The sequence below is a fragment of the Scyliorhinus canicula genome, chromosome 13 (assembly GCF_902713615.1).
Source record: "Scyliorhinus canicula chromosome 13, sScyCan1.1, whole genome shotgun sequence".
Classification (NCBI taxonomy): Eukaryota; Metazoa; Chordata; class Chondrichthyes; order Carcharhiniformes; family Scyliorhinidae; genus Scyliorhinus; species Scyliorhinus canicula.
In genome coordinates, this window is record NC_052158.1 from 101453964 (window position 1) to 101697756 (window position 243793).

General features: G+C 46.1%; 2 protein-coding genes, 1 long non-coding RNA gene and 1 pseudogene across 5 annotated transcripts; 2 read left to right on the forward strand and 2 right to left on the reverse strand.

The window, feature by feature from the left end:
- Positions 1–9998: 9998 nt before the first annotated feature.
- On the reverse strand, positions 9999–43558 carry LOC119975634 (transient receptor potential cation channel subfamily V member 6-like). Its single transcript, XM_038815419.1, has 15 exons — positions 43482–43558; positions 42528–42622; positions 37176–37298; positions 34714–34854; positions 25649–25747; positions 22414–22586; positions 21775–21921; positions 20425–20631; positions 15452–15538; positions 15266–15342; positions 12631–12796; positions 11998–12064; positions 10816–11084; positions 10239–10348; positions 9999–10143 (listed from the first exon to the last, which is right to left on the reverse strand). The coding sequence occupies exons 1-15, from the start codon at positions 43556–43558 to the stop codon at positions 9999–10001; spliced, it is 1983 nt and encodes a 660-aa protein (XP_038671347.1).
- A 1664-nt stretch (positions 43559–45222) lies between these two features.
- LOC119976589 lies at positions 45223–46039 on the forward strand (annotated as a pseudogene).
- Positions 46040–71957: 25918 nt separating this feature from the next.
- On the reverse strand, positions 71958–242391 carry LOC119975799 (Golgi integral membrane protein 4-like). 3 transcript variants are annotated; one of them, XM_038815657.1, is made up of 14 exons: positions 241781–242390; positions 205119–205193; positions 195943–195992; positions 190603–190656; positions 176905–177055; positions 161990–162072; positions 161043–161126; positions 156603–156794; positions 154755–155090; positions 121354–121559; positions 117359–117435; positions 102217–102314; positions 96509–96577; positions 71958–75674 (listed from the first exon to the last, which is right to left on the reverse strand). In XM_038815657.1, exons 1-14 carry the CDS (start codon positions 241965–241967, stop codon positions 75513–75515), a joined length of 1824 nt encoding a protein of 607 aa, XP_038671585.1. In that variant the 5' UTR covers positions 241968–242390; the 3' UTR covers positions 71958–75512. The 3 variants fall into 3 exon arrangements, with proteins under 3 accessions (XP_038671585.1, XP_038671586.1, XP_038671587.1); XM_038815658.1 differs by lacking the exon at positions 96509–96577 and having other exon boundaries at positions 241781–242391; XM_038815659.1 differs by lacking the exon at positions 154755–155090 and having other exon boundaries at positions 241781–242389.
- A 257-nt stretch (positions 242392–242648) lies between these two features.
- On the forward strand, positions 242649–243487 carry LOC119975408. The gene is made up of 2 exons (XR_005462758.1): positions 242649–242796; positions 243128–243487. It is a non-coding gene; the product is annotated as an uncharacterized LOC119975408 (long non-coding RNA).
- Positions 243488–243793: the final 306 nt, after the last annotated feature.

Sequence of the window (243793 nt, forward strand, 5' to 3'; positions counted from 1 at the left end):
GCGTGTACCGATTAATGGTCTGGCTGTAGTCCACGACCATTCTGTGTTTCTCCCCCGTTTTTACTACTACCACTTGAGCTCTCCAAGGGCTGTTGCTGGCCTCGATGATACCCTCCTGAAGCAACCGCTGGACTTCGGACCTGATGAAGGCCTTGTCCTGGGTGCTGTACCGTCTGCTCCTGGTGGCGAAGGGCTTGCAATTCGCAGTTAGATTGGCAAAGAGTGGGTCAACCTTGAGGGTCGCGAGGCCGCAAACGATGAGTGGAGATAGGGGCCCGCTGAATTTGAGGGTGAGGCTCTGGAGGTTGCACTGAAAATCCAGGCCCTGCAATAGTGCAGCGCAGAGGTTGGGGAGGACGTAGAGGCGGAAACTGCTGAATTCTACACCCTGGACAGTGAGATTGACCACGCAGAACCCTCGGATCGGGACAGAGTGGGATCTGGAGGCCAGGGAGATCCGTTGGTTGGCGGGGTGGACCGCGAGGGAGCAGCGCCTTGCCGTGTCTGGGTGTATGAAGCTTTCGGTGCTTCCGGAGTCCAGCAGGCAAGAGGTCACGTGGCCGTTGATTTTCACCGTCATCGACGCGGTGGCCAGGTTGTGAGGACGAGACTGGTCCATTGTCATCGATGCGAGCTGTGGGTGGACATCTGAGGTTTAAGATGTAGAACGTCGGCGACCCAGATCTGGCGTTCCAGCCCCGTGGGGGAGACAAAATGGCGGCGTCCGGGGGACCCTGTAGGGAACAAAATGGAGCGCACGTTGCGGGGGTGGGGCAATATGGCGGCGCGTGGAGTGAGGGGTGGATGGTGGCGCCCACTGGCCACACCTGGCCCTGGGAGGAGAAGATGGCGGTGCCCACTGGCCACACGTGGACCTGGGGGGGGAGAAGATGGCGGCACCTGCTGGCCGCACGTGGCCCCGGGAGGAGAAGATGGTGGCGCAAGCAGGGGAGAGGGGGTGATTGCGGGCGCGATAGCGGCGACTGCGCGGGCCTGGCACACGGCTGCAAAGAGGCCTTTTTCTGCAGGACTTGCAAGTGGTGGTGCGGGCCGGGTAGCGTTGGTGGGGGTGCTTCTGCTGACCGCAGAAGTAGCAGCGGGGACCCCCGGGGTGCACGGATTGGCGGGCGGCACAGGTATATTGAGTCGGCAGGGCCCCAGCCGGGAGTGTTGTTTGCGGGGCCCAGGAGGGGTAGGACGGGTGAGCCACGCGGCGTCCGGGGTAGGCCTGGACGTTTCGAGATGCGACCGTCATGGAGAGCACTAAAGCTTTCGTCTCCATTAGGTCGAGTGTGGCCCCTTCCAGCAGTCGTTGTCGGATGGGATCCGACGCAATCGCCGTTACGAATGCATCGCACATGAGGAGATTGGAATGTTCAGTGGCCGTAAAGGCCTGACAGTCACTGTCCCGTACGAGTGGGATTAGAACCCGACAGAAGTCTTCGATAGACTCACCAGGGAGTTGAGCACGAGTGGTGAATACGTGCCTGGCGAAGAGCGTGTTTGCTTTCTGTGCGTAGTTCTCTTTTAGGAGTGCCATCGCTTCCGCGTAACTCGGGGCGTCTTGGATCAATGGGAACACATTGGAGCTCAACCTGGAGTATAAAACCTGAATCTTCTGAGCTTCCGTCGACGTGGAGTTCGCAGAAGTTGATGTAGGCCTCAAAACAAGCCAGCCAGTGATTAAAGTCCTGTCTGGCGTCGGGCGAGTGCGGATCCAGCTGCAGGAGATCTGGTTTGATTCTGATATTCATCTCTTAGTAAATCTGACTGTAATAAATTGATGCATGATCAATTGCACGAAAGACTCAGGGCGGAATTCTCCGCTCCCGGGAAAAATCAGGGGCTGGTTTAGCTCACCAGGCTAAATCGCTGGCTTTTAAAGCAGACCAAGCAGGCCAGCAGCACGGTTCGATTCCCGTACCAGCCTCCCCAGACAGGCGCCGGAATGTGGCGACTAGGGGCTTTTCACAGTAACTTCATTGAAGTCTACTCGTGACAATAAGCAATTTTCATTTCATTTCAAATCGGGAAGGCCGTCGTGAACTCGGCGAGTTCCATGATGGCCTCGGAGGCCGCTCCTCTCACCGTATTCACCCCCACCTGGGGGGCGAGGAGCGGCGCTCCGTTATTCTTGGCGGCAGTGGCTTTACGCTTGAGTCAAGGCGGCGCGCCGAGAATGATGCGGCCGGCGTGCCTAAGTGACGTCAGCCGCGCATGCGCGGATTGGCTGGCTCCAACCCACATGTGCGCGGCTAAGGTCACGACGGCTGACGGCTCAAACACGCGCATGCGCAGTGGCCGGTTCCCCTCCGCTGCCCCGCAAGACGTGGCAGCTTGATCTTGCGGGGCGGCGGAGGGGAAAAAGTGTGTCGCTTTGAGACGCCGGCCCGACGATCGGTGGGCACCGATCGTGAACCAGTCCCCTCCCGAGCACAGCCGTGGTGCTCACCCCCCTCTCCGCCCCCCACAAGCTTCAAACGGGCCTTTGGCGCCCATTTTCACGACGGCAGCGACCAGGTGTGGTTGCTGCCATCGTGAAATGGTCACGAACGGAGGCCGCTCGGCCCATCTGGATCGGAGAATTGCTGGTCGCAGTGAAAAACGGAAGCGGCGATTCTTCCGAGCGGGGGTGGGAGAAGCCAGGGGGGTATGAAATGAGTCACCCAGCCGTCCCGCAATTCTCCCACCCGGTTTGGGGAGCGGAGAATCGCGCCCTCAGATTGGTACAACTGTGGCTTTATTACAGTCAGATGCGTGGCCTCCTACTGCAGCTGGCGAAATGGCTGATCTGAAGGAGGACATGCATATTTAATCTGTAGTGCAGGTCCTACCTTACATCCCCTAATATAGGTGCACACAGTGGTTCACCACAAATAGGTTCACATTCAGTGAGGGTGAGAATCTGATTTCCATGAGTTTAAATAATTTTTTATATAATTAAAGGGCTTTATGTTGTAGCATCTGCACATGATTTATCCTGTTCCCCTGCAGCGTGATGCCATGCAGCATGAATCACATCTGGGTTGAGGGACAAAGCTGGGCATTATCCCCTGGCAGTGCCAAGTAGACAATGCCGGGGGCACATAAAGGGGGCTCTGGCAGGGGGGTAACCCTCCTCCATTGTGGAGGTTTCCCCTTATGGGGGGAAAGAGGGATGAGCCCTGATGCCCGCAGGTGGGGGAGGGGGGGGGATGCAGCGGTTGTGGAGAGGGGGGATTCCTGATGCCGAAGGAGGGGTGGGGAAGAGGCCCGATGCCTGCGAGGGTGATGCCCTGATTTTGCTGCAGTGGTGGTTGCGTGGGGTGATGGTTACCCAATGCTCGGAGAGGGGTCCCCATCGCCGGGGGTGGGGGGGGGGGGGGGGGGGGGGAGGGAGGGGGGGGGGGGGGGGGATCTTTAAATGTCATTTTGAGATTTGGACACCTTTGACCTCAGAATCTAGGCTTTGCTGATTTTAGGCCTGTGCAGTTCACACAATCTAGCCTTTGTTAAGTGTTATTCTCCTTTGATTAAGCATGTAGCATCATTAGATAGGGACAGTAATGATTGTCACCAAGCTAGTCATCCTGAAGCCTGAGCTAACAATGCAAAAACAGTAACTTCGAATCCCACTAGCAGCTTGATTTTGTATTTGGTTTCAAAAGAATCTGGAAGTAAAACAAATTTAATTGCCCACTGGTTTATTAATGAAGCAAACGTGTGTGCTTACCTGATATGACCTATGTGTGACCCCAGTTTCAGACTAATGTGGTTGACTCTAAACTGCCATATAAATAAGCCTAGCAAGTCACTTAGCTTTTTGAAACTATTTGTTGTGGTTCACGAAGAGGCCCGGATTCTCCAAATTTCAGGGCACCATTGGATGGGAAATAAATACCAGCAACACCCACCACAAGAATGAATTTTTTTGAAAATCTCCTTTATCTTGAGTCCTAACATTTTTAGCAAAATTCATAGAGTATTCATAGAATTTACAGTGCAGAAGGGGGCCATTCGGCCCATACAGTCTGCACAGGCCCCTGGAAAGAGCACCTCTACCCCATCCTCATAACCCAGTAATCCCACCTAACCTTTTTGGACACAAAGGGCAATTTAGCATGGCCAATTCACAAAACCTGTACATCTTTGGGCTGTGGGAGGAAACCGGAGCATCCGGAGGAAACCCACCCAGACACAGGGAGAACATGCAGAGCACAGCCAGTAACCCAAGCAGGGAATCGAACCTTGGACCCTGGAGCTTGAAGCAACAGTGCTAACCACTCTGCTACTGTGCCATCCATTGAGTACATATTATTTTTTCTTCACGTCATTTTATCAGTATAACACAAAATTTAATCTACCCATTTTCTACCTACGTATTTTACCCCAAACATTCTGTAGTTTTTGAGCTGCCTCCTCTGATTCTATTGATATAAAATTAATAGCATTTGAATAATGGTGCTTTGCTATTACAATATATGTGTTAATAAATTGACAATGTATCTCAATTTCTGTTTGTATCCATGACAAATGGCTGGTATCTGTACATACTGAAAAGTTCAAAACTCTGAGTAGCCCACCCAATGATTGGCCCTTTCTTGCTCCATATAATGCTAATAATAATCTTTATTAGTATCACAAGTAGGCTTACATTAACACTGCAATGAAGTTACTGTGAAAATCCCCTAGTCGCCACATTCCGGTGCCTGTTCAGGTACATTGAGGGAAAATTCAGAATGTCCAATTCACCTAACCTGCACGTCTTTGGACTGTCGGAGGAAACAGGAGCACCCGGAGGAAACCCACATAGACGTGGAGAGAACGTGCAGACTCCGCACAGACAGTGATCTAAACTGGGAATCAAACCCGGGTCACTGGCGCTATGTAGCAACAGTGCTAACCATGGTGCTTTGAAGTGTTCTTCCATTAAAACCGTATCCAATTTAACCTGGAATAGGCTGTGTTTAACATATTTCCTAATGCAAGAAAAAGACAGTTGAGAGCAGGTAAGATTCTGAAACTTTGTTTGCATGCAAAGGATGGTGCATTAAACTAGAACAAAGTGATACATTCCAGGAGAATTTTATTTCATTTATAGGATTTTCAGAAAAAGCAAAGTAGAATTTAACTTTCCCCATTGGCCAGAACACTGGTAGCTGTGGATAGCTGCTCATTATATAACCTGCTGATTTTCCGCTCCATTGAAGTCAATGTAAAACAGACAGTCAATCCATTACTGCTATTTTGCACCAAACCAGAGTTGGAATTCACCTCTGTTGCTTCCAATACAAATTGATAAAGGAAGGTAAAGTCACCATAGTCCCAGTTGACTACAGGTTGCTTTCCCCTTTGAGGGGAAGAGCTGTCTGGTGGTGATTTACCCTGAGGATCACCATACCTCAGGCGAGGGGCAAGATTGAGAAGGCATGTATAACATCATGAATACAAATTGAGTGGAAGCCTGATTACAGGAGTTCAGATATAAAGTTAAGTGAAAGGTAGGCTTAGATTTGGGAAGAGACATCAGGTTGGAGGACTTTGGGTAGAGAATCTTGGCAGTACTATGCATGAACAGGGGAAGGAAAAGAGTGGAAATATTAGACCCTGTCACCAACGGAAAAGATGTAGTGGCAACTTGCCAATAATTTGTTTTAAAAACATTTTTGAACAGAAGCGAAACAATAAATTTGTTAGATGTATACTCAAGTTGGAGACAAATGGATACATTTTATTGATTAAATATTTCCAATCTTCCTTTGATTTACAAGCTAGTTCATATTCACAATCTTTTCATTAAAACAGAGATCCGGGTATGACTCGACTGACTATATGCAATCTATAATGTTGTAGCTTGAAGCTGGTTATGCTCCCAGTGTGCTAAATGAAATCGGAAAACTAAGCCTGCTTATTCAATAACATATGGTTCCCATTCTGATGTCTTAAAACATGCAAAACGTAATCCTGCCGTTCCATAGTATTTTTGCTGACTTCATTTTTGTAATTGTGTCCTGATTGGGCAAAATCTTAACTGGTTCTAAACATCCACTTGCCCAGAGTTAAGATCAAGATCACTATGTGGGAGAGATTAGTATCTGTACATAGCATAGCATTGCAAATTTAAAGACTGAAAGAAGTGCTAATAAATCAGTTACATGGGGACAGGAATGTTCACTGAATTTCAGATCAATTTGATCAGAAATATATAGTCAAACTTGACAGTATCAGGAAACCACACAGTGAGAGAATGTCGACTGCAGAAACAAGAAAAATGAGGTTAACCAAAAAAATAGTTCATTTCTGATGTTATTTGTGATCCTCCTTGCTCTATAAATAGTCCATTATTTGACACTTTAACACATCTTGCTGACAGTAGACATTCCAAAATTTACTGTAGCATGATTAAAGAAATGATGTGTCATAATTTATGCCATTCAGTTGTCCATCTGGTCCTTCTGATTAATATCATTGTAATTAAAGATAATTACCATTGATCAGACACCTAACTGAATCAGTATGTCCAGTATAAATACTGTGCTACAAGAGCAGGTCAGAAGCTGGGAATTCTGTGGTATGTGACTCCCCAGATGTCCACAATCTACAAGGCAGAAGACAGGAGTGTGATGGAATACTCTTGCCTGGATGAGGGCAGCTCCAACAACACTCAAGAAGCTCAATGCAATCGAGGACCAGTCTGCCATAATTGGCAATCCACCCACCACCTTCAACATTCACTTTCCCCATTACTGATACACTGTTGGCAGCAGTGAGTACCAAATGAGATGCACTGCAGCAACTTGCCTAGCTTCCTCTGATAGCACCTTCTGAACCCGCGACCTCGACTCCTTCAAAGGGCAAGAACAGCAGATGTATGGAAACATCACCACTTGCCAGTTTTCCCCTATGCCACACACCATCCTGCCTTGGAACTATAGCCGAGATTTTACGGCCCTGTTGGGATGCGACACTCTGTGGTCCAGCTGAAAATCCATTGACTTCCAGCGAGACTAGACTATCCTGGTAGCAGATGGGACTGGAAAATCCCACTCTATATTGCTATTCCTTCACTGTTGCTGTAAAAATTCTGGAACAACCTTCCTAGTAACATTGTGTGTGTATTTACACCAGATGGACTGCAGCGGTTCAAGAAGGTTCACCACCACCTTCTCACGGACAATTAGAGATGGGTGACAAATACTGCCCTTGCCTTGGGTGAAAGAATAAAAATACTGAATATTGCTGAAAAGAGAGACAAGTTGCTGAAACTTTTCGACTTGCTGTCATCAGGACAAATGCAAGATTGCCAAATTTCACACGACCACATCCAAAGGATGCTAATTGGCTGGCAAGTCAACTGATTGCCATGGAAAAAGCAAAAGGGAACAATTAACTCTAAATTTCCATGTAATTCAAAAAAAGACACAAGGTTTGAACATGATTTTTTTGTTTACAGAGAAGGGATCTTTAAGAAGGTATGTTGCTTCCAGCAAACATCAAATTGCAAGGTCCAGGTAGCACAAACCTTCCAATCAAAGGCTGGATAAGATAATTGCTCATCTTCTTTACAAGGGGCAAGAGATCTTTAAGGTTGGAATTCTCCGTCTGTTCACTGTTGGTGCGAATTTCTGGTCCCACCAGAAGCGAAACCCTACCCACGGGTTTTCCAGCAGCGTGGGGTGGCTTCAATGGGAATTCCCTATATATATTCCCTATATAGCCGAACACGGAGAGAAGTGTGGCTCTCTTACCATTGTCTACTGGAAGAAGACTTTCCTTCCAAAATACTTTGGAAACTCATTTCTTCTTTTCCTGAAAATTCCTTATTGGAATTTTGTGGGGGGGGGGGGGGGGGGGGGGTTCCTTCATTGTTCAGATTAATCAGAATCTTAGATCTTCAATATCTTTTCAGTCTTCAATGCAGCAGTGAAGAATGCAGCTGTGACAATCTTCATTGGAGTTGAAGATCATTCATCTTCTAAAGGTCTTTTCCTCTGTGCTTTAAGGGGGCAATATGTTCCTCAGAGAATCCTGATATCTTCTTCTCTACTCCCAGGGAGTCCAAAGATCGATGCCCTTCCGTCTTCTAGCTTGGATCAGCCTTTTGTTGAAAATGACTCATTGTCCTTGCAGTCTGTAGTCCTGAAATCTACATTCTGCTTACCAGCCTTGCTGCAAAGATCTGTCCTATTCTGCTGATGATGTCTTCCAAGACAAAGAAGAAAGCCTACATGTCCCAAAAGTATCTTCCCCCAAGGACTGAGAATACTTTGGAAGACTAAATCCCTCAGCATTTTGAATTGGGGAGGGGGGAAAGCAGGAGCTGGAATTGGGTAGAATCTGAAGCTGCAAAACTCTAGTTGTTAAAAGGGAGGCATGGAAATTCAATGTAAATAGTTTAAGATAAAGTTTCATAATATTGTTAAAATTAGACAGTATACCTTTGAGGAGGTGTACTGAAAGGGTTAACAGAATAGATATGCTAATATATGATGTAGATGATGATGTATTTTTTTTTTTTAATTTAGCTTACCCAATTATTTTTTCCAATTAAGGGGCAATTTAGTGTGGCCAATCCACCTACTCTGCACATTTTTGGGTTGTGGGGGTGAAACCCACGCAGACACGGGGAGAATGTGCAAACTCCACACGGACAGTGACCCAGTCGGGATCGAACCTGGGACCTCAGCGCCGTGAGGCAGCTGTGTTAACAACTAGGCCACCGTGCTGCCCTTAGATGATGATGTATCACTGACATCAGTTAGTCATGTGTTAGACTCTCACGGGAGAAAGAGGTTGGAACACACCATTCCCAGGATCAACATGCCTTCTCTGTAACCTCTTTAGGTGCAGTAGTTGAGCAAGTACCAGAAATATGACTACAGTCTGTCTCAGGGAAGAAAGGTCATGCATTGGATAAACCAAGAACCACACCAACAGTCCACAGATCAGAGAGAGCATTCGAAAAACACGCCAACACTGAAACTCATAAACAACGTTGATCAATTGTGGGGCAGGCAGAACATTTTTCAGTGACTATAACATAATAATAATCTTTATTATTGTCACAAGTAGGCTTACATTAACACTACAAATGAAGTTACTGTGAAAAGCCCCTAGTCGCCACATTCCGGCGCCTGTTCGGGCACACAAAGGGAGAATTCAGAATGTCCAAATTACCTCACAGCGCGTCTTTCAAGACTTGTGGGGGGAAACCAGAGCACCTGGAGGAAACTCGCACAGACACAGGGAGAATGTGCAGACTCCACACAGACAATGACCCAAGCAGGAAATTGATCCTGAAGCTGTGAAGCAACAATGCTAACCACTGTGCTACCGTGCCACACACCAGAGGAAGTGAGAAATTTCTGATACTCCTGTCATCCTTAACCTTTATGGTCAGTGATTCTTGGAACTTTCCTCTCTTGTTTCTTCTATAATCCAACTACGCAGTCCATGATTTCTTCCCTTTAGTCACAGCTGTACTGTGTTGAAGTCAAGAATCTGACTCAATCCTTCCATCTTCCTCAAACTGTTCCTGTTTAACCCATCCATTTTGTTCTTCGTGGCCTTGGTTTCCCAATAAAAACATTACAAGAAAAGGATATTTATCGGATATTTCAAAAAACAATCTGCTCCTCTGTGCAGATTCCTGATACCTAATGTATTCATACCATTATTCCTGTGCAAAATGAGTTCTTGTCAAAACAAAAGTAAATTGTCGCTTCCAGCTTTGAGTTTCAACCACATAGAGTATTTCAAATCAAAAATTCCAAAATGAGGGGTTGCAGGAAGGTTGATATTCTCAGCAAACTGGACCTTACCCTCTGAGCTATAAAATGTAAAACTGCATGAAGGTCAGTCATGATTACGGAGCTACACAGTATTTTTAGGGGAAATAATTGGTTTTGATGTTTTTCAACCTCTTTCTTTATTGGAAATAACCAACACCAATGATTTTAGCGATTTTAATTAAATATAATTCATTTAAGAAAAAGATGATGATTCACTATTGCTGTTTCCTACAAAATGGTAGATTCAGAAGAATCTTTCATGTTTATGATTTTTCCAAGGTTTCTTCTAACCACATCCCATCTTATATTTTGTGAATATCTCTGTGTGCTCATTCCGGCTCCTCCTTCTGTCTCAGGAAGAATCTCTTCAACACTGTGTTTTTAAAAAACCAGATTAGATAAAGGAAATACATTTATGACTCTGAAGATATGAATAAGAAAAATCTTGGAATGCAATTTTCTAAATACCCAATGTACCACTTGTCATCATCAAAGCCCAGTGACCTCCCTGGAACTCCAGAGCGGATCTTCAGAAATGCTGGTATTCGCTGCTCTAGAAGCAGTATGGTCGCTGCAATCTGAAAAGGAAATTGACTCTTAATATAACGGGAAAGAAGTTGGTCAACATGCACAGGAGCTTTGATTCTTCGCTTGACACACACACTCAAACACACTCACATGCACACACACACATATACATACACATTATACAAGAAAAGAGGTGAGAAAATAAACTTCTAATTACTCTTGTTGAAAATACAGGTTACGGTGATTATAAGCAATACGTTCTCTGATTAGTTAAAACAATTCTGATAATGCTTTAAGTTACTGAAGCAATTAATCAGTCTTAAAATAAATTGATTTTTATAATATATTATGTGGCCTCAAGAAGATAGTGCCAAATGCAATGCAGTCTATTCCAAAAGACAAGCAGTGCTGGCTCTCAGTACGGATTACTTACCTCCCTCCTGATCACATTATTTGCTTACCATCTCCTTTATTAATCAGCAGGGAACACGAAACATTCAAATAAAGCTTGCTTTACCTGTACTTTCCATAGCTCCTCTGTTTCTGGTGCAATTCTCCAGTAGGTATCATCCATCATCGCAATCAACAGATTTAACAACAGAAGATATACAAAGAGCATGTACATGACATAGGCAATGTATATATTGTTGGGAGTAGGTTTGTTATAAGGTAGAGGAATGTCCATCAATCCCATCATCAGCTCAAATGTGGTGCGCAATGTCATTGAAAAGTCTCTAAAGTATGGGTAATCTGCCAAATCTAGAGTCTGAAACATAATATAAAATGCTGCAGGAAAGAAATAAAGCACAAAGTCATTTGAGAAAATACAGATCTTATCAATTAAAACTTCTGTAAACACTGCAGATACCAAATGTTATTTTGTTTATTCTTTGGAATAATCTATCAGTTGGCAGTAAGATCTACCCGGGATCAACATCAATAAAAACGATTAAATTAGGTTCAAACATCCCGCACTTCCATGCTGTACATTATGAGAACAGAAAACGATGGTTACTAATCTTTACACGACAGAAAAGGATCAGAAATTGGAATACATCCCAGTGAATCATTGTTATATTTGTACCTAAAGTCAAAAGTATTGATGATAATGACTGACATTAACAATATGTATTTTAACAATTGGAGCAGGATTCTGGGAAATGTTCAGTGGCAACATAGAACTAAATAGTGGAGCATGGTCTGTTGTCAAAATTGAATATATGAACTCTATTGTTTCAATACAGTGGAATAAGATTAATGCAGGGGCTGGTTTAGCACAGTGGGCTAAATAGCTGGCTTGTAATGCAGAATAAGGCAGCAGCGCGGGTTCAATTCCCGTACCGGCCTCCCCGAACAGGAGCCGGAATGTGGCAACTAGGGGCTTTTCCCAGTAACTTCATTGAAGCCTACTTGTGACAATAAGCGATTATTAATATTATTATTAAGTGTTTATCTCTCCTGACATTCTGACCGTGAAATCTCAACTATGGACATACACAGACTATGTCCTGCAACTAAAATTACATTTAAACTACAGAACATTGAGTTAGGGAGAAGTACACACTATCCTATTCTCATGTTCTTCTCCACACCCAGAAACAGTTTAACATATGAAACTAGGCCATGCTTTTCAAGTTACCCTTCTGTTTTTAATTAGGAAAGAGGTAAAATTGGCTATTTATTTAGAAGACGCACGTACCAAAGGTGAATCCAATGATACAGATAAATACCAGACAGCACCAATGCATAAAATCTCCAAATATTAGCTGTAAGAAAATAAAAACACACAAATGTGATGCTCAGGTACAATTTTGCATGAAGTACTTTACTGTTTTTCTCCATATACAACATGACTAATAAAGAATGTAAAAATAAAGGGTAGATATGTAAATTGATGCTCTAAATGAATTCAACCCCTCCCAAAAAATCCATATTTATCTAAACTCATATGTCAGGTAAATTAATTTACAAAAAAATAAAGCGCATCAATACAATGTCCAGAATGGAACTGTTAAATTTTACGACATCTTCACAGAAACGTATTTGTTGCAACAATAAATATATTAACTGTATTTTTTTAACATTTCCTAGCAGAATGATCTTTGCTCAAATTTGCAGCAACTCAAAAATTCTCTCTTATAAAATTTGTAGACTTAATTTTATTGGCGCTGATAAGAAACATTGTTCTACCGCCAGCTCTTCCCTCATTTGAAGTCGCTGTACAATTTACATATAAATAACGGTGAGAGCCATAAACTTCACCATTTTATTTGAGAGCCAGTTCTGGCTCCAATGATGATATCGGCACTGTCAGATTTTACAGGTTTCCTACCTTTTGTATTATAATGGAAAATTTCCCAAAAGTTTTAAAACCTCTTGCAAAATAGATGGTGTTGCACCATCCGATGATCAAAGCAAAGGAGATTGGAACTGCTTCTCCAGCATCAGCTCGAATTCTCATGATAACTGCTACTGCAATCAAAAGGGAGTAACAGACCCTGGAACAGTGGGAAAATGCACCAAAAAGTCAAACCTGGCGCGTAATTTTACTACTTCACACAGATGTAGTTTTGAAAAATACATTAATAGTCTTGCTATGCACACTTCCAGTAAATATAATACTATGCACTGGAGCAATATGGAAATACATCATGCGGCATCATAAAAAACATACATAATTTCAACATGGAATTATTACATGTATTCTGCCTTGGCTCAGTAGAACTGTTCTTGAGTGCGTACAGGTGAGTACTTCAATGCAGTATGAGGAAGTGCTGCACTGTGAAAGGAATTGGACGGGATTCTCCGGTCTCCCAGCCGCTTGTTTCTCAGCATCGCACCGTTCGCTGATGCTGGGATTCTATTTTCCCACTGCTTGTCAATGGGATTTCTCATTGAATACCTTCCCATACCACCAGGAAACCCGCGGGTGGAGGTTACTGTCGGCAGGCAAAGTGAATCAGAAAAGCCAGGGACTCAGGATCCAGCGGGTGGAAATCCACCAAGAGCTGCCAGCCATTTAGAGGTAGACTGCTCTCCATTATAGCAGAGCCACCGAGATTATTGGCTGCTGTTGGTAATGCACAGGACAGGGGCCCCGGCTACGGCAGAGTAAGGACTACACAGGGGTAACGAGAGAGGGGCAGGGAAATTGGAGGTAAGGGCAGGGATAAGGACTTTCAGGATTTCAGAACTTCGCACCCCCCCCATCTCTGTTCCTTGATTGGGCACTGAGTACCTATTGAAAGAGGGGAACTCCCCTGAAGGCCGCAGGTAAATTTATTTGTCTGGCAAATGTCTGAAAGCACATGAAAGCCCTGCCATTTGCATCACTGAGTCACATTAAGCTCTGGTGGGCACAGGATAATAGGTTAATTGGCTCAGTAATGGCCTCCTTCTGCATTGTAGGGATTCTATGGTTCAAAGATGTTCTTAAAATACATTTACTTTTCACAAGTTTGTACTTGCGGCCTCGGAGCTTACTATCTCACCTTCCTTAAAGTAGTATTCCACATTGAACTTGCAAATTAATACATAGTTTATTGTATGTTTAACTCTGTGAACTTCCAATAGTAACCTTTTTGTAAGCAATGGGGTGCGATTCTCCCAGCCCCACGCCGGGCCGGAGAATCGCCGCAACCACGCCATGTCGCCCCGATGCCGATTCTCTGCATTACGGAGAATTGGTGCCATTTGTGCCAGCGAGTTTGGTGTGGCGCTGGTTGCAGGCCGCTGTCCGCGGCCGGGTCGCCGATTCTCCGGCCCGGATGGGCCGAGTGGCCACGCAGAAACGGCAGAGTCCCGCCGGCACCGTTCACCCCTGCTCGCAGCCTGTGGGAACTCGGCGCGTAGGGTTGGGGGCGGCCTGTGGGGCGGGGAAAAGCGCTCCTTCACCGGGGTGGAGCCTCTGATGGGGTCTGGCCCGCAATCGGGGCCCACCGATCGGCGGGCCTGCCTCTCCCCCTCCCCCCCCCCCCCCCCCCCCCCCAGGCCTACTTTGTTGCACGGCCGGCCCCTGGACCCCCACGCTATGCTGTGTCGGGGCTGGCACACTGAAGAAGTCCCCCGCGGCCCAACTGCGCATGCGTGGGTTGGCGTGGAGCCCATTTGGCACGGGAAGGGAGGCTGGAGCAGCGTGAACTGCTCCAGCACCGTGCTGCCCCTCTGTGGGGGCCAGAATCGGTAGTCTCCGCACCCATTTCGCGCCGTCGTGAAATGCGACGGCGTTCACGACAGTGCGAACACTTAGTCTCCATTTCGGAGAATCGCGCCCATGGCTTTTATCCTTTTTAACCTTTCCTCAACCTACTGCACCTGGAATCCTTCTTATCGCATTTCCCTGCACCATTTCCAAAAAAATAATTTCACGGTAGCCAGAACATCGCACAGCTCAAGGTGAACTGACCTATGCATTGTTGCCTTGTTCAGCCACACCATATCACCAGAAGAATTATATTTCAATGTGCTAATTATATAGGGTCTCAGCTACACAGGCTGCAGACACCAATCATGCATCTGGCTGCAGGTAGCAGACTGGGGCTTCCTCAAAATCACTTCACTCAGACAGGGATCAGCCAGGGGAGGAGGGGATGGCAATTGGGAAGAGGTGACAGCAGCTGATAGAGTTCCTGTGGAGGTACAAGATAAAGCACATCTGCTCCTCCTGGTACCACATTAGGTTATGTTAAAAAATGCAAACTTAATCTTTTCGTCAGTTGACTCTCTTTAAGCACTACTGGCTTGGTGGAAGTGGACCTGGAAAAACAGAGCAGAGCCTAGATTTTTGTAAAATTCCATATTGATGACCTAAAAATGGCATTAAGCCCCGATTTGCATACTCAAGGTGTCTAACACCTGTTCTAGGCATGCAGCCTGGGCAATGGGAAGCCAGAACATTAACAATTATTACTTTTAGCATGCACTCTAATAGATTCTCACAAACAAGGAAAAAATGATTACGCTCTTACAGTAGTAATGGAAAAGGTCCTCCAATTGATGTATTCCCAAAATAATTTTTTGGTCCAATTTTGTACAAATACAGGATCTGAAACAAAGGCAATATTTCCATTATATAGTATACGTGATTTTGTAAATAGTACTGTAGAGAATGGGCAAGTTCCCAGCTTTAAAGAGTTCATTGCTTCTCAGCTTACCTCACTGATGAGTATTACCAGTGCTCCAACGATAGTTATTAGCTCACCCAGGAGCCTCAAGTAGTCTTCCTTTGTTTGATAGGATTCCTAAAATATTAACTTTGTTAATTAAATCATAATCATTTATGGAACTACTTTTTCTAGCATGACACATAAACATAAAAGAACAGCTACTGAACGTGAATTGTACTGAATATATCGTGAATTTAGGAGTCACAGACGATAAGTGCCATAAAAACACTGAGCGGATATACCTCTTAGTAATGCTAACTCAGCTACATGCCATAAAGTGATACCTGCTGAGAGTATTCTATAAGAATGCCATTTGGAGATAGTCAATTTAATTGGCAAAATCATTTATTATGTAACTATTTCACACTTCTATGTCACTGTCTAATCTGCCCGAGAGAAAACTGAGTTTAGCAGGAGGTCAGTTTGCTCTGCTTGCCCTTTCAGTAGTAGATCTGTCCCCTCCCAATTTCTTGCTTTTGTACCGTGACGTCTTTAAATAATCATTCAAACATTTGAATGCAGTAATTGATTTAGCATCAATCATTACTTGTGGGAGTTATTGGGCGGAATTCTCCGACTCCCCGCCGGGTCGGAGAATCGCCGCGAGTCGGCGTGAATCCCGTCCCCAAATTCTCCCGCCCCCCCAAAAATTGCCCCGGCGTTAGTCGCGCCGCCCGCCTCGGAGAATGGCGGGGACCAGCGCGACTCAATGGCCCCCGGGGCTCCACGAATTCTCAGGCCCACGATGGGCCGAAGTCCCGCCCATTCTTTGCCAATCCCGCCAGTGTAAATTAGAGTAGGTCCCTTATCGGGTGGGACCTGGCGGCCTCCGGGGTTCATGGGATGGCGCGGGGGGATCTGGCCCCGGGAGGTGCCCCCACGGTGGTCTGGACCGCGATCGGGACCCACCGATCTGCAGGTGGGCCTGTGCCATGGGGGCACTCTATTCTTCCCCACCGGAGGCTGTGGTCCTCCGCCATTCCAGGTGCAGAAGTGAAGCTCTCTGCGCATGCGCGGGGATGATGCCAGCACACGCCGGCGCTCCCGCACATACGCTGACTCGCGGAGGCCCTTCGGCGTCAGTTGGCATGGCGCCAAGCCCCTTTCCCGCCGGCCGACGGCGCGCAAACCACTCCGGAATGGGCCTAGCCTCCGCACCTTTGGGGCGGCCCGATGCCGGAGTGGTTCACGCCACTCCATCCCGCCAGGGCCCCCCGCCCCGCCGGGTAGGAGTGAATCCCGCCCATTGTATCCCTCTTACAGTGAGGGAACTGCAATCACATATATTGTGCTGAATTCTCTGCCGCCTATGGCGGAGTTCCCGATGCAGCGGAGAATCCAGTGTGGGTCAGAAAATGGGATCGGTGCCAGGCTCCGGTCCCCCGCTGGCAGAGGCATCAAGGTTCCCGCCTTGTGAGTTAAATGCTCTCACTTCCTCTTTTTTTTTCAGCAGGGAGCGCTTAACAGCCTTTGATGAGGTTCAAGAGCTGTCAATCATAGCTAGATGTTCATAAATATTGCGGTTAATTTCACAACTGGCTACCTGAAATCCACTCAAAGTGAAGAAAAATTAGAGTAAACAATCCAGACAGCTGGCTGTGTGTGCAAGCTGTTAATCACAGCCCAATGTTGGATTGGATTGGATTGGATTTGTTTATTGTCACGTGTACCAAGGTACAGTGAAAAGTATTTTTCTGCAAGCAGCTCAACAGATCATTAGAAAAGGGAATTAAACAAAATTCAAGAAAATTAATGAGAATACATAATAGGGCAACACAAGATATGCAATGTAACTACATAAGCATTGGCATCGGTTGAAGCATACAGGATGTAGTGTTAATGAGGTCAGTCAATAAGAGGGTCATTTAGGAGTCTGGTAACAGTGGGGAAGAAGCTGTTTTTGAGTCTGTTCGTGCGTGTTCTCAGACTTCTGAATCTCCTGCCCGATGGACGAAGTTGGAAAAGTGAGTAAGCCGGGTGGGAGGGGTCCTTGATTATGCTGCCCGCTTTCCCCCGGCAGCGGGAGGTGTAGATGGAATCAATGGATGGGAGGCAGGTTTGTGTGATGGACTGGGTGGTATTCACGACTCTCTGAAGTTCCTTGCGGTCCAAGGCCGAGCAGTTGCCATACCAGGCTGTGATGCAGCCCAATAGGATGCTTTCTATAGTGAATCTGTAAAAGTTGGTAAGGGTTAATATGGACATGCCGAATTTCCTTAGTTTCCTGAGGAAGTATAGGCGCTGTTGTGCTTTCTTGGTGATAGCGTCGACGTGAGTGGACCAGGATAGATTTTTGGTGATGTGCACCCCTAGGAATTTGAAACTGCTAATCATCTCCATCTCGGCTCCGTTGATGCTGACAGGGGTGTGTACAGTACTTTGCTTCCTGAAGTCGATGACCAGCTCTTTAGTTTTGCTGGCATTGAGGGAGAGATTGTTGTCGTTACACCACTCCACTAGGTTCTCTATCTCCCTCCCGTATTCGGACTCGTCGTTATTCGAGATCCGGCCCACTATGGTCGTATCGTCAGCAAACTTGTAGATGGAGTTGGAACCAAGTTTTGCCATGCAGTCGTGTGTGTACAGGGAGTAGAGTAGGGGGCTAAGTACGCAGCCTTGCGGGGCACCGGTATTGAGGGCTATTGTGGAGGAGGTGTTGGTGTTCATTCTTACTGATTGTGGTCTGTTGGTCAAAAAATCAAGGATCCAGTTGCAGAGTGGAGAGCCAAGTCCTAGGTTTTGGAGCTTTGATATGAGCTTGGCTGGGATTATGGTGTTAAAGGCGGAGCTGTAGTCAATAAATAGGAGTCTGATGTAGGAGTCCTTGTTTTCGAGATGCTCTAGGGATGAGTGTAGGGCCAGGGAAATGGCGTCTGATGTGGACCGGTTGCGACGGTATGCGAATTGAAGTGGGTCAAGGCGTTTCGGGAGTATGGAGGTGATGCGCTTCATGATCAGCCTCTCGAAGCACTTCATTACAACTGACGTCAGGGCCACCGGGCGGTAGTCATTGAGGCATGTTGCCTGGTTCTTCTTTGGTACTGGTATGATGGTGGTCTTCTTGAAGCAGGTGGGGACCTCGGAGTGGAGTAGGGATAGGTTAAAGATGTCTGTGAATACCTCTGCCAGCTGGTATGCACAGGCTCTGAGTGCACGACCAGGGATCCCGTCCGGGCCCATCGCCTTCCGTGGGTTCACTTTCAGGAAGGCCAATCTGACTTCGGAAACTGTGATGGTGGGTATGGGTGAATTATGGGCTGCTGGGGCACTCGACAGCAGATTGTTGGTTACCTGCTCAAACCGAGCATAGAATGCATTAAGTTCATCGGGGAGGGGTGCTCTGCTGCCAGAGATACTGCTCGACTTCGCTTTGTAGCCCGTTATGTTGTTTAGTCCTTGCCACAACCGCCGAGAGTCTGTCTGTGACTCTAGCTGAGTTTGATATTCTCTCTTGGCATCTCGGATGGCTTTGCGGAGGTCGTACCTGGATTTCTTGTATAGGACAGGGTCGTCTGCCTTGAACGCCTCAGATCTGTCCTTCAGTAGGGAGTCAATCTCGCGGTTGAGCCATGGTTTCAGGTTGTAATCAATTTCATACTGACACAAATGAAAACCTAGCAGAACAAAGATCTGAGGGGATTTGAACACAGTTGGTGTGGATTTCCCTTTCTAGGAATTTAGAGGTGGTGCTTTCCCTACCTAAACCAGCAGGTGTATTGCACAAATGAGATTTAAAGCAGTGATTTTTTTCCCCCACTGTTTCTGGACTACTCTTTAGGTTCCAGGACTGATATCTGTAATGGGAGGCTTTCAGACTCGTGTCTCTCCTGTGGGGGGCTTCCAAGCAGGAATCTCTGATAGGGGGTTTCTGCCATTGGTCTCTTATGTGGGTATCTCTCTTATGGGGGAATCTCTGTAATGGGGGTTTCTAGTGGGGGGGGGGGTCACCATCATACTGTGGGGGGGTTACCCAGAAAGTCCTGTGACGGTGACCCAAGGCCGGTATTGAGCCCAGGTCCCTGCTGCCGTGAGGTGGCAATGCTAACCACTGTGCCACTTTGCCACCCCAGCATGCATGTTAGATATCTTTGTTGCCTCCACCCGTGAGAAAGCCAAGGTATATTTCCATTCTGCTTTAAACTGTATCTGCCTTGTCAGTCAGTTCCCTGGGCTTATTTATGTTTGTAGTCTCTCAAATTAATTTTAGCAGGTTTTGATTCCTCCCAGTTTGTTGTATCGGTAGATAATGATATTCATCTCTTTACATTCATGTCCAAATAATCAAACAAATATTGTGCACCATATGTACTTGTGCTGTTCCATACAATGTGAAAACACAATAATCAAATAAGAAGGTTAAAAAGAGAGGCTTAACTAATGAGAGGGAACTTTTAGCCAATGAAGAAGAAAATGTGTTGATGAACGTGGCTGTCATAATATTCACAATAAACTCTCACGCACATGTAAACTTTTACATACACCTTTTTTTGATTTTGAACTTACCAGGATAATCAGTTAGTTTTAATTCAGGTCATATTTATTTATTAGTACCAGTACCGTTTCATCAATTCATAATTAAATGCTTTTAACATCCGTGACTGACAGTATCAGATGGAACTATTGTAAATGGATCATAATGCTGTGACAATTGAGCATTGTATTCCACCAGTCTACTTCTCTAATTAACTGCTTCTGCCCACAATTCCTGATATCTATTCTTCTTGAAAAGTACTTTAGGGTTTGAGTAAAATGTGAACATTTCTAGCTCGGAAAGGATGTCTGATAGTAGTTTCTTCAAACTGGCCATACAGTTTCTTGGACCATGGAGCAGTTTGGCATCCATTCAAGTCTTCATTATATGATGACAGTGATTTGTTACTCTATTTCACAAAGAGTTTACGAATTCGCAAACGTTAAAACACTGTAATGACAAAAATATTTCAATGCCGTTCTGTACTTACTGCTAGAGTCTTTTGTGTTTTAACAATGTAGTCACCAAATTGGCCAGGTGGAACTGGTTTCAAGGGTCGGTACAAGCTTGAGATGGTGAATATTGTGATGTACATACTATAGGAAAACATCCACATTAGAAAATACTTGTATGCAAATGAAATCCACTTCTGATGCAATAATTCCTTCACTGGTTTAGCATCAATGAGTTTATGAACCTACAAAGAAAACAACTTAATTCCTATCTCATCATTTCGGTAGAGAATACAAAATCATTAAATTTCATAAGGCATCAAGGGCCTATCATGATCAGCCATTAAATTGGTTTATGTTACATAAGGGACCAGGATAGTCACTTGTACCGCCATTGCGTATCGATATTTCAGTCAGGTTCACTTGCAGGTTAAATCATATACCACAACTGACATGGCAGAACCATGGAGACTGTCTGCTCCATCAAATTTATTGCTACTAATTCTAATGAAAAATATCTTGGGCTGGATTCTCCAATTCTGCAGCTAAGTGCCGACACCGGCATGTGAACTGTGGCCTTTTACAACCGCAAAATCAGGGCCGAACCTTCACCGATTCCAGGACCAGTGAAGGGCTAGCAGCAACACCGAGTAAAACTCTCGGCTCCTGCACCAAAATTGGCTGGAGAATGGCCGGGTCAGTGGCCGCGTATACGCACGGGAGCGACCTGCAGTGGTTGCGTTGTACCACATGGTGCCGGCTGTACGTAGACCCGACCTGCCAAATACGGCCCCACAGGACAATCCCTGGTGGTGGTGTTGTTCGGTACTTCCTCCTGCTGTTTACATGTTCAGAAATGCAGGATTAAGATATGGCAATAACTGGAGCATTGAGGTTGAAAATTGTGTTTCTGGAGTCAAAATCAGCATTGCACACTTACTGGCATCATGATCTGACATCTGACTATTCCCTCAGCATGCTCCCAGAACCACATTAATATCCCAACCAAAATGTAGTCCGACGTGGACCAATTGGAAGTTTGTGTGTGCGGCTTGGATGCCATTTAGGACCTGAACTGGCACCGATAGCGGCAAAAATAGGTACGCTATGCAAACAAATTTTGCAGCGTGCGTTCTGTGATAAAAATTGAAAATATTCTCAGGCAATCACCCAAAGTTAGAGTTCACTAGCTAAGCTGCTGAACACAGAGTTGGAGTGGGGAGCCATTACCGCTAAATTTCTCATGACATCTATACACACTAAGAATGTAAACACTTATTTATGAGTCCCCTGGCAAGGTCAAAGAAAATGGAAAATTATGCCATGCAAATGTGTCGTATAAAGGATGATGTCAACCCAGAAAAGACAGGTTCATTCCTTATGGTTACCTCTCTATTCCTGCTTGTTGTTAGGATGTCCAGGACTGATTTTTGCTCACCCCATGTATCAATGTTGGTGAGATCATAGACACAGTAAGAAATCGTTCCCATTGTCCAGTATATTTTCTTCTGCTTTTGCACCAAAAAGTTGAACATCTACAAAATAACGTTTGATTAATGAATTAAAGCAAGTATTAAATTAAATGTAATACCTTGTTTTGCAGAAAGATTTGAACTGATTTGACTTTAACTACAGTTCACCAAGCATCTTCTTCCAACAGGTGTTTCGAAATACATAGAACTGTATAGAATATTAATGCTCAAAAAATTGGAAAGGAGATAAAACAATAGTGAGTCTGTCAATGCAGGCTATCATTCTGAATGCTGTGCAACACATTGTGTGAATAATGTAGCTAAAGAAAGACTATGTACTGAAAAGGCACAATAGAATCAGGTTCAAAGTAACAAACATTTTAAAGAATTTACAGTGAAGTGTGACTATAAATTAACTCACTTTCACAAGAAACTCCATTGTTGAAGTAATGTGTGCTCAAAATGAATCAGCTCCTTAAATAAACAAGCCCTTCCTCTTTTACAGTTTAGCAAACAATAGCTTCATATTCCATTACAAAGTCGCAATTCACTCACCTCCAAGTCACCCTCAGCTGCTGCGAGCTTCAATGGAGTGTAGCCATCATTGTTCACAATGTTCTCGAGACTCGGCTGTTGTTTCTCAGTCACAAGTGATGTGATGAGATCATACATGGAATACTTTTGCTTTTTTTCCGATTGTGAAACCAACACATGAAGCACTGTATTACCTGTCCAAAAGAATTCTAATTTCTCATCATGCAAAAGATAGTTTGTTTTCTGAAGAGAAATTGAGAAATAAACATGTATCCCTTGTGGGTTTCTCTGAATTCAAAACATGTGGGATAAATGAATTGTGTGAGTGCTCACGGATGCATCCACAGAATACCTAGAATCCCTACAGTGCAGAAGGAGACCATTCGGCCCATTGAGTCTGCACCAACCCTCCAGAAGAGCACCCGACCTGGGCCCACTCCCCTGCCCTAACCCCGTAATACCACCTAACCTGCACTAAGGGGAAATTTTAGCATGGTCAATCCACCTAACCTGCACATCTTTGGACTGTGGGAGGAAATTGGAGCAGCCGGAGGAAACCCACGCAGGCTTGGGGTGAACATGCAAACTCCACACAGCCAGTCACCCAAGGTTGGAATTGTACCTGGGTTCCTGGTGCTGTGAGGCAACAGTGCTAACCACTGTGCCACCCTGCCGCCCAAACCTATGAGTGAGCTCTTCAATCAGACTGAAAACCCCACATCACCTCAACATGGCTAATTCAGGTTAATTTGAATTTGCTTAAACCCTGCCCAATTATTCCCATGTGAGATTTAGTTACGTTTTCCTTCTAGAAATGGATGTCTACACATGCAAAGAAATTTACATTCTCACCTATTGCAATAAGAAGGTTAATAGTTAATGCTGCAGATAACCTTTTACTTGAATTTAAATTTAAACCATTGTAAAAATGGTTGATATTTTTTTTAAATTGGATGATTTAGATGAAGGTTAAAACTTGTGGTTTTGATTGAGATTGGAAAAAACATAAGACGTAGGAGTAGAAGTAGGTCATTCGGCCCATTGAGTCTGTTCCGTCATTCGGTGAGGTAATGACTGATCTAATATGTTAATCCTCAACTCCACTGTCCTGCACTGTCCTCATAACCCTTGATTACCTTACTGATTGAAAATATATTTATCTCATTAGTACAGAAGATAAAATAAATATGTGGTGACATATCAGGTCAAGATTGACTTCCAAAAGTGTAACATTTTATCAAAGGAAGAAACCATACCCAGGATGAGAGAATTGTCCTATGAGGAGAGAGTTAATAGGATAGACCTGTATTCTCTTGAGTTTAAAAGGATGGGAGGTGATCCCATTGAAACATATAAAATTCTTGAGGACTTGACAGAGTAGTTGTTGGGATGATGTTACCTGTTGGTTGAGGGATCTAGAATTAGGATGCATTATCTCAGAATATGGCAGAGATGAGGAAATATTTCTTCAGCTAAAGGGTTCTGAACCTTTGGAATTCGATACCGCAGAGAGTTGTTCATGCTCAGTCACTGAGTATATTCAAGTATTCAATTAACTGATTTGTGGATGCAAATGGAATCAAGTGATTTGCAGATAGTGCAGGAAAGTGAAAGCTGAGGTAGAAGATTGTTAAACCAGGCTTCCGGGCCCAATATTAACAAAAATGCGAACTGCTTCCTCTTCCCAGGTGTTGTACTGTAAAAGAAATGTAGTTCTTAGAAAATGCGTCAAGTGACATGTCACACATCCAACCGTCAACAATATTTCCTGATAGATTTCTGCTACTGGAGCTGGCAGCACAGCAGAGTCTATGAGGTTCCAATTTCTAGATTAATCTTGGGTTCAGCACTGGTATACCTCTTCAGGAACCTCTGAACACATCACAGTTGTAAACTGCACTTGTGTGTCCCAAGCTCTTCATTCTGCAATAAAAGTGTGGAATAAAAGCGGCCAGTTGAGGTAATACCATGACCTAAATTTTATGTTCTGCCATTGATGGGTTTGTAGACAAGTTTGGGGGGGGGGGGGGGTTCCCCACTGGTTTCCTGACCCACATCTACCTCTCAGCTGTAAAATTCTACAGGCAAATGTCCCACCCTTACCTGCCCATATGTGGCATTCTTTTCTAATCGGGGCACCCCAAGGTCTACCACTACCTGCAGGTGTCCCCGTGCCACTGGACCTTGCACCGTTCCCCCCTTTCCTCCCCCCCCCCCCCCCCCCCCAATTCCATGGTCCTCCTCTCCTGGCCCCACACAGAGCTTCCAGGCTTCCCTTCTATCGGCTCTCGACTCTTTGTTTTCTGGGGTTTGCTGCAGTCCCAACAGTGGCCACCACTCCCAGTGGCATTACTGGAACCAGAGAGCTACTCACCAATCAGATGGCAGGCAGCTCCTCAGAGCATTAAATGGCTGCAGAGCTGGGGTGGAGGGTGGGGTTTCCCTGTTAACCTTTTCAATGGCTGGGCAGGAAAATATGCTACTCCTCAAATTCTGCCCTCAACCTAAATGGTCAAGCACGAGGCCTGTATAAATGTTATTCTGGTGCCATGTGATCTGTTCTTCTGTTTTTCTGGTTGTTCTTCTGTTTTTAATAATTTTGACGGTACATTGCGAGTTCTGCACTGCTACGGAATTATTCCCATAATGACATTTCTGAGGAGGTGCCTTCAAAGAATCCATAGGTATTTAAAGGTTCACCATCATCAAATAGAATCATACGAATTTTATTGTGGAAAGGTTACAGAGCTTATTTCATATGAAGTTATAAAGCACCCATAACTGATTTTAACCCAGCCATATAACTCAAACATGCTTATTCTTTGCAAGGTCAATCACAAGGCTTTACATCCTTTGTGAGGAAAGAATTAAGTCACCAAGGATAATACCAGGGTGACACATTGGCACAGTGGTTAACACTGCTGCCTCACAGCACCAGGGACCCGGGTTCAATTCCAGCCTTGGGTGACTGTCTGTGTAGAGTGTTTTCCCAGTGTCTCCGTGCGTTTCCTCCGGACAGTCCAAAGATGTGCTGGTTAGGTAGATTGATCAAGCTAAATTGCCCCTTGGTGTGCAAAAAAAAAAAGGTTGGATGGGGATACGGGAATAGGACTGGGGTGTGGTCTGGGTGGGGTGCTCCTTCGGAGGGTCGGTACAGACTCGATGGACCAAATGGTCCCCTTCTGCGCTGTAGGGATTCTAACACATGAAGAGGAAGCTGATATACGTGGTGGCCGATAGACTGTGAAATATTTACCTAATGAATCCTGTGCCTCTAATGGAGCACTATGCTTGATAAGAGTCCTGACAATCTCCTCATTGCCAATGCATGCTGCAAATGACAACAAATATTCACCTGCAGGTAAGACAACATGTAGTCAAAACTCTTATCATTAATGAAAAATAAAAGACAGAAAAATGGTTTCTGCTGCTGCGTTAATCTTGCAGATGTAACATAAACATCCCAGCTATAATTCACCCAGCCATGCCAAACCAAGAACATCGCTGTGCAGTATGAGTGAGGCATTTAATGCAGTTTACTAGCAGATCAATGGCAGCTAATAGGAAGGCACTAATGAAAATCAAAGGAATGTTGCCAAATTGATAAATAATGTGTAAGAATGCTTCTGTAAATCAGTAGGTCTACAGTGCCAGAGATTTGTCAGACCCCAGTTAATCTACGTCATAGTGGGTTCCACTCCTAGGCTGTCTGCTTTTTAATGTTACAAGAAAACGGATGAGAGTGTTGTTTTATTGTATGTGGCATTAAAAACAAAAAAATACATTTGGAAAATTCCCAAAATGGGAATGGGTTTCCAGAGCACTCTGGAACTTTGGTTTCCCCCTGGTCTGGATTGGATCTGAAGTAGTGACTTCAGAATTGTTGATTTAAGTGGACTAAAAATCAAATTGCACAGGTTTTGACTCAGGGGATCATAGTATGTGATTACCCTGCGCCCAGGCGAGATAATGCAGGCAGCAAGAAAGCTTAATGTTGCCTGCTGATCGGGATGAGTGTGGCATGCATGCAGTGTTGAACAGGCTGCTGACAGTCTTCGTGCTTAGCAGGAGGCCCAGATGACTGTCTGCTTAGCACGAATTATAGCTAGCCTGGACGTCTTCAAGGGGAGGTGCATTCAGTATGCAGCAACTGGTGGAACTGATTCTAACAGTGTTTCACAGAAAGGATAAGCGTTTTAATGGAGCAGAAATCCAGGGAGAGTTTTCCCAGGTTCTCTAATGCAGTGCCAAAGAACGTAGTTCAGGAACTGGAAAAGAGGAGAGATGTGAAGATTTCACAGGGGGCCAGGAAGTCCTCAAGACATACCTTGTGAAGGGAATGGGCAGTTATTTGCAAAGATCAATTCAAGGAGTCCGGCCATGATGACCTGGCTGCAGTGTCGCTAAAAGTTCATTGACATCACACAAGTGGTCAAGGTCAGCAAATGCATCTTCAAATGTTATTATCTACCCATGGCATTACCAGCCCCACACCATAAGACCATAACACATAGGAGCAGAAATAGGCCACTTGGCTTATCGAGTCTGCTCCGCCATTCGATCATGGCTGATATTTTCTCATCCCTATTCTCCTGCCTTCTCCCCATAACCTCTGATCCCCTTTAGATTTCCCACACATTGCTCAATGTACCAAACCCACATTAGCTACCCAGGAACAACCTCGCAATCAGGACTCATGCCTAATATTCATATGTTGCCCTTGCCCTCATTCTTTTAGCCCCACAACCTCATCTTTCACCTGTTCATCTATGACAGGCACATCACCCAAATACAATGCAGCACATTCACTGACACTCCTCCCTCACTCATGTCGGAAAAGGTAGCACATAACCAGTGGGAAGGTGGTATGCCTGCATTCCAGAGCAGCTTGGAAAAAACGGTGCTTTAAATGATTTGGATGGGAGTGACTGAGGTCATTGCAACAGGCATTGCTGAGAAGGCCCAGGATGACATGTTCCTTCCACATCTTCCTAAATCCCACCTTATCCTCATCCCGCAATCTGGTATGTGTCATAATATCCACTCATGTATATAATGAGATGCAGACAGGCAGTGATTGACACATAGGATGACCAATGCACACACAACACAGAACAACCAATCATCAGACAAGACACCAGCACTATAAAGCTCACAGAGCATTAAGGCTCCTGCTCTTTTCGGGACCCAGACACTGAGACAGTCAGAGTGCACAAGTCAGTGAACGTTATTGCCATGTGGTAGCTAGTAAGTCCGGTCGAGCCAGTAAGAGGTCGTCAGTAGGATTAGTAGACTGTCAACCCACAGCTGAACATGGACAGCCGTTCATAGTTTAAATAAAAATGTATTGGATCATCTCCGGTGTTAGACGTTTGTTTCTAGCTTCTCTGCATCCAGTTGCAGTCAACTTCAAACCAAGCCGCCTAACACATCATGGTACCAGAGTGCTATTAATCCTGCTGAACCTACCTCGAGTAAATCTGCAACGACCAGAAAGCGGCCATCCAGCAACATGGAAAACATCCTCACACAATACCACAACATGTTTGATGGCATGGCCACGGTCCCATATCGCTACAAAATTCTGCTGAAGCCGAACCCCACCCCAGTGATCCATGCACCACGCCGGGTGCCGGCTCCTCTCAAGGATCGCCTGAGAAAGTAGCTGCAAGACCTCCAAGACCAGGGCATCATCTCAAGGGTCACGGAACCAACAGACTGGGTTAGCTCCATGGTATGCGTCAAAAAACCCTCTGGTGAACTCCACATTTGCATTGATCCCAAAGACCTGAACCGCAACATCATGCGGGAGCACTACCCGATCCCGAAGCATGAAGAGTTGACCAGTGAGATGGCTCATGCCAGATTCTTCACCAAGCTGGACGCCTCCAGGGATTTCTGGCAAATACAGCTGGATGCATCCAGTCGGAAGATTGCACGTTCAAACATCCCCTTCGGCCGCTATCGCTACAACCACATGCCCTTCAGTATCATATCAGCTTCCGAAGTATTTCATCGCATCATGGAGCAAATGATGGAGGGCATCGAGGGGCTGCGAGTCTATGTGAACGATGTGATCGTCTGGTCCACAACGCCCGAGGATCATGTTGCCCGCCTCAGATAGGTCTTCCAGCGGATTCACAAAAATGGTCTCCAGCTCAACAGGGCCAAATGCTCATTTGGTCACTCCGCTATCAAGTTCCTGGGTGACCATAGGGGAGAAGTGGGGGGCTCGATGGGGGCCCCGATACGGGGGAACCATCTGTTTGTCCCAGGGAGCATTGATGGCGGATTTCTGGGCTGGCACAGGGTAGGGGTTAGGAGGTTGAGGGACCTGTTTGTGGATGGGAGGTTCGCGAGCTTGGGGGAATTAGAGGGGAAGTTTGGGCTCCCCCTGGGGAACATGTTTAGGTACATGCAGGTGAGGGCATTTTCCAGGTGTCAGGTGGAGGGGTTCCCCTTGCTGCCCCCACGTGGGGTGCGGGACAGGGTGCTCTCGGGGGTGTGGGTTGGAGGAGGGAGGATTTCGGACATATACCGGGTAATGCAGGAGGTAGACGAGGCCTCGGTGGAGGAACTGAAGGAGAAATGGGAAGAGGAGCTGGGTGAGGAAATTGAGGAGGGGACGTGGGCGGATGCGCTGGAGAGAGTGAATTCCTCCTCTTCCTGTGCGAGGCTTAGCCTCATACAGTTCAAGGTGCTGCATAGGGCCCACATGACTGGGACGAGCATGAGTAGATTTTTCAGGGGCGAAGACAGGTGTGCTAGGTGCTCGAGGAGCCCAGCGAATCACGCCCATATGTTTTGGGCATGCCCAGCGCTGGGGGAATTTTGGAAGGGGGTAGCAAGGACGGTGTCGACGATGGTGGGATCCAGGGTCAAGCCAGGCTGGGGACTCGCAATTCTTGGGGTTGCAGTGGAGCCGGGAGTGCAGGAGGCGAAAGAGGCCGGTGTTCTGGCCTTTGCGTCCCTACTAGCCCGGTGGAGGATCTTGCTCCAATGGAAGTATGCGAGGCCCCCAAGCGTGGAGGCCTGGATCAATGATATGGTGGGGTTCATTAAATTGGAGAAGGTGAAATTTGCCCTGAGGGGATCAGTGTAAGGGTTCTGTAGGCGGTGGCAGCCTTTCCTGGACTTCCTGGCGGAACGGTAGGGAAATAGGCTGGCAGCAGCAGCAACCCAGGGGGGGGGTTTGGTTCAGTGGGGGGGAGAACTGTGTACATGGGTTTGTGGGATGGGGCGGGTGATATCTCTTTCCCTTTTGTTGTTTTGGTGTTTTGTTTTGTTTTTCTTTTGTTTGCAGTTGCTTTTGAAGTTGGGTGGGTGTTGTTCTTGGGTTTTTACCGCGGTTGTTCTGTTAGTATTTTTGTGCTGTTTATATTTTGTAAAAATTTTAATAAAAATTATTTTAAAAAAAATTTTTTTTTAAGTTCCTTGGTGACCATATTTCACAACACAGGGGGGCAACCTGACGCCGACAAAGTGCTGGCGATTAACGCCATGAAGACCCCAGAGGACAAGAAGGCGGTCCTCCACTTCCTCGGGATGGTAAGTTTTCTCGGGAAATTCATTCCCAATTTGGCAGTCCACACCACCTCCCTCCGGCATCTCGTAAAGAAGTCAACAGTGTTCCAGTGGCTGCCCGCACATGAAAAGGAGTGGCTCGAGCTAAAGGCGAAGCTCACCACAGCCCTGGTTTTGGCGTTCTTTGACCCAACCATGGACACCAAGATATCTACTGACCCTAGCCAGGACGGCATTGGGGCGGTGCTCCTCCAGCGAGACGACTCCTCGTCCTGGGCTCCAGTGGCATATGCCTCCAGGGCCATGACGCCGACCGAGCAACAGTATGCCCAGATCGAGAAGGAGTGCTTGGGTCTCCTGACAGGAATAGTCAAGTTTCATGACTACGTATATGGCCTGCCGAAGTTCACGGTGGAAACAGACCATAGGCCTTTAGTCCACATATTCTAGAAGGATTTAAATGACATGACGCCTCGACTACAGCGCATTCTTCTTCATCTTTGCCGATATGACTTCGAACTCGTCTACACACCGGGTAAGGAGCTGATCATCGCGGATGCCCTATCCAGGTCCATCACCATGCCTTGTGAACAGGGCAACTTCATCTGCCACATAGAGGCACAGGTGCAGTTGTGTGCCAGCAACCTACCAGCCACTGATGAGCGTGTGGTCCAAATATGCAAAGAAACTGCCAAGGTTCCTCTACTGCAGCGCGTGATGCAACACCTCGCCCATGGCTGGCAAAAGGGGCAGTGTCCTATAGCCACCTGGGGTGACCACTGCCCAACACAAAATGGAAGATTGCAAGGAATGCAGGGAAATTGGACATGTTGTAAAAGCAAGCAGCTTGCAAAGCGCTTGTATATTCAGATTACTGCAGAAACCAGTTTTGACTGCTGCAGAAACCAGACAGCACTATGAAAAGAAAACAGTTAGCATACTAATGAGGTGATACCGGGCAATCTCCAGATACAATGGAAACAAGTTAAACACAGATCGATACATTGAATGGAAGGCCAGACTTTTCGGCGCCAAAGAAGCCCAAAACAATAAGTCCCAAGAACCGCCCCAGTGATCGAGGTACTGCCCCGTTATTGGGGAATTCAATTCAATCGATTGGGAAGAGACCCAATCGATTGCAAGAGTATAGAGGGTCCGCCCAGGTGGGCGCGAGACCCTGAGAGAGGTATAAGACAGAGACCGCGACCCCAGCTCTCTCTCTCTGCCAGCCTCTCCTTGACCAGCCAGCCCTCCCAGCAGAACACCGTTGCAGCAAAAGAACCTTGAGGAGGAGAGGCCTGGACAGTAGCCGCCAGCAAGTAAGTGTCACAACGCATGCTACAAGAGTAGACACTCCTGACCCCTTTAGTCCATAACTACTGGAAGCCTGTGGACCCAGGACAAAGCTAGAGGCCGTTGTTCCCTGATCCGGCAGTCCCCTTATCCAGATAAGTATTTGGCCTATTAGTGGTAGGATTAGCCTAGTCTTGTAGTTTTATATGCATGATTAGTAGATTACTGTAATATAATAAACGTGTCTTGTTTGAACTTTCTAATTGGTGTATGGATTTATTGCTTTGAACTTGACCTTGAAACTTGTGGCGGTATCTTAACGATACCTGGCGACTCCAAAGCTAAGTAACGAAACAGAGCCAAATTGAGTGTTAAGCACACTCACCCAGAATGAGCAACAGCCCCCAGTTCTTTAACGTTAAGGACGAGTTAACGGTCATTGGACTGGACAGGATCGTCATTCCTCAAAGCATGCGAGCTATGGTGCTCGGACGGATCCATGAGGATCACCTTGGGGTCGAAAAATGTTGACGCAGAGCTCGAGAGGTGGTTTATTGGACGGGTATCAACCAGGATATTGCTAACACGGTCCTCAACTGCCCGACCTGCCAGAAGTTTCAACCAGCTCAGCCCAAAGAGACACTGCAACAGCATGAACTTGTGACCTCTCCGTGGAGAGTGGGGGTAGACCTCTTTCATGCAATGGGCGTGATTACATGCTCCTGGTCGACTACTTCTCCAGCTACCCGGAGATGGTGAAATTGTCGGACCTCACGTCTAGGTTCGTCATCAAAGCCTGCAAAGAGACGTTTGCCAGACATGGGAAAACACTCACAGTAATGAGTTACAACGGTCCGTGTTTTTACAGCCAGGAGTGGTCTGATTTTGCATGATCCTACAACTTCAGACACATCACTTCCAGTCCCCACTCCCCACAATCAAACGGGAAGGCCGAAAAAGGGGTCCATATCGTCAAGTGGTTGTTGTGCAAGGCTGCAGATTTCAACTTGGTGCTGTTGGCCTACAGGATGGCCCCTCTGTTGACTGGTTTGTCTCCCGTGCAGAGGCTCATGAACCACAACTTGAGGACGACTGTTCCAGCCATTCACATTCCAGACCTTGACCACCTCACGGTGCTGCAAAACGTTCATCGGTCCAGGGACCAGCAGGAGATCACGTATGATGCTCATGCCACGGATCTGCCTGCGCTGGATCCCTTGGCGTCCAGTTGCCTGAGGGAGGTTGGTTGGCCCCAACTGTTGTTATCAGGAAGGCCGCCCCAATGTCTTTCATTGTCCAATTGGCTGATGGCTCCATTCTCCGGTGCAACAGGAGGGCGCTGCGGAGAGTTCCCCGCCCACCGCCTAACCGCATTGCTCCGCTGGCTGTCATGCCTCCTCCGGACATTTCCTGCCATGAGGACACCAATCTGCCAGCAATCTCGCCTGACCAAGTGCCAGCGTCTCCTGCTCCATCTCTGCGGCAATCGACTAGAATTCGGCGCCCGCCTCAAAGACTGAATCTATAGACTTTACTTTGGTACATTTTGTTCAGATTGCTCTGTATCTGAACGATAGACACCTTCCCATGTACATATGTTTGTTAACTTACCACTTGTACAAATGTCAGGCATGTATATACCTTCACGTTCCATAACTTATTTTTTTTTAAAAAGGGGGGAGATGTCATAATATCCACTCATGTATATAATGAGATGCAGACAGGCAGTGATTGACACATAGAATGACCAATGAACACACAACACAGAACAACCAATCACCAGACAAGACACCACCACTATAAAGCTCACAGGGCATTAAAACTCCCGCTCTTTTCGGGACCCAGACACTGAGACAGAGTGCACTAGTCAGTGGACATTATTGTCAAATGGTAGCTAGTAAGTCTGGTCGAGCCAGTAAGAGGTCGTCAGTAGGATTAGTAGAGTGTCAACCCACAGCTGAACATGTACAGCCGTTCGTAATTTAAATAAAACTGTGTTGGATCATCTCCGGTGTCAAGACGTTTGTTTCTAGCTTCTCTGCATCCAGTTGCAGTCAACGTCAAACCAACATCGCCTAACACATCAGTATGAAGGGCAAGCTGTAAAACATTTCACCATGAACCTCTTGCTTTTCACACATAGATGGAGAGAAAACTTAAATAAATTGGTTAAAACAAATCTGCTAGCTTAGACATAACCTTGATGGCCAACGGCAGTACTATCTTCACCCTACTCTGCAAATGCCAGTTTGGTCGGAGAAGGTGGAAAAGTTCAATAACCACTTCCTCGATGAAAAGTAGCAACCTCAGGTACCTCTCCTAGCTGAGGTGGAAGTGAGGAAAAGGGTTTCCTGAATACCCCATGTAGGGGTAAAGCCTGCTGCCCCTCCTCTTCTTTTCTCTGCACAGAGGAAACAGGGAGTAGTGGTGAATGGTTGTTTTTTTAGATATGGGTAGGAACTAGGATCACTACTTCTCTTGGTATATCTTAATAACCTGGATTTGGGTGTACATGGCCCAACGTCAACATTTGCAGATGACGCAAAACTTGGAAATATTGTGAACTGGTGGGCAATGTTAAACTTCAAAAGAACATAGATAGTTTGGTGGAATGGCCAGAGATGTTGCAGATGAAATTGAATGCAGAGAAGTGTGAAGTAACATTTTTATAGAACGAAAAAGGACAAGCAAAATAAAATAAAGGGCACTTTCTAAAGGGGATGTGGGAATAGAGAGACCTGGAGGTATATGTGATCAAATATTTCACAAGCCTTTTTTATTATTCTATCATCAGATTTGAGCATCACTGGCTAGAACAAAGAATGAACAAAGAAAACACAGCACAGGAACAGACCCTTCGGCCCTCCAAGCCTATGCCGCCCATCTAACCTAAAACCTTTTACACTTCTGAGGCCCATATCTCTATTTCCATCCTATTCGTGTATTTGTCAAGATGCCCCTTGAACGTCACTATTGTACCTGCTTCCACCACCCCCTCCGGCAGCGAGTACCAGGCACCCACTACCCACTGTGTAAAAAAACTTCCCTCGCACTTCTCCTCTAAACTTTGCCCTTGTACCTTAAACCTATGTTCCCCAGTAATTGACTCTTCCACCCTGGAAGAAAACTTCTGACTATCCACGCCATTCATAATTTGGTAGATGTCCATCAGCTGAGCCAACCTTTGTTGCTCATTCCTAATTGCCCTTGAGAAGGAGGCAGTGGCCACTTTCTTTAACTACTGCAGTCCATCTGATGCAGGTGCACCCATAGTGCTGTTAGGAAGGGAAATTTACAAGTACCAATTATGCAGATGACATTCTCAAACAACTGGGAATGAGGTTGGGCAATAAAAGGTTACTGATGATACAGTGAAACATTACACCCACTAACAACTGGATTATTGTGTTACAGATACATAAGAATCCTCGACCTTCAGCAATCCACAATACCCCTTCAATAGTTTACCTCATCTTCCCTCTGAGAACAAAAATGAGGCCTTACCGTAGTAACACTGACATTCCTCCCCAGGGACAAAGCAGGAACCTGTTGCACGAGCATTTACCACATCAGCACCTCGATTTAACAGTTCCTTAACCATTTCCACATCTTGTTTCAGAACAGCTATGTGCATGGGTGTCTCACCTATAGTTTGAAAGAAAATTGAAAAATGATACCAGAAATTGTTTATAAATATTAACAGAAAAAAAAGTAGGTTATACAGAATACTAAAGCAGTCTAATCATTGTTTATGTTATACTAATATTTTCTGCCCTCCATTTCATGTGATATTCAAGGAAGTTCTTCTCATTTTGAAAGACCTGCTCACAGACCTTTGATTGGATATCACCAATATAAAATTTTGAAGGATCCTTCTTCTGACTTAGAACAGTGTTGCATAGGCTCCCTTCATCTCTCTGATGAGCAGGAATGCAAGCACAACACCCTCTACGCTCACCTCAGCCTCCCAGCCATGCTTATTTCCTTCCTGTGTTGCACTCACTGTGCTGGGAGAATTGCTGGATAGCCCCAAAATCTGATTTAGGGCGGGATTCTGTGATCCTGAGGCTAAGCGTTGACGCCGTTAGGAACGCCGTTGTGTTTCCCAATGGCGTCAACATGGCCTCAGGATCAGCAACTCTGGCCCCTACAGAGTGCACATGTGCAGTGGCACCGGCGCCAATGCACAACATGGCATAGGGCTACAGGGGCCGACGAAGAAGTAAGGAAGAAAGGAAGCCCCCAGCCCGAGAGGCCGGCCTGCCGATCGGTGGGCCCTGATCGCGGGCCAGGCCACAGCTGAGGCCCTCCCAGTGTCGATCCCCCCCTCCCCCCCCTACAGGTCGCCCCCAAACTCTTCCTGTCGGCTGAGAGCAGGTGTGAACTGCACCGGCCGGACTCGGGTTTTTTCCGACAGCCACTCGGCCCATCCTGGGCTGAGAATCGGCGGCGGGGGCGGGGGGGGGGGGGGGGGCTGCATAGAGTGGCCCCCAACTGGCGCCGCGCTGATCACGCCAGCGCCAAGGCGCCAATTCTCCACAGAGCGGAGAATTGCAGCCTGGCGTCAGGGCAGCATGGCGCGATTTGCGCCGGTCGCGAGGAAACCCCCGCCCTTAGTTTCCAACAATCCTGACCCAAAAAGGGCGAGAAACTGATCACAGCTAATTTGCATTCATTTAAAACTCACCGGTGAGGTTAAAGTCGAATGCAGCGGCCTCCCAATATTCTCCCGCTTCCCCGCCCACCTTTCCCACTGGGAAGTCACCCAGGTGTGTATTATTCCTGTTCCTTAAAAGCGGGGTCAAGGTGCCATAGACTCAGAAGAGGAAGCAAGGAGTGAGTATTCCTCTCCACTTACCTCCGCACGTGAAGCGATTACTGGCAAGAAGGAGGTTAATTGCTGGTGAGAAAGGGGGGGTCTTTGCTGGTGAGAAGGGGTGTCTTTGCTGGCATGAAGTGGGGTGCTGTAGGGTTATTCTGAGATTCAGACACCCTTTAAGAAGGGCGTCCTGATCTCTGAGTATCCAGCCTTACTGGCATCTTCAGGTCCGACACAACACATTTTCAGCATGAATCATCCCCGTCTCCAAAAGATTTTGTCTATGTGGGTGGATTGTGATCTGGATTATGTCGATCCACCCTGTGGGAATCGCACCTCCTTTTCCACTAGAGATCACACTTTTGGAAGAATTCAACCTGAAGTGAATATTACTGAGTCTGAAACTGTATTTGTGGATGGCCAGTTGGGGGTTTACGACTCTGGATTATAATTACCCAAGATAGTATTTCCTACTGGTTCCACTTTGCTATTTTTCAAATCATTGAAAGTGCAATTTTACACATTACCAGCCCTGTTTTTGGTCTTTCAAACATACTGATTTGGTCAGCTACAGAATAATGGATGATGAGAGAAGGGATGTATGATACCAGAAAGCTAGTCAGGCCTTAGCATTGGTGACCGTCATGTATTTAAAACATTTAAATGCACTATAATACCAGACAATATTGAAGTGTTTATTGACACATAGCTATTTCTGCGCAAAGGTGATTGTAAATAATAAAGCCACCATAGCCCCAGATGACCATAAGCTGTTTTTCCCTTTGACGAGGAGAGATGACTGGTGGTAATTTAACCTAAGGGTCACCACACCTCAGGCAAGGAGCAAGGTTGAGAAGGCGGGGCCTTCATGAAAAGCCTCAGGGAATCGAACCTGTGCTGTTGGCCTCGCTCTGTATCACAAACCATTTGTCCAGCCAACTGAGCTAAACCGGCGCCCGGTGGTTGTACGTTGTTGCTGATTACTTTCATATTCAATGAGCCCATAATAGTAATTTTACTGTATGTTTTAGAAAACAGTTACAAAACAATCATATAAATGTACTTACAGGACTTATGAATTGGTAAAATAATGCTTGTCTGCTGTTTACTCTGTACCCTAATCAACATTAAATATAATGCATTTTACCTTTGTACATGTCAGACGTCATGGGTTCATTGATCAGTGATGGTATCCTATCCAGAATTAACTCTGCAATTTCCTTATTACCATTGAACAAAGCTGAATGCAGTATTGTTTCTTCTAAATTCCCTTTAAACGGTATTTTTGAATATTAGTTTCTGAACAAATGCATAGAAGAATATCAAAACAGTTAGAGCCAAAGATATTTTCAGCACAGTACACAATTCTGCCCACAATGGCTATGCCAGCTTTATGCTTGTGCAATCCGTAACTATTCCACTGCTCTGCTTTCTCCATAGATTTGTATCTTTCAGTATTTCAAATGTTTAAATTCTCTTCCCTTAAAAGGCACAATGGTTTCCACCTAAACTCTTCCATATGCTAAGTAAATCTGTGCTGTCTTAATTTGGTGCAAAGAATTATTTTCCTAACCTCTCTCCTCAATGGAAATTTCAAATTGGTGACCTCTCGTTAGCAGTAAACCAACCACAGAAAACAATCTTTCTATATTCACTTCCATGACATCTCTCCAAACTTTAACACTTTACTTAAGATGGAAGAAATACATGAGAACCTTCAAAAACCTCCTGGGCGTTAGTGAATCTAACACTTCAATGCATTTGCACAGTTGTGCCAAGTTAAATGGCACTTTAAAAAAATAAATCTTTGTCGGACCAGCCGGGGTTGGAAAAAGGCGCGGAGGCAGATGTTGTAGCCTTCGCCTCGTTAATTGCCCAAAGAGGATCCTGTTAGGGTGGAGAACAACCTCTCCACCCTGTGCCCTGGCGTGGTGGGGAGACCTGCTGGAATTCTTGATGCTTGAAAACGTCAAATTTGAACTGCGGGGAAGGATGGAGGGGTTCTACAATTCATGGGCGTTATTCATTATGCACTTTCGAGAATTGGATCACATCGAACATTAGGGGCAGGGGGGGAGGCTGGGAGGGTTGGGGGGAGGGGGACTGTATGTGTTAATGGTGACTATGGGTGATACCTCTTTGTCATTTGTTTATGTTAACATGCGGGCTAATGTCTGGGGTTTGGTGGGTGGATGGGATCGTTGTCATTGATATGGAGATTGACATTACATTTGTTACTGATTATTGTTTATTGTTGGATGTAAATTTGGGAGAAAATGTGAAAAAGGAGAGTAAAAAAATTTATTAAAAAAATAATTCTTTGGGGATCACGTGATGTGAGCATGGGAGCGTATTTGCGAACTCTGGTTCCGCTCATCATTTAATCCTTTCTTTTATCCTAATGCACATCCCATAATTACTTGCTTTTGGGGTAAATGTCTTGTTCTGTGCCCCTGGGAGATCCTGACTAGATTCTGGTGATGAGCTGAGTTAAATCTGAGGGAATACTTGTTCGATTGAGGTGATCAGAGGTGGCTGGGGTGTGGCCCAGCTTGCAGTGGTAGTTGTGCTGGTGAGCAGGCCAAAATCTCGACAGTGCTGTTGGCATCAGGATGATAGCTGCCATTGCAAATGATGTTGTGGATGATGATCTCAGCTTCATGGCTCAGGTGTTAGTGCTCACTTTGATGAACTGTGAAATATCCATCAGAGAATAGTGGAGAAGGGAACCTGATTACTTGATAAAATCAATCTCCCTGGTGAAGACTTGCCTTCAGTCCTTGGAAATCCTGTTGCATGGTATGTCGTTTATCTTGACTGAATCGGGGAGTTGGGATGGACAGGGAGTGTACGTGTGTCCGATCTTTGGTGGGGAGAAGGGACGAATTCCCGTCCGAACTTGAAAGTTGGCTGTCATGATTTTGTAATCTCAATTTGAAGGCTGAGTGTTTCAAGCTTGACGGAGTACATTGTTTCCGGTCATTGAGGCCTGGGGTCAGTTGGAGACCCCGACCACTGGCCGCACGTTGTCTTAACCTCGATGCTTGTTGAGAGGGGTTGAAGGTAGCTGGACACGTCAGACCGTTGCCTCCTGCAAGCCCTAGGTTACTTGTTGCCTGGGTGCCGGAGTGATGCCATGGTGGATGTGAAGGCATTTTGTTCGATGGAACTTTGGAGGGCTCCTGAATGCTGCTCGAAAATCCTGTTAGGACTTTGGCCTTTCTCGGCTCCATAGATGATGTTATTATCTTGCAGTTCATCAATAATCCTGAACTTTATCCCTCTGCGACTATGCCGTTGATATTATGTTATTGTCTTTTTTCTGACAAGAGTATATGATAAATGAGCACATACTGGGTCGGTAATGTGACATAAGGGTTATGCATATCTTGCTTTCTTTTCATATGCTGTAATCCTTGCATTTACAAAGATGGAGTACATTTTAGACACCCCTCACCTTATTTATAGACGAGTTGAGTACAGCCACGGCAGGTTGGTGGGTAGATAGTTGGTGTGGGTGGCATGGCTATGTAAGTCCTCACTATGGTTGAGGAAAGTCCTTCGTTAAAGCTATCTATGTTGTGTTCTCCTTTGTATTTTTGTTACTTTAAGTTAATGGAATCTGCTTATCTCCTACGAAAGTCCTGACAAATTATGTCTGCTGGAGAGGACTGGGTTCCTTGTGATTCTTCTTTGTCATTGGCATCTCTGGAGTTGTTGGACTAGGGGGAAATGTATAATGGCACACATCCAGGCGTGTTTGGTTCATCCTTTAACTTGTCCACTTCAATATTCTCTTGGCTGCGTGAGTAGTGACAGTGGTGGCTTGATCGCGTAGGGTTAGGACAGGAGCAACTGTGTTTACCTAGGTTGGGCGAAGGGTCAGTTGGGTGGTGGAGTGAGTTTCCCTTCCCGAGTTGTCACCTTTTATGGGCTCCTGGTGTGCTCCATCTCTCGAGATGAGGTTCCACTGGGGAAGTAGTAGTTTGTGGGCTGCAAGGTTTGAGTGAGAGTCTGAGTACTGCGGATCGGCGTTGTTGGAGCTCTTCTTCGATTCAAGGGCAGGCTGAGTGGAGGAGATAGACGCCCTCTTCCAAGTGACTTCCTGAATGCCCTCCTTTTTGAAGCCAGACTTCCCCTGGGAAGGCAGTGTACTGTCTCTGTTAAGGGTACGTTGTTCCATCCCTGTATCTTTTTTGTGACAATGTATGCTGCTGGTCCGTATCTGACATTCTTTGGCTAATCCTGGTGTTCCTCTCTGATGGGTTTTTCTTTTCCTTACTTGGGTAGCCAGCATGCTGTTGCAGGTCCCAATTTGGTGTATTGAATTTCGAGGGGGTTCCCTTATTGTGTCAGGAGGTTTTGTTGGGTTATTTATTAAAATAGAATAATTTCAATAAAAATATATTTAAAAATGTATTCCTGGAATGTGTACATCACAAGGAGGGTCAGCAAATACTATCAGTCCCTAGTTACCTTTGAGAAGGTGGCAGCGATCCTTCTTCTTAAGCTGCTGCAGTCCATTTGGTGAAAGGACCACTAAAATGCTGTTGGACGTCAATGAACTAGCGCCGAATATATGTTCAAGTTGGAATGCTGCATGAGTTGGTGAAAACTGGGAGGTGATGGTGATTCCTACACCTGCTGCTCTCGTCCTTCTAGATGGTTGAGGTTACAGAGGAGATTCACGAGGTAATCCCAGAGCTGAGGGGGTTGGATTATGAGGAGAGGTTGAGTAGACTGGGACTGTACTCATTGGAATTTAGAAGGATGCGGAGGGGATCTTATAGAAACGTATAAAATTATGAAAGGAATAGAGAGGATAGATGCGGGCAGGTTGTTTCCACTGCCGGGTGAAAGCAGAACTAGGGAGCATAGCCTCAAAATAAGGGGAAGTAGATTTAGAACTGATCTTAGGAGGAACTTCTTCACCCAAAGGTTGTGAATCTATGGAATTCCTTGCCAATGAAGCAGTTGAGGCTCCTTCATTAAATCTTTTTAAGATAAAGATAGATAGTTTTTTGAAGAATAAAGGGATTAAGGGTGTTCAGGCCGGAAAGTGGAGCTGAGTCCACAAAAGATCAGCCATGATCTCATTGAATGGCGGAGCAGGCTCGCGGGGCCAGATGGCCTACTCCTGCTCCTAGTTCTTATGTTACGATTTTGGGAGGTATTTTCAAAGAAGATCTGGTGATTTTCTACGGTGAACTTGTTTTGTTACACCCTACAACAATAGTACACCACTTGTGGAGGGAGTAGCTATTTAAGGTGTTGGATTGGGTCCTGATCAAGCAGGTTCTTTTGCCCTGATGATCTCAAGACTCTAGAGTATTGTTTAAGCTGCACTCATCTAGGTAAATGGGGAATATTACATCATACTCCTGATTGTGTCTTGTAGTTGATGGAGGAGCTTTAGGGAGCCAGACGGTTCGCAACTCACCAAAGAACACCCAGCCTTGACTGGGCTAGTAACTGTGGCATTTATGTGACTGGTTCAGTTAAGTTCTGTTCAATGGTGACCCTCAGGAATTTGATGGTGGGTGAATCAGTGACGGTGATACCACTGGATGTCAAGGATGTTTTTAGAGTCCCTCTTGTTTGAAATGAAGATTATTGACCAAGTAAGGCTATACGAACGCTAGCCTTTCTGAAAAAAAAAGCACTAACTTGTTTGGTAAGTCAAGAAAAGATGATTGACTGATTTGCAGACTATAATCTAGCCTCAGAAAAAAAATACAGGCATAAATAATATCCTTACAGCAGATGGTACAGCTCTGCAATGTCTCTGTGCTGATCCTAATCTTTACAGCACAGATTCCCTCAGTAACTGTTAGATAGACATCCCAAGAGCTGTATTTATGGTTGGTCAGATTAATCTGGTCTGTGTTGACCCTAACAGAAAATATATGGCATCAAGGGGAAGATCTCTGTGAGCTTAACCTATATCTACAAATTGTATTGTCGGCGTACTTTCATCATGAATGTATTTTTCCTCTTAAAATATCACAACATTGGATATTTGTCATTCTCCTGGGTTTAAATTACATTACAGGGATGTTCATCTTTTCTCCCTTCTCATTCTCCAAGTTACAAATTGCAGAGCTAATATATTGCGTGACTGTAGAGTTTAGGCTAGCCAGTCCATTTATCTGTCTGAAAGAAGTTACACTGTGGCTGGCAATAGCTTTAAGGAAATATAAGCAAGAAAGGACAGAGGCTGAACTAGGCAAAATATGCTGAGTGGTGTTTTTGATGGTTCTTTATAAAGTGAGATTGTAATCAAAGTTGAGATTTCAGGCAGAAGTACTAGAGATGATAGAATTGAAGAGCTAACCTGGACTACACTCGTGCATCTGTTCTGAGCAGCAGAATGCCATTGGCAAACATCCAGAGATGGATATCTTACCAGCTTCTTGACTGGTAAGCGGTAGGCAAAGAGAAAGCAAAATTAATGCTACAAAGCCAAAAGAAATCAAGCTTCTAATTCAAAAGCATATACCTCGAACGTAGGGGTCAAATTCTTCACTTATCAATAAGGCTTTCATACTGATGGTGTCATTTGTGTGAGCTGCTTTAAAAAACTCACTTCCATGTCTGTGAAAAAAACGTTGTTGCATTTATTCAATGAGAAACCAGCATTTAACTCACTTTAAAATTCATTGTCAGTCAGCTAACTCAAATAACTCAAGAAAAATCCATGTTTCCCCCTTAGACATCTTTAAAATTGTTGACTTAGCCTGAGGTGTATCAACATTTCAAAGCTAATGGTCAGATGGTGACTGACTGAAACTCAATTCACTCATTTATCAAGACGCGTTGAATAACCTTAGGTATCAGGGAGGATGTAACAAGACTCTTACATTCAAATTAAACCCTGTAGTGATATAGGGTTTAATTTGCTCTGAATGTTTTGAGTTAGTTCACACATTTAAAGTATGGTCATATCATTAGTTGGCACTATTAAGCACTAATGTTTGTCCACAATCCCTCAAATTGTAAGAGCTGTGGTGCACATGAATACTGATCACATACTGATGTTTTTCTGCTTATTAATGACCAATTAAAAGGAAGATGTAAATTTATTCAGGATTTATACATCATAAGGAATACTGTGACTTTACACATGATGCAAATCGGAAGGCCATTTTGCATACTACTGATTCTTATTTCCATTGAAAAAAAATTGTAGATGTTTGAACAGCAAAAACTCCTTGCCTGCAGGTGCAGTACTGCAAGTCTATCGAGACTAGCTTGTGATGCATTGTGAAATAGTCTAATTGATTTGCTCACCAGTTCATGTTTAAAGGAAGGAAACTCTTTCTTCAAAGACCCATGAATCAAAAAAATCATAAAATGGCTGAGTGAGGTCTGTTGCTATGCCATGTCACAGAACATTAAAGTGTGAAGTGCTGAAAGCAACATGAGACAATTGATAATGATCTTCGTTGCTTACCTTGGCATTTTCTTGAAGCTGTACATTATCTTCAAATCCTTCCAAGTGTGATGGATTGTTGGCACCAAACTCTTCATTTTAAACTAACTCAGCAAGAATGGTGTTGGTTTGGATTGGGTGCCCCATTTACAACTCATTTGTTGTTCTGCCGAGTGGGATTCAGGCTTCTATGTGATTGTTAGCTATACCATTTTGGATACTCTGTTTAGTGTGTGCTTCCTTTCAGATCTGCATTTTGCTATGTCCTCACACATTAAGGTAGACATTTTATGATCTCCTTACTCCATGAATTAGCAGCAACATTTGCACAGATTACAGCTGCTCTGAGACTATCTACGAATATGCATTTTAAGGATTTACCAGCTGAATCAGCAGTATTACTGGGTGTTAATTCCAATTTATTGCTCTATTGTACATTGATTATATGCTGAATCTCTAAATAAACTTGTGCTAATGTTTTGAGTCTATACCCTTGGCTGGGAAACCATTGGTGTGTATCAGAAATTGAGGAATGCGCAATCTACAATTCCCGGATTATTAGAGTGAATGGTTGGAAACCTGTGGGCAATGTGCACCCAAATTCCCCATGTGCATTCCTGGTGAATGATGCTCTCCACCAAGAAGAAGAATTAAAAATGATCCCTACTGAATAAATTTGGACACTTCTGTACTGGGAAAAGCAGAGATAATTGAACCAACACATCTTGTTGAGAGCAAATAAAACTCCAGGGGCTATACATCTGTTCATTCACATCCATGTGAAGGGGATGTGATCACAATATGTCTGCTGCCGCTCTTAGTGACACAGATAGCACTCAAAATTTGTGTTGCATCCTCACTTCCATGATTTCAGTATGAAGCCGGTATGAAGGGCAGCACGGTAGCATTGTGGATAGCACAAATGCTTCACAGATCCAGGGTCCCAGGTTCGATTCCTGGCTTGGGTCACTGTCTGTTCGGAGTCTGCACATCCTCCCCGTGTGTGCGTGGGTTTCCTCCGGGTGCTCCGGTTTCCTCCCACAGTCCAAAGATGTGCGGGTTAGGTGGATTGGCCATGATAAATTGCCCTTAGTGTCCAAAATTGCCCTTAATGTTGGGTGGGGTTACTGGGTTATGGGGATAGGGTAGAGGTGTTGATCTTTGGTAGGGTGCTCTTTCCAAGAGCCAGTGCAGACTCGATGGGCCGAATGGCCTCCTTCTGCACTGTAAATTCTATGTAAATAACTTGTGCTGTTAGCTGGCTGAATTCTCACAGGGGGCCTGGCATTGAGTGAGATGGATACATGTTGTAGATAGCCTCCAGCTCTTAAAATCAGTCTGCCACACTTAAGGGGGAGATGTACTGAATGAAAGGAGATTGTTGTTTAATAGAGCAGAGAGAAAGGCCCCAGGTTCTACTGATGTGCGGCTGGATTTTCCGCCGGCGGGATGATCTGTTTTACCGGCAGCCCAGAGGTTTCCTGATGGCCTGGGGCTGCCCCACAGTGGGAAACCCCATTGAGCAGACAGCGGAACGGAGCATCCCACCGGTGGAGTGAACCTGAAATGTGGCGCGGCAGGGCGGAGAATCTAGCCCCTGGTGCTGGAGGACTTGATGTGGAGGTGCCGACGTTGGGACTAGGGTGAGCACAGTAAGAAGTCTTACAATCTGGTGTTGTAAGACTTCTTTAACCTGGTGTTGTAAGACTTCTTACTGGAGGACTTAGCCATGGAGGTAGACAAAAAGAGACATGCCGCTTGCAGCTACAGAAATGGCCCGAGGTCCAAAGAAGCACCTGAAGCGCCTGGCGGCTCCCCGGCATTGGATGCTGGATAAACTGACCGGGGTATTTGCTCCCCGTCCGTCTACTGGTCCCCACAAGCTCCGAGAGAGCCTCACGCTCATCATTTTCCTCTGAAATCGCCTGAAGTATGCGCTGACTGGTGATGAGGTAAAGAAGATCTGTATGCAGAGATTCATCAAAATTGATGGCAAAGTCCGTACAGATATCACCTACCCAACTGGATTCATGGATGTGATCAGCATTGATAAGACAAGTGAACACTTCCGTCATATCTATGACACCAAGGGTCCTTTTGCTGTACATTGAATTACAGCTGAGGAGGCCAAGTATAAGCTGTGTAAAGTAAGGAAGATCTGAGTAGGTACCACGGGACTCCCTCATCTGGTTACACATGATGCCCAAACCATTCGCTACCCGGACCCACTGATTAAAGTCAATGACACCGTACAGATCGATCTGGATGCTGGCAAGATCACAGACTTCATAAAATTTGACACGGGTAACTTGTGCATGGTGATAGGAGGTGCTAACTTGGGTCGTATTGGAGTGATCACTAATCGTGAGAGGCATCCTAGCTCTTTTGATGTTGTTCATGTAAAGGACGCTAATGGTAACAGCTTTGCTACCAGGCTTTCCAACATTTCTGTTATTGGGAAGGGTAATAAGCCATGGGTTTCTCTGCCTCGTGGAAAGGGGATTCGCCTCACCATTACTGAAGAGAGAGACCAGAGAATGGTTGCGAAGCAGAGTAACAACTAAATATCAGAACTGTACAGTGGTAGTACCACCCCCAAGCAGAATTAAAAACAACGTTCTTTATATACAAACAAACAAAAATAGACATGCCATAATGCCATCAGGGAACAGGAGGCCTTCAAGGTATATTCTTTAAATGGAAGAGGAACTGAAGACGTTGGAAGTCAGTTTTAAGAATCTGACCCCAAGGAAGTTTAATTATCTCACATTGTCTAAGGACATCTCCTATCCACCATACCGCCAAACTTACATGCTACTTAATGCACCACACACCACCCAGCACCTAAAATCCATGCCTAACATTCAGAAACTCAACCTCACCCTCACACACTTTCCACTGATGACAGCCTTAGACCCACTTCCAGCTTTGGCAGGAATGTCAACCAAACAGTGCAACATAATCGTCAATATTCTGCATTCTCTCTTGCATGACATAGTTGCCCATCATAAAAGGGGGCACAACAGAACTGGCAGGGGACAGACATGCATTCATTCTGAGCACGATGGAGATGATAGTGATGTGCATCATGGGGCTGGTTGTGACAGAGTCACAATATCTGGCATCACTGAGAGAATTAAAGATGATGGAGGTTACTGCCAAATGCACTTTGTGACTTCCACCTCATCCTCGTTCTTCCATCTGGCATGAATTGATGTCACCCTGGATCTCTTGTTTTCCACTTCACCTCCCTCATGCTAACCCCCCCCCCCACACACACACACACCTTTTGGATACCCAAGAAATGCCATATGATCAGCCAGTCAGGAGAAACAGAGAGAGCAGCCCAGCAACACCACATCACTGATGAAGAAGCACCAGCACTTCATGTGAAATTCACAGCAACCAGCTCAGATGCTAGCAGTGCACAATTTGTCAAGGCTAGTACAGATTCAGAATCTGCACGTGGTGAGTCCATGGGCATGAGTGGGCTGAAGCCAGCCAGGGAGAAAGAATAGGCCATGCACCAGCTCAAAGGAGGGTGATGTCATGGATGGGTTCTGCTGGAGACTCAGATAAGGAATTTTATAGGTAGCCTACAGAGGGCAGTGATGAGGATGTACATCGAGATACATAGTGCAAAAGATAAGGCTGAAGAATTTGGAACCATCTGTTCTTGAAAATACAGAAAAATGTGTCATTTGAAACATGGAGGTCTGGCAATATCTGGTCTGAGAGAAACATGAGAGGATACAGGGAAAGATCCCACAAAAGGTTAATAGCAGCTGCAAAGAGCAGGATTATAAAATGCAGATTCTTTCTCACAAGCAGGCTTAGCAAACACACAGGATCCATGTATTAAGCTAAAACAATGGCTCACACCTTTATTGAAAGTAAATATCTTAGGAAGCATCTGGAAAAGCAAGGATGAAAGTTTCAATTGAATTAAGTGACGAATGTTTAAAACAGGCAGGTCTTTCAAGTCATAACCAAGTTAAATTTTAGCATACAGCTAAAAGCAAAGTTTCACACCTTAATTGAAATGAACTCTCTTAGTAAACAGCTGGAAAGGATGGATGATGCTCAGTCGAATTTGGTGTCAATTCTAAGTGTGAAATTCTACTAACATCAAGTCAATTAAAAGAAAATTGGAGACGACCTGTCTACAAGAAGCATAATTTAAAGTCAAAATAAAAGGCAAAGTTATGAGCTGGGGACAATTGGAAAATTAAACGATTCAAAATCACAGAAATAAAAGTAACACCTATTGAAACCAAAGCATTTTTTAATCAGATCTGAGAGGTGACGTTATGCCCAAAATGAATAATTAGTTGTATTAAAATGTTTACATCAAAGATACTTTTTAACAATCATAAAGTGAAATAAGTTAATTTACAATAAGGCTCTAAAAACTTAATAATTGGTAGAAAGAGAATATAAACCCAGGGAGCAGAAGCAGACCAGCAACAGAAACAGGAGGGGAGGAGAACTCAGAGAGAGAAGAGAAGCATATACAGCTCGGTCATGGGAAAGACAAGACAAGCAGCCGAGTTTAAACAGCTATACATCTAAGGAAGACTAGAATTTAAAAAGGAGTCAGAGTCAGCTGAGAGATAGTCAGTAGAGCCAGCTCTTACAGCTCAGTACATGGATCGACAAGACGCAGCAACGGAGCTAACCAGCGAATACATCCCAAGAAGACCAGACTTTAAAGAAGATTGATTGTCAAGGTGGGCCTGAAGGTCCCTTCAACCAACAGGAAGGATCCAGAAGCAAGATCTTTTTACCTTTCTGTAAAGAAAGTGTTTGCAGCTTTAAAAAAATATATATAACAATAAAATAACTTAACTTAACCTGAATAAGTGGTTATTCCTAAAGTCTACATTACTTACTTAGCAATGCAGGACCCAGGACATCGATGCTACTAAGTGGTAAGTGGATAACATCTTCGGTGAAGGTATGGGTTATACCGGGGGATAACTTGAAAATATAGTTTGACCTGAATAGCACCCACTGAAGCCTGCATCGGAGTCAGGGAGTCAGAATCCCTGTTCACCATTTAGAATGTCGGCCCTTTTTGGTATAGGGGGAATTCTAAGAATAGTGGCAAGTTTTTAAAAACACATCTTCAGCCAGAAGTGCAAAGTGGATGATCCATCTTGGCCACCTCTAGCGATTCCAAGCATCAAAGATGCCAGTCTAGGAAGATGTCAATTTGATTCACTTCACGTGATAGAAACTGCTGAATGGACTGGATGCTGCAAAGTCTTTAGGCCCAGCCAATATTCTGGCAATAGTACTGAAGACTTGTGCTCCAGAACCTGCCACACTCCTAGTCAAGCTGTTCCAGTGCAGTTATAACATTGGCATCTACCCGGCAATGCGGAAAACTGCCCAAGTATGTGCTGTACACAAAAACCAGGGAAAATACAACCTGGCCAATTATGCCCCATCACTCTACTCGCAATCACCAGTGATGTCATGGAAGTGGTGATTAGCAGAACTATCTTGTGGCATTTACTCAGCAATAACCTGCTCACGGACGCTCAGTTCGGATTTTGCTAGGGCCACTCATCTCCTGACCTCATTACAACCTTGATTCAAATACGGACAGAAGAACTGAACTCCAGAGGTGAGAGTGTTTGCCCTTGATATCAAGGCAGCATTTGACCGAGTATTGGATCAAGGGCCCCTAGCAAAGCTAGAGTCAATGAGAATCTCGGGGGAACTCTCTGCAGTCATGCTGAACACAAAGGAAGGTGGCTGTGGTTGTTGGAGGTCAGTCGCCTCAGCTCCAGGACATCACTGCAGGAGTTCCTCAGGGTAGAGTCCTGGGCTCAACCATCTTTAGATGCTTCATCAATAACCTTTCTTCCATCATAAATTCAGAGGTGGGGATGCTTGCAGTTGATTGAACAATGATTGTATCGCACCATTCATGACTCCTCAGATACTAAAGCAGCCCATGTCTAAATGCAGCAAGACCAGGACAATATCCAAGCTTGGCTGATAAGTGGCAAATAACATTTGTGTCACACAAGTGCCAGGAAATGAACATCTCCAACAAGAGAGAATCTAACCAGTGCCCCTTGACAGACAATAACATTACCATCATTGAATCCCCACTATCTACATCCTGGAGGTTACTATTGATCAGCTCAACTGGACTAGCCATATAAATACTGTGGCTACAAGAGCATGATGGAGGCTAGGAATCCTGAGGTGACCTCCTGACCCCCAAAAAGCTGTCCCAAGGCACAACTCAGGAGTGAGATGCGATATTGCCCCTTGCCTGGATGAGTGCAGCTCCAACAACATTGAAGAGGCTTGATACCATACAGGACAAAGCTGTCCTCTTGATTGGCACCCAATCCACAAACATTCATTCCCTCCACCACTGACTCACGGTGTCAGCTATATGCACCATCTACAAGATGTATTGAAGGAATTGTCTACGGCTCCTTAGGCACACCTTCCAAACCCACGACCACTACCATCTAAAAGGACAAGGGCAGCAGATGCATGAGACCATCACCACCTGGAAGTTGCCCTCAAAGCCACCCACCTTCCTGACTTGGAAATATATCACCATTCCTTCACTGTTACTGGGTCCAAATCATGGAACTCCCATCCTAACAGCACTGTGGTTTACCTACACCACATGGACTGCAGCGGTCCAAGAAGGCAGTTCATCACCACCTTCACAAGGGCAATTAGGGATGGGCAAATAATGTTGTTCTACTAAGTGATGCTCACATGAATAAAAAGCAAAATTGACTAGTCCACCAGACTGTTTTTTGTCACTGTCAGGGAGCACGGAGGAATCCAGCTCCAGTGTGACAGGGGGAATTGAAAATTGTGGTCAAATGCATGTCAGCACTGCTGAACCCAGGAACTGGGAGAGAAATCATGGGCCCTGATGCTTTTCCTCTCTTTCCGGCTTTGCTATCTTCACCCTCTTCACCGCAAACCCCCCCCCCCCCCCCCTCCCAGTTAACCCTCTGTCTCAATCATGCTTGATATTTTTCCTGCTTTCAAGATTCAACAATCAATTCACCAATCGCAGAAAGGTACTGCCGAAATGATGATGCTCATTATTGGCATATGGCTACAAATATCATTCAATATATATGCAGCATGGTTCATTAATATTAAGAGCAGCAACAATGTTTGTTAGTGCGCGTCCTCCAAGTGATTATTAAACAAACCAGGGCAGCACAGTGGCGAGTGGTCAGCATTGCTGCCTCACAGCGCCGAGGCCCCAGGTTCAATCCTGGCCCCGGGTCACTGTCTGTGTGGAGTTTGCACATTCTTCCCATGTCTGTGTGTGTCTCACCCCAACAACCCAAAGATGTGCAGTGTAGGTGGATTGCTCATGCTAAATTGCCCTTAATTAAAAATCTTTACAAAAAAAACAGAGAATACAAATTTTACTTATCAGCATCATCCAATATTGTTAATTTGATAGGGAAATATCCTATTGGTGACTGCAAATTGTAACACTAATTTTGCTGACTGCCTCAGCCCTCATTAACATTTTCTGTACATTTTACCAGATGAACATGAGTGACTTTAATTCATATTTGGGGGAAAGATCCAACACTTGCAAGGCAGATAAATTGCACAAGGTCTTTTCCATCCTGCAAAAGAATTAGAAGACTTTCTCTTGCCTGAGTCCATGATATTATTCAATATAATTATTTTATAGAAGGGGTGTAATTGAATTCTACTTTATCAGCAATCTCACAGGGTAAAAAGATCAAACGGAGCCTGAGCAACAAAATTTAATGATTTAACAATATAGGTTACCATCAGTGAGAAGCATTGGAGCCCTCAGGTGTCCCTGTGCAACACAATTTTTAGAGGTCAAAAACAAAGACTTTATGTTCACCATTGTATCTGTGTTTCCTTGATCAGAAAGTCTGAAGACCCTGCTAACTTGCTTCTTACTACAAATGAAAGAGAAAATGCTGGAAAATCTCAGCAAGTCTGGCAGCATCTGTAGGGAGAGAAAAGAGCTAACGTTTCGAGTCCGATGACTCTTTGTCAAAGCTAACAGACAGAAAGAGTGGGAAATATTTATACTGTGGAGTGAGAATGAAAGATGATTCATAGCCAGAGAAACCCAAGGAAACCGGGTGCTAATGGCCACAGAAACCAAGGGGAAAGAGTGCTAATGGCAGTCCCCAGAGAGGACAAAAGATGTGAAAGGTCAAACAGCAGGGAAATTAACATCAGAGGATGAACTGTAGATGTGGGGATAGGGGAAGGAGAGCAAAGAGGAGAAAGGTAAAGGAAAGGTGGATAAGATTGGGGGGGGGGGGGGGAATTTAAATGTTTTTCAGAGTGAAGGATATGGTAAAAGACAGTTAAAATGAAATGAAAGTAAATGGGTCGAGGTGGGGTAGAGCTGATCATCTGAAGTTGTTGAATTCGATGTTCAGGCCTGAAGGCTGTAGCGTGCCTAACCGGAAGAAACTTGGTCTTCCAGTTTGGTCTACTGCATTCGCTGCTCCCAATGTGGTCTCCTCTATATCGGAGAGACCAAACGCAGACTGGGTGATCACATGGCTAAGCATCTTCGGTCTGTGCGCATTCAGGACCCTGACCTTCCTGTTGCTTGCCATTTTAACAAAAGACCCTGCTCCCATGTCCAGTCATCAGACTTGAAACGTTAGCTCTTTTCTCTCCCCATTGATGCTGCCAGACGTGCTGAGATTTTCCAGCATTTTCTCTTTCGTCCCATGCCCACATGTCTGTCCTTGGCCTGCTGCAATGTTCCAGTGAAGTGCAACGCAAACTGGAGAAACAACATCTCATCTTCCAGTTAGGCACGCTACAGCCTTCCGGTCTCAACATCGAATTCAACAACTTCAGATGATCAGCTCTACTCCACCTCGACCCATTTGTTTTCATTTCATTTTAACTGTCTTTTAATATTTCTTTCTTTCTTAATATATATTTAATTCCCCCCCCCCAATCTTATCCACCTTTCCATCATCCTTCTCCTCTTTGCTTCCCCCTTCCCCTCCTCCCACATCTATAGTTCATCCTCTGATGTTATTTTCCCTGCTGTTTGACCTTTCACATCTTTTGTCCTCTCTGGGGACTGCCATTAGCACTCTTTCCCCTTGGTTTCTGTGGCCATTAGCACCCGGCTTCCCTGGGTTTCTCTGGCTATGACACATCTTTCATTCTGACTCCACAATATAAATATTTTCCATTTTCTCTGTCTGTTAGCTTTGACAAAGAGTCATCAGACTTAAAACATTAGCTCTTTTCCCTCCCGACAGATGCTGCCAGAAATCCGCAGTAATTTGTTTCTTACTACAATATGTTTTCAATATATATTGTGCAACATAGCTTTATCACAATACTTCAAAAATGTATAAAAGCATCAAAATGGGGGCGGCACTGTCGTGCACTGGTTAGCACTGCTGCCTCACGGCGCATAGGACCCAGGTTTGATCCCGGCCCTGGGTCACTGTCCGTGTGGAGTTTGCATTTTTCCCCGTGTCTGCGTGGGTTTCACCCCCACAACCCAAAGATGTGCAGCGTAGGTGGATTGGCCACGTTAAATTGCCCCTTAATTGGAAAGATTTTTTGAAAAGTGCATCAAGATGGAGTGTGATAATAGGGAAACAGACAAACCGACTGGACTGAAGTTAATGAAAAATACTTTTGAGAATCATGCGCAGGTTACCTCACGGTAGCATGGTGGTTAGCATCAATGCTTCACAGCTCCAGTGGTCCCAGGTTCGATTCCCGGCTGGGTCACTGTCTGTGTGGAGTCTGCACGTCCTCCCCGTGTGTGCGTGGGTTTCCTCCGGGTGCTCCGGTTTCCTCCCACAGTCCAAAGATGTGCGGGTTAGGTGGATTGGCTGTGCTAAATTGCCCGTAGTGTAAGGTTAATGGGGGGATTGTTGGGTTATGGGTATACGGGTTACGTGGGTTTAAGTAGGGTGATCATTGCTCGGCACAACATTGAGGGCCGAAGGGCCTGTTCTGTGCTGTACTGTTCTATTCTATCTATCTATCTTACCAGGTATTAGCGGAAGAAATTGCTACATAGTCAGGTTTGGTATAATAAAAATGTCTCAAAGCATTGTAATAGCACAGGTCAAGGGCAAACCAGCAGGCAAGGGGTTAAACATATCCCAAGGGAAACCAGCAAGCAAGGGGTTAAAGTCACCCACATTGGAAATGATTTAATCATCTCATAGAGCATTTGAATATGAAAAGGGAAACACAGGAGGCCCCAGTAAGTCCAAGGGATCCATTGGATTGGATTTGTTTATTGTCACGTGTACCAAGGTGCAGTGAAAAGTATTTTTCTGCGAGCAGCTCAACAGATCATTCAGTACATGGAAGAAAAGGGAATGAAAGAAAATACATAATAGAGCAACACAAGGTATACAATGTAACTACATAAGCATCGGCATCGGATGAAGCATACAGGGTGTAATGTTAATGAGGTCAGTGCATAAGAGGGTCATTTAGGAGTCTGGTAACAGCGGGAAAGACGCTGTTTTTGAGTCTGTTCATGAGAGTTCTCAGACTTCTGTATCTCCTGCCTGATGGAAGAAGTTGGAAGAGTGAGTAAGCCGGGTGGGAAGGGTCTTTGATTATGCTGCCCGCTTTTGCCAGGCAATGGGAGGTGTAAATGGAGTCAATGGATAGGAGGCACGTTCGTGTGATGGACTAGGCAGTGTTCACGACTCTCTGAAGTTTCTTGTGGTCCTGGGCCGAGCAGTTGCCATACCAGGCTGTGATGCAGCCAGATAGGCTGCTTTCTATGATGCATCTGTAAAGGTTGGTAAGGGTTAATGTGGACATGCCGAATTTCCTTAGTTTCCTGAGGAAGTATAGGCATTGTTGTGCTTTCTTGGTGGCAGCGTCGACGTGAGTGGTCCAGGACAGATTTTTGGAGATGTGCACCCCTAGGAATTTGAAACTGCTATCCATCTCCACCTCGGCCCCGTTGATGCTGACAGGGGTGTGTACAGTACTTTGCTTCCTGAAGTCAATGACCAGCTCTTTAGTTTTGCTGGCATTGAGGGAGAGAGTGTTATCGCTGCACCACTCCACTAGGTTCTCTAGCTCCCTCCTGTATTCTGACTTATCGTTATTCGAGATATGGCCCACTATGGTCGTATCATCAGTAAACTTGTAGATCGAATTGGAACCAAATTTTGCCCTGCAGTCGTGTGTGTACAGGGAATAGAGGAGGGGGCTAAGTATGAAGCCTTGCGGGGCCCCGGTATTGAGGACTATTGTGGAGGAAGTGTTGTTCACTCTTACTGATTGTGGTCTGTTGGTCAGAAAATCGAGAATCCAGTTGCAGAGTGGGGAGCCAAGTCCTGGGTTTTGGAGCTTTGATACGAGCTTAGGGTATTGAAGGCGGAGCTGTAGTCAATAAATAGGAGTCTGATGTAGGAGTCCTTGTTGTCGAGATGCTCTAGGGATGAGTGTAGGGCCAGGGAAATGGCGTCTGCTGTGGACCGATTGCGATGGTATGCGAATTGCAGTGGATCAAGGTGCTCTGGTAGTGTGGAGGTGATGCGCTTCATGATCAACCTCCCGAAGCACTTAATTACGACTGATGTCAGGGCCACCTCTTCTAGAAGTTAAATATGTTAAGCACAAGCCAATGAGATTGTATGGAAACATTGTATTCTTTAATCGTTTTCCCATTATGGGGACCAAAAAATATGCATACTGATCACTTTGTATTGTTCCAAATGATTCAGTCGTCAATACCTGTTTGTGACTCTGAAGAACTTTAAATATATCTGCATGTAATTCTGAGGACAGGCAGAGCTGACTTTTGTGAGCTGCAGGATAGTTGCAGAATCTATCTCTCCTGTGTGCACACAGTTTTTCTGAATTAAACAAAGTTTTACCAACACCACACGGCCGAGAACAGACCTTGAGGTTATTCTTTCCCCCAACACCAGGTTAGTGATCCACTATTACACACTCCTGTCTTGGTACTTCCACCCCACAAAACCTGCCCACAGTAAATTTTCAAATTTCCAAAGCTACAAAATAAACAGAACTTTAGCCATGTATTCCACCCTCTGTTTACAAGATCATTATGGATGACAAAAGGCAGCACATTAGCATAGTGGTTAGCCAGGTTCAATTCCTGCTCGGGTTACTGTCTGTGTGGTATCTTCACGTTCTCCCTGTGTCTGCGTGGGTTTCCTCCGGGTGCTCCGGTTTCCTCCCACAAGTCCCGAAAGATGTGCTATTAGGTAATTTGGACATTCTGAATTCTCCCTCTGTGTACCCGAAGAGGCACTGGAATGTGACGACTGGGGGCTTTTCACAGTAACTTCATTGCAGTGTTAATGTAAACCTACTTGTGACAATAAAGATTATTATTATTATAGCTAACCCAGCACATCCAGACTGACATGCATATTAGTAGCAGGAGTAAGCCATTCGGCCTTTTGAGACTACTCCGCCATTTGATAACATTGCCTACATTATACCAGTGACTACAACTCAAAAATGCTTAACTGGCTGTAAAGTGATTTGCAACACTGTGAAAGGTGATGCATAAATGCAGGTTTTGCTTTTCTTTCATTACATCTGCATGCATTCAGCAGAATGAGTGTAGCAATGGTCAAATTGGGAGGTCCAATGTTGATTCTCGAAAGGTAATTGATCACAGGGCAATCAACTGATGTCAGGAAATTGGCGTTAAAGAAATACAACATTAATAAAATAATTCAACTCCGTAGCCAATAAAACCTTCCCAATCTGACTTCTAAGGAGCCAACCCACAATATATCATAAATAGTATCTGCTCCTTGTATGCTAATGACACTATCCCCAGGATTTGCAGATCAGACATCTACTGGCAGCTAAGGAAAAATATGCAATAGATTGAATTGCTCCTCTGACTTATTAAGAGAAACAAATTTCAACCACCCAGTCTTTTTCAGCAGGCAACTGCAAGGTGATTTCATAAAAGCATTATTTTTCATGAATTAAAATTATTCATTTAATTTACCTTGTTGTGTCATTCATATCCATTGTGACATGCATGTGGACTTTGGACAGATCAAGGTCCCAGTGAAATCCTTCAAAAGTGAAAAGACAAGTGTAAACATTTGCTTTAAGAATGAAAATTGAAAGGTTTGCCCATGCTCAACCTGAATATTTGAGTTCTGCACAAGCTCCAAAATATATGATTGAGCATTCTGCGATAAGAACAGTAAACATTTAATTTTAATGTTTTCATTTTAATGTGGAATAATGTGATCATACATCTTCTTAATTAGGGTGATAGGTTTTACTTAGAAATCCTCTTTCTAGGGCAGCACGGTGGTGCAGTGGTTAGCATTGCTGCCTCACAGCGCTGAGGTCCCAGGTTCGATATCGGCTCTGGGTCACAGTCCATGTGGAGTTTACACATTCTCCCCGTGTTTGCGTGGGTTTCGCTCCCACAACCCAAAGATGTGCAGGGTAGGTGGATTGGCCACGCTAAATTGCCCCATAATTGGAAAAAATGAATTGGGTACACTAAAATGATTAAAAAAAAGAAATCCTCTTTCTCTGCTCATACGATTGATCCATTTAATTCTGAACTTTATGATTTATCAATTTAATAATTCAAACTAATAATTCAAACTAATCAGATGAAGCCGTTGTCTTTCAAAGCAAAAGTGACAAAAGAATTCACCATTTCTGTAGCTGTATTTAAATTATATTTTCAAATGTGAACGGGGAAAGCCTGTGCTGTGTTTGAAGCATGGATATGCAAGAAAGCGGATAACAACAGGGTGGCAGCTTTAGAAATTAAATGCACAACGTTAATCCAAAAAATAGCACAGAATTTGCAATGAGAAATCTTAGTGCATACCTTGAATTGCAATCCAAATCAAAGTGGAAAATCAATTGTGCTGCCTTAGAAGATGGTGATCATTGAATAAAAGTGTTTTCTTGCTCTTAACTTTGTAATTTTAACATGGTACTATTCAAGCCTTTTGGATTAAGCCATCCTTAATCATGGAAATTTTAATTGCTTTAACCCAAAGAGCAAATTTATCTTCCTGAAACTATTCCAATCAGTCCCATCCTTGACTCCTGGAAGTCTCAGGATGATTGTATCTGCATCCATGCTTGGGCAACACGATATTTTCTGTGATTAGACACAGAACACTGTACATGGTGCCCAATAATGTTCTGGTAAATGCTTTACTATGCACAAATGCAGCCACTTTTGATTTTTATTCTATCCTTTTGACAATACAAGCCAGTATCTAATTTAACTCTTCTTTACTGCATCCAAGTATGGAGACCTCGGGCGGGATTCTCCGACCCCCTGCCGGGTTGGAGAATCGCCGGGGGCCAGCGTCAATCCCGCCCCCACCGTGTCCCGAATTCTCCGCCACCAGAAATTCGGCGGGGACGGGAATCGAGCCACGCCGGTCGGCGGGCCCCTCCCCGGCGATTCTCCAGCCCGCGATGGGCCGAAGTCCTGCCGCTGTCAAGCCTCTCCCACCGGTGGGAATCAAAACACCTACCTGACCAGCGGGAGCAGGTGGCACGGGCAGACTCCGGGGTCCTGGGGGGGGTGGGGGGGGGGGGGGGCTCGGGGCGCGCCACCACGGTAGCCTGGCCTGCGATCGGGGCCCACCGATTGGCGGGCGGGCCTGTGCCGTGGGGGCACTCTTTTCCTTCTGCCTTCGCCATGGTCTTCACCGTGACGGAGGCGGAAGTGACCCCCTCCCCTGCGCATGCGGCGGGATGGATCACCGGCGCATGCGCGGACGTACGCCGGCCAGTCCTTTTGTGCCCCGGCTGGCGTGGCGCCAAAGGCCGTCCACGCCAGCCGGCAGAGCGCCAACCACTCCGGCGCAGGCCTAGCCCCTCAATGTAAGGACTTGGCCCCTAAAGGTGCGGAGACTTCCGTACCTTTGGGGCGGCCCGACGCCGGAGTGGTTCACGCCACTCGATCACGCCGGGACCCCCCCGCCCCACCGGGTAGGGGAGAATCCCGGCCCTCATCTCACAGAGCTATCTATATTAATCCCTGTATCTCTGGTAACTAGAGCTGGTAACTACATTATTTATATGGCTGGTCCAGTTCAGTTTCTGACCAATGTTAACCCAAAGGATGTTGATCATGGGGGATTGAGCGAAAGCAATGAAGGTCAAGGGGAAATGGTTAGATTCTCTCTTGTTGGAGATGGTCATCGCTTGGCACTCGTGTTGCACAAATATGACTTGTCACTTATCAGCCAAGCCTGAATGCTGTTTAAGTTTTGCTAAGTGGGGGGATTCTCTCTTCCTGCCGCTTGTCAATGGAATATCCCGCTGAAGCTACTCCATGCCACCGGAAAACCCACGGGCGGAGGTGCACTGCCAGCGGGAACAAAGAATCCCAATGGTTGGAGAATTCTGGCCCATGTCTTCAATACTACTGCCGGGGTGCTGTCAGGATCTATTGCTTTTGCGGTATCCAGCCGCTTCTTAAATCACGTAAAATTGGATGAAGACTGGCGTCTGTGAAGCTAGGGATGTCAGGAGGCGGCAGAGATGCATCACCCATTCAGAACTTGTGGCTGAAGGTGGATGTAAATGTTTCAGCCTTTTAGTTTGCACAGACGTCTAGTTGAGGGTGGGGATGCTTCTGCAACTTCTCCTCATTAGTTATTTAATTGCCCACCATCATTCATGACTGGATGTGGCAGGATTGCAGACCTGATCCAGCTGTGGGATCACATTGCTCTGTCTATCGCAAGCTGCATGTGTGTCATTCTGCATTGCAACTTCAGCAGATTGATACCTCATTTTTAGGTAGGCCCTGTGCTGCTCCTGACATGCTCTGAACCAGGGTTGGACCCCAGCTTCTTAGTAATCGTAGAATGGGGAATATGTCAGGCTATGAGGTGACAGATTGTGGTTCAATACAATTCTGCTGTTGGTAAAGGCCCACAGTATCTCATGGATCCCCAGTTTTGAACTATTTGGAATCTATCCCATGGTTTAGCACCACACAAGGTGGAGAGTATCCAACGTGAAAACAGGACTTGGTCATCACTGTGTAGATGACTCCTACTAATACAATCTTGAACAGATAAGACCATAAGACCATAAGACATAGGAGTGGAAGTAAGGCCATTCGGCCCATCGAGTCCACTCCGCCATTCAATCATGGCTGATGGGCATTTCAACTCCACCTCCCAGCATTCTCCCCATAGCCCTTAATTCCTCGCGACATCAAGAATTTATCTATCTCTGCCTTGAAGCCATTTAGTTGCATTTGTTTGCAGGTAGATGGGTGAGGTTAAATGGATTTCTCCCTCTTGTGGGTTCTTTCACCACAAGATGCAGGCCCAGTCTGTCAGATATGTCCCATACATAGAAACATACAAAGAAAATAGAAACAGGAGGAGGCCATTCAGCCCTTCGAGCCTGCTCTGCCATTCATTATGATCATGGCAGATCATCAAGTTCGATACTTTGGACCTAACTTCCTCCCATATCCCTTTATCCCTTTAACCCCAAGAGCTATATCTAATTCCTTCTTGAAATTACACAGTATTTAGGCCTCAGCTACTTTCTGTGGTCGTGAATTCCACAGATCCACCACTCCCTGGGGGAAGAAATTTCTCCTCACCTCAGTCCTAAAAGATTTACCCCTTATTCTCAAATATGACTCCTAGTACTGGGTGCCCTCCATCACCGGGAAAAAATTTTCTGAATCTACCTTGTCTAATTCTGTAGAATTTTATAAGTTTCTACGAGGTCCCCTCTCACTCTTCTAAACTGCAATGAATATAGTCCTAACTGATTTAGTCTCTCCTCATATGACAGTCCCGCCATCCCAGTAATCAGTCTGGTAAACCTTTGCTGCACTCCCTCCATAGCAAGAACATCCTTCCTCAGATAAGGACACCCAAAACTGCACACAATACTACAGGTGTGGTCTCACCAATGTCCTATACAATTGCAGTAAAACATTTCTATTCCTATGCTCAAATCCGCTCGCCATGAAGGCCAACATACCATTTGCCTTTGTTACCGCCTGCTGTACCTGCGTGCTTACTTTCAGTGATTGATGTATGAGGACACCCAGGTCTCACTGAGTATCCGCCTCTACCAATTTGTACCCATTCAAATCATAATATGTCTTCCTATTTTTGCTACTGAAGCAGATAACCTCACATTTCTCCATGTTATGCTGAATCTGCCATGCATAACCCCACTCACTCAGCCTGTCCAAATGCTGCTGAAGCATCTCTGCATCCTTCTCACAGCTCACCCTCCCACCCAACATCTGGGGCAGGATTCTCCCATCAGGCAGCTAAGTGCCGACGCCGGAGTAAAAACAGGAGTGTTTTACTCCGGCGTCGGCGCCCGTTCCGGGACCCCATTCTACGGCCCACAGGGGGCTAGGATGGCGCTGGAGCGGCCCATGCCCCTCCAGCTGCCGATCCCGGCCTGAACCCGGTGCCGCGGGGTCCGCGCATGTGCAGTTGGGCGGCGCCAACTAGTGCATGTGCAACGGCCTTCTTCCCCGTGCCAGCCCCGACGCCAAATGGTGCAGGGCTCCAGGAGCTGGCCAGGAGGAAAGGAGGCCGGGGGGGGGGGGGGGGGGGGGGGGGGGCAGAGAGGCCGGCCCGCCGATTGTGGGCCCCGATCGGGCCAGGCCACTATGGAGGCCCCCTCCGGGGTCGGACCCCCCCCCTCCCACACACACACACAGGCCCCCCCCCACCCCCCCTCCCCCCCCCCCCCCCCCGGACCCTTCAACGCCGAGGTCCCGCCGACTCAGAGGATGTTAGAACGCTGCTGGCAGGATTTGGCTTTTTGATGATGGCCGCTCGGCCCATCCGGGCCGGATAATTGGCAAGCCGGCCCGTGCCGGACAGACGGCGCATACCCCGACCGGCACCATGCCGATTCTCCGCACTACAGAGAATTGCGTCCCAGTGTCAGGGCAGCGTGGCACGATCGACGCGGTGTGGCGCCGGTTCCCCGACCTGGCAGGTGGTTCGGAGAATTCCGCTCCTGAAATTTGGAGATAATACATTTCGTTCCCTCGTCTAAATCATTATTATATAATGTGAACAGTTAGGGTCCTGCAGTACCCCACTAGTCACTACCAGCCAATCGGAAAAAGAGCCACTTATTCCAACGTTTTGCTTCCTAACTGCTAACCAGCTTTCTATCCATCTCAAGACACTAACCGTAATCCCATGCAGTTTAACTTTACATTGTAATCTGTGGCTGGATTCTCCAACCTCCCCTCCCGGGTTGGAGAATCGGCGGCGGGGGCGGGAATCGCTCCGTGCCTGTCGGCGGGCCCCCCCCTCGCCGATTCTCCGGCCCACAATGGGCCGAAGTCCCGCTGCTGTAATGCCGATCCCGCCGGCGTGAATCAAAACACCTCCCTTACCGGTGGGACTGGCAGCACAGGCGGGCTCTGAGGTCCTGGCGGGGGGGGCGCGGGGCGATCTGGCCCAGGGGGGGTACCCCCACAGTGGCCTGGTCTGCACTCAGGGCCCACCGATCGGCGGGGGGGCCTGTGCCGTGGGGGCACTCTTTTCCTTCCACGTTGCCCCTAGCCTTCACGATGGCCGACGCAGAAGTGACCCCCACCCCTGCGCATGCGTGGGGATGACGTCAGCAGCCGCTGACGCTCCGGCGCATGCGCGGACTTCCGCCGGCCGGCGAAGTCCCTTCGGCCCCGGCTGGCGTGGCGCCAAAGGCCTTTCCCGCTGGCCGGCGGGGCGCCAACGACTCCAGCGCGGGACTAGCCTCTCAAAATGAGGGCTTGGCCCTTAAAGATGCTGAGAAATCTGCACCTTTGGGGCGGCCCAAAGCTGGAGTGGTTCACGCCACTCCATCCCACCGGGACCCCCCACCCCGCCAGGGAGGGGAGAATCCAGCCCCTGCTATGTGAGACCTTGTCAAAAGCCTTTTGAAAGTCTAAATAAACAACATCAACCGGTTCTCCCTGGTCAACTCTACCAGTTGCATCCTTCAGGATTCGGTCAACTCAGACAATAGTGATGCTTCTGAGCCATTCCTTGTGGAAAAAATTGAAATTGCACACCATAAGTACACTGTGGGCCTTTACTACCCAGTGTTTTTTCCACGTCATAGCCATAGTTATCATGGTACACAAATAGGCCACTCTGCCCACTGAGTCCACCGCAGTGGTTAACATGTAGGAATAATTCATCTGCTGAGCAGGAGCAGAGCGCTGCTCTTTCTTCAGGCCCTTCAAACCTTTCACTTTAAAGTATTTATCCAATTCCCTTTTAAAAGTTACTATTGAATCACATCCTTCACCTTTTCAAGCAGTGCAGTGCATTCCAGATAATAAATCCTCACTTTGTAAAATGCCCCTCTCCCTTCTGATTCTTTTTCCAATAATTTTAAAGTCTGTGTCACCTGATTAACAACCCTCCTGCAGTGGAAACAATTTCTCCGTATTTACTCTATCAATATCCTTCACAACGTTGAACACTTTGCTTAAACCTACCCTTAACCTTCTCTGCTTTAAAGAGAACTATATCACTTTTGCTCGACTTTCCATGTAATTGAAGTTCCTCATACCTGGTATCATTCTAGTAACTTTCCTCTGTACCCCCACCACATCCTTTGACATCCTTCCTAACAGTAGCTCTTAGCAGAAATTTCTAAAGTGTAGTGTCAAATTCAGACACAATAGGTGATGCCTAATCATTGATTTATAAAGATTTAGTATAACTTCTTTGTTTTTGTACTCAATGCTTCTATTTATAAAATCAAAGATCCGGTTTGTTTCTTTCAAAAAAGCTTTTGTCCTGTCACCTTCAAAGATCTATGGATGTATATATATCTCCAGGTCTCGCTGTTCTTGAACTCCCTTTAAAATGGCACCATCTATTTTATATTGTCCCTTCTCGTTCTTCTTTCCAACGTTTTATATTTTAAATTATATTTTTACTGTTTTAATTGTGTGTTTTATCTGACACATTTAATTATTTTTCAAACGTATGTAGGCTCATGATTTCACTCCAGTGTTTACACAGAATACCATTCATCAACTATCGCAAAGTCTAAAAGAGCATTTTTGGTCACAGCTACTGGTACAGTATTAGCTTCAAGTTTGTTGATTCATGCTTAAGAACAAATGTAAATTTCTTACCTTACTCTCTCTCATTGATCATTTCTGCAAAAGATCTCACAGCAAAATGTGGTATTGACACAGGTCTCAGAGGACAGTCTACAGAAGTATATGTGACAAACTGTTTTGACAACACACAGGCCAAATTCTTGCTATGGTTTCTGTGTATTATGGGAAACTTAGCAATTGTTTCAGTCACAAACAAGAAACACCAGTCTGACCAGTTCTATCATGATATTTCCTTTTTATTTAAATTGAATTTGCTCAAGGTAAATTAAATTTCAGATCAAAACATATTGGAACGTTAGTTGTCTGCGCTGCCACAATCTTTACACTCGATCATCCACACAAGACTATTTATGACAGTTGGTACTTAGTTTTGCATTTTAACCAATTAAAGTGGCACAAAGATTGGGAGTTTGACCTTGCAGGACAAGGGGCAGAATGCTTGACAGATTCAACAACAGATTGCGAGACCGTTGTGAGATGCTGAAAGCTCCTTTCAGGACCAAGGTCCTTATCATAATGACAGCAGTGTGAACCTGCAGAACTACAAGCTGAGAATTCATCATCCCGTCTGAAATTCCACCACAACGCTCAAACTTTGGGCAACTCCTGCTTTTGCTGCAATGGAAGCTGAGACATCGACCATCAGGCACAGCATCATGGTTGGTGTTATAATAATAATAATCATTTATTGTCACAAGTAGGCTTACATTAACACTGCAATGAAGTTACTGTGAAAAGCCCCTAGTCGCCACACTCAGGCGCCTGTTCGGGTACACTGAGGGAGAATTCAGAATGTCCAAATTATCAAATTACAGCACGTCTTCTGGGACCTATGGGAGGAAACCGGAGCAGCCGGAGGAAACCCACGCAGACACAGAGAGAACGTGCAGACTCCACACAGACAGTGACCCAAACCAGGAAGCGAACCTGGGACCCAAGAGCTGTGAAGCAACAGTGCTACCCACTGTGCTACCATGCTGCCCACTCAGAATGCTACAGCAGCCCCCACCGGATTGCTGGTAAGGACCCCACCCCATTCAGCCCTACTCACAGTCCTCCCCTTCAGCCACCACTTCATTGGGGCTGGGGGGGGGGGGGGGGGGGGGGGGACACTATCCCAGGAGGCATGCAAATTTGGAGTACCAGCTGCAATTACACGCTTAACCGCTCTAATGAGCTATTTGCATGTTCCCATTGGGTCTGGGCAGTAATTTTGTCGGGGACATTGGGAACCCTGTCCTGGCTGGGGGAGGAGGGGTGACGGACAGTCTAGCAGACTTGCAATGAATCCCGTTTTGGGGATTCCCTCCTCTAGCGGAGTCCCTGGAGAGAGCCGGCTTCTGTTCCAGTTCTATCTTTATTTACCAGAGTTCAAACAGACGTTTTTGCAATTGCTGTCATGGAGATTAGGATGGGCTCCAAGCTCTGCAGAAAACCTTGTGCAAAATTGGTGCTGAACTCCTCCATGCTCCTTGACGGCGGCAGCAGGCTATCTGGCAACCCACCGCAAATGACTTTCCCGCACTTAGTGATGCATTGAGGCAGGCTTTCAACTGTTCCCATGGCTAGTGATGCCTGGGGCAGATCACTAGTCTGTCGCCAAAGGCTTATAGCTTGAGGGGCGACACTCCACATCAAACATGGCTGATGAAGAGTCTCTCCCACTCTTACTACCGGCCATTTCCTGCCTCTAATGCTACCCTCTAAATTACATGCAGACCAAATATCTGAACTGGTCCTTGTCTGTCAGATGGAATCTATGATGTGGAGATGCCGGCATTGGACTGGGGTGGACACAGTAAGAAATCTTACAACAAGGGCAGCACGGTGGCACAGTGGTTAGCGTTGCTGCCTATGGCGCTGAGGACCTGGGTTCGAATCCCGGCCCTGGGTCACTGTCCGTGTGGAGTTTGCACATTCTCTCCGTGTCTGCGTGGGTTTCACCCCCACAACCCAAAGGTGTGCAGCATAGGTAGATTGGCTACTCTAAATTGCCCCATAATTGGAAAAAATAATTGGGTACTCTAAATTTATTTTAAAAAAGAAATCTTACATCAGGTTAAAGTCCAACAGATTTGTTTCTAATCACTAGCTTTCGGAGTGCAGCTCCTTTCTCAGGTGAATGAAGAGGTGGGTTACAGAAACACTATATATACAGACAAAGTCAATGATGCAAGACGATACTTTCAATGTGAGTCTTTTCGGGTAATTAAGTCTTTACACGTCCAGAAAGGGCGACTGGATTGAGGGATAATCACAGGTTAAAGAAGTGTAAATTGTCTCAAGCCAGGACAGTTGGTACGATTTTGCAAGCCCAGGCCAGATGGTGGGGAATGAATGTACCCCTGCCAGAGAGGGAGACATGTGTTGGAGAGTGTGGTGCAATATGTTGGAGTGATGCCACAGTTGGATAGCTGACAGTGGGTGCTGTAGCCACCTGGGTTGGCCACTTCCTCACACAAAATGGAAGAACGCAAAGGTTACAGGGCAAAATGGACATTGGCAAAGAAACAAGCAGTTTGCAGAATCCCCTGTATTCTAGCTGCTAAAGAAACCAGACAGAATTGTAACTAAAGAGCTGCGCATATTAAGTGAGCGATTCACGGTGATTCCCAGGCACAATGGATACAACAGTTAACTGCAATCGCTACATTCTATAGAAGGTCAGACATCCCGCCGCAAGTGGAGTCTGAGACAAAGGACACCAATAAGGTCAGCAGCCGCAATCAAGTAACAACGCACGCTACGAGAGTAGACACTCCTGACCCCTTTAGTCCACACCAACTGGAAGCCTGTGGATCCAGGCCAAAGCAAGAGGCCATTGTTCCCTGATCCGGCAGTTCCCTTATTCCAGATAAGTATTGGCCTGTTAGTGGTAGGAATAGCCTAGTCTTTTAGTGTTATATGCATGAGTAGTAAATAACTGTGTAATAATAAACGTGTCTTGTTTGAACTTACTAACTGATGTATTGAGTTATTGGTCTGAACTTGAACTTGAATCTTGTGGCGGTATCATAACGATACCTGGCGACTCTAGAGCTAAGGAATAAAACAGAGCCAAATTGAGTGGAAAGCACACTCACCCAGAACGAGCAAGAGTGCAAACTGTGAAATATGAGCGTAGTACTTGCAGTAATGATAAGTGAGGGTGAGATGAGATTACTGGGCCATGGAGTGTGTGATAACGTGCAAAAAACAGAGTCCCGTTTTGGGTGCATATAGCGGGGTTTTTCACAGCGCCTGCAGCGCTGAGAACAACCTGTCAAATGGGACTTTTATTTTTTCCCGCCTCGGTCGGTAACGTGCCGCTGAGAACACATTTACCTTACTTCTTGCTCTGATGAGAGATCCGGCCGTCATTTTGAAATGCCTCCTCAATCTCTCTACTCTCCTCGGACACCCCACTGCAGCCTCCAGACTATCCCAACTTATTTATTAGGGGGTCCTGGAAACCCCCTCACCCCATCTCTTAAGGGCATGGCACCTCTCCGAGCCTGCTCCCTGGCAATGCTAGCCTGACACAATGAACATGCCCCTGCCAGTGCCACTTGGGCACCCTGGCACTGCCAAGGTGACACTGCCTGGGTGCACGACTGGAACTGCCAGGGTGTCCAGGTGGCACTGCCAGAACCCAGGTGGCAGCAGTGCAAGGGTACCACCCTGCCCATGGTTGAGTGCTGATGATTAAGCGAAAGGGTTCTGGTGAATGGAGCAGTGGTTGGATGTGACATATGAAGACACTTTCAATAACCTTGACCACCCATGTGAGTTGTTACATTTCTTGCAGCATTACATTTAGGTCAACAGGGTTAGATTACTGCCATTGACCACAGTGGTTATCTTCTCCCACTGTCTTCTCACTACCTGTCATGAAGGCTTCTGAAGATGACCTGATTCCTCCTCTTCTCTACGATGGCCTTCATCATGGCAATCCCAGAACCTTGTGACACACTCTTTGGCCTGCTACACTTCTTCTGTAGGTTCTTACTGATTTCCAACTCTTTCGTACCCAGTTCCAGCCTTTTCTCCAGCCAAACCCACCTCATCTTTAAGAGGTGCAGGCTGGCTTTAAGTGGGGAGTGGTGCTAGCCTCGAATGAACTTAGGCCCGCTGTTGAGACAGCCAGCCACTCTTTCAGCGTTGGGCTGCATGTTACAATCATATAATTAACAGACTGCTGCTTATGTCACTTTGAATGGGCACGGGTAAATCTTGCTTCATACATTAGCTGCCCAATTTTGGAAGCTATCCAATTTAGCCCCCACAAACCTGTGGATAATTGAGGCAATGAGATATGCCTTCTTACAGTGGCATGAAGGTGCGGTACTCCAAACTACAGGACGTTTTATGCCGTACTTGCATATCCATCAGCCCATTCTCATTAAAAACCGTTGGTTCAAATTCACTTCACCTTTGGTTTTTACATCACAAAGTATAGCTGCTCCTCCGTCTATGATAATTTTTGAACTTATTTGAAGGTGAAGGGCCATTTTCTGACCTAGCAGTTGAAAAACAGACGTGCAGGGCGTGGCTTAGCCTTTTGGTTTCAAAGTGTGGTCGCAAGTGGGTACTGCACGAGCTTTCCGATGCTCGACCCTGCGAGGCCGTCACCGCTATGAAACATTAATTGGTCCACTTAACAAGGCCCCACAGGTTTCTCGCCGCAAATCATGGTCCAGCCGGCTGATTCACCAGGATCGTCCTCGCCAGCCCCCCACTAACAAGGGATAGCAGCACTTATACCGATCCTGCACAGCCAATCCCAATCAGTCCACTGCCATGCCACTGAGACGACCAGCCGCGATGGCCAGACTACTTGAAATGGTAGAGGCCAGACGGGAGGCCGTGTTCCGCCAAGGGTCCTGGAGGGTCAGCCACAGGGCAGCCAGTGCTGCCGGGGAGGAAGTGGCAGCGACAGTCAGCTTGGGCAGTGTGACCCGAAGAACCGGCACCCAGTGCCGCAACAGGGTCAACGACCTCCACTGGGCCGCGAGGATGAGTTTGCAATGGACCCCCCCCCCCCCCCCTCCCAAAAGAAAATGCACCTGGAACCACCCTCGTTCTGTGCCCCGGGCAACCCATGTCCAGCAGTTCCCCTCCCCCCATACTCCACACCCTATACTCCCCATCACCTCAGCCCCTCCCCCCCAATGAACCACACATTTGGCTAGTGATGCCCCCCCCTCTTTGCCCCCACAAAAGTTGGCCTATAACCGATGGGATAGGGCCCAGACGGGCGCGGGGTGCTGGCCATCAGAGTCCTCGCCCACTGTGAGGAATGGGCCCTGGAGGTAGTGGCCAAGAACAGAAGTGACCACCACAGAGGTCGGCGCAGAGGTGAGGATCTAACAACACCCACCCGGATGAACGGTCAAACATGAGTTGTTAATGCCATACAGGTTGACCCATTCCTTTCCACTGACCACATATCCATTCTCCCACAGGACCTGCAGCCGACGGCCCCAGTCCATTTGGGATGGCCCCTCCCTCCCCGCCTTCCAAGAGAACACATCGGAGGAGAGCTCCAAAGTTGCCACCGTTATCGAGGCACAGCTGTCATCCCCAAACTCCACCAGCGCAGTGACACACGCCTCGGTGGGTGACAGTAGTGGCCAGGCTTCTGGAGCACATATTGGTGAACACCACACATCTGCTGATGCACATCATGTGGAGGCAGGAATGCCCAGGCAAGACAGCAGTCGGAGGTCTGATGGATCTCAGGACCCAGCTGGGTCCCAGTCAGATGCGAGCCAACAGGTTTGCCCGAAGCTGATGCAGACGATAGGGTGCGGGCGTAAGATGCAAAGGGTGATGTCAGCGACACTCCAGCAGGTCCATAGATGATTTGAGGACTCCCAGGGGCTGTGTGCGCAGGAGGTGGCGTGGGCAATGTATGGCACCAAGGCCAAAATTGCTAAGCTGTAGACCGCAGTGGGGAGCCTGGTGTACAACACCAACAGCATGAGTGGAGGTGTCCAAAGCGTGGCTCAGTCAGTGACGGCATGTCCCAGTCTGAGGTGGGCATAGCCGAGGTGCTGAAGTGCATGTCCTGATCTCTGGGGGACATATCCCAGTCACTGGAGGGGCAGTCCAAAGTATGTCCCTGTCACTGAGGAGCATCACTGAGGGCGTCGATACCATGCTGCACATATTGGGGGAGTCACCAGGGTTGGCAAAGTTAGATGATGCAGGGGCAGCCAGGACTCAATCAGACTACCCCTCTGTCCCGAGGTGAACCTCAGAGACCTATGGGCAATGACTGAGTGGAGGGGGCACTGGGTGTCAACCTGGAGGCAACCTAAGGAGTGGCGATGGTGGCCACCAGCTCACCAGAGTTCCATCTGCCTGGCAACGGCGCTTCTTGTAGTCAGCACCCAGAATAGGGCGGCACGGTTGGGCTTGTGCCGCCAGCAAGTGCACCAGGGTCCTGCGGTCCCAGAGGACGCCTGGCAAGGGCATCGAAAGCCACGGAACATGGTAAGCAGCAGGCTGCCTCAACCTCTGATGTGCATCATGGGGACACACTGAGATGCATTAGAGCAAGGAAGGCTAACACATGGGGAATAACTGGGGGAGGGAGGCCAGGGGAGGCGCGATGGGGGGAAAGGGTGGAATGGGGAGAGTGGGGCGGTACCATCGGAACAGTAGGGCAGTCCGGGATGCTTCTGTAAATCATTCAAACCTGTTGGCCTCGACCGCTAAGCCGCCCCGCCCTCTCTTTCGCAATGCAGGCCGAGCACTAATCCCATGCCCCTTCCCCCCCCCCCCCCCCGGACATGGGAGTTTCTGGGATCCTCCCAGCCCCACCCCCTCCCCCCCAGGCACACCATGTGCAGGTGATGGGTGGGAGAGAGAGCTCAGCAGACAGACAGGGGTCAGACTACAGCATTAAATGAGGAGCACTAGCGCTCAGTTCTCTGCGGGTAATCATCACCCTCCTCCCCTCGACCATGACCCATTGACATTGCCGACACAGTTCCAACACCCTGGAGTGATGTTACATCCTGGGAGGGTGGGAATTGATGGTGGGGGGGATGGATGGTGAAGGGAAGAGGGGGAAGGCAGAGGGGTGGGGGCAGGAAGGGATGGGCTTGTGGAGAGGGGTAATGACGAACGAGGCCACTTCCAATGTGAAGCAGGCAGTTACGGACTTTCCTATCCCTCCGGGCTTGCCGGGCTCCCGCCTGTCCCCTATCTGGTCCTGAGGGTCCTCCCCAGGCTCGTCCTCCAGCCCGACCTGGTTCGGTGCCTCCTCATCCTCCTCCTCAGAGGTGGCTACATAGGGGAGGCAGTGGTGTAATGGTATTGTCACTGGACTAGTAAACCAGAGACCCAGGGTAATCGTTTGGGGACCCAGGTTCAAATCCCGCCACTGCAGAATGTGAAACTTGAATTGATAAAAGAAATCTGGAGTTAAAGATCTAATGATGACCATGAAACCATTGTCGACTGTAGTAAAAACCCATCTGGTCCACTAATATCCTTTAGGGAAGGAAATCTATCGTCCTTACCCTGGCTACATGTGATTCCTGAACCACAGCAATGTGGTTGACTCTCAAAAGGGGAATTAGGAATGGGAAATAAATGCTGGTACAGCCTGTGATGCCCACATCCCATGAACAAATTAAAAAGAAAATTCCTTCCCCTCCACCACATCGCCCGGCTGCTGTGCCAGGTTGTGGAGGGGTTTGCATTGCACCACCAGAGCGGTCGAGGCATCGGAACCGCATTTAGAGCAGTCCAATGCACCGCTTGATGACAGACCGGGTGGCCTCATGGGCCTCACTGTGTTGGTCTCTGCATTGGTCACCGTCCTCCGAACTGGCGTCATTAGTCAGGTGCTCAGGAGTATTAATCGGCGCCCACATAACCACTTAGTGGGGAGGCTGTAACATCACAGTGATCTGTTAGATAGGGGGTTGCTCCTGTTAATTGTACGGAGATTGGGCTTCAGTGGTGATTACTGGTTTCTTGTCTCGCTGAGGTGGGATCCTGATTTCGGCAACAGGAGCGGGCTGGTTAGATCGAGAACAGATCGGCTCCCAATGATTTTGGCATCTCCCACGATTTAACGGCCTTGTCGCTCTCTCGCTTAAGAGCAAGGCGGCCATCAAATCGCGTGCACAGTTCAAACTTTTGGCACCCACAACTGCAATTAAATTCTGAAAGATATAACTCCGACTAAGAAATCGCGTGTTCAATGATGAGTGGATGTCATCAATATTATCTAATCATCTTCCAAAACACTGTTGCGCAGATGCATTTGTCTAAAATAGTCAGAAAATGTACCGCAGAAAGAAAAATTATTGAAGAGATTATATTTCATTGACAAAAAAGCACATAATACAAAGCATTGGACAATCTCACAGTTTAATGATGGCAAATAATTTTACATTATCACTCAATTTTCTTTAGAAATCATAGTATTTTACTATATAGTCTTTAATCTTTGTTGATCAGCATTAGTATTTACATAATATACACTTTACACTGAAATAAAGTTCAGTAAACAGGAGCTCTCACATGTATCTGGCTACATGAATATTGCTGACAACAAATTCTGGCAAAAATCTATCCTGAAAAGCAGTTTCCGTAACCACCCCTTCCCCATCAAAAGCAAAACATAAAAAGCAACTTATGAATGGACATCTATGCTTGTATTTGGTTAGAAATGTTTCCACCTTGTCTTTTGTATCACATTATACACTTTGATTACATTCTAAAATATCCAGGTTATTTATGAATGGACAGAGTATCAAGCTAGTTCTACAGCTATTATTTAAATGTGTTCAGGCAATGTAAAAATAACATAGCCAATCAACCCAAATGTGAATACCATACAGAAATGTTCAATTCCTGCATGTTACAACAGAACAATAACTGTCCTATTGTGCCCTTAAAGTAAATTAACATCTCAAAAACAATGTTCTCTTTACTGTTCCAAGCAAAATGGTTATCATACATGTCACTATCATTTTACTTCAAAATCGATTGCACTTAAACAGTGTTTGTTTAAAAAAGGGAGATAGAACAAGTCTAAGGAAATATATTAGCTTAACGTCAGTGGTAGGAAAGATAATGGAATACTTACTTGAAAATGGAGCAGAAAAACATCAAAACAATTAAAATATAATAAGGGTAGTCAGCTTGGATTTCCAACAGAATGGCTATATCAGGCAAACCTAATTAAATTCTTTGGAATAGTAGCAGAAAGAGTAGGTGGAGTTATACAGTAAGTGGAATATGAATGGGTTTCCAAAAGGCCCTTCAATAAGATACCATTGCCTTCTGACTTGCTGATGAAAGCAAGTCAGAAGGCAAGCACCAGAATGGATAGCAAGCTGGTGATAAAACACAGGGGTTAAATGTAGTTGCTGAGGCTGGCAAAATGTGGAAAGTGGCACTTCACGAGGATTGGTGCTGGGACCACTAACCGTCAACATTTGGAAAGGGTGGTTTGAACTTGGGAACTGGAGGCCCCATTTAAAAATTGGTGCAAGACATCATTCAAAGGAGGACTGCAGCAAAATACAGGAAGACAGGGGTAATGTGAAGAATACCCATTGGCAAATGAACTTCAATATAGCTAAATATGAGGTGTTATATTTTGCTAGGAAGATTAACGAAGCTATATGCTCTTTGGAAAATAAGTGCCTAAATGGGATAGAGGTGCAGAGTGATCTGGGGTGCAGTTACAAAAATCACTTAGTAGTAATGAAGGTTAGCAAGGCCATAAAAAGTAAACAAAGAGCTGGAGTTAATTTCTAGCAGAATAGAATCGAAAAGCACAGACATTGTGTTAAACTTGTATACAACCTTGGTTAGACCACATGGATTAGTGTGCGCAGTTCATGACACAATATTATAAAAATAAACTCGAGGCACTGGAGCAGCTACAAAGGTGAATTATTAGATTACCACCAGAACTGAGAGCTTATACCACCAATCAGAAAAGATTGAACAGGCTAGGATCTTTTCTCTGGAAAAGAGAAGACTGAGGAGTGACCTGTTCAAGGTCTTCAAGATAATGTAAAGAGATTGATAGGGTAGACATACAGAATATGTCTCCACTTGTGTGGGATAGACCAGAACTGGGAACCATGAAATCAAGATTGATAATAAATCCAATCTCAATTCTGGGGGAATGTCTTTACCTAGAGAGAGATTAGAATGTGGAACCTGCTACCACATGATCTGGTTGAGATGAATTGCATAGATGCATTTAAGAGGAAATTGGATAAACACGCAATGGAAAAACCTATTGATGGGTTGAATGAAGATGCGAGGAGGCTCATGTGAGCATAAACACGTTATTATGTTGGCTGGCCTACCCTTTTTCAGTGTTGTTATACTATGCACTATGTAACTATTCAGTTGTACTTATAAATTGGACATTGAAAATCAACATTCCTTTGCTTCAGGTTATGCAAATATTAGTTGACTCATATGGACCATACTACGATCTTACAATGTTGATTAAAAACCCTTTAGAAAAAACTAATCTTTATAGAAATGTTTGTCACCTTGAGATTAAAAGAGCAATGATGACTTATGTATTTCATTTTAAAGCTTTAAATTTTAAAGTACAATTATTAAAATATCAGCACATATGATATGTGCAGATTGGTACATCTCATGGAGTAAATGCTATATGGTTCTTTATATACCCTTTTATTCTCATAACTTATACATTCTCATATGGTCACAAATGCAAGATTACATGTAAATTGCACCAATTTACTTGCTCATGAACAAGAAGAAAGTTAAGGACATTTATAGGGTAACCAAACTGGCAATTTTTTACCTGTTTATTTCTTTATGGGCTTTCTTACTTGTTTGATTGTCGTTTCAATGCAATAAGTTTTAAAACAGATTTAAATACAATATATGTTTCCTTCAGAAAAAAGGACAAAAATAGAAACAGAGATTCATGAAGCACAAATGGATCCTTTCTGTATACAGTCTCCCTATTACACAGAAAACAATTACTTAATATTCTTTGAACAGACGTATTACTCAATAACATAATGGTATAAGAAAGCAAAATACTGCAGATGCTGGAGATTTGAAATAAAAATAAAGTGCTGGAAAAACTCAGCCAGTCTGGCAGCATCTGTGGAGAGAGAAACAGTTAACGTTTCAAGTCCAATATGACTCATCTTCAGAACTCAATATAACATAATGGCACTGGATATGGTAATACTGGAGAAATTACTGCTTGCACTACATAAAGAACAGTTCTTTATGAAGTACATTTTGCTCTGAAACGGAAAATAAATGGAACTTTGATACGACAGTTGACATTACTGTGGAGTAGATCTTGACTTTGTGCGAAAGTATAAAATTGGTAATTCCAGTCAATGGGAATTAAAATCAGGAGATGTAAAATGGCTGCTGACTCACTCACTCATTTTACACTATCGCACATAGTCATGTCCTCAACAGCAGTGCTTAATATATGTTCAGTTACGCTTAGAAATTAATCTAATCATATCGATGATAAATATCACCTATTTAGAAATTAGGTTTTAATGAACTTTCAAAACTTTCAAGAATTGCTTAAGTTATAATTGATTTTGTATCAAAGTAATTACTTTCATATGATGTACGTATAAAAAAAAACCTTAAACAAATATGAAAAGACATTTTAACATTGTAAAAAGGTTTACCGTAAACCTTCTGTAGCCTATTCTTTCACAATGAAATTATTATAAATTATATTTAATCAAAAGCAAGTGTTTTTGAAGGGTTTTTAAACATTTCCTTTAAATATGTCCAAATTTAAGTCAATCGGAAAAATATTGTATTAAATATATTTACGTGAAAGTATCTATAACAGACTGTAGGTTGAGCAACTCAAATTGGGCAATGAAACAAAAATAATAAAACATCTAGTTTAAAAAATGTCACATTTCTGCCCGTCGATTTGTCTTTGCAGCAGGCACATCTCGTTCTTCTTCATCCTCCTCCTCTTCATAATTTTCGTCCTCTTTCACCCCTTCCTGGTTTGCATCGTCAGCTACTGCCTCTTCTTCCTGCTCGTTAGCCTCCCCTTCCTTCTCATCAACCTGAAAAATGGTAAAATTACATACTACCATGAATATCCGTGCATATATAAAACCATTTGCCAGGATGCTTTCAGGAGAAATGCAAGTTAAAATCTTGGGGAGGATTTTCCGGCCGTTTTCGCCAGCGGGAACTTCCAGTCTCGCCAACAGTGAACCCCCCACCGCAGATTTCCCGGCAGCGAGAGGGGGATTCAATGGGAAATCCCATTGACTGCGTCGGACAGAAGATCCCACTGACCAACAGTGCGCCGCCTCCCGCCGCCGAGAAAGATGCCGCGGGGGTGCCCAGAATATGCACTCCCCCCCATCGTATGCCTCTCATGGAACAGTCATGCTTAAAATGAACACTAAAAACAATATTCACACCGTTGAAAACTTTGGTCTCCCAATATGGATGCATTCCCTATAGACACGAGTGCACAACTTGTATCCATTTACTAGATTTGGTAACATTCAAAGCTTTCTTCCTCATTTCTGGCAAAACCTCTCCCATTCAGGCGCTCTGGATCCTTTGTGCAATAATTAACTAACTCCTAATCGCCTTGGTGTCCACCATATCCATTACCGCTCTATTAAAAAGCACTCTAAGGTACCTTGATATTCGGAAGGAGTGCTGTATATGAATCAGATTGTTGTTGTATGTCTATACCTGGCCTAAACAGAGTACAGTGATATATCTTTAAAACTCTGCCAATCATCCCTCAACTGCAAATCAACAAACATGGACATATTCAAATGTGCCACTCTTTGCCACAGATCTAACACATGACAACCAATATAACTGAGTTTATCTGATACAATTGGTCTACTTCCTAAAGACACAAATGATAATAGACCAAAACTCACCATGTTAGAAATTGGACCTCAGTGCACTAACCATGGGCTTGAGGGCCACATTGGAGGATAAATGGCTGCTCTCTGATCTATGCCAAGCTGCTGTTATGTTTTCATGCCGTAAACGTGACTTTCGAGCACCTACACTAAATTAGTAGTTTATGAGTGGAAACTCCAAACTTGCTCTTCTCAGGATCCTAGAGAAGTTGCTGAAACCCTCACCAGAAATGCATGGAGAAAAACGTACCTGTGCACTGAAGCACCTCAGAGTGCAACATGATCTATGTAGTCAACTTAAATACCACTGCACTATTTGCAATGAGTGCAACATGATCTCTCTCAAAAAGTTGAATATTATTGCACTTGCTGGGATGGCCATTTTGAAATGTTTGTAATGTTCTTTCAGGTATTTTATGAACAAAGGCTATTTTTCGAAAAGGAAATGCACCAATGGAGTCACTGGGATCAGTTGAGTTCCTCCTGGCTCCACAGCAATCCCAAGAGCTGCAGATGACCCACTCTTCCCATTTGAGAAAGTGTTGGTGAGCTGCCTTCTTGTACCATTGCAATCCAGCTGGTGTAGGTACACCCACAGTGCTGTTAGGGAGGGAGTTCCATTTTTTACCTGGCAACACTGAAGGAGCAGCAATGTATTTCTAAGTCAGGATAGCCATGATGTGGAGATGCCGGCGTTGGACTGGGGTGAGCACAGTAAGAAGTCTTACAACACCAGGTTAAAGTCCAACAGGTTTGTTTCAAACACGAGCTTTCGGAGCACGGCTCCTTCTTCAGGTCACCTGAAGAAGGAGCCGTGCTCCGAAAGCTCGTGTTTGAAACAAACCTGTTGGACTTTAACCTGGTGTTGTAAGACTTCTTACTGTAAGTCAGGATAGTATGTGGTTTGAAGGGGAACTTGCTGTTCCCTTGCATCTGCCACTCTTGACCTTCTAGGTGGTAGAAGTCAAGGGTATGGAAGGTGCTGTTGAAGGAGCCTTGGTGAGTTGCTGCAGTACATCTTGAATATGTACACACATCTGCTACTGTGTTGTTGGTGGAGTGGATGACTATTTAAAGTGATGAACAGGGTATCAATCAAGTGGGTTGTTTTGTCCTGGATGGTGTTGAGCTTCTTGAGTATTGTTGAAGCTGCATCCATCCAAACAAGTGGCGAGTATTCCACCACACACTTAAATTGTACTTTGTAGATCGTGACAGGCTTTGAGGTGTCAAGAGGTGAGCTATTTTCTGCAGAATTCCAAGCTTCTGACTCAGTACACAGCCGCACTGGTGGAGGGGGCGGGGGGATCATTCACGGGGGTGGGCCTCCAGGATAGCCAGGCTATCAATCGGGAGCCACCGATCCATGGGCGCGCGCGATCTGGGGGTGGGTGGGGTCCACAGTCCGCGCGGGGCAACCGACACAGGCCGCCGCCGTGCGCATTCGCCCGACCAGAAGTGTAGGGCCTGGGATAGGCAGCCGGAGGTGCGAGGAGCTCTCCGGGGCCCTTCTAGCCGCCTGCAAATCGCAGAATCATCCTGGACTTACTTCAGAGTGACTCGCGCGCGTTTGTCCGCAGGCGTGGGAACAGAGCCCCATTACTGGAGAATCCCACCATGGTCTCACCAATGCCCTGTGTAACGAAGCATAACGTCCTTACTTTTATGCTCAATTCCTCTCATAAGAAAGGATAGCATTTAATTAGCCTTCTTGATTATATGTTGCAGATGCATACTAACGTTTTGTAACTCATGCACGAGAACACTTGGATCCCTCTGCAACCTGGAATTCTGGAGTCATTCTCCATTTAAGTAATGCTCTGCTTTTAATTTTTCCTACCAAAGTAAACAACTTCACATTTTTCCACATTATACTCTATTTGCCAGATTTTTGTCCGTTCCCTCAGTCTATCTATATCCACTTGCAAATTCCATAGGCGGAATTCACTGGCTGTTTACACCGGTGGAATATTCCAGTCCCACAGAGAGCGTACCCCTGTCTCGGGTTTCCTGATGAGGAGGGGTGCATTCAACGGGAAATCCGTTGACAATGGCAGGGTCAGAAGATCCTGCAGGCAGGCTGCCGCTGCCGAAAAACACGCGGCAGGTTGCGCAGAAAATCCTGCTCCCTATGTCTTCTTCACAACATACTTTCCTCGCTATCTTAGTGTCAAGAAGATCCTGCAGGCAGGCTGCCGCTGCTGAAAAACACGCGGCAGGTTGCGCAGAAAATCCTGCTCCCCATGTCTTCTTCACAACATACTTTCCTCCCTATCTTAGTGTCATCAACAAATTTAGTTATCATGCCTTTACTCCCCTCATCTAGATCATTGATGCAAATTGTAAAGGTTGAGGCCCCAGCACAGACCCCTGTGGGACTCCACTCGTCACATCCTGCCAATCAGACAAAGACCCATTTAGTGACACACTCTGTTCTTTGCCAGCCAGCCAATCCAGGCTAATATGTTACCACCGACGCCATGACCTGTTTAGCAATGCTATTAGGTTGTCAATGCATTTTCTGTAGAAAGAAAGTAAGGTAAGGTCGTCGCCATAGTCCCAGATGACCATAGGCTGCTTTCCCCTTTGAGGGGGCAGAGCTGACTGGTGGAGGTTTAACCTGAGGATCACCACACCTCAGGTGAGGGGAAAGGTTGAGAAGGCAGGGCCTTCATGAATAACCTCAGCCGGTACGGGAATTGAACCCATGCTGCTGGCCTTGCTCTGCATCATGAAACCAAGTGAGCTAAACTGGCACAACAGCTGCTGCTCTCTGATTGGCCGGCAGCTCTTACTAGGCACGACTTCCAACCTCCCCGGGGTCCTGATTCCAGGAGAAGGCCCACTGCTGGCCTCACCACTGCCTGATTGGTTTGTGGTTTGGTATGCCCTCCTGTAAAGAGGCAACACAGGCCTCTCACTGGCTCTCCAGCTGGCAGGTGGAAATCCCCTATGCCCCTATATCTCTTTGCAGACATTTTGTGTCCTGCTCACAGCTTGCATTCCCACCCTAGCTTTGTATTTTTGTATTGTCAGCAAACTTAGAATGAGACATTAATGTAGATTGTAACTCGCTCAAGTCCCAGCACTGATCCTTGCCCCACTCAGTCATAGTCTACCAACTTGAAAATGCCCTATTTATCCATATTCTCTGCTTCCTGTCCATTCACTAATCCTCTATGTTAATATGTCACTTTCAACTGCATGAGCTCTGGTACTGTGTATTAACCTTTTGTACGGTACTTTATTGAAGCAGTATATATCTGACCTTCCAATTTACAGATATGCAATCTAATCAATTTGCTATGTAGTACTATATCCATCGAGTTACATTCCGTCCCCTATCTAATTTTGGTGGATAGTTTGTTGAATGCTTGCTGATAGTATTACCAGTAGATCATGCTCAACAAAATGTCTGACAAAGCTAAATCACTCTGATGTAGAAGCATTTCATCCTAACCAAGGTCTTTCCTTCGTGAAATAGACTCTTTAATTTATAAACTTCATATCAATACTTATTCAATACTATATTCGAAAGTCAGATGAGCGGGGACATCCAGTGGCGGCTATGAAGGAGTAGGTTGCACATTTGGTGGCTCCCGCTCGGGCCGGACTTTTGGATCTTTACCCCCGATTTTCTACTGGACTTGAACTGTAAAACTGATGACAGAGGCAATTGTGTACTGAATTCCCACATCGGTGCATGGAGAGAAGGACCAGAAGTGCTCGTAAAGGCAGAAACAGAAAGACAGAGAAGGCTTGGGCTGAAGCTGCAGCGGGAGACCGCATGGCGGAGGACCGGACCTCTGGTTTGTCGAGCCAGCGGTCAACGGAGCAGCTGATGCAAGTTTTTCAGGAAGGTTTTCCTAAGCAGAAACGGGACTGCTTGGACCCGATAAAAGAGTCGATCGAGTGGCTGGAGCTTAGATTGGACATCCAAGATCTGGCGATCCAGAAGGTGGTGAAGGCGCTGGCTGAGCAGGAGGAACATCAAACTGCGGTGGAGCTGGAGGCCGGGATGCTGAGAGACCAGCAGAAGAAGCTCCTGGAGAAGGTGGAGGACCTAGAGAATAGGTCCCACCATCAGAACCTGAGAATCGTTGGGCTCCCGGAGGGGTCCGAAGGAGCGGACGCTGGGGCATATATTGCAGATATGTTTGAGAAGCTGCTGGGGGCTGGGGGCATTCCCCCGACCCATGGAGGTGGACAGGGCTCACAGAGCACTCATGAGGAAACCGCAAATGGGAGACCCCCCCCCGAGGTGGTGAGATTCCACAGGTACTTAGATAAGGAGCATATTCTACAGAGGGCCAAGCAGACACGGAGGTGTAAGTGGGACAATAGTATTCTGCGGGTCTACCAAGACCTAAGTGTGGAGGTGGCCAGGAGAAGAGCAGGCTTCAACCACACCCTCACACACACTCCCTCTCACACACAGCCTCACACACACACAAGCACAAACTCAAACACACACCCTCACACACACAAACACCCTCAAATACATACACACACACAAACAGCCTCACACACACCCTCACACACAAACACACCCTCGCACACACACACACACACACACACACCCCCTCACCCTCACCTTCACACACACAAACTCACACACAATCAGCCTCACACACCCTCACACACACCCTCACACACCCTCTCACACACACCCTCACACATAACCACCCTCACACACACCCCCTCATACACACACACACACAGACACACACACCCTCACTCTCAAACCCTCACACACACACCCTCACACACACACACCCTCTCACACACACATACAAACATACCCTCACACAAACACCCTCACACACACCCTAAAAAACACACCCACTCACGCTCACACTCACAAACACACCCTCACACACACACCCTCACACACACACACATTCTCACACACACACCCTCACACACACACACCCTCACATACACACCCACACACACACACTCACACAAACACCCTCACACACATACACACACACACACCCTCTCACAGACACACACACCCTCACATACACCCTCACACAAACACACTCACACACAAACACCCACACACACCCCCTCAGGCACACCCTGACACTCACCCTCACATACATACACCCACACACACTCCCTCAAACATAATCTCACACATACACTTACACACCCTCACATACACATCCACACACACCCTCGCACACACACACCCAGCGAACTATGTCCACGTGTTTTGGACATGTCCAAAGCTATGGGGATTTTGACAAGGGTTTGCAGATGTCATGTCCACGGTGCTAAAAACAAGGGTGAGTCCAGAGGTGGCAATTTTCAGGGTGACGGAAGACCCGGGAATCGAGGGGAAGAAAGAGCCAGACGTTCTGGCCTTTGCTTCCCTGGTAGCCCGAAGACGGATACTATTAGCTTGGAGGGACTCAAAGCCCCCAAAGCCAAAAACCTGGCTATCGGACATGGCTAGCTTTCTCTGTTTGGAGAAAATCAAGTTCGCCTTGAGAGGGTTGGGTTTCGCCCGGAGATGGCAACCATTCGTTGACTTTGGCGTGGAAAATTAATCGTCAGCAGAAGGGGTGGGGGGAGGGGGCAGTTTAGCTTAGAGTAGGGGGTTAATAAAGATGGGACCTGTAAGGGAAGGGGGCGGCTTTTGCACTATGTTTATAGTTCCATGTACATTGTTTATTGTGTTGTTGTTACAATACCAAAAAATACCTCAATAAAATGTTTATTAAAAAAAAAGTCAGATGAGCAATCACCAAAACATGCAACAGATATTTAGGTTTGCAACGAGGTTGTATCAAATTGTTTCACTTCCAGCAATTTACCTGAATCACATGTCGCAATGTTAGTAATCCCATGTCCTAAAAAAGTAAGGTTAGGAGGGGGGTTGTTGGGTTACGGGTATAGGGTGGATACGTGGGTTTGAGTGGGGTAATCATTGCTCGGCACAACATCGAGGGCTGAAGGGCCTGTTCTGTGCTGTACTGTTCTATGTTCTATATAATTGTTAAACATGCTTGCTTCCAATTGAAAACCACAATTTATTTGCTGTAGTTTTGGCTACTAAAGGATACCACATTTTCACATATAACTTTAATCTCATTTGAAATGCATGCATTGAAATGTAAAATATTTGAGGATACTCTACAGATGGAATAAGATGTTATATAGTTTCCTTTTGTTACAACACCCTGGGCTAAGGCACGGTCATTTGTAGCCCCCCTTGACCCAGCGTCGCAACATAAATGAATTAACAAATAATTTTCAGAACAAAATACCTGAGGTTTTTGGCACTTGGCTGCCCAATAGTTACAATCACCAAGTTTGTAAGTTTAAACACAACTACTTTTTTATTAATAGCAAGAACTACAATGCAATATGGGCAGCACAATAGCACAGTGGCTAGCACTGTGGCTTCACAGTGCCAGGGTCCCAGGATTGATTCCTGGCAGAGTCACTGTCTGTGCGGAGTCTGTACCTTCTCCCCGTGTCTGCATGGGTTTCCTCCGGGTGCTCTGGCTTCTTCCCACAGGTCCAGAAAGACATGCTGTTAGGTAATTTGGACATTCTGAATGCTCTCTGTGTACCCGAACAGGCGCTGGAATGTAGCGACCAGGGGCTTTTCGCAGTAACTTCATTGCAATGTTAATGTTAGCCTACTTGTGACACTAATAAAGATTATTATTATTTACAGCAAATACAACTGAGTAACTATTATCTAATTCCTAATCCCCCACTCTAACTTGCCCCCACCATCTACACACAGGCATAAGACAGACAAACACAGCGGGGATGAGAGGGGTGTAAAAATGATAATGATAAGCGTCTTTATTTCAGATGTTTGGTTCTAGCATATCTTGCTTCAATCCTGTAGCCACCGAAGTTGGCCATTCCCTAAATACAAAATGGAGGAACGCAAAGCATATAGGATAAAATGGACAATGTTTGCAGCACCAGCAGGCTGCAGCAAGCAGGTGTGGATTCTGTCTGCTAAGAAAGCAGACAGCACTGAAACGAACATTCCGCATACTAATGAGGCAATCTCCGAGATAGTTAGCATGTTAATGGAACGATTCCAGAGACAATGGACACAAATGGGGAAGTAACTGCAACATTGTAAAGGATACCAGACACCCAGGCACCAGCAGGGTTCGAAAACAAAGAGCCTGAAAGCCCACCCAGTAGCTAAGGAACAGCCTCAGTATTGGGGGGATTCAAACATATCGATTGGGAAGAGACGCAATCGATTCCAAGCAGGTAAGGGAGTCCGCCCAAAGGGGCGCGGATCCCTGGGACCTATAAAAGACAGGTCCCACACATGGTTCAGTCTTCTTGTCCAGCCCTCCTCTCTCCTTGACCAGCACTCCTCCGTGGACCAGCACCTCGACCAGCTTTTGCCAAGATGACCCTGAAGGAGAGAGAGGAGAGGTTTCGGACAGCAGCCGCCAGCAAGTAAGTGTCTCACAACGATCACTACCAGAGATAGACACTCCTGACCCCTTTTAACTTATACCAACCTGAAGTCTGCAGACCAGAGCAGAGCAAGAGGCCTTGTTCCCTGACCCGGCAGTTCCTTCGAGATAAGTATTAGTTTATTTAGCGGTAGGAATAGTTTAATCCTTTTAGCGTGTGCATGGGTAGTTATTATAATTGTATTATAATAAACTCAGTTGTTTGAACTTCCTAATTGGTGTATGGTTTTATTGCTTTGAACTTCACCTTGAACTTGTGGCGGTTTCTTAACGATACCTGGCGACTCCAGAGCTAAGTAAAGAAACAGAGCCAAATTGAGTGTTAAGCACACTCACCCAGAACGACCAACATTCCAGGCTTTCAGTTCGAGCTTTCCACTGTTGATTGATTCATTTAGATTTGCTGTAAATTCAAATACATCAACTCACAGCCTTTCTAGAGAGAGGGGCGAGAGAGAGAGAGAGAGAGAGAGAGAGTGAGCGAGAGTGGGAAAGAGAGTGAGTGAGAGAAAGAGAGAGAAAGAAGGAGCATGTCCTTGTCTGTGTGTGTCTAGATCTCAATTCTAATTTCCTTACATTTCTGGAAATCATCCCATTCAGGTAGAGTTTAATCACCACCTGTTACCAGACAGAACGCAGCCTTTTGGACATATTCATTAGCCATCAGCCAACTAATCGTACCAAGTGCCACCTCATCTCTCGGGTTCCACAGAGTCTGAGTTCTCCTGTCGAAAGCTCACAGCACCATATACTATGTTGTAACTTTATGAATTCCTCATTCTTTCTGCTGCTTGACTTAAAGATACATGTCCATTAAGCATCCATGGATTACAATAGTAACAGCAAAACTAAAGAAAGGGGAAATAAGAGAATCATCAGGAAGGGCCCTTACACTTCATTCACAGTTGTGTTCATTGGTAGTTTTGAGGTTAATCAGCTGCATTGTCTTTGGACCTGATCAATCATGGAGTAAGTATACTTTTTGTTTTTGTAGAATACTGTTCCTGGAAGTAGATCTATGTCCAAAAGCTGGCACTTTGATAGCAGTAATGCATTTTTCTTCTCCCGAGGTAAAGTTGAGGGGTTGTGCCAGCATGTTACGCTACTGGCACCCAAATGAGTGAAAGTTATGTGTGGTCCCCAAGGAGGAGAAAGCAGCATTTGCTGACCTTAAAGTCATGGAAGAAGTAAAGCTCGCCAGGTGCACGTCAATTCTATACAGTCATAAAAGTAAAAGTCCTAACTTCCTATTGGTGCGGAACTTAATTTGACAGGGGAAACTTAATTTCGGCAAGGTAGCCATTTAATTAACAGGCATGACAGGCTAATTCATGCAAAAGGGCTTCCCTTTCGTTGGAAAGCTTGACTTACCTTTAAATCCTTGAGAAGGGAATTCCGACAGTTCAATGCAATGTCGGAAAACTAACTTTTGCCCTCACATCAAATAAAGTTCCCCATCCCGCAAAGCTTTCAGCTGCTTGTGGGATGGAAAGATTCTGCCACGGGTTACAACGGCTTAGTTGCGACTCTATGACCCACGCTACATCCAGCACAACTTGTCCCTGGGTGCACACAATTGTGTAATCAACCTTTATATTCCTTACTGTTCCAGTGGGAAGTTCACATGAAAGTTGAGCTTCAGAGAAGTTTGTTTTGCACCAAGTTACTTTATAATAATTAATGCCAAAAAGTCAAGACTATTTTATTCTTTTCGGATTGTAGCTTCAACACTTTGAGCTTTTCTGTATATATGTTGCCATGCTGAAACATAGAAAATGGCATTGCATGCTTGCTAAAAGCCACCACACGCTGAATCTTCGGGTTTCTGTGAAGATCTGGAGGGGAGATAGAGAAAAGGGATCGTGCTCATTGACTGGTGGTGGGCTGATCCTGCTGGAATCTTTCGAATCAACCTACTTTGAGTAGCTTCAAGAAGCACTAGGCCTAGATTGGGCCCAAGGTAGCGTCTACTTTTGTCGCGCCTTATGCCAATCAGTGGAGCATATGGCATTGGAGCTGCCACAGGGATGTGTTCCCCGCCAAATTTTCAGATGGGGTGACGATCCCCTGCCATCCTGAAAATTCAGGCCAATATTTCGGTTACCTTCAGCAGAGTTGGGAGAGGCCCAGGATTCAAAATCTCAGGTGGCTCTGGAGGCACTGTTGCTTTCCAGTGCTCAGCGAGGTTCATGAGATTGTCTGCTGCCCATCATTCCAGGTCTTCCACCTCTTCCTTTTGTTGTGCATTGTCGTGGCCCGCAAAGAGAGAGGTAGAGAGTAAGTGAGCGTCTCCTATTAAAAAAAAGAGCGTACATATGTGGGGCTTCTAATTGTTGCGCCAATGTCACGCAAGACAAAAAGCAAGATGGAGTCAGGATGGGTAAGTGTATGAGGAGTGTGAAATGAGGATGGAACCATGAGAAAAACTGGTGCCCCTGGAAAGACGAGAGGAGAAAAACAGCTAGTAGCCATTGTGAAAGGAGTAAGGAAGAATTGAGTGCGAATTGACATGAGAGGTTTTATGAAGGATGTGCTTGAAAAGAACGAATGTTGAGAGATGGCGTAGAGAGACATGTAGAAAATAAGAGCTGTACTTACCGATGCTACTTTTGAAGTCATTGAGCATCTTGGTCGCGGTGCTGATAATCCTGGAACTGATCAATTTCTGAAATGTCTCTCCTTGCCTGGGTTTCTGCTGTATTACGTTTCTTCTCCCATTGGAAAGGAGGAACTGTTCTTCCTTTTCCCTGACTTCCCCCAGCAGGAACTCGAGAGGGAGGCTTTAGAAAACTGCTTCTTAAAGCAGCTTCTTCCCCACTCAACGCAACAGTCAATTCAGTCAAAAGGCAAGGCAAAATGATGGATAACTGCTTTACATAAACCCTGATTGATCAGCCTGAAATTGTATTCTCAAACCTGGTCAGTTTGCCATATGTTAAGAAATTGGGTGGGACATCTGTTTGTGCAATTGTAGTGAGGCCCAGGGGTTAAATTACCCATGGGCTTGTTTTCTTAATCAATGAAACTCACTTTATCCACCATCTAGAGATAAAATTGGAGCCAGGTCTCTACCTGCCCGCACTGGAATTTACACATACACGGCGAGATTCTCTGGCCTCCCACAACGTGTTTTTCGGCGGCGAGAGACGGCCCAACATTGACCGCACATTCTGGTCCCGCCACTGTCAATAGGATTTCTCATTGAATCCACCCCACATCTACGGGAAAGCCACAGCTGGGGTGCACTGTTGGTGGGACTCGAAGATCCCACTGGCATGAACAGATAACAAGGAACAAAGAAAAGTACAGCACAGGAACAGGTCCTTCGGCCTGCCAAGCCCGTGCCGACCATGCCGCCTGACTAAACGACAATCTTCTACAATTCCTGGGTCCGTATCCCTCTATTCCCACCCTATTCATGTATTTATCAAGATGCCCCTTGAATGTCACTATCGTCCCTGCTTCCACCACCTCCTCCGGCAGCGGGTTCCAGGCACCCACTACAATCTGTGTAAAAAACTTGCCTCGTACATATACTCTAAACCTTGCCTCTCGCACCTTAAACCTATGCCCCCTAGTAATTGACTCCTCTGCCCTGGGAAAAGCCTCTGTCGATCCACTCTGTCCATGCCCCTCATAATTTTGTAGACTTCTATCAGGTCGCCCCTCAACCTCCACCGTTCCAGTGAGAACAAACCGAGTTTATTCAACCGCTCCTCATAGCGAATGCCCTCCATACCAGGCAACATCCTGGTAAATCTCTTCTGCACCCTCTCTAAATCCTCCACATCCTTCTTGTAGTGTGGTGACCAGAATTGAACACTATACTCCATGTGTGGCCTAACTAAGGTTCTATACAGTTGCAACATGACTTGCCAATTCTTATACTCAATGCCCCGGCCAATGAAGGCAAGCATGCCGTATGCCTTCTTAACTACCTTCTCCACCTGTGTTGCCCCTTTCAGTGATCTGTGGACCTGTACACCTAGATCTCTCAGACTTTCAATACTCTTGAGGGTTTTACCATTCACTGTATATTCCCTACCTGCATTAAACCTCCCAAAATGCATTACCTCACATTTGTCCAGATTAAACTCCATCTGCCATCTCTCCGCCCAAGTCTACAACCGATCTAAATCCTGCTCTGACAGTCCTCATCGCTATCCGCAATTCCACCAACCTTTGTGTCATCTGCAAACTTACTAATCAGACCAGTTACATTTTCCTCCAAATCATTTATATATACTACGAATAGCAACGGTCCCAGCATTGATCCCTGCGGAACACCACTAGTCACAGCCCTCCAATTAGAAAAGCACCCTTCCATTGCTACTCTCTGCCTTCTATGACCTAGCCAGTTCTGTATCCACCTTGCCAGCTCACCCCTGATCCCGTGTGACTTCACTTTTTGTACCAGTCTACCATGAGGGACCTTGTCAAAGGCCTTACTGAAGTCCATATAGACAACATCCACTGCCCTACCTGCATCAATCATCTTTGTGACCTCTTCGAAAACCTCTATCAAGTTAATGAGACACGACCTCCCCTTCACAAAATCATGCTGCCTCTCACTAATACTTCCATTTGCTTCCAAATGGGAGTAGATCCTATCTTGAAGAACTCTCTCCAGTAATTTCCCTACCACTGACGTAAGGCTCACCGGCCTGTAGTTCCCTGGATTATCCTTGTTACCCTTCTTAAACAAAGGAACAACATTGGCTATTCACCTGAAGACAGTGAGGATCCAAAGATTTTTGTCAAGGCCTCAGCAATTTCCTCTCTAGCCTCCTTCAGTATTCTGGGGTAGATCCCATCAGGCCCTGGGGACTTATCTACCGCAATATTTTTCAAGACGCCCAACACCATGACTTTTTGGATCTCAATGTGACCCAGGCTATCTACACACCCTTCTCCAGACTCAACATCCACCAATTCCTTCTCTTTGGTGAAGACTGATGCAAAGTATTAATTTAGTATCTCGCCCATTTCCTCTGGCTCGACACATAGATTCCCTCCTCTGTGCTTCAGTGGGCCAACCCTTTCCCTCGCTACCCTCTTGCTTTTTATGTACGAGTAAAAAGCCTTGGAATTTTCCTTAACCCTATTTGCCAATGACTTTTCGTGGCCCCTTCTAGCCCTCCTGAGTCCTTGCTTAAGTTCCTTCCTACTTTCCTTATATTCCACACAGGCTTAGTCTGTTCCCAGCCTCTAGTCCTGACAAATGCCTCCTTTTTCTTTTTGACGAGGCCTACAATATCTCTCGTTATCCAAGGTTCCCAAAATTTGCCGTATTTATCCTTCTTCCTCACAGGAACATGCCGGTCCTGAATTCCTTTCAACTGACACTTGAAAGCCTCCCACATGTCAGATGTTGATTTACCCTCAAACATCCACCCCCAATCTAGGTTCTTCAGTTCCCGCCTAATATTGTTATAATTAGCCTTCCCCCAATTTAGCACATTCACCCTAGGACCACTCTTATCCTTGTCCACCAGCACTTTTAAACTTATTGAATTGTTGTTACTGTTCCCGAAATGTTCCCCGACTGAAACTTCTACCACCTGGCCGGGCTCATTCCCCAATACCAGGTCCAGTACAGCCCATTCCTTAGTTGGACTGTCTACATATTTTAAGAAGCCCTCCTGGATGCTCCTTACAAACTCTGCAACGTCTAGGCCCCTAGCACTAAGTGAGTCCCAGTCAATATTGAGGAAGTTGAAGTCTCCCATCACAACAACCCTGTTGTTTTTACTCTTTTCCAAAATCTGTCTACCTATCTGCTCCTCTATCTCCTGCTGGCTGTTGGGAGGCCTGTAGTAAACCCCCAACATTGTGACTGCACCCTTCTTATTCCTGATCTCTACCCATATAGCCTCACTGCCCTCTGAGGTGTCCTCCCGTAGTACAGCTGTGATATTCTCCCTAACCAGTAGCGCAACTCCGCCACCCCTTTTACATCCCCCTCTATCCTGCCTGAAGCATCTAAATCCTGGAACATTTAGCTGCCAATCCTGTCCTTCCCTCAACCAGGTCTCTGTAATGGCAACAACATCATAGTTCCAAGTACTAATCCAAGCTCTAAGTTCATCTGCCTTACCCGTAATACTTCTTGCATTAAAACATATGCACTTCAGGCCACTAGACCCGCTGTGTTCAGCAACATCTCCCTGTCTGCTCTGCCTCCGAGCCATACTGGCCCTATTCCATAGTTCTCCCTCAATGCTTTCACCTTCTGACCTATTGCTCCGGTGCCCACCCCCCTGCCATACTAGTTTGTCCATTGTGTCTCAGATTCTCAGCCTAACCCAATCTTCTTGCATTAGGGCAAAAGCCCTGAAGGTCATGTCTTTTCTGGTGAGAGATTCTTCCCATACCACTCTTTGATGTTCAAGAACCCAAAGGGTTGGGTCAAAGAAGAACAAAGAACAAAGAAAATTACAGCACAGGAACAGGCCCTTCGGCCCTCCCAGTCTGCGCCGATCCAGATCTTTATCTAAACCTGTTGCCTAAATAGAGTGACGAATAATCTTGTTTGAATACAATGGGGAACCCTTTCCTTATCCTCCCTTGTGTCTGACACAAAACCAAATAAATTAAAAAATAAATGCATTCCTTCAAGGGATGAGGGCATCGCTGGCTAGGCCAGCATATATTGCCCATCCCGAATTGCCTGGAGAAAGCAGTGGTGAACTGCATTCTTGAACTGCTGCAGTTATGTGGTGTAAGTACACCACAGTGCTATTATGAAGGGAATTCCAAGATTTTGCTCCAGTGACAGCGAATTTGGTTTCAGATCAGAATGGTATGTGTTTCGGTCAGAAATGTGCAGGTGATGGTGGTGTTCCTATGCATCTGCTGCCCTTGTCCTTCTAAGTGGGAGGTGTTGTCGAAGGAGCCTTGGTGAGTTACTGCAGTGCCATCTTATAAATGGTACACACTGCTGCCACTGTGCTCAGTAATGGAGGGAGTGGAAGTTGAAGGTTATGGATGGGGTGCCAAGCGGGCAGCTTAGTCCTGGATGGTGCAGAGCGTTTTGAGTGTTGTTGGAGCTGCAGGATTCCAGGCAAGTGGAGAGTATTCCGTCACATGCCTGACTTGTGTCTTCTAGATATGGCACAGACTTTTCGGAGTCGCAGGTGAATTCTCTGCAGAGTCAGGAGTTCTCTGCAGAACTCCCACCCTCTGACCTGCTCTTGCAGCCACAATGCACCACTTCAACTATAAATTACTGAATGTTCGCGCATTGCAAACCCAGAGACCCTTGAATAATAAGCTCCGTCAATTTTCTAACCACTGAGATAGATGAGGGGTTAGTGAGCAGCTCTTAAATGAATGGAATCCAAATTTTAAAGGAACCAATCATGCCAGTCTTTAAAAACATCTCAGCAGTGAAAAATGACTGACACGCGAATCAATACTAGAGTGTACCTAGCGAATGGAACTAGAAACCATAGAGTCACTACAGTTCAGATGAAGGCCATTCAGCCCATTGAGTCAGCAACGACCCTCTGAAAGAGCACCCTACCTAGGCCCAAGCCCCCACCATATTCCCCATAACCCAATAACCCCACTGAACCTTTTTGACACTAAGGGGCAATTTAGCATGGCCAATCCACCTAACCTGCCATCTTTGGACTGTGGGAGGAAACCGGAGCAGAAGACATGGGGAAAACATAAAAACTCCACACAGGCAGACACCGAAGGCTGGAATTGAGCTTGGGCCCTTGCGCTGTGGAGCAACAGTGCTAACCAGTGTGCCACCGTTGCTGCCTCACAAGACATTTTCCTTCGCCAGCTGAATTTAAAAAGGCACAGATAGAAGTAAGAAATTATCTTGATAGTTAGTGTTTTATGATGATGAAATAAAATAAGTTTTTTTTTGCATTGAAATGAACACAGGATGAAATTAAGTTCAGGCTTAAAAAAACTGAAGGTAGCAAAGAAACATATTTGAAATTGAAACGTTGGCTTTCAGTAAGAATATTACTTAATTATTACTTAATAAGGGGCTTTTTTAAAATGAATTTAGTGGACCCAATTCATTTTTTCCAATTAAGGGGCAATTTAGCGTGGCCAATCACTTACCCTACACATCTTTGGGTTGTGCGGGCGAAACCCACGCAAACATGGGGAGAATGTGCAAACTCCACATCGACAGTGACCCAGAGCCGGGATCGAACAATGGACCTCGGTGCCGTAAGGCAGCTGTGCAAACCACTGTGCCACCATACTGCCCAATAAGGGGCTTCTTGGGGCGTCATGGTAGCTCAGCAATTAGCACTGCTGCCTCACGGCGCCGAGGACCTGGATTCGATCCCGGCTCTGGGCCACTATCCTGTGGAGTTTGCACATTCTCACCATGCCTGCGTGAGTCTCACCCCCACAACCCAAAGATGTGCAGGGTTGGTGAATTGGCCGCTAAATCACTCCTTAATTGGGAAAAAATAACGAGCCTCTTACAAAATTAAATTATTGGGATTGCCATGCTAAAATTTTGCCTAACAGTCTTTCAAGGGAAACTGGATGGATTTTTTGCGTCAGCCTAATTTCTTAAATGCAAGATACCATTTTAAAAAAGGCACTGAGGCTTACAGATCAAGGATTCAATAGGACAAGAACAGATGAACGTTCGAGATTACACAGTGTAAAACTAATCTGTTAATTTTGTCTTTTCATGATTTTAAAATACCTTAGCATAGATTTTCCATGGGGTACAATGCCAAGGGCAAATAGTTTGAAATGTTGCACTGACACACAGTGAATTTGCCTTTTGCAGTCAATTTTATCTGGTCAGCCGAGTACCATAATTATGCACAGGTTCATATGTAGAAAAGTACATTTTGTCTCACCCTTTTTCCTCCTGTCATGTGATGCTGCCCAACTGTGAATGCTTATGCCAAAACAGTTGGGACAGCTGTGAAGAAATGACAAAAGTATGGCAGTAACAGCAAAATAGAACTGAACGGCAAACTATTGGATCCACAAATAAAAGGCAACAGCTGAATTGGGTAGCGTTTTGCAAAACTGTAATGTAATCACATAATTCAAATAGTTTAAGAAACTACTCCAGCTTTACTCTCTTGTAATACAGGACATTATCAGAACCCCTTAGCCATGTTACAACCTGTACAATCAGGGCCAAAGTTATTAGTTCCACATCTGGGTAAAGAGTATTATTTTCATTGGAAAAGCTTTTCATCTGTAGTTATTATGAGGATAGCCACCTTGTGAATCTCTTTCTTTTTTCATCTCCATGAGAGTCAACAGAGCTGGGAATCAGGAGACACGTTTCATCAGTGTTTGAATCACTATCACACATTTTTCACTGCCGTAGAAGGTCAACATTATTCCCAGTGGCCGAGCTTAAACACATACAATCATTACTTGGCTTGCAGATGGAATCTTGTGCCATCACAAGGGAGCAAACTTTAAGAAAAATAACATCAGATTCACAGAAGTGAATCTAAATTCAAAGACTCCATTAATTACATGTGTGAAGTGTATCCAGAGAAAATCTGAACAGGAAACTGGGAAAATCAGGAATTATTTGATGTGGAGTGTACGCAGAGTTATAGCTAATGCCAGTTAACAATTCATTTTGCAAAAGATTACATTAGAATTGTCTACTGAGTTATCAAAGTCAAAATTCTCCACAGTGTTTCTTTTTCTCCAGTGACTGTCAGCAGCTGAAAATGCTGACAACACAAAGGTAAGAAATGGAAGTTAAACAGAACATCCAGGAAAACAAGACCAGGGAAGGGGCAAACCAACAAAATTATTAGGTCTTGGGAATGAATATTTTTGAACCATGAGAATCTCGGGTAAGGAGAGGTTGTAATGCAAAAGTAGTGGATGTTCACGTTCAGATATGGGCAGAAACTAAAGGATGGATGGAAAGTTTGTGTATGTTAAACAGCGGAGGGTTCAAAACAGAAACAGACTTGAGGCAGAGGTGGCTGAATTAAAAGCACAGGAAAGGACTGGAATAGAAAAATGGGGACCAGAAGTTCACATAGACTCAACAGCAAAAACACCTCAAAAAGGCACTTTTGCACAAGAGGAATACAGCCAATGGCAGATATGCAGTTCCTGCTCCGTCTACTACAGTACACAGAACACGGCAAATTGTCAAAACTGATAGGAATGTTTATGATGTGCTGCTGGATTACAATAGGCAGTTCCAGTAAATGTGAAAGAACCATGCTATTACTGCCTAGATTGCAACGTTACACAGAGATGTGCCCAGGACTAAAGGAACGAGCTACTGATCTCAAATGAAAAATTAAAACTGGAGCCCCTGGAAATCTCAAAAATGTAAGAACCCTCCAATTTGGGAAATATTAAGAAAAATTATGGATGTCCCCATCAGGAAATGCATGAGGTCTTGGGCAGAAGGAACCCTGTTCTGCACGGTGGCATAGTGGTTATCACTGCTGCCTCACAGCGCCAGGGACCCAGGTTCGATTCTAGGCTCAGGTGACTGTCCTTGTGGGGTTTGCACTTTTTTCCCGTGTCTGCGTGGGTTTCCTCCCACGGTCCAAAAGGTGTGCAGGTTAGGTGGATTGGCCATGCTAAATTGCTCCTTAAGTGTCCAAAGATATGTAGGTAGGTTAGGTGTGGTTGCTGGGGAGTGGGTCGAGGTAAGGAGCTCTTTCGGAGGGTCAGTGCAAATTCAATGGGCCAAATTGCCTCCTTCTGCACTGTAGGGATTCTATGTTCCCCGTTGATATTAAATGATGGGATTTTCAGTTGCATGGGTTAGGTGGACACTTCAGGATGCGCCTTTGTTGAACTAAGTGCCAACCAACCTTATCGGAATGAACGGATCTTGAAATTGGGGTAAAGACCGGTAGGCAGAATCCTGCCGTTACTGTCGGGACTATCTCTCTTCTTAATGCAGTGTCCTTGTTGGCCAGCCGGTCGAGGTTGGGGGGTGGGGGGGGGGGGGGGGGGGGGGGGGGGGGGGTGTTAGAATACTACTCAGACTCTACTTAAAGTAAATTCCTATCAGGATTTATAATAACAAAGGTAGTAACTAGATGGAAATTTGTTCTGGTTTTGGATTGCAAAACCTCTTGGAGGACATGGAAAAAAAGAAAAGCATTTCTCTCCCCATTATGCCCAAGGTCTCAAATGTGTCAATGAATATATTGAAGGAAAATTCTGCATAAATAATGTTCTTTCACATCCATGGGCCCTTGTGCAAAATTCCAGAATATTTATCTGTCCCTGGCCCACTTCCTTCATAAACAGTTCTGCCCTCTTCACCACATTCCAAACCATTTCATTTTTTCCAGTTTCGAAGGATTGCATGGCAACTATGCGGTGGGGTCTGATGGAAAGCACAATGCTCAGTTGCAGTGCAGTGATATCAAATAATCTCAATGGACTCCCATCTGACTGACATTTTAGATTTTTTTATATCCATTTCTTTGCAATGTATACATCAGTCTCGTCTTCCACAAGCAACATTCTCAACCTCTTGCACACAGCAACACGGGAACAATTATGCTCCTAAAAGTATGATGTTGATTATACCTGCCCCTTCAACATTCAATCCGATCCTGCCAGACCCGAGCTGCACAGCCGGAAGGATGAAGCAAACATGGCCAAACAGAACTCAGATTATCTAATCAGAAGTACAAGACCAGAAAAACATAATCCTTTCACAGTATCAGACCAACAGTTTACCTCACTAGACTATATTACAATATATTCAACCGAGTTAAGTCACACTATGTAATAGAGGTATGAAATATTTTTGCCAACTATTCTAATCATGAAGATAAAGCCATTGATTTAAAACAAAACAATTGCTGCAGGTGCTGGAAACCTGCAATAAAAAATAGAAAGTGCTGGAACCAGTCAGCTCAGGCAGCATGAGTGCAGCAAGGAAGGCAGAGTTAAAGCTTCAGATTGAAAATCTTTAGTCAAAACCAGAAGGTGCTATTAATATACCAGGTAACAACAATTTCTTACCTCCTCCTTTCACAGATGCTGTTTGACCTGTTTATTTTACACTGATTAGTGCCTTTGCCTAAACATAGAATCCTTGCAGTGCAGGAGGAGGCCATTCAGCCCATTGAGTCTGCACCAACCCTCTACCTAGGCCCACTCCCATACCCTATCCCCATAACATTACCTGCATATCCTTGGACATTAAGGGGTAATTTATCATGGCCAATGCACTAACCTGCACATCTTTGGACTGTGGGAGGAATCCGGAGCACTCGGAGGAAACCCATGCAGACATGGGGAAAACTCCGCATAGACAGATACCCAAGGCAAGAATTGAACCCGGGTCCCTGGCGCTGTGAGGCAGCAGTACTAAGCACTGTGCCACTTACACGAACAGGTTGATTTGTTAGTATGCTCATCACTGATATTCTCAAAGCTCTAGATTTCCTATATTTAACTCAGAGCCTTTTGATAAAGCAACTGCTGAACACAATGAAGGTACTGAATATATTTCAATGTCTGGAGAAAATTATAGTGTCATCCCACCAGCTAAACTAGCATGCATTTCCTTACCTCTTCTTCTCCCTCATCCTGATACTGTTCATCTAGATTATCCTCTTGTTGATCAGGATTTCCGCCAATCTGCACACATCAATATATAGAGATTATATCTACACATTCCACAAAACAAGCAAGCTAAGTAGGAAGACAGTAAAGGGCTGTAATCTAACAAAGTGAAATCCTAGGCTCAAATAATTAATACAAGCATACTTTGAACTTATGATCTCAGATATCTTGTAATCCCACCCTATATTTTTATTTTTCTCTGGAAAACGTACCTTGATTTCATAGAACATAGAAAAGTTACAGCACAGGAGTACATTCGGCCTACCTTGTCCATGTCAGCCCGAGGAAACCCAGGTGTCCATTCTAATCCCACCTTCCTGCACTCGGTCCATAGCCCTGTACCTTACAGCACTTAAGGTGCAGATCCAGGAACTTTCTAAAAGAGTTCGGGGTCTCTGCTTCCACCACCAACTTGGGCAGCGAATTCCAGACTCCCACGCCCCTTTATTCAAGTTCAGAATTCAACCACGGATATATTGGTCCTTGCTGAATGAGAATGAACTGTGTTAAGTGCAAATAACGTCCAATTTTCCATGATAAAGTTACAGTGGCTCAGTGTCCTGAATCACCATCACACTGTGCTGGAAGAATACGACGGTGAATATATAACCTCATTCCTGTCTCGTGACTGAGGGAGCAAACTGGAGAAAAAGTGTTACTTTGAAGGTGGTGAAGAGGAGTAACGAGATAGAAATCAGAGTACTAGTTACTCTGGGTCGCCCTCCCTGTAGGGTGTGCCATGACGAGCTGCTTTTCGGGCGCAGCTCCCAGGATCTACCCAGCACATCACGCCTCGCGAGACGTTATGATGTGATCATCGTAACAAAGGGCAGCATCACGTTTTGGCAAATGAGCATGTTAGAGCGAGGCAGTAAGCCTCACTCTAATGTGCAAATTCCCGAGGTACTTGGAATTCAACCCCTTTGCCTCAAGAGCCCTCGGGTGAGCGCCGTTCAGTACTGGTCCCTCCTGTAGTGCGTTCGGGCTAGGGGGGTTGGAGATCGAAGATTGTTTTGGCCGGCCTCGGTGATCAGGATGCCATTTCTCGCTACAATTTGGAGTTTACAGCGGAGCTCCCCACCGTAAAAAAAAAACAGTGCTATGTTCGGCCTTGCCCACGCGTTCCTCGTTCAGGCCCCTTATTCATTGCAAGTTGCATTGAATAGCCATGTAATCTTGGCACTGTGAGCGCCGGGAAACACACGGCTAAACCCGCTTGCGAGAAGACTTTGTTCCTTTTGGGAGAATCGCGGCCGTAATTTTATCCTGTCAACTAGAAAGTGAAGAGTGGTGGAGGGAGTCCTAAAAGGAAGATGAGAACTCAAAAAGATTATTAACTTTCATAACTTTATTATGTATCGTTGCAGAAATTAAAACCCGCCACCATATTTCCCAAATTTTATAAGCCATTATTTTTTAAAGGTTTCTGAGAACCCAGACATACTTTTGGGATCATGGACTGAGTAGAATGAAGTATCTAAAAACATATCAACAGCTTAAGTCCAGCATTCTCCTCTTTTGAGCATTCCAGATAGATGATAGTGTCCTAATAGTAAGGTTAAGGAGGGGGAGTTGTTGGGTTGCGGGTATAGGGTGGATACGTGGGTTTGAGTAGGGTGATCATTGCTCGGCACAACATCGAGGGCCGAAGGGCCTGTTCTGTGCTGTACTGTTCTATGTTCTACTGAAAGGTCATCGGCTTGAAACCTTGGGCGCGATCAACCGGCAGCATTGCACCAGACTGGGAGCCAAACGCGCTGGTACATGCCGGGACAAGCCTACCGCGGGCTTCCCGGCAATTAGTATGCCTCACGAGATCAAGACCCCATCCAATGGGCATGACCAAGCCGTGCATGCCGAAGTAGGTTTTAAACTTAATTAGGCGTACTTACCCGGGATCTACCGGGTTGTCAGCATCTAATGGCCTCGCCAGGGAGTCGCCAGCCAGGCACCGCGTAGGACTGGTCCACACAAACAGTGTCGGGATGGAACTGTAAAACCGGCAGGAGCACTGCCAGAATGTCAATGCTAAGGATCAGCGCCTGAGGGCGGCCATTCCCATGAAAGAAAGGGAGTATGAAGGGCGGTGGGAGAGGGAGGTGGTCCAGTGCAGGTATGAAGGGGCTTCTGGAATGGTGGGGGTCCTGTAAGGAGGGGGCTGAAAGGAGCGTGAGAAGGCCTAAAAAGGGGAGGCCCTCAGTGACACCTTAGTGGGGTGCTATCACTTGGCAGGGGTGTGGGATAATGCCCATACGTGTGGGGGTCACGTTGTCCATAGGTGGGTGTGGAGGACCCACAAGCTCACTTAGAGATCGGGCTAATCTTGTACGCTACGGGACTCTGTTCCCATTTGGCGAGATCACGCCCAGAAATATTTCTGTTAGAATGTGGCCCCTTAATTCATTTTCTTTCTCCACAGATCCAGCGTGGCCTGATGTGTTTTTCCAGCATTTTGTGTGTTTAACTTCAGATTTTCAGCACTGCAATATTTTATTTTTGTACAGGTGCAAAATTACTTAAGTAACTCCCTATTCGTGAATCGCGGCTTGCAGTTGAGTGGGCCATTGCCAGAGGCCCTCCCAGCGATACTCCTCTCCCGTACGGCCGATTTCCCGACGGCATGGTTCTAATCACATATGGTCGGTCGGGACTCTTGCATGGTGGCTCCAGACTCAGCCCGCGGCCGCCCTGGTGGGGGGCGGGGGGATTCAGCACCGGGCGGTGGGCAGGTTCGATGAAGGGGCACGGGGCCAAACGAGAGGATCTTGTTTCTTCTTGATGGTCTGCGATCCGAGTCTGCTGGAGGCCGCCGCCGTATCCATGTGTGGACTCGGAAACAGCGGTGCAGGGGCCCGTATCTGCAGCCAGTGCTGCAAGCTTCACGACGGGTCTTGAAAATTTCTTTCTTTTTTTCAGGAAACTGAGGAGTGGAACGCCAGTGTTTTTACGCCGGCGTGGGACAGAGCCCCATTTTTGGAGAATCCAGCCCGCAATATCTATGAATGTTGGGAGTACAAGGGCAAGTAGGATTCCTCTTGCAATATCTCCATCACAAAAAAAATACACTGAACACCGTCAGTGTTATCAACCATACAACTTACTTTCTGAACACTTCTGTTCAGAAGGCTTCTGAAGGCTTCTTCAAGGTGTGGAAGTCGAAGTGATGTTGAGAAAATGATTGGTGTTAATGTTGTTACATTAAATGTTGTTTATTAAAAGAATATAAAATAAAAATTGCAACTTATATTTAACCACTCACAAAATTTCTTTCCATTCAGTTAAAGCCAACCATCAGTCTTGTCTAAATCCAGTGAGCAGTGACTACACGCCTCAATTGATGCACCATATCCTAATATTTATGTTTAATATACAATTTTGGAGATGAGGTAATGTCTCAAGGGATTTCATTCCTGCTTCATGACATGTTAACACAACCCCAAGCTGGAAAACTATTGACTGGATTGCTTATTTCTTTAAGTTTCATCTCCATTAAAAGAAAGTCATTTTGGATAAAATGATGTGTGTTGTTTGAGGAAGCAGAATTGAAGTATTATTAATTATTTAGAAATTAATTTGGAACCACAGTATCTAGTTAAGCTCACAAAAGTATTCTGTTTTTCTCCCTTACCACAAATAAATGTACAAATAATACAAGTATTGACAAATGAACCAATCATTGAGTCATTCTTATTGTTATGAAAAAAATAAAGAATTGGCATTGACATAGCTCCTTGCATTCCCTCAGGACATCCCAAAGTACTTTAGGATCAATCAACCGTTTAAATGTAGCACTTGTTCTATAAGAAACATGGTCAACCGATTACTTTACAATAAAAGTCTCCAAACAGCAATAAGATAATGGTTGGTGGTGTTGATTGAAGAATGTTTGTTGGCCAGAAAATTAGGCGAGCTCCCATACTTTTATCTTAATAATGCAAAGGACTCTGAGCAACCGGTTGATCGTAATGTCATTATTATAAAGCAACAGAATGGGACAGTAACCCTGCCTCATTAGCATACAAAAGAATTAACAAAATGAGTAGCCTAGATGACAACATTATTTTCTGATTTTCCTACACTTTCTTACTGCTGTTTTCTCTTAATATTTTGATTGCACCTGTTTTATAATATTTATTGTCGTAAGTAGGGTGACATTGCAATGAAGTTAGTGAAAAACCCCGAGTCGCCACATTCCGGCACCTGTTCAGGTACACAGAGGGAGAATTCAGAATGTCCAAATGACCTAACAGCATGCCTTTTGGGGACTAGTTGGAGGAAACCGGAGCAGCAGGAGAAAACCCACGGAGACAGGGGGAGAACGTGCAGACTCCGACAGACAGTGATCCAGCCAGGAATCGAACCTGGGACCCTAGCGCTGTGAAGCCACAGTGCTAACCACTGTGCTACCGCGCTGTCCTATTTTTCAATCTTCAAAGTTTCATTTTCCCCCGTTCGCCTAATTTCCCCTTTGTTTTCTTCCTGTACACAGGCTATGATGATTTTCCTCGCTAACCTAGGATTCTGCTTGCTCTGTTGTTATCTTCTCATTCATAATTTTCATTTCTGCAATTTAGTTTTTAAAAACAACTGAAATCTATTCAATGATACTTATATTGAATTTTTTCAGGTTATTATAGATCATTCGCCTCCTCTTATTTTACCAATAATACATTATTCAGTAGAAAACAAAAGTTTTGTTAGACTTATCAATGATACAATTATGTTACAGCTCCCTTGTTAACCTAACACAGGCTGCATAACTCAATGCAATCCAAACTGCGACAAACAAGTCACGAGGTAAAAAGTTAAGCTTGCTAATGGTAGAAGAGTTGGTTGGTTTTGGCAGCCTAACTTTAAAGCCATTTCTCAATTTTCATACAATGTTTATGCAATATAGTTTATTATGTTCCTCTATCTCATCAGGGGATTTGCAGAGCTCACCACAATCAAAGGACCCCTCACCGTGGCCTTTGGAACCCTCCCTCGTTCTCTGCCCCTCTCAGGGAAGAGGCCTCATCAATGACTCCCATCCCTCAGGATCACATGCTGCTTCCTCCTGGTGAGGCTGGCAGCAGTGACTGCCTCTGCCACCACCTCCCTGGTGCTGTTCAGGAGGGCAGACTTGAATCTACACCCATCCTGGGGAAGAGGGTGTCCCTCCTCTTCTCACTGGCATGGAGCTGTGAGTCTACCACAGACTCCCAAACTGAGCCATCTTAATGTTGCAGTGAGTGTGTGGTGGTAAGTGCTTAATAACAGCTCCAGCTATCAGGCTCTTTGGCACCAACCGGCCCCACCGGTTAAAACACATGCTGGGCCGGAATTGCTCTCAATTCCTGGGGTCCCAGGATTCCCTGGGAAGGTTCGGGATGAGGGTCAATCTTTGTGTCAGGGAGTAGGCTGGGGAGGTGAGAAAGTGCTAAAGCTCCACGGTCCCTGAGAGTAGGAGACCCCAGTCTCAGATCCGAGGCCCTGTCCGCTCCAACATAAAATTCAGTCTGGGTCGACGGCGGGCAGGGTCCAGGAAGGAATCCTGGCAATGCTCTTTTACACAACATGCCCGGGTTTGCGGGGGGGGGGGGGGGGGGGGGGGGGGGCATGAAATTCTGGCCCTAGAAATAGATTATTATAAATCACAATGCAACAATCGTCACCTGCTGGTTGATGGTCTCATGTTGTGTGTGATGATCTTCATTTACTATTTCTGGGTCCTCATCCTCCGCTTCATCATGTGGATTGTTCTCATCTTCAACTAATATGTAAAACGTTGGAAAACCTTGTTACTTAATTCAGTTTCCACTGTTAATAATCCAAACATCTTTCCAGCAAATCATGATGAAGAAACATTAAAATTTACCAACTGTCATGTTAGGCTACAATAACATAAGTAAAACATTTCTCTTTGATAACAACTTAGCTTGAACGCCCATCAAGAATGGTAATAGGAAAATCGACATTGCTTTTTTACTTTATTTCACCTGTGTTTGTATGTATAGTGAGGAACTACACGCGTCTGAATAACACATTTTTCCTAGTGTTGCAACGATTTTCTCAATCTCAATATTTGTGGTTTAAAAGGAACCAATGTAATCAGACTTTCTTGAGCTAAAGAGTGAGTTTGTTAACTACAAAAAGTAAGAAAATGATGAAAACACATGCACATACATTCAGACAGATTATAAATGAGAATTGGCTGCAAACTTAACCTGGGCAAAAGCGAGACATTCCCAGTGAACCCAAAAGGGGGAAGGACAGAGCTAAAGGGCTCCCATTCAAAACGGCCCAGAACAGATTCCGTTACCTGGGGGTCCAAATAGCCAGAGACTGGAAACAGATCCACAAGTGGAACTTGACCAGCCTGGTGGAGGAAAAGACCTTCAATGGGGGGCTCACTCCCACTCTCCCTGCCGGGGAGAATGCAGACGATCAAGATGAACGTACTGCCAAGGTTCCTCTTCCTGTTTAGATCCATCCCGATCTTCATCCCCAAGGCCTTTTTCCAAAACATAGACAGGCTAATCATGGCGTTTGTGTGGGGGAGGGGTAAGAACCCGGGAATTCCCAAACCGACACTGCAAACAGGGAAAGTCAGAGGGGGCCTGGCTCTACCGAACCTACAATACTACCATTGGGCAGCAACGGCTGAAAAGTGAGGGGATGGCTACAAGAATCCAACACAGATTGGGTACAAATGGAGGAGGCAACCTGTAAAGGAATAACCCTCTGGGCCCTGGCCACAGCAGCATTCCCATCCTCCTCAACAAGGTACACAACAAGCCCAGTGGCAGTGGCCATGCTGAGAACATGGACCCAGTTGAGACAGCACTTCGGAATAACAAGAATATCCCCTGTGGCCCCCACCTGCGGCAATCACAGATTCCCCCCAGCCATGCTCGATACCACCTTCTAAAGGTGGAGGCGGGACGGGGGTACACTGGCAGTCAGGGACTTCTACGTAGGGCGCAGACTGGCGACACTGGACGAACTGACGAGGAAGTAGAAACTAGCAAAAGGACAGGAATTGAGACACCTCCAAATAAAGCACTTTTTCCGCAGAGACAGTAGGGTACCCCAGGGCCCCAAACAGCACACTACTAGAGGACCTGATAGCCCCTCCTTCTCACTGCTTGTGCCTATGTGGGAAAATATGCGGACAGCTACTGGACAGAGCCCGAACACCACTGGACGGGACCAGACAAAAATGGGAGGACGGACTGGGGACCAAGGTAGGATGGGGACTCTGGAACGAAGCACTGGGCAGGGTGAGCTCCACCTCCTCCTGCGCAAGGTGAAGCCTAATACAGCTCAAAGTGGTGCACAGAGCGCACCTGACCAGAACCCGAATGAGCAGGTTCTTCCCGGAGGTGGAGGACAAATGCGAGAAGTGTCACACACCCACATGTTCTGGGCTTGCCCCAGGCTTGCTGGGTTCTGGGCAGCCTTCTCCAAGGCAATGTCCAAGGTTGTGGGGGTGAGGGTGAAGCCATGCCCAATAGCAGCAATCTTCGGGGTATCGGAACAGCCAGAACTACACATGGGGAAGGGGACCAACGCCCTTGCTTTCACTTCCCTAATCGCACGCCGGAGAATCCTGCTCGGCTGGCGATCGGCAGCAGTACCCAAATCTGCAGACTGGCTCGCTGACCTCTCGGAATTATTTCTCCGCCTGGAGAAGATTAAGTACACCATCCGAGGATCAGAGGAAGGCTTCCTGAATACTTGGGGGCAGTTCTTCGGCCTGTTCCAAAGCCTGTTTGAGGCCAGCAACGAGGAGTAAGCTAGGGAAAAAAAAAAGTTGAAGAACCCAAGGACTGCGCAACCCGGGGAGGGGGGGGGGGGGGGGGGGGGAAATGGGGAAACCACAAAAGAGGAAGGGTGCTGAAAACAATGGGGGTGGGGAAGAGGAAAGGGGGGGTATATCATAGACCAATCTAGGAAGGATCCAAAGAGAGGGCTAAGAAGAGCCAGGAGGGGACATGAGAAGTCTTTGGCAGATAGGATCAAGGATAACCCTAAAGCTTTCTATAGATATGTCAGGAATAAAAGAATGACCAGGGTAAGAGTAGGGCCAGTCAAGGACAGAAGTGGGAAGTTGTGCGTGGAGTCCGAGGAGATAGGAGAGGTGCTAAATGAATATTTTTTGTCAGTATTCACGCAGGAAAAAGACAATGTTATCGAAGAGAATACTGCGATTCAGGCTACTAGACTAGAAGGGCTTGAGGTTCATAACGAGGAGGTGTTAGCAATTCTGGAAAGTGTGAAAATAGATAAGTCCCCTGGGCCAGATGGGATTTATCCTAGGATTCTCTGGGAAGCTAGGGAGGAGATTGCTGAGCCTTTGGCTTTGATCTTTAAGTCATCTTTGTCTACAGGAATAGTGCCAGAAGACTGGAGGATAGCAAATGTTGTCCCGTTGTTCAAGAAGGGGAGTAGAGACAATCCCGGTAACTATAGACCAGTGAGCCTTACTTCTGTTGCGGGCAAAGTCTTAGAAAGGTTTATAAGAGATAGGATGTATAATCATCTGGAAAGGAATAATTTGATTAGAGATAGTCAACACGGTTTTGTGAAGGGTAGGTTGTGCCTCACAAACCTTATTGAGTTCTTTGAGAAGGTGACCAAACAGGTGGATGAGGGTAAAGCAGTTGATGTGGTGTATATGGATTTCAGTAAAGTGTTTGATAAGGTTCCCCACAGTAGTCTATTGCAGAAAATACGGAGGCATGGGATTCAGGGTGATTTAGCAGTTTGGATCAGAAATTGGCTAGCTGGAAGAAGACAAAGCGTGGTGGTTGATGGGAAATGTTCAGACTGGAGTCCAGTTACTAGTGGTGTACCACAAGGATCTGTTTTGGGGCCACTACTGTTTGTCATTTTTATAAATAATCTGGAGGAGGGCGTAGAAGGATGGGTGAGTAAATTTGCAGGCGACACTAAAGTCGGTGGAGTTGTGGACAGTGCGGAAGGATGTTACAAGTTACAGAGGGACATAGATAAGCTGCAGAGCTGGGCTGACAGGTGGCAAATGGAGTTTAATGCAGAAAAGTGTGAGGTGATTCATTTTGGAAGGAATAACAGGAAGACATAGTACTGGGCTAATGGTAACATTCTTGGTAGTGTGGATGAGCAGAGAGATCTCAATGTCCATGTACATAGATCCCTGAAAGTTGCCAGCCAGGTTGAGAGGGTTGTTAAGAAGGCGTACGGTGTGTTAGCTTTTATTGGTAGAGGGATTGAGTTTCGGAGCCATGAGGTCATGTTGCAGCTGTACAAAACTCTGGTGCGGCCGCATTTGGAGTATTGCGTGCAATTCTGGTCGCCGCATTATAGGAAGGATGTGGAAGCATTGGAAAGGGTGAAGAGGAGATTTACCAGGATGTTGCCTGGTATGGAGGGAAGATCTTATGAGGGAAGGCTGAGGGACTTGAGGCTGTTTTCGTTAGAGAGAAGACGGTTAAGAGGTGACTTAATTGAGGCATACAAGATGATCAGAGGATTAGATAGGGTGGACAATGAGAGCCTTTTTCCTCGGATGGTGATGTCTAGCACGAGGGGACATAGCTTTAAATTGAGGGGAGATAGATACAGGACAGATGTCAGAGGTAGGTTCTTTACTCAGAGAGTAGTAAGGGCGTGGAATGCACTGCCTGCAACAGTAGTGGACTCGTCAACACTAAGGGCATTCAAATGGTCATTGGATAGGCATATGGACGATAAGGGAATAGTGTAGATGGGCTTTAGAGGGGTTTCACAAATCGGCGCAACATCGAAGGCCGAAGGGCCTGTACTGCGCTGTTATGTTCTATGTTTTAATCCAGAAGGCAGCAAAATGTACGTAGTTAGTGAAATGAAGGACAAAACAAATCTCTGTAAATAAAGCAAATTAGCGTAGGCAAGAAAAATGTAATGCATATAAGCAACAATTGTTCATACATATGAGGAAAGCCAATAAAAAGATTTTCAAAAAACAAAGAAATGAGAATTGGTTCCAAAGTAAGTAAGAAAAGGTGTACAAAATAGTCCTTAACGTGTCCGTGAGGAGTGGATGATGAAACATTAAGGCCATTGCGATTCGTAATTCGAGTAGTATTGACTTCGGCAGGTAAATAGTCGGCTTTGAGATACCAATGTTCTACAATATCATAGAATCCCTACAGTGCAGAAGGAGGACGCTCGGCCCACTGAGTCTACACCAACCCTTGGAAAGAGTATCCTGCCTAGGCCCAGGTTCCCACCCTGTCCCTGTAACCCTCCTTACCTTTTTGATACTAAGAGGAAATTTTGCATGGCCAATCCACCTAACCCGCAGATCTTTCGACTGTGGGAGGAAACCAGAACACCCGGAGGAAACCCACGCAGGGAGAATGTGCAAACTCCACACAGTCAGTCACCCAAGCCGGAATTGATCCAGGGTCCTTGGCTCTGTGAGGCAGCAGTGCTGTGAATTGTGCCACCATGCCGCCCAGTTTGGTTGAGAAGCTGCCCTGTTTCCGTTTTCAGCTGCGGCTTGGCTGATTTGGCTTGCTTCAACAGAGCAAGAGCGAGTACCTGCAAGATTTTGCAGGGGCCGGTGTGATGTCTTTTCTCCTCGTCACACTTGGACACCCAGCACCAGTTGACCCTGACCAAGTTTTGCAGCTGGCTTTTATCCCTGACTTTGCATATTCCTGGCAGGCAAAACACACAAATCCATCTGGGACATTGCTTACAGGATATAATTCCTGCTGAGATGATACTCAGCTCCCATTATCTCCATAGGAGATTGTAATTAGTTTCTGGATGGCGTTCATGCTTTTGATCTATTTTTGTCTGGAAACAGGGTATGATTCCATCGTCTCTCCAAACACCAATTCAGCCAGTGACTGAATTTACATCCTCAGCCATCCTTGATTTGTATGTCCATTTTTAAAAATCCACAAGCTTTATTTAAAGTTCAAGATTTTGTGTGCAACTCAATGCTTTTTCTTCATCATCATGGCACGAGGGTTGCCCACATGCTATACATTTTATTAGAATTTATTTATAATCAGGCTCTAAGTGCAAGGATGCTATCACTAAAAAATATCTAGAATTTACTGTTGTTGATAAAGCAGATGCAGTGAAAGAGCCAATGGATGGCTGGAGAAATTATAATGCTGCTTCACTCACCATACACAAGATCTCCAGCAAAATCAACTTTTATTGCCCATCGCTAATTGCATTGTGAAGATTTTGGTGAGCAGCCTTCTTGAACCGTTGTGGTCTAGTGGCTGAAGATACTTCCACAGTGCTTTTAGGCACAGAGTTCCAGGATTTTGGCCCAACTTTGATGAAAAAACAGTGATATAACTCTAGGCTGGGATGGTGTGTGACTTGCAAATGGTGGTGTTGCTATGCACCTACTGCTCTTGTCCATTGAGGTGGCAGAGGTTACAGGTTTCTGAGGTACTGTCAAAGAAGCCTAAGCCAATTGCTTCAGAAGATCTTGTAAATTGTACACGTTGCACTGATGATGGAGGGAGTAAATGTTTCTGATAGTGAATGGGCGGCCAATCAAATAGCTGCTTTTCCCTGGAAGGAGCCGACTTTTTGAATGTTGTTGAAGTTGCATCATCCAAGCAAGTGAAGAGCATTCCATCCCGTTGCTGACTTCTGCCTTGACGGTGGTGGAAAAGCTTTAGCAAGTCAGGTGTCCAAGTTACTGATCACATAATTCCCAACCTTTGACCTTCTTTCATTGCCACAGCTCTTATGGCTGGTCCTTTTAAGTTTCTGGTCAATGGTAATCCCCAAGATGGTGGTGATTGAGGATTCAACAATCGTGATGCCACTGAATGTCAAGGAGAGATGGTCAGACTTTCTTTTGTTGGAGATGATCATTGTCTGACACTTGGGTGGCGCAAATGTTATTTGACATTTATTAGCCAAAGCCTGAAGGTAGCCTCGGCCTTGTTGCACTCGGAACAGACTGCTTTATTTTCTAAAGGATTCTGAATGGAATTGAATATGGAAGTCATCAGTGAACTTCTCTACTTACTGATCATTTTATGGAAGGAAGGTCAATGATGAAGTAACTGATGATAGTTGGGCTGAGGACACTCCCCTGTGGAGCTCCTGCAGCGTGGTCCTGTGGCTGAGATGATTGGTCTCCAACCACAACCATCTACCTTTGTGCTAGGTATGAGTTCAGTCAGTGGAGAATTTTGCCCCTGGTTTCCATTGATTTCAATTTTACTTGAGTTCCTTGGTGCCAGGCTCAGTCAAATGCCTGATGACAGGGGCAGTCACTTACAACTCACCTCTGGAATTCAGATCTTTTGTCCATGTTAGAAAACGGTTGAAATAAGGTATGGAGCAGAATGATCTTGGCAAAAAACGCAAACAGTAACACTGGACAAGACATGTTTAGAAGAACTTAGCGGGCACTTAGAGGAACTTAAGAGTTTAGAGGACAGCATGGTAGCATAGTGGTTAGCACAATTGCTTCACAGCTCCAGGGTCCCAGGTTCGATTCCCCACTGGGTCGCTGTCTGTGCGGAGTCTGCACGTTCTCCCCGTGTGTGTGCATGGGTTTTCTCATGGGTGCTCCGGTTTCCTCCCACAGTCCAAAGATGTGCAGGTTAGGTGGATTGGCCATGCTAAATTGCCCTTAGTGTCCAAAATTGCCCTTAGTGTTGGGTGGAGTTACTGAGTTATGGGAATGGGGTGGGGGTGTGGGCTTGGGTGGGGTGCTCTTTCCAAGAGCCGGTGCAGACTTGATGGGCCGAATGGCCTCCTTCTGCACTGTAAATTCTATGATTCTATGAACTTCTTCATTTCAATGCCAGGAAGCTTTGGCACCTGCTTTTGGCCTTCGAGTCTGAGGCTCCCCTTTTGGTCTTCAGACTGATATGCCAGGGGTCCCAGACATTAACTCAATCCCCTTACTGCCAAGTCAGCCAGAGCATAAGTTCAAATTCTCTCCCTCCCAGTTTGCCAAAAGTAGTGTCGTCATAGACCAGATGAACACTCGATGCAAATAACTTACAAATATTTGTTTGTTATTATAATAGACACCAAATCAATACCTTTAAATGACTTAATACGACCAGTAAAATAATAGATAAAGGTAGATGGACAAAAATAATGGACAAATGAACAAAGAATCCCGTCCCCACCCGAAAAACAGTGCCAGAGAATAAGGCAGCCAGAGTCGGGGCGCGATTCACCCCCCCCCCCCCCTCCCCCCGGGAATTCTGCAACCCCTCACCGGGTCGGAGAATCCCTGGGGGGTGGTGTGAATCCCGCTCCGACTCCGGCTGCCCTATTCTCCGGTGCCGCTTTTCCGCTCGAGGGCGGGATTCACGCCATGCCAGTCGGGGGCCGTTGGCAGCGGCCCCCCCAGCGATTGTCCGGGCCCCGATGGGCTGAGCGGCCGCCCGTTTCTGGCCAGTCCCTCCGGTGTCAATCACTCAACTCACGTACCAGCGGGACCTGACAGGTAAGTCGGCGGGGGCGGTATTCCGTGGGGCGCGGGGGGGGGGGGGGGGATCTGACCTGGGAGGGGGGGCCACGGTGGCCCGGCCTGCGATTGGGGCCCACCGATCTGCGGGTGGGTTTGTTCTGTGGGGGCACTCCTTCCTTCCGCGCCCGCCCCTGTAGGGCTCCGCCATGGCCAGCACGGTGAAGAGAACCCTCGCGCATGCAGCAAATTACGCCGGCCGGTCTGCGCATGCGCAGAATCACGCTGGTAGTTCCGTGCATGCGCAAAACCACACCAGCCCTTTGGCGCATGCGTGAACTCGTGCCAACCCCTCCGCCGTCCACCTAGAATTCCGCTCTTTCGGGGGCTGTTAATGCCGGAGTGGTTGGTGCCTGTTCTATGCCGGCGTGGGGACTTAGTCTCCAGAAGGGAGAATCCCGGCCCATACATATACATTAGACTTTGAAGTCTGGTGCCAACAGCAATAACTTCTAGCATTAGGGTTTCAGTATTGTTTATGAAGAACCTTTGATCTAGTTTGCAGTATTAACATTCACATCTCTGAACATGATTTTAAAATATTACTGTGCACAATTTGTGATAGCTTATCCTGGCATAGATTGAACATGCTTTGGAAATATTAATATGCAGGAATACAGGAATACAAATAGTAACACCATAGAGCAGCCCATGATAAAGCTACAGCAAAATTATAAACTAAAGAGTGATGGTTCCAATTATATTTTCTATTTGAATCTTTGAAGCAGAATGTACACTCACTTAAATAAATCCATGAAAGCTTTTGCTGGGAAACGGAGATTACCCAAATTCTGCCAATCAGTCATTTCTGGTGAAAATTCAAGGGATTAATTTAAAAAAAAATCATTTTAGAGTACCCAATTATTTTTTTTCCCAATTAAGGGGCAATTGAGCATGGCCAATTCACCTAATCTGCACATTTTTGGCGCACGGACAGTGACCCGGGGCCAGGATTGAACCCAGGTCCACAGCGCCGTGAGGCAGCATCGCTAACCGTTGCACCAGCATACCGCCCTCAAGGGATTCATTATTAATTGTTTGCAAAAGCACAGAATCAATTACATTATCACAATCTTACAGTTTCTTTTTCTGCATAATTGCAAATACAACAGTAGATGCTGTTTAATCCAAGGGACTTCTAATGATTGGTCGGACATGGGTAAACACTGCCAGTTCTTGTTCTCAACAAAACCGCCAATGGACAAGCCAAAATAGGACTGCATGAATTACTCCAGCATGCCTCGAAACAAATCATTCAAAAATGGCACAGGTGAAGCATAAGTGCAAGTCTTTTGTCATTTTTGTTTAGTTATGGTGCATGGTGCAGGGAGAATTGATTCAAAAGTTGTTGTTAACTAAGTTTGGTAGATAGTATAATTAATATCTTACTTCTGGAAATCAAATCTTCCATGATGCATTGGACATGCCACTAGAATGTCAGGTATCAAGAATGATGCACAGTGACACTCCAATTGCTTTCCAAACAAAAAGAAAGCAGTAGACCAGATTTCACAGCCCCTTGCCAGGCATTGTTTTGGGTTGGGAAGACACACACGTGTGGGGTGCCCAGCCCACCTCCTTTCCACCCACCACCAATCTGTTTCCCATTTTACAACGGGCAGGGATTTGGGAGGAGTCAGTGGATAAGCACCCAAAATGTCACCCACCTTTTTGGCCTACTGAAGCCCAACCGAGTAGCAGTTAAAGGCCTCAATCCAATTCCACTGTCATAAAAAATATGGGCAGCAACTTCTTTGAAAAAGCAGGAAGGGGCGAGGTCATGAGCAGAGGGTGCATGCCCTATGGGCGGATTCTCTGTTTGAGAAACTTAAGTGCTGAAGCCGGGACTGAATCGGTGGTGTTCTATGACCCCGGATTGGCGCCGGTCCTGGAGCAATTCAGGACACCCAACCTCATGGCCCACCCTCTGGTCACCCCCCCCCCCGCTCCCCCCCCCGACCCTGGCAGACGCCCCCCCCCCCCCCCCAACTGTGCCTTTGGAAACAAGCCCAACCTCCACTTTCCCCCTCAGCAGCCACGGCGCCTATTTCCCGTGAAGTGAACCTCACCGTTGGCAATTCCTCCTGGAGGTGGAGCATCGCGGGAGGCCTGGAGAATACTGGGGCATGTTTGTTACTAATATGCCAACGGTGTTTACTGTACGTGCGACATAGAATGCATTTATGCCAATGGCGAGGCACCGGAGCATGGCATTCCATTGGGCGCCTGGCTCATTTAGATGGCTGAAAATATTTGAAAGATACGCAAGCTCAGCACACCAAGAATGATCACATATAAAAATTTTGTGTGGTGATTCATACAGAGGCAAAAAACTACGGGCCTTTTAAACATGAGAAAGGACCTTTCCCATAGACAGCCATCGCAACTCAGTGTGTGTGAGTAAACCCTGGTACTCAGCCCCCATCTCTTCACACAGAATAGTAAATAAGTGCGATTCCAGAGGACATGACTTTGCATTATTCACGATTTTCACTGTTTGGTCAAAGACTGCTGTTAACTCAGATGGCACTGTTTTGGCAACAAGGGCTTCACGGTGCAGTATACAGTGGCTGACCTGGATATCAGGATTCTGTTCTTACACTTTTCCCACATATTCTTTGACATTTCCCATCATGGAAGATGCTCTGTCAGTGCAGATGCTATTACTTTTGGTCCAGTTAAGATTGATTTCCTCTCCTACGTAAACAGGTGTCAACCTTCCCGCTCCTACTGCTAAGGGGGATTCAGGACAGGTTAGTTTCCAGAGGGTGGGTAGGAGAAGGGAGCGTCTCAGACATTTACAAGGAACTTATGGGGTCAGAGGAGATGTAGACCGAGGAGCTGAAGCGCAAGTGGGAGGAGAGATAGAGGATGGTCTATGGGCGGACACGTTGAGTAGAGTCAACGCGTCCGCAACATGTGCCAGGCTCAGCCTGATACAATTCAAGGTTGTTCACCGGGCTCACATGACAGTGGCCTGGATGAGCAGATTCTTTGGGTTGGAATACAGGTGCTCAAAATGTGTGGGAGGACCTGCGAATCATCTCCACATGTTCTGGAGATGTCCGAAGCTTAGGGGATCTTGGCAGGGGTTCGCCTTGAGAGGGTCACTGTTAGGGTTCCCCCGGAGGTGGCAACCATTCGACGACTTCTTCACGGAAAATTAATCGGCAGCATAAGGGGTGGGGGCTAGTTTAGCTTAGAGTAGGGGGTTAATAAAGGTGGGACCTGTATGGGAGAGAGATGGCTTTTGCACTATGTTTATAGTTTCATGTACATTGTTTATTTTGTTGTTATAATGCCATAAATACCTCAATACAATGTTTATTTTTAAAAAAGATTGCTTTCCTCCAAATAAGCAATTGTGACATGAAAGATTTCCTCTCCAGTAGTATGACTGGGCAATTCATTGCAAAAGAACAAATTCTAACATACCTGACATCGGCTAAGCACTGGCAATGCCCATTGATATCTGTGGAGTCATTGTTCACTCATTTCTAATTTCTCCTGAAACCTCTGTTCAATATTAACTAACATTTTCTATGCCGTTTGATTGTATTATCACAAAGAGGAACTTTGTTGGTGTCTTTGGTAGCATCAGCTCCCAACATTACTCTCATAATGTATTTGCATACCAGCAGAATTCGGGTTTTGGCAATGGTGTGTAGGTTCTTTGATTTTGCTGTGAGCTCAGCCAACAGGTTACTCACCTCCTGCGCATTACCTGAAACCCATACACACTCCAGAATGTGTTGATTTTGCTTTATGTTTTGTTCTCTCAGGCACTTGAAGTACTGTGTATTGAGCAGCACAGTAGCACAGTGGTTCGCACAGCTCCAGGGCCCCAGGTTCGATTCCTGGCCTGGGTCACTGTCTGTGCGGAGTCTGCACGTTCTACCCGTATCTGCGTGGGTTTCGTCCGGTGCTCCACTTTCCTCCCACAGTCCAAAGATGTGCAGGTTACGTGGATTGACATGCTAAATTGCCCTTAGTGTCCAAAAATGGTTAGGCAGGGTTACTGGGTTACAGGGATAGGGTGGGAGGCGTGGTCTTAAGTAGAATGCTCATTCCAAGGGCCGGTGCAGACCCAATGGGTCGAATGGCCTCCTTCTGCACTGTTAATTCTATGATTTTTGCTGCAGAGTGAACGGTGTTTTGTATTGAAATGGCGCTTCAAATTACGTGGTACCATTGCAGCATTTGTGATCTTCTCCCTGCAAATTAGGAATTCTGGGGCAGAGCAACATGCAGCTGTTGCTGTACTATTTCTATACAAACCTGGGGCGGGATTTTCCGGCCCCCCGCCGGGTCGGAGAATCGCCCGGGGCCGGCGTCAATCCTGCCCTGCCGTGTCCCGAAGTCTCCACCACCCGAGTTTCGGCGGGGGGCGGGAATCGCGCCGGTCGTCGGGCCCCCTGCGGCGTTTCTCTGGCCCGCGATGGGCCCAAGTCCCGCCACTGACAAGCCTCTCCCGCCGGCGGGAATCAAAACACCTACCTGACCGGCGGGATTGACGGTGCGGGCGGGCGCCGGGGTCCTGGGGGGGCGCAGGGTGATCTGACCCTGGGGGGTGCCCCCACGGTGGCCTGGCCCGCGATCACGGCCCACCGATCGGCGGGCGGGCCTGTGCCGTGGGGGCACTCTTTTTCTTCCGCCGTTGCCATGGTCTTCACCATGGCGGAGGCGGAAAAGACCCCCCACCTGCGCATGCGCCGGGATGACATCAGCAGCCGCTGACGCTCTGGCGCATGTACGGACTTAGGCCGGCCGGCGAATTCCTTTCAGCCCCGGCTGGCGTGGCACCAACACACCGGGACCCCCCGCCGCACCGGGTAGGGGAGAATCCCGGCCCTGGTTTTAATCTCCTGAAATTCTGTTCAATCGGCCACATCTGAATCAGGGCGAGATTCTTCACTTTTCTTCAAGAACTCATTCATGGAAAACTGTGGTCAAACACACCACACTACACAATAAATGCACTGAAGCAACAACTTACAAGCACAATTTCAGCTCTTTGGGTATGTCAAGCCGAACACTACTCGTCCAAAAGGTGTATCCTTTCCCTGATAACCTGCTGCGTGGAGTTATCAACCTTCAGTTGCCGTCCTGGGATCTTCAAGGCTTCTTTTGGGTTTTTATTTGTCTACTCGGGTTCTCTTCAGCCCACATCAATTGAGGTCTGCTCCCCGCAGCCCTTTCTCGGAGCCTTTTTCTCCTTTTCTTAGCTTTATTGGTTCGTCTTTCTGACCTCTCTCTTCTTCCTTCAATGGGAACATTGGGCGAAATTCTCCCAAAACGGGAGAAATCGTAAAACTGCCGTAAAACCGGGTTTTACGGCAGCGCGCCCCTTCCCGACGGGGGACCGATTCTGGCCCCCCGTCGGGGCTAGCAGCCCGACGTCGGAGGCTCCGACAAGTCGGGCTTAACGAAAATCGTTAAGCCCGCTTGCCGGAGTTAGCGCCGGCTGACGCGTCATATGACGTCAGCCGCGCATGCGCAGGTGGGAAGACTCCACCCGCGCATGCGCGGGTGACGTCATCGCGTTTTTGCGCGAAACCCGCGCATGCGCGGGCCGGGTTGCCCCTCAGCCGCCCCGCGTATTGATACTGCGGGGCGGTGGAAGGACAAATAGTGCGCGGGCATCGGGCCCGCTGCCCGCGATCGGTGCCCACCGATCGCGGGCCCATGGCACCCTTGGCACGGCCGTGGTACTGCCGTGCCAATCGGTGCCATGGTTATTTTTTGCGAGTTTGTCACGACGTTTTTACGAACGGCAGGACCAGGTGTGTTTGCCGTTCGTAAAAAGGTCGTAAAGGGCTGGGACTTCGGCCCTTCTAACAGCTGAGAATCGCTGCCGGCCATAAAAAAACGGCGGCAGCGATTCTTGTCGGGATTTTGGCGGGGGGGGGGGGGGGGGGGGGAGAATAGCGGGAGGGCGTCAAAAAGTCGGGAAGGCCCTCCCCCTATTCTCCCACCCGTCGTGGGGGGGGGGGGAGAATTTCGCCCATTGTTTTTTGTTAACTTCTCCTCATCTTTTTTGCTTCTCCAAGGGTTTTTAGGCTCTTTTTGTGTTTTCGCTTTATGCTGGCGCACACCTTTAGCTCAGTGGTCGACAAGTTGAAGTCCTTATGATCCTTGGACCTCCCATGCATGCCCCAGCCATGAAAGGGCCATATGTAGAATTATAGAATCCCTACAAGGCAAAAAGAAGCCTTATGGCCCATCGGGTTTGCGCTGACCCTCCGACAGGGAGCCCTACCCCGGCCCACTTCTCTCACCATATTCCTGGATCCCAGTAACCCCACCTAACATTTTGGACACTAAGGGGCAATTTATCATGGCCAATCCAACTAACTGTATATCTTTCAACTGTGGGAGGAAACCCAAACAGACATGGAGAAAGTGCAAACTCCACAGACAGTCACCCAAGGTCAGGGCCGAACCCGGGTCCATGGCACTGTGAGGCAGCAGTGCTAATCACTGTGCCACATACATGGTTCGGATTGTTTTACATTGGTAATGCATCTGACCAATGTAAAAATTGGCGGGGAGATCTGAGGATCGTCGGGTCTTGGAGACGCTGATCATGAAACTGAAGATGAAGGTTAGATTCATTTTACTTACATTTATTTTTCAATAATTTTGAGTCATATTTCACAGCACACCAGTCGTCCACAAAACTCCATTTGGGAAACTCTGCACTAACCCCGCCCCACTCTAAAAGCCCAGGACTTAACTGTCTTCAGTCACCAGGATCCTCTTCCTGGGGCCTCCTTGCAGACCCAGCAGCACCCACGACTGAGCTCTGGAACTTCCGGGACTGCTACAGCTACCTGCCAATAAGATTGTCCAGCAGCTTTCAAGGGTGAGATGTTCAGTCTACTGAGGGTCAGAAACCTGACCCTCATTCTGATTAACCCACCCCCAGTTTGTTCTTGCTTCAGGGCAGGCTTTTTAAATGTTGGTCCATTTGGGAGTTGAGCTGTCTGTCCACCGCCTATGAAATCTGGCCCATTGTCAATTGCCATGGTCCCAGCAAAATTGTAGATAGCATGACTCAATGGGTAGAAATCTTATGGTAGAATACAACAAGTGTTTAACATATTCATTTTAACTTCAGCATTAATTAGGTCTGCGCACTTTTGAGACATTTGATCATTTAAATTTACAACATATTCTCGGAATTAATCCTTTCACATTGGCTTCTTTGTTAAAGACAAGAGATTGTGGAAAACATATTAACTTCTTGCCAGCTCAAGATTACATTTCTGCGAACCAGTTTAATCATTCCATCAAACCCTTAGATCCAACCTTACCTTCTTCCTCCTCCTCACGTACATCTCGTTCATCATCACCTTCAGCAGCTTCATCATTATTAAAATCTGACTGGTGCCTGTAATGTTAAACATCCAGTGTAAGAAGAATGTGCATTAATAGTATGGTATTAACTAAGCAATGGTATTAAAATTCTATGGAAAAGTCTGAATGCATGATCAGAAGATAGCCCGTGGATCACAGTGGAGTTAAGGTAGCAATTGAGAAGGAAGAGCATGTTAATTACACAATGATTTCTCATGAGTTCATTTGTACAACCGCTGCGAATAGTAGAAGCTTTTGAACAGGCTGGGTGAGAAATTTGGCTCTTTAGCAACTGTTTTCTTTGGGTTCTGCAAGTGCCCTTAAAAGCTCCAAAATCACATGAGCTACAAGCGCACACATTTGTGGAGCAAGTCACACTGGATGCCTCATTGGTCACAGCACGGTGGCACAGTGGTTAGTACTGCTTCCTCGTGGCACCAGAGACCCAGATTCGATTCCGGCCGTGGGTCACTGTCTGTGTGGAGTTTGCACATTCTTCCGGTGTCTGCATGGATTTCCTCCGGGCGCTCCGGTTTCCTCCCACAGTCCAAAGATGTGCAGGTTAAGTGGGGTTACGTGGTACAGGGATAGGGCAGGGGCGTGGGCCTAGGTAGGGTGCTCTTTTGGAGGGTTGGCGTACACGCGATGGACTGAACGGCCCCATTCTGCACTGTAGGGACTCCATGGAACTCTTATTAGTGGGCTTGCAATGAATGGACTAAACAGATTACTGACGGTCAGCCCCAGCGTGTTATTGCTTAGGGTCAATTTTTTAAAAAGCTGGTCCATTTGCAACTGACTTTCCTTGCTGGGGGCAGGAAATTATGCTGGTATGAAGAGGATCATGAAGATCTGATGGAACGAGTGCCATTTTGGAGTTCAACGCTTCCACTAACAATCTCTCTTTTCTTTATTCAGCAGCAGGAAGGAGAACCACCCTCCCCTGTAAACCTGTGATAATTAAAGGGATCACAAATCACTCTCAGGTTAGTTACTGGATGATTCCTATGACAAGCTGCTGGAAGCAGGTGGAGATGCGTGGCAAAGAAGGACTCTTAGCAGGAGACAATATCTGCCCAGGGTGTTCAGGGAGAAATGTTTTGACATTTACCTCAGTGGGGAACAATGTCTGACTTCTGTGATGGTCTGAATGAAATCTTCCACCTCCTTGAAATCACAACTGTGGCCCCATTGCCGCTGGCTGTGAAGGTGCCCATGGCGATAATCTTGTATGCATCCAGCTCCTTTGAGCCTGGAGCTGAGATATTTGCCATCCACTGCTGTGTAAGGGAGGTCCTGTGTTCAAAAATAGATATTCTATCCTAGCAGATACAAGCGGGGGAGTGAACACAAGGTTTCACTGAGATTGTTAGTTTCTCAGGGTGCAGGGTACCATTAACTAAGCATATCACTCTGTGGGCGTTGCATGTCAACTCTGCCCCATTACTGGAACCGAGAAGGACAGGAGTCCCTCATGTCCTGCTAGTGTTGACCACAAGCAGCAAATCGTGCAAGTTAATATCCAGTATCCCAGCAAGAGTCACAAAATCTTCATTCTGCAGCAAACAACTGTGCCAGCTGCATTTGAGCCACCACAGAACATCAAAGGGTGGCTTCTGGCAAACAAGTGGTATCTTTTGATGACATGGCTAATGGATCCAGTGCGCAATAATGCCCAGTCAAAACCGTGCTGTCACACAAAATGCGACAGTGCAGACCACTGGCATTCTGAAACAAGACTCCCACTGCCAGCAGCCTGGCAATATTTGGCAGAGTGGGTGTCAAAACCCAAGGTTGTCTCTTATATCTTGCACAACCTGGCCGTAAGTGGGAGCAGAAGAGCAGAAAGAGGAAGAGGAGCAAAAAGGGAGAGAGGAGCCAAACCAAATAACCTCTGGTGGAGCAGGTGCCTGAGGAACTCATCCAATTCTGATCCCACTTACTGAACTCCCAATTCCCCATTCTCCAGCAGTCCCACAGCTCTACCACTGAGCATCACAATGTTCACATGGTCAGAGTGCAAAAATAAAAGCCACCACAAAATAAACATTCTATTAGAAATTTTTTTAAAAATCTTGCCACATTGCATACAAAAGTTCATAAGTTCTAAGATATAGGAGCAGAATTAGGCCATTCAGCCCATCAAGTCTGCTCTGCCATTCTATCATTGCTGATATGTTCCTCATCTGCTACCTACAATGTTACAGACCAAGAGCTGGATTGCACATCCAGTATTTTCTGTTTTTATTTTAGATTTTCAGCAGCAGCAAAGAGCTGGCATGGACAAAATGCGCTGAATAGCCTCAAATGTTGTAACCAGACTATGATTCTATGTAAGAAAAATTAAGGGTTTGTTTCAAGTATAGGAAGACTGTATGGGGTGCATGCTTACACCATCTACTGCTTCTAAAGCAGAGGAGTGTGTGCTGGATGAGGGGGTGGGTGTGCGAATGAGGCCTGTGCATTGCCAATGGTTTCAGTTCTACCACTGGCCACAGCCTCAACAATGGATGTCCCAATAATCGTCACTACTATTAGTTCCCTGTGGGGTTAGGTCATGTAAGTGCACCTGCGGACTTCTGGTTTGTGCCTACTGTTTCTGGTTAGGCACTATCTTTTCCTGTAAAAGAGAGGGACGTCTGGCAAATGTTCTGAAAATATATGGCTGATGTGGTTGTCATGATTGAATAGCTGTCAATGTGTGCAAGGTGTGACATACGGGTCCGGGACTTGCACCAGTTTGAAGTGCACGAGGATGAGGTAAGCCAGGAATGTTAGGTCTGTTCCCCGATTGAAAGAGATTGTTGGTTGGTGAGTAAAAGCAGCATAAAGATTTGAACAGTGGCCGAGGTTACTGGTACAGTTAGTATTGTTGGAATTTGAAGATGCATTGACTGACCTTGACCAATCACGTGTCGTCATTGAACTTCTACTGGAAACTCATCCAGGCCTTTGGGGCTTTACCCACTGGCATTGACCTCCACGGCTATCTGTCCCTACTGCCATTTGAGCGTGTGTTTGAAGGGTCTCTTGGTCCCTTGCAGAAATAGGCATATCTCCTACTTTCCGCCACTCTATCAATGCCTCCAGTGCAGCAGATCGGGAAACTTTGGAGCTGCTCTCTCCCGTGTTTTGCTTTTATGCATCACTTCCCAGGTCTGGTTCACTTGCTGCAGGTCAACCAGCAACTTCTCCAGCCTCAAAACACCTCCCTTCTAAAGGTAACGGATAGCTTTAGCTTGGGCTAACACATTACAATTCTGGGCCCCCTGCTAACATATGGAGGCACCAATGAAATTGGCATTGTCTGTATGCAGCAATCATTCAACTGAGTAGGAATTCTGAAGTTGAAGTGCTGACATTACATCAAACAGTATGGGCTGATTGCGATTCTGTACCTATTTTCAAGGGGCTAGCCAGATTAAGCCCTGCTATATTTTTGAATCATGGATTACTTTAATTTGGGAATGCTTAATTAATCATCAATTTATTGATGGATAGCACATTTTTTAAAGAATTTATACTACATAGGACTCTACAGCTTTCTCGGAATTTAAATTTATTAAAATGTCATCTCTCATGTGGTGCTTTAAACCCATCAGGAAGAGATCTTTATTCCATCTTGTTAAACTCCAGCTCAATGCCAATAAAACCAAAGCCACCACCGTCCACCATTGGCTTTCATTCCAACATGACATTGGAGCCCCTTCAGCATATTAAAGGTCGGAGAAACAGGGAGCTGCTTGGCCGCGTATTTCCAGGGGGAGCCAATAATGTAATGGCTCGAGCAGCAACGGGAACATATCGGTGTCACATGCCGATTTTCAGAACATTAACTGTCCTGTTCCTGATTGGCGGCGAACTGGATAATCTTAACCTTCCGCAACAAACATCTCACTGATTAAAAATGAAGACACATCACACAGCATGACTGCTGTAAAACAGGATTCACCTTGATTGTTCTTGTCGTAGCAACTCTTCTTTCTGTGCTGCTTCATGCTGGAGGCGTTCCTGCCGATCCATGTATTCCCTCAGTCTCTGTTGGTGCAGTGCATCCTGTCTTTCTTTCAGCTTCCGTGATTCTTCTGCCCGTACCTGTGCCAGGCGCTGCTGTTCCAACTGTTGCTCATATGGCGATTTATGAGTCTTCATTTGAACCTGTACCAAAAATACAGGCAATTAAATAAGCATATGCAAGCTATCCAAATCCGATTTGTGCAGTTTTAAAAATGTCTTCTAAATGCACCGAATCAATGTTATATATGTTTAATATTAGGAAAACCAGCCTTCAAAAACATTAGTAAATTGCATTAATGTAGTATAATGTCATTAGGTAAATTTCCAGAAGTCACTTGGCAAGGTGCCACATCAAAGATTACTATGCAAAATAAGAGATTGTGATTTAGGGGATAGCATATTCACATGCATAGTGGATTGGACATCTAACTGGAAACAAAGGGCAGGCATAAATGTATCAATTTTTGACAAGCTGTGACGAGTGGAGTGCCACAGGGATCAGCGTCAACCACTTATAATTTTTATCAATGACTTAGACGAAGGGACCGAATGTATGGATTTGGATTTGTTTAATGTCACGTGTACCGAGGTACAGTGAATAGTATTTTCCTGCAAGCAGCTCAACAGATCATTAAGTACATGGGAAGAAAAGGGAATAAAACAAAATACATAATAGGGCAACACAAGATATACAATGTAACTACATAAGCACCGGCATCGGATGAAGCAGACAGGGCGTAGTGTTAATGAGGTCAGTCAATAAGAGGGTAATTTAGGAGTCTGGTGACAGTGGGGAGGAAGCTGTTTTTGAGTCTGTTCGTGCGTGTTCTCAGACTTCTGTATCTCCTGCCCGATGGAAGAAGTTGGAAAAGTGAGTAAGCCGGGTGGGAGGGGTCTTTAATCATGACTGGGCGGTATTCACGACTCTCTGAAGTTTCTTGCGGTCCTGGGCCGAGCAGTTGCCATACCAGGCTGTGATGCAGCCTGATAGGATGCTTTCTATGGTGCATCTGTAAAAGTTGGTACGGGTTAATGTGGACATGCCGAATTTCCTTAGTTTCCTGAGGAAGTATAGGCGCTGTTGTGCTTTTTTGGTGATAGCGTCGACGTGAGTGGACCAGGACAGATTTTTGGAGATGTGCACCCCTAGGAATTTGAAACTGCTAACCATCTCCACCTCGGCCCCGTTGATGCTGACAGGGTGTGTACAGTACTTTGCTTCCTGAAGTCAATGACCAGCTCTTTAGTTTTGCCGGCATTGAGGGAGAGATTATTGTCGTTACACCACTCCACCAGGTTCTCTATCTCCCTCCTGTATTCTGTATGGTTGCTAAGTTTGCTAATGACAAAAAGATAGGTAGGAAAGCAAAATTTAAAGAGGACGCAATGAATCTGCAAAGGGACGTAGATTGAGTGAGTGGGCACAAATTTAGCAGATGGAGTATAACGTGGGAAAATGTGAACTTGACCACTTTGGCAAGAAGAAGAGGAAAGCAGCACATTATTGAAATGGAGAGAGATTGCAGAACTCTACGGGCGGCACAGTGGTTAGCACCATTGCTTCACAGCTCCAGGGACCCACGTTCAATTCTGGCCTTGGGTGGCTGTCTATGTGAAGTTTGTACTTTTTCCTATGTCTTTGTTGGTTTCCTCCCACCGTCCAAAGATGTGAAGGTTTGGTAGATTGGCGATGCTAAATTGCCTCTTCATGTCCGAAGATTAAATGGGCTTATGCAGTTACGGGAATAGGTCGAGGGTCGGTGCAGACTCAATGGGCCGAATGGTCTCCTTCTGCACTGTAGGAATTCTGAAATACATATGCCTCTCGTATATGAGTCAGGAACAGTTAGTTTGCAGGTACAGCATGTGATTAGGAAGTTGAAAGGAATGTTGTGCAGGAAATGGAATATTAAAGTAGGAATGTTTTGCTACCGCTGTACATGGCATTTGTGAGACCACAACAAGAGCAATGTCTACAGTTTGGTCCCTTTATTTAGAGAAGGATATAAATGTTTCAAAAGCAGTTGAGAGAAGATTAATTCACTGAAAGCTGGGATAGGCTACGGTTATCTTGCGCAGAATGATTGGACAGGCTAGGCTTCTATCCATTGGAGCTTAGAAGATTGAGAGGTGATCTTATTGAAACATACAAGATCCTGAGGGGACTTGACATTGAGATGCTGAAAGAATGTTTCTCCTTCCGGGAGAGACTAGAACTAGAGGGCACAGTTTAAAAATAATGTGTCACCCATTTAAGGCAGAGAGGTGAGACATTTTTGCTCTCAAAGGGTTGCGAGTCTTTGGAGCTCTCTTCCCCAGAGAGTAGTGGAGGCAGGGTCATTGAATATTTTTAAGGCAGAGGTAGATGGATTTTTTGACCAATAAGGGAGTCAAAAGTTATCATAGAACATAGAACATAGAACGATACAGCGCAGTACAGGCCCTTCGGCCCTCGATGTTGCACCGACATGGAAAAAAAAAACTAAACGCCATCTAACCTACACTATGCCCTTATCATCCATATGCTTATCCAATAAATTTTTAAATGCCCTCAATGTTGGCGAGTTCACTACTGTTGCAGGTAGGGCATTCCACGGCCTCACCACTCTTTGCGTAAAAAACCCACCTCTGACCTCTGTCCTATATCTATTACCCCTCAATTTAAGGCTATGTCCCCTCGTGCTAGCCACCTCCATCCGCGGGAGAAGGCTCTCGCTGTCCACCCTATCTAACCCTCTGATCATTTTGTATGCCTCTATTAAGTCACCTCTTAACCTTCTTCTCTCTAACGAAAACAACCTCAAGTCCATCAGCCTTTCCTCATAAGATTTTCCCTCCATACCAGGCAACATCCTGGTAAATCTCCTCTGCACCCGTTCCAAAGCTTCCACGTCCTTCCTATAATGAGGCGACCAGAACTGTACGCAATAATCATGGGTACGTAAAAGGTGGATATTGAGGCCACAATTAGATCAGCCATGATTGTAATGAATGGCAAACAGGCTTAAGGGTCCGAATCTGAATGGACTACTCCTGCTCCTAATGCGTATGTTCATATATAAAATATTTATGGTTATTACTAAACACCAGGGATGCATTGGTCAACTGAAAGTACTTTGTGCACCACGCCTTTTGCATTTTTCCTTTTTATTTATTCATGGGATGTATATGTCACTGGCTCGACCAGCATAAACTGCTCATCACTAATTGCCCTTGAGGTAGTGATCGTGAGCCGCATTCTTGGACCGCTGCAGTCCATCTAATGCAGGTTCACCATGGTGTGGTTCAGAAGGGAGTTCCAGATTTGTAACCCGTCTCAAGTTGTTACATTTCTTTTTCCTTCTCCCTCCACATGAGTAAACAGACTTCAGTATATTCCTAAATACTAGAACAGCAAACTAGTCATTACATGATCAACAGAATTATTGGATCCATTTTTGAAGCCGCTTTCACAATCAGTCAAAGACAGAAAAGCTTCTAGGATGGGCAATCGGATTACTGAAAAATTCCAGGCATTCGCCTCCGGCTAGAGGCAATCAGCCGTCATGTTTTGGAAGCAGACAGAAGACTTCAGTATTACCTAAAATGGTAATTTAGTTTTCTAGACCAAAAATTAATAAATTGTGAAATGAATCCTGAACATAAAAAGTTGGAACTGAACACTGCTCACCATGCTTGCCCCCTAAAACTAAAGCACTAAAGAATCACATCAGTGACATTTTAATTACTTACCATAGGAATTAGAACCAGGGTACTCAATCCCAAAAGGGGGACAATTCTAAGCTATGGGCAATTAAGTTGGCTTAAAAGACTTTAAGTCCCATGGGATGACATGTTTAATCTTAATGGAGTGATACATGAACGTAAGACTCAGCAGCAGGAGTAGATCACTCAACCCTCTGAGCCTGGTCTGCCATTTAATGAGATCATGGCTGATCTGGTTGTGGTCTCAACTCCACTTTGCTGCCTGTCCTCCATAACCTTGGTCTATCAAAAATCTGTCGAACTCTGCCTTGAATGAATTCAATGATTCAGCCTCCACTATTCTCTGGGGAAGAGAATTCTACACACAAGTGACCCCGTGAAAGAATAAAAAAATCTCTTCACCTCTATCCGAACATACCTTTCAGTCTTGAACTGTGTTCCTGAGCATATATAATATATTTATGTATCTTAAAATCTGCATCAAGTAATAAGTAAGATACCATTCAACGTGATCTTCTAAGTCCTCATGCTGTGTTAGGGTTTCTAACTCTCCCAGATTGTCCAAGAGTCTCCTGGAATTAAGGACTGACCTTCCAGGTACCACTCTAAGAAATTCAGAAGAAAGGATGTCAATCTGATCAATTTCCTCTTTCCTGGCTTCTTCCCGACTCAGTGTAGCTGCTCCCACTCTGTGGAGAGAGTCAATGTTCATGCAGCCACTCTGTGCATGCAATAGTCATTTCAGTGACAGCGTGTATCAGTACTGCCATTGTGATCATGCTGATTTTGGTATTTGAAGGTCAGAGACAGGAATTTGGACATGGGAAGAAACATTATCCGAGATAAAATGTAATTCAAACTTCTTTCTGACTGAAAATGTGGGATGCCATTGTCTCTAACATCTTCCTTCTTCAACAAGATGAACTCCAGATGGTCCAAAACTCCTAAACCACTGTTGGTTTAGCATTTGCATCATTTATGTCAATGAAGCCTCCCCCACCCCAGAATTTGCCATCTTCTCTCATACCAACCAACTCTTTTTCCCGTGCAACACATCTCCACTCTATCAATGATGGCACTTCTAAAACACTCCCAGACTGGATTCAGTAAAGCGGTCACCATCTCATTTCTGACCTTCCACTTTGCATTACATCCTTACTTATCATCTGACGGCATCAATCCAGTTATGACTGTGTCAACATTGTTGCTCCTTCTGAATTCCAAATACATCTGTGATCTTTTCCTCCTGCCAACACGCTCCTGTGCTGAATGGAAGACTCCAGAACTCCCAAACTAATTTATTCCCCCCCAAGGCTGTCTTACATTGGTGCTTCACACCTGTAATTTGTACTTGCACATTTTCCTCACCTGCTAGCAGGTGGTGTCCTAGTTCTCCGTGGAAACCGCTGGCACAAACCAGGAGCACTTTACTACAGTGGGCCCAGTGGCTAAGTGTCATGTGATCAGATGTCACATGATCGAACTGTCAGAAATGCACCAATAGAAGTTGGCAATCCAGTGCATGAGGAAAGGTCTGAGGTGTACGATACAGTGAAGAAAGCTGTACTGAATACTTATGAGTTAGTACCGGAGCTTACAGACAAAAGTTTCAAAATATAAGAAAAAACTCTGGACAGATTATATTGAATTCAAAAGGGTTAACAAAGTAATTTTGATAGGTGGGTGAGAGCATTAAAAATTGAAAAAACCTAGAGGCCTTCAGAAGGAATTCTGTTGCAAGAATTTAAAGATTCATTACCTGCAGTGATAAGAACTCAGGTGGAAGAAGGGTTAAAACTGCTAGACTGCTGACGATTATGAGGTCAAAGCCTATCTTTTTAAATCAACGCAAGTTTAAATCTGAGAAAGGTAGAAAATGGGAAGGCTCGAGAAAAGACAGCCAAACAAGAGAGGAAGTCGAAAATTCCAAGGAGACTTCACCTCAAAAAAGATGGTGCTGAGGAAATGAGAGATATGAGAAAAATTAGATGCTTTTATTGTAATAAACTACGCCGCGTCGAATCATGATGCTGGGAGTTAAAAGGACAGCCAGTTGGAGTTATAAACCTTAAGAAAGGAACTATTGGAGAACAAAAGAAGTCAATAAGGTTCATAAACACAGAAACCCAAACAATAGGGGTGAAAATGTGTGCACAAATTGTACAGGGGCAGAGTGATGAGCAGGTAGCTGAAGCGTTCAGGAATTTTGTATCTGAAGGATTTTGTCTTTCCATGTATAAAAAATGGCATGGGGAAATATAGTAACATTTTAAGAGATACAGGAGCAAGTCAAACCCTATTGTTGTGGGATAAGTATTTATGCTGTCAGAAGGAGTATTGAAGGAAGAGGTTCTGGTCAGCGGTATTCACGGTGCAACAAGAAAAAATCCATTGGTGAAAATAAACTTGAGTAGCTTGAAGATGAGATGAGAGAATTGGTTGTAGGAGTAATTAGAGATATTGCCCATTGGAGGGATCCAATTCATTCTCGGGAATGATACAGCTTGATCACAGATAGTAGCGCTGCCTACTGTGGTTGAACAGCTGATAGAAATTCCAGCTGAAGAAAAATTGAAAACAAACCAGCCTGTGGTACTTCCTGACTTTGTAGTAACCAGGTCACATGTATTCAAGTACACAGGATGAGAAAAGTGAGATAAGGGGCTGGATTCTCCGTAGCCCTTCGTAACGCGGGTTGCCTGCGAAAAAAATCGGTGCTACTCACGCCGGCGTCGGGGCCTTCTTTAAGGCCGCTATTCTCCGTTCCCGGAGGGGCTAGCAGCTGACTGACGCTAAACGCGTCATGTTAATGCGCCCCGCAAGTGACGCGTCGGGCGACGTTATCAACGGCGCCCGGCGAACCCGGAAACAAATAGCGCTTTCGCCCACCCCCCGCCAGATGTGCGGACATGGCGTCCCGTAGACCAGCGCCGAGATTTCAGGATCGAGACCTGGAAGCGCTCCTGGACGCTGTAGAGGCCAGGAGGGAGGACCTCTACCCCCGAGATGGGCGCAGGCTCGCCCCGCGCCGACGTAGTCGTCTGTGGAGGGATGTCGCTGAGGTGGTCAGTTCTGCCGGAATCACCCCAAGGACAGGCACTCAGTGCCATAAGAAGATAAACGACCTCGTCAGGGCAGCCAGGGTGAGTCCCCTCCCCGTGACATTGAAACCCAAACCTGACCTTGAGTCTGAACTGGACCTTGAACCTGACCTTCAGTCTGAACTTGACCTTGAACCTGACCTCCAGTCTGAACTTGACCTTGAACCTGACCTTCATTCTGAACTTGACATTGAACCTGACCTTCAGTCTGAACTTGACCTTGAACCTGACCTTCAGTCTGAACTTGACCTTGAACCTGACCTTCATTCTGAACTTGACCTTGAACCTGACCTCCAGTCTGAACTTGACCTTGAACCTGACCTTCATTCTGAACTTGACCTTGAACCTGACCTTCAACCTGACCGTCATTCTGAACTTGACCTTGAACCTGACCTTCAGTCTGAACTTGACCTTGAACCTGCCCTCCAGTCTGAACTTGACCTTGAACCTGACCTTCATTCTGAACTTGACCTTGAACCTGACCTCCAGTCTGAACTTGACTTTGAACCTGACCTTCATTCTGAACTTGACCTTGAACCTGACCTCCAGTCTGACCTGGTCACCATCCCTAATGTGTCATCACCGTTGCCAGGGGATATGGGCTGGTGACTGATATGGACCGACCCAAGGACATTGAGCTGATTATGACTGCTCTGATGACGATTCCTTGGAGTGGGGCCCGTGACGCTGAACCTCTGAACACCGGCTGGAATCTGTCTCCTTCCTTGTCCAGGGAACAGGTTGTCCCAACTCTCCTGCATGGCATTCAGCTGTGTCTGTAGCTCTACAGTTGCAAATGTCGGTGCAACTCTTTAAGGTCCTATTTCCTGGCTCCCCAAGTGTGTGGGGAGAGGAATGCTAAAGGAAGTACAAACTAATCAAGCTCTCGGGTGCCAGTCAGGACTGAACCAAATTCAATGTCTGCCTGAGTTAGAATAGCTAGATTTCCACTGGGCACCGGTGCTGGCCCCTTTGCACGTCCTTAAAGGCTCCGACACTGGCGCTTCTATCAGGACACTACATCAACACCAATTCATTTCCAGCATCTGCTTTTAGAAACCATGATGAGGTTGACATTGCTATTTATATTCATGAGGGAAGTGGAATCGCTTCTGCCATAATCGTGGCAGACACATCAACTGGTGTGAAGGCACAAGTCTACAAAGGAATTTGGACAGATTAAGTTAGTTAGCCAACAAATGGCAGACGGGATATAAATAAGTAAAATATAACGTTCAGAACTACGGTAGGAGGAATAAATGAGCTGCATATGATTAACATGGAGAAAGAGTGCTGAAAGCTGCAAAACCGTTGGATCTGGGGGTCTCCAAGCAGTAAAGAAAAAAAGCTAGCATGCAGTAAACTAGATTATTGGGAAAGCAAATTGAATATTGGTTACGTGTCTAACACTGTTGTTGCTACATCTGCTACCCACCCTTCAACAGGAGAAGCTTTCGTTCAACAGGAGGTCTCGAGCGAGTGGTGGGGGCAGTGCAGAGGAGAGACCACTCACGGTCCACGAGGAGAGGGCCATGGAGATGGCAGGAGGACCCGAGGACAGGGCGTTTGGCAACGCAGAGGTCGGCGGCCCGCGAGCAAGTGAGCCACCCACGGCCCTTCCCCCTCTCTCATACCCCCCCCCCCCCCCAATCCCCTCTCCCCATATCCCCCGATCTGAGTGCTTAACCATGCTGTCTTGTGTCTTGAAGGTCCAGACATCGAGGCACCCGTCACCGCGGATGCCCCCCGCCCGCAGGATGCCCCACTGAGACCACAGGAGAGGGAGCGACCCAGCCCCTCTGGCCTGCAACGGCCACAGGATGCCCCGGTGCGGCAGAGGAGACGTGTGGTCATCTGTCATGTACGCTCGCGTGACGGGCGCATCCGGCGACGAGTGCTGAGAAGACGCCGCGATGAGGGGATAAGCCAGAGGCCCCCGACGCACAGACAAATGGACACCCAAGGGCAGGACACTACCACCCAGGACAGTGGACGGGCCCCACAGATGGGGGAACCCCAGCCGTCATCAGACAGCCAATCGGACAATGCGCACAGTTTACCGGCACAGCTTTCTCCAGCACGCTGCACCATCGCAGACACACTCACCCCGGCTGGGCTTTTTAGTGATGATTCCTTAGGGTCACTCGCTGGTGAGCACCACACTGTCGTCCCAGTGCAGCAGGTGGAGGTAGGAGCGGCAGGGGGGCCGGGTGGTCGGAGGGCATCCTGGCGCAAGCAGACATCTGCCGCCCAGACTGGTCCTGGGTTCCTGGAGTCAACGGACCCACCCATAGACCCCATGCAATCAACAAACCTGGGTCCAAGGAAGAGGGTGAGGGCCGGCTTGCAGCTGATGCACACGCAGGTGGAGGAGTCCAACCGTGTCCAGGTGCAGGAAGTCGTGCCGCTCATACGTGCCACCCATACCGAAACCGCACGGGTGGCGTCCGCGGTCGAGGCAATGGGTGCAACGGTGTTTGACATGGGTCGCAGTATTCAGGCTCTGGAGCTGTTCGTGCAGGCGGCGTCCGTGTCCCAGGACGTGGCTTCCCACTCACTGGAAGCCATGAACCAGACACAGCGGATGATTGCTGAGGCATTAAACGTTGTGGCTCTGTGTCATCAGGCCATGGTGCAGTCTCAGCAGTCCATCGCTGAGGGCATGAGTGTCATTATCAATCACCTCTCCAGCGTCTCCGACACACAAAGAGGGATGGTCAACTCCCTCAGCTCCATGGCTGCAGATCTGAGGACCCTTGTCAGTACCAGCACGGGCCTCCAGGACTGGCAGCACCAGGTGCCGGGGGAGCGTCGGATGGCTGTTCCAGACGCACCCCCGACCCATGTAGAGGCCCGGGGGCCATCGGGCACCCCGAGGGAGGAGGAGGTGCTGTGCTCTGTACCGGGTCCCCCTGTAGAGGAGGTCCCGGAACACCGCGCTACCTCGGACTCCCCCCCTTCCGTCCCAGGTGTATCTGGTGGGCAGCGGGTAAGACAGGCTGGCAGCTCGCCATCCCAGTCACCCGAGCCGCGGCCTGGCCCATCTAGGCCGGGCCGCCCCAGGAAACGCCCGCTAAACGGATCCAAAGTCACAGGGCTGGAATCGCAGGAGTCCACCTCCAGTCCTGCTGTACTGTCTGGGGAAGCACCTAGACGTAGTAAAAGGGTCCGTAAAAGCAAGATAGTAGACACTTAGTAAGTTGGCACGGGTGAAGGGCACAGTAGATTCAGGGTCTAGGGCACATGTTTGAACTGTTTGTTATTAAAATCACTAACGCACCTACAGAGGCTGCCTTTGTGTTCTGTCCGATGCGTGTCATGTAGGTTCAGTGCCAGTGTGTGTGGAGGGTCTGATGTCGGCCTCAGGTGAGTGTGCCCCCCCCCCCCCCTCACCTTGCCCGCCCTCTCAATCCCTCTGGGCAGAGGATGTGACCGAGCGCTGCAGTGTGACGGCCGCATGCAGGGATGGTCCGGAAGGCTGGTGGTACTGTGGCCATGGGTCAGACATTGAGCGACGAAATGGAGCCAGGAGCTCATCGCAGTGCGTGATGTCATCATCCTCCATGGACAGCAGTAGACACGCTTCCATCGGCAACCGTGTGATGACTGCCCATTGTGTCGCAGTGGATGTGCAATGGAGGGGTGTTGTACTTTCAGGTGATGTGGGAATGGTTGGTGAGGTGTTGGGACTTGGTGCATGGTTAGTGAGGGGGAGTGAGGGTGTTGGGCGGGTGAGGGGGAGTCAGAGTGTTGGGTGGGTGGGTGGGGGGGGGGGGGTTGAGGGTGATCGGATGTTGCAAAGGCGTGTGGAACGTCGCCATACTTGCAGAATCGCTACCACCCTAGTCTGTGAACCGGCCGGCTATCAGCCTGTCCCGTGCTCGCTGGCCTAGGCGGTGAGGTCGGGCGGCCACCCGCCAATGATCTGCCCGTCTGCCCTGACCATTGCCCCCATCTCCCTCGTCTGGGGAAGTCTGCGGCTCTTCCTCCCGCTCCTCCACTCCCCCCTCCTCTGTCTGCGGCACATCACCCCTCTGCTGGGCGATGTTGTGCAGGACACAACACACCACAATGATGCGGCCGATCCTATCTGGCGGGTACTGGAGGGCCCCCCAGAGATGTCCAAGCACCGGAATCGCGACTTGAGGATCCCGAAGCACCTCTCAATTAGACCCCTGGTCGCTGCATGGGCATCGTTGTATCTATTGTCTGCGTTAGTCTGTGGCCTCCGTACAGGCGTCATCAGCCACGTCCGCAACGGGTAACCCCTATCTCCCAGCAACCAGCCCCTCATCCGGCGGTGGCGTCCCTCGAACATTCCAGGGATGTTCGACCGCGACAACACGTATGAGTCATGAACACTTCCCGGGAACTGTGCGCAAACGTGCATGATTATCATGCGGTGGTCGCAGACCACTTGGGTGTTCACAGAATATGTCCCTTTCCTGTTTGTGAAGACGGCCCTGTCTTCTGCAGGTGGCCGCACGGCTACGTGCATCCCATCGATCAACCCTTGGACCATGGGAAAACCAGCCATGGCAGAGAACCCCACGGCCCGGGCATCCTGGTTCGCCTGGTCCATGGGGAAGCGGATGTAGCGGTCCGCGATGGCATAAAGGGCGTCTGTCACTGCCCGGATGCACCGGTGCACCGATGCCTGTGAGATGCCAGACAGGTCCCCAGTCGGCGCCTGGAATGAGCCCGTGACGTAAAAGTTGAGGGCCACTGTAACCTTGAGTGACACGGGGAGAGGATGTCCTCCCCCAGTGCCACGCGGTGCCAGGTGAGCCATCAGGTTGCATATGTGGGCCACGGTTTCAGGGCTCATTCGGAGTCTCCTCCTGCATGCCCGGTCTGTGAGTTCCAGGAACGATGAACGGGATCTGTACACACAGGGCCTCCTCAGACGTCTCCGTCTATGTGCCGCCACAACGTTCTCCTCCCCCTCCTCGTTCTCCTCCTCCTCCTCCTCCTCCTCGTTCTCCTCCTCCTCCTCCTCCCCCTCCTCCTCCTCCTCCTCCAGGGCGACTTGTACAATCGCGGATGCAACTACGGCGGCCAACATCACAGGCTGATTGAAAAACATGGCCTGCAGGGGGGTGGGGGGTTGTGGCAGGGAAGACAACAATGTCATCACTGCCCTCATCACCCACCCCAACCACAACAACCCCCCCCCATCCATCCCCCCCCCCCCCCCAATCTACCAGCACTAAAGTAATTGATTGATCTCTCTCTCTTAACAAACACCTCCCCCCCCAATCGACCGGCACTCGAGGTAAGTGATTGATCTCTCTATTCCCAACACCCCCACCTCCCCACCCCTCTCTCCCCTACCTCCTCCCCATCCCCTATCCCACCACCGCTCCCCCCACCGCTCCCCCCACCGCGCGCTCCAATGCCTCCAATGCCGCCCCCCCACCGCGCTCCAATGCCGCCCCCCCACCGCGCGCTCCAATGCCGCCCCCCCCACCGCGCGCTCCAATGCCGCCCCCCCCACCGCGCGCTCCAATGCCTCCAATGCCGCCCCCCCACCGCGCTCCAATACCGCTCCCCCCACCGCGCTCCAATGCCGCCCCCCCACCGCTCCCCCCACCGCGCGCTCCAATGCCGCCCCCCCACCGCGCTCCAATGCCGCCCCCCCCACCGCTCCCCCCACCGCGCGCTCCAATGCCGCCCCCCCACCGCGCTCCAATACCGCCCCCCCACCGCGCTCCAATGCCGCCCCCCCCCACTGCTCCCACCACCGCTCCCCCCACCGCGCGCTCCAATGCCGGCCCCCCCACCGCGCTCCCCTACCTCCTCCCCATCCCCTATCCCACCACCGCTCCCCCCACCGCTCCCCCCACCGCGCGCTCCAATGCCTCCAATGCCGCCCCCCCCACCGCGCTCCAATACCGCTCCCCCCACCGCGCTCCAATGCCGCCCCCCCACCGCGCGCTCCAATGCCTCCAATGCCACCCCCCCACCACGCTCCAATGCCGCCCCCCCCACCGCTCCCCCCACCGCGCGCTCCAATGCCTCCAATGCCGCCCCCCCACCGCGCTCCAATACCGCTCCCCCCACCGCGCTCCAATGCCGCCCCCCCACCGCTCCCCCCACCGCGCGCTCCAATGCCGCCCCCCCACCGCGCTCCAATACCGCCCCCCCACCGCGCTCCAATGCCGCCCCCCCCCACTGCTCCCACCACCGCTCCCCCCCACCGCGCGCTCCAATGCCGGCCCCCCCACCGCGCTCCCCTACCTCCTCCCCATCCCCTATCCCACCACCGCTCCCCCCACCGCGCGCTCCAATACCGCCCCCCCACCGCGCTCCAATACCGCTCCCCCCACCGCGCTCCAATGCCGCCCCCCCACCGCGCTCCAATGCCGCTACCCACCCCACGCGCATTCACCCCCGACACTGAACGGCGTCAACCATCATCAATGGTTGACGCCGTTTTAAACCAACTTTGATTTGCGCCGACGTGACCCGTGGCCACGTCGGCGGGACTTCGGCCCATCCGGGCCGGAGATTTAAGGTCAGTGCAAAAATAATGAAATCCCGCCGGCGCCAGCTGTTTTCACAGGCTGCCAGCGGGATTTGCACAACGCCGGTTTATGACCGGCGGGAGAATTGAAAAACCTGCGGGAGCAGAAATAACGCCGCTTCCCGCCTATTCTCCGACCCTGCGTGGGGTCGGAGAATTTCGCCCAAGGTTAACTGACATGGGGCTGGATTCTCCACCCCACCGCGCCACATTTCTGCCCCGACCTGCCGGCGGGATTCTCCGTTATGCGGCTGGTCAATGGGGTTTCCCTTTGTGGGGCAGCTCCACGCCTTAGATAAACACCCGGGCGCCGGCAAAATGGAAAATCCCATCGGTGGAGAATCCCGCCCATGATCTTTAGTAAGCTGAATAAAGGTGGATCAGAAGAACGGGAAAAAACTGATATGTTTAGTTCAAAGAGATTGATGGAATTACAGCAGAGCGATTCCAAATTAAAACAAATCTATTAAATGGCTTATTTGGAATTGGAGGCTCAGTGTATTTCTGGATGTTATTATGTGAGGGATCACATAATAATAATAAAATGGCATCCCACACAAAAGTGCAGATGGCAAATGGGCAGAAATTCATCAAATTGTATTATCTCCTAAGTACAGGAAAGAGATTCTAAGGATAGCTCATGAAATTTCATTGGGTACTTCTAGGAATAAAAAAAACACAAGCAAAGGTACAGAAAGTTTTACTGGCTGGGACTACAAAAAGATGTAGTTAAATTTTGTCCAACATGCCACATAGGTCAAGTAATAGGGAAACCACAAGCAGCGATAAAAACAAGCACCTTTGATCCCTATTCCAGCTTTTGACAAACCTTTTACAAGAGTTATAGTCGACGTGTAGGACCGTTGTCGACAGGCAAAGTGGAATTTAATACTTGTTAACTATTATGGATATATCCAATGGATTCCCTGAAACCATAGCATTAAGAACTGTTATAGCCAAGAGAGTGGGAGAGGAATAACCAAGTTTGTTCCTAGGTATGGCTTACCAAAAGAGGTACAATCAGATCAAGGGTCAATTTTCATGTCAGGACTATTTAAAGAGGTCATGAACAGCCTGAAAATTAAACAATATAAATGATCGACATATCATCCAGAGTCTTAGGGAGCATTAGGGAGGTGGCATCAAACTTTGCAAACAATGATGAAACTGTATTGTCCAGATTTCCCTCATGATTGAGACAATGGGATTCCATTTTTATTTTTTTCCATCATGAATTCGCCAAATGATTCTACTAGACTTAGTCCTTTTGAATTGGTCTGAAGTTAGAGGGCCACTAAAATTAATACAAGAAAAGCTATGAAGTAAGAAGTCAGTACTTTTGGACTACTTATCGAATTTCAGAGAAGATCTGAATGGAATTGTGAGGTGTCAAGGAAGCATTAAAAGACAGCACAGCAGGGAATGAAAGCCATGGCTAACAGGAAGGCACAGACTCACAGTTTTGTAGCAGGGGCGAAAGTGCTAGCATTATTACCTTTGTTGGGTACATTTAGTGGACCACATTAAATTGAATGAAAACTGAGCAAAGTAAATTATCTGGTACGCACACCAGTTCGACGTAAATCAAGAGTGCACCATGTCAACATACTTAAGAGGTATTGGGACAGGGAGATGAGTGCAAGCATGAGGTCTTAATAAAAATGGTTTAAATTCTGACAATGACTAATTCATTTGGGAAGTACTGGGAAATTTAAGCAACTGGTTATTTTCCAGATAAGAGCCGAAACAAATTGGAAGAGTTGCTAGATATGGGGGAAATAGTTCCAATAAAGCAACATCCATATAGATTAAATCCAGCAGTATTATCACAAGTACAGAAGAAATTGAATATAAATTCTCCAAAATGACATTATTAAATTGAGTTCTAGAACAAAGAACAAGCCTGTACCGGTCATGATACCAACCTTTGCCAAAACCTTCAGCATGTCCTTATGCCGTACCCCTCTATACCCATCTTATCCATGTATTTATCAAGATGCCTTCTGAACGCCATTAATGTATCTGCTTCCGCAACCTCCCCGGGCAATGTGTTCCAGGTACTCACCACCCTCTGCCTCGCACATCTCCGCTAAACTTTGTCCCACGAACCTTAAACCTATGCCCCCTGGTGACTGACCCCTCCATCCTGGGAAAGTGTGTCTGCCCATCCACTTTATCCATGCCCCTCAAACTTGTAGACCTCTATCAGGTCACCCCTCAACCTCCGTCTTTCGAATAAAATCAGCCTGTCCCCATAGCTAACATGCTCCAGACCAGGCAACATCCTGGTAAACCTCCTCGGCACCCTCTCCAAAGCCTCCACATCCTTCTGGTAGTGTGGCGACCAGAATTGTGCACAATATTCCAAGTGTGGCCGTACCAAGGTTCTATACAACTGTAGCATGACTTGCCAGTTTTTACACTCGATGCCCCGTCCAATGAAGGCAAACATTCCATATGCATTCTTGACTACCATGCCCACTTGTGTTGCCACCTTCAAAGATCTGTGGACATGCAAACTCAGATCTCCCTGACTTTCTATATTCCTAAGAGTTTTGCCAATTACGGTATATTTTCTCTCTATGTCAGACCTACCAAAATACATTACCTCACATTTGTCCGGATTAAACTCCATTTGCCATTTCTCTGCCCAAGTCTCCAACCAATCCATGTCCTGCTATATCTTCTGACAATCCTCAAAACTATCTGCCACTCCACCAAACTTGGTGTCATCCACGAACTTACTAATCAGACCGACTACATTTTCCTCCAAATCGTTTAAGTACACTACAAACAACAGAGCCCAAACACGGATCCCTGTTGAACACCACTAGTCACAACTCTCCATTCAGGAAAACACCCTTCTACTGCTACCCTTTGCCTTCTGTGACCAAGCCAATTCTGTATCCATCTTACCATCTCACCTCTGATCCCATGTGACTTCAACTTTTGTACCAGTCTGCCATGATGCACCATGTCAAAGGCTTTACTGAAGTCCATGTAAACAACATCCACTGCCCTCCCCTCATCAATCATCTTTGTCATCTCCTCAAAAAACTCCAAGTTAGTGAGGCAGGATCTCCCCTTCACAAAACCATGCTGTCTATCGCTTACGAGTCCATCTGTTTCCAAATGGGTACGAATCCTGTCCCTGAGAATTCTCTCTAATAATTTACCTACTACCGACGTGAGGCTCACCGGCCTATAGTTTCCAGGATTATTCCTTTCTTAAACAATGGTACCACATTAGCTATTCTCCAGTCCTCTGGGATCTCACCTGTAGCCAATGAGGATACAAAGATGTCAGTTAAGGCCCCAGCAATTTCCTCCCTTGCTTCCCTCGGTGTTCTGGGGTAAATCCCATCTGGCCCAGGAGACTTATCTATCTTAGGGGCTGGTTTAGCTCACTGCGCTAAATCACTGGCTTTTAAAGCAGACCAAGCAGGCCAGCAGCACGGTTCGATTCCCGTGCCAGCCTCCCCGGACAGGCGCCGGAATGTGGCGACTAGGGGCTTTTCACAGTAACTTCATTGAAGCCTACTCGTGACAATAAGCGATTTTCATTTCATTTCATTAATGTCTTTTTAAAGACCTGATACCTCCCCCTTACGATGTTAACATGATCCAGACTGTTCACACATAGTCTGGATCATGTTAACATCAATAAGGAGGAGGGATTGGTTGTAATGATTGGAGCTCCCTTATCGTAAAGGTGCCAAATCCAGATGAAACACAACAGCTTTATGTGGACTACTCGAAAGTGAATGCTGTCACCTGGAGCGATTTGTTTCCGATTCCATGGTTGGAGATTGTATTGAACTAGTTGGACAGTCTACATTCATTATAAAAATAGGCTTACTAAAGAGTTATTGGCAAGTCCCTTTGGCTGAGTGGGCAAACAAAATCTCAGCACTCATGACGCCAGATGGACTTTATCAATTTAAATTTATGCTGTTCAGGATGAAGAACACACCCACAACATTTCAGAGACTAACGACTAAAGTTATTTAAGGACTGAATCACTTTACAGTGTATATTAATGATTTAGAGGTTAACATTAAAATTGGGAAGAACGTCTCCAATGCTTAAAAGAACTGTATGAGTGCTCAAACGAGGTTCATCTCATCACGAATTTGGCACAAAGTGAATTTGCTAAAGCTCAAATTTCATATTTAGGACATGTCAAAGGACTCCACGAGATGTGAACATACAGGCCATTGGAATTTCCCAGAACCCAGTTAAAAGTGATTTTAAATGTTTCTAGGAGAGAGTGGATTTTATCGTACGTTTGTGCCAAATGTGTTATGGCAACTGCTTGGCCCAAGACTGTAAGAAACATCAGAGAGTCGTGAACACCGCCCAATCCATCACACACACCCGCCTCCCATCCATTGACTCTATCTACACCTCCCACTGCCGTGGTAAAGTGGGCAGCATAATCAAAGACCCCTCCCACCCGGCTTACTCACTCTTCCAACTTCTTCCATCGGGCAGGAGATACAAAAGTCTGAGAACACGCACAAACAGATTCAAAAACAGCTTCTGCGCCGCTGTTACCAGACTCCTAAACAACCTTCTTATGGACTGATCTGTTTAATACATGTACTTCTGTATGCTTCACCCGATGCCGGTGTCTATGTATAAACATTGTGTACACTGTATTGCCCTATCACATTTTTTTTTCATGTACAAATGATCTGTTTCAGCTGCAAGCAGAAAAATACTTTTCACTGTACCTCGGTACAAGTGACAATAAACAAATCCAACCCAATCCAACTTTAGCAGTGTAGTAGCACCACTAACATAACCTTTGAAGAAGAGCAAGAAGTTTAACTAGACAGAGGACTGCTAAACCACATTCCAACATTTGAGAACTGTGTCAACAATCAAGCCAGTACTAGCCGCGCCAAATTATAATTTTTAAAAATAAATTTAGTGGACCCAATTATTTATTTTCCAATTAAGGGGCAATTTAGCGATTCCAATCCACCTAACCTGCACATTTTTGGGTTGTGGGGGGGTGAAACCCACGCAGACACGGGAAGAATGTGTAAACTCCACACGGACAGTGACCCAGGGCCGGGATTCGAGCCCGGGTCCTCAATGTCATGAGGCAGCAATGCTAACCATTGTGCCACGTGTCGCCCCAGCTGCACCAAATTATGATAAACAGTTTAAATTGGTTGTGGATGTGAGTGACATTGGTGTGGGAGCTGTGCAGTTACAAGATGATTTTGGAATTGAGAAGCCTGTGGCGTATTTCTCAAGGAAATTAAACTGTCAGCAACAGAAGTATTCTGAAATTAAAATGAGACTTTAAGTTTGATATTGATATTGCAACATTTTGAGATTTATGTTGCTAGTAATCCAGCACAGACAATCATATATACGAACCATAATCCTCTAAAGTTTCTGGAGAATTTTCTAATTCGGAACACCAGGTGATTTTGATGGAGTTTGTTACTACAACTGTTTAATTTAAAAATCATTCATGTGGCCAGGAGAGAAAATGTCACTGTGGATGCTTTATCATGAACATAAAAGATACTATTTGGAACATTGGATGTAACTGCTTTGGGGTATATTTTATGTTAGTGCATGCTTTGAAATCTTTGTAATTGTTGATAACGTACAACCAATAAGAAATGGTTGAAAAAGAAATTGTCTTTCAAATTAAGACATTTAATTTCAAAAAAAGAGGGAACACACTAAGAAGGGAGAAAAATTAAGATTAAAATAAACAAAATAAAATAGGGAATCGATTAGAGGCACATGTATGGAGTAATGATGAGATGTGAATTCACCTATCAGTGAAACACAAGTATTTCACATATGTGATTAAAGAAAACAATGGGGCTATAGAGGTGGTAACTTCAAAGTGGAGAGATAAGAGGCTGGATTCTCCGATTCTGAGTCTAAGTGCTGATACAGGCGTGGGAACGGTGGCCTTTTATGACCGAAAAAATGGCGCAAAATGGCCACCGATCCCCCGTCTGGTGGGGGCTGGCAGGCATGCGGCCTAAAGTACCCGGCTCTAGCTGCCGATTTGGCCGGAGAATTGCCGGGTCCATGGATGCACATGCGCATGGTGGCGGCCTGTAGCGGCCGCGTCATGCAACATGGCACCAGCCGTGCGCGGACCCAGGCTTTGGCCAAGCTTTCCACTCCCAGACTACCCTGCACCAGTGCCCACAGCCCCTGCCAAACACCCTTGCCCACGGATCAGCTCTCCCCCAACTGTCGCGATGCTGGACTCAGTCCGCAACCACTACGCCGAGTTCCCAAGAAAAAAATAGCATGAGAGACGCACGCCGTCGGGAACTCAACATTCTGAGGCCATCCATATGGCGTGCAGCGTATTCCTAGAGTTCGCCATTTTGGAGGGGGCAGATTATCGCAAAAGCGGCGCCTCCCCCCGATTTCGGCACCAACGTGGATTCTCTGGCCGATCGCCAAACATTATTTCGGCATCAGAAACCAGAGAATCCGCACTATGAAACTGACATGTACCTACCCAAAGGCAACTCCAGTGTTAATAACATCAAAGGGCAGCAGGGTAGCATGGTGGTTAGCATAAATGCTTCACAGCTCCAGGATCCCAGGTTCGATTCCCGGCTGGGTCACTGTCTGTGTGGAGTCTGCATGTCCTCCCCCTGTGTGCGTGGGTTTCCTCCGGGTGCTCCGGTTTCCTCCCACAGTCCAAAGATGTGCGGGTTAGGTGGATTGGCCATGCTTAATTGCCCGTAGTGTCCTAATAAAAGTAAGATGGGGAGGGAGGGGGGGGGTTACGGGTATAGGGTGGATACGTGGATTTGAGTAGGGTGATCATGGCTCGGCACAACATTGAGGGCTGAAGGGCCTGTTCTGTGCTGTACTGTTCTATTCTATGGTCTAAGTTGCATAACTGTAGAAAACTAAGGAAAGGGAGTGAGACGGCTAACTTTCAACTGTAGCAAGTTGCAGATCTAATCTCCCGAAAGAAAGCAACCATTTTCCGCCTTCGCTGAGCTGAAGGTTAACTCCCAGACATAGCCACCTTAACCTGTTTGTGGTAATTTCCTGCTGGAATTAGCTCAAAGCCACTTAAAATTTGATATTGTTTGGGAAAAGGATATCTTAGAGGTCAGGTAAACGTAGGTAGTTGGGGACCAACGGATGGTTTCATGTAAAATTGTATGTGTGTAGTCATGAGTATACTTAAGTGGCAGAGTGTACTATAGTCCTCTTGTCGTGTGTCTTTGTCTTTCTTTTAAGTGAATAAATATTCTTTACTAATTGTGCATACAGCCACTGGACTGTTCCTCACTATGTTTTACCGTTCCTCACATTACACCAAAAGACACATACAAAACTACGAACCAGTGATCCAAGTTTCTGTTCTGGGTTTTGGGATACTCTCACATTTAACATCAGTGTGGCTCGTAACAAGAGCATTGCTACCTTTGCCTCCTTAACAACAATGCTGCTCTTCAAAGAAATTAACTACAGAAATAGACTCAAAAGCAAATCGATCCTGCTTGTTGTATTGTTTAAATTTCTGTGGGTAGACAATTTTTCATCCCCATGAAGCTCCCTACCGGAGAGGAGACACGGTACAGATCGAGCGGGAAATTACTCAACCTATGTCTCCTCCAATCCTGAACCATGATCACCCCAACCTCTGTCATCAGACTGCAGTATACTTGGGTATGCACATACTCAAGAGCCGAGTCCAAACTAGCATCGACGGAATCATGAAGGCATATGAAAGAATGGGCTTAACCTCAGGAAGACAAAGGTCCTTGGCCAGCCTGCTTCCACTGCTCCACCCCCCCCCCCCCCCAACCAATTATCAAGGTCCATGGTGAGCCATTGGACACATATATCGTTTCCCATATCTCGGGAGCCTCATTTCAGCAAGGGCAGACATCTGATGAAACTCAACAGCTCCTCCATTGTGCCTGTGCAGCCTTCAGCTGACCAAGGATAAGAATGTTTGATGACAAACACCTGAAACACGGCACCAAGCTCATGCTCTACAGGGCTTCCATGCTACCTACCCTCCTGTAAATCCCTGGAGAAACATCTCTGCAAAATCCTGCAACTTCAATGGTAGAATAAATGCTCCAATATGACTGTCCTCTCTTCGGTCAGCATCCCCAGTGATGAGACACTAACTATGGTTAACTATGGCCCACTATTGGTGGGCCACATCGTCTGCATGCCTGACAAGGCTCCCAAAACAAGCTCTCTACTTCAAGCTTTGACAAGGCAAGCGTTTGCCAGGAGGGAAGAGGAAAACTTTTAGGGACGTCCTCAAAGCCTCCCTGAAAAAATGCAACATCCCCAATGTTATGTAGGAATCTCTTGCTCGAGACCTCCCAAACCGGAGAAGAACCATCCGCAAAGGTGCCAACCATTCTGAATGTCTGTGGCAGGCCCAGGTGGAGGCTGAGAGCAAACAGCGGATGTAGTGTACTGAACTCTGAGCATCCCACCCACCCCACCTGCCTCCTCAAACACTATCTGCCCCACCTGTGGCAGTGTGCGTGAATCCAGCATAGGACTTTTTAGTCACCTCAGGATCCACAATCCCAGAGTGGAAGATAGTCATCCTCAGTAGTGAGAGACTGCCTAAGAATAATAAGAAGAAAAAGATTTTGAAATGATGCGGCTGGAAGGATCACCTTCAATCCACATGCCATTTATGCTGAAGTTTAGAATGAGTGCTAATTCAGGGATAGCTGCTTTGAAAAAATTAAAAACGAACAGAAGGTAGGCAAGGGTAGCACTTATAAGAATAAGAGTGTGCAAAATTTATAAGACAATTTGTTACTCCTCTGCTGCCCTCCTCTGCCATTTTTAAGCAAAGCAGAGACACTGAAAGTCACACATTACAGAAATAAAAACAGAAAATGCTGGGAAAACTCAGCAGTTCTAACAGCATCTGTGGAGAGAGAAACAAGAGTTAATGGCCAAAATCATCAGTCCACACATGGGCTTTTAAGAGGTTTAAATTATTTTAAATTACTGAAGTGTTTGAGCATACAGAAAAGTTCCTGTAATGTTATGATCTGTAAGTGAATTTGTGAGGAGAACATTTGGGTGGAATCCTGTTGAGGCGTCGTGTGCCTGTTGAAAAGCTGGCAAGAAGCCTGTGCTGCCTAGTTTCAGGAAGGCCCGCCAAGACACAAGGCAATCAGGCAGTGGGGGTGTCAATAGTGGGCCTTCTACTGAAATCAATATCCCGAGGATGGAAATAACATCTACAAAAGCTGCAGGCCAATCAGAGGTTGGCGGCTCCTGTGTGAGCAGGTCCATTGGGGAGGCCATGGCTACTGCTGGAAGGACAGGGAGTCCCAGAATTGTGAGTGGGGGGAGGTGGGGAGGGGGGCTGTCAGCAGCAAGGGCAAGTTCAGCAGGCCATCACCCCCTCCCCAATGTTCAGTCCCTCAATCAGACATTTTGACATTATCAGTACCTTTGATCAAAGCGCACACCACCCCACTCTGGAGGTCAGAAGCAGGCCACACTTTTACTTGCATTTTGAAACTCTGCGTGCTGCATTTTGAAAGACATACTTGCCAATGGATTAATACCAGCAATAGCTTGCCAGAGGTCATTAATTGGTCACTTAAGGGCCTGAATGGACATCAGGGCAGGACGGCCAACCATGTGCATTCCTACCCAGAACATAACTCTGACAGAGGCTGAAAGGCAGTGGGTTCCAGTAAACCACCATCCCAACTACTTACTTGCACTTCCCAATTCCAAGCTCAACTCCATCAGCGAAAGAAGATTCTACCCTTTTTCTCTCAGTGGATCATTAGCCTACAGAATTCTCTCATCCAGAGGGCAGTGGAGGCAGAGCCATTGTTTGATATGTCTATATTTTTAAGTTTAAGGCTGCATTAGATAGATTTTTGATTTTCAAGGGAATCAAAGCTTATAGGGGCTGTGCAGAAAAGTGGGGTGAGGCCACAATCAGTACAGCCATGATCTATCAAATGATGGAGCAGGCTTGAGGAGCTGAATGGCCCACTCCTGTTCCTAATTTATATGTACATATCAATATGTTCAACCAAGTTAGTGTACAGATCATGTAAATTAGCTTCATTGAGAATGGGTTGGTCAATCCAGAACAAAACAAAATTGAATCATTCTGATTGCGAATGGTATAAACAACAAAACAAGAAGTCCAAGCAAAGCTCAAGAAAAACATTTCTAAAAACACAAGCACTGCTCAAAAAATGGATTGAGCAAACTACTCAGAAATGTTGGGTGACATCTACCGGTTGCGTTACGCCTGAAAAGCAGCATGGCGCATTACGACTGCCAGGTGCTGGGAGATCCCGGGCGGGATTCGGCCACAACTGGCCGGATGGCCCGACGCCAGCACCAAGAGCGGCGCGAACAACTCCGGCATCGGGCTGACCACAAGGTGCAGAGTCTTCCGCACGTCCGGGGGCTAGGCCGCCGCTGGAGGGGTTGGCGCCGCGCCAACTGGCGGCGGAAGCCTGGCGCTATTTTTACGCATGCGCAGAACCGCCGTTGTGGTTCTGCGCATGCGCAGACCCGGCCGGCGTGTTTCCGCGCATGCGCAGGTGGTTCTTCTCTGCACTGGCCATGGTGGAGCCCTACAGAGGCCAGCGCGGAGAGTGCCCCCAAGGCACAGGCCCGCCCGCAGATCGGTGGGCTCCGATCGCGGGCCAGGCCACCTTGGGGGCGTCCCCGGGGCCGGATCCCCCACATCCCCCCCCCCCCCCGAGGACTCATCCGACCGGCCTACAAGCCAGATCCCGCCGTGATGGACCATGTCCATTTCACGCCGACGGGACTGGCCAGGAAACGACGGCCGCTCGTCCCATTGAGGCCCGGAGAATTGCCGGGGGGTTCGCTGCCAATGGCCCCGACCGGCGTGTGGCGTAAACCCCGCCCCCGCACAAAAACCTGCACCGGAGAATACAGCAGCCGGCGTCAGAGCGGCAGGGCGGGATTCGTGCCACCCCCTGGGGATTCTCCGACCTGGCAGGGGGTCGGAGAATCCTGCACCCCAAGTCCGAAATCTATCCGGCTTGCTACGCCTCGCGAGATCTGAGGCAATCTCGCAATGTGACTCTTGCCCATTGTGGGCGGCATCACTTTGTGGCAAATCTGCATAATAATAATCACCTTTTGTCACAAGTAGGCTTGAACAAAGTTACTGTGAAAAGCCCCTAGTCGCCACATTCAGCGCCTGTTCAGGGAGGCCGGTACAGGAATTGAACCTGCGCTGCTGGCATTGTTCTGCATTACAAGCCAGCTATTTAGCTGACTGTGCTAAACCAGCCCCTATTAGAGTAAGACAGCTATTCTCACTCTAATATGCATTAAGATCTACCCAAGTTGTGGGATCAAACTCCTTTGCCTTGGAGACCGAGGGCAAGTGCCGTTCAGTGCTGGTCTTCACAAATAGGGACCAGACGGAACAGTACTCGCAGGGGACTCCCTGGGGATTGGACGCCCCTAGGTGCATGCTCTTTGGGCAAGGCGGTACCCTGCCGCTGCTGATACCACCTGGGCACCCTGGCAATGCCACCTGGGTGCTAGCCTGGCATTACTAAGGTGCCTGGGTAGCATTTTATGCACAACAGTGATTGGGCCCGGGGGTGCTCTGTGTGGGTGTGGGAATTGCTGGGGAGTTATTGTGAGTTGGGGCTGGGAGTGGCTTCGGAGGTAGTTGCATCCCAATCCCCCGCAGCACTGAAGAGTTCCGGCGAGTGGAGGTCCTCAGTGCAGAAAACATGGCTAAGTGCGGCTTCGTCGGGGAGTTCCTCGCTGAGGTCCCCAATCTAACCGGATGGGCGTTAGAAATGGGGTGTTTCTCGGCGCTCCGAGTACCAGAAAAAACCCAGCTAATTTTGCATGCTACAGGACTCTTTCCCCATTCGTGTAGATCTCTGCTGATTGGATTCATGCTGAACACAATTGGAGAAGGGTGTGGTTGTTGGAGCCAATTAGTCAGCCCCAGAATTTCACTGCAGGAGTTTCTCAGTGTCCTAGGCCCAACCACTTTCAACTGCTCAATGACCTTCACTCTATCAAAAAGACAGAGTGGGAATGTTTGCTGATTATTGCACAATGTCAGTACCATACCCAACTCCTCAAATGCTGATGCAGACAGTGTCCATATGCGGCAAGATCTGGACAATATTCAGGTTTGGGCCGATAAGTGGCAAGTAATATTCGCGTCACACATTTGCCAGGCTCCAACAACCATCTATAGACATCTCGCCTTGGCATTCAATGGCCTTACCATCACTGAAACCACGACTATCAACATCCTGGTGGGTTACCATTGATTAGAAACTGAACTGGACCAGCCATATAAATACAGTGACTACAAGGACAGGTGTGAGCCTGGGATTTTGGAAGTAAATAACTCACTTTCTATCAACCCAAATCCTGTTCATCATCTACAAGGCACAAGTCAGTAGTGAGATGGAATACTCTGCCCTTGCCTGGATGAGTGCAGGTCCAGAAGCTGAACATCATACAGGCCAAAGCGGCCTGTTCGATCGCCACCACCTTAAACATTCATTCCCTCCCATCACTGACGTACAGTGACAACAATATGTACCAAATAAAAGATACACTGCAGCAACTCCCCTTACAGACCTATGGGACGGGATTCTCTGACCCCCCGCCGGGTCAGAGAATCCCCAGGGAGCTGCGTGAATCCCGCCCTGCCGTTCCGACGCCGGCTGCCGTATTCTCCGGCGCCGGTTTTCGGGCGGCGACCGGGATCACGCCGCGCCGGTCGAGGGCCGTTGGCAGCAATTCTCGGGGGGGGGGCTCCATGGTGGCTTGGCCCATGATCGGGGCCCACCAATCTGTGGGCGGGCCTGTACTATGGGAGCATTCCTTCCTTCCGCTCCAGCCTCTGTAGTGCTTCACCATGGCCGGCGCGGAGAAGAACCCCTCTGCGCATGCGCAGGAAACACGCCGGCCGGTCTGCGCATGTGCGGAACCACGCTGGCGGTTCTGCGCATGCGCCAACTCGGGCCGGCCCTTCGGCGCCGCTTGGCGTGGTGCCAAACCCTTCGCCGCCGGCCTAGCCCTGGACAAGCGGAGGATTCTGCAACTTCTGGTTGGCCCGGCGCCGCAGTGGTGTGCACCGTTCTTGGCGCCGGGCCTTCCCACCAATTGCGGGAGAATCCCGGCCATGGCCTCTACCACCTAGAAGGACCCGGGCAGCAGACTCAGAGGAACACCACCAGTTGCAAGTTCCCTTCAGGTCAAACACTATTTTGACTTGGAATTACCGGCAAAATTCTCCCATCCTGCCCACAGCTGACTTGGTAGTGGGCAGGAGCAAAAGAATCTATCAGGAACCAAAAGTCAGAAACCTGCTGGTGTAAAATCACATTGCAATTCTCCCATTGGCGGGTTACAGGTGAGTCAGTCCTCCCACTGCCTGTTGATATGAACGCCATTTGCATTAAATGCATCACATGAATGCTCATTAAAACAACCATCAGGCCTTCCAATCTTCTGTCATGCCAGGAAAGTTATATCGATTGCTAAAGAGTGCCGTGCACAATGTAATGCTTAGTTTGTAAGCGACTTTGAGGTGAATGCTTCAAAGCTGTTAGGAAAACACAGGTAGTTATAAGGTATTGATATTTGTATTAGAAAACTTTGGAGGGTTTAATTCAATGTTTCTGTGGAAGGAAGGTAAAACCTCTCGTTAGGTTCATGCTGGACGAAAGTGTTTACTGGTGTGAGAGTTTGTTCAGTTCCAACTGTTTTCCATTGTGCTTAGAAAGGACTATGGTGTGAAGAGTAAATAAACCATCAGTGGTTGCTTAGCAACTGGGGGCTTTTTTTAAAATTTAAGAGTACCCAAATAATTTTTTCCAATTAAGGGGGAATTTAGCGTTGCCAATCCACCTAGCCTGTACATCTTTGGGCTGTGGGGGTGAACTCCACACAAACACGGGGAGAAGGTGCAAACTCCACACGGACAGTGACCCAGAGCCAGGATTGAATCTGGGACCTCGGCGCAGTGAGGCAGCAGGGCTAACCCAATTCGCCACCGAGCTGCCCTAACTGGGGGCTTTTTAAGTTTTAATTTTAGCTGGATATATTGCAGTCGAAGACAGGACACTGGGGACTGAACATCTCACAGCTCTGCCAGATGAAAGACTGGACAGGATGGGAGCTGCAAAGAAGCAGGCTCCCCAAAGAACCAGTTACAGTCCTGATAAATTGCGATAGAAAGAATGTCTTACGATGACTGAGCTTAAGAGAACATAGACCAAGGTATTGTTCAGAAGAATTCAAGAGTAAACAATTTCAGTAGCCAGATTCACGGTGGCACAGCAGACTTCAGAGGGAAATCAAAAGTTTGATACCATTTTAATGGAATCTTGGTTCGAGAGTCAAACCGTTCGTACAGGAGTCAAGGCTGGTTAAAAAAAACTTGGATACCGAATATGTTGGTAAAAAGCAAAATGGAAGCTTTATTAAAAGAGCCATTTGGAAAACCGGGATTGGATTTCAGATTCAAACCACTAATGGAAAGCATTATTGTTAAAGAAGATTTTAACGAAGTGTGTTTTTTTGGGAGTGCGGTTTTGAAAGAGAATCATGTGTGATGATTTTGAGGAGAAATCTATAAACATTCACTTGAGGTTCAAAGTGGAGAGTGTAGTTGAGCACAGTCATTTTGTGTGCTGAAAGGGATGTTGTGTTATTGAAACCATTGTAGTTTAAATTATGATTAGTAATCTGTGTTAATATGTGTGTAATTGTTAAGATAGGGGGTGAGTAATGAGGTGCTGTATCATAATCCAATTTTTTTCATGCTTAATGAATGTTTTTTAATGTTTGTTATTAAAACTAATTACTAGTCCTGTGACCCTGTTCCTCCACGTTTTAGAACAAAAAAGTAAAAGTTAGTCTTTTGAGCCAGGGTTCCATTCTGGAATCATCCCATCCAGTTATAACATCAACTAGGATTATAACAAACGTAGGGGCTCTTTCGGGATTTCAAAATGTGGAGAAAGGGTTAGTGGACGCTGGTTGGTAATAATTCATTGGGAGATTGTGAAATGTGGAAATGTACTGAATAGTAAAACATGGTCTGGGATTTGTTGCTAAATGGTGGAATCTATGAATCTTTTTTTTATAAAAGAGTAATTGGGGTAGTGAGGTACTGAACAAAGGAATTGGAGGTATATTGTATGGGTTAGAATTCAAAAATGGCATTGGCAATTGCTAAGGTTTTTTATAAAGATGGATGATGTAACTCTGACTGGTTTACAGAAAGTAACCAAGGGTCAGTTAACTGAATTGGAAGATAAATTGGAGTTGAGGTAAGGAAAGGAGAGATGAAAGCATAGCGAAACATTTAAAACTGGAGAGCTTCCCTGGGGGATCAAGTATCTCAAAAAATGAGGCAATTGAATTAGCTACAATTCAATTACAAAAGAAACAATTAGAAATGCAGGAAAAAGAAATAGAAAAAAGAACAAAGAAAAGTGCGGCACAGGAACAGGCCCTTCGGCTCTCCAAGCCTTGCCGATCATGATGTTCTAACTAAAAACAAAACCTTCTGCCTCTACTCGGTATAAAGAGAAATGAAAAAACTTGAACTAGATATGCAGGAAAAGCAAAAAAGGGAAAGAGAAGGAAGGGAAAAAACTTTTCAAAAGGAAATTGAAACTTGACATGGAAATGAAATGAAATGAAAATCGCTTATTGTCACGAGTAGGCTTCAATGAAGTTACTGTGAAAAGCCCCTAGTCGCCACATTCCGGCGCCTGTCCGGAGAGGCTGGTACAGGAATGGAAACATCTGCAAGAGAAAACAAGGCACGGTAACAGAGTGGTTAGCACTGCTGCATCAGAGCCCCAGGGTTCAATTCCAGCCTTGGGTGACTGTGTGGAGTTTGCATGTTCTCCCCGTGTTTGCGTGGGTTTCATTCGGGTGCTCTGGTTTCCTCCCACAGTCCACAGATGTCAAGTTAGGTGGATTGGCCATGCTAAATTGCACTTAGTGTTCACGGATGTGCAGGTTAGGTGGGGTTACGGGAATAGAATGGGGGAGTGAGCCACGGTGGAATGTTCTTTCAGTGCATTCGTGCAGACTTGTTGGGCTGTCTGGCCTTCTGCATTGTAGGGAGTCTATGGAAAAGGAGGGAGAGAGAGAGAGAGGGAGAATTCCAACTTAAAGTGCTGGATGTTACTGCAGAGACACTACAGCAGTTTGAGGTTGGAAGTAATTCTAGACATGAAACTAGTGGAAAAATGTTTAAATTTATACAAGTTACCGGACCTATGGATCCTCCTGTCCCCCAGCACCTGGGGTTGGGGACACCGGAGGTTCGTTCCACTTGGTATCACACACTAGTGTCTATCTGGACTGCGCTGTGCTGTGGGACTCATGCAGCCACTGCAACAATGGTCCAATGTTCAATCAGGGATGAAGTGTGAGGTGTGGCCGGGGTGGGGGTGGCTTGACAAAGGGGACAATGTGGTAGGAGGGCTATACAAGATGGGGGACTAAGTGCAAGAGTTCACAATGGCAGGCAGAGGGCAAGAGGTGGATGAAGGAAAGCAATAGAAGGCAGAGGAAGGGCCGTGCGAAGTTGGACCCTGGCAAGGCTACTTAAAAAGCCCACAAACATGGGGGTCAAAGGGTACTACATCGTTTACTGAAAGAGGGTGGATGAAGAATCCAGAGGCAGTGGATGGAGGTCCAAGTGGGACATTGATGCCTCGCAGGTGATGTGCTCAAGGGAGAAGGTAGTTGAATCAAGGAACAGACTTCTTGAGGCTGTTAGCCTTTTCCCTCTGTGTTGCTGACATCCTACACGGTCTGGTGAAGATAGGTGGGCTGGAGAAAGTGATATGGGCATGCTGGATTGGTATTTAAATATGGCGCCGGGGCCTTGAACCTTGAAACCTGCTGGCAGACGGTGGATGGATGAATCAGCTGCAGGACCACTAGGTGGCTTGGAAGAGAACTCATGTGTGCATAATTAATGCAATTCCAAGCACAAAATATTCCGCAGAATCCTGTCATTCCGGTCAGTGAGAAAGGTGCCTCCGGAGTCTCTCATCACTGCACCAAGTCTCAAAAACAGAGAATCTTGCCCTATATCACTGTTCTTTCACTGAGATTAGGTCAAAATACTGGAACACCTTCCCAAACCGCATTGTTGGTGTATCCACGTCAGACTGACTGCAACAGTTGAAGGAGGTGGCTCACCATGAGGGAAATTAGGGACAAGCGGCAAATGTTGGCCATGTCAGTGACGCCAACATCCTGTGAAAGAATAAAAATGAAAGACTTCTGGCCTTCTTCTAAATCTGTGTCCAAATGGACATTCATTTCCCTTGTAGAGGCAGGGGACGTAAAATAGAGACGGTGGGGGGTTGTCACTCGTCGAGGGCTCTTCTTTATCTATCACGGAGTCAGCTCTCTTAGGTGAAACGCTCCCTTCCTTCCTACCCTCTCCCTCCATTAAAACCAACCCCTCCACCCCCGCACCCCTCTCCCTAAACTACCAAAATTTTCCTGGTCCAAGACCCCGGACTTACCTGGGGATGTAAGGGCCTTAAGCTTCTTCTTCTCCTGCAGTCCCGGCAGCAGTCTTTCTGTCACTCACTGGACTGATGGTGCTACCGGCCAATCCAATTGGCCATCAGCTCCAGAGGGTAGGTTCTGCCCCAAAGAGTGGAGGAAGGCCGACTCAGCCCTCACTAGTCTGCCCCATAACACTTTATGGTTGCGGGGTTGGTCGACATGGAGCATGTCGGTTCCACACCGACTTTGTTTCCGGGGGGGCCATGCAGTCCACTCTCCCTCCACCCACTCCCACATGTATTATTCAGCTTCATGTCTTCTGTAACTTCTTGTTTGAATCTCTCCAATCAGGTTTCTGTCCCTTCCATCGCAATGAAATGGCCCAAACCAAAGTTAATAGAATCATAGAATGACATCCTCCTAGATCTCTCTGCAATCCTTTGACATGCTTCACCATATTATCCTCTTCCACTACCTCTTTCTGTAGTCCGGCTCAGTGGGAACGTGTTTGTTTTATTCCAATCTCATTAACCCACCTGTAACCTAAGTATGTCCGGTAAAGGTCTCTCTTCTCACTTCGACAGATCCAAGGTACGTATTGCTTCTTGACTTTCTCCACTTGCTCACCTTGGCCCTGAGCAACATGATACAAAGACATGGTGTCCTACAAATTGCCAACGCTCGACTTTATGTCTTCATCGCTTCTCATTAGCCCTCCAATGCCACTGTGCTGTCAGACTGCATATCTAAAATCTAGTCTTGAGTGAGTCTGCTTTGTATTTTCTGTTTCTCCGACTATAAGCTTTGTTAAAAATTTAAAATGTTCCCATTTGTAAGAATTTTTTTTAGATATGCTGTGCCTAATGTGCAAAATTGAAGATTAAATTTAAATTTCAAGACTGAAAGAAGAAATATGCTGGTGGTTTATTACTATTTACACCCAGTTTAATTCTGGCCATTTTCTAATGGGATTCAGAGGATACTTGAGGAGATAAAAAAAATTTAATTTAGAGTACTGTCATGTCAGAGTACCTTCAAGAAATGGGTATTTAAGAAATGTACCTTCAAGAAATGGGTGTTTAAGAAATGTACCTTTAAGAAATGGGTGTTTATCAGTGATGTCAGAGTATGGGTGGAGCTGGGCTGTCTGTCAGCTTTTTACTTTCGTTTTAGGATGTTTGCTGCAGGGTGTGTTTTAGTTTCGTTTTCAGAGCTGGATAGCTGCTGTCACAGCCAGAAGGGGTATTAGTCTCTCTCTGTAATCTAAAAACTGTAAATCAATCCTTTGGTGATTTAAAACAAATAACTGCTCTCAGTAGTGACTTTAACCTGATGTGTTTCTGTTTAAAGATTTTTTAAAAAGTCTTATGGATGTTAAAAGGACAGCTTAAGGATTACTTGGTGTTGTATTCTTCGGGGGTTGCATTTGAATTAATGGTTGCTCAGATGTTCACTGTATGTTTTAAAAAGGTTAACTTGAGTTCATAGAATAAACATTGTTTTGCTTTAAAAAATACTTTTCCATTTCTGCTGCACCACACCTGTAGAGTGGGCCATGTGCTCCCCATACCACAATCTAATAAAAGTTTTGGGTCAGGTGAACTCCAAGATACACTTTCGGGTTCTCTAAACCCTGGCCCATAACAGTACCCAATTCATTTTTTTTCTAATTAAGGGGCAATTTAGCATGGCCAATCCACCTAGCCTGCACATCAGCCCACGCAAACACGTGAAGAATGTGCAAACTCCACACGGACAGTGACCCAGAGCCGGGATCGAACTGGGACCTCGGTGCCGTGATGCAGCAGGGCTAACCCACTGCGCCACCGTGCTGCCCTTACTTGGATATAACTTGACCTCAGCAGCATTAGGGCAACAGTTGATGCATTTTCCTGTCTAACTTCTGAGTTGCACCCAAGGAGGAAACTCAGGCCCCTGTGCTTGTCCCTATGACGGGTGCGAAGAAAAAGGAAGGACAATGTGAGGCATGAAGGGGAAATGAACACATTAGGCAAAGAGAAGATGGCACAAAAATGAGGAGACAGGGACAGACTGCCACAAATAAAGATTGTAAATAAAAGTTGCAAACAGGCAGAAGAAAGGAATATATCAGAGGGAGGGAGGGGGGAGAAGAGTAGAGATATGTAAAAAGAAAGAAAGGAGTGAAAAAGAATGAAAGAAAAGCAGAAAGATAAGTGATAGAAATGATCAAAAACAGAGATTGGGAACATTAAAATAGGATTTATAACTTTTGGTAATGCCATGGTAGATCAACTGATCTGACAAAGTACAAAGTAAAAGACAGCTAAAGACAGAAGCCACATAGTGTTTTCACAACTAAATTTCTATGTGAATTGTTGTACTGCAGATAGCTATTTGGTGAAGGATAGAACTGGACCCAATCTTTACACAGTTCCACAAGTAATTATTTACTGAGTTATCATGTATTACCTCAGTAGGGCTGCTTCTAGCCAAATTCTGATCCTCTGTCTGGTAATTTTCATTGTTCTGATCCTCAATCAGTTGATGTTCAGTTTCTTCTTCGCCATGGTGTTGCCTATGTAGCTCTGTCTGCTCCACTGTATGATTTTCATTCTCTTCCTGTTCCCATTCATGGTGATGCTCCTGTGATTTGTACTCATGTTTTTCCAAATCTGAATGTTCATTCCTTTGCCAGTGTTCAGGTTGACCATATTGCTTCTCTGGTACTCCTTCATTACCTTCTCTTACTTTAGTGTCATCATTCTCCCCTAGCATTGGTTTAATATGTAGCTGCACATCTTTCTTCTGCAATAAAGATAGATGTGTACTTTTACTGAGTGCATTGACTCTGCTTTATTATCCCATTCACAATTCTTCACTTCTTACATGACCAAATGAAATCACTTCAATATTATGGTTGTGTTTTTAAAAAATAATTCATCTGTTTTGTTGTTCTAATGGTTGTTTTGTCTAGCAAAAGATGTTATTCCATGCAGAATGCAATCCTTTTAGCATCTATCAGCTGCAAGCACACTCGGTTTCGATATAGATCTGAGTATAGGCTTCCTTTATTGCCCTGAAAATATCCTGCAAACATAATAAGCCCTACTGCACCACTGTGAATTTTTTCATTCTCTACACAAGCTATTCTTTTGACAAAATTACTCATTTTATCCAGCATTATATACCTTTGTACTGCGGCCCTGTGCCAAAAGGAACACGTCACCTGAACTACCTTCACCTTGGTAGCTAAGCTGGCAGGCAGGGGGGAGTCTCTCTTCCGATAGTTGCCCTATATTACAACAATGACTAGGCTTCAAAAGTACTCCATCGGTTGAGAAGTGCTTTGAGATGTCCTGAGGCTGTGTAACGTGTTGTATGAATGCAATGTCTTTATTGCTTCCAGAATTATGGGTTAGGTTAGAAACAAGTGGTTTTCTATCCACTGTCCAGGACATTTACAAAACACATGCAGGGAGATTTTATGTGATTGGTGTTTTCAGATTGCAACTTCATTCGAAACACTGGGCTGGATTCTCCGTTTCCCCAGCAACGTGTTTCACGGCAGCGCACCGTTCGCTGGCGGCGGGATTCTCTACTCACGCCTTTGTCAATGGGATTTCCCATTGAAGCTACCCCACACCGCCGGGAAACCTCCGGCTGGGCACACTACTGCTGTGAAAAGATAATCACAACGTTTGGAGAATTGCAGCCACCTACTGGAAGAAATCTTTCGGAAGAAATCTTTTTTAATTCACCCCACAGTCTTCCTATGCAAAGCCACGACAGGAAAATATCCCCACAAATATGAGACGAGCCGCATGATTTAATTCAGTGTGAACCCAATTGTAATGATTTTAAAATGGCTAATTTTGTTTAAACATTTATTAGAAGAAAAAATACATGAAAGTCTCCTCAGGTTTTGTTAGCAACTTATGGAAGGTGAATATGAACATTTAATTGTTTCTGCCATTTCTTTAAGTACATCTTCAGAACGGAATATTCATATAATTTTCCTAATGAATGCTGCAACAACATAATTGAACCACTGGCTCACAGATAATACACAGCCAGTCCATCAACATTGAATAAAAGAAAAATTGGTTGAACATCATGAGATTAATCTCTTTCCTACAACTGACCAAATATTTACATCCAATTAATGCGGACAAGTTGTGTATTTTTCAATATTGCCTGTTGGTATTCCAACTTGTCAGCAAGGTTATAAATTGATAGTTCAATTCTAGATCTTGTTAGTTCAATCAAAAGGAAGTTTAATTCAATTTTGCTCTCTATTCCAGTTACACTTTGACGTACCTCATCATGCTGGTCACCTTCACTTCTATATGGTATCTGGTCTTGTGTCCCCAGCTTGTTGTGATATTGTATGGGCTCAGCAACACCTTGCTGTGATTGTTCTACATTGGGCGGTGGCTTTTGTTCCGTTTGTCTCAGGCTGGGCATTTTGTTTAAGGTTTCCCTGAGCTGTTTGTATTCTTCTACCTGAGCCTGTAATTTGAACAAATCATCATAATGAGGGTAATGAGTAATAAATTCCAATCTAAGCCAAGGGACTTGACATTACCCCAAAGTATATTCATAGGATCACATCACAGAAGGAGGTTAGTCTGCTCATCATGGCTATGCTGGTTTAATATACGTTTGTCAATCATTCAGTAAAACAAGCATAGTTGAGCCCGGTGTTCTAAAGTATCGCTACTTTTCTCAGTGGCGCCAATAGCTTTTCGTACATAAATCATTTGGAAAGACTACTTTTTTGCCATTTTATCATTCTTGAAGGTTCTATTCCTTGCCGCACCGCAATTCAGAGGCACTAATTTTCTTTGGGTATGTGGCCAAAAGGGACCATTTTTCATTTTATTTTCACATGGGAACAAAGGCAGTGGAATGCTGACTGACTCTGACCACAGTGAGGGGAACCGTGGCATCACTGCAGTCCTGGCTGTGTTGTCCTCCAACATCTCTGTTAAGTTTCCAGAAAGGACATTGTACAGCAATCAGGAACACAAACTCAGATCGTCATGCCTTGCCATATATAGCCCATGGATACTGAAGTCAATTCACAGCTTCCTATCACCTCCACTGAGACCCAGGTGAAGCAGACTGTTGAGCCCTGAAGGAGCTGCTCCATGCTAATCAAGAAAAGGCCACAAAAAACTGTCAGTGATTTTTCTTTTGCCCCTCCTGGCTCCACAAAAACGTTTTCACTTTCTGCCAGTCAAACAGTAACTCTCTAGCCCCTAGGATTGCTTCTTCTGCTCCTTTAAGGGCACACTTCTACCTCAGCTTTGAAACAGGTGCCAGTATTTCTGACCCTCTCCACCCAACTGCAAAGATGGATGTCCTCCTGCCTTTTGTACCGTAATGAAATTTGACTATAAAAGGTTTGGAACTTTTGCTGGGGTCATTGAGCAACAGCTATATCCATCACCTGACCTACTGGTACATAAGCCAAAAGAATCAGCCCGGATGATGTAGGCATGGTTCAAGGACGATTGCAGTGTCTAAAATTACTGTTTACAAAATAGGAGCCATTTCCTCAATTCCTATCTCTATATTTAATGGTACAATCATTGGGCAGTTGCAAATTAAACTATCTGTCTATCAAAAGTGAAATTTGTAAAACATCGTATTTCTGGCCAGGATAAATGCTATCGCACTATGCATCCGTAATTAATATGGAGTTCAAGAGCATCAAACTAAATCAATGGTTCAAAGAGGGAAAGAGACTCCAGAAAGAGTTGTTACAATAAAATGTAAATTAGTTTTCCAGATCTAATAATAATAATCGCTTATTGTCACAAGTAGGCTTCAATGAAGTTACTGTGAAAAGCCCCTAGTCGCTACATTCCGGCGCCTGTTCGGGGAGGCCGGAACAGGAATTGAACCCGTGCTGCTGGCATTGTTCTGCATTACAAGCCAGCTATTTAGCCCACTGTGCTAAACCAGCCAAACAAAATATTAAGTTATTAATGTTCGCAGAAATCCCCCATACAAGAACCATTAAACAGGTCATGACAAGAAAGGAGGGAAGCAGAAAACAGGAAAATATAGCCCAGTTAGCTTGATATCTGTCATGGGGAAGGTGTTGGAATCAATTATTAAAGAGGTTACAGCTGGGAATTGAGGAAAGCTCAAGGTAATTAGGAACAGTCAGCATGGTTTCATGAACTGGAATCACGTTTAACAAATTTACGAGGGTTTTTTAAAGGTGTAACATATGCTGTGGGTAGAGGGAAGCTTGTACTGTACTTGGATTTTCAGAAAGCATTTGATAAGGTGCCACATTACAGGTCATTGGAAAAAAATAAAAGTACAAGGTGTAGTGGGGAACATATTAGCCTGGACTCAAGATTGGCTGATTTGCTGCCAGGAAACATGAGCGTGTATAAATGTCCGATTGGCTGGATGTGGCAAGTGGAGTCCCACAAATGTGTTTGCTGGGGTCTCGACTTTTTACAATTCACATCAATGAATTAGATGACGGGAGCAAAGGCATGGCAGCTAAATATGCAGATGACACAAACATAGGTAGGAAAATATGTTGTGAAGAAGGCAGAGAAAGTTTGCAAATAGATAGAGGTAGGTTGAGTTAGTGGGAGAAAACAGTCGGGGGAGGGCCGATCCACGAGCAGGGGGCACTGTTAGGGGGTGGTCCGGGGTGCCTGAGCCAGCCAAAGGGGAGGGGGCACTATTTTGCAGGCCGGGTCCGCGAGCGGCCGGCGCCATGTTGCAAGGCGTGGCCGCTGCAGGCCGCCGTGCAAATGTGCAGCCACGGTCCCGGCAATTCACCGGGCCTTATCGGCAGCTAGCGCCGAGTGCTCTATGCTACTCGGCTGCTAGCCCCCTGCCAAACGAAGGACCAGTGGCCATGTTACGCCGACGTGGGACATAGCTGCAGGATCGGAGAATCCAGCCCAAGATGTTTTTGTACAAGAGTCACAAAAAGTTAGTATGCAGGTGCAGCAAGTGTTCAAGAAGGCTAAGGGAATGCTATCCTTTATTAAGAGAGCAATTGAACATTGTAAGGATTTTATGCTTCAGTTATGCATGCATTGGTGAGACTGAATCCCAAATACTGTGTACAGTTTTGGTCTCCTTACTTAAGGAAGGATCTAAATGTTTTGGAGGTGGTTCAGAGGAGGTTCACTAGATTGATAACTGGAAAGTGTGGGTTATTTTATGCGGATAGGTTGGAAAGGCTGGGCTTGTTTCCACTGGAATTAGAATAGTGATGGGTGAATTTGACTAAAGCATAGAAGATCTTCAATGGTTCAGACAAGGTAGATACGGAAATGGTGTTACCTCTTGTGGATGAGTCCAGAACTAGGGAGCACTATTTTAATATTAGGGGTCATCCATATAATATAGAGACGAGGAGAATTTTGTTCTCTCAGAGGGTTGTAAAATGCTGCCTCAAAAGGCGGGAGAAGCCGGCTCATTTAATATTTTTAAGGCAGAGGGCAGTAGATTTGTGTGGCAAGGGAATTAAAGGTTATCGGGGACAGATGGGAATGTGCAAAATACATCAGCCAGGATCTTATTGAATGGTCCAGCTAGCTCAAGGGACCTGATTATGCACTGATTTTGTATGTTTATATGTAAGATCCTACAGCACGTATGTATTTAAAAAAGCAGCTGCTGACGAGAGAACAACCGTAGTTTTCATTATCAGATCTGACAGTGTTCATTTTTTTAAAAAAGCAGTACAATAATTTCATCAGCTTACATGTAGAAGTTAATTTTGGAGGTTGTGTAATTGTGTTTTGTAAAATGCAGTTGGACAGAATGCAGATTTAGTGTAGTTAGATTAGGCAGGATCCAAATTTCTTTTTTTTTTTAAATAATTTTTATTGAAAAATTTTGTATTTATATAACAACGAACCGCAATAAAATACCAACAATAACAATAATGATAACAGTCATAAACATTCGCCCTTCGTCAATGAACAACAAAACATATTAACAACAACTTAAATTAACACAATATTAAGTTAAATAACCATAGAAAAAAATAGAAACAATAAAGAACCCCCCCCCCCGGGTTGCTGCTGCTATTGACCAAGATACCTATCTTTGAGCCAGAAAGTCTAGAAAAGGCTGCCACCGTTTTTAGAAATCTCTCCAATTTTAGAAATCCCGCCATGTCACTGATCCAGGTCTCCACACTTGGGGGCCTCGCATCTTTCCACTGCATCAAGATCCTCTGCCGGGGTACTAGGGACGCAAAGGCCAGAACACCGGCCTCTTTCGCCTCCTGCACTCCCGGCTCCACCGCAACTCCAAAAATCGCGAGTCCCCACCCTGGTTTGACCCTGGATCCAACCACCCTCGACAACGTCCCTGCCACCCCCTTCCAGAATTCTTCCAGTGCCGGGCATGCCCAGAACATATGGGCGTGGTTCGCTGGACTCCCCGAACACCTGGTGCACCTGTCCTCACCCCCAAAGAACCTACTCATCCGAGTCACAGACATGTGGGCCTGATGCAGCACCTTAAATTGGATGAGACTAAGCCTCGCACATGAAGAGGAAGAGTTGACTCTCTCCAAGGCATCCGCCCAAGTCCCATCCTCTATCTGCTCCCCTAGTTCCCCCTCCCATTTAGCCTTCAGCTCCTCTACTGATGACTCCTCCACCTCCTGCATTACCTTATAGGATCCAAATTTCTAGTTACAAAGTTTATAGATACTTTAATTCCATCCAAAATTATAAATTTTTCATCACATCTTCTCACCTGGGCAGCCGATAGCGAGTTCTTGTGGTCTTCTAAATTCACCTGTAGCTGATCGTGTTGCAACAATAAATTCTTATGTAATTGCTACAGAAAAACAAATAAATAAAATTGTGTTTCTGTTCATATTAACTAGATATAAATAAAAGCATCAACAGGTTATCAAGAATAACGGCAAAATCATGCTTCCTATTTTTTCACACTGGTTAGGCTTCTCTATACGAAGCAGCAGTGGGCAGAGTGCTTGCGGTGGAACAGTTGTATGCTCTGCACATTGGTTTTCAAAATTTCATCAGATCCTATTCAAATGATACGACCCAGATTTGCATGGGGTATTCAGATATGATCTGCACTCCCCATTTTGCACCTCCCGCAGAATTGTGATGACCAGGTCCTGGCAGGAATTGGACACTGCATAGGGAGCGTTATCCCAGCTGTGATCTTATTAAATGGCAGAGCAGACTGGAAGGGCTGAATGGCCTATTCTTGGTCAAATTTCTTATGATCTATGCCAACATTCTCACTACAGTTCCATCTTGTTTCTATCTGATTGTGAAGTGACAAAAGTCATATCAAATTAACCTCATCGAGGTGTTGGAACTGCCCAAACTCAATTCATACAAGATCCTTGCGGTTAAGAAGATAGAACTATTTCTTTACATTGGTCTAAGCTGGATTCAAACTCAAGTCCCAGATGTGAATGGAGTTTATTCACTGGATGACCTGATCCCTCAAACTCCATAAATTCGGTCATTGTGAACATAGCACATCAAGGTTCTTCCTTAACAATCAACTTTTGCATACTTTCCAAATTTAGTTTTGCACAATTCAAAAATGGATAATGGTCATAATTTGTATTAATCATTTTAGAAATCCACTTGTTATCCGCAATATATCAAAAATTGGAAACACAGAACAAGTAAAACTGATTAGTAGAAACTTGGCTTTACCCTCACATCCTGGAGTTGAACATGGACATCCTGGTGCGCCTTCCTCAGTTTTTTGTTCTCTTCAAATACATTATAAATATTCTCTGTGAACACAGATGCTGTAAGGTAAGTTGCAGCTCCAGGTTGTTGGACCAACTTTAAAGATATAATTGTGCGAGTCGCGCCATGCCGCCCCGACACCCGCACGCAATACTCCCACCCCCCCCTAAACCAGCGCCGTGAGAATCGCGCTGGGCCACTTGGAGAATCGCCACAAATGGCGAGCAGTGATTCTCCGCCCCGGATGGGCCGAGCGGCTGCTCCAACGCGACAGGTTCCCGCCAGCGCAGTCCACCCCTGGTCGCTACCTGTGGGGGGGGGGGGGGTGCCTCTGTCGGGGTCTGGCCCGCGATCGGGGCCCACCGATCGGCGGGCCTGCCTCTCCCTACCCAGGCCTACCTCCTTCCATGGCCGGCCCAGAACACCGGCGCCATGTCGGTGAGAGGCCAGCGCGCACAAGTTCCCCGCGCATGCACAAGATGACGCAGCCCAACTGGCGCTTGCGCAGGAATGAACTGCCACAACTGCGCATGCGTGGGTTGGCGCGGCTGCCCATTTGGCACCGTGTAAGGAGGCTGGAGCGGCGTGAGCCTCTCCAGCGCCGTGCTGGCTGTGGGGGCCAGAATAGGTCGTGCCCGGGCCCTGTTCGCGCTGTCGTGAAACACAACGGCGTTCACGACAGCACGGGCACTTAGTCCCGGGAGCAGAGAATCCGGCCCTGGATTCAAATGTGCATATTTTATGGGCAATATTAAGGTCCATGGAGCTCTTCTAAGTCAATCGCATTGGTTGGTGTACAAGCAAGGGTGTTAGTTCACGCTGTGAAGTAAGCAAAGCTGGGCGATCGTGATGTCATGACAACAATTCGGGGCTTCACGGTAGCATGGTGGTTAGCATCAATGCTTCACAGCTCCAGGGTCCCAGGTTCGATTCCCGGCTGGGTCACTGTCTGTGTGGAGTCTGCACGTCCTCCCCGTGTGTGCGTGGGTTTCCTCCGGGTGCTCCGGTTTCCTCCCACAGTCCAAAGATGTGCGGGTTAGGTGGATTGGTAAATTGCCCGTAGTGTAGCATTGGTAACATGCTAAATTGCCCGTAGTGTAGGGTTAATGGGGGGATTGTTGGGTTACGGGTATACGGGTTACGTGGGTTTAAGTAGGGTGATCATTGCTCGGCACAACATCGAGGGCCGAAGGGCCTGTTCTGTGCTGTACTGTTCTATGTTCTATGTTCTAATTAGCATGCAATGTTGACCTGATGTCAGAGGTGTGGCTTTTGAGCTAAACCTTCCAGGTAACGCCATCACCTAGCCATTTTTAGGAAAACAAAAATACTTTTAAGACAATTAGATTTGTATTGGTAAACATTAAAAACAAGGTACCGTTTTAAGTGGATTTGATTTAACCTTTCTGTGCCTTGAAGGGTAAAACCTATAGTTAGATTTCTAATGGACAAAGGTGTTTGCATGTGTGGGGGTTGGCGAAGTTCCAACTGTGTTCTTGTTATGCTTTAGAGAGGGCTAGAGACTAAATAGGCGTGCAGAGGAATGTAGGCATTGCTTAGCAACTGGGGCCTTGTAAGGTAGAGAAGCTTTATATTTTATTTAGCTAATTTGATTGCAGTTGGACATTGGTAGTTGGAATACTGCTCTTATGTGATGTAAAATCTTGGACTGGACTTGTTGTTAAAAGTGGAAGCTTGAGTTAAAAGAGTTATTTCTAAAACCTGGACTGGACCTGCAACTGGTCAGCATAATTATGAGGGAGGATTTTAAAGTGTGTTTTTGGAATTGGAGTTTGGAAACTCTCATGTGGCAATCATCTTGGGGAATTCTGAGAAAAAAATCCACGGACAATAACTTGGGTTCAGAGAGGAGTGCGTATTTGACCACAGTCATCTTGTGTGCTTAAAAGGGACTTTGTGTGTTCATGAGACCATTGTAGCTTAAGATGTACTTTGTAATTGCTGTCAATCCTAAAACTTGTGTGCAAGTGTTAAGCTAAAGGGAGAGTAAAGGAGTATTGTATTATAATCCGATTTTTGCAAATCTAATATTTTTTTTCTTGTTGTTAAAACTAATTTGCAGTCCTCTGACTCTGTCCTCCATATTTTGTAAGAAAGTCAAAATCATGCTCTTTTGAGCCAGGGTTCCATTCAGGGATCTTCCTGCCCCACTATAACATCAACTGGGACCAATACACCTCGCACAGCTGAATACATGTTCAGCAGCAGGAAGGACTCTCAATAACCATTATTTAAAGGGATCATCACTACTTTCAGGTTAGTTCTTGCTGTTGCTACAATTCTAGAATTGTTTGATGCTTTCTGTAATTGCTTCAAGTTGCAAATATGCAGAGTGATTTGGCAGATGATGAAATATTTTTTATTGGCTTCAACATTTCTGCACAAACCAGCTGCTCCAGGTATGGGACTATAAGTAGACATTGCTCTAGGAATACAGCAAAATCACACAGCAAATGCCTTTTGAGGAGTTAACAAATCAAACATAAATTAAATCATGCCTTGTTACACTCAAGAAGCCAACCAATCAACTTTGTACACTCCTTCAGCACGTGTGCACAGTGCTACTTCAGTGGCTGCAGCATGATTGATAAAAGACTGCTGACTTTCTGTGGTAGAGACTGAAGATAGAACATAGAACATTACAGCGCAGTACAGGCCCTTCGGCCCTCGATGTTACGCCGACCTGTGACACCCCTTTAAAGCCCATCTACACTATTCCCTTATCGTCCATATGCCTATCCAATGACCATTTGAATGCGTTTAGTGTTGGCGAGTCCACTACTGTTGCAGGCAGGGCATTCCACGCCCTTACTACTCTCTGACTAAAGAACCTACCTCCTACATCTGTCCTGTATCTATCTCCCCTCAATTTAAAGCTATGTCCCCTCGTGCTGGACATCACCATCCAAGGAAAAAGGCACTCAATGTCCACCCTATCTAATCCTTTGATCATCTTGTATGCCTCAATTAAGTCACCTCTTAACCTTCTTCTCTCTAACGAAAACTTTGGAGAAAGACCTCGAATAGCTCTGGGTGCAGAATCCCTGGCTGTGAACTGCAAATTCTCAGCATGGGAGGGTGTAGTCTGGGCTGACTGGCTCTCGGGCAACAGCAAGGATTCTGTGTGAATGGCCAGGGTATTAGTGCAAATGCATTTTATGCAAGAGGATAGCAAGCTCATGAACCACAGCTACTCCGTCGTGGAGATGCCTCAGCGACTCTCGTTGGAGGACAGATTACTATTGTGACATCCGCAAGCCCCTTTACATCCTCTAGCCCACAGCCATGATGGCAGTCAGCTGACTCCAGCACTCAGATGTTGAGTGACCGCTGCTTATGTTGTAACATGAGCTGTCAGATCTTACATCATGATGGGATCCATAAGTGTGCTAATAAAGTCAGTCATCACTTGGATTGTATTTGTTTATTGTCACATGTACCAAGGTACAGTGAAAATTATTTTTCTGCAAGCAGCTCAACAGATCATTCAGTACATGGAAGAAAAGGGAATTAAACAAAATTCAAGAAAATACATGAGAATACATGTATAATAGGGCAACACAAGATATACAATGTAACTACATAAGCATTGGCATCGGTTGAAGCATACAGGGTGTAGTGTTAATGAGGTCAGTCAATAAGAGGGTCATTTAGGAGTCTGCTGACTTCCATGCTGGAAAGGATGGACTACAAGCTCTGCACGAATAACAGTGCCAAATTGGTACAGGACTCCTCTATGCTCCTTGCTCGTTATCACAGGCTTTCTGGCAGACCTGCCAATGCACCAAGCATTTAATTGTGTGCCCATCAGCCTTCTTCTGTAGGTTACTCCATCCAAGCCCTTATCTGAATCTACTGCAGCAGAACATGAGTGTCCTAAATCTCAGGCACGTTGGCACCTGTGGTATCCTTACCCCCAGCACATTCATGCCCAGTGATTCCCCATGTGCAGATCCCAACTCTAATTTATGCTCTACATTACTCAGGGTGTAGTTCTGAGCTAGTGGGCGTGAGTGTGAAATCGAGTGATGACGTGTCTTCATTGCCACTGTTTAGGACTGAGATGAGGATAAATGTCTTCATTCAGCATGCCTGTTCAGGTTATATTTTTTGACTAACTGAAAGGAGAAAGTTTTTAGTCTCTTTATCTGAGGAAGGATGTTCTTGCTATAGAGGGAGTGCAGCGAAGGTTTACCAGACTGATTCCTGAGATGGAGGGACTGACATAAGAGGAGAGATTGAGTTGGTTAGGATTATATTCACTGGAGTTCAGAAGAATGAGGGGGATCTCATAGAGACCTATAAAATTCTAACAGAACTGGACAGCGTAGATGTCAGAAGGATGTTCCCGATGGTGGGATGTCCAGAATCACGGATCATAGTTTAAGAAAGTGGGCTAAAATGTTTAGGACTGAGATGAGGATAAATGTCTTCATTTAGGCATGTGGGATTTGCTACCACAGGAAGCGTTTGATGCCACAACATTGTAGACTGGATTCTGCGCTCTGGGGACTAAGTGCTCCCACCGGAGAGAGTCGCTCCTGGTCTCCCCTGGCTCTAGGAGCGGCAACCAGGAGCGGTTCATTCTCCGTTTCGATACAACGTGGAATGGAGCTCAGGATTCTCTCGGAATGCCAACCCGATGTAGACGTCAGGCGGCTGGCCCCCTCTCCCCCACAATACAAATCCTGCCCCCCCCCCCCCCGGCAATCTGCTGGCAAGTCGGGGCATCCTTCCCCCACACCACCATGGGAATAATGGGTCACCACCCCAAGGCACGCTTGCATGAGCGCAACCTGACTCCACCCTTCCCCATCAGACCACCCCCCCGCTGACCCCATTGGAACATTAGAACCCTTCCAACCCCCATTCAAGATACCCATCAGAGACTCCACCCCCTTACCACTGGCCCCCATCAGAACCCTCCCAAGCCCCCCATCAAAGACCCCCAAAAGGAAAACCCTGACTGAAGAGTATTCCAGGCAGTAGTGTGAAAAATCAGTGAATTTTCACTTACCCTTTCTTAACATCTGCTACCTCAGATAAAAGTATTTAAAGCAGCATTTGTTGCAAGTGACAGAAGTTTCCTAACCCAGTACACCAAAGGTCTTGAAATCCCTTGAAACCATTGAAATGAAGATCTTCCGTTTAATTTCCCACAGCCATACAGTGCCTGAGCCTGTGATTGATAGTTTTATTACTCCAGAGACAGATGCTTGATGGATTGTGGATCTATCTTTTCCTTCAGCTTGAATGAATCTCCATTACCCTGTATTGATGTTAACCACAATGTTTATAAACACTCTTGCTATGACTGACACCTCATCAAAAGCAACCAAATGCTTTGACTTTCTCTCTTTCACAGCAGACAGCACTTAGCTGCTTTGTATATGGCGAGGTGCTGTCCATCATGGTTGAATGCCACAGCATTAATGGTTGAATAGCTGGCAGTTTGTGTACGATGTGAGGTATGGATGGAAGGCTTGCATCAGTGCTAAGTGTGTGAAGGTGCAGTGAAGCATATACCGTATATACTCGCGTAACTTTCAATCTCGCGTATCATGCGACCCCTAAATTTTCGGCCCAAAAACATGCTTTTATGCTATACCTCATGTATCATGCGAGTGACTTTTTTGGAAATTAATTTTGGAAACTAAAACTTCCAAATGGTATCATTGTGTGTGGTTTCTGCAGAGTTGATTCTGCTGTGAAAGCTGTTCGCGATTCGAACAGCTTTCCAGCTGGCTTTACTAGCGTCGTTCAGCCACTTGCCGTTTCCATTCATAAAAACATGAATGGAAACGTCAAGTGGCTGAACATCTTCCCATCAGAATGCTGTGGTCACAATCAGTAGTATTCTGATGGGAAGATGGGAAGAGTTGATTCTGCTGTGAAAGCTGTTGGCGATTCGAACAGCTTTCCAGCTGGCTTTACTCGTGTTGTTCAGCCACTTGCCGTTTCCATTCATAAAAACATGAATGGAAACGTCAAGTGGCTGAACATCTTCCCATCAGAATACTGTGGTCAAAATCTGAAGAGTAGTATTCTGATGGGAAGATGTTCAGCCACTTGACGTTTCCATTCATGTTTTTATGAATGGAAACGGCAAGTGGCTGAACGACGCTAGTAAAGCCAGCTGGATGCTATGTGACTTATCTTGGCCAGCATTTCACACCCGTGATTTTTGTACCTTGCGTATCATGCGACCCCCGAAATTTAGGCTTCAAATTAGGTGCTCAAAAGTCGCATGTTACGCAAGTATATACGGTATATGTTAGTGTCTTTATTGAAAAAGATTTTTGTTAGGTGAGTGATGGGGCTATGGTGAGTTGTGCAGCATTACAAAAGGTGGGATATGGCATTTGAAGATGCAGTCAATGTCCCTGGCCACTCGTGAGGTCATTGACCTTCTTGTGGCACCGCATCCAGGCCCTCGGGGCTACACTCGTAGCATTGATCTCCATGATTATCTGATCTCACTGCCTTCTGAGCTTTAGTCTGGTGAGCATCCTGTGGATGCTCTTTACCATCTCCTCCACCAACGTCTCCAGTATAGTGCCAGAGTACCATGGAGCCCGCATTTTCCTGTTGTACTATTCTTCAATGTTTCCCAGGTCATTTTCACCTCCTGCATGACTGGTTTTACCTACTGCAGCCATAATGTACCATCAAAAGGTGCAGGCTATCTTTAAATCGTGCATGCTAAAGTGGCACTAGCCACTCATAACATTGGCTCTCTGCTGAAACATCCATCCAATCAACAGTTCAGTTAGAACATAGTACACACAGTCCAGAAGGAGGCCATTTGGCCCATCGAGTCTGCGCCGACCCACTTAAGCCCTCTCTTCCACCCTATCCCCGTAACCCAATAATCCCTCCTTACATTTTTGGTCACTAAGGGCAATTTATCATGGCCAATCCACCTAACCTGCATGTCTTTGGACTGTGGGAGGAAACCGGAGCACCCGGGGGAAACCCATGCAGACACAGGGAGAGAACGTGCAGACTCCGCACAGACAGTGACCCAAGCCGGGAATCAAAACTGGGACCCTGGCGCTGTGAAGCCACAGTGCTATCCACTTGTGCTACCGTGCTGCCCATAAATCAGGAAAGTATTATTTGCATTCTGCTTTTGAACGAGTAATTTTTTGAGAAGATGCCCACACAGTGAACTTGGTAAAGATATATAGACCTGGAAGATCGCCGTGAGCCTGACGTGATTTGAACAGGCAACATTCTGAACAGGAGTCAGGCACGCTACCGTTGCGCCACAAGCCCCAACCAAAAGTTAGCGTTGGCTGTATCCTGAAATCAATCAAATCAGCAAGCATCATGAAGTTGACCCAGTGCCTGCATTGCAATGAATCAGCAGAGTATAATCACAACTGATAATGCCCACACCTGCTTTTTGTGGCCTGTCAAATTCAGCCTTGTGGTTTCAAGAATTCTTTCTCCAGGTGTAATGAACTCCAATTGGCTTTATTGGTTGGCCAATTGGAGTATGAGCTCCCTCAATGATAGCTCATTGAGGGGGCCCATATAATCACCTGTGTAGGCACTGTTTGTAGCTGCTCCTGTAATATCGTTATTGTAAATAAATATTGGTGTGGTGACGGAACTCCTGCCTCCCGTGGATTACTAGTGGCGACGAGGTAAACTACGAATTTTGCGGAGACCAACTGCCGCACTCTGAGGGTAAGCCGTGCCATTTTAAAAATGCCGTTTTTTGGGAGGTTAGAGGCATTCGACCCGGCTATTGAGGACTGGTCCCAGTATGTGGAGAGAATGTGTTACTTCTTCCGGGCAACTTATATACTGACGGACGAAAGGAGACGGCTTATCCTGCTGTCGGCGTGCGGACCCTCCGCTTTCGCCATTATACGTAGTCTGACTTATCCCGATGCGCTGGACACGAAAACTTTCCAAGAAGTAACGGAATTGGTGAAAGAGCACTACGACCCAAACCCACCACTCATTTTGCATAGGTACAGATTCTACACAGCGAAGCGGGAAGACAGGGAGTCAGTCACAAATTTCTTGACCCGCCTGTGAAGGCTGGTGGAAAAATGTGAGTTCGGCCCGACACTAAATGAAATGCTTCGGGGCCGGTTAGTGTGTGGTATAAACGACCTCACAATATAGAAACGCCTGTTGGCGGAAACGGAGCTAGACTGCAGGCAGGCGTTACAGCTCGCACTGTCCCTAGAAAAGGCAGCAAGTGGGGCAGGAACTACAGGGCACGCCAATGGAGGTAGATACCTGTGAGAGGGACTACCACAACGGGTCCTGCTACCAGACAGCCGCTCTCAGGAAAAACCTGAGGAATAGAGGGAAAAAGGAAAACCCCAGAACTGCCCTCAAGTCTGCCAGGACTAACTGGAGACAGAGGGAAGTACCGGCTGAGGCTCCCCCAACAGAGAAGAACCGTTTCTGGCACCAGACAGAGTGGGGTAACAATGACAGAAACCCTCGAAGGAGGTGGGAAAAGAGGAATAGCAGGTGGGGACGCAGGGAAGTACACAACCTAGATGCCCCATCCTCCTCTGAAGGAGAACAATTATACAATATTACAACGAAGAAAGCAGAACCCATTAGGATTACCCCACGGGTGAACGGGCGGCCGACAATAATGGAAATAGACACGGGTGCGGCCGTATCAGTAATGGAAGTGGCAGCATTTAGAAAAATCAAAGATGGACTCCAGCCACTAACCCTAACAAAAACATCGACGAAATTTAAAACCTACACAGGGGAACCCCTGGAAGTTCTAGGCACGACTCATGTATCTGTGGAATATGAGAAACAATTGCTCAGATTACCGTTGACGATAGTAGAGGGCTCTGGACCGAGCTTAATTGGACGGAACTGGCTGAAAGACCTCAAATTAGATTGGATGAAAATTGTCCAGAGTGGAAGCGGGCAGTTGAGTGGAGTACTCCAAAAATACCCAGAGGTCTTCCAGGAAGGTTTGGGGGAAATCATAGGCGCCAAAGCAACTTTGCACGTGGACCCAGAAGCCCTTCCGAAATTTTGTAAGGCCAGGACGGTACCTTTTGCATTAAGGAAGAAAGGAGATGACGAAATAGAAAGGTTACGGCGCGACAACATTATCAGACCAGTACAGTTCTCGGAATGGGCAGCGCCGGTGGTACCAATTTTGAAGCCAGACGGCTCGATACGTCTCTGTGGAGATTTCAAACAGACAGTAAACAAATACGCACTGCTGGACAAATACCCAATCCCGAAAATAGACGACCTTGCCAAATTGGCAGGTGGGCTTTTGTTCACGAAACTAGACATGAGCCACGCCTACCTGCAGTTAAAACTGGACAAGGGCTCCCAGAAGTTCGCTACGATCAACACTCTGAAGGGCCTTTTTCGTTATACTAGGCTACCTTTTGGAGTGTCATCAGCCTGCGCTATATTCCAGCGTACAATGGAAAATACTCTGCAGGGACTACCGCAGGTGACGATTTATTTGGACGATGTCTTAAACACAGGTAGGACAAACAGGGAACACGTAAGGAACCTGGAGGAAGTGCTCAGGCGTTTCGCAAAGGCAGGCGTACGGCTAAAAAGGGAAAAATTTGTTTTTCTGGCTCCACAAGTGACGTATATAAAGTAGACGAGTCAGGCTTACATACATTAGAAGACAGAGTAAGGGCAATAAAAGAAGCCCCAGCTCCCACCACAGTCCAGGAGTTACGATCATTTCTAGGGTTGGTAACCTATTATGGAAAATTTATTGAAAATAGGGCGTCCATCCTAGAACCCTTCCACCAGCTACTAAAAAAGGGGCAAGAATGGAAATGGTCCACCCGCCAAAACCGAGCATTTAGGGATATTAAGGAACAACTGTCATCCGAAAATGTCCTAGAGCATTATGACCCAAGGAAGGAGTTGGTGGTCACTTGTGATGCATCCCCCTACGGGGTAGGAGCCGTCTTAGCCCATAGAGGAAGGAATGGGGAAGCACGGCCAATAGTCTATGCTTCGAGGACCTTGGCGATGGCTGAGAGGAAGAACTCCCAAATCGAGAAGGAAGGACTGGCGGTGATATTCGCAGTAAAGAAATTTCACCAGTATCTGTACGGGCGGAAATTCACCATAGGTGACGGACCATAAGCCATTATTAGGGTTATTAAAAGAAGACAAATCAATACCCCCGATTGCATCAGCTAGAATCCAACGCTGGGCATTGCTACTGGCGGCGTATAGATACGTTCTGGAGCACAGACCGGGAATGCGAGTAGCAAATGCAGATGCTTTGAGCAGACTTCCCCTCCCGGACACTCCGCCGCAAATACCAAAAGTAGAGGAGACAGTCATGACTCTAAATCTTTTGGACACCCTACCAGTAGACGCACAACATATTCGGTTGTGGACGCAAAAAGACCCAGTTTTAGCCAAGATGAAGCATTTACTGCTAACAGGGGAATTGGAAAGACCAGTGGAGCCCCAGATGCACCCATACTGGAGCAGAAGGGACCAAAGAACCGTAGAAGACGGTATCCTATTATGGGGAGCCCGGGTAATCGTCCCAGCTCAGGGCCGTCAGACAATCTTAACTGAGTTACATCACGGACACCCAGGGGTGTCTAAAATGAAGATGCTAGCTCGAAGCTACGTTTGGTGGCCAGGTCTGGACACAGACATAGCAGCCTTGGTACGTCGGTGCCAGGAGTGCCAACAGGGGCAAAGAGTGCCACCAGCGGCGCCATTGCACCCGTGGGAATGGCCAGGCAGACCGTGGACCCGCCTGCATATTGACCACGCCGGCCCTTTCATGGGCTCAATGTTTTTGGTGATAGTGGACGCCCACTCCAAATGGTTGGACGCTCACCGGGTAAACACGGCAAGCACAGCATCGACAGTTGAAAAGCTCAGGGCCTCGTTTGCAACACATGGACTTCCGGAGGTATTGGTGTCGGACAACGGAACGGCATTCACAAGTGAGGAATTTGGAAAATTCCTGAAGGAAAACGGAGTCTGTCACATCAAAACGGCCCCTTACCATCCAGCGACCAACGGCCTGGCAGAGAGAGCGGTCCAGACACTTAAAGCGGGACTCAAGAAGCAGCCGGCAGCATCAATAGACACAAAGCTCTCCCGCTGACTGTTTGATTACAGGACCACACCGCATTCCACAACGGGCATACCGCCAGCTGAACTCTTAATGGGAAGGTGGCTGCGAACGAGGCTGAGTCTCCTTTTCCCAAATTTAACGGGGAAAGTGGAGAAACAACAGGAGGCCCGACACAGGGGGCATGATAACAGTCGGCAGCAGAGACATTTCCAGGTGGGGGCACCGGTTTGGGTCAAGAATTATGGGAACGGACCAACGTGGGTCAACGGCACGGTAGAGTCCCAAACAGGGCCCATACCCTATGAGGTTTTAATAGAAGGCAAGGTGCTGAAGAAACACCTAGACCAAATAAGGGCAGCGGAACCACATCTGGAGGCAGGCAAAGCAGGACCGCCTCAAGCTGGGATAGCCCAGACGGAAAGGATCCCCAGCCCCGAGCAATTTCTCCAGACCCCGTCATCCAGTCATCAGAGTCGGAGATGGACACACTCGACGAGGCCGCCGCGACACCTCTCCCCGAGGAGGCGGACGACAACTTCCAAGGAGGTCGTCAAGGAAAAGACGGGCACCTATAAGGTACACCCCGCCCACTTCGGAGAACGACCCGGCGGACGACAGAGGTGACAGACCCAGAATTGGGGAGCAGGAAGAAGCTCAGAGGAATGCCAGCTGGCAGGAATTCCTCGGATCTTGGGGGGAGGGGTGTAATGAACTCCAATTGGCTTTATTGGTTGGCCAATTGGAGTATGAGCTCCCTCAATGACAGCTCATTGAGGGGGCCCATATAATCACCTGTGTAGGCTTTGTGAGCCAGTCTTAAGTTGACTGGACTGCGATCAGCACTGTTTGTAGCTGCTCCTGTAATATCGTTATTGTAAATAAATATTGGTGTGGTGACGGAACTCCTGCCTCCTGTGGATTACTACACCAGGTCAAATATTTAAGGGTACAAAATGCTCCAGAATACAGAATTCCATTTAGTTGTCAAAGCTTTAGTGAACAGCTACATAATTCAAAATACTTAACACGTCTGAGATCAGAATCGTCATCTAATTTATGTCTTATCCTGGCAATTTAATGAACAATACTATTTGAAAACTATTGAACAGCAAATCTCAGTAATATACAGAAAGTAGAAAAGAGAAAAATCTAAAGGATTTCATGTTTGGACGAACACCCAGTTCAATATTTTTCTCACATTTTTGTATCAATAATATGAGTTCCAAAGGACCTCATACGCAACATGATTAGTATTGCATTATTCAGCAGTAATATTGTGGTTGAGCCAAATCCACTCAGATTAAAAACATAGCAAACGTTACAGCAGAGCTACTAAAATCTCAATCTCTAGTGGAAAATTAACCAGTCACATTACAATCCCAATTGATGTTACATCTGATGGGAAGATCCCAGAATGGATCCCTGGCTCAGAAGGCCATAACTTTTACTTTTTTCATAAAACGTGGAGGAACAGAGTCACGGCACCGCTAGTTCATTTTAACAACAGGTAAAAAACATTTATCAAACATGAAAAAATTGTATTATACTACAATACACCTTTACTCCACCATTAGTTCAACAATTATACACAGGTTTTAGGGTTAACATGGATTTGAAGTGCATCCTAATCTGCACATAAACTCTAAATCCCTTTTAAGCACACAAGATGACTGGGAAAATACTCTCCACCCTGAACCCCGAATGAATATTTTTGGGTTATTGTTCAGAATCCCCCCAGATGATTGTGACATAAGTTTCCAAAATTAATTCCCAAAAACATACTTTAAAATCTTTCCACAATAATGCTTTCCCTTACCGGGTTGCATAAAAAAATCCAGGCCAGGTTTTCCAAATGACACTTTTAAACAAGGTTTCCGCTCCGCTTCTAACGGCAAATCCAATCCAGGATTTTACACCAACCCCTTTAAGATTTCTTTGTCTTGACTGCTGTATAAATGGCTCACAATTGCTTTAACCCTCGATTCCCAGACTGTATTAAAATGACATCAGCCATTTCATCTACCTCTGAAGTCTGCTGTCCTACTTTAAATCTAGTTTCTACAATTGTCTCTTTGAATTTCAAGGAGTTACATATAGCTCTTGGGGCTAATGGGATCATGGGATATGGGAGGGTGGGGAAAGGCTGGATCAGGGTATTGAACTTGATGATCAGCCACGATCATAATGAACGGCAGAACAAGCTTGAAGGGCCAAATAGCCTCCTCCTGATTCTATTTTCTATGTATGCTTCTATGTAACTCAGAACACTTTGGTTACACTTCTTTGAATTCTTCTGAACAATACCGTGGCCTCTGCTCTCTTAAATTTAGTCATCTTAAACATTATGTCTGTCCCAATTTCCTGGACTATAACTTGTACAGAGGAAGACTGCCTCTTTGCAGCTCCCTTCCTGTCCAGCCTTTCTTCTGAAAGAGCTGAGAGATGTTCAGTCCCCGAGATCCTGGCCGGGATTCTCTCAGCCCAGGCCGGGCCGGGCACGAATCACGTGAAGCCGCCCTGACTCTGGTCCGCCGTCGGTGCCATTGCCATTGCCAGGGGGGCCTCCGCTGTGACCTGCCCCACGATCGGGACCTACCGATCGGTGGGCCGCTCACTCGTGCTGAGGGCCTCCTTTGTTCTGCGCCAGCCCCTGCACATACGCGCACTGGTGCCAGTCCCACTGCGCATGCACAGACCTGCGGCGCCTATCTGACACCGGGATCGGCAGCTGGAGCAGCGTGGGTCACTCCAGTGCCGTGCTGGGCCCCTCTCGGGGTCAGAATCGCTGCTCCTGAGGGCTTTTTGGCCCCATCGAGAACCACGACGGCATTTACGACAACGTCAACACTTAGCCTCAGGATCAGAGAATCCCGTCTCCTGTCTCCAACTGCAATCAAATTAGCTAAACTAAAACTTAAAAGCTGCTCCACCATACAACACCCCAGTTGCTAAGCAACATCCACATGCTTATACCTTTTATGTATTCATCATGCGGTAGCCTTCTCTAAGCACAATAGAAACACAATTGGAATTTAACCAATCCCCACACATACAAACATCTTTGTTCAGCATGAATCTAACTGTAGGCACAGAAACATTAAATTGAGCCCACTTAAAATTATGTTTTATTTTATAATGTTTATCAATTCAAATCTAATTCCCTTAAAACTACCTTTGGTTTTCTAACAGTTAAAACACACGCGAAAAGAAGAGCATTTAGAAGGCTACACTACAACAGGACAGCAAACACTGCACAAAGTCAGCTGGCCTTTTGGGTCATTTGCAAATCTTTTAAAATAATATAAATATACAAGATAAATCTGAGAATGCTGGACAATAACAGAAAATATTCGGAAATGGCAGATTAACATTAACGGCAGCATTATCTTTCTGAACTGAAGACTGAGCGATGAAAGTACATTTTCAGAAAAAAAGGGGTTGGTAAAAAGAGAGGTAGGAAAGAATAAACAAACCAAAGACACTTTCATTGTACTCATTTAAATAAGATTTGCATTAAAAACAGGAGAAATTAAAATTAAACTACTTTGTGAAGAGCACTGGAGAAGTAAATTGTCATCGTCACGACATGGGTGGTAATCCAGTGGAGCCCAGCAATGGAATTTTTGGTCTATTATACAAGCCACCAATTTTCACCATTGGAATGAAAATTGAAGCCTTGTATAATCGACCAAATATTATTTCCACCAGTTGACCTCCGCACGCATTGAAGACAAAGATTTCTCCATAGTGACCAAATCCTCATTGTTACCTTTTAGTTTAGCTATCTCCTGCTCCTTCTCTTGCTGTAGGGACAGGTAACGCCGGCTGTGCTCGTTCATTGCTCTATTGTGGTCCTCTCCAAGTCTCTGCTGTTCCCCATGTAGGTCAGTATATTGCTTTCTCAGATCTTCATGTTGATTCTGTATATACAAATCACAAGGCTTGTTGAAAAAGGCAAGTACAAGGATCCTGGAAATCCATTCAGCTTCTGTTGGTCTCCAGCCATTATATCCACTGGAAAATGGCAACAATCCAGTTGCACTGAGTCTTAATTGTTTCTGGCATTTTATGATATGGCAGTAAGGGGAGCCATCTTTGCTGTTCACTTACAAGGCAAGGCCTCTATTCAAGGGTTTTCACTTCACTGTCTCAGTTGGCACCTGACCAGTACACCACATGACATGAGGGGTACCAGATTCCAGATGGTACCAGAAGTGTGTTCCATTGAGGGGTCTGTAAGATCTAGATAATGCCTTGTGTCTTGCTAATTAATTGATTTGAGAGCCTTTTTTCATCAACTTTAATAATATATGATCAGCAGATTTTCTGTCCTCTACCCTATTTTATATCGAAACATAAATCATAGTAATCAGGCATGTCCCACACATCCATAGTAATTTACAGCAACCAACTTGCTGGATTAAACCTTTGATGTCTTGAGTTCAAGCTGTCCTCTCCTTAAAACAGTATACTTCACTGTTATACGTTTTCGTGAACAATCTGTGTTACTGAGTTAAAGTGAGAACTTACAATGGTAACTGAGCCACTTTCGTATCTGTGTTTTACCAGGCTATTTTCCTTACTGTTCAACTGAGTTAATCCCTTTTCATAGAATCATAGAAAGGTTACAGCACAGAAAGAGGCCAATTGGACCATATTTGCACCGGCCAAAAAAGGAGCCACACAGCCTATTTCCCTTTTCAGCATTTAGTCTGTAACCCTGCACGTTACAATAATTGAGGTGCATATGAAATTAAATTAAATGAAAATCGCTTATTGTCACAAGTAGGCTTCAATGAAGTTACTGTGAAAAGCCCCTAATCGCCACATTCCGGCGCCTTTCCGGGGAGGCTGGTACGGGAATCGAACCGTGCTGCTGGCCTGCTTTAAAAGCCAGCGATTTAGCCCAGTGAGCTAAACCAGCCCCATAACATGCATATCCAGGCATCTTTAAATTTGTTGAGAGTTCCCTTTTAGGCAGCGAGTTCCGGAACCCCACAACCCTCTGGGTGAAAACAATTTTCCTCCCTCTAATCTTTCCAATCACTTCAAATCTATGCCCCCTCATCACTGACCTTCCTGCTAAAATAAAGAAGCCCATCCCCTCTACTCTATCCCGGCCCCTCACAATTTTATACATCTCAATCAAATCTCCTCTCAGCCACCTCTGTTTCAACGAGAGTAACACCTGCCTTTCCAATCTTATCTCACAGCTGCAATTTTCCAGCCTTGGCAAAATCTTTGTAAATCTCCTCTGTACCCTCACCAGCACAATTAGATCCTTCAACCAGAACTGCATACAGTGCTCAAGTTCTGGCCTAATTAATGTTTTGTAGAGTTCCAGGAGAACTCTATTTTCCAACTGATATTATTCAAGAATGTGTCTCCCATTTGTATTGTGTTAATACTTCCTCATTATACTTCTGTCACCATGCTTTAAACTTACACACTCCTAAACTCATTTTCACCAAGGGGTCTATTTATTCTGCAAAGGTACATTTCAGACACATACTCTAGCCAATTTATGGCTTAATCTATGATGATCTCTGCTCATTTCCAATTGTCAAAATGTAGTCATTTTCTTACAATTACTCATAAAAGCTGCAATGTTTAGCTCAGGCAAACAGCCCAAATCTCTGAAGAAAGATCTGAAGAAGAGTTATAAGGACTCAAACGTTAACTCTGTTTCTCTCTCCACAGATGCTGCCAGACTTGCTGAGTTTTTATTTCAGAATTACAGCATCTGCCGTTTTTTTGTTTTCATCCCTGAAGCAAGTACTGACCTGCCTCTTCACATAGGGATCAAGTGGATAATGACTGTGGTTTTGAGTGTGTCAGGTAACTCCCACAGCTGGTAGATTACTGGAGATGTACTTGCATGGGTTACTTGCCTAATCCATGCAAGTTTGATGCCCTATCGAAATAGTACTTTGGTCCCCAGTCATACATTTCAATGGGATGGACTTTTGCATTGGGTTGAAATGTGTCTTTCCACTGTATGTGCTGCAGCTTTGTGCTGGGATGTGTTCGTGTTTTGAGTTAGGAATTCAGGATGGCCTGTGCTGTCTTTTGCTTGTGGATTTTGGCTGCTATGCTGCCACTTCGGTGAGGTCAAAGATTTGAACTGATTCTTCTAATAGCACAAAGCTTTCTGTTACCTACCAATTTCCATTCTTGACCTGATGGTATAGGGTCCCCATCCACTGTGCTCAATAAAGAGGTATTACTGTCCATTTAAAAATGTTCATATAAAAGTCATTTTGAAAATACAAATGCAGAGGACCACTCTCTTTTCTTCTGTTTCCTGCATTTACAACATGCCCGGATATCTCCTCTCTATGTTTCTTTCTACAGTGCAGTTTGTAGCTGCTGTAATATAATTCCTCAAACAGCTCTACAAATGCTCTTTACCAAATAAATTCTCCACCATTGTAGTCAAGAATGAGATGTTTCAGCATTTGATAAGGAGTATGTTATGCAGGGAAGTTGGAGGTTCAAGTATATGGAAGAAACCTGGAAAACTGGAACAACGGTCCATGAAATGAATACAGTGTAGTTGGAGAGCAAGCGACAGAGCTTAGACCTTCTTCACAAAAAAAGTGCAAGAAGTGAAAATCAATGTTACATTATGCATGCAGCAAAAGATTTTCTTTTTTATACTCTCACAGTCAGACAAAATCCTCCATTTGAATTCATTTTTTACAACTGCAAAATTCTTAATTTTGTTGTTTAAAAGCCACTTAAAATTAGTGTTTTATTTAAGTACAGTCTAGAGATTAAAATGTCAGTGTTGGTTGTTATAAGCATAAGGAGATTGTACATGAACTGTTTTCACAGCTTGTCCTGACACTTCATATCAGCACCTCAATATTTTGGTCTGACTACAAAGCATTCACACTATAACAAAGAGCTACATACAAAGAATTCAAATTCAATAATTGTTACTAATGATAGTCTCAGCTCAGTGGCAGCAAACTTGCCAATACATCAGAAAGTCAGGGATTCCAGCCTCTCTACAGCAACTTATCCAGCATTCTGTCAAGGTTAGTTAGTCCTGAACATATCTGGTTGTAAGTCCAGACACAAAATACTATAAAATTATATTTTTACATTATTTTAATCAGCACACAATGAGCTAATTGATCAAATGCACAGACTGGAGACAAAACAATAATATGACCATATTTAAACTAGTTTTTAAAAGAATACAAATTAGAAGCAGATTTCTTCAAGTAGAATTGCTGATGAACAAGAGCAACTTATAATTTTAAAAAGCAGCTTTACGAAAGTACCGTGTCCCAATGCACTTCACAGGAGTATTACAAAACAAAATTTGGTACAGAATCACGTCAGAGATTGTACGGTAGATGACCAGAAGCTTAGTCAAAGAGGCAAGTTCTGAGGCACCTCTTAAAGGAGGAAAGAGAAAACAAAAGGTGGAGAGGGAAAGAGAGGGAATTCTAGAGCTTAGGGCTTTGGCAGCAGTAAACAGAGCTGCCTATGGTTTGGGGATCAAAATCGGGGTTGTCCACAAGGCCAGAATTGGAGGTGCACAAATATCATGGGAGGGTTGTTGGACTTGAGGAAATTCAAGAGATACGTCATGGAGGGATTTTTTAAAAATTAGAATTTTAAAATTGAGGAATTGCTTAATAATGGTAGGCTCTAACAGATATACAGTTCAATTAAAATAATAAATCAAGTCATGTTATGTGGTTATGTTTCAAATTTTAAAAAATCTTTACTTTATTAGAAATTTGAGTTCTGGAGATGGCGAAAAGAACATTCTTGGATTCTGCATTTTGAACAATTCATGGATATCTGCTGTCCAGGTTGAGCAACTAAAACGTTGGGCTTGAGTCTCCAGTCCCTCAGCCGCATGTTTCTTGGCGGCGAGAGGAGGTGAGCCCTTCAATGGGATTTCCCATGAAGATACTCACACTGCTGGGAAACCCATGGGAGGGGTTGCGGTGTCGGCAGGACCAGAGAATACCGCTGCCAGCAAACGGCCAGAGAATTCCAGATCATGAGTTTCGATACGCAAAACTCATTATAAATAAGGGTAGAGGAATCAATGATGGAAATCAGCTAACATGTAAATTGTAACAGCTTTTCACAGAATGTTAGGTTGGCCAAAACAAGAAGTGTTGAAATGGAAGATTTTTAATAAGACATCTGATAAATCATTGAGAAATTTAAGTGGCATAGTGCAAGGCACCGAAAATAAAAATGTGGGAGAGAAGGAAAGTCACAAAGCAATCATTAGGTGAAGCTAAGCTTGATTGTTAATAACCTTTTGGATGAATGGATGACTAAGGGAGGCAAGAGGGAGTTTAATGGCTTTCATGCTCTGAAAAGAATGAGTTATATTTGGTAATGTTACGGTGTTTCTGAAATTTTTAAGAAATAACATGGATTGAAGATCTGGAGCAATCTTTGAAAGCAATCCCTTCTTCAAGTCTTAACTGTGGAATCTTGTTAGTCTCTAAAATGGCAATCCTTTAAACTTCACACTTACCAATCTGAAGTTTAGAGTGCAGAATATGTAGCATTGGTTTAGCGAATAATTTGCTGCGTCATGTCGGGTGGGAGGCCTGCAGACATCCTACTCTGCATCAATGCCTTAGGATACACTGTACACAAAAATGGTGATTTTAAAAACCAATTACATATTGAAAAACATATGAAGTGCCCAGCTGAGAGGCAATGAGGTTTACTAGCTCTCTATTCCCATCAAAATACCACGCAAGGAATAGCCAGGTCTCAAAGTATGCTCTCAGATTTTATAAAACGAAAGGTTAAAAGAGAGAAATCTGATATGAAAGAAGAGGAGTTCTGGAATGTAATAAAGATTTGGTACGCTGCCTTGTCTTGCCCTGAAATTATCGCACAGAGCTTTGCAGATAATTAGTTACTTTTGAAGCGCGGTCAAACGTTGTTACACAGATAATGAGCAAATTAATGGAACGAAAATTAAGTAAAAATAAAATAAAACAAGCTTCAATGTATCTGACAAGACTGAAAAATGTTCGGAACTGGAGATTCTAAATAGCCTTCATGAACAGTAAGAATCCTCCCAGCGAGCAGATGGCTGAGGCAACAGCTTTGTAGCAGTTTTTTTTTATAATTTAGATTACCCAATTATTTTTTCCAATTAAGGGGCAACTTAGCGTGGCTAATCCACCTACTCTGCACATTTTTGGGTTGTGGGGGTGAAAACCACGCAGACACGGGGAGAATGTGTAAACTCCACACAGACAGTGACCCAGAGCCGGGATCGAACCTGGGACCTCAGCGCTGTGAGGCAGTTGTGCTAACCACTAGGCCACCGTGCTGCCCTTTTGTAGCATAGTTAACAGAGAACAACAATCAGTGGATAGCGCATAAGAAACTCTTTTCCACAAGATTGTAGTGAAGTTCAGTAAAGTATGGTTCAAAATAAAATTAGAGAGAAAAAAACTCCCTCCTGAATTTGGTAGATTTGTAGAAGTATGAAATAAGTCAGAGATAGATCATTGAGGTAGATCAAGAAGCAATAGCATGGGAGTGCCATCACGCCCATGTTCCCTTCCAGATAGAATCGTTCATAACAGAAGTTCATTCGGACTATCACGTAGCGCTGTGTCTTTGCAAGACCTACCAATTAGTCCCACTTCCTTTAACTTTCCTTATAGGCCTGCACATGTTTCCTCCCAAATAACAACCAATTTATTTTTGAAAGTTACCACGGAATCTGCTTCAACCATCCTATCAGCTACCATATTTAAAAATCTTCTTGTATCCACCAGTACAATGTTGACTTAGAAATATGGGGCGAAATTCTCCGACCCCACGCAGGGTCGGAGAATCGGCTTCCCGCTCCCGCCGGGTTTTGAATTTTCCGAGCGGCCAAACACCGACGTTGTGCAAATCCCGCCGGCAGCCTCTGAGAACAGCTGGCGCCGGCGGGAAGTCATTGATTTTTCACAGTCAGAAATTCTCCGTGCCGGATGGGCCGAAGTCCCGCCGACGTGGCCACGGGTCACGTCGGCGAAAAACACAGTAGCTTTAAAACGGAGTCAACCATTGATGATGGTTGACGCCGTTCAGTGACCTAGGGCAAATACGGGGGAGGAGGAGGAGAGTACCGGCGTTTGGGGGGGGGGGGGAAGAGAGTACCGGCGTTTTGGGGGGGGGGGGAGGGGGGGGGAGAGAGTACCGGCGTTTGTGGGATGGTGGGGGGGGGGGGAGAGAGTACCGGCGTTTGTGGGGTGGTGGGGGGGAGAGAGTACCGGCGTTTGTGGGGTGGTGGGGGGGAGAGAGTACCGGCGTTTGTGGGGGGGAGAGAGTACCGGCGTTTGTGGGGTGGTGGGGGGGGAGAGAGTACCGGCGTTTGTGGGGTGGTGGGGGGGGAGAGAGTACCGGCGTTTTTGGGGTGGGGGGGGGGGGGGAGAGTACCGGCGTTTGTGGGGGGGGGGGGGGGGAAGAGTACCGGCGTTTGTGGGGTGGTGGTGGTGGGGGGGGGGGGAAGAGAGTACCGGCATTTGTGGGGTGGGGGGGGGGGGAGAGTCCCGGCGTTTGTGGGGTGGTGGGTGGGGGAGAGAGTACCGGCGTTTGTGGGGTGGTGGTGGTGGGGGGGGGGGGAGAAGAGAGTACCGGCATTTGTGGGGTGGGGGGGGGAGAGTACCGGCGTTTGTGGGGTGGTGGTGGTGGGTGGGGGAGAGAGTACCGGCGTTTGTGGGGTGGTGGTGGTGGGGGGGGCGGGGGGGGGGAAGAGAGTACCGGCGTTTGTGGGGTGGTGGTGGGGGGTGGAGAGAGTACCGGCGTTTGTGGGGTGGTGGTGGGGGGGAGAGAGTACCGGTGTTTGTGGGGTGGTGGTGGTGGTGGGGGGGGGAAGAGAGTACCGGCGTTTGTGGGGTGGTGGTGGGGGGTGGAGAGAGTACCGGCGTTTGTGGGGTGGTGGTGGGGGGGGGGGGGAGAAGAGAGTACCGGCGTTTGTGGGGTGGTGGTGGGGGGGGGGGGGGGAAGAGAGTACCGGCGTTTGTGGGGTGGTGGTGGGGGGGGGGAGAGAGTACCGGCGTTTGTGGGGTGGTGGTGGTGGGAAGAGAGTACCGGCGTTTGTGGGGTGGTGGTGGGGGAAGAGAGTACCGGCGTTTGTGGGGTGGTGGTGGGGGGGGGGGGGGGGAGAGAGTACCGGCGTTTGTGGGGTGGTGGTGGGGGGAGAGTACCGGCGTTTGTGGGGTGGTGGTGGTGGGGGGGGGGGGGGGGGGGGGGGTAGGGGGGGGGGGGGGGGGGGGGGGTGGGGGGGGGTGGGGGCAGCGGCTTGCGGGGAGGGGGGGGGGGCGACGGTGCGTTGGCCCCGGGCATCCATTGGATGGGGGCATCAGCAGATCTTCCTCAAGGCTCCCCTTCCTCCCAGCTGCCTTGTCTTTGTTTCAGAGAGAGAGAGAGAGGGAGATTGTGGGGACAGACAGAGAGAGAGAGACAGAGAGAGGGAGTCCCGTCTGTCCTCTGGCTGAGAGCAGGGCTTTGGTGAGTATATTGCAATCTGTCTAAACCCAGGAATATTGCCTGGTTAGAATGCAGAGGGAAATGCTGGGATCCCGGGGTGGGAGATGTGTCTGGATTTGTCTATTTCAGCTTCAGCCTCTGCGATTTCAGGTCAGTTTCACAACAACAGGAAAAACGCGCGGAGAGAGAGGGAAAAACTTTTGGCAAAGTTTCTGGGTTCTGCCTTTGTAATTCACAGCGCAGAAAGGGTTCTGCGCTGTGAATTATCAAGGCACCTTTTCTAATCCTGGGGAGAAACAACCTTTTGAAGAGTCTGAGGAAATAAGCAGGAATTTGGATTAATTCTGCCTCCCCACCCCCTGGGCCTCTTTCTCCTCCTTTCTCCTCCCTCCCCCTTTCTCCTCTCTCTCTCTCTCACATTCTCTTCATCCTGCCCTTTGTTCCAGAGCTATTTGATCCTCCTGTGCACTGGCACAGATTTACAGTGCGGTTTAGGTTCTGCGTTTACCCCTGGTGTGGGGGCGGGGAAAAGAGGGAGGGTTTGGCATTCCTCAGGGGCACTGCATTGAACCACCCCCACCCCCCTCCCAAATCATCCTCCATCTAACCTCATCCATCCCTCTTTTCCCCGCCCCCACACCTGGGGTAAACGCAGAACCTAAACCGCACTGTAAATCTGTGCCAGTGCACAGGGGGATCAAATAGCTCTGGAACAAAGGGCAGGATGAAGAGAATGTGAGAGAGAGAGGAGAAAGGGGGAGGGAGGAGAAAGGAGGAGGAAGAGGCCCAGGGGGTGGGGAGGCAGAATTAATCCAAATTCCTGCTTATTTCCTCAGACTCTTCAAAAGGTTGTTTCTCCCCAGGATTAGAAAAGGTGCCTTGATAATTCACAGCACAGAACCCTTTCTGCGCTGTGAATTATAAAGGCAGAACCCAGAAACTTTGCCAAAAGTTTTTCCCTCTCTCTCCGCGCGTTTTTCCTGTTGTTGTGAAACTGACCTGAAATCGCAGAGGCTGAAGCTGAAATAGACAAATCCAGACACATCTCCCACCCCGGGATCCCAGCATTTCCCTCTGCATTCTAACCAGGCAATATTCCTGGGTTTAGGCAGATTGCAATATACTCACCAAAGCCCTGCTCTCAGCCAGAGGACGGACGGGACTCCCTCTCTCTGTCTCTCTCTCTCTGTCTGTCCCCACAATCTCCCTCTCTCTCTCAAACAAAGACAAGGCAGCGGGGAGGAAGGGGAGCCTTGAGGAAGATCTGCTGATGCCCCCATCCAATGGATGCCCGGGGCCAACGCACCGTCACCCCCCCTGCACGCCGCTGCCCCCTACCCCACCCACCCCTACCCCCTCCACCCCTACCCCACCCACCCCTACCACCCACCCCTACCCTCCCTCTCCCCCCTCCTCCCCCCCCTCTCCCCCCACTCTCCCCCCCCCACACAAACACCGGTACTCCCCCCCAAACGCCGGGCGACGTTGATGATGTCGCCCGACGCGCCACTTCCGCAGCGCGTGAAAATGACGCGTATCGCGTCAGTCCACTGCTGGCCCTTTCGGGAACGGAGATTAACGGCTTAAAAGAAGGCCCCGACGCCGGAGTCATCCGCACCGCTTTTGCCCGCCGGAAATGGGCGTCACGCAGCTCTTCGGAGATTTTCGCCCATGTAATTTCTTCATTATCACGGAGTCAAAATCTGTAAATACACTGCTTAACAAATTCTGAGATACTTAATTAACAGCATTGTGGGAACCATATCATAAAGACTGCATTGGTTCGAAAAGATTGCCCATCAACTTTCTTAGAGCAATTACACATGGGCAGTAAGTACAGTCTTACCAGTAGTGCCAAGATTCTGAACATGAATTTAAAAATTAGCTAAGAATTTTAAGTTTGTTGTCCTCTAATCTTTCAACTGCTGTATCCACTGATCAATTTGCTTGGATTAACTGGATTAATCCTTCTCATAATCTATCAAACTTTCAACTTGTTCGAGTTTCCAAAAGCCCAATTTCCTAAACTTGTTAATTTAGATTCCTGACACGCGGAATCATCTTGCTTGTATCCTGACAATCACAGTGACTGGAATTCTCCGGCCATTTGCTGGCGGCGGGTTCCCTGGCCCCGCCAGCAGTGCGCCCCCACTGGGGGTTTCCCGACAATGTGGGGTGGCTTCGATGGAAATTCCCATTAACAGCAGAGGGAGCAGAGAATCCCGCCACCAATGAATGGCACATTATCGAAAAACATGTGGCTGGGAGGCTGGCGAATCAAGCCCAATGGGTGGAATTCTCCGCTCCCAGGAAAAATCGGGAGGGCCGTCGTGAAACTCGGCCGAGTTCACGACGGCCTTGGAGGCTGCTCCTCGCCGCCTATTCTCCCCTCCCGGCGGGGCTAGGAGCGGCGGTCCATAAATCTCGGTCGCGGATGCATCGCGCCGAGAATGACGCGGCTGGCGCGCCTAATGACGTCAGCCGCGCATGCGCAGGTTGGCCGGCTCCAACCCGCGCATGCGCGGCTGACACATGACGCTGACGGCATGAACCTGCGCATGCGCGGTGGCCGTCTTTCCCCTCAGCCGTCCCGCAAGATGTGGTGGCTTGATCTTGCGGGGCGGCGGAGGGGAAATAGTGCGTCCGATTTGGACGCCGGCCCGACGATCGGTGGGCACCGATCGCGGGCCTGTCCCCTCCCGAGCACAGTCGTGGTGCTCTTTCCTTTCTAGGCCACCTATAAGCCCCAAACGGGCTTCTCACTCCCGTTTCACGACGGCAGCGACCAGGTGTGTTTTCCGCCGTCGTGAAACGGCCGCGAACGGCAGGCCACCTGGCCCATCCGGGTCGGAGAATCGCCGTTCGCCGTGAAAAACGGCGAGCGGCGATTCTTCCGAGCCGGGGGGGGGGGAGGAGGAGAAGAATCACGGTGGGGCGCGAATTTTGTCGGGGGGCCCTGCCGCGATTCTCCCATGGGGAGCGGAGAATCGCGCCCAATATCTTTCATATGATTAGAGAAACAGAACTGTACAAGGGACTCCAAATGGGGATCTAACAAACTTGTAGTTTTTACGTACAAGTGTTCAGAAAAAAAAATGGATAATTCCAAGGAACATTCCTTCTGGATTCTGCAGCCAATTTCTCTGAGCTACTGAGTTAACAAATTTAAATCTCACTTGACGCATGGACATAAAGCAAGGCAAGTGCTAAACGGCACCACATGCAACCCCAACGCCAGCAACATAACTCTAGGGTAACTGCGCTGGTCAGCTATCAACCTGGAGCTGGTGGATAGCAGCAGCTGTTGCAGGCAGCAGCAGAATTCCAGGCAGCAGGAAGCCCGTTCCAATGACGGGTTTTCAGGTCATCTTGGTGAGTGCGAATGCAAGGAAGCACAGGTTAGGAGGGACCTTAATCTTCCATGTGGAGCCCAGGGGAAGAATCCTATTCCTCCTTGCCCCCAAATGAAAGTTTTAAAAAAACTTACATTAAATAGCAACTTCTTATCCTGCGTCCGCTTCCGACTTAGAAGAAAGGTTTCACCAGTTTCGATGTCTGAGTCCCCCAAGTTAAAATTGCAGTCAGAGCCTGGGCTGCATATTTAAAAACGTGCCCTGCTAACTTCCAGTGGGTATCCTCGCTGCCTGCTCAGAACAGATTCACTTTGAACATGGCAGGATCTATGAGGAACCTAGCTAATTTTAATAATTTACGATAATTGTCTGCCAGGTTACTACCAGAAAGACAAGGGTTAAAATCACCCCATCCACCTTTAAGCAAGAAGGCAACATCTACAATGCTGAGAATCTCAGTATTCTGTTTTCTGAGATGAGGCTCGGAGATGTTAGACCAAAACATTTTTTAATACATTCCCATATCACCAATGACAATTGTAAAAATAAAACATCATGAAGGGTCTAAAAACCCATGAACGTGTATCTAATTAAATCAAACTAACAAGAATGAATATAGGAAACCTCTTAGATGGAAAAGAGTGCCAATCTTTCATTAAGCATAAACCTGAAAAGGTGCAGGTTGCACATTCACCTTTAAAGTAAATCAGCTGAATTTTAAATAATCTGAATAATAGGTACCAATCTTAAATGATCTCAAGGATCTGTTGCCTTTTCATCTTTTTCATACTCAAGATAATGAATGATTTGCTAAAAAGGTTGGCCCAAAAATGAACCTTCTGAATCGTTAATAATACATAGCAAATCAAAATGTTCTATTGATCTGGGAGCCATATTACTTTGTCCTCAATCGGCAAAATAATAAGGCATTTTCAAGTTTAAATTAAGCAGGTTGCACCCGATTATAAGTATGTCAGTCGCAAGGCACATGGAATAGCACAGAAGATATTTTTCTGCATAAAATGGAAGCATAGTACAAATGTGCCACTATGCAAAGTATTCATTTGTTAAAGCAGTGAAATATTGTGTATGCATTATTTCAGTCCCATATTTCACTATTAGTCTGGGCATGTGTAAAAATGATCATACTCAAAGGCTGGAGATATATTTAATCATATGGGGTTTGTTACTTCTCTAACTTTTTCCATTACAGGCAAAGGGCCATTGACCTGAAACATTAACTCTGTGTCTCTCTTCACAAATGCTACCTGGCATGACGGAGCAGGCTCGAGGGGCTGAATTGCCGCCTCCTGCTCCTATTTTTTATGTTCCCATTCCGTATGTTGAGCTCTTATTTTTATTTATAGTGTGCAGCTGATTCGTTGATGTGCGGATCCTTTAATTTTTTTTGCGTGGCCTCACACATGTAGTAACTTAAAGGGACTAATTTGTGCATGTAAAGTCTCAGGCAAGCAACCTCTCGGAAACGATGACTGTAGAAAAGTTTTGCTTTATTCTTCTTACTGTACACTCCTCCTAATCCCCGAAGGATTCCGCGCCTGGTCCACACCCGGGCCAGGGTATTTATATTCCAGGAGTCCTGGGAAAAAGGGAGGTAGCCCCGACCCCTTATCTGGGTAAATAGTATTCAGGTGAGGACACGGGGACTCTGATGTTGCAGATCCCTGGGCCTCCTGTCAGGTTATATTAGTGTGGGCTCTGCGAGGGAACTTTTATATTGCTGTACAGCTCAGAGGGGGAGCTTTGACAAAGAGTCATCGGACTCAAAACGTTAGCTCTTTTCTCTCCCTACAGATGCTGCCAGACTTGCTGAGATTTTCCAGCACTGTCCCTTTCATTTCAGATTCCAGCATCCGCAGTAATTTGCTTTTATTCAGAGGACACCGTTGCTGAGTATTTGCAGTATTTTCTGTGTTTTAATTCAGATTTCTCGCATCTGCAGTATTTTGCATGTTCAATAAAATGGGGTTTCTTTGTTTAATTTATAATGAATCTACTTCCCATTATTAACATTAAAGATGCTAGCTATTGAATCTGTCATATTAACCATTCAAAGTTACTGTATTTTCATAATAGTAGACATGATTATAGGTTCCATACATTATAAGTTATCTGAAAGAATAATTATCCAAAAGACTAATTCAGAACATTCCTATTCGAAGTTATGAATAGGTAGTTCAAATCCACATAGAAATTATAAGGACGCCAAAGGGGCTCTTAAAATGCTCTGTGTATTGCATGTAGGAGTGTCTAATTATAGAGCGGCTGATTTAGCACAGTGGGCTAAATAGCTGGCTTGCAAGGCAGAACAATGCCAGCAGCGCGGGTTCAATTCCCGTACCGGCCTCCCTGAACAGGGGCCGGAATGTGGCAACTAGGGGCTTTTCACAGTAACTTCATTGAAGACTACTTGTGACAATAAGCAATTATTATAATATTATTAATTAAGGCAGCAAATTTATGCTGACTGAACATGGGCATAATGCTCATTATATATGTTCTTTTACAACCCTTCACTGGCAAGAGTGAAGTAAAGTGATTTGGCAATATTTGCTCGCAAATACTGTGCCCTGTTGTTGATATAAAATGTCCAATGCACCTACCTTCAGCATTTTGTGTTGTACATTAAGTGCACCATATCGGTTACTGGAATCCTGCTGTAAAACAGAAATTAAAAAGGAGAAACTCACCTTGTTATTTTGTTGACATTTCAATGCATATATTCTTAGTGATGTTACAATAAAAAGAAGGACAAACGGCCAAAATCAAAGGTGCATAGCAGAAAATAGTCATAGGAAGATTCATTTTTAGTAGTAGGTTGTCAAAATTCAGGTATATATCAATGCAGTGGCTGGCTATGGCATTGAACGATGACAAGAGCGTTGTAAATTTCTTCAGGCTACTGTACATCATTGGAACCCCAGGCAAGTAATCTGACAGGAAACTGAATCCAGGTGAAACAATTTGCTACACTGACATGAAAAGATAAAATGTAACAAGTTATACAGGCAAGTTGAAAATGAAATGCAGATCAGAACATGAAACCCTGTTTCTGAAAATTTAGACGTCTACTCATTAGAATGTCAGTAATTTATTTTATTCTAAATAGCATTAGCCACATATGTTTGGGATAATTTCACAAGAAGGAAATTTAATATCCTTGCTCACTGCTCAAGATTGTTCAGCGACATTGGCCAGGATTCTCCGCTCCCCTAAGATCAGGATTCTGATCGGGCACAGGATCCATCCCCTGTCACCGGTCCTGCTTCACCAGCCATGGTGGCCTTGCCGCCCCACGCTGGCAGGAACATGCAAACAGCTCATATGCATTCATTTGAATGCAATTAACGTGCTGGAAGCACAAATCTCCAATCACCTCCCACGTTATGCTCCACCCCTCACAGCCAGACGTCACGTGGGTGTGGTGATGTGATTTGGAGCAAATTTACAAATGGGGTCCTGGCGCCATAGCTTTGAGGGGGGAGCAAGGAGGTAAGTATCTTTTTCAGTGGCTTCGGACTTGCTGGGGGCTGTATACCTGGAGCTCTGGGACTAGTGGGGACTGATTGCAGGCAAGGGTATGGACTGAGGATTGGGGTGCTATGGCTGAGCCTCCCATTGCTGCTGTAAAAGACTAGCACTCATCTCTTAGGTGTTACTTACAGGCTTTTGATTTGATTTATTGTCACATGTATTAGTATACAGTGAAAAGTATTGTTTCTTACATGCTATACAGACAACACGTACCATACATAGGGAAGGAAAGAGAGACTACAGAATGTAATGTTACAGTCATAGCTAGGGAAAAAATCAACTTAATACGAGGTAGGTCCATTCAAAAGTCTGATGACAGCAGTTAAGAAGCTGTTCTTGAATCGTTTGGGACGAGACCTCAAAAGTTTGTATCATTTTCCTGACGGAAGAAGGTGGAAGAGAGTATGCCCGGGATGCATAGGGTCCTTAACTATGCTGGTTGCCTTTCCGAGACAGTGGGAATTATAGACATAGTCAATAGATGGGAGGCTGGTTTGCATGATGGACTGGGCTACATTCATTACCTTTTGTAGTTTCCTGCGGTCTTGGGCAGAGCAGGAACCATACCAAGCTGTGATACAACCAGAAAGAATGCTTTCAATGGTGCATCTGTAAAAGTTGGTGAGAGTCATAACTGACATGCCAAATTTCCTTAACTGTTTAAAACTGTTGACTGCTGCCAGAATCCTTGAAATGCAATGAAGTCTCCTGATCATGTTAATATTCATCTACCCCGCCAATCTAGAACACTACTGTATCAGTAGTATAATCTAGAGGATAGGGGATGAGCATAGCCATGATCAATCGCTGGACCACCAGGTGTTGGGACTCCTCATGGCATCCTTAGATGCGCAGCTCCACAGCAGAGGAAACAAGGGATTAACAGAGCTAGCCCCACGCAAAAGACACATTAGAATTAGAACAGTACAGGCCCTTCGGCCCTCGATGTTGTGCCGAGCAATGATCACCCCACTCAAGCCCACGTATCCACCCTAGACCAGTAACCCAACAACCCCCATTAACCTTATTTTTTTTTAGGACACTATGGGCAATTTAGCCTGGCCAATCCACCTAACCCGCACATCTTTGGACTGTGGGAGGAAACCGGAGCACCCGGAGGAAACCCACGCACACACGGGGAGGACGTGCAGACTCCACACAGAGAGTGACCCAGCCGGGAATCGAACCTGGGACCCTGGAGCTGTGAAGCATTGATGCTAACCACCATGCTACCAGCCACTAGAACCATCCCTGGCACACAGCCCCTCTCAGAGGCCTCACCAGTGAAACTATCAGCTAATCCACTCCTTTTTTTACATTTAGAGTAATTTTTGTTCCAATTAAGGGGCAATTTAGCATGGCCAATCCACCTAACCTGCACATCTTTGGGTTGTGGGGGTGAAACCCACGCAGATACAGGGAGAATGTGCAAACTCCACATGGACAGTGGCCCAGGGCCAGGATTTGAACCTGGGTCCTCAGTGCCGCAGTCCCAGTGCTAACCACTGAGCCACATGCCGCCCTAGCTAACCCAATCCTAAGGATCAACGGATTTCTCCAGGTCCGGTAGGCCAAACGTGCCCCATTGGTTTCACACGGTGTGACAATGTGGATTTCAGCCAGGAAACCTGAACAACTCCCTGTCACAACCTCTGTGTTAAATCCAGGCTCCACATAACAATGCAGCCAATCTCCCAGCAAAGATGCACATACTTTAGTGACCTCCATCTGTAGGGCGTGCTCACACACCAGTCTCTTATGATTGAGCCACATGCCTGCACAATATGAATGTCTCCAACACACAAACAGCTGCCACTGTTCTGGCCGGAAGGCACAGGACTCACTCAATGAGGACACTCACAGTAGGTTCCACTGGGAGAACCAGGAAAGGGACCACAGAGCACCATTTCTAATACCTGCTGTGGAGCTACCAGTACCCCATTTTACAGGGACTGGTGGTGAGGATAAAGGCTTTACACATCAAGGGTCAGGTGTAAGTCACTGATGGGGACAGGTCTGCAGTGTCAAGTACATGATCGGGAAGGGGCAGGGGATGGGGGGGATTGGGTGGCGGGGGATGGTGAGGGCAGCTGAGCACTAAAACCCAGGATGACCATGTAAATTGGGGAATTTGGATAGTCAAGAGAAGCATCACCTTGCAGGCATATGTGCGGGATTTCAAAAATGTCCACGTACAGATGCATCTACAATGTCACGGGTGCCCTATGCACTCGGGCAGCTATCTATACCCACTTTAATCAGGATACCGGGCTGCAGAATTTGCCATTATCGCTGGCATGCCTCAGGTCCAGGGGTTATTGATGGCACACATGCCGCCCTGGGATCACTGGTTCAACAGGGGAAGCCCTTCTCTAATAGGATGATGTTCCACTCCTTGAATGTGCAGTGGGTGTGTAGTCATGGAGATGTTCAAAGTCATGAGGGGTCTGTTCAGAGTAGAAAGGGCAAAACTGTTCACACTTGTGAAAGTATAAAGAATGAGAACGCACAGATTTAAAGTAGTTTGTCAAATAAGCAATAGTGGCAGGAGGAGAAATCTTTTCACGCTGGGAGTGATTAGGGTTTGGAATGTTCTGCCTGACAGTGTGCTGGAGGAAGATTCAACTGAAGCATTCAAATGGAAATTAGACTGTTATCGGAAAAGAAACAATGTGCAGGGTTATGGGCGGAAGATGGGGGAATGGTACCTGGTGAGTAATTGGGAGAGCCAGTGCAGACATGGTGGACCAAATGGCCTCTGTCTGCAATTCTGTGATCCTGTGACAAACGCCAGGAGAAAATGATACTTACCTCCTCGGTACTCTCTGCACAAGTGCCAGTCTTGAAAGGCCACATGCGTGCAGAATGTTCTTTTTACATTCTTTGGGTTCTAAACCTGTGCCGGTCAGTAGGCAGTCAGGGAATATACTCATTGTCAGGTCAGAACCGGCCCTGCGCACATGTGCTGTGTTCCCTTTTCATTTTTCTCATTTTAAAGTTAGACCTACACCTGTGGCAAGAGGGCATATTGAAATAAAAGTGGAACCGCTTTAAAGAGGGCCAAGAAGAAAAGCACTATTATCCAGAGTGGCACAGAAGAGGCTGGACATGAAGGGGGACTGCAGGGAGCAAATGCCCAGCCAAAGAATGGGCAGGTCCCAAAACCAGGGAGAGGGACAGAGGCATTCCCAGAAGACCTTATAGTCAAAGGAACAACGAACAGGAATCTGGAGACAAAAAGAAGGTCCTGTAAAGTGAAGTGAAGGGCAAGGAACAGAAAGAGAATCCAAAAAGACAAAGCTGCAGAAAGCAGATGGAAAGCAAAAATGGCCTTAAAAAAACACCAGACAGCCAAGGTGATCAGAAGGTTGGGGACTCCTTAATGTAGGCCTGTGAAGCAGTGGTGTTCTGTTGGCACAGCCGAGTGCCTGAGAGACTGCATAAAAGGTGAAGCTTGAATTAACTTGATGATCCAGGACAGAGGAATACCAAAAGGAGGTGGATCCTTGGTGAAGACATCATTTGGGGGAAGATTCCAAGGCATATTCTTTGAGAGAGAAGAGAATGCAAACCCTCAGGTGGAGGACTGCACTTTCTGTTTATACAATATAAAGTTGTTATTTCCTCAGACATTGATATTCTTGAGATAGTTAGGATGAGCCTGATACAGTTTAAGGTGGTGCACAGGGTGCATATGACTCGGGCGAGAATGAATGAGTTCTTTCACAGGGGAGCAGATGAGTATGAGAGGTGTGGGCGGGGCTAGCAAATCACGCGCACATGTTTTGGGGTTGTGAAAAATTGGGAAGATTCTGGGCGGGAGTGTTTGTGGTCTTAGCCAGGATAGTGGAGGAGGAGATGGACCCGGACCTTTCGGTGGCATTATGTGGGATTTCAGAGAAGCCGGAGCTCATGGGGAGGGGGAAAGCCGATGTTGCGGCCTTCGCCTCTCTGATTGCACAGTGGCGAATTTTGCTGGAGTGGCAGTCGGCATCGCCACCAGGGGTAGTGGCTTGGTTGGGTGACCTACACGACTTCCTGCGATTAGAGATGATAAAGTACGAGTTAAGGGGCTCTTCAGAGGGGTTTGAGGAAAGGTTTGGGATGTTTGTGACCGTGTTTGAGGGGCTGTTCGTTGCGGGGGAGTACGGGGTGAAAAAGGGGAAACGTCTGTACAGACTGTATAGTTGATTGTTGGGAAGCATGTTTGCCAGGGTGTTTGTTCGCTGTAACCTGTTTTGATACATGTTTATAATAAAATACTTTTTTTTTTGAATTCTTGAGATTGTTAGACAAAAAGGTTCAACAATGTGTATTTTTACACCAATACTCAAATTCTATACTACCGAATGACAATTTGTAAACCAGACAAAATTATAGATGGCGTGCCATAACAGCGTATCACTCACCTTTTCTTTGTTCAAGGCTTCTTGTGCTTCCAACTTATAAACCAAATAATCTGAAGTAGAAATTTAAAAATGATTATTGTTCGGACTGATGTGCAAGTAAAACATTCTCATCTATCAGTACTAATAAATCAACGTCCCATACCACAGAATAATGAGTGATAGGATGCATACTTCACTCAGGTCCTGATTCAATAAGACCAGGAATCTCCAAACAACAAGAAAAAAAGTACAATTAGGGAGTTTTCACCAAGCTATTTCTGTACATCATACTGCAGTGGTTTTGAGACTAGCCAAACATGCCAATCCCTTGGTTAATAAGCACCATCCTCTGGTGAGATTTGTAAACAAGATGAATAATATACGGTAAAATAATTCTAATCAATCAGTTAACTCTACCCTTTAATGGAAAGGGACAACGTAGGAGACAAGAACTAACTCGCATTTTTGTTTGTGTCAGTTCCCAAATAAAATTTATATTTTTTTATCAATATGATTGTATTCATTGTCAGATGCAGATGTTCATTCATTGAAAGGATGTGAGCCTTTCCGACATGACCTGAATTGATTGTCTATCAAACATTGGCCTGGTAAAGGTGATGGAAGCCTCCTTCATAAAACCATAGAATTCCTACAGTGCAGAAGGAAGCCATTCAGCCCATCAAGTCTGCACTCTCTGAAAGAGCACCCCACCCAGGCCCAATCCCTGCCCTATCCCTGTAGCCCCATCTCACCTTTGAAAACCAAGGGGCAATTTAGCATGGTGAATCTACCTACCCTGCACATCTTTGGGCTGTGGGAGGAAACTGGAGTGCCCGGAGGAAACCCACTCAGACACGGGGAGAATGTGCAAACTCCACACAGATTGTCATCCAAGGCCGGAATTGACCCCAGAACCATGCGTTGTGAGGCAGCTGTGCTAACCACTTTGCCACCGTGCTGCATTTTTGAGCACTATTGAGTGGTTTGATGGATTATTTCGGAGGGCAGTTAAGAGTGAACAATATTTCTGTGGCCTGTGGCACATGTATTCCAGATCAGGTAAGGACTGCAGATTCACCTCACAAAACGACATGAATAAACCAGATAGGTCCTTACAATAAGTTGGTCATCGCCACTATTACCTATTGTAGCATTTTAATTCCAGATTCTATTTATTGAACTTAAATTTCATGACTTGAACTCATGCCTCTGGATTATCGGTCCAGACTTTGAATTACTAGTTCAGTAATATACACCATGCTACCGTACCCCCCCATATCTTCTATGGAGAGACAAGTAATGTTACCTCTTGTCTCCATGGGAACCCAATAGTTCCCGCACAAGGTGTACCCAAGTCAGCTGCTTTGTTACTACACCTGTGACCTGTGAAAAAAAATTAAGGGGCCATGCACTTAAACAAATTGGACATGCTTCACAAAAAAGAAATGAGAGGATACATTGAAAGCAATTTTTGCAATGCATTAAATTACAACAATAAACAGTCTCTTTTGCTTCTTTTTAAATCATAGAATCCCTACAGTGCACAAGGAAGCTATGCAGCCCATTGAGTCTGAACGACCCTCTGAAAGATCAACCACTAGGCCCAATCTCCACCCCATCCCCACAACCCTGTAACCTAACGTACATATCTTTGGGCACTAAGGGGCAATTTAGGATGGCCAATCCCCCCAATCTGCATATTTTTGGACTATGGGAGGAAACTGGAGCACCCGGAGGAAACCCACGCAGACATGGGGAGAACGTGCAGACTCCACACTGACAGTCACCCAAGGCAGGAATTGAACCAGCCCTGGTGCTGAGAGGCAGCCGTGCTAACCTCTGTGCCACCGGAACTAGAGAGTTCCAAGTTTCTTTCAATAAATTAAATATGTAGCCCTGACCAACTTCTTGCTCACAGCCTAACCCCTCCACCACATGGCTTCCTGGCCCGACTCCTGATCGAGTGCGGAGCCCTCTTCACATTGTTAACTTGCCACTGTCCAACTGATGCTTGATTTGCTGCACTGAGATGGTGGGGGTGGGAGCAAGTGGACCAGTCACTTCTTGTTCTGCCTCCCTAACTCCAGTGAAATCATTAAGTCCCAGCGACGCCTATCCAAATGATGTTTCCTGCATACCATATCAACTTAAAACAATGGAAGGTCATTGAAAGGTTTCTGGAAATATTCACATCTATACGTTAGAATGACTTCATTTATTTGAGCTTGGTGGATTAGTTACCAAGAGCCCATACCTAGGAAGGGTTGTAGCAGGTTTAACTGGCAACTCAGTTGGTCAATCCCAGAGCAGGGAGAATTGGGGGAGGGTCAGTCAAGTCATTAGCTGCGTGGTAAGTTATGTCTGTGGAAAAAGTGGAAGATTGGATTGGATTGGATTTGTTTAACGTCACGTGTACTGAGGTCCAGTTAAAAGTATTGTTCTGCGTACAGTTCAGACAGATCATTCTGTACATGAAAATAAAATGCATAGGGCAAACATAAAATACACAATGTAACCACATAAACACAGGCATCAGGTGAAGCACGGTAGCATGGTGGTTAGCATCAATGCTTCACAGCTCCAGGGTCCCAGGTTCGATTCCCGGCTGGGTCACTGTCTGTGTGGAGTCTGCACGTCCTCCCCGTGTGTGTGTGGGTTTCCTCCGGGTGCTCCGGTTTCCTCCCACAGTCCAAAGATGTGCGGGTTAGGTGGATTGGCCATGCTAAATTGCCCGTAGTGTAAGGTTAATGGGGGGATTGTTGGGTTACGGGTATACGGGTTACGTGGATTTAAGTAGGGTGATCATTGCTCGGCACAACATTGAGGGCCGAAGGGCCTGTTCTGTGCTGTACTGTTCTATGTTCTATGTTCATACAGGAGTGTAGTACTATGCAGTAGAGAATGTGTGAAGAGATCAGATCATAAGAGGGTCGTTTAGGAGTCTGGTAACAGCAGGGAAGAAGCTGTTTTTGAATCTGTCAGTACGTGTTCTCAGACTTTTGTATCTCCTGCCCGATGGTAAAGGACCCATTCTTTTGAACGAATAAAATTCAAGAATTTTGAGATCATCCCCATCCTCTTCGTATCAGTGGTCTGCCTGCCTATCTTATGGAACGCAGCCAATTAATGGACCACCTTCACGGTTGCTGCCAAATTAAAGATGGCAAGTGATACATAGACACGGGAGGGCCAATCGGAGCACCCCATAGCAGCCCCAGTGGAAGAGATTAATGTTGCTGAGGAAAAGGGAGACCTCGGGGTTACCTCAAAGTGGAGGCATTCCAGAGGGAGTAATAAAAAGATTATGTTCACCTGCAACTTCACTCCTTTGAGCCGAATGCCTGCCTGACACCGCCATTTGCAGCGGCATCTGGTGACCCTCCAAGCAGTTGCTGAGCAGCCACCTCTGACATGTTGCCAGGCTCCGGATGCGTGCAGTGGTCCACGTATGTAGCAGCAAACTTACAAATGGCTGTTAGTTGAGGCTCTAATTACACTTGCCCACCTCCGGCGAACTGGTTGCCAAACCCAGTGGCAGCCTGTCTCTGGGAAACTCACTTCCAGGCACAGCCATTTTGGGGAGACATCCCACCTGGGTTTTCCCCTATTTTCCTTTCATCTTCCCGCTTCCTGCCTCTGCCTCTAAACCCACCTCCAAGGGGGCAGGTAAATTCTGACCAAAGTCTGTTGATGGTTGAGACCAGGGATGCTGAATTTCAGGAATATCCAGTGCAAAGTCCAAATTAATAACAATTGCACCAATAATTCCCCACTGAAGTCCAATGGACTTCTGGAGGACAATGCAGAGTGAAATAAACCAGTCTGAGTGATACACAGCAGGACAAAACAAAAGGAGACAGGCAGCAAAAAATATTAAATATAAGGGGAAGAATAACAGTGTTAGATAAAATGAATGGAGTGTGTCGAACAAGTGACATGAACTAAAAGGGAACAGGGCAGCACGGTAGCACAGTGGTTAGCACTGCTGCCTTATGGTGCCGAGGACCCGGATTTGATCCTGGCCTGTGTGGAACTTGTACATTCTCCCCATGTCTGCATGGGTCTCACCCCCACAACCTATAGATGTGCATGGATGGATGGACATTAGGTGGATTGTCCACGTTAAAATTGCCCCTTAATTGTGAAAAAAAGAATAGGGTACTTTAAATTTATTTTTTAAAAGAACATATAAAGGGGAAGGAGGAGTGCAAGGTGAGAACATGTTTCCTCTTGTTGGAGAATCTAGAGCTAGGGATCGCTGTTTGAAAATAAGAAGTCGCTATTTAAGAGACAATGGGAATTAATGGGCTGGATTCTTCGATCCTGCAGCTATGTCTGCAGGATACGTCTGGTCCTCCGACCAAAACGTCAGCGCCGTCCCTGTACCGATGCTCCGTCTGGTGGGGGGGGGGCCAGCAGCCACGCCACGTAAAGCTCCCAGCTTTACCTGCCGATATGAACGTTGAATGCCCGGGTCCGTGGCCGCGCATGAGCACGGCAGCGGTCTGCGTCATCCATGCCATACAACATGGCGCCGGCCGCGCATGGATCCGACCTGTCAAAGCTGCCCCCCGTCAAGCCCCCTGGACCACCCCCACCTGTCCTCCAGCCACGCTGAAGACTCCTCTGCCAGTGGAACGGCTACCCCCCCCCCCCCCCCCCCCCCCCCCCCCCCCCCCCCCCCCCCCCCCCCCCCCCCCCCCCCCCCCCCCCCCCCCCCCCCCCGGGCTATAGCCATGCTGGAGACAGTCCGCAGTCACCACACAAGATCCCTGCAAAGTGAGAGGACATGCGCCCCATGCCGTCAGAGGCGCAGCACGGTGGCGCAGTGGTTAAGATTGCTGCCTCACAGCGCCGAGGTCCCAGGTTCGATCCCGGCTCTGGATCACTGTCCACGAGGACTTTGCACATTCTTCCTGTGTTTGCGTGGGTTTTGCCCCCACAACCCAAAGATGTGCAGGGTAGGTGGATTGGCCACGCTAAATTGCCCCTTAATTGGAAAAATGAATACTCTAAATTTATATTTAAAAAAACAAGGGGTGTAAGGTTATCGCGTGGGAATGTGGGGTTGCAGTTACAATCAGATCAGCCATGATCGTATTCAATAGCAGAGCAGGCTCGAGGGACCAAGTAGCCTACTCCTGCTCCTAATTCGAACGGTACATGATGACATAAATCAGCTTGGCGTCACAGTGTAGGATGAGGTTAAATCAACAAGAGCTGCACTACTGGATACTTATTAGCAGCAAAATAAAACCACCCAAAGTCATTATGGTCACCACAATAGCCTTTTCATTCAAAGCTGACTTATTCAATTATCCGGCAAAACAACATCACAAGCAAGTCAGATGAGAACTCATCAATTAGCCATGGCGGAGGTACAAAGAAGAACTAGGGAAATCAAAAAACAATGGTGGATTGAGAAAACTCAGGTGTTGCAACTCCTCACTGACAATCATGCAACCTGGGGCTTCCTCAGTGCCACCAAGGCAAATTATTGCTCCAACACCCTAGGCCTAAAACCAGTGCGCATATAAGGACAGAACCCTTTGAGGGACAGAGAAAACATCTGCCTTTGATGGAGAGAAAACTTCAAAGAACTCCAAAACTGTGATACAACCATAGATAAGGGCGTGTCCGAGGAAATCCGCCAACTCCCCATTAAAGATGATCTTGGACTCCTATCAAGCGTGGATGAAGGCAAAGCCACTATTGAACACATGCCAATTGGAAAAGCTGCAGGAGTGGATCGGATTCCAGCTGAGATTTTCAATCTTGGAGAAGATCACCAGTTATCTCCATCAGCTGTTCCTGAAAATCTGGGACAGGAAATCAATCCCAGCCAACCTCAGGGATGCCGTCATCACCACCATCTTCAAAACAGGGTTCAAAGCTGAATGTAGGAACGGCCAAGGAATCTCCCGACTCTCCATCGCCGGCTAGATTATCGCCTGAATCCGCGCTAGCCTCTTTCTTCCAGTCTCTGAAGAAATCCTTCTGGAAAGCCAGTGTGGCTTCCAACCAAACCGTGGAACAATGGACATAATTTTCACTGTTCAACAACTTCAAGAGAAATTCTATGAGCAGCATCAACCACTCTACATGGCCTTCATCAAGCTGACCAAGGCTTTCGACTCAGTCAATCAGTAACTGCTATGGAAGGTGCTGTCAAAGGCCTGCTGTCCAGAGAAATTCATCAAGATCCTCCGACTCCTCCACAACAAGACGGAGGTGACAGTCCTCACTGACGGAAATATGCAGAAATCTTCGAGGTCAAGACTGGAGTCAAGCAGCAGGGATGTGTCATCACCCCCACCCTTTTCTTCATCTTCATCACCAGCAACTTTCACCTTGTCAAGAGCAAGCTTTCCAGTGGAGTGGACATCATATACAGAATGGACAGAAAACTGTACTATCATTACTCCTCGTAAAGACATGGGTGACCAGTACTCTTTCTGAGCAGTAGCTTCTTCACTTTGAATGATATATGACACTATAAGGACACCTCCATAGTTGGTGTCTGTGGGGCTCAAGTAAGTACCTGTCTGAAAGTGTCTAAAATCATTTTTACCTGCCAAGCACAACATCCATGAATCAGTCAATGGGTGCTAATGTAATTTATATTTTGAAATAGCACTACAAGAACTGTTTAGTGTGAAAAGTAATTGCTGCACATGAAGCTGGCATTGACATTTTCATCTGATGCTCTGCTGACAATCCAGATGACCCATTCATCATGAAAGGTGCTGAAAGCTGCATTTATTGCCAACTGTCTTCTGCACTATAAACTTAATGCAACAGCAGAACCCGACCACAGTCAACAGCCAGCAAACATTTGAGGGCTACCTCTGAAGCAGAAAACATATTTAATCACATTCGTTTTCAAACGGTTGATAGTATTGATAAGCATCTCTTAACATTCAGTTGCTGAGAGACACTAAAATTGTTGATGCCAGGTGGGAGAGAGAGGATCAAATGACTACATTTAGTGGTCTAATGCGGGGTAAAGTAACCAGCTCCCACTACAGCCATGGATATGATTGCTGATGGGAATTGCTCACCACTGAGCCACAAGGCCCACTGGAACTTTACTCTGCATTGCACACAGACACACACTATTAAGAATTCTGGGAAGTAACATGCTGTCTGCGGGAAACCAGGCATAATCCTGGACGACTTCATTAAATTATTTACCTTTGTGCACACAGCTTAGACAGTGCTCAATGCTTGATTGCATGCGTTACAATAGTTGTTTTGCTGTTTTATTGCATTCTGAAATGATCTACAGTGTTTTAGTGTTCCATTGAAATTGCTTAATTCTTGTGATAAGATCATTCAATTTTTTTCACAAAAAATGTTTTGAAGTGCGCCCACAAACCATATTGGGCAGGGAATCATATCATTATCACCACCCAAGGTACATCTGCAAGGGAAAGTTCAAACATAAAGGTAATTAGATATCAAATAGCTCTCCTGGCCAATCAAGGATTTATCTTCATATAATTTAGTAGTCTGAGATTTGAGTTATTCAGTAAAACAATTTAAACATTATCAAGCAATTCAGCCTGACAAGCTGCGATCGCAGTGAACATAATTTTTTTTTGGCAATTAAAACGAATTGCCAAAATAAGGTTTCAGTACCACTACTGACTCTCAAAACACTTTGATGGTTGTAACAAGGGTAGTGGATTTAATGGTAATCCTTCCGTGACTACCCAAGTGGTCCTAACAGAAGTAATTATGCTACTGTGGGTTAAATCGAGTACTTGAAATTTCAGATCCTAACAAAATTTGTCACATCAGGATTTGGGGAATGTCCATGAGAAAGCAGTTTGAATGTGGAATAAATTAAATGTTTTGTTAGGCGCCAATTCTAATGGACTTCCTTATGTGCTGTCTGATGTCACTGAGTTTTGTTTGCCGCATCCATAACAGTATGGAGAAATTCACGTCACACAAGAAGCAAACAAAAGCTAAAAACACATTTAAAACAAACACTATGAACAGGCAAACTTACTTAAGGGAATGCACTTGCAATCTGTCATTCTTTCATTCCAGAAAAAACACCAGATTCATAGGTCCAAATAACATACAGGTGAAGAACAACAAAATCTAAACGTACCCAGCAAATAACAGTTTGGTAACTGAAAATGTCCAAAATGAAAATAGTGACACGTTATGGAACTGAGTAGAGAACTGGGCGTGGCGAGCTTAACGCTTCCATTCCTCTGCTAAATACAACTTGTTTTCTGGGGTTCATGTAGTTGAGCGAATTACATTACACGGCTTCAGTTACCTCCCTTGATGGAATACTGCATGCCAAAGCAGCTCATTTCTCAACTATACCAGAGTTTCAAGGAAATGCTTGCAAAATTACAATTGAGGACCAGGGAGACATTCACAATTGTGGATGACTCATTGTCGCTGCGGGAACAATATTGTGAAACAAGGGGAAGTTAAAATCTACTTGATCAGCCTGCATCTTCTAAATCCTGCCATATTGTTCCATTTTTGTAAACCTGCTGCGTTTATATTCCCTCTCCTCCTCCAGTACCACCATAATCTTAATCAGAAGATAGATATCCAGCCATGACCACTGTGAGCATTCATGTGACCAGAAGATTTTAGTACACATCGCTACCCTCCCACTACCTACTCTTTATGTACATTAAATTCGGCAAAATATTAATTTTTCAACATATTTTTAGAAGTGTAGAATTCTACAACAGTTGATTCTTGGCCTCTGAGGTGAAGACAGCGACAACAGTGGCTTTCATTTTTTTAACGCGGTGAAATTTGTCGCAGCCAATGCTATAAAGCAACTGTTATCAGATTGGCCACCTGTTGTACACAATGCCTGTTATTTAATTCCATTGACTGAAATGGAACTCAACGTCAGCTGCTGTGTATAACAGTCGGCTGATCCATATCGCCTGACTTGCACCATTGCACAGCACTAATTATTACCTCAATATCCTTCAAGTAAAAAACAACTTTCTAAAACACTTCACTGCCACCAATGTTGAGATCAAGGGGTAAACATCAACAAAGAAATTGTGCCAGAGCAAAGTCCATCCAACTAGCCTGAAAGGACACACCAGAAAACAATATCCATGCTTGTGATCATGGCTCAAAGCACATGTACGTGAAAGGTAAATGGACAAGTGAAACAAATGAAATGATAGTGTGACTCTTACCTTCTTTAGCTTTTTTGTGTTCATTTCTTTCTTTTTGAAGTGATTTTTCTAATCTTGATCTGTGTTCATAAACAACTGTAAGAAATAACCAGTAGTTCAAGGTCAGCTCATATGGTCAAGTATTCATCTTTTATTCGGATCTCAGACTTTACCCCTGCCCAAAATGGTTCTCTCTCTCCAACAAGTCTGCAAATGGTGAAAGTAACACTAATTTTGTCTCATCAACCATTCCACATTTTGGAAAGGACATTGGCAAATTCAAAATATTAAAAATCTGACAATCTTTAAATTACCCTTTTATAGGCTTGAAAGAAAAATTCACTGTTTCACTTTTTTAAGTTTATTACACTATTGGCAACTGTATATATCACAACTGTACAGCAATTACAGGAAATCCTTTCCCTCGATGTACTGCTGAAGTAACAGACATTAATTATTTTTATTAATATGTGACATAGAAAACAACTGTGTACAAAAGCATGATGAATTTCAGTGGTGCTTAATCATTTTGGCAAATTTTCTTTCGTCCCTATATGCAGTTTCCAAATAAAACTTTTGTAATGCAATAGTTCCTTAATAAGAATAATTAATCACAAGAAAGAACTAATGGAAAGCAATTTCAACTCATAAAATCAAGCAACTTTCTGAACCATAGAAGGTATTTGAATAAATCACAATAAAAATTGTTTTCATCATTATAATAATAATAATCTTTATTGTCACAAGTAGGCTTACATTAACACTGCAATTAAGTTACCGTGAAAATCCCCTAGTCGCCACATTCCGGCACCTGTTCAGGTAATGAAGCGCATTAATGAGGCACATTTGGATAGTGTGCACGCATTTGGACACGACCATCTAGAAATTATGCTCAGCAGTCTGGTATTGTTACAATATGGTCCCATATCCCAGCAAAGGGATATTAAAATGCTTGTGACACCCATTGGAAGGGCGTGGAGGATCTAAAAGGAAGTCGAAGTAATGTCTTGCAAGGCGGGGGGGGGGGGGGAATATGAACTGACTGCCCCCTATTTTCCTGCTGGTTGCTTCCATGCTTCCAGGCTCCTACTCCACGGGTCATCGATCTGTCTGGAATAGATCCCTAATTCAGTATGACAACACGGTAGCACAAGTGGAAAGCACTGTGGCTTCACAGCGCCAGGGTCCCAGATTCGATTCCCCGCTGGGTCACTGTCTGTGCGGAGTCTGCACGTTCTCCCTGTGTCTGCGTGGGTTTCCTCCGGGTGCTCCGGTTTCCTCCCACAGTCCAAAGACGTGCACGGCAGGTTGGCCGTGGTAAATTGCTCTTAGTGACTAAAAAGGTTAGGTGGGGTTATTGGGTTATGGGGATAGGGTGGAAGTGAGGTCTTAAGTGGGTCGGTGCAGACTCGATGGGCCAAATGGCTTCCTTCTGCACTGTATGTTCTATGACATCATGTTACCCACTTATAGTTCCCATAAACTTCAGGCAGATGTACTTAATGCAGCCAGAAAACAGAAGTAACCGTTGAGATTTCTGACCACCTATGACCCCATCAGCAACAATACTGCAAAATATTTCTGGGTTGCAGGATTCCCCAAACACCGCCCTTGTCCCCACAAAATTTGGTGTGAGCACAAATACAGAATAGAAATCCAATGGAAACAGGTTCCCTCCCAATTTCCTGTCCCTCTGTTCCAAGTTCACAAGATAAAGTAGACAAGTACACAATCCAAAACAAACTCAGAATTTCTCAACTCATATATTCAAAATGGAGAACGTGAGCATATTTGGAAAGGCTAGCATTTATTATCCAATTCTAATTGCCCTTGCGCAGTTACTCGGGTGCCAATCAAGCGGGCTGCTTTGGCCTAAGTCATGTCGAGCTTCTTGAATATTGCAGTTGCACTCATCCAGGCAAGAGGAAATGCCATGCCAATCCTGACTTAAGCCTTGTAAGATGGGGACGAGCTTGCAAAGTCAGAATGAACGTTAGTCTCTGCAGAATTCTCAGCCTTTGACCCGTTCTTGTAGTCACAGCATTTATATGGCGTGTTCAGTTAAGTTTCTGATCACTTGTGGCCCCAGGATGCAGCATTTATTTATCAACGGTAATGATGTTGAATGTCAAGGGGAGAGGGTAAGATTCTCTTTGGTCATTACCTGCCACTTTAGTGACCACTTATCAGCCCCAAACAAAAGGTACAGTTCCTGTTGCATAAAAGCATGGCCTACTTCAGTATCTTGGGAGTTTCAAATAGTGCTGAACACTGTGCAATCATAAGAAACATCCCCACTTCTAAACTGTTGCAGGAAAGGTCACTGATGAAGCAGCTGAAGATGGTTGGACCTAGGAAACTATCCTGACGAACTCCTACAGTGATGACTTAGGTGGGGCTGGTTTAGCACAGGGCTAAATCGCTGGCTTTTAAAGCAGACCGAGGCAGGCCAGCAGCAGGTTCAATTCCCGTACCAGCCTCCTTGAACAGGAGCCGGAATGTGGCGACTAGGTACTTTTCACAGTAACTTCATTTAAAGCCTACTTGTGGCAATAAGCGATTTTCATTTTATTTCATTTTTAAGGGTGATTGGCCTCCAACATCCATAATAATTTTCCTTTTGAACTACATTTGGAGACTTTTCCCTTTATTCCCATTGACTTCAATTTTGTTGTGGCTTCTTGATGTTATAACGACTCAAAGGTTGCCTTGATCTCAAGAACTGTCACTCTCACCTCACCTTAGGAATTCAGTTCTTTTGTTCATGTTTGGAGCAAGGATGTAATGAGGTCTGGAGCCAAGTGACGCTGGCAGAAACCAAGCCGTGCATTAGTAAAAAGATTATTGGTAGGTAAGTGCAACTCTCAGCCACATATTCGTTCACTTTGCTGATGATCAAGAGTAGACTGATGGACTGGTAGTTGATGGAGTGGATGTATCCTGCATTTTGTGGACAGGACATAGCTGGGCAATTTTCCACATCATCGGTTAGATGCCAGTGTTGTAACTGTACTGGAACAGTATTGCTGGGGGCATGGCTAGTTCTGGAGTACAAGGGCACAATTCTCCCGATCAGAGACTAAGTGCTCCCATCAGGGGGAAGATGGTAGTGATTCCCCATGGCATGTGCCATTCAATGACACTCAGAAATAGTTTAACCCTCAACTGGGATTGCAATGCCATTCAATTGCGCGCCTGGACCCGAGAGAAGCGGGACAAAGCAGTCCAAAGATGTGCAGGTTAGGTGGATTGGCCATGATAAATTGCCCTTAGTGTCCAAAATTGCCCTTAGTGTTGCGTGGGGTTACTGGGTTATGGGGATAGGGTGGAGGTGTTGACCTTGAGTAGGGTGCTCTTTCCAAGAGCTGGTGCAGACTCGTTGGGCCGAATGGCCTCCTTCTGCACTGTGAAAAGTGTCTCTGCCATGTTCCGCTCCTCAGAGACTCCAATCCCTCCCTTCAGCCTCCCACCCCCCGCCGATTTCATTCCCCCTTCAGGCATTGTCTCTTGGCAGTGTCAACCGAGCACCTTGAACTCCGAGGGGTGGCAAGGGGGTGAGATCCCTCTCTACAATTACCTCCACGGTACCGAGGGGGCTTCTTTATGGGAGGTAGGGATCAGGGGTCTGTCCTGGAGAGGCTCAGATCAGGGGTCTTTCCGGGGATGGGGATCGTTTAACTGCCCTTCCTATCTGCAGCCTTTCAACCCTCTAAACAGTCTGTCAGTATCTCAAAAATACAGTTCAGTGATAGTAAAACGTTTCCATCTGTACACCAAATCCCTTTAAATAGTCTGTCAGTATGCCAAGTTCTAAGATCTGTGTGATGAAGGTAAAAGTATTTCCTTTAATATGGTGGAAACCTTTGAAGTGCTTTTTTACAGTCAATTTTATTGTCCACCAACTTTTTCTAGCCTGTTTGTATGCCTAGAGGTTTTGAACTGCATTTTTTATATTCAATTTCACAGACTATTGTCTTTTACCAGCTTTCTGATTGACAAATCCAGGCAGTTTCAATTGAAGGATTAAGATTGTTTATTTATATAGTTCTGCAGGATTCCACTAACTCAGAGGTACAGCTGTTTTTCTAACTGCTGTTTTTTTTTTAAAATAGGCTATCTCCTTGTTCTCAGAACCTGGAAGCTGTTTGTACTTTTGACAAATGCAATGTGTAGATTAGGGCTTACTTCATTTGCTGGAGTCATATTTTGTCTATTAGCTGAAGAACGAAAATGGTTTGAGAGAATTTACATCATTTCCAGAGAATTACAATAACACCCACAGCTGGAGGCATTTATTTCTGCCCTTACACATCATTAGTTCATGTAACCTTTTTTTATAAGGGCTCACAATAATACCTTTTAGCACAGTAATTTCCTTCCCAGAATCTGCAGCAATTACACTGATTGTGGTTTTGTATGACAATAAATTTATTCAGGGTGCTTATGTAGGTCAGTATAGCATCACTTCTCTATGACATTGAATTCAGACTCCAATACAGCAGGTCAACCAGCCCCAAATAAATAATCTTTGGAGAAGATCACTGTAATTATTAAATTTAATCCCAATGGGTATATCATTCTTCCTGCACCCTCATCCCCCCCACTTTCCAATGCATGATTTATCCAAGTAGATTTGTCATATAGTGCTGGAGCAGGATTACTAATCAATCCTTGCCATCAATCTTTGGGGTGTTTTTTCTCTATTACACCCAAAGACATCAGTCATAATAAACCCATGTCTACAGAGGCTCTGCAACAAAATAACCGGGTTGTAAAAGCTATTTTCTAATCTAAAATTCCAGATCTATGCATCTATCTAAATGACAGTCCTCAACGGGAATCTTTTGATGGCAGAGTAATTGCTTATTCCCAAAAGGGTTTGATGCATAGGACTCACACTAACAGCACCTTATTGCCATACATGCATTAACTGATTGTCTGGCGCACAGAAAAATGCTGACTAATAGTCCCCGTGATGAATGAGCCTTTTCTTGACAGATACCTGAATACGTTCATAATAATTTAATTGTTGCTCCTATGTTGCATTAATCTGTCATTTTACAAAAAGCTCTGCAAACGACTGGCTAACATCCAAAATTCAGAGTAAGAATGTGAGGGATATTTTGACAATGAAGCTTGAAATAGTAAAAAGTAATAAACAAAGATCAGTTCCCTAATCCAATCATTGAGAGATCAATGTCTCTTCAATCAAGCTCGGCCATCCTAAATAATGAAAAATGTGAAGCAATTTGAAAGCAACTGGATTTCAATGTTTAAATAAGTCATTTAAATACTGTTTTAACTACAAGTACTACAGACAAGTATCTCATGATTTCCGGCGACACAGAGTGGTTAGCACTGTTGCTTCACAGTGCCAGGATCCCAGGTTCGATTTCTTCTTGGGTCACTGTTTGTGCGGAATCTCCACGTTCTCCCCGTGTCTGTCTGGGTTTCCTCCGGGTGCTCCGGTTTCCTCCCACAAGTCCTGAAAGATGTGCTTGTTAGGTGAATTGGACATTCTGAATTCTCCCTCAGTGTATCCGAAAAGGTGCCAGTGTGTGGCGACTAGGGGCTTTTCACAGTAACTTCATTGCAGCGTTAATGTAAACCTACTCGTGACATTAATAAAGATTATTATTATTAAATACTTTCTACAGAGTCTGAGCCAATGTTCATCTTAATTTTTATTATGGCAATCATTTCAAGATGGGGAATAATATCAAGGCTCACCATGAAGACAACATCACAAGAAGAACTCAGGATCTACAGGAAATGAATTGTCTTCTCTATTGCATAGTGGGAGCTGACGAATGAAAAAAGGATGTTTTTCTTAGGCCCGACTGGGTCTTGGATGACCCTGAATTGGTGGTTAAGATACCACTCCAATTCATCAGGTTGGGTTGAGGTGACTATTACAGATGTGACATTGAGTTCTTACCCCGCTGAAAAAATAACTCTATTGCCAGGAATTCAGACAGGGTGTCTGGTCCTCTACTACATGTAAACTGGAGGGTTGGGACCCAGGAACTTTGGGGGCCAATGAGATTACAAAAAAATATTCAATCAACTAAATATTTAGGGAAATATTGTGATTGTAGTAGCATGGGAAACGGTTGGGTTGAAGTCTCAGTGACCTATAAACAACAATTAATTAAATCATGAATCTTACTGAAAAAAAAGAGGCTTGCTGTCAAAGCTTTTTGTCTTGCACCCATCAGGACAGATGCAAGATTACCAAACGTGAAGGTAACAACAATGTTTACTTCATGAGAAGAGAGTGCTGATTGGTTAGCAAGTGGACTCTTGATTGATAGAGGTTCATAAATTATGAATCTTTTAAATAATTTTAGATATTGTATTTCCATACTGTAAACAAAACTAAATGAGCTAAATAATCTTTTGTGTTGTAGAACAAAAGGAAATGTGCACGTTTATAAAGTACCTTTCATAACCACCAGTGTCAACGCACTTTACAGTCACTGCTTTAATGTAAGAAACATGATAGCCAATTTTCACACAGCAGGCTCTATTTTCACACAGCAGGCTCTTACAAACAGCAATGTGATAATGACCAGATAATCTGTGTTTGTGATGTTGATTGAGGGATATATATTGATTAGACACCTGTGATAACTCGCCTGATGTTCTTTGAAATAGTACCATGTAAGAGAGAAAATGGGCCTCAGTTTAATATTTCTTCTGAAAGACAACACTTCCAACAGTGTAGCACTTCCTCAGTACTGGAGTTTTGTGCTCAAGTTCTGGAGTGGGACTAGAATCCAGAACCTTCAACTCAGGTGCAAGACTGCCCCATTTAACAGTTGCCTTCATTTGTATATTAGACGGGATGCAGATTGGCCATGCTACATTGCCCTTAGTGCCCAAAGATGTGCAGGTTAGGTGGATTATGGGGATAGGGCAGGGGAATGGGTCTAAGTAAAGTGGACTTTCTGAGGGTCAGTGCAGACTCAATGGGATGAATGGCCTCCTCCTACAGTGTAGGGATTCCATTAAAAAAAACTCATCCTAAAGCCACGTTACAACCTCAGTCGGGGAGGGCAACTGTTACTCATGAATCAGCATCCGTTCTACTTGCCACACAATTTTCCATTGAAGTCTCTGTTTCAGTTGGAAATTACCCTCAACGCCTCACCAAGGCATTAATCAGTTATGGAAGGCTTGGATGAGCAGTGAACGACACTCACCCAGTGCTCCCTTATTCAAGCTTTTCCATTGTGTCTTTGATCTTTCTTGATTGACAGTTTTGTAGCCAGGTGCTTCTTTAGGCTGAAGTTTTGTTTATCACTATACTTCCATTTCAGTTTCAGATACACCTAAAGGCAATTTCTAAATTGCATGTGGATGTCTTGAAATTATTTGCATCAAACACAAATATACAAATTTGAAACAGGACCCAATTTGTAATAATGATCACCTCCAAGTTAACCCTTTGCTGCCATAGTCTGAAAACAACTGTATAATAGAGAGTTAAAAGTGAATTATTTTCCAAAGAAATTTCCACAGCTTCAGGTTTCAAAATATGGGTGTCAACACAGCATGACTTCTATTGTGACTGTCATTACAATGCACTATCACTTTCTATGGTTTTAGACTTCATCAGCCAATCTATCCTTTACCATGTATTAGTATTTGAATTGGATGCTTTAGGGATGTGGAATCAGCAAATCCTTGTTGGGGGTGACGTGGCACAGTTGGTTTATAAAACCTAAAAGACAGATGTTTAGAGCAGCCGCGAAAGTTAGGGATATGTTCTGATCAGCGTTTCATCAGTGGAATTATTTTAATTTACCCAGAATGTCTGACTATGAATCTGTCAACATATTTCCTCAGCAGGTATGACAGTAACCTTTTAATTCTTTTAAGGGATGCGGACACACTCGCTAGGCCAGCATTTATTACCTATCCCTAATTGCGTTTGAGAAAGCAGTATGGACTGCCTTGAATCCCTGCAATTCACATGGGGCAGGTATATCCACAGTTCTGTTGGGGGGGTGTTTGGGGGGGGGGGGGGGGGGGGGGGGGTATGGTTTGTTCCACTGAAGGAACAGTGATATAGTTCCAAGTCAGAATGGTCTTTGGCTTAGAAAGAAAGTTGCAGGTGGTGTTGTTCTCATGCATGTGATGCCCTTGTCCTTATATAGGCGGTGGAGGTTGCTGATTTGGAAGGTACTTTATCTGAGGTGAGTTGTGCAGAGCATCTTGTAGTAGGTACACACTGATGCAATGGCGTCTTGGTGGTGGAGGGAATCGATGTTGGAGGTGGTGGATGTGGTGCCAAACAAGCAGGTTGCTTGGTCCTGGATGGTGTCGCACTTCTTGAGTGTTGTTGGAACTGCACTCATCCAGGCAAGTAGAGCGAATACCATCACACTCCTGACTTGAACCTTGTAGATGATGGACTTTGGGGAGACAGGAGTTGAATTTGGCTCTGCAGAATTCCCAGCCTTTGACCTGCTCTTGTAACCATAGTATTTGTATGGCTAGTCCAGTTCAGTGGGCGGGATTCTCTGACCCCCCGCCAGGTCGGAGAATCGCCGGGGGGCGGTGTGAATCTCACCCCGCTGCCGGCTGCCGAATTCTCCGATGCTGTGTTTTTGGCGGGGCAGGAATCGCACCGCGTCAGTCGTGAGCTGTTGGCAGTGCCCACCCCCATCCCGGTGATTCTCCGCTCCGCGATGGGCCAAGCAGCCGCCCATTTACGGGCAGTCCCGCCGCCGTAAATTATGCAAGGTCCTTACCGGTGGGACCTGGCTCTGCGGGCAGCCTGTTGAGTCCTTGGGGGAGCGCGGTGAATCTGGCACCAGGGATCCCCCACGGTGATCTGGCCCGCGACCGGGGCCCACCGATCCGCAGGCGAGCCTTTGCCGTGGGGGCACTCTTTCCCTCCGCGCCAGCCACTGTGAAACTCCACGATGGCCGGCGCAGAGAAGAAACCCTTGTGCATGTGCTGGGATCACACCAGCGGTTCTGCGCATGCTCCAGAACACGCTGGCGCTCCCACGCACGCGCGAACTCACGCCAGCCGGCAGAGGCCCTTCGCCGCTGGTTGGCACGGTGCCAACCCCTCCAGCGCTGGCCTAGCCCCTGAAGGTGAAGGGGATTCTGCACCTTCCGGGCGGCCCAACGCTGGAGTGGTTCACGCCACTCCTTGGTGCCAGTACGGCCCACCCCGCCAGATACCACTGAGCCCTGGCCAGTAACTTTATGAAAACGTCAGTTCAGATAAGGGAAGATCAAAAGTAAAGACAGTGGGTGGGGTTCTCCCATCTCGGGACCCCTGGGACGGAGAATTGGGAGTCAGGCAAAAGTCAGGATTGAGGCCGGGCGCTGACCGCCCCCACGCACCCCCACCCCACCCGCTGGCGGCAGGAACGAGGTCCACGCAGCACACCAGGTTGAGCATGCACATAAATCTTCATATCCTATTTGCATCCATCCAGCAGGCCCGCCACCCTATGCTACAGTCTTTTGTGATTCTCTGATCCTCGCAGTCGGGAATCAAGTGGCCATGGATCACTTGTGGTCTCTACCAACATGGCCCAGGCATGGTGGAGCTCGCGGTGAGCCAAGGGGGCAACTGTTTTCGCCTTGGCTCATCTTGAGGTCCACCACACTAGGGCCATGGTATATCCCATCCAAGGGCAATCCCTCCCCGACCACCCCTATCACCACCCACCCAACAATGTTCACGCCTCCTCGACAAGATCCCTCCCTCCATATCCCACCTGTAAGGAGGGACACGTTCTGTAAATGCGAGTATCATTTTTGCACGGCTGTGTAAGTGGACCACAGAGTTGTATGTTCATTTTATGTGCTACTTAATGGGAAATTGTGTGTTAAGGTTAAGAAATCCATGTAAGCTGTTCTTATAAGGTTCATAGTTTAAAAGTTTAAATATTGTTTTTCTTTTGCCCAATAAAAAGTTATGTTTATGAAAATAACCAAACCCTATTTCTCATGCAATCACTCCTGGAGCGAATTGGTCTTTCTGCACTGTATTAAAAGTACAAAAAAAACATTGCAGTTCTGGTCCAGTACCTTAGCCACTTTTGGGATCTGGTCTGATGTCTGTAACACATTTCAGAGGGCATTTCAGAGTTGGTGTGGGTCTGGAGGCCATGTAGACTGGACCAGTTAAGGTGGCAGATTTCCTTCCCTAAGGACATCATTGAACTATCTTTTTACAACAATCAATGATAATTTTACGGTCACTCTTACCAAGACTAGCTTTTAGTATCATATTTATTGCATTTAAATTCCACCTGCTGCCGTGGTCGGGTTCAAACCTGTCCCCAGAGCATTACCCTGGGCCCCTGGATTACTAGGCCAGTGACATTCCCATTACACCACCACTTCTCCCAAGCTCTCTGCATCAAGATGGTCCTCTAATTAACCTCCAAGTACTTACATCACCACAGAATCACAAGTTCACTCAAAATAGAATCCACCAATTTTCCCTGAAACCAATGAAGAATCAGTTTGCATAACGGGCGACCAATCCACACTAGCAAGTTGAAAATCTAACCTATACTGTCCAGTAAGCTGGCTGTAAATTTGAAATGCCGAAAGAGAGAAATTAAGTAGAATTGACAGTGGAGTTAATTTTCAAGCAATAAAATCTCTGCTTCCTGTAAGCTGCACGTACTTGACACAACTTTTAATCGGCAATTCCACTGCACCCTGGAACAATTTGTAAATGTCTCCAACTTTGAGTAAGACTTTGAACAGTTGCATGGTAAATACCCATGAAAAGATTAGAACCTGCTCGAACAACTGGGTAACTAAATAACTGACTCTCCCATGCACACCCTCTGCCCCTCCCCCCACCAATCCAACTACCCTCCCAATCTGACCTGACTATGCCCCCCGACCTAACCCAACTACCCTCCCCCCACCAACCAACCATCCCGCCTGACTAGATCTGACTACTCCTCTGACCCCTCTCTCCCCGATCTGACTACCTGCCCATTCCGACCACTCTCCCAACCTGACTATTTCCCCTCCCTTCCCAAGCACCCCAGCCACAAAAATACTTTCCTTTTTTTTTACATAAATTTAGAGTACCCAATTCATATTTTCCAATTAAGGGAAATTTAGCGTGGCCAATCCACCTACACATCTTTGGATTGTGGGCACAGTAAGAAGTCTTACAACACCAGGTTAAAGTCCAACATGTTTGTTTCAAACACAAGCTTTCAGAGCACTGCTCCTTCCTCAGGTGAATGAAGAAGTATGTTCCAGAAACATATATATAGACAAATTCAAAGATGCCAGACAATGCTTAGAATGCGAGCATTTGCAGTTAATTGAATCTTTACAGATCCAGAGATAGGGGTAACCCCAGGTTAAAGAGGTGTGAATTGTCTCAAGCCAGGACAGTTGATAGGATTTTGCTCACCGCAGTCCAACACCGGCATCTCCACATCTTGGTTGTGGGGTGAGACTCACGCAAACACGGGAGAATGTGCAAACTCCACACGGACAGTGACCCAGAGCCTGGATCGAACCTCGGCGTTGTGAGGAAGCTGTGCTAACCACTGCACCACCGTTCTGCCCTCAAAAATATCTTCCTGACCCATCCTAAAGCCTCAACTCAACCAGACACAGCTAACACCATCGCCCAACCCAACTCCCTCCTCAGCCCGGCTACCCAACTGCCGCCCTGACCCGATCCAACTAATAACCTGTGCCCAATCCGACTAACACCCTGGCCCGACCTGACGACCCACTTGCCCCTACCAACCTGCCCACTTACCCACCAACCAACCTCATCCACCCACCAACCTCACCAATTTACCCACCGCACAATCACCCACCTCCACTCAATCCACTTACCCACCTCCACCCAATCCACTTACCCACCTCACCCATTCACCTACTCATCCAGCCATTCACTAACATTCAAACTAGACCTTTAAACTTACTAGACAGCAGCCAGGGTTCCAAAAGGGTGCATGTCCCGTCTACCCCCGACTTAACTTCACCCTAACAGAATTCCCCGATGGATGTTGCACTGTGCATTTTGCTGTGCAGTCTCATAAGACCTCGAAAGAAATGATCAGCAACATCGAGATGGGTGAATTTATGAGTGCAGCTGTTATCTGACAATTCGTATCACTATTCAGAAGATAAGGGCCCACAAAACAAGTTATTCATGAACTTTGGGGTTTTTTTGCAGAAATAGAAAATGAGGAACCATACTATCACATTGGCATAGCTACAAATGTTACATTGTGATGATCCAAGTTGAAACTGGTTTTGTGATACCGCATTTATGTACATTAAGCAAGAAACAATCTACATATTTTTAATAATGTACTCAATCCTGTATAAGTGCAACATACTTCTTAAATCACTGTACTCTCTGCATAAACTAAAACGTTTTATTTTGACTGCTAAATACTGTTGCAGTTTTCTCGTCAACAACTTTTCAAAGCAATTATTTGAGGGCTATATTTACAAGCTTGAGGCCTGCTTGGAACAGCTCGAGTTATAATTTAGATTTTTCAACACAGTTACTCTCCATATAGTGGTGAACATTTTTAATATCCCATTTTCTAATGAAAATAATAATTGGTGAGTTTCATGAAACTTAGCAAAACCAATTGATAATTTTGTGTTTACCACAAATAGCAGCCATTGATGGGATTTAATATCTAATGCACCCATTTCCAAACGTTAGCTAGCTAGCACCTACTGAGCAAAGACATTGGGCAGGGCTGGAAAAACCCCACCACTGCATGTTTTGCAGAGGCAGTGGAGGCTCTGTCACTGGCCAGCAGCGGATATTCTGGTCTTGCTACTGTCAGCAGGATTTCCCACTGTTCACACCCTCGCCGTCGGCAGGACTGGAGGATCCCACCAGCAGGAATGACTGGAAAATCCCGTCCATTGGCTATGATTTTATGGTCAGTGGTAAACAAACACTCACCACTCACTATACTTACAGACAATCACAGACTTTTAATGGGCCACTGCATGGCAATTTACAGCAATTCATATCAAGCGCAAGTTTAGGTCATTGTGAAATGAAATGAAAATCGCTTATTGTCACAAGTAGGCTTCAAATGAAATTACTGTGAAAAGCCCCTAGTCACCACATTCCGGTGCCTGTTCGGGGAAGCTAGTACAGGAATTGAACCGTGCTGCTGGCCTGCCTTGGTCTGCATTGAAAGCCAGCTATTTAGCCCAGTGTGCTAAACCAGCCTGAGTAAAGGGCAATAGCTGCAAAATGCTTTGTTTACTCAGCACGGGTTACTCCTCGGAGACACGGATGCTGGCGTGTTGTTAATGTGCTGTCATAGCTGAGGCTCAGAAGTTCAGTCTCTTCATTTGGAGTCAGCTATAATTTAATAATTGACTCTGGGGTCTCAATCTCAAAAGGTTTTTTCACGCACCTCTTCTCTTTCAAAATTTGAAACTTCTCCTCTGGAAAGTAGTGACAAGAACTGTTGATCAGTGTAGCCAGAGGCAACTGAAAATCAAGAGATGTGTCTCGAACTCGCTATGCTTAGTCGTCAAATGCCTTTGACGTTTTGAGGCATTTAAACTCTCATTTGCCAGTAATTCCCTGTACATAATACACATTGGCTTTGCATCCTGATCTGCATTAGCACAATGAACAAAGCCGTACCTCAAAAAATCATTTTTTGTTTCATTCCCCATTTCAGCTAACACCAGCACTGCTTTGTTCTGCTGTGGACTCTCTTGAAGCTCTCTCCAGCAGATTCAGTTGTGAGATCCTGGCCTGTTAGAGTCTCTGGCTCTCTCTTCCTTATAACAAAATCTTCAGTTCTGCACAATCTTGTTGCCTTGCTTGCTCACAGCTGAAAAACGGCGGAATCTCTCCTACGTGATTCCAGGCTAAAAGCACGGAATGTACAGGGTGCCTGATGTCAATGTACGTGCCAGGCACTGCTTCTGGCCAGAAGACTGCATCGTTCCATTCAAAAGTCGGTGAGGCGGCATTCTCAATTTAAAAGCTGATCGCAACCATAATTCTCAATTTCAAAACTGGTCCCAGCAGTGGGGCACTTCTCCCGCGATCGGGAACGCCACGACTGATTGCTTCATGACCCTCCCAACCCACCCATGGATCACGACTGGGAGTTTGAAAGGCCATAATTTACTGCATTCAAAACATGCAATACCTATTACTCTTACAGGTGGTGCCGTGTTCGATATCCTCTGTAGCATATTTCAAGATCTGAGCGCTTTGTTATATTGCCCTCACTCCTGCCCTCTCTGTTGGGAAGGTGTAAGAAAAGTTAGTTCAGTAATGTCTGCCTGAAGGTGGCCATATATCAGTCTTACTCAGTGCAACACACCACAGAAAACTATGAGGATGGTCTGGACTTTTCTTTTGAGAAATTAAGGACTGAAGAACACTGTGACACACTTTTTGGAACACTTAAAACTTGATTTTGGGAAGTCTGAGTGATTTGAAAGTTTGTCCGAATACACAGTCCACGGTCAGTCAGCATAGTGCGTTTTTGAAAAATCGAACTGGAAACTTGGAGGACAGTGGGGGGTGGCAATCCCAACAAAGAGGACTGGTGTAAGTACAAACAAAGGTTTATGAATTTGGCCAAAAGCGAGTAAAATAGGAGTTGATGATAAAGTAAATATTTTCCTCACCATGGTGGGACTAGATACGTTTGCTGTAGTGTTTAACCAGTGTTGCCCGAGTGATCACAGTTCAATGGATTGGCTGAAATGAATGAAATTTCGAACTCTTGTTATGGAATCTATGATCAGGAGATGTCCGCGTTGGACTGGAGTGGGCACAGTAAGAAGTCTTACAACACCAGGTTGAAGTCCAACAGGTTTATTCTGAATCACGAGCTTTCAGAGCACAGCTCCTTCATCAGGTGAGTGACTCACATGATTAAAGGAAGCAATTACCAAGTGAGACTGTTAAAGATTACTGGCGGGATTCTGCGCAAATCGTCGGGGCGTGAAAAAATGGCGCAAACTCTGGCGGGAACCACTCCGGCATTGACCCACTCCTCCGCACCTTCGGGGGCTAGGACGCCGTTGGAGTGGTCTGCGCTGCGCCGGCCGGTGGGAAGAGGCTTGGCGCCACACCAACCAGCGCCGAAGGGCCTCCGCCGGCCGGCGCGCGTGTTGGTGCATGCGCGGAGCGCCAGCATCTGCTGGTGTCATCCCCGCGCATGCGCAGGTGGGGGGGGGTTCATCTCCATGTCAGCCATCGCGGATCGGTACAGGGCTGACAATGAGGAATAGAGTTTCCCCATGGCACCCCCCTGGGCCAGATTGCCCCGCGCCCCCCCGGGGACCCCGGGGGCCGCCCACGGAGCTGGGTCCCACCGGTAGGGACCAACCTTGATTTACCCAGGCGGGACCCTCGTTAAACGGGCGGGATTTCAGCCCATCGCGGCCCAGAGAATTCAGGCGGCCCTGTGGCCCATTGCATTACGTCAGTCCCCGCCATTCTCCAAGGCAGGTGGTGCAATTCATGCCGGGGCAATTTTTGAGGGGCCAGACAATTCGGAGACGGCAGGGTCGGGATTCACGCCAACTCCCGCCAATTCTCCGACCCGGTGAGGGGTCGGAGAATCCTACATTCTTAAATTAAAGAAACTTGCTCCTCACTATGGGTACAGCATGAGTTTAAAAGGCAGCCTTAGACACTTTCAGGGGAGGTCTAAACAACAATAAAATCCAGGCCAAGGTTTTGCATAAAGGCAGTAATCTGATCTGAAAGGAGATCTGCAATGAGGCCACAGCCTTGGAAATGGCACAATCGCGGATTGCATGGAAATTCCTTTCCTAAACCGGCAGAAGTCCACCGGATTTCAGTGAGATCCAGGACACAGCATCCAAGTTCACAGACTCAGAGACAGAAATTTAGATGCTACTGCGGCCATGGTAGCCACCAACCATTTAAATGCCCCTATTTTCAGCCAAAATTTTATTCCAGTGAGAAAATTGGCCATATCCAGAAGACATACTGGAAGCAGTAATGTTCCAGGTCACAGCCATGAAACAGAGCGAAGTTGTGATAGGTCTAAAACGAGCTCAGGAGCCTGGAAATCCTTGAATGTGCATTTCATAGATGCGGAAACGGATGTTGATGCTATTGAATAGGAAGATCAACGGTTGCAGTCAGTCCGAGAGCAAGAAAAACAGTACATCAAAGATGAGAGTAATAGGGCTGAAGATAGAATTCCAGTGCTCTCAGTAAAAATGAAAGTTGGAGATTCACAATTTACTTTTGTCATCGATACAACTGCAGCAGTGTCTGTTATCTAGGAAGGAGAGTACAATCAATCCCTAATGTACAATCTCCTTACCAAAACTGGTATCAAACCACACAGTTATTCCAATAACAGTAGCCCAGTGAAGTTAGTGTGAGAGTGGAATATTATGGTACATCCTATTACTTGCCATTGGTGGTCAGAAGGAACAAAGTCTTCCTGATGGGAAGAAATTAGCTTCAGAAAAAACAGACGGTTACTGAAATTGGGGATGAGTCAAAGCACGTCTGTCATTGAGGAATTGCTAAGAGAGCACAAAGTGGTCTTTGACTGAATTATATAATCACCCATCACAAGGCGGAAATCAAGACAAAGAACAATGTATAGCCGCAATTTTGTACAGCTGGTCCAGTGTATTATGAGCAGTTAAAAGCAGTAAGGAAAGAGCTTGATAGAACGACAGGGGCAATTCAGAAAATGAAGACTCGGAAGTGGGCTGCACCCATGTGATAGTTCAGAATGGGTCCATTCAGATTTGTGGAGATTAAAAACAAATCGTAAATAATGCGATTGACAATGGTGCTTAGCCACTGCCTACCAGTGGAGATTTGTTTTCTAATTTAGCCAAGGAAAAGTGGTTCAGTTAGATAAAATTGATCAAATGCATATCTGCAATTAGATGACCACTTACATACATAAAGGGTTGTAGCAACACCAAAAGTTACCATTTTGGGTATCTACTGTTCCTGCATTATGCCACAGCATCATGGATCAGGGACTAAGTGGGATGAAGGAAGTGTCCTGCTTCTTAGGTGGCATTCTAATTAGCAGTAAGACAGAGCACAAGCACATTGCAATGTTGAACAAAGGCCTGGATCAAGATTATGGCATCAAAGCTAAAAGGCACAAAAGTTGTTCTGTAATGTCACATGTAACATCCCTGGGTCACCAAATAAATTGTGACGGTATCTACTCAATGCAGGAAAAGATTGAGGGGATTTTGAAAGCAAAGAGATCAGAGAACATAGAAGAACTCAAAACATTCAAGGGATATTATGTATTATTCTAAGTTCATCTCTGCTAATATATTCACTCCACCATATAAACTGATCCAAGATTTAAATAGATTAGGAGTGTCGGAAAGCATTTGAAGAAGCGCAGAAAGTACTGACTACATCAATCCGTTATGATCCCAGGGAACTACTGGTTTTGGTGTGGGATGTCTCACATAATCGAAGATGGTTTGGAGAATTTTGTCGCATATGCTTCGCGTACTTTAACAAAGTGAAAGCAAAATCACACGCACATGCTGAGGAAGAGGTGTTTGAGCTCATGGGTGGGATCTAGCAGGTCCATTAGCCACGGGTACAAATGCAGTCGTGGCCGCAAATTCTTGGGAGAAGCCAAAAAACGGGGTTTGCACCGGTGCGATTTTGATACCCGATCATTCCTGGCCCTCCCCAGGAAGGGCGCGAACCTGATTCACATCACTTTGAATGCACAGGACATACTTAGTGTGGTTAACGTGGCACCTTCAGCCCTCAAAATCATCCCACCCTCCAGGTGTGATATCAATTATTACCCCATTTTGAAAATGGGAACCAGGCACTATGACTTCCACAAGGGAGGAAGGAGGTGAGCACCCCTGTCTCCAACTAGTGCGAGGGTGTCCAAGGGGACAGAGACTGCTGGCCTGCTCTGTAGAGGGGTCTAGGAAGCTTGGGAGGTGTCTGGGGGAGGCGGGAGGGTTGGTGATTATCGGGTTGGGGTCGTGTGGGTGATCCTGAGGTATGTTGCCTGTCCTGTTCTAAAGTTCGTGAGGACTGTGTTAGTCAGCTGACTGTTGTATTGGGGGTTGCAGCGACTGGGCCACATGGGGTGGGGATGAGTCTTGGTAGATGAGACACCAAAAGAGAAGACAAAGCGGTAATCAGCCTGGATGGGAGTTGTTGGCCAGCAAAAACTCTGCAGTGTCTGTCCAGGAGTCTTAAGTGTTGTGGCATGACAGCAATGAGATCTCTGAATGATGCAGTCGGAGTAAGAAGGATGCCTAGCAATTGTGCCCACTAACATTCCTGAGACTCATGTTCGTCAAACTAATTGCCCATCAAGAGTTAACTCTCAATAAAGTCAGTTGCCCACAGGTTCAAACTCAAGAATGGGATCAATCCTCAGTTCAAAGACTCAATGCTTGGATACACAGGATCGAGGCGCACTGGGTTTGCTTATGTTCGGGAATCCAATGCCTACCAGTAAGGATCCATTACCCTCCAAGACAGACATTACCGTCCAGTTGACCCTGTCTTTTAGGGATGTGAGAGCATATAAGCCCCCTATCAGAACCCCAGTGAGATCAGAGCAATATCAGTATGGAGCCAGTGGAGCTGGCTATTCTTATTATTACTGCGCTGAAGGTTTCCAGTAGCAAGGGGTGGCACCGGCACCCAGGGACTACTCACCGGAAGGAGACCAAGGCAGGCTCAGGGGCCTGAGGCCACACCAGCTGTACAAAGGGCACGAAGGTGCAGAAGGACGTCGAGGACCCGAGAGCACTTCATGGATCTGTCAGACAACATGTGCCATAGGAGGTTCTGCCTCATCAAGGAGACTGTGTGGTACCAGTGCAACATCCTTGCAGACTTGCCGCTCCCTGTGGCTGTGAAGATCACAGCAGCATTCAACCTTTAAGCAACAGGGTCGTTCCAGGGCTCCATTGCCTCTCGCAGGCATCTACCCATAAGTGCATCTGTGAGGTAACGGATGCACTCCATGCCAAGACTTTGGACCTCATTCATTTCAACTTGGACCAGGCACAGCAGGACAAGAGGGCTATGGGATTTGGCACCTGAGGTGCAGGGGCGATCGACTGCACCTGCATCACTCTGTGCATCCCATGATATCAGAGAGTCCCCTTCATAAACAGAAAGGGATTGCACTCCCTCAATTTGCAGCTGGTGTGTGACCACCAGATGTGATTCATGCTTTCCAGGGAGCGTGCATGACAGTTACATCCTGGGGCAATCGCAGATCCCTGGTACTTTGAGAGTCACCCCAGGCTGCAGCAATGGCTTGCAGGGAATGGGATTTCCCCGAGATCCTGGCTGATGATGCCAGTGGGGAGGCCAGAGACCGTAGGAGAGACCTGGTACAAGGAATCTCACAGTGCCACCCGGTCCATGATAGACTGGTGCATCGGCCTCCAGAGGATGCACTTCCACTGCCACAATAGGTCTGATGAGGCTCTCCAGTGCCATCCCTGGATGCTCTCCTGCATTATGATGGTTTGTTGTGTCCTGCATAACCTGGCTCTGCAGCGAGAACGTCCTTCATGAGAACCTAGAGGAACGGCACGTGGCCTCGGACAACGTTCAGGAGGGAGTTGAGGATGAGGCTGGTGAGAATGCAGAGGATGGAGGTGTGGCGGGGGTGATGGTGCGTATGGGCAGGAGGCATGCCCTCATCATCGCCCCCCTCATGGGCTAGCACCAGCATGTTCTCTGGCTGCGCAACACATCCTCCCCCCACAGGATGTCATGGCCTCTCTGCAGCCACGTGTTGAAGGTTACAGATATTTAACTTAGAAGGGTGCTGGTGCTGGGGAGTCCTTGAGTGCCTGCTGCCCAGTTAATGCAGGAGGGTGATGAAAACTCACGGTGAGGAATGATGCTCATCAGCTGCTGCTTGTGTCTGACTCCTGTCTGTTTGAAGCTAGCACACTAACTCATTTCTGCGAGGTTCAGCGCTACATTCCTTTGTCCCTTGGCTCTAGAGGGGGATTAGCGGCGATTATTAAGATTCACTGATTCATGCCCAAGTCCTATCACTAGAAATGAAACATTTGCAATGAATGGGTGAGACCGTCTGCCTGACATTGAGGGCCAGTGAGAGGAACTTTGTGCTGATGGGGAGAAGCGCTCTGCCACTCGGTGGTGAAGGTTAAATAATGAGGTATTGTATTGCATCTTTGACTTTGTCTATTAATATGTTTCTGGAACCCACCTCTCCATTCACCTAAGGAGCAGTGCTCTGAAAGCTAGTGATTCGAAACAAACCTGGTGGATCTTAACCTGGTGTTGGAAGACTTCTTACTCTGCTCAGAGACTAAGACATGCTTCAAAGTTCTCCCATCATGATCTGACCTCCTGCCCCAGGCATACCATTGTGGACGCCACCCTTACAGTGTTGGCTGGGCGCCTCCCAATGCCGACAACATCTCCTGCAGCCTTGCAGTTGCAAGAATGTCACTGAAAACCCCTCCTTGTATTCCTGGCTCGGTCTTTACATCTCCAGGATCTGAGTGAACGAACATGTCCAGAGGCACAAGACCTGGCTGGGGCGCAACGGAGTCCTGGGATATGGCAGACATCTGACTGTCGAATCTCTGGGATGCTCCTGCCTCCACATGACTTGCATCAGAATCTGTGTGGTGCTCGCCAGATAGTGACCCAGAGTCCAAACTACTAAATTTTCTCACCAGGATTTGTATCTCCGCCCTGGTGGATGGTGCAAGTAATGGCCGTGACAGCCATGTCCTCCTCAGAGAACTCCTCCGAGGTGATGTCGAGGTCGGGTGCGCTGAAATTTGGCAGCATGTGTCATCAAGGTGACATTCCGGGGGTGATGGAAGGGTGGTGTGCAGAAAGGAGAAAGGGAGCACTTAGCCTGGCTGATCGGAGTGGGTCATTCATTTTCTTTCCCGCATTGAACAGCCGTCCTCTTGGTCAGACTGCTGGCACTGACCAACGCCACGCCCATCTCCCAGGTGTGATTTGTCACCATGCAGGAAGGTATCCTGCCAGAGCGAGGTATATTTTCACCCATCTCTCCTCCACAGCATCCAGCAAATGGCTGAGGGTCCCCTCCGAGAATCGAGGTGTTGGTTTCCTAGCTGCTATTCTCTTGGCTTGAATGAGACCAAGTGCTGTGGAGCCGTTTAAATGCTTGACGTGTTTATCCTACTCAATGCATTTGATCGAAGTGCTTAGGTGTGTCCCAGGGTGGGTGAATACCTCAGGCATGGTATTTTCACGTGGGAAAAATGTTTTCAAAGTCCCTGAAAATTGCAGCGCATATGACGCCTCTGGGACCAACGGGATTCACACCAATTTCCACGCTGAAAATGACACTGCCATTTTTCCCTGAAAATTCCACCCCATATATTTTGTCACAAGGTTCCACAAATAACTGTACAGCAGGAAGTTCACTTTGTTAAATTATCTGAGTTGGTTTCAGAAAGGGAGTACCAACACACAGCATAACTTCAGAGATCGCCATTGATTTGATTGGCCATTCAGGGTAACACTGAATACTGTAAGTCAACAGACCACGCACATGCTGATGTTCTTACAAACTTTTCTGTGAAAACTCAGTAATTTCTAGCCATTCAATTACATGTGAATTACTTAACATACAAGTGACACGCCAGCATCTGCCAGAAACATTTGTGAAGTAACTCATAAAAGGTGTGGTGCTCAGTAAAGTGCATGAATGGCTGGCCTAAAGAGTGTGATGATGAGAAACTGTAGCAAACTGAGTGCAGATTAAGGCTGTTTCCTATGGGGTTTAAAGTCATTAATCTGCCACGGTTTAGTGAGAGATTGTTAATGGAATTTCATCAAAAGCACACAGGGATAGTCTGTATGAAAGCAGTAGCAAGAACTTTTGGATACCTTTGGTATGAAAATTGTGGAAATGAATACCTGTTGATTTCTTCTGCGGTGGAAGAAAACGAGTATCGTGTTTCAGTGATAGCTAACGCAATAACGCAAATGGACAAATGTTGAGTCTGTGCCCAATGCCCACAAGTGCCAAATCTACTGAGGTTTGAGAAGTTGATTTGCAATGTATAGGTTTCCAGAGATGTTGGTGTTAGATGACAGCCCACAGTTTACCTCAGAAGAGTTTGAAATATTTCTGAACGATGGAATCAAACACACTCTAAAAGCACCGTATCTACCCCACAGTCTATAATAGGTTGCTCACTTTATGCATTAGTTTTTAAAACGCTCCTAGGACAAGGTTTAATTTGACTTCAATAGCAAAGTAAGAGGAAGGCAATGCAAAGTGAAGATGAGTCATGACGCATGTGGCATGAAACTTAGTGACCTCAGTACTTGCCATGGTGATAAAGCACCAAAGTGATCAGGAGAAGTATGGAGTTGTTCTAAAGACACTAGGTACATTTGCAGATCTAGTGAAGATTGGAGAGGGACTCTTCTCAGTGAGTGTCCCGTAGATCATTTGCTTGAAAGAGGAAATTTGACCAAGAGAGAGCAGGAGAAACATCCTATAGTTCCAAAACGCCCCTACAGCCCAAAGTGAAAGTCAAGAAGAGAGTGCAGGTCAAAGAAAAACTGAAAATTTGGCGCTATTACGGAATCACAGATAGAACATCATTGAAAAAAAAAATGAAAATCGCTTATTGTCACGAGTAGGCTTCAAAGAAGTTACTGTGAAAAGCCCCTAGTCGCCACATTCCGGCGCCTGTCCGGGGAGGCTGGTACGGGAATCGAACCGTCCTGCTGGCCTGCTTTAAAAGCCAGCGATTTAGCTAAGTTAGCATCTCTAATTAAGAGAAATCAATTAATGTCACAGTCCCAAAATGAAGTTGGTAGTCAAAGTCAAAGCTCAGAAACAGTCAGAGATGTTGAGAGGGCAGAGTTAAGCTAATGGAAATGGAAGGAGATACCCAAAAGAGAAAGAGAAAGAAGCCAAATAGAACAATTGAAAGTATGCAGGAAGAAAAAGAAAGTTATTTTCATCATTTCTTGTCAAATGATGATATTTTTGTTAAATATATTCTGTGCTAAGGAAAAGCATTTTTATACACAAATTACTCTGGTAGTATTAGTCTGTTTTGGTTGTGATTGCTACAAGAACCAAATAGGCAACTCAAGAGTTAATTTTTCAGGTATTATTTATCATAGAATTTACAGTGCAGAAGGAGGCCATTTGGTCCATCGAGTCTGCACCAGCTCTTGGAAAGAGCACCCTACCCAAGGTCAACCCTCCACCCTATCCCCATAACCCAGTAACCCCACCCAACACTAAGGGCAATTTTGGACACTAAGGGCAATTTATCATGGCCGATCCGCCTAACCTGCACATCTTTGGACTGTGGGAGGAAACCGGAGCACCCGGAGGAAACCCACGCACACACGGGGAGGATGTGCAGACTCCGCACAGTGACCCAAGCCGGAATCGAACCTGGGACCCTGGAGCTGTGAAGCAATTGTGCTATCCACAATGCTACCGTGCTGCCCCTTGATATTGATATTAGTTTGGTCAAATTGTATCCTGGGAACATACTTACATGTACCATTTTACATTTTAAGGTACAAGTTGGTAGGGAGGGAGTGTAGTATATTGAAAGATCTGTGCATTTTGTAATACAGTGCTCTGTTACCCCCTTTTGGAAGGTATAAATGAAGCTAGTTCAATAAGGGTTGTCTGCAGATGAGCATGTATTTGTCGTACTCAGTGCACTACACACCTTTCTCTGTGTTAAATATGCTATGCTTGTGTGACTTAGCCATTAGTTAATATTTTCTGCAGGTTACTATAACTGCCATGGTTACCAGGTTCTTACAAATCATTCAATATCCTTTCTGAAAGGGTTTTGCATCCAATATTTTTCTCAGTAACTGCAATTTCTAAAATTTAAAATTGGGTTCAAACAAAAATGTTCAAAATCAAAAATGTACATATTTCACAAAAGCATCATGATATGCACTTACTGAATTGTTATATGAATCACAGAATGCTTTCATTAAAGAAACTTGAAGACCTAAGCCTGTCCCGAGCATCTGGGACAGGACTAAAGCTGTTATTTTGTGAACTGAATTTGCTTTGTATAATCCGAGAATGTGGGGATTATCCACATTCCCAGGATACATCAGTAGTATTCAATTTGTTATACTGCCAGAATATTGTAACGATTTCTGCTCAAAATGTTTCAAAATTATGTGAAGAAGACAAATTCTTAAATCTTTATTTCCTGCCATTTGCACCTTAGAATGCTTATTGGTTCCCTCTTACATTGGTGGTGGATGCCTTTGATGGTGGGATGCCTTTTAATTCTTTAATGAGTGCAAGAATTCACAAATGCTTTGTCAGAGTGGCACAGGTTACAGGAGATAGACATAGAAATAGACATAGAATTTACAGTGCAAATGGAGGACATTCGGCCCATCGAGTCTGCACCAACCCTTGGAAAGAACACCATACACATAGAACATAGAACAGTACAGCACAGAACAGGCCCTTCGGCCCTCGATGTTGTGCCGAGCAATGATCACCCTACTCAAACCCACGTATCCATCCTATACCCGTAACCCAACAACCCCCCCCTTAACCTTACTTTTTTTTAGGACACTACGGGCAATTTATCATGGCCAATCCACCTAACCCGCACATCTTTGGACTGTGGGAGGAAACCGGAGCACCCGGAGGAAACCCACGCACACACGGGGAAGATGTGCAGACTCCGCACAGACAGTGACCCAGCCGGGAACCGAACCTGGGACCCTGGAGCTGTGAAGCATTTATGCTAACCACCATTCACCCTATCCCCGTACCCCAGTAATCCCACCTAACCCAGTAATCCCGCCTAACCTAACTAAGGGCAATTTAGCGTGGCCAATCCACCTAACCTGCACATCTTTGGACTGTGGGAGGAAACCGGAGCACCCGGAGGAAACCCGCGCAGATACAGGGAGAGCGTGCAGACTCCGCACAGAGAGTGACCAAGCTGGGGATCGAACCTGGAGCTGTGAAGCAACTGTGCTAACCACTGTGCTATCCTTAGGTAGGTTTTCAATTTTCACAAACACCCAGTAGCTAGTATCCCCGAAACCGCCAGCACCTCAGTAATGTGTATGGCCTCAATAATAAGATGAATATAGCAAAGCACTGCTATAAGCTGGGAATTTAAAATATGGCACTGATCCTGAAACCAGAAGATAAACTGGTGTTATAGGTGCCACTTGGTGGCAGATGAAAGTACTGTTCAGATTAATATATGCCCCAGTTCAGTTCCTGCAGAAAATCTGGGCAATCTTTTATTTCCCCATAGTGGGGTGAGGGGAGTCTGGAAAAACTGTAACATGATATAATGGTCTAACTGCAGGGAAATTATTGTGCAGAATCTACTGCAAAATATTTATGACAGAAACAGGAACTGAGAACAAATAAGGTGAAATTAGAGTAATATCGGGTACAGAAAGAAAAGTAACACGAGAAAGAAAGATTGAATTAAATGAAGAAGAAAAAAAACATTTTTAAATTCTCCACAAACAATTTATTTATTACCTGCACAAAATGCGACTTTCACTAGTTCAATCCTTCTCTTCCCGGGCTAGAGAGTTTGTGTGGTATTGCAGGAGCATAAATCTCATAAATAAAAGGCATTTTACGTTGCCAAATGTTTTACAAGCCTTACCAGACTAATATCTGGAATGGCAGGGTTGTCGTATGGTGTGGCTGGTGCCCCCAGAAACTTGTGGCTCTATGATTTCTGGAACTGAAAGGTGAGGGGGAAACAACTAAGGAGTCATGTTATGTGGGTCCCCTCTCCAGCAAATTTGGACAATCTAGGCTTGTATCCACTAGAGTTTAGAAGGGTAAAAGGCAACCTGATTGAGGGGTCTTGACAGAGTGGATGTGGAGAGGATGTTTCCTCGTGCGGGAGAATCGAGAACAAAAGGTAACTCCTTAAAAATAAGTGGTCGCCCATTTAAAATGGAGGTGAGGCAAAGTTATTTCGCCCAGAGGGTCGTGAGTCTTAAGAACTCTTCCTGAAAAGGCAGTGGTATATCTTTAAGGCAGAGATGGATAGGTGGATAGATTCTTGGTAAGCAAGGATATTGTAGGTCATCGGAAATCGGCGGGTTGCAGATTTCAGATTACTATCAAATCAGCCATGATTTTATTAAATGGTGGAGCAGGCTTGAGGGGCTGAATGACCTACTCCTGCTCCTTGTTCGTGTGTTTGTATGTGTAAATATCAACGCCAACTTTATCCAGCAAATTTACTTTGTAATTAATGCTCAAGGAGTTTAAACGGCAAGCTATTGTTTTGGAGAGATTAATGATGAAGTAGAGCAAATGTTCAGCAATTTGCAACGATTCATAATTCACAGTGCAGCGCTTACTCCGCATGAACAGTTGGATGTTTTACAACTGATAACGAGGTATGAATAAAACTCAAGTTATTTTTTCCATAAATTCTGGCCAGGATAGGGAGAAATGAAAAGTTGTCAGTTGTATCATAATGAGGTGTTTTGATTTCAACACCTAAAAGCAACAAACTAACTTGCTCTTGGCTAGTTAGTTAATTAGACATTTTCCATAGTAACTGCAGATCTTCACCTGACTAAACTTCATCCATTAAATGAGATATATTCAGTCCTCACTCAAGCTATTGAATGTGTGCTGTGGCAGCATAATGTGTATGTGCTTTTTACCAGTATCAAAAGAACTGACAGAATGTACACAATCTGCAGTTGATGTAAACTTAATGGAATATGCAAAGCCTTCTGCAGTAGTAATATTTAACTTTGCAGTATAAAAGATCCAAGTTGTGCCAAAACTTATATTCATCCCAGCTGCCCAGTAGCACAATTCTCTGAGCAAAATAGCACATTTACAGAACTACAAATCCTCCATTTTCCTGGTCGCCGACATTGTCGGCAGCTTGACTCTGAGAAATCAGAATCAAGCTGCCTTGTTTAAATTTTCAAACAATGCTTGGCAGTTTATTGTCAGTCCCCATTAACTGGTGCATTCTCCATGTCAACTCCTTCAATCACAGTCCACTTGCCTACCAATTAGCACTCACTTCTCAAACAGTATAAAGTTGCTGTTTCCCCTGACATTGGTATTCTTGCAATTGTCTGATGAATGCCAGATGAAAAGCTTTGACAAAATGTCTTTCTTCAGAATACTCAAGTTCCTCACTACCAGATAACTATCGATGTCCTATTAAAATGAAACAAGGGGCTGGCATGTGGCATAGTGGTTAGCACTGGGACTGCGGCGCTGAGGACCTGGGTTCGAATCCCGGCCCTGGGTCACTGTCCGTGTGGAGTTTGCACATTCTGCCCATGCCTGTGTGGGTTTCACCCCCACAACCCAAAGATGTGCAGGTTAGGTAGGATTGGCCACACTAAATTGCCCCTTAATTGGGTATATTAAATTTATTTTTAAAAATGAAACAAGGGCTATATTTTTTCATTCCCACTCGCATTGGTCAGGTTTGACGTTTAGAGCAGAAAATATTGCAAGAAGACCAAAGTCAGAGTTTCAGAGCACAGAACAAGGCCCTTCGAACCATCATGTCTGCACCTGCCATCAAGCACTTATCTATTTGAATCCCATTTTCCAGCACTTGGTCCATAGCCTTTAATGCTACGGTGTTTCAAATCCTTATCTAAATGCTTCTTAAATGTTGTGAGGGTTCTCACCTCTACCATCCATTCAGACAGTTTCCAGATTCCCACCACCCTCTGGGTGAAAAGGTTTTCCTTAATTCCCCTCTAAATTTATAACTTCTGGTTACTGACCTCTCTACTAAGGGAAATATATACCTGATCTATCTTATCCATGTCCCTCAAATTGAGTTACATATCAACGTAAAAGCAGGAAGTCATTGTCTCCTCCCCCAGTCAGTGGCGGGCTGCATTTCCCGCTGTTCAACTTCAGGAACCTTATTGTTATACATTTGCATATAATTAGCAGGCCAATGTTCCGGAATCATACACCCCTCCCATCAAAACATGCATCCATGGGTGGCGTGATAGCAGAACAGTACAATGCACAACTGATCTCAGATGGCGTGCACCTGGTGAGCAATACTCTAAAGGGAGCTTGGAGTTGAGCTCAGTGTTCGGGGGCAGTAGGTCATGCCGGGGTAGTGCCGGGGAGTGCACCGAGAATCATAGAAGAATCATAGGACCTATAGTGCAGAATGAGATCATTCAGCCCATCGAGTCTGCACCGACCCTCTAAAAGAGCACTCTAACCAGGCTCCCACCCTATCCCTGTAACCCTGTAACTCCACCTAGCCTACACATCCTTGGACACTAAGGAGCAATTTATCATGGCCAATCCACCTAATCTACACATCATTGGACTATGGGAGGAAATCAGAGTACCTGGAGGAAACCCACGCAGACACTGGAGAACATGCAAACTCCACACAGGCAGTCACCCAAGGCTGGAATTGAACCTAGGTCCTGGGCGCTGTGACGCAGCAGTGCTAACCACTGTGCCACTATGCCACCCCAAACTACTATGTCACCATGCTACCCTGACAGATAAACACTGTTTCCTAGTGAATCACTATCGCGCTGGGATTAATTTTTAAAATGGCATGCAGATCACTGAAGCTCAGAGTTGATGGCTGGGCAGGCAAACCAGAGGCTACTCACCAGCCATACATCATGGAATCCTTGCCTGTCTTTTTCTTCTAAGTCCCACACTGTATGGAGTTAAAAAGTCACCATTGGCGGGCTCAACTCCACTTTTCCTGCCCAACCTTGAACGTTGCTGATATTAGTGAAAATCCTGCCCAAGATGTAAATGGTTTCTACTAATACTTAAGTGATAAAGCTACACTTTCAAATTAATTTCACAGTTTACACTGAGCACTAACAATGAATACCTGCCAAATGGACCATACTACAAGGGTTAAAGCTGTTTGCTGTCCCAGACTTCAATAATAGTAATTCATTTTCTCAATCATTATTAGTTAAAAATGAGTTTGCTCCTGTTTTCGGGAACAAAGCTCACACACAGTTCCATTGAGATGAGTGGCATGCAAACCTGCTGTTGCCTTCTAATTAATTTGCACAATTGGGGCACTCAACCAAACATGATCTGTGATGTTGGTTGGTTGGTTGAATGTGCAATTGCTGGCATAGCAGCACATTTGGCTAATCCTGTGTTCCAACTCACCTGCAACTCTTAAAGATGGCCTGCCCCCCTTAAAGAGGAGCTGCATTCGTTAGAAGGACGATAATGCTGTCAGTCTCAGCTGGAACTGGGTGAAAAGAAAAGTTTCTAGATGTATCAACTGATAACAAAAGCCTTAGCCCAGCAGGACAACAGGAAGAGAGGGTCCATGTTTCTGAATGGGGCCAGGTTGTCCTCAAGGAATGCCTTCCAAAGAAAATAGGGGCAGATAGCCAGAGATCTCAATTCATAGGATAGAATGATGTGGAGATGCCAGCGTTGGACTGGGGTGAGCACAGTAAGAAGTCTTACAACACCAGGTTAAAGTCCAACAGGTTTGTTCCAAATCAATAGCTTTTGGAGCACCGCTCCTGACTCAGGTGATTCAGGATAGAAGATTTCATAGAATCCCCACAGTGCAGAAGGCCAGTTAGCCCATCAAGTCTGCACCGGCTCTTTGAAAGAGCATCCTGCATAGGTCCAATCACCACCCTTTCCCCATAACTCTATCTAGGGGCAATTTAGCATAGCCAATCCACCTAACCTGCACAAATTGGGATGTGGGAGAACACTGGAGCATCTGGAAGAAACCCAAGCACACACGGGAAGAATGTTCAAAGTCCACACAGACACTCACCCATCGAACCTGGGTCTCAGGCGCTGTGAGGCAGCAGTGCTAGCCATTGTGCCACCGTGCTGCATACGGTGTCTTATTCCAAGGAGCTGGCAACAGTATCTCAAGATGTTCAAAATCCTTGCGTGAGTGGTCAATGTCTTTGAATATATCTTCACACGATATCTCCTACCCACTGCACCACCACACTCTTCGATCAACATTCCTTGCCAATCTCAAGCCTAATATTCAGATACTCCACCCTAGCCTCACAAATGTTCCACAGATGCCAGCCTCAAACTGCTTCCTCATAACGCCAGCAGTCACATCAAAGCAGCACTAACATTCTTCATTTTCTCTTGGAAGACAGGGTAGCCAATAACTGCAGGGAGGAGAGTGGGAGATAATCTTGCATCACCTAAAGACAAACGGAGGACTCTGTCCTCCACATCATGGAGCCATATTGGCAGAGATTGCAGTACCCAGTGCCATCGAGAACATTCAGGGTGACAATATATTTCTGGCTTATGGCATTTCTCAAATCCCAACTCCCCCACATCCTTCTATCTAACCTGAAGTGCAAGCTCCAGATGGTGTGACCATGAGCCTCTTGCTTTCCATCCTTCAACTATTTCCTCACCCAAACCACACCTTCTGAATTTCTCCTGTCAAATAGTACTTCTGGCTGGTTTAGCACAGGGCTAAATCGCTGGCTTTGAAAGCAGACCCAGGCAGGCCAGCAGCACGGTTCGATTCCCATAACAGCCTCCCCGAACAGGCCCCGGAATGTGGCGACCAGGGGCTTTTGACAGTAACTTCATTTGAAACCTATTTGTGACAATAAGCGATTTTCATTTCATTTCATAGCAACCGAAGGATGAGGGAAAGCTGCACAGGCCTCCAATGAAATGGTAGCATCACTTGATCAGGGAGTAGATATTGACAGTGTATTGGTTTAAAGGGTAGTACAAGGTTGGGATCTACACATGTTGAGTTGCCAGGAAGTAATGGAATGCAGCATGACCAGAAGAAAGGATAGTTCCTTTGCCAGCTCTCTGAAGGGTGCCAGGTGAGGATTTTTAATGAGGTGACAGAGAGGAGAGTGCTGATAAGCATTGCACACCGCGATACTCAGTGCATTGGCAGCCTGCCAGGTGGCCACTTGTCGCTGTCAAAGAGGATGAAGGAGTCCTGCTACAACTTGGTACAGGACATTTTGTGGGGTTTTGAACCCAGTCTTAATGTCTTTGGAAGCAGTGGTCAACTCTATTCAGCACTTGTGGACCCAGCAATAATGTTGTGTCTGATGACCACTGTCTCAGTTTCAGCACCCGTCTACCTTCTGTATATAGATGTAGCAACACTTGCTTCCAAATGAAGCAGCTCACCACAAATTTCCAAAACACTCCCGCACAGGACTTCCACAAACTTTACAAGAGCTGAATAAGTCAAAAGCCCATCACCTGCAAGCAGGAGGACTAGTTTGCAAAAGCTGGTGGGATGGAGGGAATCCCTTATGCAAGTGAGTGCTTATTCAGCTGTGAATAATTAGCACAGGACATTCACTGGACAAGCACAGTCCAAGTTTGCAGAACATGCACCAAATCAGCCGAGATGAGATTTGACATTTTGATCTGTCCGTTGCGAAAGCTTGGAGTGTGCACATGGGGGAGGGGGGGTGGTAGGGGGAGGTAGGAGGGGGGGGGGGGGGGGGGGGGGGGGGAGAAAGGGGGGGGGAAAGGGGGGGGGGAAAGGGGGGGGGGGAACCCTCCCCCTACCACCCCTCTCCCCAATGTGAGCATCTTGCCCAGCATATTAGCACCAACAGAGCTACAGTGCCTAATTCTGTGATCCATATTCCTTAAATGCAACAAGTGGTTCGCAAATTCTTTAATTATCAAAGTTTTGACTCGATCGTCATTTAGTTATATGTTATATTCTTCCAAATAAAATTATCTTGTTTTATTTTCCTTTTGTAAATACGGCAGCAGCCAAAGTTCATTGGCCAAGTATTAATTTTTCTAAAGTGTAATATCAATGAGCAAATGTTCTTCAGTTATTGAGGGAACAAAGTTCACCGTTAGCTGACACCAAAATCGGGAAATCCGATTTGGCAGGGTATAGCCTCCAACGCCAAAATTGCGGCAGATGCCGATTTGCCGCCAATCCGCGATTCTCCGCCTCCGATGGGCCGAGTTCCTGGCGATGTGGTTCACTTGTGCTTTTAAAAAACGTGAAACCGGCCTGGCGGCTGCTGAGGGAGAGAGAGGGGCTACAGAAGGTGTCCAACATCGCCATAGTGTGCTGATAGTTGTGCCGCTGGCCATGGGGCTTCTGTCACGGCTGGGAGGGTGCCCAGGAGATGGGCTGTGGGGTCAAGGTGGACGGACACTGAGCACCATTGCCGCAGCCAGCAAGGCTGCCATGCAACTGCGCACACCGCTAACAGCCCACTTTGAACCTTGTGCCATGGATCACATAGGTGTCACCCAGGGCACCCCCCTGGGTGCCTCTGGCCCCAGATGACCCATCAGCTGTATGGGCGCACTCCAGCACAACCAGTACCATATTTTTGGTGTGGACAAATGTGTGTGGGGAGTGTAATGTGTATGTGCGGCTGCAGCTTGTCAGCCTCGTGTGTCGATCATGGACCTGGCCTATCCCGTATCATTTTTCAGTGGAATAGTGTGTTCCACATGGCACCAGTGATAGCCCCTTAATGGTTGCGGAATCGGTCCAGGTGCGGTGCTGGTTTTTCTGTTGTATATGTCCATGGATTCTCCGTTGGTGTCAACATTTAGGGCTGCTTGCCGACACCAATTTCATAATTGACAATCGGGCGGAGAATCCCTTTTTACGATAAATTGTGGGGCAGCGCCTGTTTTCGGATGTTCTACCCCTTCAAAACAGCGTCATTGAGGAGTATGACGCACGCCATTGGGATGGCCTCAGGTCGTTACCTGAAGGCCCTCCCCTGATGCTCTACCCCCAATGGGCCGAGTTCCCGCCCGCGCATCAGTTGGGACCCCGGCGTGGCGGCTGCGGATGTGTCCAGCGTCGCCGCAGTCGGGTGGGAGCCGTGCTGCTGGCTGGGGGGCTTCGGCAAGGGCTGGATGGACTGGCGGGGGGTGGCAATGGGGGCTACTATCTGGCAGGTCAGGTTCACAGACGGCTGGCGCCATGCTATAGTGTGCAACCACTGCAGGCCGTGCGCATGCGCGGCCACGTCCCGGCAATTCTCCAGTGCACTTTATGTGGCGTGGCTCCTAGCCCCTCACCAGTCGGAGGATCGGTGCCGGGGCCTCACTGATTGTTCCTATGTAAAATGCCACGGATCCTCCGGACGTAGCCCCAAAATCGGAGAATCTAGCCCTTAGTCTCAGAAACGGAGAAACCCACCGATTGTATTCTTGAATCTTTTTCCACATTTTCAAGATCAAAGGATACAATGTATCAAAACTTGTCAAATGTTTTGCACTCTGACTGAAAATAAAACAGCTGTTTCCTGATTTGGTAAATTGTCAGTGAAGACTAGAATGTTTTAAGCCAATGGTTTTAACGTATCGGAAAACTGTTACCAGTGATCTCCAATAAAATACATGCTGTGATACATGCTGTACACATCGTTTAAGAAGTGTGGAACATTTTGAAACTTATCAGCTCCACTGTTCCTTATCAAGGGGGCAAAAGGTCATTTCATGTCCATTCTCAGGATGTTGTGCTCAGTAATTAATATCCATCCCGAGTTACCCAAAGACGATACCATTGTGAATCGCTTTTAGTTGATGCAACTGAGTCTCTACTTTGTGTGGGACTGAAGTCACCTACATGTCAGGCCGCTTTAGAACAACAGGTTCCCTTAATTAAAGGACGACAGTGAACCAGATGGGTATTTTGACAATCAAATAGCTAACCTTCGCATCTTTGGACTGTCGGAGGAAACTGGAGCACCCAGAGGAAACCCATACAAACATGGGGAGAAAGTGCAAACTCCAACCAGAGTCACCCAAGGCTGGAATTGAACCTTGGTCTCTGGCACTGTGATGCAGCAGTGCTAACCCCTGTGCCTTTAGAACATAGAACATAGAACGATACAGCGCAGTACAGGCCCTTCGGCCCTCGATGTTGCACCGACATGGAAAAAAAATCTAAAGGCCATCTAACCTACACTATGCCCTTATCATCCATATGCTTATCCAATAAATTTTTAAATGCCCTCAATGTTGGCGAGTTCACTACTGTTGCAGGTAGGGCATTCCACGGCCTCACCACTCTTTGCGTAAAAAACCCACCTCTGACCTCTGTCCTATATCTATTACCCCTCAATTTAAGGCTATGTCCCCTCGTGCTAGCCACCTCCATCCGCGGGAGAAGGCTCTCGCTGTCCACCCTATCTAACCCTCTGATCATTTTGTATGCCTCTATTAAGTCACCTCTTAACCTTCTTCTCTCTAACGAAAACAACCTCAAGTCCATCAGCCTTTCCTCATAAGATTTTCCCTCCATACCAGGCAACATCCTGGTAAATCTCCTCTGCACCCGTTCCAAAGCTTCCACGTCCTTCCTATAATGAGGCGACCAGAACTGTACGCAATACTCCAAATGCGGCCGTACTAGAGTTTTGTACAACTGCAACATGACCTCATGGCTCCGGAACTCAATCCCTCTACCAATAAAGGCCAACACACCATAGGCCTTCTTCACAACCCTATCAACCTGGGTGGCAACTTTCAGGGATCTATGTACATGGACACCGAGATCCCTCTGCTCATCCACACTGCCAAGAATTTTACCATTAGCCAAATATTCCACATTTCTGTTATTCTTTCCAAAGTGAATCACCTCGCACTTCTCCACATTAAACTCCATTTGCCACCTCTCAGCCCAGCTCTGCAGCTTATCTATGTCCCTCTGTAACCTGCAACATCCTTCCGCACTGTCTACAACTCCACCGACTTTAGTGTCGTCTGCAAATTTACTCACCCATCCTTCTGCGCCCTCCTCTAGGTCATTTATAAAAATGACAAACAGCAACGGCCCCAGAACAGATCCTTGTGGTACGCCACTCGTAACTGAACTCCATTCTGAACATTTCCCATCAACTACCACTCTCTGTCTTCTTTCAACTAGCCAATTTCTGATCCACATCTCTAAATCACCCTCAATCCCCAGCCTTCGTATTTTTTGCAATAGCCGACCGTGGGGAACCTTATCAAACGCTTTACTGAAATCCATATACACCACATCAACTGCTCTACCCTCGTCTACCTGTTCAGTCACCTTCTCAAAGAAATTTGTGTCACTTCATGAGAATGCACTTTACAGATAGTATTTTTAAATTTAAAAATTCAATCCCCAATATATCTCTGGATTATTAGTCCAGGAACTACACTACTATACTATCAGTGAGTCTAAGGCACCTTTAGCAAAAAGTTAAGGACCATTAAGTTTTCCGCTTTATGGAACTACTTTTCTGAGTGTGAAATAACGCTGGTTGAGACGATTGATATCAATACTTCCCCTAGAATTGTAATGTACTGTGTGCCTTATAGTTTGTAAGGCGATCCGTGAAAGATATCAGTGAAAGAGGTGAACCTCCATAGCCTAAACGGGATCATTATCCAGAGTTACCCATTTTCTCTTTGAACGTCTCCAGAACCAAACAGCAGAACTTCAATTTCAAAACACAAGCGATTCCTGCATTGGACAACAACAAAAAATGGCAGCGACCCTGGTGGCTTTTGAATTACATTGACTGACTTTATAAATCTCAGTCTCTTGGGAGTTTAAGATGTATTTCAAAGCAGCCCAAGCCAGTGAGAAACCGCCCTCCCAACGAGGGCCTCACAGTTCGGAGGGGCGGGGGGTGGAATCTCGAATAACAAAACCACTTCAAAAATGTTGTACTTGAATTCAAAAATAAAAATCTGTGGCAGTACAGAAACACGGCCGGTCGTGATCACGGTGCAGCAGAACACTGAAGCTGCAGGACAAAGATTTTTTTTTAACGGCAGCAGTTAGAAAGGCACTGAGGGAAGCTGAGGGGAGAATAGTCACCTCAGGGAGCGCTTTTTTTTAGCCACGCTTGGAATGGGTTCACTCTCTCACGGTGTGTGTGGGTCTCGACCATTTTTTAAAAACAGTTAAAATCGAACATCAGGGGTAAAAAAAAACAGCAGCAAACGCGGTAACTTACGGCAGATAAAAGAAACATGAGGAGACGACCCCTAGAATTCCGTTCATGCACAGTTAGTGGCCACGTCTCACACCCCTGCCCCTGATTCTGGTGCCAGGGTCAAACGTGGGTCGGGCGGGCTGGGTGGAAATTCAGGTGAACGATTCCAGCCGAATCGCCAGTCAGCAGCGCCCGTCTGATCCCACTTCTCACTTCCACCACCACCCTCACCAAATCTTTACCCTTGCACAAGCCCCCAGCTCTGCTTCCCCACCTCCCCATTTACCTTGTCCTTAACACAGCTTTAAATGAAACAGATGATCCTGTGCAGATCCTAATGGAACTGCAAATGAATCTCACACAAAACACTCCGGCTTCCCAGTGCAGTAAGTTTTTTTTAAAAATTAATAGCAACAGTCATGGGAATGTCAGGAATGCCGGCCGCACATCCAGAATGGAGAGCTGCACACTAACGCTACCCAACTGTTAATAACCGGTCGCAGCAACGCTAGTTTTTCCTAACTGAAAATAAAAGTTTGGTGGGTTCTCTACACCCAAGTCTTGGCCTTAAGTGTTTATTAATGTGAGCCGAAATAGACACGATTAAGCAACAAAGAAAAGACAGGAGCAAAAAAAGTCTTGCGAGCATGGACGCGTGCACATCAAAACGCACAGGAAAGATCCTGGAGTTTGAACACTTTACCTTGCAACTGTGCAGATAAAGCCTCCTGATGCTGCTGATACTTCGATGCCAGGGTTTCCGCCTTCTTTAACTGATTATGCATCTCATAGTACAGTAATAACCCATAAAGAAACCCGAAAACGATTGTAAGAAAGAACAAAGTTTGAAAAATCTTTTTCTGTCTCCGGGAACACATACTATTTCCCATATTTCTTCTTTGCCCCCTTGCAGAACGTCCACTTGACGACTCCAACGCGAAGAATTCAGGATGTTTCCCTCCTTGCAATTCAATGATTATTTTTTAATGAACCGGCAGCATTGCAGGGTGCAGCAATCGGCCACTTTGCAACCTTAACTGTTCCTGGCGCTGAAATTCCTCTCGAGGTTACAAGTTGCAAAGTTCAGTCCAAAAAAAGAGTCTCCGGGTCTAATTTTAGGAACTGGAGTTAAAATGTTGCCAGGAAGCGCTTTATGGTCTGTCAGATTGCAGCAAACCGTACACTGAACTACAACTCTGTAACAAAGTATCGTTTTGTCTTTAACTCCACGCCACAGAAAAGTTCCAGGCCTTTTCCCCCAATCTCGCGTCTTACGTGTCACCTCCACTCCTCTGCAGCCTCACAGCAGACAGGAAATCCCACCCACTCCCACACCGATTGGTAGCATTCCCACCCTGGCCAATACTATTGGAGGGCTCTAGGATCCGAGCCCTCTCCTGGCTGGACAACAGTCTGACACACAGCAACACTGTTATAATACAGGAGGTGTTCGATAAACATTAGGATCCCAAAGCGTTACAAGTTTTTTTTTCCAAGCAGCTCACGTTAGGTGCCGAACGTGTGCAAATTGAAGGACTAAGTTGGGGGGGGGGGGGGGGGGTTGCCTGATATGTAAAACCAACAAAACAAAACTCTTCTGTTTCACACGGTGGCATTTGGGGCGCGGAGGGAGTATAAGGACGAGTCTTAAAATGCTGAAAGATGATGGAGGCTACTTGCTGCAATTTTTGTGTATATCGCCGGTCAGAATTCGTGTCCGTAAGTGTAGATTTCGGAAATGTCGTTTCCAGGGCAGCGAGCCCAAAAACGGCAAGGATACATGGGATCTTGCGCCAATCAAAACAGAAATTGCTTCACAGATCTGGCAGCGTCGATGCAGAGAAGCAGAGAGGTCTGTGACCTGTCATCAGAAGTGCTGCAGCTTTACCGAACTTCGGAAGTTGTATTTGGCCCGAGTAAAAAGGGGCCAACCCCGTTTGATGTCGCGATGCAGAAAGTGTTCTAATTTCCCACTTCCACTTCTTGTGAGCGCACAACTATTTTTTTAAATTTATTCTGCTCCATGATAAAAGTTCTCATTATTTCGTAGATTGGCTTAAACATTGACTCGGTGAAGACAAACCAGCCGGAGATCTATTTGGAAACGCAGGGCGCTGAACGGATTAGTGTTCAGAGATAAACCAAAAACTACATTTGGAAACTCTCCCTCCTATTATTTGCCACGTACATGCCACGCTTGTTGAGAAGCTGGAATAGCCCTTTGGCACTTGGCGCCAGCTTCCTGTGGTGATTTCCTAAACCTTGTTGAAACTGCATGTCTGACTCCATAAATCAACTTCTCTGAATGGCCAGGATATGATACTGCAGAAAATCAATATCCACGATGGAAAACTCTACATCTGAATGAAGCTCAGAGAGAAAATAAAAGTTTTGAGCATGGAGGAATTTATCACATTGGCCCAGTGTATCCCTACCCTCCGTGATGTGGGGCAATTTTAATTTGTTGATGGCCTTTTACAGACCTATGTTTTTTTTATAGAATGGATAACAGGGGCGGCATGGTGGCGCAGTGGGGTAGCCCTGTAGTCTCACAGCGCCGAGGTCCCAGGTTCGATCCCGGCTCTGGGTCACTGTCCGTGTGGAGTTTGCACATTCTCCCTGTGTTTGCGTGGGTTTCGCCCCCATAACCCAAAGATGTGCTGGTTAGGTGGATTGGCCACGCTAAATTGGAAAAAATGAATTGGGTAGACTAAAT

Excerpts from the sequence above, each read along its gene's own strand:
- LOC119975634 (XM_038815419.1), bottom strand. The coding sequence starts at position 43,558 with ATGAAGAGTTTGGTGCCAACAATCCATCACACTTGGAAGGATTTGAAG. Across the intron at positions 34,855-37,175 it reads GACGTCTGACATGTACAAAG|GTGAGACACCCATGCACATA; the intron begins GTAAAATGCATT and ends TTCAAACTATAG. Across the intron at positions 11,085-11,997 it reads TATCATTGGATTCACCTTTG|CATTTTATATTATGTTTCAG; the intron begins GTACGTGCGTCT and ends TCTTTCCTGCAG.
- LOC119975799 (XM_038815657.1), bottom strand. The coding sequence starts at position 241,967 with ATGGGAAATAGTATGTGTTCCCGGAGACAGAAAAAGATTTTTCAAACT. Across the intron at positions 155,091-156,602 it reads AAGGTGACCAGCATGATGAG|AAGAAAGATGTGCAGCTACA; the intron begins GTACGTCAAAGT and ends TCTTTATTGCAG. Across the intron at positions 117,436-121,353 it reads CTACGACAAGAACAATCAAG|GCACCAGTCAGATTTTAATA; the intron begins GTGAATCCTGTT and ends TTAACATTACAG.